At 41.3% G+C, this 288,358-nt stretch overlaps 1 protein-coding gene across 2 annotated transcripts; it reads left to right on the top strand.

Annotated features, from left to right (window-relative positions):
• Positions 1-7,286: 7,286 nt before the first annotated feature.
• On the top strand, positions 7,287-169,309 carry TCERG1L (transcription elongation regulator 1 like). Of its 2 annotated transcripts, none has more exons than XM_033149375.1 (13): positions 7,287-7,822; positions 10,656-10,802; positions 15,113-15,293; positions 33,417-33,581; positions 108,442-108,567; positions 125,765-125,865; positions 128,854-128,942; positions 140,034-140,188; positions 151,002-151,068; positions 155,405-155,534; positions 157,544-157,633; positions 164,695-164,813; positions 168,176-169,309. In XM_033149375.1, the coding sequence occupies exons 1-13, from the start codon at positions 7,526-7,528 to the stop codon at positions 168,330-168,332; spliced, it is 1,824 nt and encodes a 607-aa protein (XP_033005266.1). In that variant the 5' UTR covers positions 7,287-7,525; the 3' UTR covers positions 168,333-169,309. The 2 variants fall into 2 exon arrangements, with proteins under 2 accessions (XP_033005266.1, XP_033005265.1); XM_033149374.1 differs by having other exon boundaries at positions 7,288-7,822; positions 150,999-151,068.
• Positions 169,310-288,358: the final 119,049 nt, after the last annotated feature.

Below are 288,358 nucleotides of genomic sequence, written 5' to 3' on the forward strand. Positions count from 1 at the left end.
TATTGGAGCCTCAACTTCAGGATCTGTCCTTCCAGTGAGCACTCAGGGCTGATTTCTTTAAGGATGGATAAGTTTGATCTTTTTGCAGTCCATGGGACTCTCAAGAGTCTCCTCCAGCACCATAATTCAAAAGCATCAATTCTTCGGCGATCAGTCTTCTTTATGGTCCAGCTCTCACTTCCATACATTACTACTGGGAAATGTAGTATTATCATTAGGTTGCATAAATCAGCTTCTCCCCCCCTTCCTTCTGCCTCTTCTTTCCTCCTTCCATCAAGCCATGAGTTAATTTTCTAAAGAAAAACAGGGATCTATGAGATAAAAAAAGCCAAACATGCACAATTTATCAGTCATAGAGCACCCTTCACAAATAGAGTGCGGTGGGTGGGGAAACAGTAATTTTCTGGAGTAAAAACATCTCCCTTGGGTAAAAGAGGTGGGGAAAATATGTTTAAAGACAGCTACAGTTCTTTTGTTGTAGTCCCTTTTCTATTTCATTTTTTGCTTGTGAATTTTTTTTTATTACTTTGAGTACAGTCAACAATTCTGCTTGGCTTTAATAAAGAATCAAAATGCCAAAAAAACCCAAAACAATAAAACTTAAGAGCCTTGCAATTTATCTCATCCTAATTCACCAAGAACAAGTTGGAAAAGACCAAGATGTGAACAGAAAAGTGTGTGGGTATGTGGAGGACACTAGGTAAAGGTAAAGGACCCCTGACAGTTAAGTCCAGTCGCGAATGACTCTGGGGTTGTGGCGCTCATCTCGCTTTACTGGCTTAGGGAGCCGACGTTTGTCTGCAGACAGTTTTTCTGGGTCATGTGGCCAGCATGACAAAGCCGCTTCTGGTGAAACCAGAGCAGTGCATGGAAATGCTGTTTACATTCCCGCCGGAGCGGTACCTATTTATCTACTTGCACTTTTTTGGCATGCTTTCGAACTGCTAGGTGGGCAGGAGCAGGGACTGAACAACAGGAGCTCACCCTGTCGCAGGGATTCGAACTGCTGACCTTCCGATCGGCAAGCCCGAGGCTCAGTGGTTTAGACCACAGCACCACCCACGTCCCTTATGTGGAGGACACTATATAGGTCCAAAATACTTTCTGGATTTTGTGTATCAACCCCAGTTACTGTGAGAATAAATGGGATTCAGTTCAAGCCTTCTAGGCTTGTTGATCCCCACAAGGAGCCATAGATTATTGTTGTTGCTTTTCCTGAGTTCTCCTTGGAAGGCCAATTAGTCTGACTTGAACATTCCGGAACCAGGCCTAGGGGGAGGTGCCTATATGATGAGTGCAATCAAATTATTTTGGAGCATTTATAATGAAATACTCAAGGATCCTCTGCCCTAGGACTTTTCTGGCCTTTGTTTTACCCATATAGTTTAACATGCTCCACCCCCCCCCCCACGGAAAATAAAATAAAATCCACATTTTATTTTTTCCTCTCTTTCTTTATTGTGTGCAGTGGTTTTTACAATGTTTAGCATTTCTTTTTAAAACGTTGAGAAAATGTGAAAACTAATTAAGATGGTAAGACGAAAGAGATGGGAGCCAAAAGGCAGTGGAGGTGAAGAAATGGGGGAATGGTAAGAAATCTGAGGACTCTGTGTCTTGGGGGCAAGTCTCTGCAGCCCTGGAATTTCCATGAGCAAATAGCAGAGGCCAGTAATCTTTTTGAATGCCAGGATTGCATTCCCTAGGGGTGGATGGCTTTAAACCACATAGCAGCAGTGGATGGAGCCATAATCACACATAAGACCCCAACCACCCACCCATTCATACATGCACTCTCACACAAACATGTACCCCATTCATGCATCAGCAATTCTCTTCCTCACACACTGACATACCATTCATTCCTTTATCCATCACTCATTTTGTTCTCTTTCTTGCATACAGACACATCTGCTCCCTATTCACATACCATCTCTCACACACATCAATTCACTTTTCACATAAACACACATATATAAGTACCATTTCCCTCTTATGCTGGAAGGGGTGCCGGGATACTGGGACCTGCCGCCGTATGTGGTGGGACTTGCCCCAAGGTAAAAGCATTCTGGACAAAAGTATTTTATGAGATCTCATTGATAAACAGACAAACAATTCACTTCTCCCCTTGTCTGGCTCCTTAGATTTTGATTCTGATCAAGACCTGAATGACAAGGAACTGTCACCAGCAGCAGACTGGGCCACAATTGTCAGGTTCTGGAATACTTCTTGTCTCAATAACCCAGATTATAGGATTTGGGAGATCACCCTTCTTAAAAAAAATTCTATATATGAATTGCTTACCTGTAGCTCAGCACTAGAACATGTGTTTTGAATGCAGAAGGGCCAAATTGAAATTTGTGGCATCAGGTAGGGCTGGGAAATGCTCTGGTCTGGAATCTTGGAGAGCCTCCGTTGGTTAGTGTGTGCCAAGGATGGACAATGTAGAATCATAGAGTTGGAAGAGACCGCAAGGGCCATCCAGTCCAACCCCCTGCCAAGCAGGAAACACCATCAAAGCATTCCTGACAGATGGCTGTCAAGCCTCTGCTTAAAGACCTCCAAAGAAGGAGGCTCCACCACACTCCTTGGTAGCAAATTCCACTGCCGAACAGCTCTTACTGTCAGGAAGTTCTTCCTAATGTTTAGGTGGAATCTTCTTTCTTGTAGTTTGAATCCATTGCTCTTTGTCCGCTTCTCTGGAGCAGCAGAAAACAACCCTTCACCCTCCTCTATATGACATCCTTTTATATATTTGAACATGGCTATCATATCACCCCTTAACCTTCTCCTCCAGGCTAAACATACCCAGCTCCCTAAGCCGTTCGTCATAAGGCATTGTTTCCAGGCCTTTGACCATTTTGGTTGCCCTCTTCTGGACATGTTCCAGCTTGTCAGTATCCTTCTTGAACTGTGGTGCCCAGAACTGGACACAGTATTCCAGGTGAGGTCTGACCAGAGCAGAACATAGTGGTACTATTACCCTTGATCTAGACGCTATTCTCCTATTGATGCAGCCCAGAATTGCATTGGCTTTTTAGGTGCTGCATCACACTGTTGACTCATGTCAAGTTTGTGGTCTACCAAGACTCCTAGATCCTTTTCACATGTACTGCTCTCAAGCCAGGTGTCACCCATCCTGTATTTGTGCCTTTGTGCCTTTCATTTTTTTGCCCAAGTGTAGTACTTTACATTTCTCCTTGTTAAAATTCATCTTGTTTGCTTTGGCCCAGTTGTCTAATCTGTTAAGGTCATTTTGAAGTGTGATCCTGTCCTCTGGGGTATTAGCCACCCCTCCCAAATGTAGTGCTTTCCATAATCTGTGACCACTGGCCATGTTGGATGTGGCTGATGTTGCAGCTCCAAAGCATTTGCAAGCCACCAAGTTGGCTATTCCTGGTGTAAACAAAACCGAGGTAGATGGGTCTGGCTCAATATGTGGCAGCTTCCAATATTCCTATGTAAATAAATGAATGAATGAATGACAAAACACATCAGAATCACTGTCACTCAGAGAGCCCATTTAGCTTCAGTTCCTAATTGCTTATCTGGCTACAAAGGACAAATAGTTCTTCTCTCTGTGTGTATATGTTGGGCACCATGGGATGATTTCATAGGCATATAGGAGGGTGATGAGTGATGAGCATTTCTGGCAATTCCCTCCGCATTCCCAGAAGGTGTCATACAATGAGGTTTTGCAGGAAAGACCCTGTCTATAAGGATCTCATAGCTCTGTCTAACATCAAAAAATATTAACACATGCAGGTGATCTGGGTAGGTTGTGCTTTAAAAGAGTGATCCCACCATGCACAGAGCTTGTTTTCATTGCACTCATTCAATGCAGCTCAGAACTCCCAAGGTGCTTTTCTACAGATTTCAGAACTGGCGTGGGTGCTCTTATTCATGACGATGACATTTTTATTTTAGCTTATGAAACACTGCAACGCACCATGTTTACTTAATAATGGATTTGCACTGTTTTATAGAAAGCGATCTTAGTCGGGCTCTTGTTGACATCCAGGCCAGACCTCGATTGGCAGGATGCTGTCATACTCCCTTTCTGAAACAGATCAGTTTTCAGCCATAAGCGTTCTAGCTGGATTTGTGTCCCTTTCCCTTTGGTCTATCTTATCCACAGTTACTTAAGCCAATCTGCCTATGACTCCTCCTTCCCTTTTGGATGGGCTTCTTGCTTACCATTGGAAGCTGAATGAATCCTACAAGGTGTGCTATCACTTAGATATTTCATGACCCACCTAAGTTGTGTGTGTCTCTGCGTGTAGATTATTTTACCTTTTTTAGACTATATCTTAAAGGGACACACCAGCCTTCCCTGACCACCAGTTTTGTGTTTCTTAAAGGGCCAAACAATGGGGTGGTGGGGACCCACATACAGGAATGCATAGTTCATATCTGATGTGGCATAAGTGTGCCACATTGTCATGCACTCATCAAAGGGAATGCAGGCAGTCATAGCTAGGGCAGTATTTCCAGGTGAAATCCACTCCTGGAAATCAGGTAACACAAGAAATCCAATCTTTATACCATTGTCCGCTCTAAGACCTCTTCTTGTCTTCTTGTCTTGGCAACTTGTTACTGCTGGAAGCCTGCAGGCTCTCTCCCTCCAGACTGCCTGTCTGCATGTCTGTTCCAGGTACTTAACAGCATTTGTATCTGAGCACCTGACAGACATGCATATTTAACATGTACAGAAAATGACAAGGGAATTGGCCCTTAGACATAAGGACAATAAAAGAACAGGCATTCCCAGTTAGTCGGATCCAACACCACCTTCATGTCCCCCATTTTATAGTTTGTCCCAGGATCAGTCAGAGGTGCAGACTGTTCTAATGCCATGATCTCCCTTTGTTGAACAAACTTGAAAGCAGGAAGTTTGAAGACGTTTATCCAGAACTGAATTCATTAACAATTTGGGTGAAATGAGGGAAGGGGGCACAAGAATTAAGAAGCACAATTTTAAAGACGTTCAAAGCAGAATGTAAAGTGGAACATCTGAGGTCATAAATTCAGTGTGATGGAAAATATAATTCCAACCTTCAGAGAAGTGTTCTGAATTAGATATTGTAACTGAGAAGGGGGGAAGTCCTTAGCTAAGTGTCAGGTTAGAGGGTTCTGACCTTTCTGAGCCACCGGCCCACGCTGCTGCTGGAGAAGGAGGAGGATCGTCAATCCACATTACAGTTCCCTGATATGCAGCTGAAAGTCCGAGTGGAACCCACAAATATGAGCTTAACTGGCAATTAAGTGCATTACTGGATAAAATGCTGCATTTTATGTTCTTACAGCAGAGGAGAGGACGTGGGCCAGGCATGCTTTCTGTGGGAAGGTGAACTACCCGGGACTGAAAGCATTCACACACGTTGTGATAATTACTGTTCTTGGGCATTGATTAGAGATCAATGAAGAAAGGACTGGGAACAATGCTATGTGAGCCCCACAGAAACGAATGGAAGCATAGAAGTGCTCTTGCCCTCCTCCCACTCATGGCAAGGAGGCTTTTGCTGATTGTCCCTGTAGATTACACATCTAAGCAGACTTATGTGGAAGTAAGTCATGTTAAAATGAATGGTAATTACTTCTACATGAACAGGTTTAAAATGGGATGTCAGGACAGATTGTTTCTCCTACAGTATCTAATTTAGAAACCTACACTGAATCATAGAATTGTGGAGTTGGAAGGAACCTGAAGGACCATCTCTTCCAACCCCCTGTAATGCAGGAATATCAATTAGATCAGACATGACAGATGACTGCTCAACTTCTGCTTACAAACCTCCAAGGAAGGAGTCCACCACCTCCCAAAGGAGAGCAGTTCACTGTCGAACAGCTCTTACTATCAGAAAGTTATTTCTGATGTTTAGTCAGAATCTCCTTTCCAGTAACTCAAAGCCATTGGTTTATATTCTAGCCTCTGGTGCAGGAGAAAATAAGCTTGCTTCCTCTTCCATGTGATGGCTGTTTCCTCTGTCTCCTCTTTTCCAGGCTAAACATACCCAACTCCCTCAACCATTCCTCATAAAGCTTGGTTTCCTGACCCATGATCATCTTGGTTGCCCTCCTCTGCACACATCAACATCTTTCTTAAATTGTTGTGCCTAGAACTGGACACAGTACTGCAAGTGTGGTCTGATCAAAGCTGCATGGGGTGCTATTTCCCATCTTATATTTTCCTTTGGGGAGAATATGCAATTTTAAGGAGCAGCAACAAAGGGTTTCATACTTCTAGTGCAACACCTGAAGAGGAATCTGTTCATTTTCACCACAAGGAGATGTATGGTATAAGAGAGCAATCATAATTAAAATCACTATTGTATTTGTATTGGTTTATTGGTATATAACATGTCACATTTCAACAACAACAACAACAACAACAGTAGTTCTCAAAGTCTGAGAAGGGCACAGCACATGGATTTCAACAGCGAAGTATTTGGGGGGGGGGGTCCTTCCAGAGGGACAATACTCTGGCAGGATTCAAGCTCCCATCTTTAGCTTCAGAAGCTGCTCCAAGATATGCGACTACAACCTCCTCCAAACTCCACATTCCGACCCTCTCTTTTCTTCCCTCCCTTTCTCACATCTCCACTTTCACACCCTCCACAGCTACTCTTGCCATTCTCACCTCTCCCCCCATCCCTTTTCTTCATTCCTCCTCTCCAGCCCCCCCCCCGCAAGACCCCCTTTGAAATGCGCAACACTTCTTAAAAGCGAGAGATGCCAAAGTCTGAATCTCCTGGGACACCTTTCCTTAATCTCCTGGGACACCTTTCCGGAAGTGTGTGAGGGCTAGAGGTAGTAGACAGGAGAAATGCACTCTGCGTGTGCTTAGAGGCCCCTCAAAACCCTGGTGAGTTCTTCCTCGAGCTCAGATCCCTTCTGCCCCTCTCTTTCTTAACCCCTTGGATCTTCTTTCTCTGCCTTCATCCCCCTCTCTCGCCCGCCTCCCCTCTTCGCGTTGATTCCATCTTCCCCCTAGTCGTCCTCCTTCCTTTGCTCTTGGATTCCCCCCTCCCTTCGCCTCTCGCCACTCCCGCGTCTCATTGATCTTATCTCCCCTACCCCATCGCACTCCTCTTTTCTCTGCGGCGCCCCCCGTCTGGTTTGCTGGAGGAGAGAAGTTGGAGGGCACCCGCACCGTCCAGTCAATTGCAGCAAGGAATACGTGCGGCTCTGCCTCCTACTCTTCCTTGTCCCGGGCTCCCTGCAACCTCAGCAGCAGCAGCAGCAGCAGCGAGAGCAGCCGCCGCGGGGGGCGTGGTCAGGCGGGAGGGGCTGCGAAGGGGCGGAGCTCCCGGCAGCGCCACAGAACGAAGTGGAGCCCCAACCGGCTCAGGACTGAGGCGCCGCTGCTGCGACCGCTGCCGCCGCTCTCAGCCTCCATCCAGAGCCGGGGCACTGATGGGCATCCCTCGCCCCCCTGCCCCAGGCGCCGCGGATCTGAACCCCCAGCCGGGATCCCGCTGCCGCTGCCGCTCGCCTTCGCCGGTGGAATCGTACTGTAAGATGTAGAATGCTCCCGGTGCCGAGAGCCAAGCGGCAGCAGCCTCTCCTGTGGCCCGGGAATGCGGAGCCCCCAGCACCTCCCTGGATTTGGATGGTCCCGAGCGCGGCGGGGCTCTTTCGGGTCGGGGGCGCCGCTGGGGTGGTGCCCCCTCCTCTGCTGCTCTCTTCGCCGCCGCCGCCTCCGCCGCCTGCGCCTCTGATCCAGGGGGTTTCGGGCTGGCAACTTCCCTGCGATCCTTTCCTGCCTTTGATGGCACCGGAGCATCATTCCGCGGTTCATCAGCTTCCCTTTCTGAACGGGCAGGTAAGGAAGGAACCTTTGCCTCTTTGCCTGCCTCCCTTCACCACCATCTATCTCTCCCCCCCCCCGCCCTCTTTATTCGTGCTTCTTTTTCTGGTTGCTTTGACGGAGGGTCCTGTTGGAAGCGCACTTCGCTTTTGCTCACTCCCATCGCGCCGGTTCTTTTCCGTGGTGGGTTCAAAAGCGCCCAGGCGACTGAAAAAGGGGACATTGGGAAACTCGTTACGAGCCTTGGGAAACGCATAAGCTGGCAGTGAAAGAGGTGGGAAGCAACTTCTGTCGCTGTCCGACGCGCCGTGGTGCTGAAGTTCGCCCGTAAATTTCCTCGCTGTTGCAGACGTGTGTCTGCGCCTTGCTGTTGAACCGCACTGTGTCTCCACCAGACTTTAAAGACAAGATGAGAGGGAGAGAGAGACCACATTAACTATTAATACGAATCTATTGCTAATGCTGAGCTCGTTCCTTTTCACTCTCAAACCACACGGACTGCACATTTCTGAGCTCCATACGTTTGTAAATAACACCCAAAATAGTATGCCTTCCTCACAAGACTGCAGTCCTCTGACATTTAGGGCTCATTCTTTGCTCGTTGGTTTTTGTTTTTGTTTTTTTTTGTTTTGTAATGTCGCTCTCACGATTGCACTGGAACGACACTACCATAAGGTCTATGCCCTTCTACTCCCTTAATACTCTTTCCTGTTGATACCCTAATAAATCCATAATTAACAGGGCAGTGTATTTTACAGCAATCATTCAGAATGTAGAATTGTTTACTATGGAAAACTCGATAAAAAGAATGGAGTTACATGAGCCTATTGCAGATGCATCCTAGTCGCAAACTGGGCAGTGATTTGAAGGCTGGTTTTGAGCATTTCTTTTCCATAACAAATCATCTCCCATACAATCTGGATCATTGCATAAAGCTCATCTAAATAAATAAATAAAAACTACAGAAAGGTTGTTCTAATATTGCAAGCAATGTTTCCTGACCATCTTAGACCAAAGTTATCACACTCTTTTAAAAATACCAGCATATTGGACCAGCTGGTGTATTCATCCAATGCACTATGCTGTTTTTACAATATTTGTGGCTGCTCCAGAAGGCTTTCTCAAGGTGTAGAACAGGACTGATTTAAGAGGGATGTGTTGCAACCCCCTCCCCCCGTTGCTATGCCAGGATGCTACCACTAGAGGTATTTTATGTCTAAGAACTTGTGTTTCCCTTCATGTTTAGAAATCTGGAAAATATTTATTTTAATAAAAAGAAAGTGGGTGGCTGCTCATGAATCTGCTCATTAGGACTAACCCTCTCACCATCACTTTGAGTTTACTGTGACAGCATCAGCTGGACATATAAAGAAAATGCTAACATAAGCAATTGCATTTTGTGTCTTCTGCTCTGATTTTCTTTGATGTTATATGGCAGGCATTAGCTGGTCTTGATCACATATTAATTCAAGCAATAAATCTCATCATCACTGCTGGCTACACACAAACACACACACACACACACACACACACACGTGTGTGTGTGTGTGTGTGTGTGTGTGTGGATTGTAAGGCACATTTGAAAGTAGTGGTGGATGATCAGCTTGGAGATTAGCCTTAAGTATTTTTTAATTCATGCATTAGATATCATTGACTATGTTAATTATGGAATTGGTTATGTGTGGTGTTTAATGCCTCTGACATAAATTTGATGCTGTTTCACTTAGATGTTTGAACTCCTAATTCTTTGGATAAATTCCAGTTTCCTAATAAAATGTCTAAGCTAGAAATCTGTCCTGGCACTTGATGGTAGTGTGTAGGAGCAGAGCATAGTGGTGAGTGAAAGACACACTCCAGGACCGAATGAAAATTTATGAACTTGGAGAATCATAGAATTGGACTGAAAGCAATAACATTCCTCTAGTTTGGATATACCGAATCCAGGGAGGCCCTGTAGTTGCCTTTGATTTGCTATTGCCTGTGTAAAAGCTGAATGATCACTAATTTTAGTGAGATTTTCTTTTAACATAACAGTTAAATTATGCTGTTTGACATTCACCTGGCTATGGTTTTTAAAAAATTGGCTTGATTTCCAACAGCCTTGTCATATAAGCCACTGCTTATAAAAACAGAAGTTTAGGATGTGAAAAAACCACTGCTGTATCTGGGCAGGGACATGACTTGTAGCATCATTCTAGCACTGAGAACTGTCTCAAGACACCACACCAGTGCTGTGCTGTGGTTTGTCGTGGCTATATTCACAACAAGCAATACCATCAGATGTACTACAGCATCAAGCAAAGGTGTTGTGCAGCACAGAATGGGGTGGAAATGGGCTATGGAAGAGAGGTCTGCTTGAGGAGTGAATTGGGATGACTCATCTATGAGTAGGATTCCTGTTAGATTGCATCTAAATCAGAATTCAGGGTGAAATGTGGTACTCCATTGAGATAGAATTGTTTCCTGAAATCATAGGCAGACATACTCATATCTACATAGCTTTAGTCAGATTCCAGCTGATCTCCACTAATTCTTTACCCTTGCCATATTTAATATTAGATGTGTACTATGATCACAGTCATTGCACCATGGTATTGTAGTTCTGAGTTGCTGCATAAGCCCTTAGTAGTAGTAATTTATAGCTGAACTCAGTAAATTTCAAATTGTTTCCCCACCCCAGTGAATTTTTTTCATGTTTTGGAGGAAGCAAAAGCATACATAAGAATCATATAATTTGTGCTCAAAAATACATATGAAATAGAAATGAAGACATGAATAATTAACAAACAAAAGCTGTATGGACTAATATGTTAGAGTGTATTCTTACCTTTTAAAAACTTTATTTTAGTGGATGTTTGGAGCTCATTCTCCAGTGATTGGATTTTCACCTTCTTCAAGTGTGGAATTTGTTCCTCTTTTTCCTCAAGTATACACAACTGCTGCTCCACACCATTCTGGGAAAAGTTGGGTAGAAAAGAGGCTTCCAAATTGCAAGGTAAGTTAAAATTTGCCTTCTTCTTCACTTAACAGGCATTGAGATTTTGGAGGTAGAATTACATTACTGTACCAATATATGGGGTACTATTCATTCATTTAAAATATTGATCCCAGTATTAAACTTCCAAACTGGCTTACAAATATTACAATTAAATATTTAAATAACAGTGAATTAATAATGCTGTTTCTAGCCATCCTGAATCTCACCCAAAACTATATTTTCCTCCCTGAACCACAAACCTGACCAGAACCTGAGTCATTATTTAAAAGTTTCTGATGAACCTCAACTGGAAGACTCCTGAAATAACATGAAACTGGCAAACACCATTGTTGGTTATACTTAGAGTAGAGCCATTGAAATCAGTGGACAAGTAATAAGTCTGTTGATTTCAGTTGATGTACTCTGAGTTTGACTTAGTTCATGATGACCCAACAGAGCCAGGTTACCTGTTCATAAATTAATAAGGCCTTATGTGGAAATGGTTCAGTTTGGTTGTGTATCTTTAATGTTTCATTTATTGTTTATGAGAACTTTACAGTTATGCATTTTTTTTCATGCTGCAAGCCACCTTGAGCACTGTTTGAACTTTGGAAAGGTGGTATACAAATAAAACATATGCATGCATGTAAATGAAGACGCTTGATGTGGTTCACTCACTGGCTCACCAGCAGCAGAATGAGCACATAAACCCTCCCTGATATTAGTTTTATTTTATACATTTTGGAGTGCATCCTGGCTTCTGCACCCCACCCACTTCAAGAAAGCTGGGTCTAGAGACCATCAGCAGGGGCTGGACTGGAAGCATTCTTCAAACTTCAGACAGAAACCACTGATGAAAAGCATCCTGTTGCAGGAAAGAAAAGAGGATGGGGTCCCATTGTGTTCATTGCCTCCCCCATGTTCCAGTGTTGAGCCAGACTGGGGACTAAAGATTCTAAGCTGTTGCTGATTTGATTTGAAATCTAGACTCTCTAACCTAGATACAAAAATAATTTGTTTGCAGTTGCTGTGACTGGAGTGTCCCCGGGTGCAGAAGTCTGCTAGCCTGGTAACTTTAGAATCAGAGGAAAGTGAGCAGCTTCTTCCTGGTCCAGGAAACCTGAAGAAGCTCTCAGTCCAGCCATTGAGGAGTCCTTAATGCAGTAATGGGGAGCACAGTGTGGGTGGATGGGGAGGGACTCACTGGAAATGATATTCCACTCTGAGCTGTGCTTGTTTTGCAGGGGCCTAAAAATATTTTGAGCATCCTTTATGCCAGGTAGTTAATCTACATAAGCCAGGATCATTACCCTATCTAGAAAAGGAAGCTTTTAAATACTGCTAGGTGAATTGGACCAAGGCCAAATGATAGCAGACTCAAAAAGATTAGAAGATGAAGGAAAGCAGACAGGCAGTGTATGTTTGATCAAAATATTGATATGGAAATCCCAGCCTCGTGATGTGTACTGATGTTAGACAGACTGTGTGAGAGAGGTATTTGTGATTTTATTTTATTTATTAAATTTCTATACCACCTTTTATCAAAGTATCACAGGGTGGTTTACAATATAAAAACTCAAAAATATATAGCACAGCAACAAACAAAAACAATAAACCCTCCCACATGCACAGTTTACATGGAGATAGATTGTTTAATTAGCCAAAGGCCTAGCAGAAGATTAATGTTTTTGCCTGGTGCTAAAGATACATAACAAAGGCAGCAGGTTTGCCTCTCTGGGGAGAGCATTCTACAAGCTGAGAACCACCACAGAAAAGGCCAGCTCTCATGTTACCACACTCTGGACATCTTGTGGAGGAGGCACACAAAGAAGGGCCTCCGATGATGATTGCAGTGTCCAGGTCAGTTCATAAGAAGAAAATGTAAGGTTCAGCCTCACATTCCATTTCCAACATGGTGGGGAACAACTTATGTGAATTACCCAGATAACTAAATTATGGGGCAATTAACAAATATAATTAAAAAATGCAAGGACATAAGAAGATTTTTTAAGTTTGATTCCACACACAAAAAGATCAGTATGTCAACTTGAAGGTCTCATAAAACTTTCCTGGTTACTGATACTTGGTTGTAACTGTTTTAGATTAATGGGCTTGCTCCACCTCACTGTGCAAATGGCCATTACTGTGAGCTTCATATTTGTGAACTGAACCAGTTCCTGAGCTTTTATTAGAATCTGAACTTTAACAATCTGGAACAGTGTCAGTTTCAGCAGAAATTGATTTGGAGCCAACCAAACAAACAAACAAACAAACGGAATTGTTTGACATAGATTTTTCCAACAAGACCCAATAGGATTAATGGCATTTCAGATATTGATAAGAGATCCCAGTCTCGTTAAGCTGTTTGAATCAATCCATATGTATTTGCAAAGTGCTCACACCAGACATCGTGGAATGCCTGTGGGGAATTATTATTTAGAAAAATCCCCATTACAAAGTTTATGGAAAGCTCTCATTTGAGGAGAAGGCTTCTTGCCTACCAGTTTAATGATATTACCTTTCCATGATGTAGGGATGCTTTCAAGGAAGCAACCCACTGTGTACATTCTACGTATGGCATAGTTTTAGGAAATTAGTGCCGTGAGTCTGCCTGCACATTTGGATTAACTCTTAGGCTTACCAAGATATACTAAGAAATTTAACAATGATTTTTATTTGTTGTGTGTCTGTACCAAGATTCAGATATATGCACAACCCTGTTCTTAACAAAGAATGTTATGGAAGAAGTGATATACATGCATCATTTGATATCATATGATTTATGCATCGTGGCCAGGGTCAAAAGAACTTGGGCATGCCAAGTGGGTTTTTTTTTTAAATTGCTTTTCTTTTTTGAATGTCAGACTTCCATGTTATATAATAAACACAAAGCAATTTGCTTTGTGGCCGCAAGGTTTGTCATTTGATAAACAGAATCTCAGAGGCTCCTTGGAGACATGTAATTTGGATAGTCTTTTAGGGCTCTGGTATTTATATATGAATCAATAGTCTCAAAAGTGGAAATGCATTCACAGTGGGTATAGTATTTCTCCTAATGAAATCAATAAGAAACTTCCAATTTTAATGGAGCAGGTTTGAAGCTTATGTAGCTTGAATACCATCTTGCATTAAATAAGGTAAGTACCATGCCTGCCACAATTAATCACTCTATCAGCTGAATTGTTTAAAACACTTTCAATCCACTAAAAGGTATCCCTGATTAACTGGGAAGCAGATATATAGATTAGATAAAGAATAGATAGATATAGATATAGATATAGATGAAATAGATATAGACATGGTCCGAGCCAGAGGAGGTTGTATATGCTTTAGCCCAGTGAAACCAATGGAACTTGAGTGACAGTTGTTAAGTGGGGGGGGGATGTGAAGTGGTGGATTAACTGCAGTTTCCAAAGTCCTACCAGCTTGCAGCAGTCAAGGTAGAAGGCAGTGGGATGGACTTACCTTATATTTGTTCACATATATATATATATATCCTCCTATTGGTTCCAGTGGAACAGAATTATTTACCTTGGTTCTTGGGTGCATGGGGAGCCAAATCTTGAGGCTCTCCAGAGAATTAAGGGTCTTTGGGTACAGGCTGCATCTGTCCCAGCTTCTCACTGCATTAAAAGGCCTGTTCCAAGGCCTAATGCCAACTGCCATGGATAGAAGTACCTCCAGTAGTAGATCTATGGCTATGGAGATTTTTGTTGGTGTAGCCTCCCCACCTCTCCATGAGTTGGGAGGAACTTCTGCCATATCCTAACCCTCTCTAGCCAGTGGATCTGGGCATCTTTCTCTCTCTCTCTCTCTCCCCTAAAGAGCTAAATTGTGTTATTTTGCATCAAATCCATTATTTTTTACTATAAGTACTCATAAAATATGTAGATGAAACAGGAGTTTTCTTTTTACTTGAGGGAAGCAATGCAGTCCAATGATGTTAACTAGTTGCCCCTCATTCTCACACACAAGTCTTATTCATTGATCAGTTGGATTTATCAATGAATGGTGAATGGCACAACTGCACCCACTGCAAACAATATCTCAGCTTTATTTTCCATTCCTCTGCTGTTACAATTATTTTCTATTCCAATTTTTTAAGCTATACTGTATATTTGTTCTGGCAGTGCTGTTTACAAAGGTTTGACATCAGATTGCTTGGGTAGATACAGAGAATTCAAATAATTAGAAGCTTTTCAGAAAGCCAAGGTTAATCTGATAGTGGAGAGTTCCAATGAATGTTAAAGAAACCAAAAGCCATAGCAGTCAATTGAATTATATCATGAGCAATGTTTTTCTCTTTTTCTTTCTCCTCTTCTGGGCAGATTTATTTAAACAATGCGTTTGCTCTGGATTCATCATGGGTACATCCTGAGGAGCTACGAATCTACCAGGGACACGATAAACCTCTTGTTATGACAAATCAAGTAGCTGTGGCTTTATCTAGGCCAGCTACTGCCCCTAGGCCTCTTCCTGCAGTGGTGTTAACACCCCAGCCTATTCCAGGTTAGTTAAAAATAAATAACAATGTTCTTGAGCTCTATGTTTTCCTTCCTGTTGATCTGTGCAATTTGCAGCAATGTTCCATTTTGAATTCAAAGCTGTTTCTTTTGAGGAGGCTGTATTCATTTGGGTTGAAGCAGGATGCAGATATATGTAAACTCACTTGAATGTCATCCTAGAGATTATTCAGCAATTGAGATAAATCAGGGAGGACATGAAGGGCAATATAGTGGCTATCATGTTATGCAGTTTAGCCCAGTCATTTGCTCTGCTGATAAACGCCCTGGAAACCAAACCAGAAGCTGATTTGACATCAAGTTATGTCTTTTCCAAACTCATTGAGGAGCATTATAGGAAAAATGAATGTCTTGATGGTGAATGTAGCACAGACCCTTGTCAAAGTCTATCTCTTTAGGCTACCAGAAAGCACAGAGCAAATAAAATGTTTTCACTATAGGAAAATGGGACATCTAAGGAAATATTGCCACAAGTGGAAGTCCAGGCAGTGCAAGCAAACTCAAAAGGGACTCAATCCCTAAGCAAAGGTTGCAAGTGATGCTTCTACAGAAATCTGGGACACAAGCCTCAAAGCTATCCGCAACAGAATGCCTCATCACTGGTATGTTGTTTCTGGCACAAGCAGTCACATGTCAAATGCCAAGTCCTTCATTGCATCACTCAATCCAAATGACCAGATTTACTTTGCTGATGGGAACAGCATAACTGCTGAAGGGAAGGGCCAAGGCTTTCTCAAGTGTTTCCAGCCAAGGGACAAGTTGAAGCTTATTTCCATAACAAGTTGTATGTTCTTGATCTCTGTGGAGGTTTGTTCTCCATGAAGCATGCAACCAATAAGGGTCTTCCTGTACCATTTAATAGAAACAACTGCTTCATTAAGAAGGGAAAAGATGTACTAACCACTGCAAAGATAGATGATAATCTTTACAAGCTTGTTCTTTCAACAGAAGATGCAAAGGCAAACAAGCAAGAAATACATGACACCTGCTTGTACAAATGGAATTGCAGAATGGGGCACAGATACCCAGATGCAACCAAGGAACTTACGAAGAAGCAATTGACAAGATGCTTGGAATTGTCAACCTGCAGTACTCGGATGAAGTGCATCATCTGTATTAAGGCAAAAGCAACTCACAAGCTGTCTTCAAAGATCAGTGAGAACAGAGCATCTGTTGCTCTGGAGCTTGTGCACAGCGACATGTGCCAACCAGTGCCAGCTCCCACAGCCAGAGGGAACAAATACTTTCTCACATTCATTGATGACTTCAGTCATTTCTCCATGGCCTCCCTTCTTAAGAGTGAAGCAGAATTATTTGAAAAACTGAAGGATTGTGTAACATTCACCAGCAAAAATTTCCAGAGAAAAGTGGTGAATTTACTGGTCATAATATCAAGCAGTTTCTCAAGGATATTGGCATACAGCATCAAACCACTGCTCTGTATATGCCCTCTCAAAATGGCATCACTGAGAGAAAGCATCATTCTCTAATGGAAATGTCAATGAGCATGCTGATTGATGCTGCTGTCTCAAGGAAGTTCTGGAGTGAAGCCATGAATGCAGCCAACCACCTGCAGAAGAGAAAGCAATAGACACTACATGGAAATAATAATAATAATAATAATAATAATAATAATAATATAATAATAATATACAACAACAACAACAACAACAACAACAACAACAACACAATAATTTTTATACCCTGCCCTCCCCAGTCAAGACCGGGCTCAGGGCAGCTAACACCAGGTATAAAACAATTGATTAAAACAACTTAAAAACAAGATTAAAATACAACATTAAAGTGTAGCCTCATTTCAGTAGAAACTCAAATAAAAAAACTGGGGAAGAAAGCATCAAATCTTCACCAAGGCCAACTATCCAGACTGGTCCTACGTGGGCCAGAAAAAAGCCAGGGAAGTCCCCAGATAGGACTTCCATCACAGAAGGAAAAAGGAAAGGGGGAGGGGATCAAATTGATTCCAAGCCAAAGGCCAGGTGGAACAACTCTGTCTTACAGGCCCTGTGGAAAGAAATCAGATCCCAGGGCCCTGGTCTCATGAGACAGAGTGTTCCACCAGGTCAGAGCCAGTGCTGAGAAGGCCCTGGCTTGGTTGAGGCTAAAATGACTTCCTTAGGGCCCGGGACCTCTAGGGTTGTTGCTATTTCTGGACCTTAATGACAGGAAAGAAACCCTGAGTATACCATCTCCGAGTTTGGGGGCTGTAAGTCCTATGCCTTAATTCTGCCTGAAAAATGCACCAAACTGCAAAATGTGCCAAACTGTAGCAGGCTTGTTGACAGGTTACAGCAAATCCTGCAAAAGCTACAAAATTCTGGATCCTAGTACAAAGTTGCTGTCTTCAACACAATCTACTTTGATACCATAACCTGATGTATTGAAAGAGCCAAGTGATTATTCCAATATATCACCCAAGGTGCAAGGTCTGCTAACAGACCTTCCTGTGCACCACCACTTTATCGGAGGTGAGGCAGCAGTGGAAGTATCTAGTATACATAGGTTCTGTACACCTCCACACAGTTTGCCTCAGCACGCTGAGATGGGGAATGGCATTCCAATAGTCTGCTCAGAAAAAAACAACAACCATGTGTTGAGTTAATCTAACCTTCATGTGGCTGTTTTACTACATGCCCAACTCAGCAAGAGCCTGATGGAATAGGTTAGTTTGCTGTCAACAACAAAATTAGCTTTTTAAGAAGCTGAGCCAACTTTCTGTAGAATATTATTTCAAATGTGTATTTATAGCAACTCAATTATCCCATGTAGATGGTTATTAACATGGATGGTTAATTGATCCATCAGTTCATTAAAACCAACTTACGTACCACAATATGCATGAAATCAATTCCATAAATTTGCATATATCAGGTACGGTACACAGCTAAGCAAGCTGAATTGGTTGATTTGTTTGCTGTTTTTGAGTATATGCCTGGAAGGGCCAGAAGATATATCATTCAAAAGATAAATCTGAACTTGTATTTTATTGATTCCCCCAAAAGCATACTAATTGGCAGCAATTCTGTTTTTTTTAAAGCCTCTGAATATCATAATTAGATAATGCATGCATAGCAAACCACTTGAATTTTAAAAGATTGTACTGGTCCTTCCTTCATTTGCTAAGATAAAAAAAATGTATTTCAAACAATAACCAGATGGTAATTGCCCGGTCTTATTTTTACAGCTTTTCTTCTTAATGGGAAACAGTATTGCTTTAATGCAATTTTCTTCTTTCTTGTATTTTCCCAGAATAGTGCTACACAATGAGAAGAGATAATTTTCTCATACAGCACAGAGTTTCTTTGTTGGCGGAAAAATGTGATTCCTTGCCAGCTAGCAAGACTTATTTATTCCAATTAGCTTAGATTTTTATTTTGCATTGATACATGTCGGACAAGTTAGATAATTCTTGAACTTCAATGGCTTTTCAGATTCTTTACACAAAGCTGCCTTATCTTCTTGCTGCTCTTCACTATTGATCTGCTATTGTGCCTTCCACTGAAGATTATACAAACCATAAAATACTCTGCAGATGGACAAAATAACAGGGTTGTGTATTTATCTATATCTGGATGAGAAAGAGAGTTGTGGTCTATATCCCAGCAAGGATCCATTATTAGTAGTAATTCCAACTAATGGCCGGATATTACAAGAACACCAAACTGAAATCTATTGTTGCATTTGTTGCATTTTTATCTCTCTGTTCATTGGACGAATAAGAGCAATTGACTTACTGTGAGTTTTTCACATTATACTCTTTTTTTAAAAGGAGGTATAATGTGGAAAACGTAGCTCCTTAGGACAGGCCATTATTTTGGTCCTAGCTAGTTTGTTGGTGAACTCTATTCATGTAACTGACAGTCCACTTATTTGGGGACTATATTGTAAATCTTTCAGAAAGATGGAAGATGCCTTGGAGGATAAGCTCCTTTTGTTGATGAAGCTGACATAAATAGTTCACGTGGACTGCTGGAATACTAGTTGCTGGAAACCACAGGAGGGGAAAGTGCTCTTGTACTTGAAACTAGCTTGCAAGTTTCCCATAGGCATCTGGCTGGCCTCACCTGGTAAGAACAGGTTGCTGGAATAGATAGGCCATTGAACTGATCCAGCAGACTCTTCTTATGTTCCCATAGAAGATAGGGAGGTGGGAGATGGGGAGAGGGAAGGGCCAAGTGAAATATCTGATTGGGAGTAGAGGGTGGGGGTAGTTAAAGCAAAATTTCCAATAGGAAACTGCAGTAATCCCTTCCTCCAGGATTCTGCTATCTTTTAATGCTTTGGTACAGCAGCAGATTTCACTTTTTTCAGCTGATTTACCTTCTGTGTAGCAGCTTTAGTTCAGGGAGCTTCTGTTTCATGAAATGATCATGATAGTATGCTATGTTGGACTTAATTTGGTTTCCAGTGGCAGCCATATTAGTTTGTTGCAGCAATAAAATAAAATAAAATATAAAGAAATGAATGTCATTACAATGGACTACAGTCCAATTCATCTGATGCAAGTGTTTTTGAGTGACCTGTGTTAAAGTCAATTTAAAGTTTATAGGAAAGGATCCCAGAAGCTTTCCTGACCATGCATTGGAAATTACACAAACTGGTCACTGTACTACTGTTGTTTTATGCTATCAAACTCCTGTTGCTCTGTTACTTTTGCAAGTCTACCAGCTAAACTTATTCCATTAAAAATCAATCCTGTGGGAAAGGTGGAGTTCTGTGAAAGACAACTGTGGGAAGAGATGGGTGAGGCATAGAGGCCCATGAAGACTGTACTCCTATATCTCAGAGGGTATTTGTCAGTGGTCCCTTCTGGTGAATGATAATTGATGATAGTAATGCCGTACAGAAGATTTCCGTCAACCTGGTGCCCTCTAGATGTTGATTGACTACGAGTCCCGTCATTACTGTGCACTAGCTCTGCTGGCTGGGCCTGATGGGAGATGTAGTCCAAAACACATGATGCACACTAGGTTATGGGATGCTGTTATGCAGTGACCAAAAGGAGGTAGATTACTAAACTCTGGTTTGCATAGCTTGCTTGGAATACTGAAGCATAAAACAATCCAATACAAAAAGAATTGTTTATATCTAAAATTCTTTTCAATTGTTCTTCTGTGGAAGTTGTGCTGGGAAGATTGCATTTATGAGATACTTATTTGTCGAATAATGTGTGGGAAGGAATGTAATTCCTTTTAGAACAGTTTTAATGTGATTGTCATGGCTGAACATATATAGGAATTCATGGTGAGAAACAGAATATTCACATAAGGAATTCCACTGTCCATAATTATTAGCATTCCCTCTCTCCCAAGTGGAGTGGCAGCTGAATAAATAAAAACAGACTGCTCATTCATTATGAAATATTGAAGGTTGGCAAGGCTCACATGTCTGGTTTGGCAATTGCAAATACCTGTAAGCTGATTTTTCTTTTCTGTAGGAAAGAGCAATGGGTCAATATACTATGGCAGATAAAATCAGATTTCAGAAACCTGCATAATCTTTTTGTTGACCCAAAGATAGAAAAAATGACACATTATTTTATCACCTAGGAATTATAGGTTATTTCCTTGTTCTTCCCCCAACTCTGGACAATATTAGTTGTTTAAACAGAGGACATATTGCAAGGCAAAAATAATTTTGTCTACTTCAGTTTGTGAAGGGTCAAGGACTAAAGTCATTTAATGATAGGTTAGCAATGTTCTTATTTTATCTGATGTGCCACCTAAAAAGCAGATGTACAAAATCAACCATTCATTAGATACTACTTCATTTGTCAAGGTCAGCTTGACCTTCAGCCAGCTTTTTGATTACCTTGAAGTAGCTTTGATTTCCAAGGAAAGCTGCTGCATTGAACTTAATATTTCAAGATGTGCAACAATAGTTAGCATATTTTTTTTCTTCCCTGAAAGCCTTACACATTTATTATGCTTCCTCAGGGGTAAGTAGTAACATGGCAGAAAGTCAAGGGAAATTGGAAAGCTCAAGGGAAACTGGAAGAATTTGAAAGGAATGGATTGAAGTTATTGGCTTGTTCAGTAACCTGATTGCAACCTCTGCATAGTTTCTGTGGGATTTGGGGTCCATGCACTGTATTATTATGATCTACTGACTGGTACATAGCCAGTGTTTTTTAATGGCCAGAGAGTAGGTGCAGCAGGTCATTCTATCAAATGTTTCCCTATTTGTGCACTGAGAATAATGATATCTATAGCACCTACCGGTATAGGTTTTTGCCAGCCTGGACTCCACTGTCAGCCAGGATTTGAGCAGCTAAAAGGAGCCAGCTTCCTCCCCCATTCCCTGCAGAAGTAGCACATGTTTTGCTTGCAAAATGTCCTAGGTTTAGTTCCTGGCATTTCCAGTTAAGACAAGGAATGACTTATTTTTGAAACCCTGGGGAGTCAGTGTAGGAAATACTGAGCAAGATGGAGCAGTAGCCAGACTTGGTATTCAGTGGATTCTTGTGCCTGGGAGATCTTTTGATCAAAAGGCAAGGTATTCACTGAATCACAGGGATGTACACCCACATATATGACAAACATACATATATGTGTTGACACATATAAATGCTGCAAAAAGTAAACACATCTATAAATATCCTTTGGTACTAGTTAAGGTAACAAACTGCCACACAGTTCGTAAGAGCTGTGGAAATCTTTGGCCTGAAGATCTAATTGAGCTTCCTATATCTCCCCATTTGGCTTGTGAGACTTTTTTGGCCAATCCACATCCACCTGCCCCACATCTTATGTTATATATGATGCCAGGTGTGGGGCAGGTAAAGATGTGACTCCCTATCAGAAACAAATTTTATAGTCCTTAAGAATTTCTTAATTCTCAGAGTGTGTGCAGGCTACAGTTGCTCATTGGTGAGAGAAGTAAACTCTTCATAAGCTCAGAGGCACTCACTATTATTACTTCATTGATATTTGTGCCTAGGAATTCTGTGTCATGGATTTACTGAGCTTTTTATTAATATGAATCACTGTTTCTCCTGTGTATGTGATTGGTAACTCAGTATATGTGAGCACACAGGATTTTCTTGGTGCCTATGGGCACCAGGTTGGCAATTCTCTGTTTTTATCTTATTTCTTGATGTGGGAGATCAGTTGCTAGAGCTGGAAGGTCCTGTGCCCTTGCAATCAAACTGGGTTTGAAGGATGTGGAAGGAAGGTGGGAGTACTCTCTCCCCCACTATCCAGTAGCCCATCCTGTGTACTTGCTTGTGGCATTCTGGCAATGTGAAGTTGGCTGTGGATGCTTGTTTCACCCCATGAAAGGACTGAGAGAGATGCACTTGGACAGACAGAGAGATAGAGATCTATATATAGCAGGCATAGGCAAACTCGGCCCTCCAGGTGTTTTGAGACTACAACTCCCATCATCCCTAGCTAACAGGACCAGTGGTCAGGGATGATGGGAGTTATAGTCCCAAAACATATGGAGGGCCAAGTTTGCCTATTCCTGATATTTAGTGTGCATGTTTGTGTGTGTAGTGTTACTTTTATTTATAGTTGACCAAATTATACATATCTGTCTAGTTGTTATTTTTAAGTTCTCTATCTGTATTATGAATATTTTACATTGTTTTATATAAGCTTCTTAGAGGGGGTTTCTGAATAAGCAGTATATACATCTTGCTAAATAAACAAAAATAAACCAGGTTGTGGTATGAGTGCTGGCCAACATGAGAGAAGAAGCAAGCAGCAGGAGTTTGTGCTAGTGAGATGGGAGCAGCTGTCACTTGCTGCAATCAATGTGAGTCCCTTTGTAAAGAAAGTGACATTATTTTGAGGAGTTGGGTTATTTAAGGGACAAAAAACAACAACCTGATTTATACTAAATGCCACTTCTGCTGCAAGAAAACAACAGCAGCAGAAAAAGGCTATTGTTTCGTCCAGAGTAGCCCTTTTAATTCACCAGGCATATTCCAAAAGGCTCGGCAACAAAGGTTCCCAAAGCCTTGAAGCCAATGTATGCCTGACAACTGGCCTTAACAAATTCAGAGTCAATCACAGTTATGATTAGATGGTGCACTTAGGAGGGAGCCTTGCCTAACCCACAACTGCATGCAGTGTTGAAGTCTGAGTGCCCTTCATTTGAGAGTGGGGATGTGCTAGCTGTTGTTGTTGTTTAGTCATTTAGTCATGTCCGACTCTTCATGACCCCATGGACCAGAGCACACCAGGCACTCCTGTCTTACACTGCCTCCCACAGTTTGGTCAGACTCACCCCACCTTTAATTACATCCCTATTGTCCTCCACACATTAGAGGGCAAAGTATGTAGTACTCACAGAGACTCCCTGTGAGACAGAGGTCACATTTACACCATACATTGCACATGGCTCCCCACCTCCCTGAGAATCCTGGGGATTGTATTTCATTAAGGGTTTCTGAAATTGTAGCTATAGTTCCTAGGATTTAAAGTCACAACACTTTGGCATGGTTGGAATACAGCGTGTGGTAAATTAATATATATATCTGGTAACACTATGATTTCCAACATAATACAAACAGGTAATAAAAATCAATATGGTTAAAAACTGAAGGAATGTTTAACTTTATATTTTGTGAGTCCCTTTAGCATTATAAAGGATTTTACAAGCTTGCATTTATGGATTTGTGAATTTTTAATTGATTATTACTTTGCATATCTCAGGATTACAATATTGTATTCAAAGTGACACACTACTGATTGCCATTTTATAAGTTTCTAATTTAGTGCATCCTAATGTAGCTTTGCCAGGAAACAAGTGAGCAGAGATGCAAAGACCTACATCCTATTTGGGTGGTGTCACTCATAGATAATAATCGTGTGTAGCCAGAGAGAATAACCATGCCTGCTGGCTCTGAAGCCAGGGAGCAATATTGCTCTTTTTAAACACAGGTGACAAGCGAGTCACTGTTTGCAACCTTAGCATGAAGGATGCTTTTAAATTCATGGTTCTATAAAAAAATCTTAATGCAAAGGTCTAGCTTTCAGTAAACACCATTGTTACGTGACATTCTCATACTGAACCTTAAAATAATTAAACCACTTTATCAGAATGTGCACACAGTACAGGCCAAGGGAATCACATGTTTAAAATCCCCTTGACCTTTACAGGTATGTACAATATTGAAAGCACATTGAAAAATCGTGATCACTTCTGAATGATGTGCCAGTTCCTGTCTGCCCATTTCTAAGGCTAAGCAAACAACTTGATCTAAGCCAGTGTTTTTCAACCACTGTTCCGCGGCACACTAGTGTGCCGCGAGATGTTGCCTGGTGTGCCGTGGGAAAATTACTTTATATATAGTCAATATAGGCACAGAGTTAATTTTTTTAAACATTTTCTAATGGTGGTGTGCCTTGTGATTTTTTTCATGAAACAAGTGTGCCTTTGCCCAAAAAGGGTTGAAAAACACTGATCTAAGCGTCTTCCTCCAGATACACTTCACTTCTTTCTCCAAGTCTTTCCTATTCCCCATTGTCTGCCTGGATTTTGCATTCAATCCAAGTATCTTCTAGTAAAAGTTCAATGCTCAAAATCTAGACATGATGTATTCTAGCTTCTTATGGATTGAGAGCATAGTGCCGGCTGCAAAGCACAAAACCCATCTCCCCTGCCCCTTCTCGACACAAATATATAGGGATCCTGTGCCATTGTTGACATTGCACTTTAGTTACTCTATTCTCTGCATTTGAATCTACAAATCATTTGAACTGGCATGCTCACTCTTAAAGCAGGGCATACTGAGACCCTCTGAAACAAACATGCACGCCTATAAGCCCGTTTTGCTTCATGGAAGCAACTGACACTATTGCATATTTCATTCATTCCCAAGTGAGACCACTCTAAACAGAGACAGCATACATACATGGAAGTAGTCCCCAATTGGGTGTTGCTTCTGAAGAAACCTTCCTGGCTGGGAATGGCCAGTACACACAAACACACATACATGTTGACAATCCTTTTCATATGTTGAAGAAGTGAGTGGGCAAGCACCTTCCATTTCAGCTCACGAAGAGATTGCCAGCCCAGGAAGTATTTGTTGGTTGACTCAAGCTGTTTGTGAAACCAGCTATGAGACTCTACTTGTCAAAACCTACTCATTCTGAAGCAGCTAAATGAATTGGGAATGTGCTGAATCCCCCAGAGAAATGTCACCACCAACTCTTTTTGCATCTTTTAACATCCTTGTACGTTTTGCCTGCATAGGACCCTGCAAATCGGCTTTTGAAATCTATGGAGGTGAAGGCAAATACTTTGAGATCAGAACATGTAGCATTTATGTACTTGTGAAGAAATAAACATGCCGTTGATCACTTCTGCTATCTATAAAAAAGAAAAGGTGACATCTCTATCACTAGTATTGCACTGAAAGCATTTCCCAGCAAGCAGGACCACAGCAACGTCTGCCATTGTAAAGAAAATCTATCTGTTTTCATCAGGAAAAAAAGTATCTGCTCTGGAGAGATCAATGGACACTGCACATTCCTTTATAGTACTGCTAAGCTAAAGGCAGAAGCAGCTATATTGTGGTAGCTCAGAAACAATCATTAGGTGACCAGTGTGTGTGTGTGTGTGTGTGTGTGTGTGTTCATGGGAAATATTTTAGTGCTACAGTGGTACCTTGGTTTGCAACCGCTTTGGATTACAACTTTATTGGATTACAACCACGTCAAACCCAGAAGTGTGTGTCCCTTTTTTTGAATTACAACCAATTTTTGAGGGGAGGCCTCATTGGCGAAAGCACGCCTTGGTTTACAACCTGTTTTGGTTTACAAAACCAGAACGGATTATGGTTGTAAACCAAGGTACCACTGTATTTTGCTCTACTTATGAATTACTTAAGTTGCCAAAATGTCAGAGAGTCGGATAACAAAATTTAAATGATAGTACTTTTTAAACTCTGTAGCTTATGGTTAGCCAAGCTTCAGCTGTTGTAGACTACAACCCCCATCATCCCTGGTAAATGTCCATGCTGGCTGGATCTGATGGGAGTTGTAGTCCACAGCAGCTAGAGAGTACCATGTTAGTAATCCCAGTGGTACTTTCTAAACCACAGACATTCATCTTTTGGCATTTAAGACTGCAAACATTTTAAAGCTGAGAGATTTCTTGAGAATTCATGAGCCTGGGGTGGAGTGGTTCTCAGTATTGTGCTGCACAATCAGAATTAGGTATGAGATTTTCCTCATCCGAATTTCTCCCCAGATTTTGGTGTTCTGAATTACTGGGTAACCTATTGTTTCAGAAGTGAAACTTATGCATCAATAATTATTCTCTCTTCCAAAAAACAAACAAATGGATTATTTCTTAATTTTGTATTAATAAGGAGCGTTCCACACAAACACTTTGCCACAATTTTCAGTTCATTCCAATTTTTCATGTTTCCCACACCTCACATTACCTATTGTGCAGAACCTCCGTGGCTCAGACTGAGGAACTTTAGGTCTGTGGGTGGCTCCTGAGTCATCTCAGAACTACAGGTTGGAGTATCTGTCCAGGCAGAAAACACTGGAAATGGCATATTCTTGCCTCCCTGAGTGTTGCCTAGCTGCTTGGTTGGCTGTGAAAAGACATGCAAAGCATGGGAATAGTGATGCATAATGGATAGTGACTGCAGAGGACATTATCTGTAACTGAGTGCTTGCTGAAGAGGTGATTGAGACTGGATGGCCCCAGCCTAGGATACATGCATACCTCAGCAAGGCGACACACACTCTGTCATCTCTCCAGTAGTCTCCCATGTCTGAGGAGTAAGCTGTTGGGAAGAATAATGTCCTTGCTCATTCATCCATTCAGGGTCAGAGTTGCATTGGAACTCTGTCTCTGGTTACAAGTTGTTCTTCTACCACAAATCTTTAACCTGCAAGGAAGGGGGAGCTTTCCATGAGTTTGAGGCCACCACTATCAGTCAAGGCAGTGGAGTGTTTAGGGCCTCACAAAGGTGGAAGTGCTCCCCATTGCTTCCCCCAATTTGTTGTGAGGGGCTCATCTGGATTAGGGGTTGGTGGCTAATGGCTCCTCAAGCTGCTTCTGAAAGGCACCACTACAACCTATTCTATAAGGCATGGGCATAGCCAGGATTTTTGTTAGCTGGGGCAGGCTTTTGTGGGGGAGGGCAGAACCTCAGATTTGAATTGATTTGTATTGATTTTGATTGAATGTAGGGGCAGCTGCCCCCCCCCAGTCCCGCTCTCCTTTGCTACGCCCATGTATAAGGTTGGATTTATAACCAATTGAAGCTCTCTTCAGACATTGTACCCTTCAAGGAGGTGACCAAGTGCATTCACATGTTGAATGCAAAGGTCTGAAGAAGGCTTGTAAGTGGGTGATGATGTTGATGATGATTACAAACTCACCTTTCCACAAGACTAGGATTCAATGATTTAATTTATAAAAATTAAAACAGCACAGACATAATGCAAAAAGCTTAAAACATATCAAAGATAATCAATAAGAATTAAACTTTTAGTAGAATTAAAACAATATAAATACAAATGTATTCAAATACAGCTAATAAAAACAGCACAGTACTAAAAAACAGTCAGTTCCCAAAAGCTAGCAGGACAACAAGGTGGGAGCCAATCTTCCTTCTCTAGGAGGAGGCCCTCTCCCATGACCCCACCAAGCCTGCCTGTGGAGGTGGTGGAACTGAAAGAAGGGCCTCCCTCAAAGACTTCAGAGCAGCCCAGGCAGCCTCATATGGGAGACCAGATAGCCTGGGCCTAAGCTCTATGTGGCTTTATAGGTTCAGGTGGCACACTTACAAATCCACCTTCAGGACCTTCCTGCTCAGAGGGGCAGGGCAAGGGTAGAGGGATTGGGGTCCCACACACAACCTAGCACTCCCACCATGGAAACAATTTAAGAATGCCTGAACAGGGCTATACAGTTTCTGCTTAATGCAGAGATGTTCAAGTGCTCTGCATATGTTGCCTACCCCACGTTCTGTTTTGTAGGTTTCCCTCAAGCAGTCTCCCAAATGCATTATAGTACCAGCAAGGTTGCCCATGTGATCATTCAGGACGTGCATATCAGAACATATCCTTGACACAGTGGGAATTTGCCAGCTTTGCTCCAGAAAAGTACATGGTAGAGTTCTCTCAAGGTTAATAGAAGTTCTTTTAAAAGAGAGTGCAGATGTGGGGGTGCGTGGTTGTTGCTTCTAACGAAAGATCCCTCTCTCTCTCCTACGGTATTACTCACTGAAGTTTCTTAGGCTCATCGGTTTCCCAAATGTTTTGTTTTTCACATTTGTGAGAGCCTTCTAGCATGTTGGCAGCCAACAACTAGTTGAACTGACAGAGAAACAGCAACAGCAATCAATATCCATATGGCAGAAGCCGGCAATAGTGGCAGCAACAATTAAGAAACATGCGGCCAGACTTGTTGTAGCAAAACAAGAAAACGTATAATCCTAACAACCATTAACTTCAGATACAGATCTAGCCAGGACTGGCAGCTCTAACTCTATTTTTGCAATCCATCAAATTTTCTGAGCAAGTGGCATATTTTATGAGGAATCTGAGACAGAGGAACCTAATCAACACACAGCCATCAGTAATCATGGGAGCTGCTGAATCATTTGAAAAAACAAAAACAAAAACCAGGAACAAACTCTCTGCTAAATGTCTACCTTTCTGCTTCTCTTTAGTTAGAAAGGCTTCCTCCTTTCCCCCTGAGGCCTTTGATTCACAAACTCCATTTATTCTGTGTTTGATTTCAAGTGCCGGCCATATTTCACTGAAACATAGGAAGCTGCCTTGTATTGACTCAGAACATCAGGCCACCAAGCTCAGTATTGTAACACAAAGCAGCAGCTGAGATTTTCAGACAGGAATCTTTCCAAGCCATACCTGTAGATGTCACATCAGGAATGCAATTTGGGATCTTTTGCAATTGGATTTTGTGCTCTACTGCTGAACAATGTCCTTTCTTCTAGGCTACTGTAATTGTGTAGTGTGTGAGTGTGTGAGTGAGTGTGCACATGCCCAAAGCAACAAGATCGCTACTACCGAAACCAGGATAATCCACTGAAACTTGAGAATGTTTGGCCTTCCTAATAAAAGAATAACCTAACATCCAAATTACTTACTTAACTTTCTGTCACAAGTGCTTCTTCCTAGACCACTCCTGATAAGCTTGGTAGAGTTTTAAGAGTTCTAGCCAGAGATGGTGACTTATATGATATAGTTTTATGTCCATTGTCCAAGTTAGGAACTTGTAAGAAGAACAACTATGCCTAGGAGTTCCAACAGTATTCTCCCCCCCCACACACACACACCAAGTCAGTTCCCCCAAGTAGCTATACAATGTGCCTTATGAAGAAAGTCAACTGAATACCAAATTTCAATAGGTTCATAATCACATGAAGGGTGGTCTTAACTTGCATCATCTCCAGTATGCTGTGACACACACGTGTGACACTTAGACTCATAGACTCATAGAACTGTAGAGTTGGATGGGACAATGAGGATAACCTAGTCCAACCCCCTGCAATGCAGGAATTTTGCCCAATGTGGGGCTTGAGCCCACAACCCTCAAATTAAGAGTCTCATGGTCTACCAATTGGGCTATCCCTAAGATCAGCAAGAAATGAATAGCTTTACCACAATTATATGAAAACAAAAAGTAAGTATGCCTCACCCTGCTTATTACAGTGGGAAATGCTGAACTTGAAGTTACCACCTTACACCTGGAAGGTAAACGTTGAAATATTTAGCTGACAGATACATGCTAAGAGTTGCTCACTTATATTAGGTTCAGGCCAAACAATTCAGAACCCGAACGCCAGAAACCTGGAAGTAATTGCTTCTGTTTTTGAACGTTTTTCAGAAGTCAAACAGCTTCTGGGGAGTTTTTTTATCCCCCCCCCCAATTGACTTTGCAGCCAGCCCTCCTTTGATCTTCAGTTTTTGAACATTGCGGAAGCCAAACACTCTTCTTCTTCTTCTTCTTCTTCTTCTTCTTCTTCTTCTTCTTCTTCTTCTTCTTCTTCTTCTAGTATTTTTTATTAAAGATTTCTTGATTTGCAAAGGTATGTGCAATGTCTCTCTCTCTCGTATTTTTTATATGTATCATTTTTACAAGTCAGTTTCATTTGTTGAGACAGCCAAACGGTCTTCTGAAACAGATTACGTTTGAAAACAGAGATTCCACTTTTATTTCCATCTCTGCAACACCCAGTATGATGACAAATACTTCTCTAGTTAAAAATAATTATAATTCTAAAACTCCAAATCTGCATCCAGCAGGGGAATCAGCCATGATTAGTCAGGTATCCTCATTTTGATTAAAACATTTTTATTTATAAAGTGAGATATGCAGAAAGCCAGCTGTCCACCTTAGTCCCAAGAGAAAGATGGACAAAGGTCTGAAAATGGAAGAATGCAGCTTAAAACTAGATTTGGAATGCACTTGAGGAATGGTAGCAAGTCAGGAGGTTGTTTTATTTCTCTTGCATCTTTTCTGGATGTATACTCTCTTTTTTCTTTCTACATTTTATTTAGGGTTTTAAAAGAAAAAGTAGATCAAATGCATCCTGTGACATGTAGGCCAGTTCATTATTAAACTTTTCACCTCCTTGAGCAGATGGACTATATATTCCCAGCAATCATGTAGGTAATGGCCTCAAAAGAAAATCTCTCTCTCTCTCTCTCTCGCTCTTTCTCTCTGTCGCTAGGAAATGCCTAAAGTCATGACTCAGATCAAACAGGGCTTTTTTTCAGAATTACTTTGTTGTTGTTCAGTCGTTCAGTCGTGTCCGACTCTTCGTGACCCCATGGACCAGAGTACGCCAGGCACGCCTATCCTTCACTGCCTCTCGCAGTTTGGCCAAACTCATGCCAGTCGCTTCGAGAACACTGTCCAACCATCTCAGCCTCTGTCGTCCCCTTCTCCTTGTGCCCTCCATCTTTCCCAACATCAGGGTCTTTTCTAGGGAGTCTTCTCTTCTCATGAGGTGGCCAAAGTACTGGAGCCTCAACTTCAGGATCTGTCCTTCTAGTGAGCACTCAGGGCTGATTTCTTTGAGAATGGATAGGTTTGATCTTCTTGCAGTCCACGGGACTCTCAAGAGTCTCCTCCAGCACCATAATTCAAAAGCATCAATTCTACGGCGATCAGCCTTCTTTATGGTCCAGCTCTCACTTCCGTACATTACTACTGGGAAAACCATAGCTTTAACTATACGGACTTTAACTATATCAGAATTACTACTCGCCTTCTATTGCTGGGAGGATTTCCGCCTGAACTGAAAACATTTGCTAAATGGTGTAATAAGCTAATGATTGCTTAATTTTTGAAAGCAGAGCTCAGTGTAGAGAGGGTAACAGCTGTTGTTTGTCAAATTAACTTTCCTTAAGTTTTTTTTTTAATATCCATTTTCCTGTTGATTTAGCATACTTAGCAGTGATTAAGCACCAAAGGTCTCCTCCTAAACCTGTTTTGTAGAGGTAAAAGTTATGCGGGAAAAGGTTAATTCTTCTTCATCTCTTAAAAGTTAGAAACCCTCTGGTGATGTATTCTTTTGCTTCAATTGAGGAGCAAATATAAGGGTCATTTCACATGCTAAGGCTGCGTACACATCATAAACTTAAAGCATGCACCCTCTAAATCCTGGGAACTGTAGTTTGCTAAGGGTGCTGGGAATTGTAGATCCATGATGGTTACTGTTCCCCAGATTCTTGGGTGGGGGAAGTATAGTATATATGCAGCTACACAGAACCAGACAGTATAGACCAGACCATTAGGCCAAGTGGGGCACTGCCTCACTAACTGCAGTCTGCCCTCAGCCAGCCTCCACCTGCCACCAGCTTCCTTCTTGGCCTTAGTGATGCCCCTTGTTCAACTCAGCCAGGAGGGGGATGGGGACTAAACTTGAATTAGTTGGTTCTGCCTGTGATTAGCTCTGGCTCTACTTACTATTGGTCCCCCTGCCCTACCAGTCCCAATGGACAATGACCACTACTGGGAGTAGGCAATTGTTAGAGTGCGGTCTGGGGGTCTGAGCCCCCATGTTTTGTGCAGCAGGCCTCAAAGGGCTGCCTCTTACCCCATTTTAAAACCCCCCCTTTAGTATTAGGGTGCCTTCATATTAATTTCTCAGAGGCAAATATATGCATGCATTAGCATATGCATTTTTATGCAAATTTGTACCGCAAGCTTGTGTCCAAGCTCTTTCAGTGCCTAGCAGCAGCAGCTCCTGCACAGAGGCTAGCTTTGGCTTGCTACTGATCATACACCGAAGAGGAGCTGCACCCCATTATAGCTTCTTGGCAAGTGGACCACCGGAATCTAATGTGTGTTTGGAAATGCATTTTATCACTTTAATCATTTACATTTTCAGATGCACACCTAAATATATAATGTCTGGGGGAAATCACTGTTGTCAGCTGTTCAGTTGTTCTACTGGATGGTGAAGTATTCTGACTTGTTTTTAAGGTTTTTTTGTCAATTTTAATTGTAAACTTCCTCAAAGTCTTCTGATAAGCAATATATTAATAGATTTTTTAAATAACTGGTCATTTATTATAACAGACTTCTTTATATGTAGAAAGCAAGGTGCAAAGATGTTGCATGCAGTTCCCACTTTTTCTTCCAAGGAACTCAACTTGTTTCATAGATGAGCAATGATTCCCAATCTGAGTCTTCGATATTCAAACCAAACTCTCTATCCACTCTTCAGCATCTGGTTATTGAACCACATATCTGATACATTGTGATGAAGATATGGAAAACATGGTATTTAGGTTGTAAATGTTTTCCATGTACTACAAAAACAGGAATATCTTAACCAGGCATAGGCAAACTCGGCCCTGCAGATGTTTTGGGACTACAACTCCCATGATCCCTAGCTAACAGGACCAGTGGTTAGGGATGATGAGAACTGTAGTCCCAAAACATCTGGAGGGCTGAGTTTGCCTATGCTTGATCTTAACCATGTCCAAGAGATGGAGAAAGGAACAGCTTTGATAGAATCTTTCCTTTGACTCCTCTGAGACTTTTGCAGGATTGCTGAGTGCATGATTTTATGTGAATGTCAAAAAATTCCAATGTTCAATGAATATAATGCAAATCATGCTTGGTTTTCTCATAGGTGGGTGCCTTAAACAAGCTGGCAGTAACCAGACCATTGCATTTGCAGCAGCCATGGTATCAGTAGATGCAGATGCCCCTCAGGGACCATCAACAAGTATCCAGCCATGTCGTGTGCTGACTTTGTCACCAATCAAAATACCAGTTTTGACATCACCTTTCCCAGGTATGATCCATTTCCCTTATTTATCATTGTTAAACATTAAAAAAACAACAACTATGGTTTGCAAATTGGTAGACCAAGATATACTACCACATTGTAAAGTTCCTGGTTTAGGTTTCTAAAGTAATTGTGGAGGAGGTTGGACACTGTAAAGAACATTGGAGCATTTCAACTTTGAAGCAGATCCTGACAGAATTTTTTCTTGGAAGCCAAAATTGTTCATGTGCAATTGATTGAGCTTTGTCTTTCCATTTCTCCTATTCCCAATAATGGCCCCACATTTTGAACTCGTTTTGGGGGCATCCGTTTTGACATATCCATTTGTGCTCATTGGTTGCTTGAACTGTATGATCCTTGAGTGATTTCTGGAACGTTGGTGGTGTTTTGATGTCGCGTGACATAACATTGCTATTGGGGGCGAGCATGGGGACAGTGTATATGAATGAGACAATGCACATGATAAGTTTCACTCAAAAGTCGTGTCTTTTGTATGGAGTGAGGGGCCAGAGCAATCTGCTCTGCATGTAGACAGTCCCAGGTTCCGCCCCTGCCATGTCCAGGTAGGGGTGGGACAGAACACCTGCCTAAAACCCCAGAGAGCAGATGCCACACTGTGTTGACAATACTAGACTAGACGGACCAGGGTCTGACTCAGCAAGAGGCGGCCTCTGAATGAAAGCTATAAAACGCCCATCAGCCTTGCAATCTGAATGACAGACGCATTCTCCCTCTCCCTCTCATGCATTTATTACTTGAAATAAACTCTCAGAATGACTTACAACAGTCAATACAAAATATCCTTATTTGGCCTATCACCCTCATTCTGTGTTAACTAGTAAACATCTTCTGAGGACTTTCCAAGGGCAAATGAGCCATTCTTTAATCAGTACAGGGAAAACAGCAGCCTCAAATCCTATCACGATTTCTGCCTCCATCCTTTTGTGCAAGAGGCTCATTCCATATCAATGGAGAAGCATTCCAGTGAGAAGCAGTTGTCATACTAGATGCATTTTTAATGTACAGCTATTATAGCATGTACTCCATGTGAACTACCTAAGGCTTGATAGAAGATTATCACAGCAGAAGAGCTCTTCCATTTAGATAACTGGCTTGGCTTTGCAATGATAAACATGTCAGGTTTCGACAGTAGTTGTTTTCCTCAGGAAAATAAGGCAGATAGGATATCAAATGGCATGTTAGGAGTGCCTAAGCAATAAAACTATTATCAATCATGCACAAGAAATTGCATTATTCATAGATATCCTCTCCTGCAGAATGCACAATAGGACTTTAAAAAAATGAAAACAGATACAGCTTGGATTGTGTAAACACCTCTGACATCAAGCACCTTGTTTCTTCCTGTCTTCTGGTTCACACTGCATTATTGGTGATCTTCTGTAAGAGATGGAAAACTACAGATGTGGGTCGAGGCCAGCTTTCTTGACTACCTGGAGCATGGTGGACCATTGAAAATTTACCTGAAGGCCAGATGCTGTAATACTAAGAGCTAATGGTCTAGGCTGGGGGTCCCCAAACTGTGGTCTGAGCTTTGTTCAGGTGGTCTAGGATGTGTGTGTCAAAATACAATTAGAAATCATATAGCATCTAGCCTAGTGCATTAGAGTTACTACAACATGCAAAATAATAATAATTAAGTAGTCTGCCAAGACTCTCATCAATTTTCACATGGTCCATGGGGAAAATAATTGGGGAACCACTATTGGAGGCCATTGGACCCTTGGCAGGAGCTTGAAATGACTGTACATGTGGACTCTCTGCCAGTGACCAATTATTTAGTTGACAATGCTCAGTTTAGGAGATCTGATCACTGCAGTACATATGGCTGGTTAATGACCCAGATTGGCACCCTCTCTTACTACATCTCTTGGTACTGCAAAAAGTCCACAGTGCAGCCCTGAAAAAGATATATACCTGTCCCCATCTCCCCATCCCCTGAGTTTGCTTCCTACAATTTGGTGCTACAGGAAGGAACATGGATTATGGGAAGCTTCCTTGTGGATATGCCTTCTGTCACTAATTAGGTCACAACGGTTTCATAGAGCAGGAGGCAAATGCTAATTACTTAAGCTTGTAAATAAATCTTCCATAGCAAAGCAAGCATGGGATACAACGATAGCTGTCTAATTAAACAATCAACTGAAAATCATGTTTCCAAGATGCATGATGGCAGTAAATAATTGTAAACTGAGGGTGAGTACATATGACTATTTACCAAGTGGTAATTTACCAAGATAAACGACCAAGATAAAATACTACCTGGTGAGGTGGTCACCTCCATTGTAACCACCTTCCTGGCAGTGAAGAGAATTTCAATATTATTATTATTTATTAAATTTGTATACCACCCTATACCGACAAGTCTCAGGGTGGTTCACAGGATAAAATCACAATATAAAAACACAAAATGCACATATGTCTCCTGTACATGATCAGAGATTGGGGGGGGGGGAGCAACACCAGTGTTGGGAAGGCAGCTCAACCTCACTGCATACCTGCATTCACATTCACCACAGCCATCTAGTCATGGAGAACTTAATGGTTGGATTATTGCAATGTTGTTGTTTTTGTTGTTGTTGTTTTGTGGGGCTGCCCATGTTGATCTGGAGGCTGCAACTGGTACAGAACATGGCAGCTAGGTTGCTTGTGGTGGCAAACTACCACCAGCAATTTGCTACCCGGCTCAAGTTCAAGGTGTTGGTGTTAAGATATAAGTTCCGATATAGCTCAGGACCAGGTTACTTGAGAGGATGTTTTATTCCTTATGTACCCATTATATCTCTATGGTCTGTGGGAGAGTCACTTCTGTGAGTTCCAAAGATCTCAGAAGTCCGTTCTGCAGTAACTCATAGCAGGGCTTTTAATGTGACTGCCCCTGTTCTGTGGAACAGCATTCTTTTTGAAAGATGACAGGCATCTTTGAAAGCTGATCCGCACTTTCTGTAAACAGCTGAAGGCATATTTGTTTCCACAAACTTTCCCAAGGGGGGGAAATAGGTCTTCAATATGAGTGTCCATTTGCTGGGGTTTTAGTTTTGTTTTAAATGCTGTTTGTTGTTCTTGTGTTTTTAACTGTTTTTAATTATTTTATGTGTAAATTGCCTCGAGACAGTAGTTTAGAAGGCAATTAATAAATTAATTGTAATAACACTAACACTGACAATAATAATAATTCACCAGAACCTTTTGAGTATGTGCAAATAGGTTGAAATTTGAGGGAATCCTGAGTTTAAATGGATTAAGCAAGAGCGATACCTGGTAATAATTAATACGTATGCATGATTTTGGCCCTGAAACAAATGTCTAATTGGGACTTAATGCAACTTCAGAGGAAACTCTTCTTATAGTAAAATATGTGGAGTACCCATTTTCTCCTGCAAAACACCTTAGTCATGATAATTTCCCATTGAACTGCACGGTTGACAAGATATTGAAGTTAAATTAAAGTTCCTTCCCCGAAAGGTAAAAAAAAAATATGGTCAATTGGTCAAAAAGTAGTACTCTGCTGTCAAGAACAAAATTACATTTCTGTTTCTCTACAGAACTTAATGATTGGGAAAACATCAAGGAAGCAAATAATCTAATAGAGAGCTAATCCCATGTGTAAAGTATATTTTACAGCCAGTCTGCCTTTCAGTTAAAAAGATCAGTATGTCGACATTTATAAAGCATGACTTATTGCCCTCAACTCCTACCAAAATAAATCTTTGGAAGAAGAGTGCCATCTGCGAACCCCAGAGATTATTGTATTTTCATTATCCAGTTTGCAGAATAATATGATAATGAGCTCTCCTTTCATATTTGCCATCCATAAACTTTAAGGGGGGGGGGGAATCTAATCATAATAGAAATGAACAAAATGGAATAATATAAGAACCTTTCATTTAACACTACCACCGTCCTGTCTTTGCATAGCAGGTTAGATTCTGAGGGGATAGTGTTACAGGAGTATATTCAACAGTTAGTGTTTTGCCTTGAAAGAAAACAATATTTGTTACATATATATTTGCTTGTACGACTCCATTGCTCATCAAGGTGGTGGTGACGATGATAGCATTCCAGTTGCAGTTGTTGGCAGCTAGACATGTATTAATCGTTTTTTGGATGTGGATGTGAAATCTCATTTGTACCACAAAGTATATCCAGTCAGTTTAATTGGGCTTGGGTGAGCATTGCAACATCACTGTCATGGAAACAGATGCACATCTGTGTCAACAAGTGGCACGAGGGGCTTCCTGCCTGCCTCTCTCTTGCTCAAATGGAGCATGTCATAATAGTTGATAATCATGTTATGCGAAGACCTCTGGCAAAGGCTTTTGGGTCGAGGGGAGGAGGGAGGGTTACCAGGTAGTGAGTCCCCCAACCCTCTAGAGCTAACGGGGGGGGGGGGGAGCTGCAGGGGACACCATTCTTTTGGAAGCTGCCCAGATTGGCTGGACCAACCCAGTCAGATAGGCAGGTTACAAGTAATACATCATTTATTTGTGTTTGTTACATTCTGCTAGTGCAAGTCTCTTGCTCTAATAGAATCGGAACATTAGATACCACTAGGCCTACCACTAATAATGTTGTTAGTAACAATTTTTGATAATTACTTAATGATGATGATGATGATACACCATCTCCACCCATCAAGAGGAATGTATGTGTTGAGGTCTGCAGGAAACCTGAAAGAGGAAGTTTGCAGTGCTGTTCAGACTGAGAGAGGGAGGAAGAGATAAAGGATGCTTTTATCTCCCTCCAGATACCATACCATATTGTGCTAGGGAAGTACCAGCCCCACATCAGAACATTTTATAGCTGTATAAGCACAGAACTCACAGTACTTGAGAGTGAGAAAGGTATTCTTTCCCCAGAGTTTTCCCATTATTATTAACTTCCCTGAATTCAACCCCCTCCCGGCAAATTTAAACCTCTCTTCCAGCTTTATAAGCCATCAAAGGCAAGAGTGTCATCTCTTTTCCCACATCTCCATTTTCTATCGGGGGGCTTGTTTTCAGAAGACACCCTAATGTCCTGTGTCTCAGCTGCTCTCATCCATTGTCAACCATAAGGGCCTTGTGGATGGGCAGATGGTCTATTTCTGTCATTGGCTGTAAGCCTTGACCTGTGTTATACCTCCAGCTGTTGGGTGTCTCTGAATCACAGGCTGGGAATCACAAACAGGGAGGGTGCTGTTGCACTCGGGTCGTGCTTGCGGATTTCCTACAGGGATCTAGTTGGCTACTGTGAGAACAGAATGCTGGATTAGATGGGCCTTTGGCCTGATCCAGGAAGGTCATTAATATATCAACTCATGCAGTTGGCCTGGTTTCTTTGGGAGCTGGGCCAGTACTTTTGTTCTAATTCCTTTTGGACACTGACAGAGAGTGGGAAGAGAAAGTGAACAGAAATTGCTTCCCAAAATTGGGAAGAAACAGAAGAAAATGCTCAGATACACTTAAATAACAAGATCTAGATTTTTAGAAATCAACCAAATAAGTAAGTTTTCTTTTATAAACTCTCCCTTATAGAACCAAGATAATTACTGATGTAGTATAACAGGAGAGTTTTCGCCTTCAACAAGTTTCCCTCTCGAAATACATTAAAAGTTAGTCTTCGCCTTTCATGATAGCCAAAGGCTGCTCCTCCATGGAGTCTCTGGGCTTACATGTGCTTAACTGGGCTTAACATGGAATCAATGGGCTTAGACATGCTTTGGATTGTGGCCAATATCAATACAAATAGCATTTGTCATAATGAAATGCGTGAATTCATTTAGGGGCAGCCTAGAATCAACCACACATGCAAAAGCTTCATCCAGTATTGGCTGCTTTAGGTTTGTTCTCTTTCTCCTATTCCTCCCAGTAGTGAGATGCAGAACAGGCTCCCTAGGAACTATGGTTTGCAAATTAGAAGGCCAGTTTCGGGGACATACATTCCGTCCCCCGTAACATCTCAAGAGAGCAGTCTGAATTGTTTTGGAAGTGGAAAGCTACAATTAATTTGGAAGGGGAAAGAGGGAAAAGGGAAATTGGTTGAAGGGAAAGTTTGCATGCATTTCCAGGGCTTTGTGGAGTATCTGTGATTTGCAAATTGCTTTGTCCGTGAAACCCTTGGGAAGAATCTGTTGATGCTCCCATGGTGATTAACGGAGATAATAAATAAAGCAAGCAGGAAGCCTGGGGTGGTGCTGCATGTGAATCGATACAGAGGCAGCTTATTGTAAGGTCTTTTTTTTTTTTTTTTGGTCTAGCAAGGAAGCTTGAATTCTCCATCACTTTGACGGCAGTGTAGTTCTATAGATTTCAAATTTTAGTTAGTGCTGAACTCAAAGGAATTGATGTGTGTATGTGTATGCATTTGGTGAACATTACATAAGTGTCCTTTTATTGCTATATTTAATGAATATTTTATACCATTTTATGTATACCTCTTAAACAAAATAAAAATATAAGGCTCTCTCCCCCTTCCACAATTTTTCTCACTAAGGTACACACTTCTTGAAAATGCACAACACCATCCAAGTATGACCGGAACCACCATAAAGTGATTCCACCCACACCTAACTCAGACAGCTGCTGTAGAAGGATACCATGGCTGATGGTACTGAAAGCTGCTGAGAGGTCAGGGAGAATTAACATGTCCCCTGTCTCTCTCCCAACATACCGTAGGTCATCATACAGGGTGACCAAAGCAGTTTCTGTGCCAAAACTGGGCCTAAACCCCAATTGAAATGGATCTAGAAATCAGGAATTTTGCACAAGAAGGGGTGAATGGCAACTGGCCAGTAATTACTTAAATGCTCTGAATCCAGGGAGGGTTTCTTGAGAAATGGTTTTACCACTGTCTCTTTCAAGCAGCAGGGACCACCCCTTATCACAAGGAGGAATTAATAGGGTTGCCATATCTTGAAGAGCAAAACAGAGGAAAGCCCAAGTCACTGCCAGACCAAGCTAGGGGAAGAGGCATGCAGGCATGTGGGGCTGCTGCCACCGCACCTCTTTACCCAGCTTGGGCTGGCAGCGGCCATGGCATGCAGAGCAGCCCAAACGAGAACCGGAGCCAGAGCAGCCCGAGTCTCCCAGAACTGGACATTTCCTTTAAAATGTAAAAATCCAGCCAGATCGGCATGCTGGCCCCCCAAAAAGAGGATATGTTCAAGTTTTCTCAGATGTATGGCAACCCTAGGCATTAATCAGCTCCCTGGCCCAGCCAACTCTCCCTTCCCTGCTACTTTTTAACAACCAAGAAGGCCAAGGATCCAGAGCACACGTGATTGCCCTGGCAGATCCAAGCACCTTGTCGACATCCTCAAGCCTTACTAACTGAAATTCATTCAACATAATAGGACTAGACAGTGCTCTGGACACCTCTTGAGTTTCATCTTCTGTAACAATGGAGTCAAGGTCCCAGCAGATGTAAATAATTTTATCCTCAAAATGCTTTGCAAACAAGTCATAGTGAGCTACCGTTGGCTCTATCACCTCCAGGCTAGACTATAAAAGACTATAAATGTCCATTCCTCCTTCCTTTTTATTTTAGTTAATTATATCCATTTTTCTAGGTCACTTTTCTGCCCAAGGGCCTCTATTATGCTTTTGGAATCAAAACAAGCCACACCCAAAGAAGGATACAACACAATACCACATTCATGCTGAACAGCACAAGTATTACAGGATTCCTGCTCTTGCCATTCATTACATTTTAGGTCTGTAGTCAGGGTTTGCTCTTTTTAATAACTATATGCTATGTAGCTCAGTGCTCTGCATGCAAAAGGACCTGGGTTCAATCTATGTTGTCTCTTAAATCTTGGAAAGCTGCTGCCTGATGAAAGTATAGACCAGGGATAGTCAATGCGACTACAACTTACCATTGGCCATTCTGGTTGGGGGCAGATGTACAATGCAATTGTCTAACAACATCTGGAACACATCACTTTGGTTTCCCTTGGTGTAGATAATACTGAGCCAGTGTTTCAGGTACTTTATAAATAACAATTATTATGTAGCACATATTAATGCATAGGTGTTTAATTCAACATGTTGGCCGTAGGCGGCAATGCCACCATAGTGAGCAGAAGTGGAACTGGGGCAATGAGCTGAGGCTGCAGCTGATATGAGCTTCAGAGAATGCTTCAGAAACAGGTTTGGTGGTTAGATCCAAGTCTCAAAGCAGTTGGGTCTTGGCCAGTACAGATCTTTTCAAAATACTGCCTATACACCTGCGTTGTACTTTACATGTTATAGGTACTGTGTCCATATGATTATGTGATGCCATGCTTTATAAAATGATTGTTATCCTTATTTATCTTGCATTGTGGATTTAGCAGGTGATGATTTTGCACATCAGATGGTATTTACAATGCCATGATTGTTCCCATTTTAATTTAGAAGAATTGATGTTGCATGTCTTGTTTGTCACAATTCTCTCTGTGTCTCTTTTTAGCTGCTCTGGAATTTTTACTTATTCATTTGTGTACCTATTCATAAACCAGGCAAAAGGGTGGAATGTGCCATGGAAGCAGGGTTTTCTCATAGAGATCTGACTATAGAATTACTATAATAAGCAAGAGGCAACTCTTCAGTGCATCTGCCTATTATAAAGTACGCTCTCTTCTAGAAAGCAAAAAAAGAAGGGGATTTGTTTGCTTATTATTGACCTACATAGAACTTTCAGAGTTTTTTGAACATAAATTTCAGCTGCATTCCTAGCCCCACTTACCTGAGAGTAAGCCACATTAAATTCAACACGATGTAGTTAGGATAGTGCTGTGAAACTGAAATGAGTTTAAGGATCTGAAATACATAAGCTTTAGAATTTGATTCGCATTTTGGGAACAAAGGACACCTGGAATAGAAATCCATTGTTATACATTTTATATTTGCTTCATCAGGCTAGCCAAAGGATAACTTTACCTGTTACAAAGAAGAATTGTGGTATTTATTGTCATACACCCTCCTACAATTCACCAATTTCTGGAATAAGAAAGGTAAAATACGGCATGGTTGTTATGGACTCTTGTATTGTAAATTAGCAGCCAGTACAAATATTAAAAAGGCACCATCTGCCATATAAACCATTTGCCACCTGTTCTCTTGCTTTCAGACTTATTTAATGGTTTAAATTTTATGTTGTAGCTTGCCACCGAACAGCTGGGATGTGACTAAGTATTTTTCCTATCAGTAACTTAACGGCCAAACAACACTACATGTTCAAAAATGCTTCTTAATGCCAGGGATGTTGCCACATGGACTTTCATGCACTTGTCAGCTTGCCTCATTAGCAAATTCTGCTGACAGTAAAACAGGATTTTAATAGCAACCATTATCCAAGTATTATCGGTGGCTGTGTTCTGGGAGAAATGTTCCTCCTCTGCAATAAACAAAGCCAAAGCCCCTTTCAAATTGGTCATAATACTTATGACCATCTCGATAAGTGGCAGATACAAAATGGTGTCACTGGTTTTATTGCCAGTGTATAAGATAGCTGGAAATTCTCTTCCTTCTTACTTTGCTTGTGGAATGAATCTTTTGTCCATGTTTAATCCACCTGTTGCTTACCACTAGGAGAACTGCTATTCAAGCATGGACAATAGGCTAGTCATTTGAGAGCCAGCATGGTGTAGTAGTTTGGGTGCCAGATTTGGACCTGGGAAACCGAGGTTCCAATTCCCACATGGCCATCCCCAACAGGGAAGATGGGGTGAGTGAAGATCTACATTGGGAACAAGGGGGGGAAATAATGATTTGTTTTCATTACAAGCAGGGGAATCAATTGAACCTTACCCTATGGTTGAAGTGGGACTCAAAGGCCATTGTGATGGGGAATTGGACCCACTCTGAATCACACTAGGCAGGTGCAGGGGCCCTAGAGGGCAGTGTACACCATTTCCTCCCCAGGGGTGGGAGGAGAATAGCAGTGCCTCCTATTTGCTGAGAGGCTACTGTGAATCCGGCTGCCTGAGGTGATCTCCTCACCTTGTCTCATGGGTGGGCCGTGCTTGGCCCTTGATCTGAAAATAGATTCACCACCTTAGCCCCAGGAGTAAGTTTCACTGGATTTAAGAGGACGTGCTTTTGGATAGATGTGCATATGGTTCAACTCATAAGTCTTCCCCTCAAATATTTCTAATAATTCAATAATGACAAATGTTGATCATTTGTGGCTAATTTGCTAATAGATGAAGAGGAAAAATCCAGCAGTTCATTTATTCATGGCAGGTTATTTGCCCAGCATTAATGCAATGTAATGGAGCAAGCAAATGAATGTTTATAGTTATTGAGTGATAATTTCCATCTCAAAATAAAATTGGAATAAGTATCTTTCAAATTAATATCTGTTATAACATGTACAATTGGCATTCCTTTAGACTGCTTGTACACTTCTGTCACAAAACTAGCTTTTGTCTGTGAATGAAAAAGAACACATTCAAAACCTCCAGCACACAACCGGTTTAGGAATGCAGCCTTTATCCTTTTGAAGTTGAAAAGGATTTTAGCTTCAGCCTTCCCTTTGGTGAAAAGAACTGGAAGAGCTTGCTCAAAGTCTATTTTCATCTATATTATACGAAGTGACTTCAATCCAAATTCTTTGGCTTAACTGGACATTGGATCAATCTCTTTGAGGGCTTAGAGAGCTGCCATACACCAAATCTGACCAGAAGTCTAACTAGCTCATCATTGGTAGGCTAGCTTTTCATGGAAATTTCCATAGTAGTCCTAACAACTTTCAAAAGCAGCATGGTAAGGCAATTGAGTAAAATAATGTGACTTCCTCACTTCGACCAATGGATCCCCATCAATCATCAAGTGCCATGGCACCGTAGTGGAATAGCTCTTAGAACAGAGTGGATAGCAGAAACAGTGCTACACGGAGCAGACTTCAGGGGACCGTATTTCATTGATATGACTATCCTTGAAGCAAAATACCTATATTTATTTTATGTATTTATTATAAATGTTTATAGCCCACCCTACATCATATAGTCCCAGGGCAGGGTATAGAAAGAGGTAATTTGACAATTTTAAAGCATAGTCTAAAAATATCTATTAAAATTGCACTTGAAAAATCCCTTGAATTACAACATTAAAAAGAAGGGAAAAAAGAAACTGCTACAGAAGGTGGAGAGCTACTCCTTTCATATTCCCCTTCCTCCAAAGGTCTGAGCAACCTATAGAAGAAGGAAAACTCTGTTCCTAAACCCCCAATGCTTTTCAGGGTATCTTTGGGAGAAGGAAAAGCTAAGGAGTAAACCCCACACAAATCCAGAGTGGAGTTCCTAAGATGGTTGGGTGGCACCTTGTATGCTGGCAACTCCTGCAGCCAAACTGGTGCCAAATGCATTACTCTGCTTTCCTTTGGACCACATCAGTGGGGCAAAGAGGAGGGTCTTGTCATCTGGGCAGCCTATGACCTCCATACACACTGCCCAGGCTTGCACCCAGGGAGGTCACTTTGGTGCTGCTAATGCAGTAGTTTGACTTCACCCCTAGAGGCGCACTCCATTGTCTCTCAAGACAGATGCCAACCAACCAATAGGACTTATTGAACTCAATGGAGTTTAGTTCTGAGTAGGTACAAATAGGCATGCTCCTGTTAATAATGTGCTGGGCCATTTGTTCACCTAGCTCAGTGTTCTCTGTGGTCTCACACAAAGGTCTTTGTCAGTTCTGAAAACCTTTCATTAGAGTTGTTGGGATTGAATCTAGAACTTTATATGTACAAAGCATAAAATATACTCTACTTTATGAGATGGACAGAGCCAGGAGTGCCAACTTGGCTCCACAACTGTGGGTGCCTGGGTGCCCAGTCTGTGGGTGCCCAACCCCTTTATGGGGAATTTTGTGGGTGCTTGGGCACCCAGGGCCCCAGGGAGTTGGCACCTATGGACAGAGCAATCCTAAGTCACCAGCTCCTTGTGTCATGGCAGAACATAGGGCAGTTGTTGTTTTTTCGAGGGACCCATATCAGGTCTCTCTCTGAAAGCAGGAGTAGCAGAGGATTCAGTGGTTTGTGGCCAATTCAACTCCATTTTGGGCAACCTCCCTCCATCAATGATGCTTCTTTCAGCTGTGAGAGGCTGTCAGAGAAGGGTGTATGCTTCATTCTAAGCCCATCCCTGCCATCATGTGGGGAGTGGAGTAGAACCACACCTTTTGTTTTACTTGTAATGTGAAGCAAGGCTAAGTGGAGGCTTGAGGTATCTTAATGGTAGGCCGATCTGCTGCAGTTCACCTTGTATCATTGGAAGGTCATTTCAGATGTTATTCTTTTCAAGAACAAAATGGGGAGGTTGCCACACAACCGCTGTTTTATACAATCTTCAGGTACAAAGTCTGGTTCTTTTCCCCCCTCTGAAAATGAACTTCACATGTCTCAGGAGCTACAGAATGTATTGTTTATTTCCAGAGTCTGAGCATAGTTTACTCTTTGCAGATTGATGACCTTGGGCTGCGGCTATAGCAATCTTAGGAGATTGGGACATGATCGGAGATGCACTCTTCGACTCACTCCATCTCTTTCCAGTGGTGCTTATTGTTGATAAAGTGTAGGTTTCTACACATGAAATATAATGGCCCAAAACACCCATGTCAGCAAATAGTAGATGTTAAGCCCATTTTCTACAATAAAAAGAGGAACAAATGTCCTGTGAAATGGCTGATAGCACATATACGGGGATGCTTTTTGTCCACAGGTCATTGAGACAGTTAAAATCACAAAGGCTAACACAAATGAAATGACAATGGGGAAAATATTTTCTGGGGTAAGATTGACAAAGAGAACAAAAAATGAAGTCTGTTCAAGGTCAAAAATTCCAGGCATCAGGTAAGGTCCTTCTGGTGGTGCCACAGTTAATGGATGTTTGATTGGCGAGCCTTTTCTGTAGTGGCATCATTTATGTGGAAACACCACAACCTGCTTCTGAACTTAGGCAGACACTGACAGTATTCTGGTGACGGATTGATTGATTGAGTGCATTTAGATCTCTAAGGAGCTCAAGGTGGTATACATAGTTCTCTCCCTTTCCATTTTATCCTTACAACAACCTTATGAGGTAGGTTAGGCTGAGAGTGAGTGACTGGCCCAAGGTCACTCAGTGAGCTTCTTGATGAAGAAGTAGGGGTGGGGACCCTGGTCTACCTCTACACCACACTGGCTCTCTTATTGATCAGTTCACTAAGCAGTAGTATATAAAAGAGAAGTAACCAAGTTGGTGGTGGTGAAGAAAAGTCTGTTTTTGAAACAAAACAATTAAACCTGCACATACAGGACTTTCCTTTTTCCTTTCACATAGAGTGAGAGGCAGGTTGTTGTTTTTAGCACATTGAGATTTTATTATATTATTCTTATGAAATTGATTTCTGCGGGGTGGCTGATGATCAAATTCCTTGTGAAATATTCAGCTTTGGATAAAAAAAGAGATGCTGACGTTTTCATTTTTATTGGTTTTGAGATTTTATAGGTTCTGCTTGTGAAACCTAAGCCTGTAGTGTTAAATGTAGTGTACATGTCTACTTGGAAGAAAGTCTCATTGTTTTCCGTTTGGCTTATTCCCAGGTAAATGTGTACAGGATTGCAGCCTTCATGCTTTTCAGCATCGTTTAAATACCCCCATTTACTCTGTCAGTTTCCTATATTGCTTTTTGGAAGGGTTAGAGAAGCAGAAATAATATATGATTACTGAGTGTGGTCTCCACCAACATTATCACATTTGCCAGGAATTAAGAGCTCCCACTTTGAATTACTGTCTCCTGGATCTATTTCCAGGCAGCAATTTTCACAATTATTCCCCATTAATTTGGAATTACTGTGTTTTCCCCTAACAAACACCACTGCATTTAATTATTTCAACTGCTTTTCCCTATACATTACTAACTCAATGACCCATTGCCCTCGTTGCTGAGTGAAGACAACATACAATAATTGGAATTAACTTGGACACATTTTATTAAGAATCTGCATGGGGTATTCAACTTAATGCTTGAACTCCCAACACACTGCTGTAACATGAAGCTGGCCTATACTTAGTCAGACCACTGGCCTGTCTACCTCAGTACTGTCTGCACTGACCTTGCAGTGGCAACACAGGATTTTAGGCAAAGGACATTCCCAGACCTACCAGGAGATGCTGAGAATTGAAATTGGGACCTTCTGCATACAAAGAAGATTATTGTCACTAAGCTACAGACTTGCTACGAGCTGCTGCAAGAAAGGTCGCCTCTCTTCAAGCACTATGACAGGGATGAGGGTGGAGCAGGATAGCAGCACAGTGGCAGTGCCTGAAGTCACAGAGAGCCACTGTTGGTCAGTGCAGATAATACTGAGCTAATTGGAACAATTTATAGGACTGTGTACATGTACAAGGTAACTCCCTATGTTTCTATCATAGTGGACCTCCAGACATTTTTGGTCTGAAGATCCTCATGTGCCCCATCTTTGTTCTATGGGTAACTCCACTCTGACTTGGAGCTGCATAGTGAATGTTACCTCCTAGTCACACCACTGCAGGTGGTTCTCAAGATACCCCACTTCTGTGCTGAGGACACCCTGCCACCTGTGAAGAAAATATCCCAGGGTTCTTAGAAGTTATCCATTTCTTCTTCCCCAGTTTGCACTGGTTTTCCCAGTGGTAACAATGATTCACACAATAAACAAAATATACAAATGCTGTTTCTGGTGCATTGGAATATCAAAGGAGGATTTCTACTCAGTTTCAAGTGTGAGTGCCCAAATCCAATCCATTGCTCCATTTTAAAAAGTATGTAGTCTGGTCTGTTGGGGGGGGTGAGGACCCAAAACCATTTATGCCAGCAAGCACATCACCAGGACTTTCAAGGGGGTGGAAGTAACAGTAGTTAGTCTTTAGTGGTAATAATTTGATTGGATGCTGAATTCACCATCTGAACTGGAACTGCCTTCTTCCTTCAATTCTTCCTCCATTACAGAGATGGGAGTCCTCCAGTGCCTGGTCTGTGTCACATGGATTTATTCACTCTATAGAATTAATATTGTGGCTTCATGCTAGCATTGGCTCCTTGGAATAACATCACAGCAAATGGAATGACAAAACTGGTCCTATCCAGCACCTATAAAAGCAGCACCTACAGAGTGACTTCTTCTCCCCCTCCCTTTTTAAATGAAAGATGGGTATATATCCCTTAAACTATATGTGTGTGTGTGTGTGTGTGTGTGTGTGTGTGTGCAATTAGCAAAAACACTGTCCTCTAAATCTAGGGGCTGGGTCTTAACTATATTTGTCCTGAGGACCAACCCACACATGGTCCACATGCACACACACAGGACACCCCAGAACCCCACTCCTCAGGTGATCAACTAAGGGGAGGAATTATAATCTTTCCCCTCATCAAAACATCTTCTCTCCCCTCATCAGTCTGATGATTGTGAAGCAGAACTGTGCATTCCCATCAGGGTTCTGGGCTCCATCCACCTCAGTGCTATGTTTGCCCCCCCCCCCTTTTTGGCTCTGCTACTGCCCAACTCGGAGAGGTAGGGATGTGTGTGTGTGTGTGTGTGTGTGAAGTTTGCTGGGTGTGCAGTTCAGGCTGCCCCCCAATAAATTGTAAAACTGTGCACTTATGACCTATTTGTGGACAGAGAATTGGGGAGACCCACTTCATCACATTTCTCAAGGGGGGGGGAGGAAAAATTCCCCAGTGGTTTCTCAGGAGTGGAGCTCACCACTAGCAGTGTCAGTAAATGCTGCATATAAAATGCTGCATACAATGTACTGTATTAATATTAGTGGATCCACTAGAGAAGATTGCGTGATAAAAATAGATACCAGAGATGAGAACAAGATTTAAGTTCCCCTTCTTCCAGCTAACAAAAAGAACGAGCTCATGCTAGCAACTTATTGGCACTGTCGGAAAGTTAATTAAATGTTTTATATGGTAGTTACTGAATTGAAAACTCTTTGAATTATCTCATTCAGGCTAAGTACCATTTACATTGGAAATGTCTAGGAATCCAGAACCTGTTTGTTCTTTAGCAGACTGAGGAAAGCTACATAAGAAGCATTGCCTTACAGTTTGGGTGCAACAAAAACCCTGTTAGCACAAAATTGTGAAATAGAAATGGTAGTTCAGAAACAACTATTCCTCATCAGGGTGTTGTTGTTGTTGTTGTTGTTCATTCAGTCGTGTCCGACTCTTCATGACCCCATGGACCAGAGCACGACAGGCACGCCTATCCTTCACTGCCTCCCGCAGTTTGGCCAAACTCATGTTAGTAGCTTCAAGAACACCGTCCAACCATCTCATCCTCTGTCGTCCCCTTCTCCTTGTGCCCTCCATCTTTCCCAACATCAGGGTCTTTTCTAGGGAGTCTTCTCTTCTCATGAGGTGGCCAAAGTACTGGAGCCTCAACTTCAGGATCTGTCCTTCTAGTGAGCACTCAGGGCTGATTTCTTTAAGAATGGATAGGTTTGATCTTCTTGCACTCCATGGGACTCTCAAGCATTTCCTCCAGCACCATAATTCAAAAGCATCAATTCTTCGGCGATCAGCCTTCTTTATGGTCCAGCTCTCACTTCCGTACATTACTACTGGGAAAACCATAGCTTTAACTATACAGACCTTTGTCAGCAAGGTGATGTCTTTGCTTTTTAAGATGCTGTCTAGGTTTGTCATTGCTTTTCTCCCAAGAAGCAGGCGTCTTCTAATTTAGTGACTGCTGTCACCATCTGCAGTGATCATGGAACCCAAGAAAGTGAAATCTCTCACTGCCTCATCAGGGTACATTAGCTTAAAACATACTGCTGATAATTTGTAGAATTAGCAATAACAGCTATCTGAAGGCCAGTGCATATTTGAAAAAAAAATATGTATGTGGACTAAAACGCTGAGGTATTTTAATCTACCCAGGTTTTGGCCTTCAAACATGTGGGCAGCCTGTACATGGTTTTAAGCACCACAACGATGTGCTGGAGGTAGTCTGTCCCCACCGAAAGCCTCACCAAAACATTTTGCACCAGCTGGAGCTTCTGGACAAAGTCCAAGGATAGCCCCAAGTAAAGTGTATTCCAAATAATCAAGTCTTGAAGAAAAGTATTTTGAAATACAATGGTTTCCAGCTGCTATAGTTTCAGTGGTATGCAAACTACTGGAATATATCATGCCAAGGAATATTTCTCCCCTTCAGGCATTGCACATCCATGATACTCCAGCTGCCACACACCCACACATTCCAGATTTTTCCAGGACCTTTTTCTGATGTTCTAAAAGCTGCCATCTTCTCATGCTCCATTCCCTTGCTCTGCCTCTGGTTGGTCCTCCAGATGAGCCTAGGGCAGCAGTTAGACTTCCTGCCCTGTTGATTCCTTCCAAGTCCAGAGAAACAAATAAGCAGAGAAGTAAAATTAAGCTTCCAAACATTATTTTTTTCCATCTCACACAATTTTAAAATTTGTGTATCCAGGGTTTTGAAGGGTTGGCTGAAGTTTTTCAGATTTATGGATTCCTATTTCAGATATAGCACCACACGTCCATCATTATATGCAAATTATATTAATGAGTTGCAAATGTGATATTCAAACCAGATGTGGATCTCCATGGCATGGTGTATTCCTGCTGTGTTCGTGATGTACTAAGTGAGAAATTCAAAATTCATTCTTTTTCATTAAGCACCAAGCTTCCTCCTGTTATTAAATCCCCAGTGCAAAAAGTTCAAATGGGTTAAACGTTGACTTGGAAAAACAGGTGAAATGATATCTGGGTTGTTGCTGTTGTTTTTCCCCTCATAAAAATATATGGTGTAATGTTCTTTAATGCATTAGAAGCAGCAGTGCTTAAAAGCAAATTCCACAGAGCTTTGACACTTCTTCCCTGGAAATATGTATGAATCACTGAGAGAGAAACACAACTCTCTGGCCATCGCTCTGCCTTTTTAGATCGATCAGACACAACTCATTTGCTTTTTACCGAGGGGTAAAAGATAGTAATGCCCTGATGATGCAAAGCATTAAAGAGAATTAAAAGTATATCACCTGGAAAACATTATCTTCTAAGGCATTCCTTCTGGAAATATAAAAATATTCACAGCAGGCCATTCCACTTCAGCATTTGTGAAATGCAAGAAGACAGGTCAGACCAGAATATGTGTTGAATGCCTTGGTGTAGATATGCTGTGGGGCATCTGTAGCTTGCCAGAATGTGCTTTATCAAGCATAGGAAAAACAGGTTCATAGCACATGGTGTAGGACATGTACATATATCCATGGTAATTACAGATACTCAAGCATGCTTAATTTGAAGAAAGGCTCTTCACTGCATTAACAGACAATATTCAGCTTACTTTCTACCCATAAATTTATTCCTACACTCAGAATATAATACATCAGCACATACACCCCGCACATATACCGAGCAGAAGGAGTTTGAAATAACAACTGCATAAGTAGGTTGTGTGTTGTTTTTCAATTGTAGGAACAAAAAGCAGGCCAACGTCTTTCTCTCTAAAATAATGCAGTACTTCTGAAAAGCTGTAAGTGCAAAGTGCATGGCACCAGATTTATATCCTTTTGCAGGCTGGCAAAATAAACCCGAGTTAGTGATGTGCTGGTTAAACACACAGCTCACGAACAACTGTTCCATGCACATAGCTTCACAATAAGCAAGTGTTTGAGTTCATCTGGGTGACTCCAATTGAGTTTTGCCATTTATGTCTCGTGTGCATAAAAGTATGCTTGGCCTTTTCTGTATCTGGAGGCTTGCTTCCTGTGTCCTGCAACGGTTTATTTGGGGGTTGTGGGAGTAATTCCAGTGCAAAATCTGCACGCACACATGAGTACACATGGAGGAATACAGGATAAAATGTCACCTTGGCACAAAATGTCATTCTTAACAAATGTGTTCAGTATTGGAGGAGGGAGCAAGAATTGGCTCATGATTGTATTGGTGAAATCCACACTGGCATTGCATTCTGCCATAATGGTTTTGCACAGATTCTTTCACAGATTCTCTGATTCTGCTTCCTGTATCGTGAACATTGTTAACTTGAAATTGTTAACTTGAAAAATGTCCATTGCTATAAGGAAAAGTAGGCATGTTTGTAGACACTGTAGACATGGCCTGTATTTTGTAGGAACTTCTGGAAGGATGGGTGACATCCAACTAAGTCATACTCAGGGTAGACCAATTAAAACCAAATCACATTGGTCCACAGATTTAAATGGATCTACTCTTATGACCAATGTTGCATATCACCCAATGATGAACCATGTTGCCGGATCACAACTCCCATCAGCCCTGCCACTTTCAAAGGAAGGGGGATAGTGCTTAGGTGACCGGGAATTGGACAACTGAGGAGTTTTTGGATTAGCTTGTAATCAGAGGTGGTTAAATAAACAGGCCAGAGGTGTTTGCAGAGACAAATACCTCTGCTTGACATCTGTGGGCAGAATTTGGGCAGACACCACAACCTGCCTTAAGTGGGACACCATCCCTGATTTGCTTATCTTCAAGGCCAGGATGAGGAAGTGGTTGGCTCCAGTGTGGCACTTCCATGCTTTTGCTTCCACCAGGGACCATAGAGCTGAATTTCATAACCCACCATCTCTGGCCTGTCCATTTCCACCAGGGATGATGGAAGCTGTATGATGGTGCTGGAACAGCATCTGTTTTCAAAGAAGGATGGGGAAAGGGGAAGGTGCCATGCTGGACTCACTGCTCGAGCCACCTTGCTGCTAAGTCCTGGCCCCCAATACAAGCTTCTCCCATTGAAACCTCGGATAGACTGGTGAGTGTGTGGGTAACAGGAATCGGGCACCGGTTTGACCACTTTGACCTTTGACCACTGAAAAGCCCCTCAAAGTGTTTGGGTCTCCACAGGGCCACCTTCATTTTTGAGGCAAGCAGCTTTCTGCCTGCCTATTCTTCTTGTTCAGGACTCAGGCACCTTGAACTGGGGGACTTGGAGCTGCAACCCTTCCTCCCATTTTGAAATTCATAATTGTCGCTACTCAGAAGTCTGGTAACTGGCTTTTATATCTATGGGTGATTATGTGTGGTTTTTGTAAACACTGAGAGCTCGTGTCAAGGAGATATGCCAGTATAGTAAGGCACAGGCTCTGCAGTGCTTGTGAATATTTATTACGCGTACTGAGCTTGATTCAAGTGCCTTTTCATGTTGGAATGAATCTGCTCCAGTGACCTGAGGGTCTGGAAGGGCTCTGAACCCCATTCCCCAGAGTGTAAGTCATCAAGTCTCTCTAACTAGAAAGATTCGTTTTTGCCTTTATAGGACGACATCATATCTCAAAAGTTAAATCAGAAATGATAACTATATGCCAGCTTCCTCTGCCTGCTGAAATTCATTTTTAGCGGAGTTAAAATGTAGAGGAAAGATAGGCACCTTTTGGATAGTGCATTCCCTAAATTCTCCAGCTTTCTTTCGCTGCTTGCTGAAATCATTTTTATTGTGGCAGGTTTTTGTCTACTGAGTACTTGGTCATTTATGTAAAGGTTAGGTTTTATCTGATGTTATTTATATTTCAATAAACTTTTATGCCAACTTTTAACATTTGCTTTTATTCATATGTTTTGATGAATATTTCAGTGTTCTCTGTAAATCGCTAAGTGGTTTTCTTTCCAGTAGTAAGCGGTATATACACTTTATTAAATAACATAACTTAAATTGTTGTAAGCTCTCTTGAGTTGCGTATCAAAGTCCCCAAGCCACCCCTCAAATAACACACACTTCACACAGGAAATTAAGTTTAAAGTTTTTGGCATAATTTTGGCCACAACTTTATTAAAATACAAAATGTGAGTGTTTGCTTAGGCATTGGTTCTGATTATCTGTCCCTGCCTAGGGACAGACTAACATCTGCCTGCCTTGCGGAAGTCAGTAAAGGGAAAACACTTTGGGGAGAGAATGGGGGCTGGGGGATCACGCCCTCGCCTCTACCCTAATGTTCCCAGGGGCCCTTGCGTGGCCCTAGCCCCTGGCCAGGGGGTACGGACAAAAGCATGGTGAGCCCCTGGATTCCTTTAACAGAATTCCCCGTGCAACAGCAGCATTGCAGGGACAGGCACAGCCAACCACTTCCCCTCCACCAACTAATTTAATAACCAATGCCTAACCGCAACCTTACAAGTTGTGACTAATTGCTACGCAGTAGGTGAAAACCAAATGGCACCAGCCAATCAGCCAAATGGAAAAAATCCTATCAGGCCCCTGCCCCAAAAGCAGACGACCCCATGACAGGCATAGCAAGGTCAATGCAGAAGCCTAAAATTGTAGGGAGGGAGGGAGGGTGATCCGATGCACGCAGCGAAGAGGGGCTCATGCTGCGTGCCAGAAACATATATAGCCTCTGGGCTGTCCATCAAAACTTGCAATATTCAATTCTCCCCAACAACCCACAGAACCCAATCATAGTCCTTCACCATCTAAACGATCCCGCCCAGCAACAGAGAGGTGTCTTGCTGGCCCCCACCGCAACATGTGCTCTCCATGAAGGAGAACTCGTTTTAGCAGAGGCAGTAGAAAGGTGGGACTTAAAAGCTCTATATCATACAAATAAAGGCCTACAGCTTCAGTTCTTTAGGAAATACTTTACATTGGCTTTTTATTTTGATGGTTGTTGGAGAATGTGTTTTATATGGGTAAGCAAACTGTTACCCCCCAGATGTTGTTGGACTTCAACTCCCATGATCTCCAGCTAGAATGGGCACTGTTTATTGGAATTCTATGGCAGCAACATCTGGAAGGCACCATGTTTACTAGCTTTGTGAGTTATTAATTAATACAGAGCACATTTAACCTGTTTTATTAATTTTAATTGACCTTTATGCAAACTGTGCCGCCTTGCTACTGTGTCCTGGAGGTGGATGAATACATAGGTGAAGCGCAATTATGTGCATGTTTACTTGGAATGAAATGCCACCATGCTCAATGGGGCTTGCTCCCTGGAAGATGTGTATAGGATTGTGGCCTCCGTTTGAATAAAATTATTTTAAAATCCATTTTAATTCAACAGCAGCCTAATCCTGCCAGCTGCTTTGATGGAAGGTAAGGCTGAAATTGTTCACAGAGTTGGCTTTCATAAATCCCACTTGAAGCAAATGGGAGTTAGGCAATCTAAGTGTGCACAGTTGTAACCATTTTTTTTTCTCCAGAAGTGCGTACCACTAATTTCAGTGGAACCTAAACTGGGTTTAAGATGTCAGGTTTATTTAGGGTTAGGGGTATGGAGGAGTCAGTGACTGTGTTTGTGTTAAGTTTGTGTTAAGATGGCTTTGGATATCACAATAGTGCACTACAGTGGTACCTCAGTTTACGAACTTAATCCATTCCAGAAGTCCGTTCTTAAACTGAAACCATTCTTAAACTGAGGTTTGCTTTCCCTAATGAGGCCTCCCGCCACTGGTGCTCTTCCACTGTTTGGATTCTGTTCTTAGATCGAGGTAAAGTTCTCAAACCAGGACACTATTCTAGGTTTTGTGGAGTTTGTAAACCGAATCGTTCTTAAACAGGACTGTTCTTAAACCGAGGTACCACTGTACTGTGGATTGGGTACAGGGTCATGATGGGGATATGATGCAGTATCCAGCAAAAGGTATCTAGCCACCACAGAATTAGTTATAACAAAATAGAAAATTCTTTCCAGTAGCACCTTAGAAACCAACTGAGTTTGTTCTTGGTATGAGCTTTTGTGTGCATGCACACTTCTTCAGAAGAAGTGTGCATGCACACGAAAGCTCATACCAAGAACAAACTCAGTTGGTCTCTAAGGTGCTACTGGAAAGAATTTCCTATTTTGTTTCGACTATGGCAGACCAACACGGCTACCCACCTGTAACTAGAATTAGTTATGTCAGTGAAAATTTGAGCACTAAAGATACAGAGAAATGCATTTTCAATGAGACTGAAAGTGATGCACAACCTATTAGGATAATTTCACCCTAGCTGCAAGGTGTGATTATGTTGTTGTCATCATCATCATTGAATTGCATTTGGTTGGTTCCTTCTGCAAACCAGAAGGAGTCTTTACATTAACAGAAGAGCTTTTGACCTAGCAGCAGCTTCCACTAATGGAAGAGAAGTGGAGGTGATTTCCCCTGGAGCCCCCAACACCAATTTCCACACTGTTCTGGAAGGTCATCCAACCCTCTGGAGCAAATTTTCATCAGATGCCAAAAGCATTCTTCTCATTTCAGTAAATGTCCGTATAACACTGTAAGGAGGTGAGAATGTTTGCCACACCAACCCTTGCCCTAGCCCATTAACTAGTGCTCTGAAAAGGGAGACAGAAGACTCACACTGTGCATCATGCTGACTTTGTTCTGTCAATGACCTCCTTTAAGCTGACGGAGCACTTGAAAACTGTGGTTCATAAAGGCAACCGAGAACTGTATCCAACATGAGCCCCCCTCGTCTCTTGTCAATTTGCAAGTGTTTGCCGGTTTAGAGAAGATACATTATGCTCCTGACTGATTAGGATCACTCATGAGACCTGTCCAGGAAGCACCCTAGTTCTGGTTGTTTGAGCCCTCCATGTTTGCTATTTGCAGTCTCCATGCAGAGTGGATGCATGAAAGGGGCTTCTTTGTGCACATGGCTGTATGTATGCAGGTTCTTCCACGCATTCTGAAATCCTGTACATGTGTAAGGCCCATTTCACATGTTCACCGAACACCTGAAGTTTGGGCTCAGGGCCAGCTGGCATGATCTTGGTCCACCTCCACTCATTCATCATATGCATGGAGAGAAACAGTGACCCAAACTTAAGTTGTCTACATTTTCCCTCAGTGACTTCATCACACTGACTATGGAGCCTCTGACTGGCTGGCATCAGTCCAACAGAGAGAAGTCAGAGAGAGGTAAAGGCCCTGAAACAACAATATGTCAGCCAAATATCTGTGAACAGTGCTGAAAGCAGGGGTTGTCTAAGGACTATTTCTGCACCCATGAAAACATACTATTTGCTTTCCTAAATGTTTGCAGGTGAACATTCAGCACAACATAGCTCTACTGTTTTCATAATTACAGCATTTTCCAGATTACATGGATATTGTACCCATGCATTGGGGCAACTTATTTCTATTTCTTCACCCAAAGTTTTAATACATAGGTGGTTTGGCTCCTGATAAAATCTGCAGGAGGCCCTCACCTACAGAGCACAGTGAGTGATTAGGTATATAAATGGTGAGACAATATTTCGGATATCCCAGTCTCAAGCTGTACAGTATATGGCTTTGTATACCAGTCCCAACACCTTGATGTTATCTTGTTAGCCAGTGCAGTTCTTTCAGCAGTGGTGTAACACGGCAGCTGTATCCTTCCCCAGTGAACAGTCAGGCCTCAGGCAATACACACAGGAGGGAATAGAGCAGGTTCTCACATGCTTACCCTGCCACCACATGGCCCCTCCCCAATATTGTCCATGAGGAGTGGCATATCTGCATCAGGGCAGCCTGCCAAGTTTGTGCAGACTATCTCAATGAGATGGAAAGCCTGAGTGCTCTGGGTTCCAGTTGACAAGGACTGACAGTCAGCTTTTAGCAGTCCATTGCTCTGCAGACATGACTGGAACCTGTTGGCAGTGCTGGGTCAGGATGATGGCAAAGGATGACGACAGAGGCAGGCTGAGCGAGCGCATCCTGGCTCTCCTCTTTCACACAATTATCTTTGCTTCTTTTGGAAATGCCTGACTAGTGTTATAGTGTCCTTTCATTTATTATATTCAGCAGTTGTGCTATGTTGACAGTGTGCAAAAAGATTATTTTGCAAGAGAACTGTTGTTGATTTTTTCCTCCCAATGAATTTGCATACTGTTTGCTTTCCAGAGGATCATATTTTCCTGCTTGCTTAGCCTGAGCAGGCGGCAATCCATTTTTTATTTTTATTTTGCAAAGGATAAAGATAACAGTCCCATTGAATTGTTCTGTAGTGAAAAGCAATAATATTGTGTGCTTTAGTTCAGTAAACATTTATTACTGCCGACTGCTCATAGCCGGCGTATTGTGTGAATTAATTTAAATGGCCCTTATGAGCTTGCAGATGTATACAATAATTTAGCATTGGAAATGGACATAATTCCTAAAGCTCCTTAGTTAAAATGAATTGGAGACAGTGCAGCTTAAAAGACAAAAGAACCAAATCCTCATTTCTTATCATTAAAGCTAATGAACTTTCACTGATGTATCTTTGCAGAAAAATGTCTGCCGTCTCGTATATTTAAGAAAACACACACACAAGAAACATTAGTTGGATGGCTCCAACACTGCCACAAAGCAATGTTTATTGTTAAACTCGGACACACCAGTTTCTCTGCCCCTATCATTTATAGGTATCAAAAGCTATAGCAGCCATTGTGTTGTAGTGGCTAGAGTGATTGACTAGAACCTGGGAGATCAGAGTTAAAATCCCTCCTCAGACATGATGTTTGCTGGGTGACCTTTGGCCCATCACTGTCTCTTAGCCTAACTTACCTCACAAGGTTGTGGTGAGGACAGTATGGAGAGTGGGACAACCATGTGCACCACATTGGGCTTTAGGGAAAGGTGGGTTGTGAGAATGATTAAAAAATAAAAATAAAATAAATGAGGGGGCATCTTAGCTGATTTTTATGGGAAGGGAGAAATGAGGGGAAAGGAGGGGGACTCATCTCCCCCCACCAGCATTCCTCTGAGGAACCCCCCAGCTCCTGTTGAATTCGCAGAGAAAAAATGGTGGCCATGAACCTGCAGCTGGTAGGATAAGCTCTGGATAAGAGCAGTAATCTCCTTAAACTTCACTTTTGTGATTTGAAATTTTCTGGGTGTGTTTTGATATCAATTATGCCTCACAAGTGCCACAAAATGCACAGTTCAAAACTACCCATCTCATTACAAAATGAATTTGCCATTTTTGAATTTGAGAATGTTAGAGATGTCTGATTATCTCAATTTAAACTTCATAGGGTATCCTTCATATACCCAAGATTTCGTACATTTTCCAGAAGATGTACAATTTTGACTATACTGTACCATAGCCTCACTATTTAAGCTTTAGTTCATTGTCAACTAAATCAATTCACTGTTCTTGTATTGCTCAGCTCAGGCTTTCACTTCTCATTGAGAAGCACAGTTGAAAGATCCTGAGCAGCCCTGTTGAGCCTCCATCTGGCCCCTTACCTATGTTTTAATGGGTGCAAAAAAACACAAAAAACCCCGTAGGAAGGTTGACACTTCTCAAAAGTGAAAATGCATTGCTTTGCTCAGCCACTTCTAGAGCTCATTGCAAAATGCTGGAAAGCCCCGAGGAAATACTTTTGGAAGGAAGTCACATGTAACACCACTTGCCTCAATTTAAAGAGTTATGAGAAACTGGGTTAGGCCAGGGATTGTTTAGTAATCTGATGGATGGCAGCTTTCTGAAACAGGATGAACTCATGCCCTTTTTTTAAAAAAAGAAGTGGTTAATTAACAACTTTATATTAATTTAATGTTATTGTGTAGGCTTGCTAGTGTCAGAATTGCCTCAATAATATATTTTAAGATGCTTAATGTAGGCCATTGTGAAACAGATGTATAGCAATAATGAGAGCAGGGCAGGGAACAGCTGAGGCTTCATTTTTATATACATTTAAATGCTCCATAGATTTTTAGCAAAAAGGGTTGGAGTTCTCTAACAGCCGACATGACAAAAAATGTGGCAGGGGACACAGAGCAAACTTGAGACTTCTCTCTCAAAGAAATAAGAGCTAATTGTCTCCATGCCTCATGGTGGGAAAGCAAACGAAATGCATGGCTTTGCATTTTATGCTGTAATGGGATTAATAGGATTTCTGATGTTTGCAGCAGAACAAGTGATCTGTTCTCAGAGGGAGCATCAAGATTTTCCATAAATCATAGAAGCAGAAATAGAAAGATGTGATTGTCAACTTTCTTGCCCATTTACCGTTCTCTAGTGCAGCCTTCCCTAAATTGGAGACTCTCAGATGTTGCTGGACTACATCTCCCATAATCCCTGGCCATTGACAATACAGCATGGTGTTTATGGGAGTTGTAGTCCAATGTGCCTGAAGTTTGGGGAAAGTTGCTCCAGTAAAATTTAGAGCAGGGAAATATCTGCTTTAGATCCATCATTAGTAAAGAATTTACTGTTGTAATATGTGTTAAGATTTTTTGTTTCGTTGACTTTGGATGCTTAGTTTACAAAACGTTAAGGGGTGTGTGGTTTTTCAGTATGTTGTGCTTTTTTTTGGTCCTAAAATGGATGGGCTGCAATTCAAACCGGGTCACAAATGAAATAATTACAAAATGAAATTAAGCTATTTTAAAATCAAGAGAAGTATTTGTGAGAAGTAGACATGTAACTCATTTCTTGTGTCAATGAAAAGTTAATGAGCAGAACTATTTGCCAAGTGCCTGCAACAGTTATCCTCTACGGATAAGCAAAAAGAGAAAATAAATAAATAGCTGTCTTCCTATGAATGCCCCATGCATCACGCTGCTTTCCCCTGTACTAATGTGCAGTCTGGCAATTAGAATAGAGCACTTAATCAAGCAATTATAGCACTTTGTATTTGAAACATGTATAATTTGGCTGATTTCTATAAAACAGTAATTTATTTTAAAAAAATACATCATTTATGTAAGTTTCAGGAGGTTCTAATTTGAGTGAATCCAAAGGGCTGCACAGTGAGCTAGTCTGTACTAAAAGTCTATTCAGGGCCTCTATGAAAACACTGGCCTGTGTGGCTCTTTTTATCATGTCCTTAAAGAGTCAACGGACATCATGCTGCCTTGATTAAGAGTGAAAGAGATGTGCACATTAATCACACTATTTAAAGCACACCAATAATCATACAATTAAAAAAAAAATTCCTTCCAGTAGCACCTTAGAGACCAACTAAGTTTGTCATTGGTATGAGCTTTTGTGTGCATGCACACTTCTTCAGATACACTGAAACAGAAGTCACCAGACCCCTCCCCACCCTCTTACTATATATAAAAGTCTGGTGACTTCTGTTTCAGTGTATCTGAAGAAGTGTGCATGCACACAAAAGCTCATACCAATGACAAACTTAGTTGGTCTCTAAGGTGCTACTGGAAGGAATTTTTTAATTTTGTTTCGATTACGGCAGACCAGCACGGCTACCTACCTGTAACAATAATCATACAGACACTGGCAGCAGGGCTTTGGGTTGGGGTGGGATTGAATTTCTCAGCATCAGTTTCCAGTCAATCAGATCTTCCTCAAAGTTGGTCAAATTGGCCAAATGGATACCTCTTTGGGAGGTACCATATGGTTTGAGTTCGGTTCTGAAGATTCAGAACTGGTACGAAGACCTGATACATTTCCTTTGGTGCTTTTAGCACATTAGTGTCATGCCAAAAAAAAAAAAATCTCTTCCATTTCTTTCAACCGTTTTCCAGAAAACAGAGAAGAGAAATTGTGATCAAAGGAAAAAGACAGTTTTCCTGAAATTTGCATTGGTGCAGTACTTGGGAGATGTTTCTGAGTGTCCTTTCATTCATTCAAAAGCTGGCTGCACTCTACAATCCTCCCTGTTCCCCAGGCTTCAATCAAAGACCTGGGGAAGACATTCATTTATTATTATTTTTATTTATTGCTTTTACGTATACCCCATATTTTTCTCTAAGGAGATAATGGTGGCATACATGGTTCTCCACCTAGGCTAAGAGGCAGTGACTGTCTTAGGTCACTCAGTGAAGTTCATAGTTAAGCAAGGATTTGAACCCTGGGCTCCAAGGTTCTAGTCCTAGGTCCTAACCATTAGACCATCCTGGCTCTGTGGTAACTCCACCCATGGTGCTTCTTCAGGTCAGTAAGGGCAGGCAGTTTGGGAGACACACTCAACCTCCCACCAGAGCTACCTTGCAGCAACGAAGTAAGTCCACACTAACTGAAATTTGAAAGACACTATGCAATCAACTATTTAAGTAACTCATTCTGTCAGTGCAAGTACTTTTGGGTGCACAACAGAACTTCTCATTTCTTCTCCTGAGCCCATGCAGACCCCCTAAATATGTTCTGGGATTTTCCCCAAAGCTCCAGAGCAGATTTGGGGAGCGTGCAGGGTGCACAGAGGGAGGTGAGGAGCTAACAGAACAAGTGCATTGGATACTGCCCTTTCTGGATAAATTGTCAAATTCAGGAGGAATGAGGTACAAATCTTACCCCAGAGGAATAAAACTTTCAAGAAATTGGGGGGGGGGTCTATTTCTGCACAGCACTATTCTGTGTGTTCATTTGAATGATTGATTTTTGCTTATATTTATTAAACTCTTCTCAGCAACAGCCTAAATAGCCATAAACCAAAATAAAGGTCGAACCTCTGCTTCTAGATAGGTAGGTAGTATTGACCCTTTTGTTATTCTGACTCCCTGTTCTTGGCACGAAATCTTTCAACCGGTCATTGTGAACATATACAGGGTGGCTTTATAGTTCCATAACCTAGCTCTGTTGCTTGAATAACAGTGCATGGAATTAAGAGGCTAGTTTGGGTGTGTTTTTAATTCCACTCTCTGGTTTTGTTATGCTTCTCTTTCCCCCGCCTTTTAAAAATCATTGTAATTACATATAGCCTTGGAGGCTTCTGTGGGCTGAAAGGAGTTTCATAAATGTGTGTAATAAATGAATAAATAACCACATGCATGGTATGGTTGGCTAATAAAGGACACGGTCCATTATTAGGGGCTAGTATATTCTGCAGCAGCTGAAGCTGCTCAGAGGCCTGAACGTGGCACCTGAATATGTTATCTGTCTGTGTAAGCCTCTAATAAGGCTCACATCTCTGCCTTTCCCAGCCCCGGTATCATATTTCAACCAAAGATCCAAGAATCCTCAGCAGGAGCAACCAGTATGGTGGGATGTTATTGTGCTCTCCTTCCAACAGTTCATTGCTTCAAGGGCAGAGAAGGATGGTGGTGAGGTTGGAACTGCATGGGGGCACCAGTAGGAGCCCAAGATTGACTCTGATGGTGTATCTGCACAAACTCTATGTCACTGCTGTCCTGGCCCCTACATTTTCCGAGTATGCTGCTGCTGACTGCTCTGCCACATTGGCTGTTCTTGGTAACTATACATTTGTTATTCAATTCATGGCCAACCTCTGAAGTACCTGGTATTATTCCTTGGGGACTAATATATATCCTAAACAGTGGTCTTTGTTATCTGTGTAGCTTTATGTGGTTGGGTCTGAACAATAAAGCGCAAATAACATTTCTGTAGCTCTGATGCAGGTTAGGCAACCTTTCTGAAATTCATACAGAGGCTATTGGACTTTAATACCCTTTGAATCAATAACATGTCAGGATTAAATTAGTCTGTGCTGCCTAAGATGGATGTGGGAACAATGTAGCATTGTTGCACATGCAATTTACTGTGGACGGGCTGCATGACTGCGTGCCTAATCTTCAAAGGTCCTCTGCTAACTTGAGCACCAGCGAAACAAATAGAGTTTGAACCAGCTGAATGCTTAAAGGATTAGAACCAAGAACCTAGTTGCAATTCATCATTAATGACCTTCCTATGGAGTCGGAATGTGTGAGACAAAAACAAGTTGAACTTCTGGGTTTTTTAATCTTTTAACAATTCACAACACATATCAGAGGTCAACACAAATCTCTGGTGCCAATCCTTTGTTTTGAAGTTCATTATGAAAACAGTTCATTTTCTATCTGAGTATTATTTTTTTAACAGCAAAGAGCCCTTGAAGTGGAAAATTGTAACAAGAACATTGCTCAAAAAACATTGCTCAGACTGTAACAAAAGGGCCTATCCAATGGTGTCTTTCTCCTGATGAAAGGCGCTTTAAGACAGTTGAGGATTCTCCCAGCTAAATGGGGAGGGAACCAAGTTTGTCTATTTCCCATCCCTCTAGAGTCCCTCTATGTTCCCCAAATCTACACCAGAGAGTCTGGGAAGCAATAGAATATGGTATGTTGGCTGGAGGGGGCAGGGAGGGCATCTAAAAAACAAAAATCACACTCTCCCTGTTCTGCTGAATGAAACTTCCACTGGACCAGAATATTCTGTCTGTGAAGGAATGTCACTAGATACAACCCAAATGATAAAAGTGCGAGTTTCAACTTAAACAAATAAAAACCCTTACATTTTTAGTTTTTGGATGAGATGAAATATCCTTGAGGAGGTCACAGTTTTTGAGAAATTGGATTGTATCATGGTTGGACAGAAATTATTTGACTAATCAGAGAAGTGGAGTTCCTGTTTGCCTTTCGGCCTCTTCAGACATCTTTTCTTATTGCACATCCATGAGTATTTGTGCTCATGATGCTGCTAGAGTATCTGTGCACAATTCTACTTTCAGCATTATTTGCACCCAAAGAATTTGGAGGACATTCACACTTTCATTTCCATTTGGTGCATATCCTGTTGCTTCCTGCTGAATTTTCAATACTTTGAAAAAATCAATAAATCCCAAAACCTTTTATACTGCAAATGTTCTGGCTTATTTTTGTACCATTTTTCTTTTTTATAGCATTTCTGGAAAGCAATAATGTGACAGCATTGGTGAAACATTGCAGAATGTGTTATTATATTGTATCTAGAACATGTTGTGGAATACACCCACAATAGAAACCCATCTGGAAGTAAGAAATTTCTACAAAATTCTACGAAGTTCCAGAACACTCTAAATTAATGAAAACTGAATCCACATTTGGAACACTTGAAATATTACACTTAAAGCATTCTGTTTTTACTTTTGTGGTAAAATGAGAATACTTACTAATCTCATGACTTTTAAAGTACCTCATGACAACATAATGCCTGATTTTGCTTATGATATTGTAATCACTTCATTGCATATTGTGTGTTGAATGGGTATTAGAAGTGATATGAACTATATGCACTGCTGCTTTCAGGCATTGAAATGATGAGCCTGTGTCAGGTGCCCCCAAGTGTGGCACATTGGAACCTAAATTTATCAGAGTTGGAAAATGGGAATTGGATATGCTCATGTCTCATCAGCCCATAGTCACTTATTGTTGTTGTTGTTGTTGCAAAGCTGCATTTTGCTTTGGTAATATGGCCCTGCTAGTCATAGAATCTGAGTCAGGATTCAACCCCACTTTTCAAGATTGTGTTGCCTCAAGCACTTTGATTCAGGGTGGAATAAAACCTAATCAGATAACTGGTTCACTGAGTACAGTAACATAAACAACAACAACAAACTTTATTTGCGTAGCCTACAGGCCATTGCATCAAAAAGACACATATTACAGATACTGGTAAAATAAAAAGCCCTATATAAACCAATAAAATGAGCTGAATCAGAATTCAGCACACAGTAACATAAATTTAGGCAGAATGCCTCACATGGAGAAGGACAATAGCTCATTGGTAGAGCACTTCCTTTGATTGTGAAAGGTCCCAGGTTCAATCTCTGGTACCTCCTTGTAGGTTTGAAAGCCTCCACCAGTCAGTTTTGACAGTACTGAGCTACATGGACCAATGGCCTGACTTGGTATGAGGCAAATTCCATTGAAGGCACTGTGAGTTTTCTTTGTATGTATGTTTGTGATATTCCAGTTTCCACAAATCCATTAAAGCTTTAAGTGTTGTGTGACCTCCATGCATATTGGAGGCAGTTCCCACACTACAGAGAACGGGAAGACTCCAAAGATTGTGGCGCATGATGATAAAAGGTGGAGGGGAGGAACTATTGCTTTATCGGACTTCATAACAAATTGTAACCTGACACAGTTCTAATGGCTATGTTTAGTTTCAAGGATTTCATCCAAGTGAAAATTGAGCAATTGGAAGGAAAGTGGGAGAAACTCAAGCCTGACAAAACTTGCGGGAGGGATATTACTTGAAGGCAGCACCGTGCCCTTTATTACGGAACAACAATACTTCAAAAGAAAGAAAGCATAACAATCTTCTGGAAGGAAACTCTTAAAAGCATCTTTGAAATAATGTCTTTCAGCTTTACAAAATATAACATCTAAGCTGTTTTTCCAAAAGCATCGAGACTTTATAACTGTCAGCAAATATTTTGACTGTCTTTAAAGTGGAAGCAAATCTTCAAGACACTTATTGACCAAACACTTAGCTTTGTAAATACTCTGCTATGGTTCACCCTCCCCAAAATACCAAAGAATACCAAATCAGCTTATCACTTCCCACACTATTTAGTTAATGCCTTGGACCCAACATACTTAAGAAAATGTCTCAATCAGGCCAGACCTCCCTATCAACTATATCAGGCCAAAAGGACATGTGAAGAGGCAATCCAGTTCCTTTTGTACCATTTTCTCCCTGGATTGACTTTTGGATACATTTTCTAGGGCTTTCTGTGGAGCAGGAGTAGCTAACCCATTCTGGGTGGAAGGCCCCACTGGCCCATGGTCAACTCTCAGGGCACACTCAGCATGCCCAAGTCCGTGTGGCGAGAACTGCACTTCGCAAGGTTGTCTTGTAAAAGGCTTTTCCATCAGCCATCCTAGACTTGTTTTAAGTCACTCATTGTTCATTAAAAAAGAAAATATGGGCAAGGTCTTGGAGCCTGCAGAAAACACCTTTTGGCACCACAGTGAGGATCCTATGAGAACATTAATTAATAACAAAATAAAAATATACAGCCAGCCCCATCCCTGGTGGGTAGAATGGGGAACTATGAGTCTGTGGAGAGATGCTGGCATTATTACTTCGCAAGTTGGCAGGGCCAGGCAGAGGGATAATGCCACCAAATCAAAACCATCCCCCAGCCCAGTGCAAAGGATTGCTCTGTAAATACTGATAAAGTGTAGCTCTCATTTACACCAGTGTCTCAGTTCCCATCAGTGACTTGCCTTTGGGCATGAATTTACACTTCCCCTCAGCTCTTTTCCAAAGAGGGGAATTTAAGGTTGTTTTTTTTTTAATTTAAAAAAAAATACAAAAAGATGGGGTTATTTTTTGTGTGTGTCTGCACTGAATAACACCATTATTTTGAAGCCATGCGCTACACCAGTTCCTTGTTCTGAACTTAATGCCCTCTCATTATTTTTTATCTGCAGTATTTAATGAGACAGGTAATAAGAGTAGTCCCTATAACATGAAAAATTCAGTGGGACAGTTAAACATTTAAAGGCTTACTATTTTATTTCAGCCTGCTTGTCCACACCTTTTCTTTTCTCCTAGAATGTCTGCCAAAATCTGCAGAAAGCTTTGTTAGATAATGAAGAAACGCAGGTAACAGGGTTTTTTCTATTATCCAATATCTATTCATATGCAGCTGATTAGATAGGCATTGACATTTTATTTTTAATGTGTACACTTACAGATAATGGTTGCCAGAAGAAATTTCTTTTTGCTCCTTCTGTGTGTATTCAGTGAGCAATTTTGCTGTCTTGTTTGTTTGTTTGTTTGCACCTACACTCTAGCAGAAAAGAACATTTAAGTGAGAATTTAAAACAATATTTCAGAAATCCAGGTTCTGCTACACACAGAATGAGTGTCATACTTTAGAATGAGGGGGCACTTGAAGAAAAGCCCCCATGGAATATTTAACAACATGGATAGGTATATAAGTAGCGTCTAAGGCCTATGCATATTGATCAAGAGCCAACCCTGAATGTGGATCTTCATATTAACAAAACAAAGTGAAGAAGATCTATAGTGCATGCACTGAATGCAGAAGGTCTCAGGTGCTGTCCTTGGTACCAGCTGTGTAAAAGAGATATTTGGTGTCATGAATGGGTGAGGACTCTGCCCGAGACCGAGACCGAGACCAGAGCTGTAATTTGAAACAAACAAGACTTTACTCGATGGACCAGTACTCTTTCACTCAATATGAGGCAGTTTCCATTGTATGGGGCCTGCTATTTTCCTAATCATCTTTTCCCTAGAAATAAAGGACTGGCTTTTGTACAAATGAAATGGATTAGATAGTTGGATTAGATTGATCCTTTTGGGGGTCAGTCTTAGCAGTGTCAGGAGTGGTTTCCCCCCCCCCTAATGTTTTTGTTAAACGGCTGAACACATTGTAGCAGTGACTGTTCCTGCTCCAAGCCCTCATCCAACCCCTTTCTGAGCATTCATTTTAATAAGATACTTGGGATAAACTGCTGGTGGTTTGTGTCCATTGCGAACACCAGTATAAAATTAGTGTAAATTGAATTTAAACTTGGGACATTTTTACAGCATAAGTGTAATTTTCAATCAAAGGTAGTCCCACTACACCATACTGGCTCTCTGATCTCTGACAGAGATCTTTTAACCCTTCAGGCCTCTCCTTTTTGTTCCCTGGGACTCTTCCCAGGCAATGCCTCTTTTCCACCAGCTCCATGTGCTCCTCAGGTACTTTTGCTTTCCTGGAATGTTATTTATTTTTGCATTTGTAAACTGCCTCTCATCCCATAGGGCACGATAAAATCACAGCCCAATTAATTGAAAATCACATTACAGACACATAGCCAGAAGAAATGATGTAGCATCAGCATCAGAAATAACCATCCATGCTCATTGACCTCTCCCCAATGCCTTGCGTTGGACAGGCGTGTCTTCTGTTTTTGAACTGTGACAATGCTTCTTGCACAAAGGTAGGAGTTATGCTATTGCTCCATCCACTTTTTGCCACATCCCTTGGGCTTCTGCCGCATCCCAGCCCCTGCAGTATAGAGTCAAGAAGAAAGAAAGAAAGAATTAAAGTTGCTTATTTTGTCACATATTTAAGAATGTTTCTTATTATCCTTCTTTTTCCCTTACTCTTGAAAATAATTGCCATTTATTGTTGTTTTTCCAGCAATAAATTACCCAAGATCTCTAGCTTCTTCTTGTTGTTTTTAATGAATAAGGAGCAAAGGCAGTCAGCAACACGATTAATGTATTGGTTTGAAGCCCATGCAAGCCCTACAAATGTAAAGCCTTGAGCTACACTTTTGGCATCTGACGCAATTCACTTCACACATGCTTTTAACACTGAAGTTAATTATCCAGCAATGGGAGGCAAAGCCTTTGTAATATTGGATAAAAGCTCTACCAATCTTTCAACTATTATACTTTGCTGTAAGCTTCCATTTTTTTGCATTTCATTGAAGAGTTGTTTTTTAACATACACTTTAAGATGTAAAGCAAAATCTTAATGGGGGGCTCATGCTACCATGGGGAGACGACACACTGATAATGACTATGTTGTCGCACATTGGCTGTGCTCTGTACTACACAAAGTTGAATAATTTAAACACACACACACACACTGCAGGCTTACCGCTTGCCAACAGTTTGAAATTGCAATTTGCTTTTGATTCAGCCTTACCTGACAATGAGATAACTGTTCACAAAGTAAAAATCAGGAACTCACTATTGTCTCTCTGTGCTTTCTATCTAGCTTCCAATTGATTCCCTTCCCTTTCTTTTTTCATGTGCTTTTTTATCGAAATTACCAACTGTGATACAGATTAGTTTTTAAGCCAGTGTTTCTTAGGCAGCAAAGTGTGGCAGGGAAATATAAGAAAGCTCCAAGGGTTTTTTAAATATATATATATTGAACGTGTATAATAGGTGTGCCATAGTTTTCCTTTATACATTATTAGACACAAGATAGGCTTAAAATGCACGAATCATTATTCTACTCCTCTCATAATTAAAGTCCTATATCCTCAGATGCTGATTAGTATTAATTGGACCAGTTGCAGAATGTTGTATTATTCAGGATCATATCCAAACCACTATCCAACTTACCCCATCTCATCCCATCCCATCGCTTCTAATTCATAGTAACAGTTCATGTTTACTTTACATTCTAGGTGTTTGGGGAAAGCAAAAAACAAAACAAACCAAGAACGAATCCACAGTACTATATATTTTGGAAAGTTGTCTATCCCAGGCATCCCCAACCTTCGGCCCTCCAAATGTTTTGGACTACAATTCCCATCATCCCTGACCATTGGTCCTGTTAGCTAGGGATCGTGGGAGTTGTAAGCCAAAACATCTGGTTGGGGATGCCTGGTCTATCCCCTATGCATTTGGACACTGAAGTTTGCAAGATGCTTTCTTAGATCAAAGAGCAGTTTTTGTCTATGCTTGGATATGATTTGACACCACCATCAAGAATTAATATGGTAGACCAAATCATTCAAAATGGCACTGATTTTAACCAAATTGTGTATGATCATTCCTGAGATCAAGGAGTCTGTTTCCAACGATGTTTGGAGACAATTGGATGCAATTTTGAATCAAGATGGCAGACTGGAAATTTCAAAACTGCACTAATCTAACCACTGATTTTAACCATTGATTTCATTCAGTTGACAAAGATCAGTATCTTTCAGGGAGTTGTTGATGTAGAATACAGCAGGCATACTCTTTGGGCCTCAGGAATTAAAGTAAGAGCAAAACAAGGGCAAGTATTATAGCTAAGAATGAACAATTTAACAATGTGTAGGATTTTATATGATTTTAATGTTGACAATGCCGTTGGGCATTCAACAGTTGCCAGAGAAATTCATTGTATAACAGATTGATCTTGGTGATTCAGATTGGTTCTGGTGTGAGTTTTGAAGATGTATGCAATATGGTATTAATTTTATAGATTTTAATTAATCTTAATGATAAGGAAAGTGAGAAAGAATGTTTTGCATAAAACATACTCCCAATTAAGGAAAAGGTGATGGTTGCTTATTAATTTGTTTAAAATATTTATATAAGGCCCTTCACTGAAACACATTTACAGGGTGATATACAATGAAATATAAAAAGAGCACATAATTAAAATAAATCCACAACAAAAATAGCATGTACAACAATTTTTAAAAGCAGGTAAAAGCCAGAAGAACAGCACCTAAAATGCCTCAGCGTCCAGTCCTGTGGTCTCTGGGAGGGCATTTTAGAGTCCATCAGATTTTGTGGATCTTATATGTGGGTGGAGAAGGAGGTCCACCTCTGGAGAGGATGAGTTAACCTGAGGCACCTCACCCCAACTCCTTAGGAAATATCTGCTACTGTTGTCCCACACCTTTTCTCTGTCATTAACTGGCAGGACACCACAGAAGGGAAATAGAACCCCTGCGAGTATCTTGATACACACGGGGGCAAGATAAAGATGGAGAAGGGGAGGTTGAGGACTTAGGAGGTACTCAAGGGACATCAGAGGACATCGATGGTCAAGCTTTCAGTTCATGGGAGCCAGGGGAAGTGGACACCACCAGAACCATAGATGTCCCAGTCTCTGCAGTGGACTCTGCAGTGGACTCTGAAGCATTAGGAACAACAGAAAGTACATTTTAAGAGACTGAGGCAGGCAAGAGAACACTAGTTGACCAGGTGAAGATCATGGGACTTTCAAGGGCTGGGAGGAGGTGATTAAGCTCACCTGCCTCATTAAGAGGAGAGCCATAGCTACTTAGCTAGAGCAAGCTCAGGTGCATCAAGTATGTTTGGGAGGAATAAAAGAGAAGCAAGGCAGTGACAGTGTCTCTGTTCAACTTTCACCATTGATGGACCATGGCTTGGATGTCTTGGGAACTCTGCTGGGCCATGCTTTTGGAACTGGCTGTAGGATTCCAATCCTGGATCTTCTTCGGAGGTAGGAACCTGTACTTATGGTTTGACTTTGAACCTTTGGACCTGAAACTGTATTTGACCATTGGACTGTCTGATTCCTCTGTAGCATTACCTTTGGGACTGTGTGCACTTTGGGGACTTATGCCAGGGTTCAGGACATTCTGTGAACCAAAAAAGGAGCATTAGGATGGGATGGATTGAGATTAAGAGATTTTTTTATCCACTGGATCCAACACCCTCCCATTTCCTCAGAATTGGGGTGGGGTGGAATATGCTGGTACTTGGACCAATGGGAGGAATTTTTTAAAGGAAGGTGGAAATGGTGCACGCAACCCATATTGTCTCTGTTGCTGCTGTGAGCCCAGCAGGACTTTGAGTTTGCAGTACGTGCCTACCACAACAACTACTTGCTCCTGTAGGATTGCTCTACCAATAAATAAAGTTTATTTTGCCTGGTGCCAAAAAGATAGCAATGTGGGTGACAGATGAGATGAGTATCCTTGTGAAGGGTTATTATGTAACTGGGCCACCAAAACTGAAACGGCTCTTTCCCTGCTTGATCCGATTCATTCCTGATGCAGGATACTTCCAGAATAACACAAGGAGGTGGAAAGGTAAGAAGGCATGTAGGTAATTAGGGTCTCAAGCCACTTAGGGCTTAGAAAATAAGAGCCAGCTCTTTTAAACAACCCAATTTTCATTTTCTAAAGAGACATTTTCTCACAGTCAAAATGATTTGTTGAGATGCTCCAAGGTACAAACAATGATCTCATGTTCAGAGGCATCTCCTTCAAAAGAGGCTGTTTGCTAAACGGCAGTCAAAAGCATAGCTTCCAAAGCCAATTGCATACTGGAAAGAAAGTGCTCCTCAAGTGTTTCCAAAATTATCAGCACAGGTATCAAATTTTGACTACCCTATAAAAGAAAAAATGAAATCAATATTGGCAGGGTAGAGAATTCTTCACAAAGAACTTTCCAGTGGCCTAGAATTATAGTTACAGTGGGATCCCTACCACTAGGCAGAGTGAGACAGTCACTTTCAGATGATGGATGCTGGTGGGTGGGAAATCAGCAGCAAGTTGTTGGAGGACAGAGCTGAATGTGCCCTACAGGTTATCCTGTACCTGTAAGGTAGCCTGTTCACTTAGGTACTGTGGACAATGCTCTAGTAAGAGTTAACTGTCAGTCTAGTTGACTTTTGTACATGGACTGGGTGTAGGGACACTTTGCTTCTGTCCAGGTTAAAAAATATATCAGCACACTGGTTTTGCTCTGTCACAGGATAAATCTGTTCCTAGTGCACATCTCTGTAGTGTGTGCGATCTCTACTTCTGGCAAATTGCATTGAGGATTATAGAGGGTGGATGGATGGTTTTGTCTTTTGGGCAAGGTGTTGGAATAACAACTATTTGGCCCCTCTAGAACCATAGCATTCTTATTGACACATACATCCCCATTTCACCACAATCATCTCCCTGAGGACCCCTATTCAATCACCATTTGTTTGAATTTACTTCACATATTACCTGAGCCAGAGGGAGACTAAAAACTATTTTTCCTAACAGAATCTCATTTTGAAGCATTATCAGGTCACACGGTAAAGCAAAAGCAGATGACATGCCTTTTCTGATTTTGGAAGAAAATAAAGATTTATGGATGAACTTGCTTTCAAAATAACAGCCTGCAGGAAAATGGTGTATTTTTTTTAAACTACGGTACTGCTGGTTTATTTTTAAAATGAAATTAATATAAGGTGCCCGGTCAATTAGAATCAATGTGAGTTTTGCCCTTGACTTCAGTAGGATATGGGCTGCACCCAGACGGAATAATTTCCTATACACATAAATGGCTAATTCACCCTGAATATATTGTTCATGAATTTAAGTTCCATCGATCCTTTTTTTCCTTCCTATGGTTGTTTGCTTAATAAGACTATGGGTATGTGCTTCAGTTGCAGAGCAGAAAATCTGTTTTTTTCCCCCTCCTTGTAATACTGATCTTTATGGCTATAATTCCAATTTTTATGGTTCTGCAAGAAAGCCTGAAAAGCTTAGCTGTGCCCAGATTCACAATTGCCCTTGGAACAGAAACTAACTGTCAGGCTTTGGAAGATCCTTTGTTGTCTTTAAGGGGACAAATTCATAAGCATTTTGTCCCACTAAGCAGAATGAGAGTCAATATGATTCGGCCTCTTTTTCTATTGCAATTAGCATTTCATAATTACATTCCCTCCCTGCATAATTTCATTGATACTGAATTAAAATGCTCATCTTACAACAATTGTATATGTGTTCTTATGCTTAAAATCAGCATGCTGACAATAAGCGACCTTCCATCTTCCCCAAAATCCAAATTTGGCATTATGCAATGCCACAGTTAAAAGATCAGGAAGGCAAAACTGTCCTGGACTAAAGAGGTAACATTACAGCTGCACATCCTGTCCCAACCCTCATATGTAGGGGCAGACAGACATACTGACCAAGGCATCATTTGAATTGCTCACCAGAACTTCCAGACCCATTCTGAAATTGGTGTATGATTACAGGAGTCCTAGTCAGTGGTGGCCAGTGTTCATTGGGACTCTCAGGGCAGAAGGCAGGGAGCCCCAACTCTAGGTGAAGCCAGAGCCAGCTAATTCTAGTTTCTTCCATATTCTTCTCTCTGCTGAGTTCTGCATGGGCAACACTGAGACTGAGGAGGAAGCTGACAGCCAGAAACTGGTTCTAAGTATAAAGACAGGCAGGTGGGGACTAGTTGAGGGAAACCTGGGGTTGTTGGGGCAATGCCTTTGAACTGCCTGCAGTGCCTGCAAAAGACATACTCACAGTAGTTATCACTGCACATTGCACAGAGAAGCCTCCTAGTCTGTTTCTCCTGTGCAGGGAGCCATAGGTTCATTGCTTAAAATTTGTATAATACATGTCGCATAATCCGGCAGCAACTCATCAAGCCATTATCCTTAGCCCACCCCCACCCCTGATTTTATAATTTAATTTTCATTGTTCCCACCTTTCTAAACTGATGAGAATAATTAACTGGAGAGAGAGAACGGAAGAAGGAAAGAAGGAAAGAAAGAAAGAAAGCAGAGCCATGGTTCTTCCTTCCCATTGTTATAACATCACCCCCTCCTGTCTGCCAGGAAGAGAGCCTTCAAAGTTCTGAATCGGCAGGCCCAGACTGGTTTTTATGTAAGATTAGTGTCTGGTTTATCTCTCAGTAATAAATTCTCCTAGTAGCCTTAGGCAAGTTACTGTTTTCTCAGACTCATAGCCTCATCTCCAGTACTGGAATTTAAATGCTCACCTACCCTGGAGCGACAAAGGGTTTGTAAGGATTACTACAGGCTTCTTCACACATGCGTGTACATCCCTTGTTGAGGGTAGCATCAACTGATGACCTATATGTGTGATTAAGCCATCATAGATCAGTCACCTCAGACAGAGGTTTCTTTCCATGCCAATCAAACACATTTCCCCCTATAGGAGCCAATTCACACAATCAGATAACTGCTGAACATTCATGTGTGAATCAGTGTGATGGGGGGATTGTTTCTCAGCCCCACATGGTGACAAGCACTACCAATTATCAACATGCATTGGGATTCTTGTTCCCACCCCGCTTCAATCTTGGACCACTTTTTTTCATCCTTCATCCTCACAACTTGGATGCACACCAGCCTTATCTGTAGCCACAGATTCGGCCTCCATGATACTAATAGCGTCACACATACAAAAGTGTATGCAAAATGTAGGGATCCAGGTAACTTACAGGGACATGCTGAAAAGTAACATGTCTTTCTATTTTTTTGGCATGTTACTTTTCACAAGACTATTTGAAGTATTGAGATGCATGTGTCTTGCTATGGTGCCAAAGCAGTTCACTGTGTTAAGAATCCTAATATGTTTTAATGAATGATTAGGAGGACAATTTTAAACATATGCTTTGCATAATTTAATAATGAGCAATCTTCAGCTCATATGCACATCAGTCTGCTCTTTCACATCTGGTAGCAAGTAAATAACTATTCAAAGCTCAGCATTTTTTGTTTGTTTTCCTTCCCACACTAGTGTTTTTCAACCTTGGTTCCCCAGATCTTGTTGGACTTCAACTCCCATCATCCATAACCAACTTAGCCAATGGTCAGAGATGATGGGAGTTGTAGTCCAACAATGTCAGGGGACCTGAAGTTGAAGAACACTGGTCTTGGGGGGATAACTGGACTGCAGTCCTCTATCCCAAGGGAAAGAGGGATTGATGATGAAGGAACTCCATAATTGTAGCAGCAGATATCTAGTTACACCTCTTTTCTGATATTGATTGCAGGGAACTCACATTTCCCTCAGCTTCTTGTGAATGCAGACAGGGTAGTCTCTACATGGAGATGTTTTCCTTTGCATGCACCAGCCATTGCTGGATTAGGACCATTGCATGGAAGCCACCGAGAACATGATTTGAATAAAAACTACAAGCTACAAGTGAAACCTGAAAAATGGATTCCATCATTAAACATTCATTGCACTGGTGATTTTCCATAAACTTACATGACAGGCTGTTGTGGAATAAGCTTCATTGTGATGTAAAATGCATGGACTTCCCTGCACTGTTTGTCAGCACATCCATCGCACATATGAGTATATATTGCATTATCTAATATGCCTTCTAAGATTCTGCAAGGCAGAAAATGTTCACTTTTTGAAGTAAGAGAACAGAGACTGAAGCTGCAACCCTGTACTTATCTGGAAATAAGCCTTATTGAACTTAATGGGGCTTATAGATATACATATGATTGCACTGTAAATGTTACTGCTATTGACTGAATTATTTCACATGAATATACTGATTGAACTAAAAGTTTTAATGGCAAATTTTTATTTCAAAATCAGCTAGCAAATTATCCAGATCAATCAACTTAATTATTATTGGCACTTGTGGTTTTTTAAATATTTTGTGCTAATACACCCACAGAATGCCTATTGACAGGTGGCTATACAGTTCTAATAAATGAGTAAGCAAATAAGGAGAAGGGGGGGGGGAATCATTACCGTCGACCCATTTATAGGAATGTGTAGGGAGAATCCAAAGATGTAGCTTTGATCAAAGTGGTAGCTTCTGTCTGCTACAGAATGATTAACAGAGCAATGCTACTCAGAAATAATTCTCATTCTGTTCAATGGAGCTTAAGACTGTGACCAAGGGCTGTTTCAGCAAGAACCTCTTAACAACCCTACCACATTTTACAGATTGAGAAGAGTTCTAGTTTCCTGTTCTGGGTGGTCTCTATTTCATTTATGAATCACTTCCCAGGGTGCATCTCAAAACAATTTACAATATAATGGTGTATATAAAAGTTACATATATGAAGACAGTTAAAAACATCAGCTATAAATATAAAAACAGTTTAAAATAACATAAACTCAATTCAAATCCAGGACAGTGGCCAGCCAGATGCCTATTGGCGAAACCTACAAACAGGACCCAAACCCTCCCCTCCTGCAGTTGCCAACAACTGATTTTCAAGCTGTGGAGCCAAAACATAGCCATCATGACTAGAAGTGTTCTATTGCCCTCTCCTCCATGAATTTGAATCATGTTTAGCAGGTGTCTAAACAATGGGACGAAGTTCAAAATGCCCAATTCTGATAAGGAACAGATTTCATGATGGGATGGGATACAGGATGCCCTCTCCTGCAAAAATGCAGTAATTGGCAGTACGGGATGGGACGATCCTTTAGGTGTTCTTGGTCCTAAGCTGTATAGAGCTTTCTACACCAGTACCAATTAGGTGTTAGAAAATACATTTTTAAAATTGTATTTCCATGGTCGTTCTTCTTCTTCTTTTATACTCCACCCATATGGCTGGGTTTCCCCAGCCACTCTGAGTGGCTCCCAACATTAAAAATGTGATAAAAACATCAAACATTAAAAACTTCTAAAAATCAGATAGTTGTCTGTTTCCTTGACGTCTAATGGGAGGGTGTTCCACAGAGTGGGTGCCACTACCGAGAAGGCCCTCTGCCTGGTTATTTGTTTTTATATTTTATTTTATTATACTTCTAACCAGAAATACAACAATTGTAAACTGCATCAGGAAAGCAATGTAGACCTCATATTTCAAGATTAGATGAATCAGAGGTACAAAGTGAATGCACCACAAAGAAAACAAGAACCATTGATTCACAGAGATGTAAATCAGGAGGAGTAAAGGAGATAAGATGCTTAAGGAGCCCTCAAAGGGGAACATAGTAAATAAGTAACTAATAAATATCTCTGAATAAAATCATGTTTGGCAGGCACAAGATCCCCAAAGGTTAGATAATTCCACCAAATAGCAGTGAAATCTTCTGAATCTGCATCTCTATGCAAAATCTTGAAATGATGAGTTAATTTCTGTAATATAGCTATATATAGCACTTAAAAAAACCATTTGTCTACATGGTAGTGGCATCTTTCTATCCCTGGGCAATTACCAAATGAGCTGCAGCTAATAAATAAATGACAAGGAGTTTCAGGGCAATATCAGCGTTATTTTCCCTGAAGAGGGGTGAGGCACAGGGTGCTCCTATTTCTGTAAGTACCTCCATTCAAAAGGAATTAATGACTGGGCAGGACCACCCAAGACGCCAATGTGCTCCTATTGCTCCTGAATGCCGCCAACACAGCGTATTTCCACTTTCCTTTGCCCTTTATTATCTCATGATACACCATTCCCTGTGGCTGTTCATTGAATATGATCAGGTCAAACTATATCGTGGTACCTCGGGCTACAAACACCTTGGGTTACAGACTCCGCTAACCCGGAAGTAGTACCTCGGGTTAAGAACATTGCTTCAGGATGAGAACAGAAATCGTGCGCTGGCGGCACAACGGCAGCAGGAGGCCCCATTAGCTAAAGTGGTGCTTCAGGTTAAGAACTGTTTCTTGTTAAGAACAGACCTCCGGAACGAATTAAGTTAACCAGAGGTACCACTGTACTTGCTTTCCTCGTGTAGTGTTGACTTCAGTCAGACGACTTGGGGCTTACAGTTTTCTTCACTCGCCGATAAGAGGTGTAAGCGAAAGCGCTAATCCAATGGAAAAGGCTTGAGTGAATCCTGAAATAATCTTTATTGTATTAACTATTGCATAAACCATTTATGGGCAGCAAGTAAAGAGCGGACTGTTCAGTGAGTAACTTGTTGCTTCCTGATGGAAGAGGTAGTTGTTCCTTCTGTACAAACACACATAAAATAATAATGATCGTAACAGTGGTGGTGGTCATGTCTCATAAATAAATCTTGACATCATTTGTCCAGAAACCACTGGGTTGGCTTGCTTTGGCAGTCAGGCCAACAATAGTAGATTAAATATAATTAAAAGTTGTGTTGGTGGTGGTGGTGCTGCTGTTTTTTTATTTTTTGTTTTTTTTTATTTTAAGAAAATAGACTTCAGAACTTTTGTTGGATGGAATCAGAAGCTGTTCATCCAAAATATTCAGACACACTGTTCAAACATCTGGATGAGTCATTTTAAAACTTGTTTTTGAACTCCTGGAGCTCTGAGCACAGCTTTATTCCTGCAAGGCAGAAATCTTTATGAGCTGAATTCATATTCATGGTGGAAATGGAGGATCTGAAGGGGTGGTAAGGACTCTTCCCTTCCCGACAGCTAGTGCATATGGTGAGCATGAAAAATATATATTTAGCTGTGGGTTTCCACATTCTTTTTTATTTAGTTTCCAGGGTATGCCCTGGAGAAACTGGCTCGGAATCTGTGCACTTAATTCCTCGGAGGCTAAATGTACTATAAAGACATTCAGTATGGCTGAGAAAAGGCAACAAGTGATTTGCAACCCACCCAGCCACAGAAAGTTGTGCAGTCCTGGAGGACAAAAAAGTACATCTGTCACCAGATGGCATGATAGCAGGATATTTATTTCCAATGTAGCTAAAACATTCCAATTACCATTTTCATAATTAGATATGTGTATTCTGAAAGGAGGGGAAACTTCCAGATTTTCTCAGACTTGAGCAACAGAATTTGACTAATATTTAGCCATTGATTAGTAACTTTCATGTATAAATAAAAAGGCAGATATTTGGCAGTAGTGGGGGCATGGTGTTAAGTTGTGGGTGGACACAGCAGACGACACAGTGATTTCCAAGCAGCTCTTGTTTATTCTCAGGCTGGAACAGAAGTGAGCTGAAGGCCTCAGCAGCCTGCTTATATAGAACTCAGCTACAAAGCAACAGTAACAACTTTCTGTAGTTACCCAATCCCTGAACGTCAGTTTTCAATCCCTCATTTGCATATGCTGACCTGAGTGAAAACTGCAGCAGGATGAACTATATACACACACCCCTAGTGGCCTAGGGTGGGAACTTCAATACATAGCACATGGAGTGAAAGGGCAGGGCTCACTTGGCCAGTTGCCCTACTACTGTTTACTTGGAAGTAGAGGGGAAGGATAGGGCAAGAAGTGCGGGGCAAGTGCACCAGGGGAATATTAATTTGACTCTACTAGTGTGTTTGCACTGTGCCAACCTTGCTGCTACCCTGTCTCTACTCCTTTAAGCAGCAGCAACATGAATGACAGGATGTCAGGTGAGTGCCACTACTGCACCACACTACCTGCTGCTGATATTCAGGACTGAACCTGGGTCCTTCTGTGTACAAAACATGCTTTCTGCCACTGAGCTTTGACCCTTTTCCAGGGTTAAGAGCATAAGAACTTAAGATCTTCCTGGATGAGGCCAGTGGCCCATCTAGTCCAGCCTTCTGTTCTCACAGCGGCCACCTGGATGCCTGGGGAGAAACCTCAAGAAGGGTCTGAGTGCAAGAGCAATCTCCCCTCCTGTGGTAGCTGGTATTCAGAAGCATTGCTACCTCCAGCTGTCTATAAAATGTCTGGGACATATGATAGTTATTTTCTGCTTGGTACTACTTTCTGCTGAGAATTTCTTTTCATCTGAATCTCCGCATTTTATCATAGGCCTTAACCCGCTTTTGCAATGGCTGCCTTTATTCTCATAGCAGTAATCCTAGTTGGTTTTTCAGAGGTTTGTCCCCAGAGGGCCTTCGACAGAGCGAGAGAGGAGGGGAATGGAGAGGGAAGAGGACAGTGGAGGGAAGGAGAAAAGAGGCAATCTGTAAGAAACAAGGTGAACGAGCAAACAAACATTTGTTTGCACCTGGGCGACATCTGCTGTGTCCTCCTTACAAAGCAAAATAAAAATAAAAATAAAAAAGAACCGATACAAAACTGCTGTTTTAGCTTTATATTAGAGGGGAGAAAATGATGATTTGTAGAATCCTTGTGAGATTTGTTCTCTAGTTGAACTTTTGTATTTACAGTGCGTAGCTGTTTGCTTTGTACTCAGCTATGGTCGATTAAAATACCTTTTGTGCGTGTGAAAGATACACACACCTACACGCCGAGAGACTAGTTCTGTAGTGATTGGCAGTCAATCAAAGACGAGTCCTCAAAAGTGCTGAAAATACTCAATAATCAGACTGATTCACATGCTACCGTTCTTCTGAATGGTGCAGAAAAATGATTGGGGCATAAGAAGCTTCTTTCCGACTTCTTTTTTAATGTGCAGATATATTTAAATTTGCAACCTTGAATTCAGAGCAGTTCCTTCTTGGCTGTTGTTATCTACTATGGAAGTAATCATACTTGGAGGTCACCCATTTAAATCAACAGACTTAAGTTACTTAGGTTCATTGAGTTCAGTAGGTCTGCCCTGAGTATGACTAAAATTGCTGATCACCTTATGTTTTGAAATTATATGTCTCCAAAGAGTGATTTGTTCACTGTGCTTTTTTGGATCTCTTTTTTTGTTTTGTTTTGTTTTGTTTTGTTTTGTTTTGTTTTGCTTGCTTCTTTGTTTTGATTTTGTTCCCCACTGTTACTAAAATGCAGCTTTCTCTGAGCTGTTAGCAGCAAAACTAATGAAAAGCACATGTAAGCCTGTGCAATCTTCTTTTAATGAATTTCATTTACAGCAGTCTTTTGTAACCTAACTTTATGATCTTCTCGAGCGGAGAGTGCTAATAATAAAAAAATTGCACTAAATTGTAGTAATTTATAAGACACAAAACATATCTTCCAAGAATTGGATTGATGGATCAGATTTATTTTTTTACAAGAAAAATCTTTTAAATACAATGCAAAGCTGAAGTTGAGTTCTGATGGGGTGACAAGCAACGGCAGTTTTAAGTTTTTTGTTGCTGCTGAATGGTAAAGAATTCAGTTCTTCTTGGGGAAGTGTGGGAGCAGCACCCTGAAATATGATTGAAACAATATGAGAGGGGTTGGCTTTAGCTTTGAAAATCATTCATCTAGCTCTCCCCTCCCCTAACCCACAACAGGATTCTATTAGACTGGAACTCCACCATCTATATTAATTCCTAACCTTGTTGATGAAACTCGTGATGGGAAAGCGCCATAGCTTCACGATGGACCATCTGCTTCTCATGCCGAAGGCCCCAGGTTCAACCCCCCAGTATCTCCAACACTGGGTATGACCTCTTTCTAAAATCATGGAGAGCTGCTGCTAGTCAGTGTTGACCATACTAGAGGGACCAGTGGTCCGGCTTGGTATAATAAGGCAGCTTCCCAAGTTTCTATGTAAAGGATAATCTCCTAATATAAAATATCAATGTACTGTTTCCCCACAAGTGGTCTTCAGCCAGTCCAGATCTGTGACCCACCTTTGATTCCCAAGCTGCAACATGGGACCCACTTTCACTTCTGATATATACTTAAAAGTGTTAATAATGCATGTTATTCATCCCCAAAAAATTGTCAATTCACAGAACAATATGCATAGTGTTACTTCAGCATGACAAATGAAAGCTAGTCCTGCAATGTGGCTAGAGAAAGGAATGATCATCTACTTGGACAGAAATATGTATTGTATTAAAAAATGGCTTATGCCTTTCTCCTGCATTCATGGAAATTGATGAAATGAGCATCTCAGGAAAAGTCCTAGTCCAGGCATGCATGGAGTGCTCCTTTGGTCTCGTCAGCCTAAGCTGCAATTGGACAAGGCAGCAACAGCTTTGCTGCAACCATCTGGTTAAGGACCTATGCCTCACACCATTGCCAGGTTCTCTAGGGAATGCTTTGACCCCAAACTAGTTTAAAACAACACATATTTCATCTGAGGCTTTCCAAAATCTGGAAATTACAATCCTGTGGAAAGACTCCTTGGATGTATTATTACATAGATCTGGATGGGTGAATGGGGGGGGGGTCCTGAACTTATCTAACTTTTGCCTGAGGCAGTGCAGCATCAGTCAAGGTTGGAGGGACAGTGAGGGGGCCTGGTATTGGGGTGCACTGGCAATGGCAGGGTGTGGTGGAGGCGGGGTTTGCCTCAAGTGGCAAAACATTCCAGGCCAGCCCTGATTGGTCACCCTGATTGATGACCTTGATCAGAAGAGAGAGACAAGGGTTACACAACCTGTCTTGTTCTCCTTGATCTGTCAATGCCCTTTGGCATCATTGCCTGTGGTGTTCTTGAGTAGCGACTCTAGGAGCTGGAGGCACAGTGTTACAGTGATTCTACTCTTATTACCTTCACAGTTGTTACGGGAAATTAGTACTAGGAGATTGTTTATTGGCTTTTCAGCAGTCAAGGTCTACAAGGGTCCATTCTGTCTCCTATGCTATTTAACATCTCCAGTGGTACCTTGGTTGTCAAACTTAATCCGTTCCAGAAGTCCATTCCAAAACCAAGGCACACTTTCCCATAGAAAGTAATGCAAAATGGATTAATCCATTCCAGACATTTAAAAACAACCCTTAAAACAGCAATTTAACATGAATTTTACTATCTAACAAGACCACTGATCCATAAAATGAAAGCAATAAACAATGTACTACAGTCACACAATCAATCAATTAGCAGCTGAACTGAGTTCCACACAGTCACAAAAACAAAACAAAAAAGAGCCACAAAAACAAACGCAAAAACAGACAGAACTCAGCGTAACACTCAAAACAGAAGTGTGGCACTCAAATCGGAAGCATAACACTCAATGGAGCATGTTTGGATTCCGAAAAAAGTTTGCAAATCGGAACACTTACTTCTGGGTTTGCAGTGTTTGGGTTCCAAGTTGTTTGAGTACCAAGGCGTTTGAGAACCAAGATACCACTGTATATGAAACTGTTGGGAACATCCAGGGATTTGGAGCACTGTGACATGGCGTGCTCTGGTCCATGGGGTCATGAAGAATCGGACATGACTAAACAACCATGACATCAGCATACTGGTGACATGCCTCTCTCTCTCTCTGTCTCTCTTTCTCTTCCCCCCCATTCCATCAGAATACATAGAGGCTGTGAAGGGGTTGGACAGATGTCTGGAAGCAGCTGGCTGGCAGCTGTAGTCCAAAGCATCTGGAGAGTGGCAGGTTGGAAAAGGCTAGTATACTCAGTGGGGTTATGAAAGTGTACTTTATTTTGATGGGTAATGAAAGGATGTTGAGAGTAACAGAGAGGGGTTTGGGAGTCTCTGCATTCATTTCAAGCTGTGCTGTGCTGTGCTGTGCTGCGCTGCGCTGCGCTGTGTTGACCAATATTGTTACCCAGGATTTTAAGGAACTCTGGAGCTTCATGTCCTCCTAATTTTCCCTGCCCATTCTGAACAAGTAGCTTTGTATAAATTTTCCCTACTGTCACTGCAACTTTTTTGAAGATTTTTCTATGAAAAATGAATAGGATATTAATATGTGCCAGGCCAATAAACACGGGAAAATGTTGCAGAGCTATATGCCATACATCATTGTTATTTTTTATGTAATTGCTTTCATAATAGACATAAAATGTAATTAGAAAAAATAATTGCCAAGATTTAATTCAGCCTAGGAGTTGTTTGAAGGAGTTGGAGTGTTTATATATATATTTTTATTGGGTTTCTAGAAATTCTATCCCACCCCCACTCCAAATAGAAAAAAACAACAAAGGAGATATCCTGATTTAACAACTAGAAAAGATTGTATAACCTACTTTTTGAAGTATTTTTCATATTAATGATCTCAGATACTGCAGTAAGAAGAATGCCCCTAAAACATATATCAGTGTTAGGCTTGGCTACAGCTTCCACATTCTAGTACATAACTGTACCACAGAATTGGGTCAGAGCAAATTTCCACCCTATACAAATCCTATCATAAGAACATAGAGATACAAAAGTAATATGAAGGTAGAGTAGAATGCAATTCTAACCCCCAGAGGAACTTCACTGGAAGAAGGTGAATGCCTGCTGTAGGGGGCCCCATTACATCTTTGGAAAATTCCACTGGTAGATCTACCATCGGTGGTGTTTCTGCCAGTGACAATTGGTGTTAGAATGACAAGTCCAGCATTCCAGAGTGAGGTCAAAGTAGTCTTGAATTTGTTGAATCCAAAGCTTCTTCATCTTCCCGGGGAGCACTTACCACCCTTTCGCACCTCCAGGAAAGATAGAGGTGGTTAGGGAGCTCTGTCTACCCGTTTCTGTTTCCATGGAGTATCTCACTCCTTGGAGATTGGGGTGCATGCAAAAATATGATATTACCTTAACATTTTGTCTACTTCTTTTCCAACTTCTGGACATGAATTCCTAAGGATAATAATAGTGGTGGCCTGCAATGATTTTAAATACTGATTTGGCAAGATTGTAAAGCAGGCCAGTATTCTGAGTTAGAAAGCCCCGTCCCACTCCAATAGTTCTTCTGTAGCTCAGATTTCAAATCAAGCCAAAGAACTCTTCCCTTCTTCCATCTGCTCACTGGCTGTGAAACAGCAATAATTGAGGTCTTTCTTTCTCCTTTCTTTTCTTCCATCGCACATAGAACACTGCTACATGTGCTTCACAAGTGCCAAGAATTCTGTGGGGTATAGTTTTCCATGTGTGCAAATAGAAAACTACATTTCCCAACATTCTTAAGTTGCCACAATAACTTGGATAGATGCAGTTGGCAATATACAGATATAGAAGTCCAATCAAAATGTAAGGGGAAAGGCAAGAATGGCATTTGCGGCACTATGTGTCATCTCACACAATTCACCATTATGTGATTCCACATTCAATTCTATCAAGCAAGTAGCTCATGGGTGGCAGACAAGTGACTTGGAAGTAGTTTTAGCACTTTGCTGCAATAATGACCTTAGTTAATAAACTGGAAATGAATTCTAGCCTGCCATTTAAATGCTCTAATAAAATAATGTAAAGGTACTTTGGAATTTCATGCCAACACATTTCACGTCCAATGATGGGTGAACACACTCGTCTTCATTTTGATTTGGAACTGGGCTCAGCACACCATAGAATGCCAAAATAAAATAAAAAATAACTTAGTTCTGAGCCCAATTTTAACCATGTTGCATTACTAATGAAGAAATCAGGAGTACACAGACTCTGACTCCTCTCCAATTGGATTAAAAAAGCCCTTTCACCTGGCTCATGTAATGGGGGCATTGATAGTATCTGTCACTTTTCTCCTCCTTTCACCTTTCCCTTCCTATCTCACCTCCTCCTCTGGCGCTTGGCATGCTACCAAGGCAGTATCCCATGTACCTAGACTATCAGATTTTTTTCTGAAGGCATGGCATTCAACAGGGATGCCAACTTGAATAAAATATTGTGGGGGCCCAGGTAAGCCCCACCCTGCATAATCAATCATACAATGTAGTGCACACACACGATTTGTATGGGAATGCCCATCAACTTTGTGGGGCCTGATCCCCTAAAATATTATATTGTGGGGGCCAAAGCCCCCACAGCCCCTAGGGGTTGGATCCTATGGGATTCAATAACTAAGCACCATAGAGGAAGAGAGAAAACTCTGTCCTTAAATCAAGTAAGGGGAGGCAGTTCTTTTCCAGTTCAGTTTTTATAATCCAAACCAGAGAAGAATTAATCTGATACAGAATACTGGCATGCTTTCTGGGCATGCCAAATTTATATTACTGCACTGACTTTTTTTGTTGCATCGGTGTCGTAAATTTTGAACCAAACTTTGTCTTTCTGAGAAGTTCCTCTCAGACGTAGGAGGAGTTAGTACCTTCATTTTCATGCATGCTACAGCAATGAGTAAGATACCTGGTAAAAAAAGCGAAACAAACAAACAACTAATTAGATTAATGCATGAACATTCTGAACTGTTGGTTTCAATGGCATACTGTGCTGAGCCCTACATACAAAGTTCATTATTTTTGACAAGTTTAGTATGCATGTACTCAACCAAAGTTAATTAGCCAGGAAGCACTAGAACAATTTCAGATGACTTCTGAACTTCTTGTTTATTTATATGGCAGTGACTATTCTGGCAGAAGTGCCAGGGAAATGCAGTATCTGACAGCACATACTTTACTGATGTTCTTTAAAGTCACACACCTGTTTGTAGACTTTTAACATTTCCATTCTATGCACTAGTTTCTTTAAACTTATCTCAAAGATATATAAAGGCAAATCAAAACCAAGGTTGCAATCCAAAGCACACATACTGCTAGGGAATAAACCTTGCTGAACTCAGTTTGATTTGCTTCCAAGTAAACCTGTTTAGGATTACAGTTTATAATATATGGAACAAGACAGCCAAGGGCACGGATCCCAAATTCGCCCCTGCCAATGATGACTTAGGTGTTCAATCTATATTTGCTTTTTGTGAAGGAATAATATCAATTCCACTGGCAATTACCTGGTATCTCTGGACAAGCCTTTTTATTTTTTAAAAAAATCCTTGTTCCATTGCTTTTTTTGGGGGGGGGGGAATAGCGCGTGCACACAGTGGAGTTTTTCAAAGTTCAGAAACATACAAATTCTGTCAGCTTTGGAATAAATGCATCATTAGAGTTGTGGACATCAAATTATTTTTCCTCCTGCCTTGTGTACACAGAGACTTAGTTCTGCCGTAATTATGAGATTTGCTCGCTTGCTCTGTTTCAGTAGAGACAACAACAAAGAAGCCATTTATGGTTTTTTCATGCAATCTAGACAGTGTGTTCCTATTAAATATGAATGAAAGTAATTTTTGAATTTGTTATGCTTTGCCATTTATTTATTTCAAACTTATGAACTAATTAAAATAGGCATTTTTTAATAATAAAAGCACAAACTTTGTGGCCTGCTTCAGCTCCATTGTAGTTGTTGTATTAGAGAACACACAGTGAAAGTAGTCCATAGATGGTACCTTCCTCCATAGTCTTTCAGCAGGTATCTGAAGAAGTGTGCATGCACACGAAAGTTCATACCAAGAACAAACTTAGTTGGTCCCTAAGGTGCTACTGGAAAGAAATTTTTATTTTGTTTTAGCAGAAAATGAGTCCGGTGTGCTGGAGAGACTGTGGAGAAACTGGGTCATATATAACTGTACAAGAGATGTAGGGCAATACAGGTGTTCCGTATTTAAAACTGTGGGAGGCAGCAAACAATAAATAGTGATCTAAAACTAGCTTTATTATCAATCTTTGAAGAACTTGCTAGGGAGTCCATGATTTACTCTGCAAGTGTGTATGATCACAGCGGTGAGGATAAATGTGGCAAAACCCTGAAGGAGTCTGAGCAAGCAAATGATTGAGGCCTGAATTGATCAAATATGGCAAATTGGTCTCATGTAAAATATCACAGCTCAACTAAAAGCACTAAGGGGCTAAAAAAGAAGAAGATAAGTTTCACGAACAATGCTACTGTTTTCTCACTTTGCAAGCAAGTGAAACTCAGTTATCTGTACCAGATACTCATGGGAGTCTATGGAGAGAATTTGAAGGACAGCACTGGGGGGAGGGGCCCAAGGATCTCAGTCCTGCACTTGTTCCCATTTATGAACTCCAGTTATTCACATATGCTGCTATTTTTCATTCTCATCCACCTAGAAATATATTTTGCCCCCTCTGTTACCCCCCCATTTTTGGGGGGGGGATCCCCGCAACTATTGTGAGATAAGGAGCTATAAGTGAAACACATGCATTTGCAATTGTTCACGAAAAGTTGTAGTGGGGCACAGGACTAATTCTTCTGTTTAACTTGATGCATTTTTTTTCTTAAGCTTTTGTATTGTTCAGTGTGTATGTGTCTGTCTATATATCCAGTATTTATCTATATATCTTATAGCTATGTATTGGTTTATCTTTCCATGCAGTGCTTTTTTCTTTTAAAAAAATGTTTAGGGGTACTCTCATTTTGAGATCACCATTCTATAGTTCAAATCGGGGGAAATAAATACAGTAAATGGACAAAAGTACAAAGATTCACAAAATGTTTAAGGGTGTGTGTCCCCCCCCCCGAAAAAAGCACCGTTTCTACGTATCTCTGTACCTATTTATCCTCTGATTGAAAACTAGGTTTGGTGTCTAACCCCCTGCATCAAGGTAGGCACCAGGAGAATCAACATGGACGAGGAGTTTCACAAATTGTTGAAAGTTGGCTATGTATAATATAGCACTGTACACTTGACCTCCTGGCAGCAAGTTTGCTGCTGCTTACAGATGGGAAGGTTGACATTGTGCAGGTGAGGTGGTGGTCTTGTTGATGCTGCGCAGGTGCACTGATGGAGCCAGTCCAGGCTTCCTGCTGGTGTGCCTGCACAGCACTGACCTCCCCTGTCACCTCACCTCTCCCCCTCTTCCATTAGCAATAGCAATGCTGCTGCTGAGAAGCCGGGTACATGCTGGGGATCTTCCTGCTGTCCACTCCTGGCATAATGGATTGCTTTGCACACCACGCAGGGATCCTTCAGTTTACAAAGACAGGAAAATAAATGAGATCCCACCATGGATAAGGCCATGTCCCTGGTAGCCACTAGACTTACCTTAAGTGAGTATCAGAGGTGAATTTGGGGGTTCCTGCTCATGAGAAATACCCGAGGAACATTGAGAAGTAAGGCTCAATAACAGTAGGTAAGGAGACAGGTCGTACACATCCCAAATAGAAATCTGTTCACTGCTGTTGACTGAAGATTTTATTTAAAGTTTATTTTCTGAAGATGAGACAGGGCTGTACTACCTCCACAGCCCCAAATTATGTTTCATGTGTCTTTGTCGGATGATAGCATATATTGTGTTTGGTCAAAGACAAAGGAAAACTTTCTACTTCAATACTGATAAAGTAGATAAAGGGAACCATGTTGACGCATTACTAGTGAATACAAAGTCCTTCATACCATTATTATTTTACTTTCTACTTCCCACCTTTTCCCTAAATACACTTCTTGCTTGAATGCAATTAATCCATAATGACTTTCTTGCAGCACAGCGTAATTAGCTCCTGCTCTTTGATTTTTCTTCCAATTGTATATTTCACATTTAATCAACATTTATTTATGTTTAAAGGCACCTAACTAAATCACCAGGATGCTGATGTATTTGAATTATTAATATATTTATTTGGCTATTTATATTTATTTCCGTTTAACTATGCTTCTTCTTCTGTGAGATATGTAGGGTTGGGGCAATGAATTTAGGAGTGGAATGGTATTGTATTCGCTTTTTATGCTGACTGTTGCAAACAACAAGCAAAATGACCCTCACTATTGGATTAATTGCTCTGTAATGACATTCTGTCACATTGGATATGGCAAACGGGGTCTACTGTTTTCCTTCTGCATTTACCAACCCATTCACCCTAGGAAGATATATTGTTACTTCCTTTAGTATAAGATAAGAAAGGGTCAAAGTGGCTTGGGGAATAATCCTAGATTTGAGACAGTTTAATAATCTACTATTATGTTCTCTTGAGCCTAGGCAAGCAAAAGTGCACATTTGCTTACTACTTGGGATCTTCTAGACAAAAGGTCTAATAAAGCGAGTGGGGGGGACAGGGGATGACTCTTGCTGTTTCTGTTGACCCTGATGACCTGCCAATCAGATGATGCTATTAGGTGTCACATGTCAATCATTTGTATCATAGAATTGTAAAGTTGGAAGGGACATCAGGGTCATCTATTCCAACCCCAGATCTTACTCCGGGCTTCCCCATGGTCCACTAACAAGTTATTTTTAAGCTGCAGCTTAAAATTGCTTGCTGGGGTTTTGTTGTGTGCAGTGAAAAAGGCACTGGAAACTTTCAAAACCACCTTGATTTGAAAGCAGAATTTTACTTTGTTTTGTGTTGAGTTTCTGCTTTGGGGGAACCTCCAGAACAGCATTTATCAGGGAGAGAACTGTGTGGATAGTTCTGAGTAGGAACACAATGCTTTTCAGGTCTAGTAGTATGGACTTATGCCTGCACTGTGGTAGAAATGCAGAAGAAATATTTCAATGTCTCACCACAAAAGGGACAAAACAATAGCATCTGGATGAGTGATGGTCTTGAATCAAGCTTAGTTTGTTTAGCAATTTCCTCTGGACCAGAATAAAACTCACTTCACAATCATGCTCCAAATCTCTTTCCATTTTAATGACTCTGGAGACCTTGAAAATGGTTTGCCAGGTTTATGGGATGCAGGGCTGCCTGTAGGCATTAAAAAAATCAAAATTCCTGGGAGGTACAGATTTCCTCAAGCATCTTCAAACTCAATGACTTCATGCTTTTCCAACATGCACATGCAGCATTTACTTCCTTTAAAAAAAAAGAAGAAGCCTTTTGCAACAGCCAAATACTTGACATTTATTTATTTTTCTCCTTCCTGTCCGTCTATCCATCATAATTTTGTTTTCTTTACAGAGCGGGGGGTGAGGTGGAACTGGGTTCAAATTCACAGGCATTGTCTTGGAAGAAGTGGGCACATAAGCATTGTGCCTTGCACCCTGCCTGTGAAAAATCAATAGTGTTTAGGTTCCTGTTATGAAATAAATGGCACTCTCCAGAAGAGTAGCAGCAAGCTCTTAAAGAGTAGAACCACTTTAGAGACAAGCACATTTCGCGCAACCTACACTTTTGTGGACAGCAGCCCGTTGCTATAGCTGCAAGTATATGAGTTCATCTGTCCCCCTTTCCACAATAAAAACCATTAGGGATGTTGCTCAGGAAATATTATTTTTTACTACGTTTTTCCCTGAAATACTTCCACATGTGGCTTCTCACACAGCTCTTCCCAAATCATCTACTTTTGGAAGAAGGTTTCAATTTTAGACTGCCTGCTCAGGAAGCATCAGCCTAGGAACCTCTGTGCTTGGGAGAGAATTTTGGGTCATATTTTGGTCTGTGCACTCCATGGACAAGTTGATTTCTGCCCCGTGTGAACTGAAGGTACAGGTACTATATCCAGTTTTGGGTACCACAATATAAGAAGTTTTAAAACTAATTTGAATGGGTTTTCATTAGCTACTGGAGTTTAATATATGAGATAGACTCATGACATGCAAAGCGAGATATGTCAAGCCTTTGCTTGTTATAATTGTGGTGATTATGGCGCACAGCTGATGAAAACCCCAAAGTTGAAATTGTTAATTTGGGGTTCTCATCAGCTGTACGCCATAATCGTCACAATTATAACAAATAAAGACTTGACATATCACACTTTGCATGTCAGGAGTCTATCTCATATATTAGTTTCACCTTTTAAGTTGAATTGCTGAAAGAAATGAACCTTTCCACGATATTCTAATTTTTCGAGTTTCACCTGTAGGTTAGTTCTTGATTTTCTGCATTGAGCAGGAGGTTGGACTAGATACCTAGAAGAACCCATCCAATGCTATGATTCTATGACACTCAACAGTCCATTCATTGAAAAACATTGGTTATGGTGAACTGGGCTGCCATATCTCATATTCTTACTAAGTAATCCAAGGAACCTCAGGATTCACAGAACACAGTTAGAAAACCACTTCACTGTTTTATCTCAGAGGAATGAAGGGATAGTGAATATCATAACTGGCATTAGGGTAATATTATGAAAAGTAAGACAAAATACTGTACTTTACTGTATACTTGAATAGTTGATTCAGGTAGGTAGCCGTGTTGGTCTGACACAGTCAAAATAATAATAATAATAATAATAATAATAATAATAATAATAATAATAATAATAATAATAAATATTGTCCAGTAGCACCTTATAGACCAACTAAGTTTGTTCTGGTATAAGCTTTTGTGTATATCTGAAGAAGTGTGCATGCACACTTCTTCAGATATATCAGAACAAACTTGAATAGTGCTACTGAAGGAAGTAGAGTCATTCCAGTTTGAGAATTGCAGTCTCTGTATGTCCTGGTTAAAAGGGGGGGGGCAGAATGGGCCCTTACTACAATGGCATCAAACTCATTATACGTTTCATGTGTCATCTAAATGAGCTGTGAAAATAACTTGTGTCCTGGGTTATCAGAACCCCAAATGAGAAGCATCAGTAAGATATTAAAAGTAATGAAAGGAGACTTCCACCCACACATTCAACAGCAAATTTACTTCATTTAACTCAGCCAGATGTAAAGATAGTAAAGAACCCACCATTACAAAGCAAACTACTCCAAAGCAAGATGGCAATGTTTTCTTCCCCCTTTTCTTTTCTTAATTAACATATTTATTGGTTTGGTGGTAGGGCTGTGCTAAAATTTGGAGTCTGCTCATTTCCCAGAAAGTTAAATGACAGTGAGCCTTAATGAGTGTTCACAAACACTGTGCTTCATAAAGACAACCAGGATGCAGAAAGACAGTTGTTCGTGCTGCCACGTGTAAAGAGAATTGTAGAAGACTCATACTTCATTTAGTCAGGCGGGATGTGTAATCTATAGATAAATTTTTTATAAGCTGCAACTAACGCATAGAACTAGCACATGCTGAGATAACAAAATTCCAGAATTTTGGGACCCCGGGGGCCATCTAGTCCACCCCCTTGCAATGCAGGAATCTCAACTAAAGCATGCATGACAGATGGCCAGCCAACCTCTGCTTAAAAGCCTCCAAGGAAGGAGAGTCCACAACCTCCTGAAGGAGTCTGTTCCACTGTCAAACATCTCTTACTGTCAGAAAAGTGTTCTTGATGTTTAGTCAGAATCTCCTTTCTTGTCCATTGGTTCAGGTCCTACCCTCTGGAGCAAGAGAGAGAGAGAAAAAAAGCTTGTTCCATCTTCCATGTGGCCGCACTTTAGATGTTTGAAGATGGTTATCATAGCTCTTCTCAGTCTCCACTTATCCAGGCCACACATACCCAACTCCCTCAACCATTCCTCATAAGGCTTGGTTTCCAGACCCTTGATCATCTTGGTCTCTCTCCTTTGCACACGGTGTTACTGTGGGTACATACTGTACATGTGCATGTATACCTGACTGGGAACTTAAACTTAGAGTCATAGTGCACCATAGGGAATTTCTTTCTTACATGGGGATGGGATAGCAATGATGAGATGAACAACAAGGTGCAGCTTAAGCTAAAACAATAGGCAGTTTGTTCCAAAATTAAAAAATAGGAACATTAATCTGTTGAGCAGGGGGGGGGCATAGGTCCTTTGTCTACATGTTTCAGGGGTGCAAATTTGACAACTGAACTACGGTATATTTAATTTAAAAGTATTATTTCATTCTTGCAATCAAGAGGTGCATTCTTATAACCAAGCCTTGCTTCTCAGTTGCACTATGTACATTTTGCATGCTTATTGCAGTCCTGGTTCACACGTAACGTTCAACTATGTTTTAAAATTATGAGGAAAGGCTGCAGTGACCTTTAGGCTCCTTCTGCTCACACAAAGAGGATATTGGGAGCATCCACTTCTGTTTTAGATTAACCACAGTTTCGCATTAGGTCTGGACCATAAAGTGTTAGTGAAAGCAATCCAGCTTCCTAAGCTATGGTTTGAAGTTGACTTTTCACTAACCATAGTTATGACTAACTGCAGTTTTTCTGGGAACAAAGATCACAGCAAGCTATGGTTGCTCTAGAACAGAAATAAAAGCCTCCCGATGCTGCCTCATTGAAGGAGCAGGTGGGAAGGAGCAGTTAGGAAGTCTGAGACTTGTTGCAGCTCAACCTTGCAATGCCAAACCATGGTTTACCTATACATCCATATGCAGCCATAAACTTGTCTTCTACTACTGGAAATTCTCAGATAAGCCTTAAGAAAGGACAGAACTCAGTATCCTCATACAAATTCATATACGAAGGGTATATTTGAATGTGCAAGGAACAATAGAACTGTGTACAGATTGCTGAGCTTTAGTTCATAAACTAACCCAAAATAATAAGTGGTTCATTTATACCCTGAAGCATAAGATCATTTCTACTAGAAGAAAAGATGAATGATAATATTCTTGAGCACAGCAAGAAGGGATTTATGCTCTTGGTTTCATTTAAAAGTGGTGGGAGTTTTGTGAATAACTCACTACATGTGTCTTGTTAAATTCTCTTCTCTGTCTCATAACAGTAGAAAATCATTTCAAGTTATTAATCTGCTTGTTACAGATAAATGTAACAATCTAATAAGCACTAAGAAGGAGGTTGTCCTGTTATAATAAAGGGCAAATATGTAGACAATCAGATAAAAATGTTCGCGTTTTTCTGAAATTGCATTTTCAGATTTGTGTGCAGGATGATAAACTTATGCACTGAAACAAAAATATTTCCTATCTGAGATCCACTGCTGCTATTTGAAGCCAGTATTCCTACAAAGGGTCTTTAAATCTGTATCATTTTCAGCCATCAATCTGTAGCATTTCCTCTCTAACACATTATTTTGTTTTTCTCTTTTAGAAAAGACTTAGTTCTAAGGAAATATGCATAGTAAGTGCATATTAACTAAATATAGGAAATACTAAAAAGGTGATTATAAAAGCTGTGGAGAATTCTAAATTTTAGAGGCATGGGATATTTTATTTGAACTGTTTTAAGTGTGGCTGGATTTGTCATACTAACTTCACAGAGTTTGCAATGAGTTACTAAAGGTTCCTATACTCTGGCTTCATTTTAAAATGGTTACATTAACTAATACTTTACCAAGTACTGTAATATACTCATATAAACCAAGGGACTTTTCAGAGTTGGATGATTGACTGGTAACATAGGAAGAAGATGCAGGTCCTGGGCCAGTTCTCAAATCCAAGTTCAGCCATTCATTCATTAGCTTTGGGCAAATTACTAGTATTCTACCATTGCTGTAATGACTAGAAATGGAAGCTTCCAAACAAGGGTTCAATCCAACATGGAATTAAGGGTGCTTAAGTCTCTTGATTTCAGTAAGCTTCATTAAGCATGATCTGTGTTTATAAGTAGCCAAAATCATTATGCAGTTGATTTTAAAAAATAATAAAGTCTGCAGATCACTCGTGGTTTGTTCAATGCATATTTTGTGAGGCTGATATTGTGCTTTTCTGGGAAACAGAGGGATCTCTAATCTGTGGTATCTATGACTTCTTTTCAGTGTGCTGCTTCATTTTGTTTTGTGAAATGCCATTTTACTATGAGATATGAAATATCATGGGAGTTTCAAATGTCTTCATGCATATAGGTTTCCAGTCAAGAAAAGGAGGGGGGAATGTGTCCCTTTATATTTCAACATTCCCTTGCACTGGTAGTGCATTTAAAGGCCAAACTATGTTAAGCACAATACAGTGGTACCTCGGGTTACATACGCTTCAGGTTACATATGCTTCATGTTACAGACTCCGCTAACCCAGAAATAACGTTTCAGGGTAAGAACAGAAATCGCGCTCTGGCGTGATTTAGTCCCATTAGCTAAAGTGGTGCTTCAGGTTAAGAACAGTTTCAGGTTAAGAACGGACCTCCAGAACGAATTAGGTACGTAACCAGAGGTACCACTGTAGTTTAAAAAAGGAGAGGCTAACCTTTTGCCTTCTAGATGTTGCTGGACTACAAGTCCTGTCACCACTAACTATTAGCCATGTTGACTGATGGGAGCTAGAGGTCAACAACATCGCACATACTTTTGAAAACCAAAAAAAACTTTTAATAAAAATATGTTTAATGGGGGGGGCAAAATCTATAGGGCCATAGGTCTGCCATTCCACCCATTTTGTTTTAAATGACTATAACCTGCTCTATTCATCATGCGAAAGGTTGGACTGGATGAATCCCAAACTGGAATTAAGATTGCCGGAAAAAATATCAACAACCTCAGATATGCTGATGACACAACCTTGATGGCAGAAAGTGAGGAGGAATTAAAGAACCTTTTAATGAGGTTGAAAGAGGAGAGCGCAAAATATGGTCTGAAGCTCAACATCAAAAAAAACTAAGATCATGGCCACTGGTCCCATCATCTCCTGGCAAATAGAAGGGGAAGAAATGGAGGCAGTGAGAGATTTCACTTTCTTGGGTTCCATGATCACTGCAGATGGTGACAGCAGTCACGAAATTAGAAGACGCCTGCTTCTTGGGAGAAAAGCAATGGCAAACCTAGACAGCATCTTAAAAAGCAAAGACATCACCTTGCCGACAAAGGTCCGTATAGTTAAAGCTATGGTTTTCCCAGTAGTAATGTATGGAAGTGAGAGCTGGACCATAAAGAAGGCTGATCGCCGAAGTATTGATGCTTTTGAATTATGGTGCTGGAGGAGACTCTTGAGAGTCCCATGGACTGCAAGAAGATCAAACCTATCCATTCTCAAAGAAATCAGCCCTGAGTGCTCACTAGAAGGACAGATCCTGAAGTTGAGGCTCCAGTACTTTGGCCACCTTATGAGAAGAGAAGACTCCCTAGAAAAGACCCTGATGTTGGGAAAGATGGAGGGCACAAGGAGAAGGGGACGACAGAGGATGAGATGGTTGGACAGTGTTCTCGAAGCTACTAACATGAGTTTGGCCAAACTGCGAGAGGCAGTGAAGGATAGGCGTGCCTGGCAAGCTCTGGTCCATGGGGTCACGAAGAGTCGGACACGACTGAACGACTGAACAACAACAAAACCTGCTCTATCTCTTTCTTGACAAAGAGCTGTTTTTGGATTGTGCTCATGGTGTAAAGAGAAAGGGTTTAGCTCTATATCCCTTTCTCACTCAGCTCCAGAATCTCTATTTGCAGCAGATAGTATCTTTTGGGGACAAACAGCAGCTTTGAAAATGGGGAAATTGAATGGGGCTCGGCTCATGTTGCAATCTCCCTATGGATTCTACCCCCATCACTGCTTTACTTTAAAAACAAAAGCAATACTTGGATTCACCTGGGCAGATTAAATAACTCAGTGATTACTTGTCACTCTATATTATTGTGTGCATGACCAAATTAGAATATAAGTTTGAATATCCAGTATATTCATATTGATTGCCTTGTTATGTGCAACTGTTATAGCATACATATGAGAGCACGGGTATATTGTTAATTCATAAATAAACTTGTTGTTGGTGATTTTCTTTTAAAAAACCCTTTGTTCTGCATCATATTTCTAACTTTCCAACATTTTTGAGCATGTTGTATTCCCAACGTCCACACAAATGCCGTGGAAGGTTGTGCATAACCATAATAATATATGCCACAATCTCAATAATAGCCTTAATTTTGCATATTGTGTAATGGGCAGAAATGTTGCAGTTGAATACTCAACATCTTGCACACTTGGGAGAGTTATGAGCAATTTTTTTAACAAGCAGAGGCAACACTGACAATCTTTCTCCTCATCTCTGCAAGGTGAAATTGACAATAGGAAAGTATAATCACTTTTGAGTACCTATGGCGGGGGGACAGACGGACCCATAGATGCTTAAAAGAATAAACTAATAAGCGCTGAGAGGACATATAGACACTAACCCCCCCCCAACCCCCATGAATCAGATGATAATAGTCTCAGACCTGGTTTCCTATGCAGGGCCCTTATAGCAAAGATGTGGTTTTTGCTTCTGCAGTAGAAAATCACAGGTATTTGCAGCAATCTCAATCTAGCTTGTGTACTCTTGAATCACAATTGATTAGTTGGAGCTTTGTCTTTTCATCTAGCTTTGTGGTATCACCATCATTCTGATGATTATGGATGCTTGTACAAGGCTGGCTGGGGTAAGCCAGCGGTTCTGGTAGGTGAGTTGACAGATTGATGCTGGATTTGGAAAGGTGGGGACATAAACTTTACAAAATGAAGTGTGTAAACCAGCTGTGAGAGCCCTGAACAGGTGCTAAATAATAATGATGGAAAATAAATAAATGTCCTAGCTTTGTATTTTACAGTGGGGAGTTGGGCGGTGGAGTGTGGGGAGGGGGGAGGGGGGGAGTGCCTGATTCCTTTTTTGTGCTGCAAGGCAGCTGATTTTATTTAAAAGACTGTGGTGGCTAGAGCACTATCTCATTTTTATTTGCTTTTAAATTGCCTGATTTGAAAACCAATTACTCCAGTTTTGACAGAATAATTGGAAATAGAGAACTCTTGACTCTTTCCTTAGGTAGGTAAACAAAGCAACAAAATATAAGCTAATTGGTTGAGAGGAAGCTCTATCTTTTATCCTCTTTTGAAACTTTGAAAGTTGTCTCTGATGTGTTTTTGAACAAGGGGCTCCTATATAAGTAGTCATGCCCTCCCCCAATGTTCCATTGTTTGGGCAGCACTTTAATCCTCTACCATCCCAGCTTCTAAAACCGAGCATCAATGAGACTAAAACATAAATAAAAGCACCAATTAGCCATTACTACCATAAAACACTCTCCATCTTCTTGTCACGCAGGGTGTAAAAAGTACCTCTAATTGCAACCGAAGAATGGGGGGGGGGGTTTAACATCTATTGTGCTCTTCAAGGAGGGGACAAATGGAGGAAGCTTCAGGTCGGTGTTTTGAGTGGTTTACTCCTCATGATACTGCCCCAAAAGTAGTACATTAATTCTTATTTCTATTTAAAGGGAAGTTATCTTAGGAAACTAGCTGAAGTTCTTTTGGGTAGTAACGATATAATTCATTACGAGGTAGGCACAAAGCCACAGAGGAGTACTGCGATGGGCTGGGTCCAAGACTATGTTCTGCAGGGAACACAAGGATGCATAATTGTATGACACCACTAGCTGCTGTGTTTGTGAAGGCCAAATGGCAAAACAACTTCCTACATAAAAACATGGATGCTAAACCCAAAAGGGCAAGTACTGAGGCAGAAAGAGGAATAAGACGAAGATCTTCTGGTCGTTCCCTTAGCTCAAGCATTTCCGCTGGCCAGGCAGAATGATCCTCCCCCTCGTGCAATGTTCTGGGGTGGGGGTGGGGGTTCCTGACACTCCAAGTGGATTTGGTAGATTAAAAGAGGGAAAGTTCCTTTGCGCTAGCAGGAGTCCTTCCACTAGCATGCTAGATTCATTGAATTTGGACATAATCATATTACTATATGGGTCATCATCTGTGAAAAAAAGCATTAATGCGCAATCACATATCATCTGTGAAAAAAGCATCAATGCACAATTACATAGTCATTTATAAAGGGTATCATGCTTTTGTATTATATGCTATAATCTCACATATAAGCAAAAGGCTCTTTAAATGCCTGTCCTGAGTTGTGAATGGCAGAAACTAACATTGACAGAGCCATCCTGCGATTATTAAGGGGATTTTGAAAACATACCTGTTTACACAGGCAAGCCCCCTGATCTTTTAACCCTGGGTCTCCTGCTTTAATTGTTTTGTTTTTCTGTTTGAATGGAATTGTTTCCTTGGGTTTTTTTAATTACAGTTTATATTTTAATGTCTGTGTAATTGGAAGGGGACGACAGAGGATGAGATGGTTGGACAGTGTTCTTGAAGCGACTGGCATGAGTTTGGCCAAACTGTGGGAGGCAGTGGAGGATCCTGGCGTGCTCTGGTCCATGGGGTCATGAAGAGTTGGACATGACTGAACAACAACAAACCACTTTAGAAGCATATTTAGGCACTAAACCGTACATAAACGGAGTAATAATAAAGAATAACAGTTACTGTGCATCAGCTGTTCACTCCCACATGGAAACCTAGAGATATTTAAATAGTGGTGAGAGAAGCTGGGGTGAGGAAAGTTATATGTTGTGGGGGGTAAAGGCAGTAGCAGCGAATGTGACGGGCAGAGATGGTGCTTCTCTGACCTCCTGACTGCCGAGTTCCTGCTACTTGCCAGGATGGTCAGGGGTGAGATGGAGGGGAGGTTGGCACAGTGGCTATGCCCCAGTGGAGCCGATCCATTGCAACCTATCCACTGCCTCCTGCCCCCGCCTCCTCACTCAGCTGTCAGGAGCTCAAGGAAGTGACACTGCCCCCCCCCATGCTGGGTAAAGAAGTCCATTGCCCATGTCTTCGCTGCTGCTGGAAAGAAGCCTTGGTTAGAATCAACATAGCCTGAGCCAGGGCTCAGTTGAAAAGGTGGTTGCTACTAAACCTTAGTTTTATAAAAGAGAACATACAATGCTGGTTACATTTTTTAGCACAGACTGCAACTCGTATAACAAAGCGCATATTGAAATATTGTCAAAGGAGATGGGAGTTATTTCTTAAAGGGCTATGAGTTAGTTATCAAGCAGTCTCTTTTTACATTCAACGATACGAAATGGCAGGGAAGTAATCACAACAAGAAAATTGGCCTAAAGTTTATAATAATAAAAAAGCACCCTGATTGCTTGGTTTATAGTTAGGACTTCTATGGATTATGCTTAGATATAATTTCAGCCCTCCGGGTTATATTCACTTCATTCTGAATGCTTCTCTTACATTATGACATTAAGCCAAATCCTTAGTGCTTATTTAGCATTTGAATTCTAAAGCAATCTATTGTAGAGATTGCTTTTTTATGTTCGTGTAGCGCTAAACTGTGCAAATATTTATTCCTGAAAGGTTATGATTGCTCTAAATCAATCAAGCATATTGGGTGAGCATAAGGTATACTTAAATCAAGCAGTTGGACTTTATCCATACATGGAAAATTTGAAAATATATACTTAAATGGGCTGTAGATGCAAAACTGTAAGTTAATTTTCACACACTCATACACACAATGAGAATGGCAAGGCTTATGTTAATATAGCCAGCTGTAAAAAAAAGAACAGAAGGCTTTACAGAAATGAACCAAGATGTGGCAGAGTTTGTCTGCATAAGAGAAACTGTTTGACATAACTTGAAAAGACAGTGTAACCCTTTCAGAAGCATAAAGTAGTGCTATAGAATCTCCAGTATGTTATCAGCTCCTAAGCTCAGAACAGTACGTTAGTATAATGAATAGGGAGAGTGCCCTTTCAACCCATATAAACAATGAGTGGAACTGTTACCTTCCAGCCCACCTTCTCACAGAAGAACTGAAAACCATTTATTCATTTACCCATTCAAAAGCATTCCTGAAATGCTCTATAAAAACAATATCCATTAAAACAAAAACACAAAACCTATAACCGATGAAACAACAGTATGAAAACATAAAAGCAAATAAAACAGAAATTTGGGGGATTCACACACATAAAACATGATCCAATCTTATATGTGTTTATAAGATGTCTGAAGCTACTCCTGGTTGTAGCCTTGCATTTGGCTCTTGCCTCCCTCCCCAGGGGATGGCAGTTTTCTGAATACCAGTTGCTGGAAACCAAAGGAAGGGAGAGTAGTCTTATGTTTGGATCCTGCTTGCAGGTTTCCCACAGGCATCCGGTTGGCCACTGTGAGAACCTGATGTTGGACTAGATGGGCCATTGGCCTGATCCTGCAAGCTCTTCATCTTACATGTTTCTGGATTTGGGATGGTGCAAGCCGATTCATCCAGTGCTTTCCATTATCCTTTTGGGTTCAGTTCAAGCTGCTGGTGCTTCTCTGTAAAGCCCTTCTCTGCCTTGGGTCCTACATATTGTTCCTTCAACTATCTCCCATGCCACCATTGTCCTTCTCAGGCCCTGCTCTGAATTCCAACACCACATGAAGTAAAAACTGCTGCAGAGAGAAGCAGGATCGTTATATTAATCACCCTGAGATCAAGTTCCTGACATTTACAGTCTAGGTTTCATGTTGTTTTGAGGAGTGGTGAATAAAGCATGAACTCTACTTGCCCCCGGTGTCCCAGTCAGTGTTACATGTGCAGCTCTGCGACTCTCCACTGCTAACACTGCTAAGAGGCAGCCTCCTGTTTGGGGCAAATCATTTTTGCTTCCATGGATTTGTTGTCTACAACTTTTTATCCATGCCACAGGCTTATATAGCCCTGTTCCCTTTTCCATGGATTTCTCCGCTCAAAATGAATTTTGAAAAGCTTTGGCTTAAATCATCTACAGGCAATAATTAAAACTCTTCCGGGGAACACAAGGATATTAAGGAGTGAGCATGAAATTGTCATTTAGGCCTATCTGTAATATCATTGGAGGTGCTTATGAAACTATCTTATTAGCGTTTTTGTAGCAAGTGGAAATACACCTTGCTTGTTAACACCAAGGCTTGCAGACACATTACCAGCTTTAAACACAACTAGGTTGTTCTTTCCTTCAATTTGAATTAAAGTTGGCTTGAGGGAAATGTACCATAAGAAATGACAGTAGATACAAGACAGATGAACTGTGGATAATGACATGTCTACATTGTTTCCCAAACCAACAGTGGGAGGATACTTGGTGCAGAGTAGACAAGAACATGTACACAACCTAACCATAGTTGTGACTAAGAGCCTTAATATTCACCTGTGCCAAAGCCCACTAGGGTGTGTTGGGGCGGGGGGGTTGCTACTTCTCATCAAATGATGCTTATGGTATCCATAGAACAAAGGCAGATTTAGGGAGTACAACTGGCTCGGTCGCAAATAACAGCCACTTAGATTATTCTACAATTCTTTATCCCTTTATCCCTTTATCTGTTATTTCTTGTTAGCCCTATGAATCTTTCTTGCATTTGTTGCATTTCTGGGCTTTACATGTTTTTACATTTCTACTGCCCTAAATGATGGAGTCTTAAACAAAATAACATCCTAAGCAGTCGTAAAATGATTTATAATATCTCTCCCTCCCGTTTTTAAACCTGCCTTCATCTCATACGAGGCTAGATACAGTGCTGGTTTATAGCCTGAATTCCAGGCTTGTCCTGTGGAAACGTAATTGATCCTATAAGAAACAATGCATTTAAAAGGCATGATAAAAAATTACAAAAATAAATAAATAGGGAAAGCAGTAAATACTGGACTGTTGCTGCCAGGTATTTGTGTTTTAAAGCTGACTAGTGCTCAAATTTATGGGGTGGAGATTGGGGAGAAGGAAGCAGATCAACTGATTTTTATTCTAAAATGCTTAGGAAGAGTTGGGAGAGAGAGTTTTCCCTTCTCCCATTTCCCTTCATTCAGAACTGATTTGGATGTTGCTCACTTCCAGTGGATGGGGAAAAAATGTTTCTTTGTGCCAGCTAGGATTGCTAGCTCCCTATTCCCAGTTGCTGTTCCTGACACTCAGTAATTGAGATGAAATTCTTCCCCTTGCCCCTTTTAGCAGGATAAGCTTCACCTGTTTTATTTCTTCATGCGGATCTCCTTGAGAAATAGGAGTAACCTTCCACTCCCCTCCATCCGTAGCAAGGTAGCAATCCTCACAGCAAACCATAATATCTGGATTGGATTTACCATCTAAAATAGCCCAGTTGCATGAAATGTTTCTACTCCAGTAGCAGCTGCCGGTATGGACACGTTTGAAGTGATCCTTAGAAGACCGTGGTGTATTGGTGCATGTTATTAGAAACCATCAAAAGCCCAATGGAATTCATTCTGGTCTGCACTGTTTTCTCCCCCACCCCTCCTCTCTACCCCTAAAACTGGTTTCTAGATTTGGGGGGGGGGGGAGAAAAGGGAATCAGAAACTTATTGCTCTCATCACCACAGCACTGAAGTTGTTGACAGGAAGAGGAAGAAGGCACTGCTCCCCCCCACCCTTTGTGAGGTTTCTGTTGATGGAAAACTGGACAATCTAAGGCCAGAGAATGTGGGCAGGTTTTTAACCAATGCAATGATGGTCTCCGGCTAGAACACTATCCTAGAGCAGCAACATGGGAGGGGGGTTTCCAGCTGCCCTACCCTTTCCTCTTGGAAGCCTGATAAAAAGCTCTTGGAAGGAGAAGGACTGCGAGCAACATCATGGGAGGGGTGTTTCTAGGACTACAGTGAAACCGTGAAGCTACCTTGTCATTTTTGCTATTGGATGCTGCATCTTGTTATATGTATGGTACTTAACTGTGGTTTTTATGTTACTCAATTTTTGTTTTGCTATGTTATTAGGAAGTTGTTTTTGTAGTGTTGGTTTGAAATGCATCCCAGTTTCTTTGTTGTATGCATCTTTCGACATGATTTTTGTGTGTGGAAAAGTGGCATACAAACAGAATGAATGAATGAGTGAACCCTTCCCCTCTGCCGTCCATGGAAATTAATGCAGCCATTCTCCCATAAAAGCATGCTGTGGTAATCTGCCACTATAATACACAGCGGTTTGCACAACTACTTCTTTAATTGATTAAAAACAAGAAGTAAGCATTTGGAGCAGTTGATTTACAGAGGCCAACATACGTGAAACCCTGCAACGAATTTCAATAGATATCTAAGATTAGGGGCTATTTTATTGATTGTTGGTCTTTAATTGTGTTTTTATACATTTTTCTTTTTTGTTTGAATTGAATTATGATGGTTCTAGGTATTTTTTGGTTTTAGTGGAATGTGGATTTCAGCTTTGTTTTATTTTCAATTTTATTTGTACATTGGTTGAATAATTGTTCTTTTAATCAAGCATTTTATCATTCTTCTAAATGAATGAATGAATATTTTGTGCATCCATGGGTGTGTAAAGATAAAGATGATGCATACACTAAATGACAACATTGGTTTGAGGATTCAACTAGTTCAGGGGTCTGCAACCTTTAAGACAAAAAGAGCCACTTGGACCCGTTTCCGAAGAGAAAAAAAACCTGGGAGCCGCAAAACCATTGCGGCCCACAAAAATATAAACACCCTGAAGCTCATAGCACAATTTAGACAGGTAATGAAGAGCAGGTAATGAAGGCAAAATGGCAAAATATCATGAAACGCTCCCCCCCCCAGCCAAACAACAAGCACTGTATTAAAGGAACCGTCTGAACGCCTGACACTGCAGGGGCAAATCTAGAAGGGGAAATCCAACCCCCCAGAATACTTCCGCCCCATGAACAGCACAAAAACCTATTTCCCCCTTCTCTCATTGCACACACTTTGTAAACGAATAAAATCTTTTAAAAAAAAAAAACCATTTGGGAATCCAGTTGCGGTGAGGTAATACCCCAGCTATTAAAGAACAATGTAGCTAATTCCAAGGCAACTGAATAACAAAGAGGCCAGCGATTAAGCTACAATGCCTGGGGGGGGGGAAGTCAAAGGGCAATTCTAAAATGCAGCAGGGTGACTTTTAAAACATGAAGTTTTTTACCCACCAAAAATGGTGACCTCCAATATGTCCCCAAACCACTGCCCAACACGGATGCAAGTACAGGCTCCACGCACTATAAACACCCAGAAGCTCATAGCACAATTTAGACAGGTAATGAAGAGCAGGTAATGAAAGCAAAATGGCAAAATATCACGAAACGCTCCCCCCCCCCAGCCAAACAACAAGCACTGTATTAAAGGAACCGTCTGAACGCCTGACGCTGCAGGGGCAAATCTAGAAGGGGAAATCCAACCCCCCAGAATACTTCTGCCCCATGAACAGCACAAATGCAACCCTAAAAGTTTAGCAAACTTATGCAAAAGCACACAGCATGCACACTGCCCCAATCACTATTGGCCAGCAGAGGGGCTGGGCAAGGCAGCTGAGAGGGGCTGAAGCAGGGGGCTGATCACGTCCCCCCTGCAGGCGCGGGAAAACATTCCTTCAGAATGGATAAAACCCTTCTTTCAGTCCATGGGACTCCTGCTTCTAGGGGGGGCAGGGGGCTTCTAGGGGGGCAGGGGGCTTCTAGGGGGGGCCGCTGCCCCCTCCTGCCCCCCTGTCGGTACGCCCATGCTTGGGCCCCTTTTGCCACGCTGCTTAAGGGAAGTCTCCTGCGCGCCCCCGAAACAGAGCCCGGGACCGGTCGTCCCGAGCTTTTCCCCGCGCCCATCTCATCCCGTTGGGCCACCTTTAGCTGAACAGCCGGGCTTCCTTTTCCTTCCCAGACTGCCACGTGTCCTGGAGCCGGGCGCTTCCACTTTTTTAAAAGAGGGTTTCCCCCTCGCCCGCCGCCCCTGGCCCAGCCCGCAGCTGCCTCCTTACCTCGTCGAGTCGTCGCGCCTCGTCAAATCGCAACAGCGAGCAGCTCCACCAGCAGCAGCCAAACACAAGCGCCGGGACAGGCGCCAAGGAGGGAAGCTGCTGCGGTCTGCTGCTGCGCCTGCGCTGGCACGAAACGAGGCACGCATGAGCAGCACAGCCACCGGCAAGGTAGAGAAGTGGGTGGGCGCAGGCGGGCCAGCAGCACGGCGCAGCGCCCCCTACATTTCGGCGCTAAACGTACCGGCCCTGCCCGGAGCCGCAGCAAAGGTGCAAAAGAGCCGCATGCGGCTCCGGAGCCGCAGGTTGCAGACCCCCGAACTAGTTCCTTGCCAGTTGCTATGCTACCCACTGAATCTCAAGCCTTACCAGTCGGATCCTGGATCTTCATTCTTTGCCACACTGGAAAGAGTGTTAGAAATGGATTTATTTGCACAGATAGAATTCTATATTCTGGCATGTGGATTATTCTGGAGGATATGCCATTTTCAATCTGCCTTCAAGCACAAAGGGAAAAAACAGCTGCTGATGGTGGAGTAAGCACACATCTATAACCAAGCTGAGTCATGAAATGCCTGTATTAAAAACCTGAGCAGCATTGACTATCATTGGTCCTGTCTTTTGGCCCCATTGGTGGTGACTGTGATGGCGGTGGTAGGAGCAAAACTGACAAAGATGAGAGGGCTGGTGCCAAACCATTATTAGCTAAACGGCCTCAGCCCAGTATACTTGAAAGAGTGTCTCCACTCCCATCATTCAGCCCGGACACTGAGGTCCAGCTCTGAGGGCCTTCTGGGAGTTCCCTCACTACAAGAAGTGAGGTTACAGGGAACTAGGCAGAGGGTCTTCTCGGAAGTGGTGCCCGCCCTGTGGAATATCCTTCCATCAGATATCAAGGAAATAAACAACTGACTTTTAGAAGACATCTGAAGGTAGCCCTGTTTAGGGAAGTTTTTAATGTTTGGAGTTTTATTCTGTTTTTAAGGTTCTGTTGAAAGGCGCCCAAATGGGCGGGGTAGAATAAATAAATAAATACTAAGCTGAAATTCAAAGGTGGGCTAGATCTGGGAGTTCTAAACTGGAGAATGTCCTTCCTAAACCCCCTCATTTATTTCTGAAACTCTTCTGCATCCCTTCCGCTGGCTACTTTCTCTGCTATTCAGTGAGGACTCCTCAGAGTGAATGTATTTGATATAGCAAGATGGGAGTAAAAATGAAGTGGGTTTATTTATTTTTCAAGAAATGTATTCATGTAAATATTATAATTGCGTTGTAAAATATTTGCCAAGAAATAGTCATTGATGGTGCCTGAAATTTTTTTAAAAAAAGGAAAGGGGGAAAGGAAACAGACTAGTAATGTGCTCATTATGGGTTTGCATGCAGGTGCTGCTTCTAGGATGGATACTCGAATGACTCCTCTGATGCCAACTCAAGTCACCAGGGTAGCGGCTATCTCTTCACCAGCTGTGACATTCATGGCAACCAATTTGGTGGATCAGACATTAACAGGTGTGTTTCTGTTTTGCTCTCCTGGTTATACTGCTACAGCATATGTTGCATATTTGCATATTTTTCAACCAGATACTTTCCCAAAGCAATAAATGCCACAGAAATAAATTGAAAAGCCCTTTTAACAGAAATATTTGGAAATGGTACCGAATCTATCATGGTTACACAAAACAAGGGATCCAAAATATATACAAATCAGATACATTTTTACATATTCTGTTCCAGACCATTGCACCAGAGCCTTATGGAGCACTAGCATATTTTTATGTATTTATTTGGCAAGATTTATATACCACTTCATAAAAAAATAAGTGGTTTTCAATGTCGCCTCATGTGTGATAGAGTACCTTAATTCAATAGCTCTCTTCAGGCATCTATCTCGACCCATAATTCAATACCCAGCCAGATGGGCAGGGTATTAACAACAACAACAACAACAACAACAACAACTATATCAGCCAATTGAGGGGCACCAAAATTTTGGTGCCCCTCAATTGGCTGATATAGTTATGTAGTTATGTTGTTGTTATTTGTTGTTGTTAATACCCTGCCCATCTGGCTGGGTTTCCCCAGGTTGATGTGACTGACATTTGGGTTAGAATGTTTGTAGGAAGTGTTTGAGCTTTTATTTTTGTCTGCAGGTTAGTAGGTGGGAATATAATCTGATTTGATTTGTGTTCTGGTGCTGCCAATGCTGTTGGTATATTGTTTGATTTCATACTGAGTTGTGTTTAAGTGACATATTGTTTCATTGCAATTCAATGTTGTTCCTTGAGCTGGGATTGTGTGAACAGTGAAGAATGGGTTACAAGTAATTTAAATGAATAAAAGGGTGGAGAGGGGTGAAGACATTCACACTAATTAAGTTCCTGTGGAATAAAAGTGGTTAGTGTAGGGTTGCCATATTTCACAAAGTGAAAATTCAGACACAAAGGTTGTTGAGCTATTTTAAAAGAAATTTGATGAAATTTGCATTTCCAACATGGGCTGCCATACGTCCACATTTTCCCGGACATTTCAGAGATTCCGCCCAAATGCTTTTTTATTAGGGCCAAATACAGGCTATGTCTAGGAAATTCCAGATGTTTGGCAACCCTGTTTGGCTTCTCAACAGTAGTTTTTCAGTTCCACCGGTTTATTGTTGGAATTTGTTGGTCTGGAATTAGCCATATTTCTTATTGCTGCAGTGTTCATTGGTGCTACTAGCATCTAGGTTTCATTATATATCAGCTGGTTCATACACGGAATACAGCTGCAGCGGTATTGGCTACCCCTCCCAGTATTGTGTCAGCCACAAATTGAGTGAGCCCTCAATACCTTCATCCAAGTCAATTATAAACATGTTGGACAACAACAGGCCCAGGACAGAACCCTGCATCCCTTCTTCTTGTTAAAGAGAAGCATCTGTTTCAGGCATTGCATTATGACTACAAAGGATGTCGAGAAAGTAAAAGTGTATGTGTGGACGACTGACTGCTTACAATACTCTCCAGCTGCACCAATTTAACACATACAGTGTCTGTCTTCTCCTTGTATATGTTTTGATGGGTATTTAGTCTTTTCCCAGTTGCTGGAGATTACTCATCAGTTGGGCTGCCACTCTGTCACAATAGTGTGTGTTTCACTAGAGAAATTAATGCCACAACATCGTCAATGTGTTCTGAATTTTGAAATGCTAAAGACATTCGCCTTTTAGGAGTGGTATTATGCGCAGCAATGCCATGGAACAAATTTTAGGAAGCTACATTCGAAAGGTGGTTTTGAATATTTTGGAGATATGCTTATTTTGATGACTTCACACAAGCGTTGCTTTTATTGGACATACTCCCATTGCAGCGTCCTTAAACCGTTGTTTGCTTTTTGTGAAAGAAATGTGCATAATTTTCTCTGCCATTGCTCAGAGGGCACAACTTTGGATTTCAATACATTCCGTAGAGCCTGTGATGGACTCTATGTAGAGCAAGGCATTTCTTGGCCACATATAACTTAAAATTTACATTAAATGAATGCTACCAAGAAATGTATCAAGATGAATGTCATCATGCCTAGGAGACAGTATATATTACTTGAATTTCAGGATCCAGATATCAGTTACCCAAGTCTGAAAGGTGGCATTGTTATCAGGAAGCAATTGAAACAGAGATGTAATCTGGACAGATTTCAGAGCATCTAGCCGGGAACAGACACATGTTAGCATTACTCCCACTCCTGTTTTTCCTTATCTGTCACTCATAGGTCATATCCTCTATTTCTTCCCACACAGACCCAACACACCCCACTCTGGTGTCATTTTCCTAACTGCTATTCTGTCTTCTTTTTGCTAGGTGTGGGGGAGACCTTTGGTTCAGTTCACTTTTTTTTGAACTTTTGTAATTCACACTTCCTGAATCAATACACACATGGAAATCCAGCTCTCCTTCAAAATTTGCACTTCTCCAAATGTTGTGATTCATTTCTCCAACCAAAAAACTGGCATAAAAATATGTGTGATAGGGGAAAATGTCATAAAAATGCATATATTGCTGAAAATAAAGACTCATTATATTGAGGGAAATGGCAAAACAGTATTTTAGGGGGGGAAGTATTTTAGGCAAAATTGCAAAAAAAAAAAAAGTTGGAGAAATGTGTGCTAAAATGCTGGCAAATGTTTGTGATTATTTTTATTTATTTTTAGTTCCAGCCTATTGCAAAAACATGGGAAACCAAAACGGATAGATTCCTGCCTTTTGTTTTCCCCTATCATGTTCAGTTTTCCATCTTAATGTCTTCTTCCATATTGGTCTGATTTTTTTAAAAAAATGCTTTCTAAAGCAATATTTGTATCAAAGAAAAGAAAGAACTCTGCAGATCCTGAATTAAGGAGCAAGAACTGCCAATTCAGCTCACCAGCCAAGTATTACAACCTGGTTTTCTGTGTATTTGGCCTCAAATTTCAAAAACAAGGGGTTGTCAATCACCTGACTGATGAACTGTATCAGACTTGATGGATCATAAGATGTACAGACTTGCTGTAAATCAAGAAAATGATTGTTTGAGCCCCACTCCTTGAAACAGCAGTTTCCCAGCACCATAGCTGTTCATTGCAGTAGCTATGAATCAGCAGTGAGGAACATTTTTCAGCCCAAGGCCTACATCTTCTTGTGGACATCCTTCTGCCAGTAGAAAATGTGGACACAGCAACAGACGTGGTTCTAATCTTTGTGCAGTAGGCTACATTTAAGCAACACAAAAAATAAAGTGCTCTCTCTCTCTCCCTCTCTCTGAGACACACTCTTCATCCTCCATCTAGGCAAGTGAAAGGCAAGGACACATTCCAAATAGCCAAAAGCACTCGAGGAGGATGCAGAGCAGGGCTAGTAAGGTGTGTGATCTAGGAAGAGGGCATGTGGTCCAGGGAGACTCCCAAATGCCAGCTAGGCCTGGAAAGCCACTTTTGCCCTTCTGGACCTGACATTCCTGTTATAAAATATAGCTGCAATAGCTAGCAAAAGCTATTAATTGCCCCAATTTCCTCTCTTCAGCTCACCACTCGGGTTCCAGATCCTCTTTCTCCCTCTTGGCTCAGAGGGCAGATAAACAAGCCTGTTGAGCCCTGTTCCTGTGTACTCATGTGCAGGGCATTCACAATTTGAATCAAGCTGAACTCCTGGCCCCACTTCTGAGATTGCATCTGTAGGCTAATCCTGCTCCTGACTTCCATGCCTCGCATGCAGTGCAGGATCCTATGTGTGAGCCACTGCTTCTATGCAGTGGCTCCATGTAACTGGGTCAACTGGTTGCGCAAGTCCCATCATCACAAGGCGCCTCTATGCGCACACAGAGTTGTTCACACATCGAGGGTCCTTTGATAGATGATGCTGGAGGACAGTGCTAACCTAGGGATGTGACATCAGGGCCAGGACACTGGTCATGCTTCAAACTGTTAGTAACTCATGAATAGGTGGTTGGAGGAGGAGGATTCACCATCACATGCAGCTATCTAACCAGCCAGCTACCAACATCTGTGAATGTCCATGAGGTCTTATGGTGGTGGGAGGTGGTTCCACTGAGGTTCAACTGACCAAGACCCACTAAAAGCAATAGGCAGCTGCATCACTAAGACACAACTGTTCTCCAGTAGTGGATTATTGTGATCTGGAATCTATTGGTTGCATATTATGGAATGGATTGTGCTCCATTTTGTCCCAGGAGGATTGTAATGGCTTGGAGAACATTATTTGCACTCAGTGGAGAATTACTGTGTGTACACATTGTGGCATGGTGTACACATTGTGTACACTACTCTAAAGGGTGTATTTTTGGAGGAGATGTTTATGTCATTAAATGATACCTAAACAGAGCTAGCAAAGGAAATGTCTCCACTGTTTTGCCAGAATGAAGATGAACAGCGAGGACTAAAAACGTAGCGCAGTTTCAATAGCATTGTGTTGTCATGCAGAAATCCATTAATGGATATATGGGCATCCCTGGTTTCTCTGTATGTGGCATCTCTTCAAAAGTAGGCTCTTTTGATTTATTGTTTGTAATCTGTATATCATTGTCTCTTGCACACATGATTGCTCCCTGCATTCTGCCATTAATCACACTGTTTTTTTAGCAGAGGCAACAACAGAAATGCTTGCAGTGATGTGCTTCACTTTTCAACAGGAAGGAAGCTTTTCAATCATTAGCTATTCATTTCTCAGACATTTGGCTATGTTTGTCACCTGAGAAGTTATGTGCTTTGGGGTCCTACAAATCTATCCTCATGAATAACTAAAATGTACATTTGCTTGTTTCCTCACTGAAAAGAGTTTCTTTTGAAAACATTGCAAAAAATGACCATCAGCATACAAAAGCTTCATAAAGATAATCGGTGTGATAAAGAGTAAGCTATCAACTCTATTACTCGTTCTGTTAATTCACATTATGTTGACTTTCAGTTGATGGATTACCGATATTTTATTCCTCATGGCATGGAATACTTTGGCTGCATTAAGCCTTTTGGTCTGAATCATTTCTTGTAAATACTGCCATGAAGTTTGATCAATAGGTCCCTTAAATCAAATCAGCACCTTTGTAACAAGCTGTTTGGAAATCATCATTGTTCAATACAATGTATGTTTGCTTGTAAGATTTTATTTAGTGCCTAACTTCCCTAATGTACCTTCCTTAAGATTTATAGTTATGTCTGGTAATGGCACCAAACTTGGCAAAGTCCTGAAAACTTGGAGTATAAATTGGCACATTCACAAAACTCGGCAAACTGCCATGAAGCACCTCCGTGGCTGGTAGTACTTGTCTGACTTAGATTTCAGTCTGAGCAACAGATGAAATAGTTGCTTCTGTCCAAACAAAACACAGGGAAACAGACTGGAATGGATTCAAATAACCATCACACAAGTTGAGTTGAGAATCCATTGTGTACCATATACCTGCCCATCATCAAATGATCTCTGGGTATCTCACAACAGTAAGATATAGCACATCACGAAATAAATCAAAATATTTTAAAAACAGTGTTATACAAAAATGACACTCCATTTCCCTTCTCCACTTGCTATTGACCAGTGCTTTTAGATGACTACATCCCCAAAAGCTGATGGAAGAGGAGCCCGACGTTGTCCTTTTGGTCTCTTTATCTGGCTCCAAGATTCTTTGTAAGCCATTGGTGTCAGGGGATCCTCCGGAGGCAGCGGAGAGCAGGCTGAGGTGGAGGGAGGGACCCCTGATGTTGAAAGTGCCCAGCACCGCCAGAGAAGCCCTGAGACTTCCTGTGGGAGCAATAGGCAGGGAGGAAGTTCCATGGCGGAAGAGCAGTCAGATGTTTCAGGGTCCCGACACCAACTCAGCAGTTCAGGGACGGACAGGGAATCGGTAGTTCTGTTGCCCCAATTACGTAGGGGGCTCAAACGGAAAGAGGAAAGGAGGAGACTTGGGCTCCTCAGGTTGTTTTGTTGGAGGCGCTCTTGCCAAGCGCCACTTCTGGCTAAGACAGTCATGCAATTTGAGCTCTGACTGGTACATATCTGTATAATAAACTGATGTAAATATACAGATCCTGAGTCATCGCCTTTTACTCGTGAGGAGCACCACTGGACCCTTACAGCTGGTCTGGCTGGAATGTTCCCTGATCTCTGATAATGCTTCTTGCCTGTCTGAATGGAAGATAAAGAGAGACTAGCTTTCACTACAAAGGAAAATTTGTACATTTGTTGTTCTGCCCACTTTTGCATCTAGCCCCTCCCATCACTAGCAGGTGATACCCACCCCCAGAAGATAGCCCTAAAGGGAATGTGGCCCCTGAACTGAAAAAGGTTCTCCATCCCAGAGCTATAGTTTTAACTGTTGCTGAAGCATTGGTTTGGTATGAAATGGAATGTTTTATGCTGCTGTTTTAGTCATTTCTGCTTTATTGTTATGGCTTTGTTCATGTGGAACCTTTACCTTCAAATGTGGCATTCAAATATTATAAACAAATAATGTTTTGTGGTTATTATCCACATCTGTCCAGCACAAGGTACCATGTTAAGACATGTATGCTTGTATAAGCAGATAGATAATAGATTAAGAAATGATTGCTCTTAATTACTCTCAGTTGAATTTGAGAATTGTTCCCACTGAAGAGCATTGTGTTGGAACTATTAGGAAAGTTTGGATGGAGTGTCTGATACCTGGATAACCCTGCCAAGTGAAATGAAGCAAGGAGAGGGCCTTTTAAATGTTGGCACCCTGATTATAGAATATTGTTCCCAGATATCCTCATCCGGAGCCTTTTGTAGAGCCAGGTGAAGACCTTTCTAATTCAGCCAGGATTTTAATTGCATTTTAAATCAGCCTTGGACTTGTTGCAGTTTAATGTGGTTCTTAATCTGTGTTGCTAATTGTTTATGCTGTCTCAGAAGAAAGGATTTACTCATTTATTTATTCATTTACTGTATCTTTTTAATACTGTTTTGTAAGCTTTACCAATGGGCGGCCATATACATATATTGAATAACTGAACTCATAAGCCGCCACTTGATGCTATAGTGATAAAAGCTCTAACAGTAGTAGCCATTGCTCATTGCAACAGGTGAGGCGGAAGACAGGGAGCCCAACCATAGGTGAAGGCAGAGCCAACTGATACCAGTTTTGGCCCCATCTTTTTCCTTGCTGAGTTCTAGATGGGCAACACTGCCTAGGATCGGCCGTGTTTTGTAGAATAAAATCCCTAAACATCAGCAGCACATATTTGAAAGGCATGGGTTCTTGAAAAAGATAACATTTGTTGATCTATTCTACTAGTAAATTGCTGCCTGTCCTTTAAAAACTCATGTCCACCTTCACTCCAGCTGCACAGACCACCTATGAATATAATAAGCTACAAGCCATATCTGCCATATCAAGCCGTATCTACACAGTGGAAGCTAAAGTGATAAATGATCGTAAAATTGCTCACCTCAGTCCATGCAAGTGTGCAAAGGTCTGTGGGGAGCATTTAGCCTTTCCTACTGTACCACTGACAGTAAACCAAACCTGGAGTTCTGCCACTCACTGCCGAAGAACAAACATGGGATGACACCAGGCTCATCATGGTGTGGAACATCTACCGTGCTAGAAACTTAAGTTCCAATGGCTTGTCTGCCAGAAGCAGAGTAAATAAATTTGACAGACAAAATTAGTGCACTTTTTTTGCTATGTTTTCTTCTACCGGCAGGTATAAACATTCTTCTAGGGGAAAGCTCCCTTCCCTGTTGCAAGCAATGGTTAAAAAAAAAAAACCCATCAGCAACCTGTTTTCCTGTCTAGTAGCATGGCTGCATTGTTAGATTTCAGCCTCTCTTTGTTTCTGCTACACTGTAGTTAGACGATCATTTTTCAGTAAGATAAAAGGTGAATTTCTTTTCATCTTCATCATAAGATTATGACATAATATAAAATACACCTTTTCCAGTTTCAAAACCAGACAATGGTTGAGAATAGCTTGATAGGTGGGAAGACATCATTGAATCTTCCACATGGCTAGAATCCAGCTAGGAGGCAGAGTTTGAATACTGTTACCCAGTTAAATAGAAGTCTTTTTAAATGTCAAAGTCTTCATATATAACCAAATAGTATGAATTTAGTTGCTGGGAGGCAGTTTCTGCTTATGTAATAGAGCTTTAGAAGTCCACTTCAAACAGAGCAACTTGGGCCATTTGGCCAGAGATGCTTGAGGAATTCAGTCTTCATAAATTTCAGTACAAGATGGCCTGATTTGCACCTCTTGGGTGAATGTGCAGATTGGAATGTAGCTACCCAATGGATTTCAAATTTATCCAATGTTGTGATGCAGTTCTTGGAACTTTTTAAACATTTGCTGTGCAGAGCACAGGAAACAGCCTTTCACTATTAGTCCAAATGCCTCCAGGTTTTCAGGCAGGAGTTTTTCCAAGCTCTACCTGGAGATGTGAAGCATTGAATGTGAGGTATTCTGCATGCGAACAATATGCTCTTTTTTTGAGGGGGAGAGAAAGAGAATACACATTTAAAATAAGCATTAAACAGAAGATACACATTAAAATACATTTTCAGATTATTATTTTAAAAAAGAAACCCACAGATTAATGAAATGGAACAGAATTGTAGGTTCATACTTGGCACTGACTAGACATAGACAAATTTGCTTGCACTTATATTTGGCAAGCTTCCCCTTTGACATCAGATGTTGATACAGTAGTAAGAAGTAGAGTCAGAATTGAAATAATGCCCATTTACACCACAAAGACCTCATAACCCACCTACTTTCAGCAGCCAGAAACATCATAACCAGACACTGGAGAGACCTGTCAGGAGTAAGCATGGACCAATGGTACCAAGTAGTATGGGAAACAGCCTTACTAGAAAAATTAACCAATGAACTGAAACTGACACAGGGACAAATAGAAAAAGACGCCTTCACCCCATTCTGGCTCCCCTTTATCACATACACAGCCCAACAAGACAACGACAAAAATCCACCAACAGCATACAAATCAATATGGCTAACCTGATCCAAAACACCCACCCACCCCACTCACACATGAAAACAAAGCTCACCACAGCCAATCACAAACGAACAACCACACCCTAGGCCAACCTCAACCTCTCTCACCCCAAAGGAACACAAGTTAATACCAGAGAACCTGCACAAGCGACACTGACACAAAACCCTACATATACTAAGTAAAATAGAAAGATCATCACCTGACCCCACGCCCACTCACCTTTCCCCCCTCCACCTCTTTCCCCCTTTTCTTAATGTCTCAACAAATGAAACTGATCTGCAAAAAATGTTACTGGGGGGGGGGGAGAGACATTGCACATACTTTTGTAAACAAAGAAAATCTCTAATAAAAATACATTAAAGAAGAAGTGAAATCTGAGAGCTCCAGTGCACACATAGAAGCCATTGTACGTCTCCACAAATGTCTTTTGGTTGAATCTTGTTGTTTGATCATGCAAATGAATGCTTCTTCAGATAGTGTTAGGGCTTGATGTTTCTCTTGCTGAGCTTGACATCACAGCACAGTTATGGTAGAGACGCATATTTCTTTTGGTTTGGGTTTTTTAAAAAATGACAATAGGACTGAACTGGAGAAGTTTCTCTCTGTTTGCTGATTCTTTAGCAGCACTGCAAAAGGAGGAGAAAATGACTAGGTAAAGGTAAAGGGACCCATGACCATTAGGCCCAGTCATGTCCGACTCTGGGGTTGTGGCGCTCATCTCGCATTACTGGCCGAGGGAGCCGGGATACAGCTTCCGGGTCATGTGGCCAGCATGACTAAGCCACTTCTGGCAAACCAGAGCAGTGCACGGAAACACCGTTTACCTTCCCACTGGAGCAATACCTATTTATCTACTTGCACTTTGACATGCTTTCGAACTGCTAGGTGGGCAGGAGCTGGGACCGAGCAACTGGAGCTCACCCCGTCATGGGGATTCGAACCACCGGCCTTCCGATCAGCAAGCCCTAGGCTCTGTGGTTTAACCCACAGCACCACTACCTCTTCCTTAAACTGTTTATTTGTGAACACTTTGCTAGTTTAAGGGAGGCAGTTGCAGAGCAATCCCACCCTTTATCATCATCATCATCTCGCTCAGGTTGAGAAATCAAGTTGGTTTACACAAATTAAAGCAACATAGATAAAACACAAAAAGCTAAAAATATTTAAAGGATAATCATTATAAAGCAACTAAACTCTAATAAGATTAAATCAATATAAAAACAAATTTCTTAGAATGTGACAGCTACAGCTTGGCCTGGAGAGCTTGTCCGCAGTAGTTCAGGCACTGATGACTTGAAGGTTGGACTACTGTAATGCAATTGATGTGGGGCTTCCCTTGGGTTTGATCCAGAAGCTGCAGTTAATGCAGAATGCTACGACATGGCTGATGACAGGAGTGGGACCCTGTTAGCATAGAACACCACCACTCAGAGTTCTCCTCTCAGCAAAGTTATTGTAGAGCTGGGAAAGGTCCAGAAAAGGGGATGGAGAAACTCCCCTCTGAGGAAAGATTTTCCAGTATAGAGAAAAAAAGCAAGTAAGAGGGAATGCGGTAGAGGTTTATAAAATTGTGCATGGTGTGAAGAAAAGCTTTTCTTCCTATCTCGCAATATCAGAACTTAGCGGCCTCCAATGAAGCTGAACATTGGAAGACTCATGACAGGCAAAAGGAAGTGTTCCTTCACACTGCACATAGTTAAGCAATGGAATTTGGCTCCCACAAGTAGTAGTGATGGGCACCAATTTGGCTGGTTTTAAGAAAAGCTTAGACAAACTCATAGAGGATACAAGTGATGATGGCTAATTCTGCCTCCACTGTTGGAGGCAATTGCTGGGGAAAGCAGGTGGGGAAAGTGCTGTTATGCTCAGGTTCTGTTTACTGGCTTCCCATGGACATGTGGTTGGCCACTGTGAGAACAGAGTGTTGCACCAGATGGGCCTTTTGGCCTAATCCTGCAGGTGGTTCATGTATTCTTATAGGAATAAAATGGAGAGGGAGGAGAACTGTGTGTGTCACTTGGAGCTCCTCAAAGGAAAGGTGGGATATAAATGTAAGAATACTGTAGATACAAAACAAAATATGTGAAAAATATATTCTGTGTATGTTGTATTATTCCAATTCAATTAATCTGGACTTTATAAATCCTCAAGTGTTGCAATATTCTAGCTGCTTGTATTACCACAATATACAGCTTTCGAGCTGGAGATTATTTGTGGAAAAGCACAAAGCAAGGAATACTGAGACGTGTCATAGAGCTCTGCAGTTTGAGCCCTCCGAGAGCAATTGAGCAGGCTCAGCTCAGCTAGAACAGGCAAAGCACCAGAGCCAATTATGTGTGTAAAAAGCCTTGGGTATGCAGGTTTATTTGCACATCTCTGTAGCCGTTGCCGAATCAATGACTGTTAAAGGAGTATTTCTTTCAAATGAAAGCGGCTCCAGCTTCCCTATCCTCTCGCATACTCTCTTTCCAGCAGGCACATTAGGCACATATTGTTCAAAATATTTTCATCAATCGCCTTGCAGTCTGTAAACAACGCGTTGATTTGTTAGCTGCTCCTGCAGTCTTAGAGAAGAAAAGGAACAGATATCAGAGGCTTTAACCAAGCTGAAAATGCATACCTTGCTGTGTATAAGCAAACCAGGAACGGTTCATTTGCAGTGCACATAACCATGGTTGTGAAGCTGACAATAGCGAGTATTTGACATCATAACCTAAATCAGGGTTTTTGTGTTTTTTTAAACAGAATTTATTAGCATTTTCGTAATATAACACAAACCCAACCCCACACCTACAAATACAAAAACAAATACAGATACACATAATGTCAGGATTCTTCTTCTTATTTGTATACCTTACAAAAAAAAAAATTTCTACTTCTGAATCTTGACGTTTGACTTCCCCCGCCTTTTCACCTTCGGTTTTAAATCAATATACTATTTCCATAACAACTTTTCTCTATAAAAAAATTTAACTTTACTTAAAAAATAACACAATTATCTTGATCTTTTTATTATAACCTAAATCTTAACCATATATTCTTATAACTAAACTTATTTCTTCTATCCTTTATCATGCTGCTTTTGACTTAAGATTCAATATCTCCTTACTTATTTAAAATAAACTTATAATTAACAGACTTCACACTCCGATTTCGGATACCATGACAGACCATTTGGATTATACATTTAATACTTCAACCCACACCCCCTCTGTCCATTGTCTTTTTCTGTCTTTCACCAGAACCGGATCTCCAATTATCTTCTTCTGAGTGTCCACAGATCCAGGCATTCACAACAAGCCTAGCATCGAGCTTCAGGGTGTTCATCACTTCCTTTCTGGGCTCCTCCGTACCTTTGTGCCATACTTCTTCTTCTTGTAAAAATCTTAATTCCATGTCCCTTGCCCCCGAGCTGCCACCTCGGAGTCTGGATATTATAAATTTTCCCGTTCCAGGGCTGCCACCCCCAGAAATCGGTTCCTTTTCCCGGAGTTGCCCAGCCATTTCGAACCATCCTTCAAGCACCCCTCCCAGCTCTTTGCCAAGGGTTGATTCCATTGTATAAAACTTTTGAAAAGCCTCCTCTGTGGAAAGTGAGTCCTTTTTATTTATAATTCCACTCAAAACTTGCAGTTTCCGATTAAGCAGTTCCAGCTTCAAGACAGTAAGCATTTCCTCATCCTTTAAACCCGAGTTCAATACCAGTGCAAACACAAAGTCCAGCATTTTAGAAGGGAGGGTGAGTGTCAGATTTCAGTTCCTGTCTCTTCCTTCCTTTGTTTCACTATTTTCCCACGACAGTCCAAGTCGTCGCCATTTCTCCGAAGCCGGAGTATAAAGACCAAAACTTCAAATGGAGATATTTTTTCCCCAGTTAACCCCCGAAGGGAAATCTCAACAGTCTCAGTTTTCAAATTCCAGATACTTTCTATCGATTGTTGTAGCAGCAGTCACTTAAACGGTTAATTTCTTTCACCTCCCGAAGGGAGAGAGGCGGGCTGCCTTTCTTCTTTCCCCCAGATCGTTCCAAGGATACAAAGAGTCAATCAAATACTCACAGCCACTGGGTTCTTATCAGCTCATTAAAGACAGGTAGAACTTAGACGCTCATCACAGGCTTTGTCGCCACATTTACATCCCGGTTGGGGCATGTCCCCTATAGCCCGGCTCCGTCGTCCCTTCACCCCAACTCCCCCTTTACAGGGGGAGCGGGGGAAGGGTTCGGAGCCACAACGGGCACAGCCGGGGAGCCCAGGGTGCAGGACGCTCTTCCCGCACCCCAACCGGAGCCCCGCTTTGCGGTAGCAGGGCTCCTAACCCCCGGGATGGACTGGGTGCTTCGCAGCCGAAGCAGCCCACGACCACCCGCAATGGCGTCGCCGCCGGAAGTCCTAAATCAGGGTTATGGTGTCATTCAAAGGCCAGATTACTGGCAGGGACATTCTATCAGTGAGTGGCGCCAGACCCCAAAGGGAGTGGTGCCATACCAGCACAAACACAAATACAAAGATGCACACATGCAGAGTCAAAAATATCTCTCTGACCACCTCTCATCGGCTAGTATCAGCTGGTTCCTAAACAGGCCACATCTTTTGTTGATGCTGCAGGGTTTTTGCTGTGACTGAGTTTCCCTAACCCTCTTCTGAATCCAACCCCACTCCTTAGTCAGACAGCTCAGATATTAGTATTGCTCCCCAGGTGCCCCTTTTTGATGTCAGCCTCAACCTGCTAAGTATCCACGTTTGAAGGTACCAGGCTTTTCTGCATATCAATCAGTAAGAGAGGCCTGTTGCTTTCAAGTCTTGTTTGAAGGTTTCCCAGACGTATCTGGTTAGCCACTGTTGGAAACAGGATGATGGATTATGTGGCCCCTTAGATCCACAAGACTGCTTTTACATTCTTATTATAGGAAGGTGAGTAAGAGACAAGCACTACTCTTTGTGTTCCAGTGTCAGACCAAATACGAAAGTCAGTGCTAGTGAAAGCATGATTTCCTCCTTCTCACTGCATTTACACTGTGATGAATTTTGAGTGCTGATTAGCAGCTGTCTCTTGTCAAAATATGACTGGAAATATTTGGATGACTGATTGTGTCTGCCCTCACTTGCCAGCTTTATGGGTTGTGAGATTTTTCTTCTTCTGCCCATTTGGACCATGCTCAGAGGTTTGAAATCAGAAGTAAAGACTTCACATTTCAGTCACATAGGAATGTATCACTTTTTAGACATGAACAGGGCAAGCTCACACATGAGGCAAGGTGAGGTGATCACCTCAGGCGGCAGGATACACAGGGGCAGTGAATCCCAGTGTATAACTTTATTTCTCCCTTGTTCCCGGTGTAGATCTTCACTCATCCCTTCTTCCCTGGCAGGGAGTGAAGCACCATTCTGTGGTTCACCTCAGGCACCAAAATGTCTCAGGCTGGCCCTACTTCAGCCCTTCATATCCTCACAGCTCCTTAAAGTCCCACAATATCCTCACAGTTCCTTCAAGCTCCTCCCACTACATATTACCAGCTTGTTCAAGTTCTCCCCCATCTCCTCTGTGTCCCATCACCCCTACTTTATTCACATCTCTGCCACTGTTTAAAACCACCATTTTAAAATCTGTATACCATTTTGCTTCCCCCTCCCTCCCTGCCTCCCTGACTTCATACAACAGCACTGCAAATCCTTGAAGTTTTATGTATATAGAAATTGGATCCTCCCTTAAAGAGGGCACGTATTGCGGTGAGACCAGGCAACCACACCCTGTGTTGTAGGTGGGTACGATTGGATAGCCACAACACCCAAATGGTAGGTCCCTTGATGCACGGTTCAATCAGGCCAATGGGATGCAGGCTAAACAGATTGAGGGACCTATAAATACCTATGCACATGACCCAGAGCTTCCTCTTTTGGTGCGTGCATCTGAATACCGCCCATCTCTCCCTACTTTTAGGGCTTGTGCGCTTGACCTTGCTATGTCGTCGTGTGTCGTCTGTTGTTGGGACAGGGGCAGAGCAGGAATTTTCCCCACTTGGCCGATTGGTTGTTGCCATTTGGGTTTCACCTGCCGCGTAGCAGATCATCACAACTTGTAAGGTTGCAGATAGGCTCTGGTTCAGGTGATAGGGATGGGAGAACGCTCTCGCCATCCCTATATGAAGGGTATTCGGTTAAAGGAATCCAGGGACTCGATGGTTTGGTCAATCCCTGAGAGGGGGTTGTGCCTATGCCTGAGTCCGGGGGGACATTTGGGTGGCGGATAGAGCATGTCCCCAGCTTTCCTCTTATCCAGGTGTTCACCCTTGGCTGACCTATGCTGGAACCCTGGGTCAGCGCTACCTGCAGAGCAGGGAGCTAGTTGAACCAGAGCCTATGCAACCAATCACTTGTTGTAATCAATAAAGTTGTGGCCTAAATTCTGCCAAAAACCAAACCAAATTTGAGTCTTGTCTGAATTTATTTGGGGTGAGGTTAAAAGGTCTGAAAACACAAATGTACCGGTATATGGTGGGATAAATGTTTAAAACTGATGATGACCCTTAATTCCCTGGCTGATTCACTTATTTTTAGAAAGCTTAGGAAGAAATGCAACTCTATTGTTTTCTACTACCAAGAGAAACACCCTTAGCTCTGTAAAACAGTGTGCCTGCCAATATCCTGTCTGTGGTTCTGTTTTGTCCCAGCACTAATCTCAATTTGCAGAGTTAAGATTAAGTAGCCTAAGAGCCCATCTCTGGTATCTCTTTATCTTTGCACCAGAAGTTTCAAAATTGTGAATGAGATTTCTATGTTGTGTGCACAGCTGATGCAACACACTAGCAGCAATGCCCACAGCCATTCTCTCTGTGAAAGGAGCATCTGCCAGCAGGCCACTGGCAAGGAAGAGAGATGGGATTTAATTTGCTGGCTTCTTTTGAAGCAGACCACCAAAGTCAAGTTATTTTATAGATGCCTTGATAAGTCGAGTTGTCAGAGATATGGTTTCAATTGGGACTCAACTCAGAGCGTAAGAGCTGTCTCTTTCATGCCTTTATTTTCTATTACTTACTTATTTACTGCCAGATTTTGTGTAATATTCCAGCCATTTCTATACAATAGATACCAATAAGGCAGGCACCTGCTACTGTTTTGTTTTCAGCATCTACTAAAGCCCTTTTTTCTTTTGTTTAGGGAAGGCCACCTAGACATGTGATATTGTTGTGTATATTCATTTCAGAACTCCTGGTTTTTATCCAGATTTTGACCATGTTTATGCTTGTCTGTCTTTTATTGGTATTTTATTTTGAATATTTTTATATTGTACTATGTAAACTGCTTAGAGATTTTTGTTAATTAATTGGTACATAATATTGTTAAATAAATAAAAATAAAGCAATTAATAAATAACTATATTCTGTAAGCATGAAACCTGTAGTCCACACACACACACATACACTAGTTCCATTGAAATCCACAAGGCAAATTGGTTATGGTTTCAACTTAATGTGTATGAAAACCATTGTGTGCTACAGCAGAGGAGCAAAGCTCAAATCATGCACTTTCTCACTGTGCTTGCAGAGATAAAATTATATGGTTAGAAAATTAAAAAAAATGAATATCATTTATGTAACATCTGAATAAGTGAGCCTGCTTAATATTGACATCTCTGCATGCAATATGGGCAAGTGCATGAGCCTAAGGTCTGCACTGACACCTCACCATGACTGTATCATACATGAAGTTTGGGCAGGACACACAAGCCACATATTTCCTTATTTGTCCTGGAATATGTAACACCTGTTGACCTAAGGACCATGCTAGACATCTCTAGATTAGCTCTACAGAGACGGGTTATTCAAGGGCTATGTGAATGTTATGAGGTTCCAATCCACTGCCAGAAGTAACTATTGAAAAAAAGTTTTATTGATTGTATAGTTTTACTTCAGCAATTTCAAGAATCAATGGCTAATATTCTGTGGCACATTTTATTATGACTGGTTTTGTACCTCCATGAGGAAAACCATATTTTGACAACAAAGCATTGGGTATTGCAGAGATGCACATTTTCTAAGTGCAACATAATTTACTCCTGGGTGGGTAGGTGGGTGGCAACTTTTTTGTATGTCTGCCTAACAAGCTTTTTCAGTTAAACTGTAAAACCCCCAAATAATGGGGAAAATATAAGTCGTTGACAGCTCAGTGGGATATAGTCACTTATTGGATCCAATTACTTTTGTGTTTCAGTTTCGGATAAAGGAAAAGAATCAAAGAGGACCTCCTGCCCGCCAACCCTGATTCTACATACTGAAATGAAAAATAAGCCAACAGAAAGTGAAGATGAGAAGGTTTGTTTCTCATTATATTATTCATATTGGTGGTAGATATTGATCTGCAGAAATCAAACAGATAGCAAGGGTTTGTTCCATAGATTTTGCTTTTTCAATGCACCAGATTCCTTTGCGTAAGTTTCAAGAATGCATTGTGCCATTTATCTGTTTCAAAAGCCTTGGTCATGCATGGGAACCAGGGAAAAGATTCAGATGGATCACATGCTTCAAAATTCATGAGACTATACCATTTAAAACTACACATTAGTGACTGAATATTTACTGAAGCCAAAACTGTTCTGCTCATAAATAGCTACCAGATCAGGGAGAGTTTTCTAGCTTATCTTCCTGCCTGACATCGTCTACATGCAGGGAGTTTCTAAAAGTTTGCTTCTTTTTATTTTACTTAAAACATACACACACAATTTAATTATTTATTTGTGGTTTACAAATTAAAAGTCAAAACAATTAATATGAACTAAACAACCAGTGGGTAAGAACACAATTAAAAGTTAGATAGTTTTCAGTACTTCAGATCTAATAATTCAAATATTTTTAAATGCCTGTGTGACTTTAAAAACAAAACAAAACCATAGTCTCTAAAAGATAGCAAAGTTGGTGCCAGGCATACCTCCTTGAGGAAGGCAATTGATAGATGGAACTTAAAAGCCCTCTTATTGTAACAAACCTCACTTCTGATCCAGTTGTTATTTGGAGAAAGTCATTGCCCTTACTGTGTGGGCAGGTTGATATGGGAGGAAGGGCTTAGATCCCAAAAAAACTGAGGGGTTTAAGGTGCTGGCACATTAAATTCAGCTTGAACATGAATAGGCAGCCAATGGAGTTATTTTAAAACTGGCATTATACAACCTGGGCAAGTAATGTCAGTCAGAACTCCAGATACTGCATTCTGCACCAAATGACAATTTTGAATGGATTTCAGGGGCAGCCTTTCCCCTCAAAAACTACATTTCTAAATGTATTTTTCTCACAAAATGCAGTACTGAATGCACACAAGGGCTGTCATCACAACCTGCTACACTTCCATAAGTCAGTAAACCTGCATTTGTTGCCTGAAACTTCCTCTTGTTTCCAGCGGAAAGATACTGGCTATGCCATTTTCTCAAACTAAGGATGATCCCTGCTGGAATTTCCTCAGCCTCTCCACATATTTCAGCCTTCACTGTTTTTGTTTTAAAAGAAGGTTGAACAGAGGTACTTGATCAATACATTTCCCCTCATTTTCTAGGTTTTGCCTCTCCATAGGCCTTGCAGAGTCCTTGTGGATTTATGGAAGTACATGTTTCACATCAACATTGCTCTGTGTCTTCATCTCTCCATTGGCCTGCAGAGGCACTCTTAAATGCTACAGAAATCCATGAAGTAATTTTGAAGAGCACTCTCTAAGTGTCCTACAGTGCTTAAAGAAAAAAGCACTCTCAAGCTGTAGCCCTTTATGGACCTGCCTTCTCCTCCTATTCACTCACTCATTCTTTAAGTCACTAGCAGACTATGACCTTCATAAAAGTTGTGACAGTGGAACTGGATAGATAAATGCTGTGGTGCAATTTGTACTACCGTGTGAGGTGCTTAGTATGTGAAAAAGTCAAATCCTATGAAAGGCTAAGGGGGGGCCCCCAGATGTCCTTTTTATTGGGCATTAACCGTGATTTGTGCTCATATTGGGGCAGTTATATATGATTCCACTTTCAGTACTATTTATGCCTGCTAACATTTCAGGGTGATCGTACTGCTTCATTTCCAAAATGTTCTGCTGAAACCCTGTAATTTTTTTATACCACATATGTTCCGGTTTATTTATTGCCTTTTGTTGCACAGGATTGCCCCTCAGGAAAGTAATAATATGGTGACATTGAAGAAGCATCACAGAGCAATTTATAAATTGTGAATAAGGTTTCTGGAATTTGATGGACCTAGGTTCAAATCCTTTTTTTCTCACCTAAAACCTAGCATAATGTGATTGGATTTATTATTTTTCTATGCCGCTTTTCATTCAAATGACTCCCAAGGTGGCTTACAAACAATAAATAACAATAACATCCCCACCCCACCTGAAATGGAACTAGTTGTGATGGTTGCAAATGAGTCATAGCATCTGATGTAGAGTGGTTCTTTTCTGAAATAACCCCGACAATCGCCTTATCTATACACACATTTTTTTGTATTTTGTACATAAGTATGTTATTATCAAGATTAAGTACGGGACTACATTTACCTTTCTATTCATCTCTTTCTAGTTCTTTTATATTGTTTATTGCTCCCTGCTAAGTTCCTGTATTGTTTGTATGAGTGCAAAATAGCATATGCTTAATTTCAATAGTAACTGCAAGTTGAAGTGAAGCACGTAGTATAATGATTGTTGCAGATACTAATAGTGTGAAGCATGAAGTGAGTGGATGCATAATAAATGACTCTTTTTGGAAATAACCATTGTCAAGACCCTTAAAATATTATTCAAAGTTTCCATGAAGAACTCTTCAAAACAGAACAAAATAATCAAAGATACAGCCAAATTGTCCATAGCATCTTCAGTTCAGCATCTTACAAAATATGAACTAATCCAAACAGACCTATAATAAGCAAAGCTCTCTCTCTCTCTCTCTCTCTCTCTCTCTCTGACACACACACACACACAGCATCCATTTCACCTGGAGCTGTTTTCATTGAGAGCTTCATTTACATCTTCACTCCACAGTGTTTTGAGACAAAAGACTAAAGGCAACACCACCCAAAATGGCTATTTGCAATTCCAGTACCTTTGTCACCTGAACTAAGTTTACAACACTCACATGTTAGCTAGCAGAAAACAACAATTAGTTAATTATCAACTCAGCAAGAGCTCAGAGTGCTCTTCTTGCTTTTCTAAAGATTGAATGTTAAACCTTCATTAATGCAGAGGCATTTTCCATTTCTGTGTCAATTAAACCAATTATACTTAACAACTATGTCTTTTGTTGATCAATCTCTCTGTTTTTCCATGTGAAGGATCACCCTTTAAAACTGCTCCCAGATGATGACAATTCTTCAAATGGCAACAAGCCTGTGGCATCCACTCCTGTGCCAGGATCTCCATGGTAAGCATATCTACCCCCAGATAGTTTCACTCATCCTATCAGCACTATTGCCACCCAGATGGAGGGTCTGTTTTGCCATGGCCAATGAAACAGAGGAGAAACAAATATCTTGGACATAATGGCATGTTTCACAATTGCAGTATCTTTTCAAAACTATCACTATGAATTTTTGCTACTGGTCTCATAACTGTACAAAAAAATGAAATCAATACATTTTTGTATTTAACCCTGCTCTATTCCTAAAATTCAGAATGGATGCCTAGTTAAAAGTCCACATTAAGTACTGGAAAAAATAAGATTATATATATATATATATATATATATATACCAAAATCTCAAAATTATGGTACCCGTACCTAGAAGTATGTCTCCCCGAACTCGGTGACACTTCCAGGTAAACATGCACAGGATTGTGCTGTCAGTTACACTGCAGCCCAGGTAAAAAGTCTAGGGACACCTGGGATCTGTTTTGTTTCTTGAGAAATGATCTTTTCGGGTTGTACAGTATCTAAAACGGCAACAGAACTTCCCCCTCCTCTTTCATTCATTGTATCATGTTCTGGGGGTGCTTGGGAGCTGCAGAGGAGGAGGTGAAGTTCCATTGTACAAGAGGAAATCTGTTGCATGAACAGAATGGCAGGATGCAACCCTATCTTGGTGTTAAGACAAAAACACTTCCATTTGTGCATCATGCTGATTCCCCCTTTTAGCTGTTGTTATCATGACAACTTCCATGCTTCCATAAAGTTACATGCCACTCCAATCTCCAAGTGGTATGAAATTCCAGGGATACCAGGCATGCTAACCAAGGTATGTTTTCCCTTTTGGACAGTTAGGCACAGCGGAGTCTGTGGTGCCTTTATAATATATGGTTTATTTGCACATATATACAGTACAATCTGAATCCAGTGGAGGGATATCCAGCATTATATTCCAAGAGATTCTGGCCTCTCCCACAGCCACAACATTGGATTCAAAACAGGCAACAGCATCCTGCTTTTTTGACTCTCCAGCCCACTGCTTAGTAACTGTTCCTTAACTCCCCCCTGTCACCCAAAATTCTCAACTTTTATCCCCTAAAGACGCCTATTCAATTTGTGCTTTAATTCTCAACTTTTATCCCCTAAAGACGCCTATTCAATTTGTGCTTTTCACACCTAGCCCTTTGGATGCTCTGAACTTCCCAATTGTTTATCCCATGCTCCCTAACAGACTATCATCTCAAGGAAGCTTGCCTCACTCAATTAGTGTCTGACTCATGTTAATTTCCTAGGATTAAGGAGGGGTCATGTTTTAAGATGTCTGCCTGATTTAATTAGCTTTCACATATGCTAATAATAAAGGCTTATCTGTGGGTCCACGGCAACTCTTACTACACACTTGTTTCCCTCTTAATTACACATTACTCTGGCTATTTCCCAGTTCTAACATCCCAACCTTAATTCAGAACTCTGATTCATAACAATACTGTAAAAAAAATCAATAATATCACAAAGGAATAACATTAATCATGGCAGAATACCCAATAGAACTATAGAGACTCAATCTGATGATAATAATAATAATATTAATAACCTGACGCTTAACATCAAGCTGATTCCACCTGATAATCTATCACAGAATCACACTAAAACATGGAGTAATCCTTTTTGCTGTCGTTTAGTCATGTTCGACTCTTCATGACCCCATGGACCAGAGCATGCCAGGCACTCCTGTCTTCCACTGCCTCCCGCAGTTTGGTCAGACTCATGTTGGTAGCTTCGAGAACACTGTCCAACCATCTCATCCTCTGTCATCCCCTTCTCCTTGTGCCCTCAATCTTTCCCAACATCAGGGTCTTTTCCAGGGAGTCTTCTCTTCTCATGAGGTGGGCAAAGTATTGGAGCCTCAGCTTCAGGATCGGTCCTTCCAGTGAGCACTCAGGGCTGATTTCCTTAAGAATGGATAGGTTTGATCTTCTTGCAGTCCATGGGACTCTCAAGAGTCTCCTCCAGCACCATACTTCAAAAGCATCCATTCTTCGGCGATCTGCCTTCTTTATGGTCCATGACTCACTTTCATACTTCACTACTGGGAAAACCATAGCTTTTACTATATGGACCTTTGTCAACAAGGTGATATCTCTGCTTTTTAAGATGCTGTCTAGGTTTGTCATTGCTTTTCTCCCAAGAAGCAGGCATCTTTTAATTTTGTGCATGCTATCACCATCTGCAGTGATCATGGAACCCAAGAAAGTAAAATCTCTCACTGCCTGGAATTGATCCCCAACCCTCTCCACTCGTAGGTTGGTTCCATGCTTCTCTGGTTGATGTGACATTACCAGGCATAGGCTGGGATGTCATTTGGAAACAAGAGCAGGAATTCTGAGAGGGACTCCAGGTTGTATAGCTTAAAGCAAATTAAAAGGTGAGTTACTGATTGTTTCTGTGCAGCCTGCCCTTCCCATATTTGCTCCCCTTAGTGGTGCAGCAATAAAACTGCTAGCACAGTTGCAAAGCTACGCAGGGTCAGGTTTGGTTCCAAATTGGATGGGGGACCATGTTTTGAGATTTCTGCATTTCAGGGGATTGGACTAGATGATACTTGGGGTCACTTCCATCTCTACAATTCTATGATTTCTTGCACACTGCAAGGCCATGGAATAGTCATAGCAAATAATGTATGATATTCACAATTCACATACAGGCAAAATACCTAAAGGAAAATGATATTTTCTATCTTCTAGGTACATTAAAGGAACATAAATAGGTCATTGCATTTGCTTAGAGGAATGTGTGTGCCATTATGAAGATATTTAGACTGGATATATGAATTAGTTTAATAAGCAACTGCTTTCCTTTTTCCTTGTTCTCAGTGGTTCAAAATCTGGATCTCTGTTTTAAACCTCATAATACACCTCAGTTCCTTTTTATTAATCCACTGTATTGAAATCCTGTTTAATAGAGTTAAACTGTTCATAGCTTGATGTCACAATTTATTTCCCTATATACCAGGTTTCCTATATACCAGAATTTTTGGTCCTCCACATGTTGCTGAACTACAACTCCCATAATCCCTGCTCATAAGCCACATTTACTGGGTGTGATGGGAGCCATAATTCAGCAACGCCTGGAGGACTAAAAGTTTGTCACACTTGCTCTATACCCTTGTGAGGTGTATCTGTGTATATGGGTACTGGTATGAATGGATGGGCAGGCAGATGGGAACACACACACACACACACAGAGAGAGAGAGAGAGAGAGAGGTAATGTAAACAGCAGAGCTAAAATACTGTGAAATGCAAAGGTACGGTCTGTGACAGTCATATATATATATATATATATATATATATATATATATATATATATATATATATATATATAAACTAACTGAGGCTCATGCTTCATGCATTTGATGAAGTGGACTCTAGTCCACAAAATTTTTATACCACAATAAAGGTGTTACAGCTTTTTCCTATACACATTTAAGTAGAAGTCCCACAGCAGTTAATGGGATGTAATCCTAGGTAAGTCCTAATATGATCACACCCTTAGTTCTTAAAATGCCACTAGGGTCTTCTTTGTGTTTACAGTGAATTGGTTGGCTAATGGTAATGTGCGTTGCTTCTGAAATAGATGACCTTGGAAGGAAGTAGTCTTCCCTCTGTAAGGGATTTTTAATTAGAGACTGGATGGCCACCTTTCAGGAGTTCCTGCAGCAGCAGGAGTTTGTATAAGAGCCCTACTGGATCAAAGGTCAATCCAGTTTCACAGTGGCCAACCAGATGCTTATGGGAAGCCTGCAAGCAGGATATTGGTACAATCACACTGCTTGTGTTCCCCAGACACCAAGTGCAACAGTACTCTCACCTGCTATGATTCACAGCAACTGCAATATCATTCCAAGTGTGACTGCTCTATAAATTTGTTGTGTTAGGCATTATAACAGTGACAATTTTATTTTTAAATGCTTAAAATTCCAACATGGAATTTGCCTTTCTTCTTCTCCCTCTCCTCCTCCTCCGCCTCCTTCTCCTCTGTGACACACTAACTCATTTTTTTATCAAGCTATCTATCATGATCCAAATATTTCTTTCCTGATCAGTCACTGCCACTTCTGTATATGTGGTTCGGATTTTTTTTACCCCCTTGTGCATCACTTTATAATTGCATACACTGAACCTCATTTGTCATTTTAATTCTGTTTTATCCCATTTGGAGATATTCTTTTGGAGCTCCTTGCAATATATATATATATATATATATATATATATATATATATATATACCCTGAATAATGGTGTCATCAGCAAACTTGACCTCTTACTGCTCACCCCAAACTTCATATCATTTATAAACAAGTTTAAGAATGCAAGTTCCAAAACAGACCCTTGGGGGACCCCCCCCACTTAGATCCTTTCAATTGAGAGGCAATTCTTTTGGTTCTTTCCAACTCTATGATTCAATTATTGCTGATATTTCTTGTTCCTTCCAGACAATACTTATTTTCCTCAGCATTGATGCTGTTTAACTAGCATTTGATTCAGTCACAAGCACTACCATGTGATCCAGGTGTTCATTCTTTCCTAGGGTTGCCATATTTCAACAAGTTTGCAAAAAACACAATTTTTCAATTGACTTCCCTAAGATCCAGGATAAAGTGCCGCCTTTCAGAAATTCCCCCCAGATGCCAATTCTGCATTTGAATGTTTGGGAAAATCTGGACGTATGACAGCCCTATACTTTCCAGAGACAATCCCTGTAGTTTTTGTTTGTACCCCCTAAAAATCACAGTCCTTTTTGGGGGGAGGGGGGCTTGTTGGAATGCCTTGTTGGAATGCCTTGTTTAAAACAGAGCTTTAAATTATTCAGGGTTCAGCTGCCGCTCCAGGGTCTCTATAGTTAAAGCTGCAACCCTAGATTGGTTAGGGAGTAAGCACCACTGAACACAGTGGAACTTCTAACTACACATGCCTAGAATAATCAGCACAGTGTTAATCGTTGAAGAGGCAATAGATGTTCATCTCTATCAGATGTGAACTTTTAAGTGTTGATAACATTGCAGATTAAAACAAAACAAAAAAATCAGACATAGGTTTATTTATCTCAAAGACCACTTGCCCTCTTGGCTTTTAAATCAGTAGAGGACATTTTGCTGTTGGAAAATGAATGAAGAATGTGTTAAAATCAAGCTATAAACTAGAAGTTAAATGTTTTTAAAAAGCTAAACTTTAATATCGAGGAAGGAGCCTTGTGACACCTTGAAGACAATTAACTCTGGTGTCCGTTTTTGTAGACTAAACCCCACTTTCTCAGATGAAGATGATAAAAAAGAAGTTTGTCACATCAAATAATTAGTGCTTTTAGAACTATTTCCTGAAGTTTATACCTTTGCAGGGTGATCCTAAACATGTCAGTTAGTCTTACACCCACTGAACACAATGGTACTTAAATCTGATTGAGTGTGCTTAGTATTGTAGCCTTAGTTTTCAGAAGATTTTATATATAAAATTCTTCTATCACCACGTTTTTTAATTAATGTCCTGTGAGTGAAAAAAAATTACCATACTTTTGCATTTGGATAATTGAAACCTTTATTATGCCAAATAGGGACAAGCAGTGTGCGATTCTGGGAGATGAGACCGATAATGGTTAAATTAAATGTCAAATTGGGTTAGAAGTGAGAAAGTGAAGGCATTTCTAGAGGGAGCTGCCATTTGGATCCATTTCTAAGCACCTCTCCAGAGGGGCTTGCTGGGTTTTTCAGTTAGATGTGGAAAAGGACCATTTCTATTTCAGCTGTTACCTTGCTTTTATTAAATAAATACCTAGACTTCAGCCAGCCCAGTGGTAATGGTCCACACAATGAATGTGCGTTTTTGGTGGTGATCAATTCTCTTATCATCCACTGTACTGGAAGCACAGACCAGAGAAGTGGAATTTAGAAACAGGGGAGACAATGAATTGTGGAATGATCAAAATTTCCAGGACAGGGAAATTATCAAGAATTTTATTGGCCAAAAGGTTTCAGAAGATTTTACTCCTGTGCATCTCTTAACATCCCACTACTTAAAAGAGCTGGCACGGGTGGCGCTGTGGTCTAAACCACTGAGCCTAGGGCTTGCTGATCGGAAGGTCGGTGGTTCGAATCCCCGCGACGGGGTGAGCTCCCATTGCTCGGTCCCAGCTCCTGCCCACCTAGCAGTTTGAAAGCACGCCAAAAAATGCAAGTAGATATATAGGTACTGCTCCAGCGGGAAGGTAAACGGCGTTTCTGTGCACTGCTCTGGTTTCACCAGAAGCGGCTTAGTCATGCTGGCCACATGACCCAGAAAAACTGTCTGCGGGCAAACGCCGGCTCCCTTGGCAGTAAAGCGAGATGAGTGCCGCAACCCCAGAGTCGTCCACAACTGGACCTAATGGTCAGGGGTCTTTTACCTTTACTTAAAAGATTGAGGGTTTCCCTCTTTGAGTTCTAAGAGCTAATTTTAAACTACTGTGTTGGCTCCAAGGCAAACATTGTATATTACGTTGAGCTCCTTGACAGTGAATAGATAAATGCCTGCTGTCTTCTACTTTCATGCGTTCCTCCATTGAAAAGACAAAATAGCAAAGTAGAATGTGCAAAATGGTCACCCTTGAAGATGGCTAAGTTTGCTATCATGCTTGATATGAGATACTGCTGCTCTCCCTTCCCAAGACAATTAGCTCATCGGCTTGCTATTCAAGTAGCTCGTGAAAGTATTATTTCTTCTTTCCTATACCGTGCATCTGATGCCACACCATTGGGAGGAAGCCGAGTGCAGAGCCAGGTGCTGCATGGCTTCAGTGGCCAGTGGCTTCTCCTCTCTTGTGCTCAGCCTCCTTCCATGGTAGCAGGAGGAGGAGGAGCCAGCCATTGAAACTGTGCTGTGCTCAGCTATGTGCTCAGCTTCCTTTCCCCCCTCAACATTGGGGAGGGGAGCGCCCCTTCCCAAGAGATATGGGGAGCAAAGCAGTTTGGGCCCCATGAGTAGGCACCTCTGAGCACAGTGTTGCCCCGGGGCAGGCAAAAATAAATGGCCATGAGATCAATCAATCAATTGATCTCACAAAGTCAATATAGATAGAAATAAAAGACTAAATGTTTAATAAATAAATTACCACAGTACAAACACAATAAAAAAATCTTAAAACAAAGCTAGGAAGTTATGCACGGGTGGAGGGAAGTCTTTGAGTCACAAGAGGGGAAAGCATGGAATAATTACCGGTAAGTAAAAACTAAATGTGGATTTACAATGTAATAGAAAATGTGAATGTATAAATATGAGAAATACGAAATTCTATGTAAATATTACCGGTATGTACATGCATTGAAACATCAATAAATGGTTCAGAAAAGAAAAGAAAAGAAATGGCCATGATGAAAATGGGAAGTGGGACATGATGGCAGGGAGGGGAGGCAGATAGTGGCACATTCCCATTGTGCCTCAGGTGGCAAAACAGGATGGGCCACCCGTGTTGAGAATCTTCTTGCCTCATCATTCTGCAGGAGTTTGGGGCCCCTCTTCCCACCTTCTGTTTTAGTGGATGCAGGGGTAAAATTTGGCTTGGCTTGGAAATGAATTAGACCATTTCCTGATTGCTTGGAACATGGCTCAGCTTATTTCCAATGCCATCCACAGGGGGGCTCGCCCACCCTTATCTCTAACTGTTCGAAAATTGTATCTTATTTGGGACACTTATCTACAGCTCTGAATATTTATTAGCTTTTATTTTATGTATTTAGTTCATATCCTTATATTCCTTCTAAGGGGCTGCTAGGGAAGTTCACCATAAAATACAATGAACAATACAAGCCAAGCAATAAAATCAGCATAATAAGTACAGTTGCAAAGCCTTCCCACACCCACCCCACAATAGAAAGCCCAGCTATTTCTTACATACATAGATCTGATAGGCTGTGCCACTTCATAGTTCTAGGGATAGGTGAATCAATCTGTTTCAAGCACTTTTGCCTCTATTCACTAATATACCAATTTCTGCACTAATCTATGCATTTAGAAAAGAAGAATCTGCACCCCAAAAAATCATATTTATTTAACTCCTACTTTAAAATGCCTGCAAAATTCATTTTCAAAATATGCATTTCTAAATATATTTTCTCTTTAAAGCTGCATTCTTACATGCATCATGATTTAGTCCCTGTGGAACCCCCTCCCATCAGATGTCAAAGAAATAAACAACTACCTGACTTTTAGAAGACATGTGAAGGCAGCCCTCTTTAGGGAAGCTTTTTTAATATTTGATGAATTATTGTATTTTAGTATTTTACTGGAAGCTGCCCAGAGTGGCTGGGGTATAAATAAATAAATTTATTATTATTATTATTATTATTATTATTATTATTATTATTATTATTATTATTATGTTTTTAAGTCAAGAATCGCGCCTGAACATTCTGGAAGTGCAAAAGCCAGCGGATGTGCACATTAGTCATTAGTCCATTTGGGAGGTGTGGATCAGCTCAGTTCTTGCTGAAATTTGCCAATATTTAGTTCCTCAAGCATGCTTTTGCGTTTCTCCAGTTTTAGCCCTTTGAGCTGAACGAAGGTCTTATCTTGAGATGATTTGGAAGATCTGTGATCAGGATCTCCTGCGATTATTTGTTAATTCAAAGTAGTTTGTGAGGCCTGCTCATTTGTCTGAGGCTGCTATTTTCCTTTGTCCAAAATTGAAACTGCTATTAGTCCCATTGGTTGTGAAGAAACAGGCAGGATGTTGTGCCAGCCCCACTCAAGGTTAATAGCAGCTCTATAGCTTAGATTAGCTATAGGGCTAAAAACCTGGTCAATGATGTGCTTACAGTTTCTGAGTTGATTATCAGGGTTGGTAGTGGAATTAAGAACCATGCCTCCGAAACATGCACAAAAACAATCATAGCATTTCCCTTGAACATTACTACAAAAATCACAGGAAAAATTGTTTATCCAATTCATAGTTCAACAAGAACAGTAATTTTAAACTTAGTCATTTCTTCTTTAATCTGGAGATGAAGAAATCCTTTATCAGATAACATGTTTGAAAATTGCCCAGTAGATTTCTTTCCAAAGCCATTAGGTATTACCAATAATTTCAGTAACATTTTGCTGTAGTTTAATTACTCCTAATTTATTATGTGAAAACTAATTCCATCTTCCTACTGCTTAATCTTTATTAATCTTTCATTTATGTGCAAGCTTTCATTCTGAAATCTAGCTTCCTTCCTCCATTTGACACCTACCAAACAGATAAGAGCTTAAGGGTTTTTTGTGCCCCTGTGGAGTATTTATGATTGGTATTAAAATAACACGATATGGTGTTGAATTATGGTGCTGGAGGAGACTCTTGAGAGTCCCATGGACTGCAAGAAGATCAAACCTATCCATTCTCAAAGAAATCAGCCCTGAGTGCTCACTAGAAGGACAGATCCTGAAGTTGAGGCTCCAGTACTTTGGCCACCTCATGAGAAGAGAAGACTCCCTAGAAAAGACCCTGATGTTGGGAAAGATGGAGGGCACAAGGAGAAGGGGACGACAGAGGATGAGATGGTTGGACAGTGTTCTCGAAGCGACTGGCATGAGTTTGGCCAAACTGCGAGAGGCAGTGAAGGATAGGCGTGCCTGGCGTGCTCTGGTCCATGGGGTCACGAAGAGTCGGACACGACTGAACGACTGAATAACAACAAATTAAAATAACATTTTGTGAAAGTTATATATGTGCATATATATATATATATATATATATATATATATATATATATAATTTCCAATAACACTTATATTCATACTCTGAAGTTCTAATTTTAGAAATCTGCTTTAATCCCAAAATTACTGGTAGCTTTGTTATCTAAATTCTGCTGGTTTTCTATTATATTTTAGATTCATTTCAGATGTTAGTAAAATTAATCTAGTGATGCCTACCCTTATACAGTATATGTTTGTACAATGTGTATCTGGTTATTGTTCGTCCCACCCCCATCCACTCCTGGCATGGATTGATAAATATAGCTGATAGATTAATTATATATGGCATACATCATGCAAAACAGCTGGAGACTCCTTTGTCCCACCAGCCTGCATCAATTTAGCAATGAACCATGGCCTTAAAAAAAGTATTTCTTTCTTTACCAGATTCTGTTGCAGTAGTAACCTATTATTATGGCAATTACAATTACTAGTTTGAAAATGTGCTGATTATTGTGAGTGATGATTTCTTAACATATACTGAGATCATGAAACAATGAAATTTATTCCAACAGCTCTGCTGGGGAGCCAGCTTTTGCAAAGTTTGCATCCTATTATTGCATGACATGCTTGTATAAAAATACATTATTGGATATATGGATGTTTTTTTAAGGGCCAAACTATACATGACAAATTCATGACTGGTCTTCTAAAATGTAGTCATGGTGGGCAGCTTGCCTATCTTTTCAGCAGTGGCAGCAGCGGTGTTCAGCTTTTGCCACCCTGTACCATGACCATGACCAAATTTGTTCTTCCCAAGATGCTCCCTTTCCCCTGCAGGGGGAAATTGCATTTATCATTCTTGGAATAGCAGCAACTCTGGGGAGGTGACATTTATTTGGAAAATGGCCAAGGGGTAAGGGTTAAATAGCCCTCACCATGGCACTGATGTGAACAAGTTAGCAGCCTCCAACAGCTGCACATGTATGTGGAACAGTAAACTATGGATGGAATATGCATTCACTTATGGAAAATACCAAAGTCTTATACTGTTCAGCACCTTGCTGGCCACAACTTTACATACTGGCCTCAACCCTTCCTTTGTGTCCATATTGCCTAACTGCTCCCCTCCACACATTGGAGGGAGAAGGTCTGAAGTGAGGAGCTAATTTTTTTTACACATGAAAGCTCTCTGTGCAAACATTGTTCCAAATTGCAAGGAGAATCTACACAGCCTGGCCAGATAATGGGAATGCAATGCAGCAGGTGGAGTCACCATGCATAGACCTACTTTCTTTAGAACCATGGCTGGGAACGCCAGCGTAGGACTAGAATTAACATTGCAAGAAATATCTTTCTTACCACACTGTATTTGAGATTCTCTAAGCCTAGTTTGTTGATTGAAATAGGTGTATAGTCTGGACTGGAGATGACCGAGTCTTCTTCTTCAACCCTGCAATGCAGTTGTCAGTATGGGAGAAGCCTGTGGATCTAAAGAATCGTGGTGATATTAACAGAATCATTGAAGACCCACCTCATAAACGCAAACTGGAAACTTCAGCAAGTAACTAATGCTGTGATTATTTTCATCTATTTAAATTTAAAAGATGTCTATTTAGATCTGAGATGATGGCTATTAAATATGCAAAGTTGAATGTTAAATGATCGTAACTTGAATGTTGATCTTGTGTTAGTTCAGCATCTGATTTTTGGATGATCTCTTCATCAGTTCCGATTAACACTAAAAGGTCTAATATTTAAAGTGCTGGTTATTACTGGAGTGCCCCAAATGGCTTGGGACCAGGTTCAATGAATAATTGCCTCCTCCTACGTGGACCTTCTTATCAGTTATGATAATCTATGGAGACCTTACTACCACCAATAGAAGGGTGGTTGAAGGAAACATGAGATAAAGCCTCATTGGTGGTTAGAATGGCATTCATGATTTCTAGCTAGGTGGTTAAGACAGTTTTATTCCTCTAAGCTTTTAATGTATTTTCATTGAACAAGATGCCACTCCACTATAATATATATATATTATTCTGGATTTTAAAAATCAAATCTTATTTTATTAAAATATTTATTTCTGTAAACTTTGTGGACCAAAAGGCAACACAGAAATGTTTCAGTAGGTAAATTATGTTAAGATGGGCATCCACCTGTTATGATCAGGGAGACAAGAATTCTTTATGTCAGCCTATTTTTAAAACCTGACCCTAAACATGTTTAAATGGAAGCAGGCATGGTGGATTTCACTTCTGCCAAAATGCAATTAGACTTGGGATGTTAGCTCAAATCTGCCTTCTTTTGCCTTCCATGCAGTTATATTTCATTTGTTCTTATCAAAAATGCCCCAGCGTAGCTTGTTTTATCCAAATGTTTTATTGACTATGCTGCCCAGGGGAGCTGTCCAGTAATAAATGATTATTTAACCCAGCTGTAGGAAACAAATCTCAAAGATCCATCTCGCTGGAATGATGGAAGATTTGGCAGAAATGTAGGTACTTCCGTCCAAAACATGGTATTGTTAGTCAATCTTCAGACACTGGAGACTTCTTAAAGACATTCTTGGCACTAAGAAAGAATTATTGCTGCTGAGCTTTTAAATTGTATGTGTTCTATATATGTATGTGTCTGTGTGTGTATTGATGCAATATTTTTAAAGTCTAATACTGGTGGGCAAATCAGCAGTGCTTGCTCATCTTTTGCTAGGAAGGAAACACCTCCGAGCATACATATTTTCCTTGTTGCGCTTATGCAACCAAGATGCAACTTTCTTTTAGAGCTTATTCCAGGATGATCAAGCAGCCTGCACAACTTGTCAGTCACCAAGTCAAACACAGCCCGTGTGTGAGCTGCAAGTCCCAGGCAGGCAGAAAATCCTATGGAAGCATAGGAAGTTGCCTCATAGTGATCCATCTGAACTGACTGGCAGTTTCAGACAGGGATCTTGCCCAAATTTCCATGGGGATCTTCTGGCTACAAGGCATGTACTCTGCTATACTACCATGATTATTTATTAAATTTCTATACAGGCGGCAACCATTTTTAGGTTCGTCCACGTGCGATCATTGACGCGTGGGTCCTTTTGGACCCGGAAGGAGGCAGAACTGGGGTGGAACAGATGTGGGGCGGGGTGGAATGGGGCAAGGCATACTTATACGTGTTCTGTCGATGCAAGTGGGAGCTGGGAATGGAACTCCCATGTGAAATGGTTGCTGCCTGTACAGTCCTTCATCCGTAGAGCTCAGGGCAGTTTACAATATAAGCACAGAAATGCATAATGTAGTAACAAATGACAAGAATACTACCCCCACAGTTTAAAAGGCCATAGAATGTTTAATTAGCCAAAGACTACTAATGAGCTAAAGCTTTCCCCAAAGACACTATCTATAGATCAGAAGAAGAAAAGTCATTTTATATTAAGTTCTTATATATCTATTTGCTATTTTTATTATTTCTTATGGTGATTGATATGAAATCACTCATATTAATCCCACACGAAGATTATGTGCAGCTATGCTGGCTTAAGTGAGGTATACCCACAATGACATTAGAACAATATATTTCAATTCCCTTTTGAACATTCATTGAAATCATGAAAATATGTCATTTCTGAAGGGTATTTGAAACAGCAGTAACTAGGATTGATACTGTTTCTAGTATGAAGATTTTATCGAAGACAAGGTATGAAATAACCATAAGTAACCTTATTGTAGATATATAGAATATTTCATGTAACAGCAATGCTCGTGCAAAATCTCTGATCACTTATGTTTCAACAGTTGTTTCAAGAACAAAGTTTTTAATTTGTTGTGTCTGATGATCACATAAGTGGTGAACTCAAATAGTTGCTTATTACTAGTTATGCTCATAACTATATACAGTAACAGAGTTCTGTCAAACATGGGCTTCCCCATTTTCTTCAACATCGTCGTAAAAAATATCCCGACTGCACCACCCTCAGAAAATGCAAAGTCCCCCCCTGAAAAAAACCACGTTCAAGATAAGCTTTATGTAGCTGTTTGCTTGCACTGTAGCTAGGCTTACTGTGTCAGAAAACCAAACATTCTGGCAACAGGTTGGGTGCAAAGCATGCTATACATAAAGCCTTGGCATAGAATTGCCAAGGGGACCACATTCTAGCAGGGAGGGCACTGTCAAGAGCCCAGGACCTGCTCCAGTGAGATCTCACTCACTGAGAGTGGTGGACTATGAAAGTGTTATCCCCAAGCCCCCCTCCCCTACCAAAAAAAAAAAAAAAGATGGAGCTGACAATAGGGTTTGGGGCTTGGGGCTGGTCATGGATGGAAGCAAGAGATGAAGATCAACTGGGATTTGATGGTTCAGAGCAGAACCAAGTGGGTCCAGAACTGAAGGAGTCTGTATAACAATATATAAATAAATAAGCATAGTTGGTGGCGGGGGTGGGGTGGAGAAAAGGCCCTGCCCTATGTTTTTCTTGAAATGGGCGGGGGGGGGGGGTATAACCAGGCCATATTCCCATGCCAACTGCAGCTAGAGTTCTTATTAGTATATTCATAACAAAGATAAGGCCAGAAAAAATGGTCAGTGCACCCTTTAACTCACAAGATAAACAGCCCAAATAAACTACATTTTTAAATGTCCCATTGAACTGAATTAAGTGGTGTTATTACAACTTTAATTAGACTGCCACGGTGGACAAAAGTGAGACCAACCATAGTTATCAGAACATTATAGGTTAATAGCATCTCTTCCTGCATGAAATAAAATGTGCTTGGAATGAATGCATGAATGAAAATAATTAAAAAGATTGCACATTTGTGTAACAATTTATGCTCACTGATATTCATGAAGGTGTCATAAGCTCATTTCATGGGTGTGCATTATGCTTTTCAATGCAATGCATCTCACATTCTGTTTCTTCTAAAAAGAAGGGTTACGGATCAGAAATAAAATGCAAGACCTCTGCCTGAGATCCTGAAGAACTGCTGCCAGTCAAAACAGACAATACTGGGAAAGGTGGAAAAAAGATCCACTTTAGACTTGTCTTCCTACTTGCTTATGTGCTACTCATTCACAGAATTGTAGTGTTGGATGGGGCCATGTAAGCCATCTAGTTCAACCCTCTGTTTGATTCAGGAGATTTAGAGCTAGAGATCACTAGGCCCTACTAGATCCTCTAATTCCCCTCAAGAATTCCCTAATTCCCAATAATCCAATCCAATCCAAATAACTTTATTGTACTAGCCATTGGCCATGACAAATCTGAATCAATAATAAATACAACCAAAGGGGGTATCACACCACAAATAATGGTCTCTGTTTAGATCTCTGCATCTCCCTTACAGTTCACTGCTATATTGTCCAGGGTCTTCTTTCTGATCTACTTGACCGTCAAAACAAAAAGGTCGACTTTTATGAGTCTTAATTCCTGATAATAAGGGTGGCACTGTGGTCTAAACCACAGAGCCTAGGGCTTGCCGATCAGAAGGTCGGCAGTTCGAATCCCCATGATGGGGTGAGCTCCCGTTGTTGGGTCGCAGCTCCTGCCAACCTAGCAGTTCGAAAGCACGCCAAAGTGCAAGTAGATAAAATAGGTACCGCTCTGGCGGGAAGGTAAACTGCGTTTCCGTGCACGGCTCTGGTTCACCAGAAGTGGCTTAGTCATGCTGGCCATATGACCCGGAAGCTTTCTGAGGACAAACACCTGTTCCCTCGGCCTATAGAGCGAGATGAGTGCGACAACCCCAGAGTCGTCCATGACTGGACCTAATGGTCAGGGGTACCTTTACCTTTACCTTTAATTTCTGATAATAAGATTACTCTTAAATGACATCCAGTGGAAACTCTCAACTTCCTGGTCTACCTGATGGTTCACCTTCATTGGCTAAGGAGTGGTGACCTCATACTAGCATAGGTAAAGGTAAAGGTACTAGCATAACCTTCTGTAATTGACTTTTCAAAGTCTTGCCTTTGCTGGTCCATCTCAGATTTTGCCTGGTTCATGTCTCTAGGGTTAGGCGGACACCCTTTCCCAATCATGATGGATTTTGATTGCCCCCCCCTTTAAGAAGCAGGCCTAGGAGGTGCCTTTAATACTTTTTACCTGTTGATTGAATAGGTGCAATAAGAGTGGTTTCTCCAGAACTGGGAAGCCTACTGACCATGCAGCCACAGCCATGGGGAACTTTGTGAAATGGGCTTGAATTCTGCGTAGTTTTTGCACTAGATGTTTTCCAAACTGGATATGGTCTGAAGGCATATGAGGCTACCACTTTGCTTATGTTAAGCAGAACATGTGCATGTTCTGTGAATTCCATTATTGGGGGGGGGGGAGAGATGTAAGTTTAAGCAAGTTATCTGGCTAAGCAGTCTTGCCTTTTGTTGCAGGGTTTTCCTTGTAAATTGTTGACTATGTCTCCATTATAAGAAGCCACCTTGCTTTGTCTAATCAGGCATCAGTATTTCACCCACGTTTTAGGAAAGAGGCTGCCTGAGATTGCTTGCTTACATGCTTTTCTGAAAAGGCTCCGCTTTTTTTGGAACTCTCTGTCCAAGGCTGCCTATATATCCCTGACAGAATTAAAGATAGACAGGTGGCAGCTGTTGAGAAAGAGCCTTTGCTAACAGATTAAAAAGCTGATTGGGCTTGGGCTGAATGATTTGTTCCTGGGAATTTAACAGCAGAAACAAGTAGAAATGGTATAATATTGCCATTGATAGAATACGGGGTAGGGAGGAATCAGTGTGCTGAGGCAATTATCCTCATGATCAAATTGACCTTTTACCTTAACACCACATCTGAAGCATTTTTACTTGGATGTTGAAGTGCAATTGATTCCAAATGTGCTGAATGCTTGGCCCCATCTGCACTATACACTGAAAGCACTATGGTACTACTGTAACACCCATAGCCTCCATCAAAGTGTATGTACGTACTCCCAGTACGTTTCCGAGCACAATTCAAAGTGTTGGTGCTGACCTTTAAAGCCCTAAACGGCCTCGGTCCTGTATACCTGAAGGAGCGTCTCCACCCCCATCATTCAGCCCGGACACTGAGATCCAGTGCCAAGGGCCTTCTGTCGGTTCCCTCACTGCGAGAAGCAAAACTACAGGGAACCAGGCAGAGGGCCTTCTCGGTAGTGGCGCCCGCCCTGTGGAACGCCCTCCCATCAGAAGTCAAGGGAATAAACAACTACCTGACATTCAGAAAATACCTAAAGGCAGCCCTGTTTAGGGAAGTTTTTAAACTGTGACTTGTATTGTATTTTGGTATTTGTTGGAGGCTGCCCAGAGTGGCTGGGAAGACCCGGCCAGATGGGCGGGGTATAAATAATAAATTATTATTATTATTATGTGCCAGTTCCTAGGGGCTGACACAGTTTCACCCCCATATTGTTTTTGAAGAGGCCTAGCCCCCTCAATGTTCAGAGGGTGTTCAGTAACACCCCCTGGCTCCTCAAGATGATGCAAACATGACATCAGGACGTTGCGTGATGGCATGTGCATGACATCAGGATGGCACATTGGGCCCCCTCAATCAACTGGAGAAGATGGCACCTCTCCCGCTAAGCATCCTGGGAACTATAGCTTGTTAAGGATGTCGAGAGTTGTTAGGAGACCCCTATTCCATTCACAGAGCTACAATTCCCAGAATTCCCTGGGAAGAGGGGTTGGTTGTTCAATCATTCATGTAACTGTAGCTCTGTGCGGGGAACAGGAGTCTCCTAACATCTCTCAGCAGTCTTAGCAAACTATAGGTGACCAAGATTCTTTTGGGAAGCCATGACTGTTTACAGTTGTAGAAAACTGGTTTAAACATATATTTCAGATGGAGCTCCCATTCACTGATTGGGGCTCACACAGGAGAACTCCCCAGTGGATTGTGCTCTGGAGAGAGCTACAAACTTAGAAAATAATGAAATTGTTTTCCTCTTGCACAAATTCTCATCCAGCATCCCTAAAACTCAACTGTTAAAACAGGATCTGGGGTTAAAGTGGACTTGTGTCCTGACCTAAAGTTTCAGGTGCTTTTCATTTCCCTTTGTCATTCTTCTTTATCAGTTTCACTTTTATGTGAACTCAATAGAATCTAATAGTTGGATGTGGCACTAAGTCAGCTTCAGCATTATTGAACAATACAGTCTTGCCCTATCCTTTTCGGGAATAGCACCTTGCGTTAAGTTTTGAATAAAGTATAGAGCTGACCCTTGTGTATATTTCTTGTATTGCTGTTAGTCATTGTGTTTCCCAGCTCTGTTTACTTCCAGAAAGTGGGTGGTTTTGGTGCCTTTTTTTTAACTGCTTGCTTCCCATATGTTCTTTATCCAAGCTACCTATTCTCACACAGAGACAAATAACTTTTAAGTCTATCCCTGTGTCGTAGTCAGCTCAGAGAGGCCTATGGGGTGATAAAAGGTTTTAGAGATGTTCCATCTCAGATGCCTGCTAACTTGTGACAGCTTAACTCAGATACGTCTTCCTAACAGGTTCTTGTATGGCTTAAAATCACTCAAAGAATTTGTGTCTTCTGTAAGAGAAAGCTAATACTTTGTTCGTACTACTTATTCCTAATAGTTACATATATAGATAGATAAGCATCAAGTATGGTCTATTTTTGTTTTAAAAAGAAGTTTAAAGATCATCAGCAGAATGCTTAGAAAAAATTGTAGAAGATAAGGCTATCAATGGTTACTTGCTATGGTGGCTGCATATAACCTCTAGTATCAGATGCTCTAGTCTAGGGGTAGGCAACCTAAGGCCTGGGGGTGGATGCGGCCCAATCATCTTTTCAATCCAGCCCATGGACGGTCCGGGAATCAGTGTGTTTTTACATGAGTAGAATGTGTCCTTTTATTTAAAATGCATCTCTGGGTTATTTATGGGGCATAGGATTTCGTTCATTCCTCCCCAAAAAATATAGTCCGACCCACCACATGGCCTGAGGGATGGTGGACCAGCCCACAGCTGAAAAAGGCTGCTGACCTCTGCTCTAAGCCTCTCAATGCCAGTTGCTAAGGATTACAGGTGGGAGAAGGCTATTGCACTCATGTCTTGCATATGGGCTTCCCATAGACATCTAGCTAGCTGCTGTGAGAACAGAATGCTGGCTTTTTGGTCATGCATTCAACCTGACTACCTATACAGTATGGGGCATGCTGGGTGGCTGTGGGAAGGGTATGCAGCTGCTCCCTTAAACATGCTGGCCCAGTTCAGAGAGGGAGAGGAGTATCATCAGAACTAGCAAGATCTCTGTTAGAAGGCTGCAGGGGTTAATTTTCATCTGATTTTTCAGCTACTGGGAAATTGCTGCTAAAATAATACCAGGCAGAAAGTCTGCAGATAACTTTAGTGAAGTGTGCATTCTTAAGGAGTGTCCATGGTTCCACACCTGGGCCACATTCAGTCTCTTGCATGCAAGGACCTCCCTCAACAGAACAGGTTGCATTTCATCTTATTATTGGTATTGTGAGCACCAGCCAGTGAAGCTGTGCAGGTGGGGACCCTGTTGTTCTCCTGTCTTCTCAATAGTGTGGGTTGTTGGCAGTTACTGAGAGGGACAGGTGGGAGGAAAGTCACAGGGTTCTCAGAGGTGTGGTGTGTCACAGCAGGATGCTGATGGATGCTACCCTTCATAGTGCCAAGTTGCCCACACTTCCCACCCACCCCAAGTGACCCCACCCATATGCTGTCTCACCAGTCCCTACTGAATACTAATAGTACCCAGCTTTACTGTGCGTTTATGTGTGCCTTGTTATACAGCATTCATATCTGATTCCTCACAAATTACTATGTTGTCAAGCAGAGTGGATATAACTGCAGCCAGCCCAACCTCCCCTTCCCTGTTCAGGCTGCTCCCAGGTGGGTATTTATGGTGGAGTCGGTGCTACTCATGCATGTCAGATTTTTGCAGCACCCACATGATGCGGCTGGCATGAAAATGCCAGGCTGTATTTCTTTTCTCATTCAATCAGGTTTTCCTCTTTCCAGGGAAAATTCAATAAACAAAACCCTCCCTCTAAAAACATGATGCCAGTGTCCTTTTTGCAATACCCGAATGACCTATTTGCGATGTTACGGTTCCATCTGGAAGCACCCTTGGTCTTCAGCCATTGCAGTATTATAGCAAATTGTTCTGGGGTAGTAAGAAATGCAATTTTGTTCAGTTTGGTTTTATGTGGGCATGTGTGTTCCTTGATTCATTTCTTTAGCAGCCTGCTTTGAAAAATTGATATACAATGTGACCAAGACTCTGAACTAAAATAGAACAATTCACTTCCTATTTTCTGACAGAATGGGTTGAACCTGTAAAAGTGAGTTTAGCATAGCACAGAATACAGCATTAAGGGCAAAATGACTGAAATAAAGTGTGAGCATAGACCTTTAGGGTCACATTTCCTGATTGTGATTTAATAGATCACATGTGTAGCAGCTGGGGCTGAGAGTAAAAAACAAACAAACTTGGAGTCCTGCCAGTCAGCTGAATAGTCCACCCAAACAGCTGATTGCCAGTATTTCAATGTTTAAAGGAGGCTTGTGTGTATGTGTATGTGTGTATGTGACTGCTAGATCAGGTGGGGGAATTATTGCAGTCTAAGCAGGAATAGTCATACGGAAGCCTGTTTTCTTGCCAATAAAAGAGATTACTAAGAGGTGATATGATAGCATTCTTCAAATACTTGAATGACTGCCATGTAGATGATGGTGCAAATTCATCATTTATTTAAAAGCATTTCTGAAATATTTTCTATTTAAAAATCTCTAAGCGGTGTACAGAAATGCAACATGAAAAGAGGGAAGCACTACCATAAAGACAAAGATGCAACCTAAAAACTAGTATCATAAAAACAGGTAAAAATGGGAATTCGGTAAAAACAGGGTCCAATATTATAGCTCAGGGAAAACTTAGGCAAAAAGATGTCTCCTCAAGATGAGAGAAGCAACTGTTGGCTGGTGCTTCATGTTTGATAGGGGGAAGGACATTCTATAATGCATGGGGCAATGGTGGAAAATGCCCATTTTTGAGTCACCACCCCATGGCATTCTGTAGGGTGTGGTGCCACAAATAAAAATTCATTATAAGTGTTCTAAGTGTAAAGGGACAGGCAGTCTTTCAGCTAACCTGGTCCCAAGTTGCTCCAGGCTCTACAGTAATAAGACCTTGAACATGGCCTGATAGCTGCATTGAACCAGCGCAGTTGGAATATGCGATGTCTGGGTGTTTCACTCAACAGCCTGACCAACAACCTTTTCTGCTGCTCCAGAGAGTTGAAACCATTTGGTTCAGAATTGCAAGAAATTGGACTTTATGTTGAAACATTGAAGAAAAACTTCCTGGTTGTACTATCTGTTTGATGAACTGTCTGCCTCTAAAGATGGCAGGCTATTATTTGTTAGAGGTTTTTAAGAAGCGGATGGAATGTCCACCTGTTAGGGACAGTGTCACAATGTATTCCATGTGTCCACAAAGGGTAAATGACCTTTGAGAGCCCTTGCGACTATAGATACAGTTCCTAGCTGGGTTGGGGAGAACATTTTTAAAGTTCTCTTACACACTTAATTGTAGTAACTCCATGACTTCCTCTCTCATCATAGACCAGCCTCATATTTAAATATTCAAAATGGAGGGCAAATAGGAGTATTTCACCCTTCCCCTCAATAAAAGTGTTGTGCTGCTTATCAGAAATCATGTTGACTTTGGAAGACACACTAGAAATTGCAAGCCACACTGAACTGAGCTGGAGTTTGTCTCCAGTTCATTTTTATTCAAAGTGTGGTGCTCTATATGCAGAAAAGATAAAGTGCTTCAGAATTGCAGAAATAGATAATGGGATCATAAACATCACACTTCTTCTGAAAAACAGCCACATCCCACTGTAATTTGTTAGACAATATCTATGCCAAAACAGGAATCTATCATTTCTTTGGGCTATCCTCTAAATTTGAGAGACAGTAATGTCTGCATGTTTTTGATTGCAATACAGAGTGTCAAGTTTAATGACAGAGAAGCTTTATAGTTCCCCTACATTTGAGTAAGAATACCACCAATACTTCTGGCAGAAAGGAGCCTCTATCAAATTTTTCAACTTGTCAGCAATAAAATGAACATATTTTTCATTTTATTTATTATCCAAATGTGAAATGACAACCTTTCATTTTAAAAAAGTAATATTAAATAAAATGTGTGAGGATCAAAACAAGAAATTGCCATATGCTGTTGTTCTAAAACCACTCTAAATCTATCAGGAACACTAGTGTTCTAAGGTAAATCCGGACTGCCAGATATATGGACACATCTTTAGAAATTGAATAAACTTTAGGAAACGCTAGCTGATTAGTCTAATGTAATGTTTTTAATTTGTCTAACTACTTTTTTTTTTTACTTTTAGCAGATAAAAGTGATGGCTCTTGTGCAGAAGATTTAAATGATGATCACAGTACTAAAACAAAGAGAAATAAGTAAGTAATATTTTTTCTGACCATGAGATCCATGAAGTAACCTTTGCTGAAGATGCCAAAATGGACTTTGACTATATGAAGAATTTCAAGTCCTTATTTTAAATTTAAATTATTTTAATTAAAATTAAAACCAACCATAGCAGAGGTGTTTATCTGCATGGATTAAGGGAGGAATTCAATGAAGTTTTACTCAGAGTAGAGCTGTTGAAATTATTAGAGCTAACTTAGTCATTTTCATTCATCTCAGTAGGCCTACTCTGCAAAGAACTTAATTGAAAACCACCCTAAACTTTCCTCCGCAGCTTGGTTTGTAAACTGTGCCCACAGAATATCTGACTAGTAAAAATTTTAATTGGCTTTTGTATTTTTTTTGTTTGCTTATTAAATTTTTATGCCACCCTTCATCCAAAGCCGTTTACAATATAAAGGCAATTTGTTGAAACAGTATCCTGGCCAAATCAGGAACAGAATTTGTTCTTTGGGGGTAACACATTTTTGAGCTGTATGAATCCTACTACATTTTGATATACAGCATGTCTGGTTGAATAAGAGAAAGGTTTTACATTTCCCTTAAAACGGAACTGGAGCTCTGCAAAAAAAAAAAAAAGGTTGACATTACACTTCATGGTTATTCTGGGTTACACTTTTGGTTATTTTGACTGTGGTACTTTTGTTCCTGAGAGGGATGTTCCAGGAGTTGTGGGATACAGTGGATCACCCTCCTTGCAGACAGAGAAGGAGCACACCACCCACCCCTAGGAAACCTTCATGTTTAGGTCACAAAAGAAACTTCATTTCTCCCAAATAAATTTTCATAGGATTTTCCCCATGGCCTGCAGTTCAAAAAATTGTACCTTTAGCCTGGGCATAAATACCATTGACCTCAATGGGGCTTGGCAGACATTTATGAGATTGCACTTGTCACCTATAATATGCATAATGGCATATTTTTCCCTACTTAGTTTTTTTAAAAAAATTTATTAAAAGAAATAGAGAAACCATTGAATAATAATAATAATAATAATTAATAATAATAATTTTATCCTGCCCTCCCCAGCCAAAACCGGGCTCAGAGCAGCTAAAGGTAAAGGGACCCCTGACCCTTAGGTCTAGACGTGGACGACTCTGGGGTTGCGGTGCTCATCTCGCTTCATTGGCCGAGGGAGCCAGCATACAGCTTCCGGGTCATGTGGCCAGCATGACTAAGCCGCTTCTGGCAAACCAGAGCAGTGCACAGAAATGCCATTTACCTTCCTGCCGGTGTGGTACCTATTTATCTACTTGCACTTTGACGTGCTTTTGAACTGCTAGGTTGACAGGAGCAGGGACCGAGCAACGGGAGCTCCCCCCGTTGCGGGGATTCGAACTGCCGACCTTCTGATCAACAAGCCCTAGGCTCTGTGGTTTAACCCACAGCGCCACGGCTAACATCATATAAATAAGATGATATGCATAATACAAGCGATCAATCAATTAAGAAACATCCCACAATTAATTCAAACAATTAAAATTAAAATTATCTTCAGGTTAAAATTGGAAGCGGTTAATACTCGCCAAGACCAACTGGTTCCACTGATATTATAAGGACCTATGAGCAGGCTGAGAACCTCCTTTGTGCTTGTTCTTATACAAAGAGAAATGAGTCAGGCTGAACCCTGACCAAAGGCCTGGCGGAACAGATCCGTCTTGCAGGCCCTGCAGGAAGATGTCAAATCTCGCAGGGTCCTAGTTTAATAATAAACTTTTATTTGTATCCTGCCCTCCCCAGCCAAAACTGGGCTCAGGGCGGCTAACATCAAATATATATAAAATCAAACAATAATTAAATTACTCCCTAAAAACAAGTCAGAATCAAATTAAAATATAATTCGATGGTTTTCCACAGGATTAGGGTTGGGAACAGTATTGCTCATCATTATTTGCGTCATTTTTAATTAACTGTAGTGGCAGCCAAAGAGCATCTTCGTTGATGAAGTAGCTTTCTGGATTCCCACCCATTTCTCTGGAAATAAAATTATTTTTGGTTACCAGAAATTGGACTGGAAGCTTTGTAGATAATATTACAGAGTAGGATAATTTTGGGAGAATGAGAATGGCTAATACAATATTGAAGTCACTATTATATGAAGAGTGACAATTTGATGCCTTTGGAGCTGCTAACACCATGCAATACCCATTTTAGTATAATTTAAGAGTGAAATTTGTATAATGCAATTATTGATGGCAAGAAAATAATGTTAGGACTCATATTGCTTTACTGGGTAATGGAATTTATTAGCTGAAAGATTTTAACATTTCCCATTTCGGCTGAACCATTTAGAACCTTTCGAGAATAAAATCATGTTTATGTCCAATGGCTAAAAGTTTCTAATCAGGTGCAAATGTTGTTAGTTGACTTCAGCTTGGTTTTGTCAGAGAGAATCATCTCTTTTCTGAAAGTTTCTAAAACAGATATTATTGGCACTACGATATATTTAAATGACTGATTGTGTAGCAAGAATGTCAGAATAATTTTAACCCACATCCCTTATAATTTTGTTCCCCATGCTAGAGACTAAGATGCAGTCAGGTGAATAGGTAAAGGACCCCTGGATAGTTAGGTCCAGTCAAATTCGACTATGAGGTGCAGCGCTCATCTCCACTTTTAGGCCGAGGGAGCCGGCGTTTGTCCATAGACAGCTTTTCCAGGTCATGTGGCCATCATGACTAAATCCATTCTGGCACACAGGCAGAACACCGTGACAAGTGCTAGAGCACACGGAAATGCCATTTACCTTCCTGCCACAGTGGTACCTATTTATCTACTTGAACTGGCATGCTTTCAAACTGCTAGGTTGGCAGGAGCTGGGACAGAGCAACGAGAGTTCACCCCATTGCGAAGATTTGAACTACCGACCTTATGATCGGCAAGCCCAAGAGGCTCAGTGGTTTAGACCACAGCGCCACCAGTGTCAGGTGAATAATGTATCTCTTGAGCATGTGAGCATCTCCATTTATTTCACTGGAGGAACTTCTGTAGGGGCTTCTTCAGTGCCGAGATGGCAGAGTTCCAATCTGCCCAAGGAACTAGCCCTTATAATTTACATAGCACACATATAATAAAACTAACAACTGTTTTAGTCACCCTGTAAACAAATCTTGCACATTGTAGATGGCATGAAATGCAGTGGGTTGCCCGTTGCCTCTGGTTAGCACTGAACAAGACAGGTCTGTTAGCCCTTTTGTTAATCTACTCCTGTGTAGGAAGTGACAGGTAGAAAGTATTTTAGAAGGGAAAGTTAGAGGTTCTTGCTTCTAATGGCTTGGTAGGGATACATATGCAAGCAATTAATAAGTGAGTTAAAACACTGTTTCAGGACAAATATTTCCTCTATTTATTACAGACTTAGCTACTTCTCCTCTTCCTTTCCTGACTAAGCTTATAGTAAGCACAGTGGGTAATAGAGGGAACTGTTTGTAAAAAGAGAACCAATACAGTGGTACCTCGGGTTAAGAACTTAATTCATTCTGGAGGTTCGTTCTTAACCTGAGGTACCACTTTAGCTTATGGGGCCTCCTTCTGCTGCCGCACCGCCGCAGCACAATTTCTATTCTCAGCCTGAAGCAAAGTTCTTAACCCAAGGTATGATTTCTGGGTTAGCGGAGTCAGTAATCTGAAGCGTCTGTAACCCGAGGTACCACTGTATTTATCACTTCACTGCCTTTAAAGCCCTATCATATCTATGTAGGAAATGTATAAATGTAGATATCTTGAGGAGATGCATCTTTCAAAAAGCCCTCAGAATAAGACATCTCTCCCACAAATCAAAATCTGGTGCTACATCACTTCAGAGCTTTCCCTCAGTCCAGAAGTTGAGAGCGCACTCTATCCTAAATGGAGCAGGGAAGGAGTTTTCCTCTAGATAAAGCTGTATCAGTCAATAGAGACTGAACATCCAAGTAAGGACTATCCCCCAGTAAAACAGTCTTAGCAATGTGCCATCTGAACTCTCAGCTCCAATAAAGGCATCCTTTATGGAGCCTCTCTCAGCCTTGTGCCCTCAAGATGTGTTGGACTATAACTTCACTCAGCCCCTTCCAGCATGGTTGGTGAGTGCTGTAGCTCAAAATGTATGGAGGGCACCAGGTTGGGAAAGTCTGTTTTTAATGCCTCTAAAGAATGGGATTAAGAACATGCTAGCTGCATATCTTTAAACTTAGGCAAAAATAAGTTAATACAAGAACACTATGTGCAAGAAGTTACTGCTTTTATTTATCTAGTTCCTGCTGAGTTTTTTAAAAGATAATTGAGCGTTAAAAATTTATTCCATCCTGCATATTACTTGCATTATTTAAGACTGGAAGATCCCGAGAACGCTGGGCTAGACAAGGTCGAAGAGAAAAATGTGAAAGCATCAGAAGATCAGATTATACTTCCATTGGAAGAACGTATTACCCATTTCAGAGATATGCTTCTGGAAAGAGGGGTAAGAAATAAGGATGGACTGGGTTGATTCCAGCAGATTATGAGAACACGATATAATCTCAAGATTTGTAACAGTATGTTGCAACCACCTCATGATCCTACAGCTTCTATAAATGCTTTTTAATATCGCTTTCCTATCAACATTTATCACTGTTGAATGATGTTATGTTGCTTCCATTTGTTGTACAAAAGGCTAGGTGATGTAAAGCACACAATATAAATGTAATCTGTGCCCAGAGAGTTTATAATCTTTCTTATTGCCTGATTTTAGGCATGTTCTCTGTCTTTGAATAATGGTTCAGGTACCCAATGGAAACATGTTTAATTACATTCCGTTACACACAAAACCGTCTCTGATTTAGACTTGAACTAATTCTGCATCCCATGGTTGACATGTTTCTAATGATATTATTCTAAGAGTATGTTCTATTTATTATTAAGAAGCACAGTGAATAGGACAGGTTAGAACAGAATAATCCAATCCTTTATGGGACATAAATATCTGAAAATTGTTCTTACTTCTACCAACTTCTGTGTTTCGGTGGAAATGAGAAAGTTTTGTTAGGTTTAACACTTTGGGTGGCATCCAGTCATGGTGTCCTGCCTATGCAACAGACTTATGCTTATCTAAGCAACATTCTCCTTTCTCTACTACAGAGGGCTGGGGAACCCTCTGGAGAGAAATTGTGGGCACAAGGGGAGGGGAGGAAAGGGAATATTGTTGTACCTGCTGGCACAATAATGGATCTTGCCCTTTGAGTACATTTTTCACACAAGCCTTCAGTTTAAAGAACGATTATCTCCTATAGGAGATTCCGAACATCTTTGACCTAAGTTTCTCCCCTGATTAGAAGGCTACTTAGAGCAAGATTCAATATCAACATAGTCTATTTGGATTCCCTAAGACTGCCTCAGTATCTGTTGTATGTTATACTGGCTTGCATTGTATTCTGATGTTGTCAGATAGGTACAGATATGGAGACAGACAAAAAGGGGACCATTATTACAGAGTGAGACCAGAAGGACCCAGCCATGAAAGAGCTACATGTGTCTCAACTATGCAAAGAAGATCCAGTGAAGCATCTAGCCCGATGAAGAGTTCTGGAGAACTCTAAAGCTTATTCACTGTTTTATGACACTTCGGTTTTATTAAGATTTTGCCCTACTGTAGACATGGTTTGTGTTTTGTTTTTATGGACCCCAACTGCTAAAGAATAAGCAAAGCAGGATGGATTACATGCATGAATTACCTAATGAGGAACAATTACTTTCTATAGTAATTTTATACTGGTTTATGTGAACCAATAAGTTTTGGATGATTAATCAGTATATAAATCCTGTTAAATAAAAATAGTGAGCTAGCCCATCCCAGTTTCTACTCAGCCTAAGCCTGATCTGAAATCTGATTCAAATGGATCTATCATCATCATCATCATTACCACAACCATAACCACCATCATCATTTGCATCTGCATTTATTAGTCACTTCTTGAAAACTGACCCAAAGCAACTTACAAAACCTATCAGTAACAAGTATTTAGAGGACCATTACAAAAAGAAGAAAACTTTGAAGGATGAAAGCTGAATGAAATGCATTTGAGGATAAAGATAATTTCTGAATAAAAAATCCTGGTTAAAAGAGTGGATGAGGGACATAATGAAATAGTTATAGGTGTGTGAGCAAAAATGATGTGTCATATTGATTTCTGATCAGTTTCCTATTGATCATTCCTTCAAAAATGTTGGGGTTTTGTTTTTGTTTTTTGCTGTTCTTCATTCCTGCATCATACATTTTCCATTCTGTTCTCACAGCCAGTTCTTCTGTTTATCCCAGTCCCTCTGATTAAGATTTGTTCTGCTTCTTGAATAAGTTAGGTCATAGCAAACACTGTAGCTTGTGACATTCTTGCAGTGTTCTGTTTTCTCACTCATAAATTGAATTTATAGCCAGGTTAGCCCCAAAACCTTCAGAAAATTGTTTATGTATCTTCCATTCATATTTTCCTTCAGGTCTCTGCATTTTCCACATGGGAAAAAGAGTTACACAAAATTGTATTTGATCCACGTTATCTCCTACTCAACTCAGAAGAACGTAAACAGGTGAGTTTAAAGTTTTATAACAATGCATGCTTCCCCCAACAGTTCAGAGTGCTTGAGCCAATTCACGTCACTTTTTTTTTAAAAAAAGTACATGAAATACCTGAAATAAATATGGAATAAAAATGGGCATCAGAAAACAAATGGGTCCTTGCTTCCATGCTATAAACAAACTGAGGGAAATGGGTCATGAATATTTTTCAGAAAGAGGCAAACTGAAAATATAAACAGATATGCAAAGGAAAGTTGAAACAGGGGAGTCCATCCATTTCTGTGGAATTCATGGTGGACAAAAGATAAACAGTTGACTAGTTTCAATCTTTGATCTTCTGAATTAGTGTATCGTTCCTCATACTTTTCCAGCCATGTGACATTCTGCATATCCTTCAACTGTCCCAGGGAAACTGGGACGTCCCTTTTTTGTGTGACAGCATGGCAGCCATTTTGGGTGCTGCAATCTTGCCCCGAAAAAGCACTTGGGGGGGGGCAATCTCACATGAGTCACATGACTCATGCAAGAGTATGGTGCAAGAAGACAGTGTCCTAGTTTTTCAACTTGGGTATGCATTCTACTCTTTTCTACAAAATAAATTATGAGTATATTGATACATACTAGCTTCTATAAGTCCAGGCCTGTATAGGCCTTATTCTGAGCCATCAAGGAATATAATGAGAGCATCACACTATTGTCTCATGATACAAAGGACTTTTGCAATGTTTGAGGTTAGCAAAGCAGCCACATTTTGCACTTTAGGTCACTATTATAGCCAAAACAAATAGATAAGCAGTTCTTTAAATTATATCACTCACTGGTGATCAGAATCTCCAGTTTACAAATGACATGAGCTGCCCTGAGATTTGTGGATGAAGGGCGGTATACAAATTTAATTAATAATAATAATCTTTCTCCATACTTTTAGTCTGAATCACCAGCAATAGTCTCAATATTTTGTAGTCTATTGACTGTCTGATATATTCTAACAGTTTAAAGCATCATGTTTGCATGGAAAGAAAGCTTTTCTCATGCAGATGAAATATCAAACACAACAAATAGGTTAATGTAAACTTATTGCCAACTGATGTTTGTGGGAGTTGCTCAACATACCAGGTTGGATACAAAGGTGCCTTTCCATTCAGAAAAGGAATCCTTTTCTTCTCTGTTATTAAACACTGTAATTCTATTCGGGCATCCAGTCTCCTTCCTGTAAACAAACAGGAGCACACTGCAAACCCCCACCTCCTCCAACACACTATCTCTACACAGTTTAGAAGGTCTAAAGTAGGGGCAGTGGTGTAGCATGGGGGAGTGCACAGGGGTGATTGCCCCAGGCGCAAAATTGTTAGGAGTGCAAAATTGCGACACACGGTGCTGCCTCAATAGAGCTGTGCACTTCTGTTGCTGGGCTCCATTGAAAATCGCTTCTCCATGAGAACCAGGAAGTGACCTCTCCAGGCAACAGAACGACTCTTCTTTTCTCATCTGTGCGGCTGCGATCTCCTGGGTGATGCAGACACCATTAGGCAGTTGAATGTGCATGCATACTCCTTCCATTTCCTTCCCACGCAGCCCCGGATGCTGGCAACCCATGTTATGCCACTGAGTGAAGAGTCCCATCTACCTTTGAAGCTCCCAGTGTAATTAAAAATCTTGATTGTGCAGAAGTTCAAAATCCTAAAAGGAACACCCATGAATTTAGGAGGATTCCTGCTTCAGACATTTGCCCTCAAACTCATGAGGAGACTGAGCACCTTGCATAGTGATCATGTTGGGGTGAGCCATATCTAAAATGTGTTTGCTTTTAGCAAAGAATGGTTACCATTTTTAGGGTAAAATTATAATTGGGATTTTGAAACTGTAACCTAACAATGCACTTAGAAGACAGTTTTATACAGCAAGGGGGACACTGTATTCTGTTTCAGTGATTTAAGCAAGGGCACAGTCTAGACCGTGCCTAGTCAATCAAGCTTTATTGCAGCTTTCATTTATCAAGCATGTACATGATATAGTAAAATTGCTTAATGAACAGTCGATAAAGCTTATACTATAGATATTAGCTTTGAAACATTGGTGACATGGGTCTCATTTGTGGGATATATTACGTACTCAAGGAAAATGACTATGAAAAGCAATTTTCAGTTCTTCTTTATATAGAAGATTAAAATTGTGTTCCTACTAGTAAAAGAGGGTAATCTAATTGCAGAGAAGGAAATTTTATGAACTGTTAAAAATGTCCTCCTTTTGGTCAATTGGAAAGATTAATATATATTGCAGGATTGATCATCTCACCTTTAGCAACTCTTCGTACAAATAAGCACTACACAAGGAGTTAAAATTAGAGACAGGTGAAAGCCAGAACACTAGATTTTGTGGCTAAACCTTCATGCCTGAATTAGGATGCAAAATAGTTGTGGGTTCTCCAGAGCCATAGTTGTGTTCCATTTAAATGTGGGTGACAGGTGGCCTCCTGCAAACTAAGTCCGTTGACACATTATGCAGAATTATGCATTAGAATTCTGACATTCTAATTGATGCTCTGGATTGCAGGTAGAAGAGAGTCTTTTTCAAACGTACCTTGAGCTACAAGGGAACACAGAGCTACAGTTATTTTTGCTTAGCTCTCTACCTTTGATGTTATGGTGATTCTCTGGGTCCCTTATCTGATGAAGTGCATCTCTGCAGTGGGAGCCTTTTGTATCAGGGCTCCAAATCAAGCAAGGATACAACAGACTCCTTGTTGACGAAGTTTACTTACAACATGGGAGGGGCCTAGAGAATCTGTGCAACCTCAGCATGCGGCTAAATAACCTTGGAGACAGGACTAAACCCTGCTGCATCCAGGCTCCCACTTAGCTCAGTAATACTTGATTATACCGATTATATTCAAAAATGAAAGACTATTTGGCAAATTATGTGTTGTATTATTGATGTGGCCTCTTCCCCTAAGTAGATAAGGGCTTTGAAAAGGGCAGATTTATCACTTCATCTATTGGAAGGGCCGTCGATGAACACAGAAAGGTCTGTTCTCATATTATCTCTCCGTTGTATGAAAGGCCAGCGAGTCAGATGTTGAACTTTCACAAGAATATGTTTGTTAGCGGAGCAAATAACTAGGCGCCATTCCCTTGAGACTATCTGAGGAATGGGCTTCTTTTGATTAAGTACAAATCCCCATGCTGCATTGCCGTTTTGCAATTATTTATTGATCGTTATGTCCCAACAGATGGCTTTCCTCTCTGCCCACAATGAAGCTACATTCCCGACAGCAAAATAGTCAACAAATGAGTGGATTTTGGGTCTAGAAATAGCATTGCATTTAGGGGCTCGGGTGCTGGGATAATGAGCCACTTATCAATTTTAACTTAATGTGGTCATCTATTTTTGATCTCATGGAAAGCTCTTTCCTATAACTATTAAAGTGGGGCCCCTTATCATATTATTCTTTGGCAGTCTCAAGAACAGTCGAAAGTAAAGTACATTGGTGTGGTGTTGTTGTTTTTTTAAAAAAAGAACCTGAGATGGGTTCAGTAAAAATAATAAAAATACATCCTTGCTCTACTAGCAGAAAATAGTTCATTTATTGCTGTTCTCAGAACAGAATGGCTGTGATCCAGCTGTGCACGCATGGCCCTGGCGAAGAAGCATAGATAAGCCAATAAGGCAGTTTGCAGGGAGAGCTGACTGGGTAGGAAATCCAAATTTTACCACCACCCCATTCCTAAAGTGCTAATCAGTGCAGGTGCAATTTATTTGCAAGGCTAAAAGTGCATCATAGCTGCTGGATTGGGAAATCACATACGCAGCACATGTTTCCATATGCGGTTTCTATGTGCGGATAGGGATACTTGGACTGAAGCCTGCTTCCATGTGCCCATTGCCCCAAGTTGGATGGGGGGACCCCATTTGTTGGTATGACATACAAAAAAGGGCTATTCTAAATCAGTTGCATTAAGCTACATTTCTGTAATTCCCATTCAGCACATGCTCTTTTCTCCCTAAAATATGCATCATATGATAAGCACATGTGCCTGCTTTATACCAAGTCAGATCATTGGTTCATGTAACTCAGCATTGTCTACAGTGGCTGGCAGCAGGTTTTCAACTTTTCAGGCAGAAACCTTTCTCAGCCTTACCTGGATGTTGGGGGTGGAAAATATGAGCTCTGCTGCTCATCTATGGTACTTCCCAGTCAAGTTAGAAACTAAGTGCAGCCCTCAAATTACTCCACTTGCAAATGTGCTCACTTGAGTCACTTCAATGAATCTTGCAATGAGCCTTCTAGACCAATGGTTTTTTCAATTTGTTATGCCAGTGCATGAATCAAGCAAGTCATGAATCATGGTGCTGCAATTAGCCAGAAAACTGCTTTGTTAGCCTTCAGCCCTTGGTTCAGACCCAACAGCCCACTGTTATTTAACATCTAATTAGCTACAACATCCAGCTACATGACATACCATACATAGATTGTGACTCCAATCCTGCCCAAAGAGCCTCGGGTTTACATTTGTTAGAACAACCATCAAGCTACTTCCTCTCCAATCTTTCCGCAGAAAGCCAGTTACCCTGGAACTAAGTGGATCAGAATTGGATTGTGGATTGAACTTTCTCTTGTTTTATTGGTATTTCATCTCATCTCACAGATCAATTACTGTGAAAAGGTCACAGCAGATTAACAATGATTACTCTACAGATGTAAAAGAAATGATATTGTGAGCCTTGGGGAACATACACTAGGAGTACTAAGGCACACAGAAGTAAAATTGTCTTTGTGAAGCAATTTCCCTTTGCAGACAGTTATTACCTGTCAAATCAATTACTATTAGGTGTCACCAAAAAGTATACCATTGCTTCATTTACATGCCTACCAGCAATTTGCCAAAGTCCCTTTATGAACTTATGAAACAGAGCCAAACATTAGTTCATTGAGCCCAGTGCTGTATGATCCAACCGGCAGCAGCTATTTAAGGCCTCCTGCAGAGTTTTCCCCAAAGTCTGGCACCTAGATCCTCCTGGGAACTGAACTAGGGGTGTGTGATGTCAGCAACAGTTTTGTTGCTTTATTCATTTTCATAATTGAAAACTTCCTTCCTTTTGCTTTTTCATGGTGTTGGTTCTTTTTTGCCATTCCAATTTCTGTTGATTCCCATTGATTCCAATGAGAGAACCAGATACTCTTCCACTGTCAATAACTTCCATATTTTATATCATTATTATGCCCCAAAACACAGGCTAAGAAAATAACATCAGATTATCAGAGTGTAATGAGGGGAGCATGTTGTTGCATTTAGGTCCTGCGTGTGGGCTTCCCATAGGCAACTAATTAGACATGGTGAGGACAGGATGCCAGGCTAGATGAGCCACTGACCTGATCCAGCAAAATCTTATGTCCAAGTGTTCTTATAATGGCTACAGAATAAGTCAGTTCCCCCCCCTGCTTTCCCCTAGCACCCCATCCATTGAAACAAGAAGAAAATTGCAAAGATAACACCAAATCCATAGCTTCAGATTTGGAGTTGCTTGCACTTTGGGGTTCAGCTTGTAACAAATGGACTAAAAAGATTCATTCATCCCATTTTTTTTAAAAAAAAAAATAGTAATGTTCCAAATGCACACTGTAAACTGAACTCAGGACCTTGTCCAACCTGAATTCAACTGCTGAACCACAAGCTTTGTCTTGAAACCTTCCCTGATTAAATTCCCAGAAGGTGTTGTGAAATCCCTTGAGTTAGAACAAGCAATTTCAAGAGTTGATTCAGATGTTGCTGATCAGTGGTGTAGTGGAGGGGGAATGTAAATGAGTGCAGCTCTGGGACATTTTCCAGAGCAAAAGGAAAGATAACATCGGGGGTTCCTACATTACACCAACAGCTAGTGTCTTGCAAGATTGTTTGCATTTCTAATCAAAAGTTAAAGGTTGTGTTTCAGGCAACTAGATGAAGATGTTTTGTTAGAGCTCAATGTGAGTTACAGGTTGAGCTAATGAAGTCAAAAGTAAGCTGCGCTGAGGCTAGCTCACTCCCAGGACACTGCATATGATTGTAGTCATGCTAACAACAATACATTGGTTATTATACTATATACTGCTGCTTTTTGGTGTGGGCAGGGGCGTAGCAAGGTAAATTGGTACCCGGGGGCAAAAAAAAATTTGTCACTCCCCCAGAGGCGTAGGAAGGTAAGGTGGCACCAGGTGCAAAAAAAAAATTGTCACCCCCCCCCATTTATCCCCCCCCTGCAAAAATGGTTTTACATTATTTCATATTTTCTTACAAAGGAATAATAACAAGTAATAATAATAATAAAAGTTTTATTTATATCCCGCCCTCCTCAGCCGAAGTCGAGTTCAGGGTGGCTAACATCAGATACATAACATTGGTATAAAATCAAACAATAATTAAATTACCTCCTAAAAACATCTCAAAATCAAATTAAAGTCTAATTAGATGTTTTCCTATGCCTTCACGACATAGGAAAACAGCCAAGTAAACAGCTATTTTGGTGGAGGAGGGTCAAGATATTAACCAATATGCATGAAATTTCATATGTAGCTATATAATCCCTAGTATAGTAAGATAAGACCTTTGGAGCAGGCATTTTTTTTAAAAAAGTTTTTTTTATGAACCACCCTAGTAGGGCAGTAATTGTTCCTTGATAATTTGTCACCCCCTCCATTATGGAACATGGGTCAAACCGCCCCCTACGCCCCCCCTTGCTATGCCCCTGGGTGTGGGTATATGGTTGGATGTAGATTAAAACAACTCTCCATAGACAAAATTGAATGAGGTTCCCATGCAATCGTTTCTCTTTGAAACGCTTTCATGTCAGTCCCCATTCTCCAACGATTGAAAGGAGATGTGCTTCAGAACCATGCTTTGTTTGTAGAACAGGGATGGTTAAGCTGTGCACTCTGACTTCTATCAGGCTAGTGGTCAGCAGTGACAGGAGTTGTTGTCCTGCAACATCTGAAGGACCACAGTTTCACCACCCTTCTTCTAGAAGCCAATATGTACTTCACCAACCAATTTAGCAAATTTAATAATGTGTGAATTTTTCTTATTCTCCACCTAAGATATTTGAACAGTTTGTCAAGACCAGAATAAGAGAAGAATACAAGGAAAAGAAAAATAAGTTGTTGGTAGCCAAAGAAGAGTTTAAGAAGCTTCTGGAGGAATCTAAATTATCTCCACGGTATGGAACTATTTTCTGGCACTGATCTTATTTAAGAATCTTAGACACTGACTAGAATTGGGTTATGCTAGTTTGGCCTAGAAATCTATGCAATGCTGAATGTGAATATGTTGTTTCAAATTTGAAGCACTAGATACAATGCAGCAAGCCCTGCAACTGCAGGCAGCTCTGAGGAAGCTCCATTATACTGTAGTTTAAAGCTTTTGCACAGTACAGTGGTACCTCAGGTTACAAATGCTTTGCGCGTTATGTGTTTTCAGGTTGCAGACCGCGGGAAACCCAGAAGTACTGGAAAGGGTTACTTCCAGGTTTCGCCGCTCGCACATGTGCAGAAGCACTAAATCGCACCTTGCACATACACAGAAGTGCCAAATCGTGTCACACGTGTGTACAGACACGGCGCTCCGGGTTGTAGACGTGCCTCCGTCACGGATTACATCTGCAACACGAGGTTCCACTGCAGCTGTGTTTAGTGCACCTTGAACTAGAAGCTAAGGTGTGGTTAAGGATGAGGAGAAATTTGATTCAATTCACATTTATAGGCAAACTTAAATTTTTTATGATGAACTGCATATGAAACCTCAAAATCCTGTTATATGGTGCCCACTATGGCCCATCTGGACTAGGTCACATGTCCTGAGACATTTCACAAGGAAGGGCCATAGCTCAGTGGTAGAGCATCTGTCTTGCATGCAGAATGTCCCAAGTTCAATCCCCAACATCTCCAGGTAGGAGTGGGAAGACCTCTCTGAGACCCTGGAGAGCTGCTTCCAGGCAGTGAAAACAAGCTAGGTGGACTAGTGAACCTGACTCAAGCAGCTTCCTATGTTCATTCCCACGACTTCATTCATAGGCCATAAAATTCTGCTGGTGGGTGCCATTTTGTGGTAGCCATCTTCCCCCCCCCCCCGAATATCTCTCAGATGTTCACCTGCCAACTGGAACTGTGTGGGTGTTCCAGTAAGCTGTACCTCTCCCCCAATTCAGGCTGAACCTTTGACAATCTTGAAATGTCAGTTCAGTACTAGTCTTCACCAACTCTCCTTTCCTTCAGTTTTCAACTTAACCATGCAGGAAGATCTAAACTTTATGGCCTGTAGTAGCATCTCTATAAATTATGTACATAAGATGTATATTTTATATTAGATGTAGTGTTTGATGTCCATAGTCACAAAATGTTCATATATTGGTGCACTAAGTATCAGTGCCAATATGCTGATTGAGATCTAGTTCATAGTCCTATGTTAAATTTGATGATTTGATCCGTAGCTTTTATCATATCGTACTAAACAACTTGAACAGTTAAAAATCCATTGCAGTAGTTCATTATTCTTTTGACTAAGGAACCCAATTGCAGATGTGATTAGTGCTTGCAGTGTGTATAAGTACAAGAGTGTGTTTATAATGCAAAATGAGTAAAGCGTTTTCTTTGCCGGCCTTTTGAGAAAACCCAAATTATTTCCACATAAGAATTTATCGTCAGTACTGTACAATAAATGTAAGATTTTGAATGGTTGCTTACTTGCTTCTCCTAAGCTGCTTTCCATAAAAGCTGTTGAGAATCCCTTCGTGAAAAAAATGTGATTCTCTTAACGGAATTTGCAAATCATCAAGATAGATTCTTTATGATAATGAAGCTTCATATTACAAATACAAAGAATAAAACATGAACGTTGTCTCTTAACTAGCATTTTGAAGAATTACGCATGCCGTCAGATACCGATATAAGCAATATAGTTGCAGCTTCTGTTGATAGTATGAGTAAAAGTATTCCTTTGGCAATCTAACAGAAAACATTCCAGAATAATGTGATAGCTAGACAAGAATGGCAGGAGTGTTCACTTTATAAGAACAAAACTCTCTGGGAGCTGCTGCAGTATTTATGGTCACTGCACCTACTCCCGGATTAAAGTGATAAGGGTTAACTAGGGGCTCAACTTCATGAAAAGCAACATAGGGGATCTGCCCAAACACAATCACCTCTGTGGGCTCTGTCTCTGTGTGCCCTGAACCCATTCTGCCCTGAGCCTGAAGCAATTAGCTTCAGTCCTATATAGCACAGCTTTTGCAGCCCCAGGCACAGTGAAGCCATGAGCAGGTGGAGGCTGAACATAACAGCAATTGCAGTAAAACAGGATAGCAGTATTGGGGTGTAAACAGGCCACAACTGTATTGATTACAGATGTGAACAGGTTTTGGTGAATGGTGTTGGGTATGTATCCTGAAATCAACCAGTCCGACTGCTGGTTGATGGTTGACCAAGGTTGAGGGCTGTCCTACATGCATCAAACCAGGGCAACCTCCCACGGTCACTGTTTGGGGTGCTGTGGCCCATCAGCCCCCGACAAGGACAAGGAGCCCCTCCCCCAGGATCTAAGGGGATACTCTGATAGTGTGGAGCAAGGTAGGGCCACCCCATCCAGTGAGCCAACCCAATGCCTTATCCGCAAGTAAGTTGTGACAATTGCTATGAAGGAGGCAAAGCCTTCAGACAGACCCAATTAGTCTGCTGGCTCTGAATATGGCAGCCAAAGAACTTCCATTGCAAGGTCTCCCATACAGGTCTGCCCGCTTACACTCATTCAGGCAACACACAGATACATAAAATAAAGGAGGGTGGGGAATCCAAAGAGAACTGAGACTGAAGCTCAGGCGTGGCTAGCTTTCATAGCCAGGGAACAGACCACAGGAAGACATTAATACAAAATTAAACCTTTTGGAACACAAATATAAGCCAATATTTCAGTTTCCATATGTTAAAATCACACCAGTGTATATCTGATAGAGCAAATACCCCATTCACCTATGCTAGATTTATGCCTCTGATTTGTTCCTTCTAAGGGTCCATGGCAATATAATACAATAAATAAATCCAATCCCCATTTCTCAGTTTGGAGTCAAAAGGCATTTCATTAAATGGAGTCTGACAAAAGTCTTCGCCTTGTAAATTTTTATAGTGTTGTTAACTCCAGCTAAAATTATGTGGGTCACATCCTTTCGATTGGCAGGCTTAAGCTAAAGAAGAATTTACATTCTTAATTTTTGAGAATCCTATCCAATTACTGTGGATGGTCCACGGTGAACTAATTATTAATCAGTCTTTCTGCAATCGATAAGTATGTCTACATTCTGCAGAATGAAAATAATGGCTTGGGATGAGAAGTTGGGTAGATCAATGAGATTTCAACATTTTGGCTTTAGCGTTTCTACTTCCAACATTACTGGCAATGACAAGACACATTCAGAATAATTTCAATGCAGAAAGGGTGAACGTAGAATGAAGGGCCAAAGAATTAGAATATATATATTGACAAACCAAGAGCTTTGTGAAAATGTAGCTTATGTTGGTTCCCCCCCCCCAGGACAACATTTAAGGAGTTTGCAGAGAAATATGGCACAGATCAACGGTTTCGGCTTGTTCAGAAGAAGAAAGACCAGGAGCATTTTTTCAACCAGTTCATACTTATCCTTAAAAAGAGAGACAAAGAGAACAGGATACGGCTACGGAAAATGAGATAAAAAGGAGAGATGCAGAAAAGAACGCAAGTCAAATACTGTGGCATCTACAGCAGAAGAAATGAATGGCATGCATTCTGTGTCACCGTTTTGAGTTTTGGATCCCAGAAATTTAGAGGAAAGCCAGACAACCCAAATTGCCATCTGTGCACACAGGAAGGTTCGGTGCAAGTATGTCCAAGACTGTTGTGCAGGAATCTGTAGGATACTTCATTCTCAGAGACTTAATGTTTCATATTGAAGCTCTCTTTTGTACAACATTCAAGTTTGATGCATTTCTAATTACCATGATATGTCAGTCCCTTAATTGTTTTAATTATGCAAATTACTTGTAATATACACAAATTCTAAATCCGATGTGATTTGTAATTAAGCAGAAGCAGATGCCATCCATAATGATCCCAATACTTTTTTTTTCTTTAACCATTTAGGAAAAAATATCTACGGCTGTACTCCTATGCATCCTTACTTGGAAGTATGGAACCCTTGAGTTCCTTGGACCTTACTTCCCAGTAAAGGCGCTTAGGAATCTGCTGCACAGCAATGTTTGGGCAGCTTTGTACATTAAACATCAATGGTCCCAAGGTTCAGTGGTATTGAGGATATCATTACTCAATGTTCATAGGTCTAAGTCTAGTTTTATGGGTAGTAGTAGTAATAAGGTATTAATTGTTAACCATAGTGAAGAGTGTGAAAATCTTGGCACCTTTCCCCATAGAACAATGTATAAATCTTTTTTAAAAAAAAGAAGAAGAAAAGAAATGGCTTTGTAAGTAAATTATTCTGGATGGTGCTCTGAGCACACTGAACAGCGCAGCACTTCTCTATTAAAAGCTACTATAAAAAAGTTATTTTGTAAATCCATCCTACTAATATTTGAGTTATTTTTACTGTATGCGAAGAGTTTGCATGAGATTAGTCTCATCTTTGTATAAACAAATATTTTAACTTTTTTTTAATTAATAAATATTTTAAGACTACCGAGTGATTTTATTTTGTCTACGTACCATAGTCACAAGTTTGCAGTACAAATGAATTGCAGACAAGATGCAGCCTTTTCAAGTTTCACTGCTGTAAACATTCCCAAATAGGAAGAAAAAGGAAAGCTTGTAAGTATTGTGGGTAAATAAAATACTAATGAGCTCCATAGCATATTGTGAAGAAAGCAATCTTTTGCCTATGAACTGAAGGATCATTCTGTAACCATGTGCTTAGATCTCATTTCACCAGCCAAAGCAAAGCACCTTCTGTAGTTGTTTCTTCCTCTTTCTTTGAAGAAACAAGCTTTTCTCTGTCACAAAAGGACAGAGCTGTTTTCTCTGCTCAAAACAAGCACCACATGAGGAGCGAGAATATACATAGCTTTAAAGAACATTAGCAGAAAAGGTGGTTGTACTTCCAAGGAAGATCCGACTGTAAAGACTGGTGTTTCAGGTGGTGTTTTGTTTTTATCAAAATTTCCCATAAACTGTTCCTTTCCTCCCCAAAGAAGGGGTATTGATTTAATAATGGTGGGTGAACATTATAAAGCCGCTGGAGGCTGAACATCAAAATCTGCGTAGTTCTTGTGCATGATTATGTTGCTGTGGAAAGGCTGTGCGTGTGTGTTTTTCCGAGCTAAAGAACTCTTTCCTCCAAAAAAGAAAATCCTAGGCATGTTCCTGTCAGTCCTCAATTGTACTTGAAATATAGATTTTACTAGCTGTGGTAATTGCTGGCAGGCACAAATTCTTATAGAAGCTTTATCTTTTTGGTAGCACTGTTGCAGCATGACTGCGAGGAAGTGCTGATCTCATTAATAAAAGAGAAAGAAAAATCCATTTTCCCCCATAGATGAAATAGGCTGATTAAAAGAAAAATATTAGGAGGGGAAATGCCAGAGAGGCAGGTTTCTCATCTGCATTTATAACACAAGCCCATCTGTCTTTACTTAGAAGTAAGTCCAGTTGTGTTCAATAAGTGGGATCATCTTAAATGATGGTTCTGGTTGAGGGCAGGCCCTCAACCCAGTTTCCCCCACCCCGGTGTGGGCGGAGTAATTGCCCTCACACTGGGGTGGCACCATGATCACCCCAGGCCTATTGGCCAATCATTTTGAGTGGGGTGATGGGGGGGTATAAAAGCGGCAGCGCGACACGTGCCAAGCACCTGCTTCGTGCTGCCGAACACCCCCCCCCACCTTCCCTTTAATTTAGGTGTCCTCCGGCCTTGCTTTGGACCGGGTAGGAAATTTTCCATCTGGCAGATTGGCACTAGCCTTTTGGTTTTCGCCTACCTCTTAGCCATCGTCACAACTTTGTAAGTTTTGGCAGTTAGGCATTGGCTTATTGTTGAGTGGGGGAGGGGAGGTCGGCCATTGCCTGCCCCTTCGTGGTCCAAAAGTACTCCATTTAAGGAATCCAGGGCCTGAATCCTGTCCGAAGTCCACTTGAGGGGCTAGGGCCATGCCAGGCCTCATGGAACAACAGGGGAGATGCAGGCGGGTTCCCCCAAAGCAGCTCCCTCTTGTGGTGGTTTACCCTTACCGACTTCCTGCAAAGGGGGCAGGAGTCTGATATAGTTTTTTGCCAATGCCTAAGCCAATACCGCTGACATTTGCTGTAATCAAGAAAGTTGTGGCCTAAATTTTGCCCAATAACCTTAAACCAAAATTCTGCATAAGTGTGAATTTCTTTATTCTAATAGGGGTTGGCTTGAGGGTCTTGACACACAAATATTACTCCTAGGTAATGGTGCATAGGACTGCAGCCTCGGCTGGGATCTCAAGCTTCGTGACCGCTATTGTTCCTTCAAGACTTTGTGTTTTTATCAGGGTGGCTCAAGGTTGGATCCCTCATTCAAACCTCCACTGTCTCCTAAACCTCAGACCTGTGCATGCCATATAGAAATAACAACACTAATAACAAGCCAGGAGAAGAGAAAGTTAAGGGGTGATATGATAGCCATGTTCAAATATATAAAAGGATGTCATATAGAGGAGGGAGAAAGGTTGTTTTCTGCTGCTCCAGAGAAGCGGACACGGGGCAATGGATTCAAACTACAAGAAAGAAGATTCCACCTAAACATTAGGAAGAACTTCCTGACAGTAAGAGCTGTCCGACAGTGGAATTTGCTGCCAAGGAGTGTGGTGGAGTCTCCTTCTTTGGAGGTCTTTAAGCGGAGGCTTGACAGCCATCTGTCAGGAATGCTTTGATGGTGTTTCCTGCTTGGCAGGGGGTTGGACTGGATGGCCCTTATGGTCTCTTCCAACTCTATGATTCTATGATTCTAAGTAGTGAGTATTAATTTGATCGTGCATGTGCAAAAGCTCTGGGAACATTAGTATTCTTGTTTTGAATTCATCTACCACCTATGGTAGATTATTTGTCCTATCAGTCTGCTGTTACTTCATTTCTAATGGCTGCTGATTTCTTCCTTCACACTGAAATGCAAATCTTTTTGATTAGGTGGACATTTTCTATTAGGCATTTGGGTGTAATGCAAAGCCCATCAAGATTGCTTCCATAAGTGGTTTAATATCTGAAGGTGCTTGTTGCTCTGAGTAAAATTATTAGGAATTAGAACGGAAACCACTTTCTGGCATGATCCTTTTATGTACTTACGTTGGGCCACAGATGCTGTATTTTATTTTATTTTTAGTACTTGCATCCTGCTGATGTGTTTAGCTGAGTTATGATAGTGATGGAAAATTTTCACTGTTAAATGTGCGTACTGAAAAGTCAGACAGCTATCTTACAAACTTTGGCTGCAGATAGGTGATGATCCAACCAAAAGTAAAACACTTTTAAGTGCAATTTATGTGAATGGGAAGTGCATTCACCCACTGAGGATGATGGCACTTTAATGTGCTTAGCTGTGCCTGTGTTGTGCTCATTATTTCTATGCATATCACAGACGTGTGCCAAGCCACAATATGCACTCACAGTTGTACTATCAGACCCTCCAGGTGTCCCTATTTTCCAGGGATGTCCCTGATATAGAGAAGCCGTCCCAGTTTCTGATTTGATCCCAGAATGTCCTACTTTTTGTTGTTGTTGTTTAGTCGTTTAGTCATGTCCATGTATCCCTATTTTCATTGGACAAATGTTGGAGGGTATGGAGTTATCCACCCCCCCCCAAGACATCTGAAGGCAATCCTGTATAGGGAAGTTTTTATGTTTAATGTTTTATTATGCTTTTGTATATGTTGGAAGCTTCCCAGAGTGCTGGGGCAACCCAATAATATGTGTGGGGTAAAAATAGTAAAATTATCATTATGGAATGGGACATCCCTATTTTCATCAGAGAAATGTTGGAGGGTATGTACTATATGTAAAGCCATGTGGACCTTGAATAATGGTTGGTGTGTAATTCCTCTTGCATCAACAAGTATTTCAGCCATTTAAGGCAGTGCAAAATATTCAAAAGTCTAAAACTAGTTCTAGTGTTCTTTAAATTGACTTTGGAACAATGATAATAAAAACAAGCACTTTAATGGTTTAATTTGTTTTCCTGTTTCTTTCTGGTGCAGCCAGTGTATTAGGTTGGGCTAGAAAAGTACTGGTTTCGTATTTAAAAAGAAGAAGAAGAAGAAATCAGAAAGACTCAAGCTTCTAATCAACACCCACAGGTCACTCAAACCTGTATTGGCAGTCATTCCTAAAATGGATGATTGACATAGCCTTTTGCTTTGGTTTTTTCCCTCTATGTTTATTCTGGTATGTGACTAAAAATTGCAAGAAAGGAATCATATCATAGTAAGAAACAAATTAAACCTTTTCCACTACAAGTTAAGGGGCTGGAAACCCCAGTAAATCTGTCTGGCCAGGGTGGGGCTGAGTAAACATGCATAACTCTACTGCACAGCCAGCAAAACACCGTCCTCTGATCTCATCCACAGGCAACCTGATCCATATCTGAGCCCCAACTCAATTTTGTGAATGGTGAGTTCAATCCTTCTAGGTTCAATTCTCTGCAAGGAATGTCCTGGTGAAGTAGACCCTGCAGAGGCTGTCTGTGGCTTCCCCCACTCCAGCCCCCTGGCTGCCACACCTTTTGACAGCCAGATTGGTCAGGCTGGGGTGATCCAGGGCTGTCTCCAGCCAAAGCCCAGAGCCACCCAAATCAGCCCAGATTGGTTTGTGAGCTGGGCTGCAGCTAGATTCAGTGCACATCAATAATGTTTATTCTTTTAAGATTGATTTTATACTTATAAGCCGCTTAGAAGCCTTCTTGACAATTGTGGTATATAAATTGTCATCATCATAACGAGAGATTGGAGGGACCTATCAGGAGTGAACATAGACCACTGGTACCAAACTGAATGGGAAACCACCCTACTAGAAAAGTTAACTAACAAACTTAAACTAGCACTGGCAGAAACAAAAGGATGCCTTCACCCCAGTCTGGTTAACCTTTATGACACATACAGCCCAACAGGATAATGACCTATTCCCCCCCCCCCGACAACATACAAATCAATATGGCTAAGTTACCCTTCATACTTACAAACAAAACACACTGCAACCAACCAAATGCAACAAACCATGCTCTGGGGCCTCCAATCCTTGCACTGCCAACAATAAATAAATAGCCTGCTTGCTTGATACAAAAGCTGTGTCTCACACTGAACGGAACTGACCTGTAGAAAAGACTTTATGAATTGAAAACAGAATGCTGTACGTACTTTTGTCACCTAAGAAAATCCTGTAATAAAAACTATTTTAAAAAGCCAAATTCCTGCAATCTCCTACTATGACCCACACAGTATGCTGTAACCTGAGCCCTTTTATACACAAAGTTACATGCCCAGTAACACAGATAAGAGTCACAAGATGCCTTTGAATGGGTGGCTATCTGGGCCATCAGGCAAAACCCCAACCATCCTCCATGGATGTGTTTCATTTATCCAGGCATTTATCCAGGCACTGAACAAGCCTATCAAGGTTTTGCCTCAACATGTGCCATCAAGATGAGCTTCGATGATATAGTAGTGCATATATGAAAATCATGCTTTTGCATCAAAATTTAAGAGAGAGATGAGTTGCTCCTGCTGGAAGTCCTTCATTGTGCTAACATTTCCAAACGAGAATCATTTATGAGGGGGACTTAACAGCCTTGTTAAAATACCTTCAAGGGTATTCAGTATAAAATATGTAGGAGCTCTAGCCCTGTGCTGAATTTGTTCGATGACAATTTTAATAATAATAAAAAACCTATTGAAATCTGGATATATTAGTCTAGTTCACCTAGCATGTGGTGTGCCTTTTCTACCTCATCTGCACTGAGCTACTGTCACTGACTGTGCTGAATGTTATAATTTTAGGATTGATCCCTTATGCTCTTAAGTAAGATTTTGATTAATTTCTTAACTGCAGTTTAAATTGCTTAACCATTTCCAATTTATTCACACAACAATCATGATGACCTTCACGCCTGCTTTTTTGTTATTTTATCTTCAGTTCCACCTTCCATCGCATGACTAGAGGACTCGTCAGAATTAGGGACATCCATGACAAACAAAGTCTTTTTGTATATGGACACAGCTTAACACCCTTGTTCTATGCCGTATTTCAGAAGAACCATGTTCATTTGCGCTGGCAGCACCCACCATTCTTTCATCAGGGTAACTTTTGACGGTGCCCAACTTCAAATCAAGAGGAATATTATTATAAATTAAGAATATTATTTCATATTATTATTATTTCACAAACCAGCTCAAGACTGGTAGAGGGGAAGTTTTTTCAGTTCTGGTATGTTCGCTCTACCTCCAAGATATACCCATTCATTTTTGGGCAGTTGTTTCAAGCAAACGAATTATGTCAAAGCAGGCAACAATTTCCTTATTATTTTATAATTAAAGGCTTTAACTTCAGGATAAACCTTAAGGAAATGTTATCAGGAACTATGAATGTGGTGTTAGCAGAACCGATTCAGGCTGCAAAGAAATAACTCCTTGTTAAAAGAGTAAGAGGGCTCTGGAAGTAGTTTTGTGTTGTTTCAATTCTGAATTATCTGCTCTCCCGTTGCTCCTATCTATTAACCACTCTCGAAGGCTGTTCTCTTTCCAGTACATTGCTTTTCCAATGCAGTTCTACCGAAAAAGGAAACCCTTTATTTTTCTGCTTACAAACACGCATTGCAAGAACTGCCCGCACTGCTTCCAGGGGTCATTTTTATTAGCAACATCTGCTCAGAGATCAAGAGGGGGCATCATCTATTGGCTTCCATGACTCTGAATCAGTTTCTGATTGTCTGCTAGCTTGTAGCCAATGTAATGACCTGCTTGTCACTAACAACCTAAGCAAGCTGCTGGGCAGAGGTGGTTGGGGGCAGGAAAGAAAGAGCAATGGGGTGTGTGAAGGAAGCAAGTAATCCTTGCAAGGCTACAAGAATGGATGTTTAGGGAAGCAATTCTTCCAAAACCAAGGAAGCTGTTTTGATAGGTTCTGGATCAATGATGAGATATTAGCAATGACAAAGACTAGGAACTTTGAATGGACCTCCTTCCTTCCCTTTCTCTGGGCTGAGAGTGAGGATACATGCAAAACTGTCTCAAATGTTTGCAAAAGCTGAGGCTGGTTTATTTATTTATTTAGGTTGAGGAGCATGAAGGCGAATCAAGCCTCTCTACCCTCATTGCTCAACTTGCATAGAATTCATTGAACCATGAAAGGCAGGGAATTACCTCAGGCTGAGAGGCCAAGGAAAGGTGGGGAAGAATAAGTAAGTTCTTAAGGCATGAAAAAATGGACTGCTACTCTCTCATCTTATTTGTACATCCAAAGATACCAAAAATTAGGATCAAACAAGGTAGTCATTAAATGTGCAAACTTTTTTTTAAAAAAAAAAACCAGCCACAGTATTTGCATGGAGTTAACTGTTTCTCCTGTACCACATGTCCTAGTGAAAAACTCCTCCCCATCCTTAACTTTTATTTGCCCATGGATAAGTAGCTTCTTAAGGCATGAAAAGCAGAATTCTACTCTGGAATGCAAGTTGTTATAGGCAGAGGGAACAACATCCCTTCCTTGGGCAAAAGAGGAGGATCTTTTGAGGAGGGTGGTTTTCATTGGGAAAATTGTGCAGAGTGAAAGGATTAGACCGTCCCTCTCTCTCTCTCTCTATATATATATATATATGTATATGTACACAGCATATATGCCAAACCAATTTCCATAATTTAATTATTTTTGTATGCGGTTTTCATTAATATATGCATTTTTAAACATGTGACTCTGCTGGAGAACTGTATTGAAAAATTCAAAGACAGGCAAATTTCAGAAAGCGTGAATTTGGTAAATTTCCCTTTAAATGCTAACCGAATCAAATTATCCCCCATCACTACACAGGAGGGCCAGTCAAGTAATACAGATCATATGTTTTTCTTGCATCAAAACTCAGTTTCAATCTTAAATGTCTGAAGTTAAGAAGTCCCTGTTCACTCCATGGAATCAAGCTGTCGGACACAATAGATATTGCTTGGTCAGGTGGCTCAATGTAGCAACTCCAAAACAATGCACATTTGTAGATCTGGTATTTCATTGCCACCACACTTATGGCAGCTTCAATTGCCCTCGTGTCAGTGCTGGCACAGTAGAAGCCTTGAATCCACAAGACTCAGTGCTACATAGGGATACTATTGCTGAACTGCTGTATCAAAAGAGTGAAAAGAATGGTCCAAAAGGCAAATGGATCAAAGGGGAAGTGTCACATGCCTGTATAGTAAGTTTTTTACTAGCAAGTGGACTTTCTTTTTGGGGAAGGTCAGAGACAGACAATCCATGCAATTTGCCATAAGTTGATTTGTCATTGATGTTCATGGCTGTGTTTCTGCTGTAGAAAGCTTATAATCCACATAGGAGTCACATAACAGTACCATGCACAGGATTACTGTCCAAGAGACATAGGATTGCAGCCTATATGTGTTTACTTTAGTAACAACCTCTTTGCATATAAGGTTCTCTCCTTCCATAAAAATTAAGATCTCAGATTCTGGTTGTCACTTGAAAACATTTTGTTTGAATTAGATTCTCCTACAACCTTTCAAATCTGGTGTTACCTGCAAATTGGAATAAACCTGAGTAAATGTTAACATCTGATAACATCAGAATATATGTATTTAACTGGTCTTGTACATCTGTTAAGTGCCAAAGGAGTGAGACAAAGAAGTGGCTGCAATTTAATACAGTGGTACCCCGTGTTACATACGCTTCAGGTTACATAGCTAACCCAGAAATAACGCTTCAGGTTAAGAACTTTGCTTCAGGATAAGAACAGAAATTGTGCTCTGGCAGCGCAGCGGCAGTGGGAGGTCCCATTAGCTAAAGTGGTGCTTCAAGTTAAGAACAGTTTCTGGTTAAGAACGGACCTCCGGAATGAATTAAGTACGTAACCAGAGGTACCACTGTATGTGCTTACTGCCTATTAATATTGCCGCTGAATTATGGTAAAGATAAGCACCGGTTTCGTGCCATACCAAACTGCAATATAATTCACAGTAGCTATTTTTGTCCCACTCGCTTTGGTGAGGCTATATTGTGCATTGGCTTGAGTATTCCTCCTTTTCTTAATTAATTAAAATACAATGGAGAGGTAAAATGAGAGGATAATAGCCACAACACAGCAAATAGTAAGGTCTGATTAAGCACATTGATTTTAGTGAACCCAGTGCACCTAATTCTGTGTTGAATTGTGACATATATATTTCTGGGCACATGGTGGGTATGTTAGAGGCAATGAACTAGGCTCTCTCAGCTAAATGAGCTGAAATGATTTGCAGCTCAAAATATGTTTCTTCTTCTTCTAAAGGAGTACAAAACTCTCAAATACCATATAAACTTGCAAATGACTATTTGTTTTGCTCTTCAGGTAGCAACAGCTAGATAACATCCTACTTATGAAATTCAAGTGTCTTATAAGGACTGCAGCTGCTGAAGAGTCAGGTATGCCTTTTGAGAGGCTTCATCCACCTGTATCCAATTAAGATGCTACAAACCCACCCAGAAAGGTGAAATCAATAGTCAGATTCAGCATCGTTAATCAGCAACTCAGATGTTTGACAAAACTACCATGGGAAAACAAATATTCCCAAATATCAGTGATTCTCTATTCCAGAAGGGTGGATTAAAATCTTCCAGTCACAGCAGACATATATGCACAATGGTAAGCCGATCTCAAATCCTATGGCATCATGAGCTACATTTGCAATATATCAGAATTCACATTTGTCTACATTAAAATTGAAAATGAGCACCGATAAACTGGAGATAATCTGGTTTTATCTAGAGGAGGTGGAAAATTACATTGCATTTCTCCAAGAAAATAATCCTAAATTGGGCAATAAATTATAACTACACTGGTACAACATATGGTAAAATGAAAATGCATATGTTCTGCTTATTTTATATGTACACACACCCCAGAGAAGCCAAGCTTTGCATTATTATTTTTTTGACCATCTTATGGAAACAACCTCATTCTTCAGGATAATAAACCAAACAGAGTTCCAAAGTATGCTTCTACAATTTACTTAGTGCTAGAGGAAAGCTCTGGAGTGGGAGGATATAGGCATCTGTCTGCACCAAGCCAAGGAGCTTAACACCAGATCCTATGGCATCAGCAGGTAGGACAAAGGAGCAAGCTAGATGTTGGTACCAAAGAGCAAGTTAGGATCCAAGGAAAAACAAGAAGCAAAGCCAAGGAGCAAGTTAAAAGGTAAAGGTACCCTTGACTGTTTGGTCCAGTCGTGGACGACTCTGGGGTTGCGCGCTCATCTCACTCTATAGGCCGAGGGAGCCGGCGTTTATCCACAGACAGCTTCCGGGTCATGTGGCCAGCATGACTAAGCTGCTTCTGGTGAACCAGAGCAGCGCACGGAAACGCCATTTACCTTCCCGCCAGAGTGGTACCTATTTATCTACTTGCACTTGAAGTGCTTTCAAACTGCTAGGTGGGCAGGAGCTGGGACCGAACAATGGGAGTGCACCCCATCACGGGTATTTGAACTGCCAACCTTCCAATTGGCAAGCCCTAGGCTCTGTGGTTTAGACCACAGTGCCACCCGCGTCCCTTAAGGTTAAAGTTAGGACCAAATAATAAACAATAACAGAAGATGATGCTCAGGAAGAACACATTCACCATCCTTAGATTAACTAGTCAACTGTTATGAACCTGAGTAGGGTTTGCGGGGGTGGATCCTGCAGTAAGTTGCATAAAACCTCTTTTGTTATTATTACTCGGTCCATAATATCTAGCTAAAGGGAGTGATTCTGATTTAGCTGATGTTTGTGAACTGGTACCAACCGGCAGGTAATATGGTCATGTAAATAGCACTGGCAATACAACAGTGTTCAGATACAATACTGCAGCACAGTTGCTGGTGGGAGTGAGAGACTGTCAGCATTTAACCCCCCTTCTCAGAAATCAGTACTGGTTGACCAAGTTCAAGGTGTTACTATTAGTATATAAATCCCTTAACAGCTTGGGACCAGTTTATTGCAGGATCACCTTACCCTATATATGCCCACTTGACAGCTTTGATCCACAGACCTGGCACTGCTAGAGATGCCACATAATACTTGCTCCATAGCAAAGAAAGAAATTGATTTTTAATTTTATTTTTTAGTATGGCAGCACCTACACTTTGGAACGCCCTGCTTATTGAAATCAGGCAATTGCCTTTGCTGTACTCTTCAGAACATTTTGATGCGCTTACATTTAGGCAAGCTTATCCAGACATGTAGAAGATAGAGGTGTTTTATTTCTTTTTAGCACCACAATCTAAGGAAGATATTGACAGGCTGGAACGTGTGCAGAGAAGGGTGACTAAGATGCTCAAGGGTCTGGAAACCAAGGAACAGTCGAAGGAGTTGGATATGTTTAGCCTGGATAAGAGGACACTGATAGGAGATATGATAGCCATCTTCAAAGATCTAAAGGGTGTCACATGAAAGATGGAGCAATAGCTTCCAGATACAAGAAAAGAGATCAGGAGGAACTTTCTGATAGTAAGATCTGTTAGATAGTGGAATGGACTTTCTTGTAAGGCAGTGGACTCTGAAGGAGAGTTTTAAAGCAGAGGTTGGGTGGCCACCTATCGTGGTTGCTTTATTTGAGATTCCTGCATTGCAGGAGGTTGGACAAGATGACCCTTGCGTTTCCTCCCAACTCAAATTCTATGATGCTATAAAACAAGGTTTAATTGCCCATCACACACCCCTGACTCCTCAAAGAGCTCTTTTGCCATTTTTAAAAGGAATTGTCCCTGAAAAAAATAGTAATTTACAGCTCCGTCCAGTCATCAAAGAAGTAATTGCTGTCAACTGACAACCTCCTCAACCTTTATATTTAAAAAACAATGATAGGAGAAGGTTAGAGACAGCTCTAGTGACTAAATTTATTTATTTAAAAAGAGAAAGGTAGTGCCCTTAATAAATTCATCTAAAAATGTTATTTATAAATCACTGGAATTCAAAAGAATGTACAACATTGTCAAATGTTTTATTCCTAGTTATTCTTGATAGATATCTAGAGGATATTTTCATTCCTCCTCTTTTCTCCTTTTCATTTCTTACTTTCTTAATTCCACCCCCTTCTCTGTTTCTCTATGTGATTTGTTTAGTTTGAGTCTTACAGATACTTGCTGATTCTGCAACTAAAAGGAGAAGCTGCAAATCCCTCGCCCTTCTTCCTCCCCTCTAGAGGCTATGCAAAAACAATTCCCTAATACTAACCCATAAAATGGGGTAGCAGGTAGCATCCCTGTGGTTTTGAGAAGAGCAAAACGGAAAGCCTTCAGGAGGACAGACAGCAGTTGATCCCCCAAAGCCCAGCTCTCTCCATGACCTTTTTTCAGATAAACTATGTGTGGAATCCCCCAAAGTGACAACTAAGGTTGGGTTAAACAAACTTTATAATAAGGATGAGTGAATCTGTCAATTCTGGTTTATCTCCATTTCTCCAGTCTTAAATACAGTTCTGCACATCAGTTTCCTTTTTTAAAGTCCTCGTGGAAACCCATCAGCATTTCAGCAACTTTCTTCCACCCATTTTTGTAGGCAATTTTGCCAAATACACACATTTTTGCTAGGCAATTTTCTGTAATATAAAGCCTTTTTCTATGTTATTTTCACTAACGTATGCATGTTGATGAAACATTTTTGCATTACTTGGCTGGAGAACTGCATCAACTGTGTTTTAAGTTTGTGTTTAAGAAAGCGTGGATCAGGTTGGCTTCACCTTTAAATACAAAATGAATCTAATTTCTCCCACATCCATACCTCGCAGTGTTAACGCAAGAACAGACCTGGGTAAGGAACTTTGTCGTGACTCCCTCTCCACTCCAATGGGATGCAAGGACTGAAGGGAGATGGAGCGTATGCAAGGGAGAACAAGTAGGTGGATAGGATACTTAACTCCTCCCATAACCTCCGATTCTCTTCCCACAAATGCTTCTCAAGGTTTTTGTTTATTATAGCCAGGGTTTGGAGGCTATTTGGGGAAATAAATTCATAAAATTGCCTAGAGCGCACTTGCTGAGGAAAAGGAATGGCTGGCAAAAGGGTTAAGCACTCCCTCCCACCTTCCAAGTTTCCTCTGCGTTTTTCTTCCCATCCCTGCATTGATTGGGAATCCCCTTATCTTGGATCATAACAATATGACTGTGGCTTCTCCTAGCTCACAATTCAGTTCCACCTTCAGTTTCTTTAGCTGGAAGAAGAATGGATTGTTTCCCTCTGCTGGCATGGCAAATTTATTGCTCTGTGAAAGCCTAGTCTTTCAGCCTCACTACAGGTAGAAAGAAAAGTAACACAAATGCTTTCAGAGATTACATTTTGATACATTCGTCCACTAATTTGAATAGCAAAGAAGCAAAAGGAAAAGGAAAGTATCTGTGGGTACTCAGCAAACCAAACAACCCTGGTGCATTAAAAAAAAAAGTGTTTGCGAAACAAAACTCCTTGTAGCACAGAATGTTTCAAAAGATCACACACTCAGTGGGTAGAAACATGTGGCGGAATGTGTAGAAAAAATGTCATAACCCTGATCCTGATACGTTTTAGCACGGCAGATGGCTGTACACCTTCTGCCGTAGTCAGATCTGCACAGTACAATATCCCCCACTGTACTCTGCAATTAGTGCTCTTGCTGTCTGCTGCGACAGTGTGAGTCACTGTGGCGGGGGGATGGAGTTTAAGCATAGGCCAAAGATCCCGTCCCTGAAATGATCAGCACTGTCAGAGCCTGACAGCACTAATCTTCTGCTTGGCAATTTGCCTTGCAGTTAGCAGGAGCACTGTGTGTAGATACTGGAGTCGTCTTTGGCACACCCAGCAGCAGAGGGCTCAAGAGCAGAAACCAGCTTCTGGGTTTCCTTGAATGGATTCAGAAGGCTGCCGCAAATGCTAAGTACCTCGGCCACTCAGAAGCGAGTTTGGAAGTGGCCACTGTAAGGGCCTGTTCTGTGGTGGCACCCCAACACTTGAAAGCTGCTCTCTTAGTGGCTGGTGTGACAAACTTAAGGCTGAAATTAATACGCTGGAGGGAGGGGAACTTTTTTTCAGCTTGAGACAACGTGAGTGGGGCCAGAGGCAAACAGTGGGTGGGATAGCAGGTGTGTACTTTCCATAGCAGTCAATACCGAGTCTACAAAATAAAATTAAAAACAAGAGGTTTCTACAAACCTTTCCATCCTCCCGCTGCGTGCAAGGACACATCATCACAGTTAATGGACGTATTCAGCCACGCGAAATAACTTGAAGGAGAATGTACAGCAAGCCAGTGGGAGATGTGGTCTGGAAAGAGCCCCAAAGACCAGGTAAAGCTCATTCAGACTCTGGGTTGAGATTTGCCATTAGAAGCAGCTTATTGGGTGGAGTTGGATCAGTAGGCTAGCTTCCCAGCAGGTGGGTTGCTGTTGCTAATTGGGCAGAAGGCATCATGGAGGCTACTGCATGTCCTGATCCCCTGTCCTACCTGGCAGACAGACAGTGGACCAATACAAAGTTCCAAGTCTAGAGATCAATCCACACAAGCAAAGTCCAAATATCAGGAAACACAGTCTGGGGTCTGTCCAAGTAAGCCAAGACAGAAGTTAAGCAGTCAGGATACAGTCCAGAGTCAATCCCAAAGTTGAAACCCTTGAGAGTCCAAGGAGAATCCAAAGCAAGATCCCTCAGCGTGGGCAGTTGAGCAGACACAGTACCTCAGCTCTGTTGCCTTCTTCTACTGTGTCTGCTGCTTGCAGCATCTGGACTTGATGAGACATGTAACCCTCACCTGCTCTCAGTTTGCCTCAGCTGAGGAATCACATGCCTCCTTCCCCACCTGGGCAGCCAGTGAATTAGGCTGCAGGCCCTGGCCTACCTCTGCTTCCTGGAGTGCCCAGCCAAAGGTTAACAGCTGGAGGGCCAAGTTTGGGGATGCCTGCTATACACCAACCTCTCCTTCCCTATCCCCAGCTGGCTCCTGTGTGACTCACTCCAAGCTGTACCCCTCACTGGGATCCTCTTCTTCATTTTCCTCCCTGAAGTCCTGCCAGTTCATGACAGTGCAGTGCGAACAAAGCAGCAGAGCCAATATGGTTCTTCTGATGGTGCATTGGCACTGTGCCAACCTCCTTGCCCTTCCACCTCTCCTTCATGGTAAGAAATAGCGACCAATCAGCTGGGAAGCAAACATCACAGCTCCACCCCACTTGGTAAGTCGTTTCTGCCTGCTTACTCTGGGTGTAAGCTCCATTGAACTCCATGGGGCTTGTTTCTGAGTAGATAATGTATGGGATTGCACTGTACCAGGGCTTTTGTTGTTGTTACTTTCCCAGACTTTAATGCTTAATGTTACTTTATTTTATTGAATAACCTTTTTATATGATATTGTTGATGTTTGTGCCCAAGATCCAAGTTATCCCCCCATAAACCTTACCACAGCAAGTAGAGGAATGGCATCTTGATAAGAGGGGTTTTTTATTTATTTAAAAAGGCCTTGCTTAAAAAGCGTGAGCTCCTCGAAGGAAGAGGTACAGTTCAAAATACATTGGAGATTAATAAAATCATAAGAAGCAGTCAGTTTGGATCTTTGCATTTACACCATATTGCTGTGTTGTTTTAATGTGATTGTTTTATTGTGCATTTTAATTATAGATGTTTATATTTTAATGGCCATGTAACAGGTTTTTATACTCAGTAAACTGCTTAGAAGCCTATTTTGACATTAAGCAGTACATAAATTAACCGCAGGATCTAGATGTTCTAATTCTGAATGGTTGCAAGTTCTGAGCTGTGCACCAAATCCATATAAGTAAACAAATGCTCTAAAATCTTTACTGCCCTGATACTCTTGGCTCCAAACAGTTATGACAGTGGGTGAGAACATATTTCACTCCAAGGGCCACATTCCCTTCTGGGTAACCTTTTGGGGGCCACATGCCAATATTGGCTGGAGCCAAAGGCAAAAGTGAGTGGAACCATGCATGCAAAAACTTACCTTTCTACGATAGGCTAGTTTCTACATGTGCATACACATACCTCTAGCCTCCATCCAGGGAAGCAAGAGGTATCAAAATTCAATGATGCATTCTTGCCAGGCAAAAGCACTCAGGTAGGCTGCTCTGACAGGGGGAGCACCCCTGAGCACAGATGGAAAAGTCTTTCCCAGTTGAAAAAGCAAAAATACAAGCAATAATTGAATAAAGTGTACTGGCTTCCAGTTGCTCCAGCCTATTAATCCTTTTCTGCATACCTAGGGACATTTCCATTTGCAAAACAACTGGTCTGGTCAGGATGCCACAGCAAACGGAAAAACCACATACTCCACTTATAATTTACCAAAACCCATACAAGATCAAATGGTGTGCAGGTAACAGAGCAGTATCAGTTGCACATGCAGACACAGATACAATGGTGGTAAGAATAATGAGCTGTCTTTCTGGATTTTGCATCTGTGTTGTAATGCTATTCTGCACATGGCATTTACGTATTTGGAATAGCATCCATTTTCAGATACAACTGGATTGAGCCCGATTCTCTTCCTCTCTCTCTCTCTCTCACACACACACACACACACACACACAGAGAGAGAGAGAGAGAGAGAGAGAGAGAGAGAGAGAGACTTACTTTCTTATTGGCTACAATGATGTCTCCCTTTATATATTCCCCAAAACATTTTTAATATACTTGTCCTGTGTCCAGGAAATTTATGGGCAGGAAATGCCAAAGCACAGAAACTGAATTCTAAAACCAAGTGCATTAAGACAAATACCGTTTTTCACATTTTATGACACACCTCAAATCAAGAAAAAGAAAATAAGCTAATGCTGAACTGTTTGATGTTTGGTGAAATGAGATATTTACTAAGATGGCAATGCTTTTTTCATGGTCTAATTAAATCAGCACAGATTTTGTGAAGGAAGTTATTTTCTGGCAATTTACGGTAGAGTAGACAAATTAATCAAGCTGAAATTAAAAGTCTTGTCTGGGGGGCAATTTCAATGTAACATATTCCTCCACGGGAATAATTTGGGATGAATTCCCATGAAGAACAACCTTATATTAGATATGAAAATCCTTATGTATTCATTTTTTCCCTTTTTTTACTGGTGGGGGTGGAGAGAAAAGAATATGATGGTAAATTCCTGTTAGTTTCTTTTCGTTTCTTTTTTGTAGACTCTGCAAGGATTTTCAGCTATGGTACAACTTTCCCCCTTCTTGTACCTCCACAAAAGGGCCCCCACCCCTCTCTCTCTCTGTCACACACACACACACACACACACAGAGAGAGAGAGAGAGAGAGAGAGAGAGAGAGAGAGAGAGAGAGAGAACCATATTGGAATTGGCTGTAAGTCAAAGAACAAGCTGCCCCAGAGAATATATTACTGCTAGAGTCCTGCTATTGATCCACAGGTAACACTAGCAAAATGAACAGCTGCCAGAAAAAGCCAGAATTATAACTACTCTCTTAAGAATAGTTCCCAAAACTTGACAGTAGATTATTTGACTAGCTACAATGAGTACAGCAACAATGATATCTCAAATAGGAAAGAGGGGACACCGAAACATAAAATGAATTGAATGTAGGCCATTTATGCCAGCACCACCCCTGCTCAGAAGAAAATCCAGTCAAGGAGAGTCCACCAATCCTCTGGGTTCCTGGGCTCAGTTCAAAGTGCTGGTTTTGATGGATAAAACTTTATAGGGCTGGGGTCTTTGCCTTTCCCCATGCCTGAACCCTACAATAGTTATTGGAGGTCCTTATCCATGTGCCTCCTATGAGGCAAGCTTGAAGGATGGCAACAAGAGAACTGGACTTTTCAATGGTTGTACCCCCTCACCCCATATATGAACATTTCTCTCCAGGTCGGTTCACCATCAGCCTGCTCCAACATTGTCAGCTTTTAGACACCAGGTGAGGACATTATTAATTCTCCCACATATATTGGGCTTCGATATGATTTGATTTGATTTTCTGGACTTTGTCCTTGTCTTTCTTTTGGTTGTGAGGGGAAGGGTATTTCCCTTGTTAGCCAATCATTGCAGAGAGAGGGGGGGGGGGAGAGAGAGAGAGAGAGAGAGAGAGAGAGAACCATATTGGAATTGGCTGTAAGCACTTTGGGCATTAATTGTGGTTTTATTGGTTTTACCAACTCCCAGAATCGTGTTCTTCTTTGGCAGTGTAGCTGTTAGGGTGTTGGTCTAGGACAGTGAGACCAAGGTTCAACTGCCCATTTAAGTGTGTGACACTTGAATTGGGCCAGTTAAAATTGCTCAGTCTAACCTGCTTCACAGGGTTAGCGTAAAAATTAAACACGGAGAGAAGAGAACCATGTAGTCTGGCTTGAGCTCCCTGGTGGAAAGGTGAGTTAGGAATCAAATAAAGCAAGCAAGCAAGCAAACAAGGGAGTATAGGTCATGCTGTGTGCTCTTTATGTGCAAACTGCGTTTATAAAGAAATTTAGGTATCAGGTGGATTTTCTGAAACAAATTTCCTTTCGATTCTCCACACCCCCCCACCCCACTTATGGTGATCACCAAAGAAAATCAAATGCCAAAACTGTCGTGAGAGAAAAGCTTGTACAGAAACTAAAATATAAATATATTTTGCCATCATCATTACATTAACAGCATTGAACTGTGGGCATGAACGGGGCCTTGGATTGCAACCTACACTGAAGGCTTATGAAATTAACTTCAATGTGAAAAGCAAGCAAGAAGCTGTTTATAATCCCTTATTCAAAGCTATATGTTGTTGTTTTAAAAATTGCTTCTATTACAGGATTATCATAACCTTTCTCTTCATTCAGTTATGCTAGAAATAGGACATAATTTACTAAACACAAAACAATCATTTTTCAGCCTAGGATACAATTATTTACAGCACAATTCCATACAGGTTTACTGAAAAGTAGTGGAGGCTGCTGGGTCAGGGCAGATGGGTCACTGCCACATCAGCCTCAGTCTGCCTTCATCCAGGTCCCACCTGGATGAAGTGCACCTAAATAGGTTCAATGAGACTGTCATTTGATTGAAGCCCTAATTTCTTGATATATACTGTTTTTCTCCCCAGCTGACTTTTGTGTGCTTATTTCCCCCCCTGTATGTGCATGCATGGATACATGTGTGCATGTGTACTGACATGCTCCAGTGTATATCTGTGTGGTTTGAAAAGGCCTGTAGGATTATGATGCAGCTGTTGTCTTTTCCAAAATAGACAAGCTGAGTTCAAGCAGAGTCTAGACAGGCCCAGGAACTCCACGTTTACTACTTTGAGTTCTGTTATGGAAAAAAGGAACCATTTGAATTCAGTAAATACTGTAATAAAATGACTGTAAAATAATGTCCGTGGGACATTTATCCTTTCTATGTGATACTTTGGGTTGTATGACTTTTAACTTCAAAACCTTATTTTATTACCAAATCACATTGGTGAGAAGGAATGATTTATTGTACATTACTTTGTTTTCACCCTTTCATCGCATGGCAGGTCACAATGCAAACTGCTTAAGGGTCTTTTGTTCTAGTAAGCAGTATATAAATCAAAGAAAAGAAAAGAAAAACTGGCCCTAAATAGACTAGGATTGAATGTTGCATCACATTACTGTGCTATGCTGAAAATGATCAGAACCCAAACTTAACTGTTTCAGTGCTTGAATAAAAGGGATAAAGCACATCAACTGCCTTAACACCAGTAAAGCGAACTATTATTCCTTTAAATAAAGAATTAAGTAAACAATGTCAATAAGAAATGCAACCGGATTCCACAATGGCAGATGGGGAAATGTACTCCCAGGACTGACACATACTCTGCAGCCTTTTTCAGAATTCCTGATCAAGCTGGTCTAATATCTCCTTTTATTGACATCATGCCACTGAATAACCCAATCATTTCATTAATGGCTATATGTCTCCAGTCAAATGTTCTTTTCTCCAATTCAGTCTACTCTCTGGAGCCTTTTATTTTGGAATTAATTTTGCCAAATGGATGCTTATCTCCCTTAGCCGTGCTTTTTAAAGTGTGTATTAATGAACTTGCTGTTTGCCCTGCTTAAATGGCTACCCGGCTACAGTCTCTCAAGCAATTTGTGCAAAATCTAGATACTCTTCATAATGTGTGCTTAATTTACCTTGACAATGTGTATGTTCTCGGAGAGAAACATAGAGCAGAGCTATGAAAATGTGGCAGTTCGCCATCTATAGAGCTTTTGAAAACACTCATCCCTTAGCTTCTGCCAATGTTTAAGGTTATAAGAAGAGACAGAAAGGGGAAAGCACACTTTTACCAATTACTCTATTAATCCAACCATCCACCCATTTTTCATGTGTCACAAACATGTAGATAGGAAGATGAGGGGCACACAACCCTACAGGGCTGTAGTTAGGCCATGCCTTCTTTTGGCTCATCTGCTCTACTTTGCACTCTATTAAAATGATTCTGCTGACTGGAATAGGTTCTTGATCTATGATAATGCCTGTTGCTTGCCTAGATAGAAAATTACTTGGGTAAGGGGTTGTTAGAGAATTCGGTTAGAAAGAGGAATGAGCGTGGCAGAAATGAGAATGGAAACTCCTGCAATTTGCATGTTTGTCAGAGGTCAGGAATGGAAATTACGCAAGCAAATATAAGCAGCATTCACCGTCCCTGGCGTCCTTCTGCTCCTCCCCAAGATCCTACAACTCTTGTGTCATCACCCCAAAATGCTCCTCCCATGGGCGATACCATCTGAATCTTATTAGGAGGGGAGTTGGGTGTGGTAAATTCACCCCCACACTAAAACAGCATTGTTTTGCAAAATCCAACAATTCCTTTTTATTTTTCAAACTCAGGCTCCAGCTTGAGCAACATCAGCTCTAATCCGCCTTTTCTATGTCAATTGTTAGATTACATTAAATACAAATACAAGTTGTAATTACTGATATCTCTTTACTTCAACTAAGGATGAATATTTATTCTTACCACAGTGTGCCCAAACAAATCATTTAGTAGAATAAAATTGTTACAAATTACCTTAATTTCATGGATAAAATTGTGACATATATTAGCATCTTTAACTTTAAAGCCATTATTCTATCGGTAATAAACCTTCTATTACTATTATTAAACCTCCATGAGGTAAATCAGAGGGGTCTCTCACACTAGGAACAAGCCCTGAGAATTCCAACCACATAGTCTTGGTTTTTATCTATCTGATGATTTGCATAAATATTGCAATCCTGTCAAGACAAATCCAGAATATAAGAATAAATTACATTTCAAAGCAGAGAGTTCCAACTTGTTTGGCAGACTTCATGCTGCTTTTTATTGTGAATGATGTGAAAACATTCACAAGATTGACTTCATTCAGTATGGATATTCCAAATAAATAATACTTCGATCCAGAAAGAAGGAACTGCATATGCGGAGAAGCAGCCAAGGTTTTATCTGGGAGAATAAGAATAAGAATAAGAATAAGAATAAGAATAATTTATTATTTATACCCCACCCATCTGGCTGGGCCTCCCCAGCCACTCTGGGCAGCTCCAAACCAAATATTAAAACAGAAGGAGCATTTGCCTGCCCTGCATGAGGTTACTTTTTCTCTAAAAGAAGAGATACAAAGGTTTGGGGTGCTCCCAGATCCATCTTTGTCACCTGAGGTTCAGGTTCGTACATAATTGTATTTGTATGCCACCTTTCCACAGTTCAAACCATGCTCAATGTGGATTGCAACTTGGAAAAAAACCCACATAGTTACAACGTAAGAAAGTAGTCATAAATAGTAAATAATACATTAAAAATACACAACCAAACGGAATAATTTCCACATAATTCACAACAAAATCTATAATAGAGATACAAAAAACCAGCAGCAACAGCAAAGGCCAAATAACACCCCAGCCCAAGAGTCTGTTCAGCAGCCTCAGCTTTTGTAGCTGGAGTCAGTCAGGGCCTCACTATCCCAGGACACGTGGAAAAAGGCCTGCAAGGCAGGGAACAGGTTGCCTTCCAAGTGTCTCACATGCACTTGGCCTTTTCAAATAAGTGTTTTTGTTCACTGGGATCATTTGGCGGTGGGGGGCGGGGAGAGATTTTATCGGGATTCTAATTTTTCACTAAAAGCTTTCTTGTCACCAGAAGGTGAAATTCAGCACTCATTAGAGCAACTGATTCAGATAAGTTGATTAATATGTGGTTACTATTGTACAAGGCAGTTAATGAAGTAGAACAGATTCCTGTTTGGGAAAAAAGGCTTTATGGTGATGTTCCTATGTAAAGATTTTCTGAATTATCTTAGGAGAAAGTAATGACCGAGTTAAGCGCACCGTATTGTTTAAGAACTGCAACCTGGAAAGGGAGTGGGACCCACTATCCCAATTATATAGTGAGGTCCTTCTTTGATTCAAATGACATGCTGTTTCAGTGTATCTTTGAGCTGCATAACTGGAATTTACTGCATCTATTATTATTATTATTATTAGCATTAGCATTATTAGAATTGTTTTGATTGGGGACGGGGGTTAGGCTGTATGCATGAGACCCTTCTAATTCCTAGATCTGGCAAGGGTTAAAATCCCATGGAGGATTCAATTGCTGTAATAGCCAGCTCAGCTTCTTGATAATGGCCTCAGCTTTTGTGTCCTTAGGGAAGAAACCCTGGAATCTTGCACCACTCGGCGATTGTAGTAATGTAGAATGACACCCAGCCAGATGGGCAGGATATAAATAAATTGTTGTTGTTGTTGTTGGTTTATTTATCCCTGAAATTGCTAATAGCAGAAATTAGCAGCTTCATAGACAAATTGCTGATAAACACTGCAGCAATTTTAAATTCTGGATTTCATAGTCTTATTCCCCACCATGGTTGGCATACGTAACAATTTTACAAGGACCCAATCGTTTTATGGCATTGCAGGCTGCTTCAGACTTCAAATGGTCTTATGAGACTCCCCTCTTTAGATGGGATTTCACTTACTTGAAAACGTGATACAGTCCAGGCCTGCTGTGTTACAGGATTTCAGGAGGAAGTTATTGGCACATACACTGACCGTATGTATGAATTAGTATATCCTCCCCAAAACTTTTGCAGGCATGAACAGTACTGAAAGTGAGATTACATATAATCACCCCATGACTGCACAATAGAAGTGATGTCTAGACAGGTCCTATATTCTAAATAAATTGATCTAAATGACCATATACATTTGTGAAAATTATATATCAGTGACTTTTTATCAATGTACAGTTAGCTTGTCTGTTACGTGGCAAGGTCCCAAATCCTCCAGGGAAGTAGAATAAAGATACATGAAACAGTATTTTAGGTTAATGGGCGAAAAAGGCCACAACTTTATTGGTTACAGAATGTGAGTGGTATTGGCTTAGGAATTGGAAACCACATGACTATATCTGATTCCTGCCCATCTGCAGGAGTCTTGGAAGGGTTAACCACCAGTAGGGGCAGCCCTGCTGATGCACATCAACTAGGAACTCCCCCAGGGTCACCGCTAGGGGTCGTGCCATGGCCCTAGCAGCCCATCTGAGGCTTCGCACAGAGACCACGCCCCCCAGATTCCTTTAATGGAATACCCTTGAATTAGGAGGAGTAGGTGATGGCCACTACCTCCCCTCCCCTCCCTTCAACCTAATACTCCAATGCCTAACCACCAAACCTTACAAAGTTATGACGATTTGCTATGAGGTAGGAGAAAAACCAAATGGCCGGTGCCCATTTGCCAACTGAGGAAAAATTCCTACCAGGCCGCTTGGACAACCAAGGCGACCAACTGAGGTCAATAGCAATGTCAAGAAATAAAGAGCCTAACCTAAGGGCGGGAGAACTGACCAAGCAGGGAGAAAACAGGGGCTAGTCCTTGGCCATGGGCAGTTTAAATAGCCCGTACCATGCCCCCGGATGGCCTAAGGATGACGTAGCTGAGGACCATCCAATGGTGCAGGGGCGTGTGGGGAGGGCTTGCTCCCAGCCTGCAACTTCATCTCCCCGGGAACAGGAAATGGCTTTAGTGAAATATTCGTGTTACTGGCCGAGGAAGCCAGCGTACAGCTTCCGGGTCATGTGGCCAGCATTACTAAGCCGCTTCTGGGGAACCACAGCAGCACACGGAAATGCCGTTTCCCTTCCTGCCAGAGCAGTACCTATTTATCTACTTGCACTTTGACGTGCTTTCGAACTGCTAGGTTGGCAGGAGCTGGGACCGAGCAATGGGAGCTCACCCCATCATGGGGATTCGAACCACCGACCTTCTGATTGGCAAGCCCTAGGCTCTGTGGTTTAACCCACAACGCCACCCGCCAAAGTATGTTCCAAAACATACTTTGGAACAATTTGGGGAAGAATTTAGGATGTTGTTGTTGTTGTTGTTGTTGTTGTATTTTTTCTTTCCACAATGAAGGCACACCAAACATTTTAGAGCTGTAACCTACTTTCTGAAGCTCAGCATCATAGTGGAGAGAACAGATGAGTCCTTGCGCTATAAATATTGTCCCCATTTCCTGTTATTTTCAAAATGACAAACCAATAATCAAGGCTATTTTATGGAGCATAGCAAGGACTGGGTGGACCAATCAATCAAGGATAATGGAGTGTTAAGCAACACTCACCTCTCCTCACAGCAGATCTTGCCTCCTTGCTTTTGTAATGGAGACATTATTCTTCAGTCTATGCAACTTTTGTGGCAGTCATATTTTTACAGCTCTGCTTGGATCTGAAATCAAAACCAGCCAGTGACCATTGGAATACTAAATAAAAACTGGGTGGGCATGGAGGTTGCTGAGCTTTTGAGAGATAATTTATTTTAATGTTGATTTCTTTGTTACATTATACGCACCCTCCCCATACTGCCAAAACGCACAACTTGGCTAACAGTAGTAATGTCCATAATGGAAAAAATAATTAATCCACATGAAATACAATCTGTATCAGAATAAAACCTTATGGAAATCAGTTTTAAAAATCTGACAGCTACCTAAATACATGAGATTTTGCAGGAGGAGGATATATAGCAGGGATGGAGAACTTGTGTCTCTCTCTAGCTGTCATTGCACTCCATCTCCCATCAGCCCTAGCCAGCAGGCCCAGCAGTCAAGGACGATGGAAGTTGTAGTCCACCAACATTAGTTCACTATGCTGTGGTAGTGAGACACAAGGAGGACTGCATAGTCATGCAATCAAAAGATGATAATATTAATCTTATCCCTCTTTCAATGAATAATTTGGTATTGCTGAAGGTTCTTGTTATTCTTAAGGTGAGACAGAGATGCACCGATAGATCTGGAGAGTCAGAGCAAATGAGCAGATTCTGCCTGGAGCTTTTTGAGGATATTGTTCACCAGCTATTTAAGAAGAAATAGTGCGGAACTGGGCTTCCGGCGGCTGACGCCATTATGGGTGGTCGTGGGTTGCTTCGGCTGCGAAGCACCCAGTTCATCCCGGGGGTCAGGAGCCCTGCAGCCGCATAGCGGGGCTCCGGTTGGGGTGCGGGAAGAGCGTCCCGTGCCCTGGGCTCCCCGGCTGTGCCCGTTGTGGCTCCGAACCCTTCCCCCGCGCCCCCTGTAAAGGGGGAGTGGGGGTGAAGGGACTACGGAGCCGGGCTATAGGGGACATGCCCCAACCGGGATGGAAATGCGGCGGCAAAGCCTGTGATGAGCGTCTAAGTTCTACCTGTCATCAAGGAGCTGATAAGAACCCAGAGGCTGTGAGTAATTGATTGACTCTTTGTATTCCTGGAATGCTCTGGGGGAAAGGAGAAAGGCAGCCCGCCTCCCTCCCTTCGAGTGGTGAAAGAGATTAACCCTTTAAGTGACTGCTGCTACAACAATCATAGAAAGTACTTGGAATTTGAAAACTGAGTCTGTTGAGATCTCCCTTCGGGGGTTAATTGGGGAAAAAATATCTCCGTTTGAAGTTTTGGTCTTTATACTCCGGCTTCGGAGAAATGGCGGCGACTTGGTTTGTCGTGGGAAAAATTGAGACAAAGGAAGGAAGAGACAGGAACTGAAATCTGATACTCACCCCCTCTCTCAAAATGCTGGACTTTGCGATCGCACTGGCATCGAGCTCTGATTTAAGGGATGAGGAAAAGCTCACTATTTTGCAGATGGAATTGCTTAATCGGAAACTACAGGTCTTGAGTGGAATTATTCATAAAAAGGATGTACTTTCCACAGAGGAGGCTTTTCAAAAGTTCTACACAATGGAATCAAGCCTTGGCAAAGAGCTGGGAGGGGCGCTTGGAGGATGGTCGGAAATGGCTGGGCGAATGGAAAAGGAACCTGAAACAGGAAAATTTACAATATCCAGACCCCGAGGTGGCAGCTCGGGGGCAAGAGACATGGAATTAAGATTTCTACAAGAAGAAGGAGCAAAAGAATCGCCCAGAATGGAGATGTGGAACGCCCTGAGGCTCGATGCTGGGTTTGATGTGGACGCTGCCTGGATCTGTGGACACTCAGAGGAAGACAATGAGGGACTTGGCTGTGGAGAAAGACAGAAAAGGACAATGGACAGAGGGGGAGTGGGTTGAAGCCTCAAATGTATAATCTGAATGGTCTGCCATGGTATCCGAAATCGGAGTGTGAAGTCTGTTAATTACAAGTTTATTTTAAATAAGTAAGGAGATATTGAATTTTAAGTCATAAGCAGCATGATAAAGGATAGAAGAAATAAGTTTAGCTATAAGAATACTTGGTTAAGATTTAGGTTATAATGCAAAGATTAAGACAATGGTGTTTTTTCTTTTTAAGTAAAGTTAAATTTTTTATAGAGAAAAGTTGTTAAGAAAATGGTATATTGATTTAAAATCGAAGGTGCATAGGCGGGGGAAGTCAAACGTCAAGATTCAGAACTAGAAATTTTTTTTTTTGTAAAGTATATAGATAAGAAGAAGAATCCTGACATTATGTGTATATGTATTTGTTTTGGTATTTGTAGGTGTGGGGTTGGGTTTGTGTTATATTATGAAAATGTCAATAAATTCTGTTAAAAAAAAAAAGAAAGAAATAGTGCGGAACTGAGGACTTAACATTTCGAGAACATAATCATAGGTCAGTACAGAGGCTGCCACCATTAGGACAGGGTTGTCCATCAAATGAAGTTAGCAATAAATTTGATTTCATTTATTTATTTCATAAAATTTATATTCTGCTTGATGGAGAGAGAAAAAACCCTCAAAAGCGGTTTGCAAAAGTTAAAACAAGAAAACAAAGAAAAAATTCCACTACCATACTTCAAAACATGCAAATGTTAAAATACTGAAACAGATTAAAATTACCCATTGAACCGCTTTTGGCCCTTTCCCCTAGTAATACATCCTCAGACAGAGCTAAGTTGTTGACTGGTAAGTGAGTGAGACGTTGGGTCAAGTCCTATATATTTAGCTGAGTTGCAAATCATATGGCTCATTAAGAGGGTAGCATGATTTAGCTGCTTAAATAATTATTGGATCTTAACTGATAAATATATAATTACTGTGTTTTGTGTCTCCATTTACACCTTGTGACCAAAGACCAAGTTAAAAAAAATTCTAATAAAAATGATGGCAAGGAATAGATAAGGACTCTGAGCACAGAAGGGGTTGCGTTGAAATTCAGCACATGGATGATTTATTCACAGGGCTAATTTTCTTCGTATCATAGAATCTGGGAATTCTGAGAAGTGGGTTTTGACATCAAGACGTGCTATTTACTTTAATTTTCTCTGGTAGCTAACCTGCAGAAAGAAACCAAGTCAAAGAAAATTGGATTTTGCTATCATATATATATATATATATTATTTTCACTCTCACAATGAACTATCCTCATAAATTTCTTCTTAACAACAAAGAAAAATGCTTTTCCGACTAGCCTGTCTGACGAGGCTAAATTCCAGACAGAGTAACAGATTATGCTTGATGTAAGTAATTTTCTTAATCTTATGAGGCCGCTTGTGGGCTTAAATATTTGTCACGAGGATCAGGGAGCAAGATTGTGTTACCTCCGTCGGCTGTTGCTGATCTGGTTAGGCTGTAGCCACCTTAACACAAATCCTGAAATCCAAGAGACTGAGCGGACTTGTTGACCAGATTGCTCTTATTTCTGCATTTTGAACAGTTCATCTTTAAAGAAGGAGCATAGATCTTTTCCCTCTTTAATTATCAAACCTTAATACAGTATATTTAGAACTAATTGAATCAACTCATTACTTGTAGATGTGCATAATATCCTCAGAAGCAGCTTCAAAACAAGAGCATAAGACGTTTACTCCTTTTTGTATCTTTACCCATTATAAACCTATGAGAACCAAACTTTATTTAGGATGCCCAACTACACAGGCTGAGCCTACATGTGCAGAGTTTGTCTGGTGTAGACTCTTTCCCAAACCTTGCCCCAAACGGGGGCCAGTAAGTGCTAGAATGTGCATTCCCATTCCTTGGTGCATTGACATGAGTGCAATCCTTTGATGTTGCAACCATTCCATATGTCTCTGAAGAAAGGGCAACCAGAAGAAAAGTAGTACAACCTTCAAATGGTGGTATTCATGTGTGGCGAAAACCATCACTGCAAATAGAAATTCCACCATCCAGCACCACTTCAGTCCTTACAAAGCAAATCCGTACATTCAGATGAGAGTTATTGGGTGTTTAGCAAGAAGATGATAAGAGCCGATCCTGTTTTATGTGTTTTTGAATCCACTGGACCTGCTTTTTATCTGCTTTTATGCTGCTGTTTTATTGGTTTTCAAACCCCACTTGAAGCACAACCTTTCAGGGACTTTATTGCACAAGCCTTAACAAGAAGTGTACACAGGCGCTGTTATGCTCTCGCACAACTCCTGTTCAGAGGCAAATGAAGGTAAATCTTTTGGTGGATGATGCCATTTTTGGCATGAAAACTTATTACACAAAGAACTTTACAGAGCCACAGCCTTAACTCTTTGCTGACTCCTGTGCAGCTCATATCTTTAGCTTCTCAGTTCTTTTTGGAGAAGAAAAATCTGACAACTTTTTTTTTTAAAAAAAGGTGTACCTGAGAACTAAAAACTAGAGAAGTTGAGCAAAGATCACTTGGGTCAGAACGGGTCGGTGACCTTCTGCCGGTTAATCTTCTCTTGCTAAGAGCTGTATTGTGTGCTAAGGAATTCCTAAAGGATCTTCATCTTTGATTGCTTTGCTACCGGACCTTATTTGTCTGTACCGAGAGTGTTCAGAAAGTTATTTTCCAACTTTCTCATTCTGTTTGAAGAGGTCTGCAAAATTCTGGGTTGCTCTAATGCCCTTACCAAGGAAAATTGGTCTGACATGGGAATTTCATTACCTGTTTTCTGCCGTTGAACAAGTCTATCCCACAGCATTTGTGCAACAGTTTGTACAGTCTGATATGCTAAGTTGCTTTCGTATCCGCTCAATGAGTAGCTACGTGAATAATATACAGAGATTTCAATTCCTCTTGGGAAAGAGACCAGTGCGCCAGGAACCCCTAGAAACAAAAGGCAAAGAGGGAGGTAATTTCACAGTAGGTGGAGAAAAAAGAGCTTCTACCCAGGCTCAAAGCCAGGATCTCTCCCTAGTGGCTTGTTTGATTTAAAAATGCAGAAAATATAGCAATAAAAAGGAAATCCCCACAAATTGCAGGAAAAGAATGGTGCATAGCATATGTGATTTTAAACAGAAATATAAACACCAAACTATTTGGAATGATGAGCTTGACTTATACATATAAAGTGGCTTTGTGGTGCAGGCCTTTTATTCAGATAAAATAAAAGTGTCTAAAGCTAGTACTTGAAGTGTATCTAAATGTCAGGGATCTTGCCATGCTCTGTAATCGCAGTGGTAACACAAGAAGAGTCAACATCATGTCCTAAAGGTCCCTTGTGAAGGATGTTACATCCTTTAGTGATACTTTACATGCCATAGAGGAAGTATTAAGGTTACTGAAAGGCCTCCAAAATGAACCCCTACTTCAAAGGAGGTGAAACTTTCTGAGCCTGAGGGCCACATTCTCTAGTTGGCAACCTTCCAAGGGCCACATCCCAGTAGTGAGCCAAGCCAGATGCAGAAGCAGGTACAGCAATGAATGTGGCTCTCACTTTTGTATAGGAGGTTACATTTCAGCATCACAAAAGTCAGAGGATCACACACACACACACACACACACCATGCATCTCTCCATTTTCCATTCAGGCAGGCAAGGAGTATTGTCACAGTTCCATACCCATGAACAGCCCCGAGGGAAAATAGGACAACCTGTTTTTTTCTTGCGAGAAGACAGCAGCCCAAGTGGCCGTCACAATGTCGCATGATTTCGCATGCACTTTTTTCTGGCATGGGGCCCCAAAACACACATTTTGAGGCACCATGCAAGATTTCAGCCCCCCCAAAAGGGGCCCCCCACTCATACTCTACACTATCAACGGGATGAGATGTCTACATTGGTGAATGCTATACTCATGGACCACATCACAGAGCTGGTGACATTGGCATATAAGAACATCAGAAATGTCCTGCTAGCGCTACATCATGCTACAGGCCCAGCACCCTGTTCTCAAAGCATACCCTCCAACATTTCAGGAGGGCAAAGCAATACACTCCATACACTCTATCCTGCCCACCCAATCTCTGCGCTTCTTCTCCCACCCACCTGCCCGATCCCTGTGCTCTTTCTCCCACCCATCTGCCTGATCTCCTCATTCTTTTGCCTGTGTGCCAGCTTGATACCCACTCTTTCACTCATCCGCTACGCGAGGGCCGAGGCCAGGGTGCCTTCAAAGAAAGCTGGGCTGTCCTGCTTAAAACGGGGCAATTGGCAAGTTTGCTCAAAGTGGCCAACTAGTTGCCTATGGGAAGCCCACAAGCAGAACTTGAGCACAAACACACTCTTCCCACTTGAGATTTCCAACAAGTGGTATTCTGAAGCATCCTGCAGCAGCCTGGCTCTGACTGTTATTCTTATGGCTTCCTCACTAAGAACCAGCACAATCTGGAGGTACTGTAGGTGTGTCATTATAAAAAAGTAAGAAGAGTCCTGCTGAACCAGACCAAGGGCCCCTATTTTTCCAGCATTCTTTTTCCCACAGTGACTGAGCAAAGCGGGCAATAAGGCAACTGGAAAACAGCATCCTTGTATTGATTTGATTTGAAGGCTATCCATCCCACTCTGCAGCTGAAAAGTTTCCCAGATGAGCTTACAGGTTAATAAAGCACAAGGAAGCACCAGTCCTCAGGCCTACAATCTAAAAGACACAGCACAAAGGGGATGGGGGGAGAGGAGGGAAGCAAGCAAGCTAGTTTATAAAGCTACATAATGACCACTTGTGGGGAAAACAGTTCAGGGAGAGAAAGAGCCAAAAGGAGCTTGTTTCCCAGCAGGCGTCCTTCACATCTCTCCTCTGCTGCAGCTTGATGGACTATCTGCTGTGAGTAGAGAGAGCCAAAGGCAGTGGTCTCTCAGCAGAGCTGATGGAGTTGCCCTGGTGCCTTCTGCTGCAGTCTGATGGGCTGTGACAATTGAGTAAGAGGAAGAGCGAAGGACAGCTGGTCAGTGATGGAGCGGCCCTGTTTTCCTATTTAGAGGCATGTCGTGTCTCATCCTGGAGGTAGTATATTGGCCTCATGACTGATAGCCATTGATAGCTTTATCAAGACATGCTTCTCAGTACCATTTGCTGGGAACGTGTGCTCAGGTCCTGCTTTCAGGTTTCCCACATGCATTTGGCTGAGATTGTGAGAACAGGATGTTGGACTAGATGGGCCATTGGCCTGATGCAGCAGGTTTTTCTTTTGTACTTTAATCCCCTTTTAAAACCATCTGAGTTGGTAGGCACGGCCACATTTAGTGCTGGCACATTCCATAGCTTAACTAGACAGCGTGAGAAGAAGTGTTTATTTTTGTCCCACATCTCCCAGCATTCAGCTGCGTTAAATTCCAGGTTCTAGCATTATGAAAAGAGAAGCATCTTTCTATCCACACCACGTGCAATTCAATGGATCTGCATAATGTCCTTTACTTTTTTAAAAAAACAAAACACTAAATAATGTAACCTTTCCTCATGGTTGCCCCTTTAAAAAAATAGTTGTATATGAACCAGAGTGTGTGAATCAGCTACTGGCTTACACCAGACATCAGTGAGTTAAAATTTAAAGGGGGATATAGGTCAGTTGGTGCTCCCTTGGAATGGTGGTTTTTATGTGGGGAGTAGCGATTAAAGGGAAGATTTGGACAATTTCAGACTCAATGAGAATGAATGGTTAGACAAGTTTATACCTACACTAAGTGCCCTTAGGATGAAGGACAGTATACAAATATGAAGAGGAGGAGGAGGAGGAGGAGGAGGAGGAGGAAGATTCCACCTAAAAAACTACAAGAAAGAAGATTCCACCTAAACATTAGGAAAAACTTCCTGACAGTGAGAGCTGTTCAGCAGTGGAATTTGCTACCAAGGAGTGTGGTGGAGTCTCCTTCTTTGGAGGTCTTTAAGCAGAGGCTTGACAGCCATCTGTCAGGAATGCTTTAATGGTGTTTCCTGCTTGGCAGGGGGTTGGACTGGATGGCCCTTGTGGTCTCTTCCAACTCTATGATTCTATGAGGAGGAGGAAGAGGAAGAAGAAGAAGAAGAAGAAGAAGAAGAAGAAGAAGAAGAAGAAGAAGAAGAAGAAGAAACAACTATGTTTCAGTCAGTGATATGGAAGAACAATATTCCAGATGCCAGGAACTAAGCATGAGACTTTCTGCATGCAAAGAAGGTATGGTCATAAATTCTAACATTTGCAAATGTTTCATGGGCCCATGAGCTGAAGTCAAAAACTCAGGTTTGGCCAGGATCTCCATCCCTCATGATGTCATTAAGTGCAAAATTGTGTCAGGAATCCATGTTCGTTTTCTCCGCAGGGAGTGTAGTCAAGGTTTGTCTCCTAATGCTACCACCACCGGCAGTAACCAGTAAAGAGGCTAAACAAAATAGAAAATTCTTTCCAGTAGGACCTTAGAGACCAACTGAGTTTGTTCTTGGTATGAGCTTTCGTGTGCATGCACACTTCTTCAGATACACTGAAACAGAAGTCACCAGATCCTTAAATATAGTGAGGGAGTGGGGAGGGGTATTACTCAGAGGGTGGTGGGAATGGGTGATCAGTAAAGAGGCTGTTCTCATTCTCTCGCCCTTTAGAAAGATGCAAGTGGCTTGTGTTGATCTCATGTTCTGCAAGAAACAATTCTCCCATGATGTAAGTAAATATGCACTATCTGTGGTTTGTTTTATAGCTGTGCTTCAGTTGTAATTTGAGAATATAATATATCAGAACAATAGAAACCAGGAACACTGCCTTGTAAGTGTGTGCACCTTGCTTTTATGCATAAGTTTGTCACATTTCATTGGAATCTTGGCTGCAGGAGAGGGTGAGCACATTATCGGTGGACTGTAGCAAGCATATACTTGCTGGAAAGGGAACCTTTAGAAAGCTTATGTTCCACAGTAAAGTAATCTCACGGACATCTGTGACCCTTTCTCTCCAAAACATGTCCAATGAAATCACCCCATACCGGGTTGTTAATTATCCTATAAAGCCAACATAATTGCACTTTTAATTTTTAATTGTAAAATGCACCCCAGTCTGTCACACTCTCAGCCTTGCAAGCCTAAGGTCCAAGCTGTGCAAAGCCAGGGTAAGCAACAATTATTTTAGAAATATATTCTTCTTTTTGCATGTGTCAGAACACTGCGTCTTCTGCAGTGAAATGGAACGTCGCATTTAGGATTGAGGCCTCTGAAGGAGTTCTCTGGGGCGGATTTGCCGTGATATAGCTCTTCTCTAGAAGGAACTATGGTGCTGGTATAGATTTTCACTCCTGCTCTGCAGCCTGAGGGAAAGAATTCCATCAGCATCAATATGTTACAAAAAATCCCTGTGTACAGCCCATTTATTCTGACTGTGTGCAGAGACTCGGATTTGGACCAGAAGTAATAACGTATGACAAGATGCTCATTCATCAAGAATACAGGGCGTGCTATATTTTATCAGATCTTGGCTGCCTGCTTTTTGCAAAATAGTGTATTATAATGTATTCTCTTCCTAAAAAATGTGGAAATCTCAGGCAGCAATTTTTTCTGGCCCAATGTCTTTCACAAGTGATGGCACTTAGGCTGTTCATACAAAACTCAATAGGACTCCTTAGAATGCAATGTGCTTTGCTAAGTTGTCATATCACTGAAGCCTCTGGTGACATGATGTCACCGGGTGAACAACTAAGGCCGCAATCTTATGCATACTCCCTATGGCCTCAGGATGTAACCTTGCAACTCACTGGAGAGTACTTTTGAATAAATACATTTATGCTCATGCTGTACCTGTTTGCACAAAATGTATATTCTTTTATATTATTTATTTCATTAAATGTACACACTGCTTTATTGTTAAAAGCCTCAACGCGGTTTACAGAAAAGGATGAAATAATGAAATTATCACTGAGAAGGTTAACAACAATAATTTAAAGCATCCAAAAGTTAAAATGACAGTAGACTAAAAACAAATTAAAACTCACATCAACTGATGCTGTGTCGACACACATAAAGCATGCATATATACCATAGTGAGAACTTGCACTTCAAGGTAGAAACGAGTAGAAACTAACAATGCATCTTAGAGTGTTCAGGGACACAAAGACTACATGCTTATCCAGTACACTGGAAAGCTGAATTGTCCCCTCCGCATGACTCACTCTGGGACAATCTGCTAAAATGGAGAGTACAAAAAACCTAAATGATGCAATCAGTTCTAAACTATTTACAAGCTTACTGAATATTTGATTGCATTATTTACATTATATATGAATGGAATGTTTCTTGTGGGGTGGAGGTATATGGGGAGCATTTGTTAGATGTATTTTTGGAAACTGAAAAAATAAAGAGGGGGGGAGTTACAAACCAGTAACATTTGGATGAAATAACATGCAAATTGGACCCACTGAATTGCCCTCACTACTCTTCCATTTGTGTAGGTGTCTGTAGATCAAAAGCCCTTCTGCCAGTGCACTAATTGGATCCCATCCACTGATTTCACTAAACTGAAATGTGCATAATTATTTTATGGCTCATAACCAACACATGTTTCTTGTATCTATTAAAAGAAATACAGAATTGGAATCTGAATCCTGCAAATTCTCTCCTAATCTCTAACCAAGCCCTTTTGCCATGGCTTCTCTGGAGGAGCGCCAGCCATCATCTACAGCTTTCTTTTTGTCCAGTGGGAGCAATTGGCACAGTGGGGCAGTTGCTGCGTGCCCACTGCCACCTTCTTAAAGCTGCACTTCCTCCTCCTCCTCCTCAGCCATGATGTGACTTTTGCTTTTTTCCTACCCACTGCTGCCAGGGTCATCCTATCATCCTGTCTTTCCCTGCTGTGCATTTGATATCATTCAAAAAGCCTTGTGAATCTTCTATAATAGCGAGAAATAAATGTGGCAGGTGGTACCTTGAGACTAACTTTTTAGAACACCCCCCTTTTTTTACATTAAAATGGCATAAGCTACTGTAGGCGATAGTGTACTTTATCAGTAGGTTGTCACCAATGAACAGCTTGTGCCATTTTTGTTTTAAACTGCACCTAAAAAATTAGTCTCAAGGTACCGTCAGACACATTCCTTTTCCCACCATTTGTGCTGATAGTGGACTTTACAGAATGGAGGACAAAGAGAGGAGCTTCTTTGCTCATCGCCTGTTGCAAAAGTTCTCCATCTCTCAAGGCAGTCTGCTCCACCTTGTACCGTTTAAACACCCTCCGCCCTAATGGTTAGCCACAATCTGCTTCTCTGCAATTTCCATGTGCTGGTTCTAATTCTTCCCTCTGGAGCAACAAAGTACAATCTTCTACTCTGCATGACAGCCCTTCAGATCCTTGAAGACAGCTATCTCCTATCCCCTTAATCTTCTCTTCTGCAGGCTAATAATGCATAAACCAATTTCCCGTGCATTGAGAAATGCTTTTGGAATGGCAAGGTAAAATGTTGATAGAAATTACAGCTGCAATCCTATGCAGAGCTGGAGTGGTGCAGGTCCGAAGACCCATTACTACTTCTGCAATGGGGTCCCAGTTATCAGGGTCCTAAGAGCAACCCAATCAGCATGAAAAGGGAGGTTGTTAGTAACTGAGAAGTCTTCTCACCCTGTCTGCTGATTGGAGCCAGTCAGGGGAAGGAAAGAGAGTCAGCCACTGAGGCTCCTAAGGTTCCTCTGGAGAAGGTGCATGGGAAGAACACTGAGGCATTCTTCTTTATGCTCCAAAGCTAAGCATTTAGGAACACTAGAAAAATGAGTTGCTTCTGTGATGTGGGGGTGTAGTTGTGACTATATGATAGTCCCTTTATGAGACTTCTGGATTTCCCCCTACACTACTGCCCACATACCTGGAGTAAATCACACTGGTCTCAATGGACATCTTTCTAGTTAAGGTGCACAGTACTGTGCTGTAAATATTAGTGGTGATGACCAAAGCTGATCAGTTGAAGCCAATTCAGATCTGCAGAAGAAAGCCATAATCCAGCACACTGAACTCAACTGGACTGTGTTGAGTGTTGTGGCAGGAGAGATACCAATTTATAGCCCAGTATACCTGAAAGAGCGTCTCCACCCCCATTGTTCAGCCTGGACACTGAGGTCCTCCTGCGAGGGCCTTCCGGCAGTTCCCTCGCTGAGAGAAGTGAAGCTACAGGGAAACAGGCAGAGGGCCTTCTTGGTAGTGTCACCCACTTTGTAGAACACCCTCCCATCAGATGTCAAGGAAATAAACAACTACAGTGGTACCTCGGGTTAAGAACTTAATTCGTTCTGGAGGTCTGTTCTTAACCTGAAACTGTTCTTAACCTGAGGTACCACTTTAGCTAATGGGGCCTCCTGCTGATGCCACCGCGCCGCCACCACACGATTTCTGTTCTCATCCTGAAGCAAAGTTCTTAACCCAAGGTACTATTTCTGGGTTAGCGGAGTCTGTAACCTGAAGCGTCTGTAACCTGAAGCGTCTGTAACCTGAGGCACCACTGTATCTGACTTTTAGAAGCCATCTGAAGGCAGCCCTGTTTAGGGAAGTTTTTAATGTTCGATATTTTATCACTTTTTTATTCTGTTGGGAGTTACCCAGAGTGGGTGGGGTGGGGTATAAATAAATTATTATTATTATTATTATTATTATTATTATTATTATTATTATTATTATTTATTTACCTTTCCCCTAGCTCTATGTGCCTAAAGCTACACACACACACACACCCATTTTATACAGATTACAGCAGTTTCCATCTCAGTCACCATTTTAGTTGTTGAAGTCAGATCCTCCTAATGAGCCTACTTTTGTTCTTCCACTTTAGGAGACGAATATTCATGTGGTTCCTTTCTCCCCCCCCCCTCCCCCGCAAGTACCTCTCCTTGGCTAGGGATGTTTAATTTGTGCTTCTCAGGTAATTATGGCTCTGGCATGCTTTCCGTGGCATCAGGTGGCTATTTTGTGCTCAGCTCACTGAATGACATCTCGCAAATGCCTGGCAGCCTTTTTGATCAGCTCCGACTAGCCACATCTCCTGCAGTAAAGGACCCCTAATCCTGAAGGAAGTTGGCTTTGCTTCCTTTTTGCTGTTCTTTATATAATGTAGGGGATAGACTGAGAAGTCTGTGTTCAAGCCAAGGAAAGAAATACGCTGCTGATACTGTTGCAAAGGGAACATTTAGGATATGCTGTGGATCTAGAACACAAAATAGTTTTTCAGTAATTAAACCACGATAAACATAGCACCTTCAACTATCTCCCACTTCCTGAAAGCCCAGTTGATTATCTCAGGGAAGAGCAGAGGTGCTGGCTGCAAATACAAAATCCTGGTGAAGCATCTTTTCCCAGCGAGGATGTGACTGGGGCTTTTAGTTCCAGAATCCCTACCTTTGTGTGCTATTTCTTATGAGCCCAGAAAGTATCGCCAAGGGAAAGGAAACCTGCTACCACCTCCTCATTCTACCCATGGCTCACCTGTGAGTCTTGGGCAAAGAGAAGGCAATGGTCATGGAAGTAACAGGATGAAGATGAGCATGGGCCATGTGGACACTGCTTGGAGGTTGTAGGCAGGGTCTTGCTCACCTCCAGATGTATGCAGCATCCCTATCTGGACCCAGACGTTGTTCAGTTTCCTCAGTTCTCCATGTATAGCTATTGCTGATAATGGCTAGACATCGCAAAGCATGAGCACCCATTGACTCACCACAAAATCCACACACACAATTTATACAGATAATATATTTTTAAAAGAAAAAACAACAATGGGCACCTGAAATTGAACTACATTAGGGTGCAGGTGGCAAATGAACTTTAAAATTTCTTTAAATGGACATTTTGTGAAACCCAGCATTACTAATTGTGTGGTCATGGTGCTCAGTTATAAAGCTGAACAAGAGTTCTTTTTGTTGCTAGGATTTAATTAAAATGGAATCGTTCTTTTCCCCCCCATTCTCTAGTTCTGGTTGGAGGCCTGCAGTGCCTCTTTTTCCCTCTTTCTTTCTTTCTAATTTCATTTAGTCCGTTATTGCCTCCTTGCATTGTTTTAAAAGTGAATGGCCTCTCCTAGAAGGGTGCAAGCACTTCACATAATTGATTCCTAAAGCTCAAAGTATCAGCAAGTATGAATCAACTTTGCCTTTTATTAGCAAACTGTGTTTCACCTGCGATCAAGGGCTTGCTCCCGAAATGCCCTCGCAGACTTTGCTCTTCTTTCACAGCAATCTTTCCCCTGTAAAATGGGTAATCACAAACGACAACGCAAAACAGATGTATATAATTAATAACGGCAGAGGCAGCAACTGTGCCGATTACCGTACAGACTGTATCACGGCCAAGAGCTATAGCTTATCTACAGTGGCAGTCTGCAGAAATTAACTCATCTATTCCAGGAGCAGTAATAGATTTTTAAAAGCAATGCTAGAAGTAAAATAAGCCCTGCTACATTGTTCGAGGATGTTTAGCTTTTAAACACACAAGATAATGATTCTTTTTAATAGCTTAATGCTTTATCTGGTCCTGTTCCAGGTCTTCCAATATGCTATGCATTATGTACATTAGAGACAATGAATTTGAAATGAACTGATAGGCCAAAACCCCTGAGAGGACAGCATATGAACTTCTTTTTTAGACTGGTGCAACAATTGCATATCCCTGTTCCAGTAAACTACGGCATGCACACTTGTTAAATCTTCAAACTCCCAAATAAATGGGAATGGTTATGGTTTCTGCACATTATGACTGATTTGGCTCTCTTTTTAAAAATATATTCCCCCCCTCCAAGGATTTAGGAGTGGGCAGTAGCAGGAATGCTGGTGTACTCTCTGCCCCACCATAAGCACCAGTACTGAAATATAGACATTGAAATTAATCTATGTGCACTTGTTACTGGTTTCGCCTATACTGTAATCAGCACTTCAAAAATGACTCCTTTAAATCTTTAGTTTATATGCCATTCTTCCTTTTGCTGATTTTTTTAAAAAAAGAATCCTCATTATCTTTTCCCCTCTACCCATAAGTCACAAATTAACTATTGTGTATTTATGCTACTTATGCCCCATGCTATCATTTGGCCTCTTAGTTTAAACGGCATGATTTGAAAGTATTGGATGATGTGCTTGGGAGGCGGTGCTCTCTTGAGAAGCAAGGGGAGAAGCAAGACAAAGCAAGGTCAGTGCAGTGCAGATGCATTAGTGGAACCAACTGGGTGCTCCCGCTAGAGCATTTGCACCATGCTGACCTCACCAATGCCTCATCTTTCCCCCCTCCCCTTCCCAATAAGCAGCAGTGATGTGGCTGACCAGAGGTCCAGTGAGCATGGTTTGGCAAAAGACAGAGAGACAGATTTTCCAGTGCTGGAAGTATAAGGGATATTCAATCTGCATCTTAAGGGTTAAATCAGTTAGTGTTAAAGTGAACTAGCCAAGAGGTGAAATGGAAAGAGGTGTTGTTTTGCAACCAAGGAGAATGGCATGGTCTTCAGTGAGGTAGCACGCACTGAGTGGCTGTGTAGTTCTGAGGGAGTTTTCCTCTGCATCTTTCATTGAATATCTCCCTTCCATGTACAAGGCCTGACTTAAGAAAGACAACATCTATCAGTTCCTTACTCCTCAAATTGTTGACTGTTTTTATTCAATCTTGCCCTATCAGATTTGTTTGGCTCTCTCCATTTCTGTTTTTCTCTTTCTTTTCTTTTCTTTTTTTTCTTTTGGCAAACGATTAAAACATTTCCATTCTGGCAACCATTTATATTTCTGGCCAGAAGATTTACTTTATTTTATTTTTTAATGTGGTAGACCCTCCTTTTAGAATGTTCTTGTCTGCTAAGCCTTTTGCTCTTTTAGCATGCTCCTTGGTGGGATTGTTCTGTTCTCAGTTGCTTTAAGCCACCCTGATTGATGCAAATACATGGAATATACATATTTAAATGAAGAAATAAACAAAGCAGTCTGCTTCAGGCAGCACCAAGAAGTGAGGGTGTGGGAGAGAAATTGGGTGTCTCCATTGTGTGCACTGAAGCATGTGGGTATTTGGGCTATGTTTCAGACAGCAACATTTGTTCAGCTGGCACTGCACTTCTGGGTTTTTAAAATCCCCATGCCAAACATGGAACATCAATAACAGGTAATGCACTAACCATTTCTATTCAGGAAGGATAGTCCTGTATCTATTTAGTGCCAGTTTGTGTTTCTATTTTGCCCCACCACCAGATTTGTTTTATTTCATTTCCTGTTTAGTCTTTGCATATCGAGCTCCAATGTTCAGGTTCCAAATGTTTAACCCAGTTGGAAACACTGCTCACCAATCCCAGGGAGAGCTGAGGCAGATAATGAGGGAGCTTGGTTGACCTCTCCTAAGAATTGGCATAGGCAAGTGGTGTTTGTGCAGATAATTCCATCCAATTTCCTTTCTTCCGTGATGGGAAATTGAATCGCCACCGTGCTGCTAAATGAGCTTCCTGTGCTCTTTGCCTCTGAAATTCTGTATCACCTGTCCAGTTTTTTTTAACTTGACCATCCTATTCTGGCTCCAGAGATCTCCAGAATAATAAGGCAAGTTGTGTACATTTAGATGCAGTTTCTTTTCCAAATTTGAGTCAGAGTGCACATTTTAAGTTGACCAGGGAGTGACTTTCCTGGACATTTCTTTTCGTACAGACGAAGAAAAGAAACACTGCACTGAAGCCTTAAAATGGAGAGGTGCCACATTTAACTTCAAGCATGCTGTCCTAACAAAGCTGTCCTCTCTGTCTGAATTACATTTCATCTCCTGTATAACAAGCCCCTTTAGTCTTTCCTTTGCTGAAATTATGGGGAAGGGCTGGGCACCTGATCAGGCTGAAGAAATGCCCTACCACCACCTCACACATTAGTCTTACGTATTCTACTGTGCATCCACAGAGCTCTGCACAAGCAGGCGTCCACACATATTTCAAATGAAGAGACATCATTTTCTGTGTATCGGGATGCCTCTTCATTTGAAATATGTGTGGGCGCCTGCTTCTGCAGAGCTCTGTGGATGCACATAGCACATGGGTTCCTTCTTACAAGCCAACAAGAAAATATATACAGACATAGTCCTTGTGTCCACAGTAAACTTTTATCTATGAAATCTAAACACATAGATATAAAGGTGAGCCTCACATCCAGAATAATAATGTGGTGTAGGCCTTTGGAAGTTCCAATTTCAATACAACAGTGAAGCATGGTTATCAGTAAGTGTGTCCAAACGAAGGTGCCCAACCTTCATACCAACCCTTATTCTATTGGGGGGTCCTTTTGATTCCTTTTTGGGGATGCGGGTGGTGCTGTGGTGTAAACCACTGTGCCTTGAGCTTGCCGATCGGAAGATTGGCAGTTCAAATCCCTGCGATGGGGTGAGCGCCTGTTGTTCGGTCCCAGCTCCTGCCAACCTAGCAGTTCGAAAGCACGTCAAAGTGCAAGTAGATAAATAGGTACCGCTCCGGCGGGAAGGTAAACGGCGTTTCCGTGCGTTGCTCTGGTTTGCCAGAAGCAGCTTAGTCATGCTGGCCACATGACCTGGAAGCTGTCTGTGGACAAACACCAGCTCCCTCAGCCAGTAAAGCAAGATGAGCACCACAACCCCAGAGTTGTTCGTGACTGGACTTAACTGTCAGGGGTCTTTTACCTTTATCTTTGATTCCTTTCACTACTGGATATCCATGTGAATTAATTCCCCATAGCACCAGGCTCTCTTTTGCGACTGAGCCAGTGTGGCATAATGGTTAGAGTGTCAGACTAGGCCCTGGGAGACAAGGTTTCAAATCCCCACTCAGCCATGAAGCACCCTGGACGGCCTTGAATCACTCACAGCCTCTCAACCTAACCTACCTCACAGGGTTGTTGTTGGGATCAAACAAGGACAGGAGAGCCACACATGCCACATTGAGCTCCTTGGAGAAAAAAGGTAGAATATGAAGACAATAAATAAATAAGTTTTAAGAATGTGATTCCAATGGGAAGGGGGAGATCTTTCTAAATATTCCAAAGCTGTGGTATACTGAATTAACTACTGATCCATCTAGTTTAGAACTCGTACTGGCTCTGCAAGGTCTCAGGCTGAGCTCATTCCCACCACCCCTTTTTTAAAACTGGAGATACCGTGGTTGGAATCTCAAACCACCTGCTTGGCAGGCATGTGCTCTACCCTTGATCTATCAATCTCCAATTTTGCTTTGCAGTAGTAGTGATGCCCTACACAAAGTACCTTCCTAGGCAAGGTAGCCTTGTGATTGAGCTAGAGACAAACTGTCGTGTGAAATAGATCCATAACGCCTGCCATACTTTCTAATGAACTTGCAGACTCTAAGCCTCATTAAAATGGAGCAGATAGCAGTCGATTTACTGTCGATATACGTAACAGCTGCTACAGAATCTTTAATCATCCTCTATTAGACTCTGTTCTGAGCATCAGACTTTGATTTTTTTTCCATTGTAGATTCACAAAGAATGAAAAGGCAGTTTTCCAGATGTATTGTAATTGAAATTAGGGAAAATCCTAGTAGACTTGTGCGAATGATGAAAGACAAAATTGTGAAGCGTTTCATAAGGTCCCAGTATGTATGTTCCAGAGTTAGACAGTTACTGACAAAAAAATTAAAAAAGAATTAGACACATGATTCCCCCCTCCCTTTAAAGGAATTTCCTTTTAGCAATGTTCACAAGCGGATGCCTTATGATGAACAGCATTTCAAAAAGTTGGGTTGTTCTAACCATTTTTCAGAATTGAAGAAAACCTCAGACTGGTCAGATCTTCTTTGAGATACTATGGTATATCAATGGAACATCAAAGGATCTGCATCGTTGCCTGTTTTAACACTTGGGACCTATATCTTCTTCTCTGTGGTTTTTTTGTATCTGTGAGGAAAGAGGCAGAATTGTGTTCTGCCTCAGCTCTTTGTTTTTTAACCAGCATGTTAATATTTATTTATTTAAGTATTTTTACGCCAATCATCTATATATAAAAAATCGTAAAAGGTGGGTGTTTGTGCTGTACCACCTTTCTCCACAACCGCTTGACCGATTCTGTTCAAATTTTGACACAACGTTCCATGGGCATATGGGAAGGATCTTACGTGGTTAGATTGCGAAAAGAACACACCTAACCCAGGTAAAAATTGTATTTTGTGCCAAAACACAGCGTCCTCCAGTGGATGGAAAGCAGCATAACACACTAAAAACATCTCAACCCCCCTCCTCCTGTTACTATGTCACTACCTCCAGTCAATAGAGGGGCACGGCGCTCACAAATGCTGCCGCTGTCTCCGGTGGCAGCTGTAGACCCATGCAGGCAGGAACAACTGTGGTTGGCGGCCATGGCTCCATCGGGTGGGGAGGAGAAGCGAGATGAAACGTTGCTTCCTCCATCTGCCAGGACGGGCAGAAATGGCACTCTCAAACCTTTCAAGTTTCTGACTCCGCCTCCACTTACAAAACAGCCAGGGCAGGCGGAAACGAAACTTACCATCATTTGCGGCGGCGGCAGTAGTGGCTGTAGAGCCTGCCGGATAAGAAGTAGTTTTCGACGCCACGTCCACTAACAAGACGGCGGTAGCGCCTGCGGAGTCAGCCGCAAAAAAAACTTTGGTCCACTGAGAGGAGAGTCTGGATGCCTGGAAACAAAATGACCGCCATTTATGGCAGCGCCTAAAGCATCTGCGGAGCCGGTAAGGAAACCACACATCCTCAACTTCAACAAGAAAAAGTGTTGGTAAGCATACACTTCCACTTTTGCACTGCACCCCCCTTTCCAATTTCACCAAATCAGCCACAGCAACACGTGGCCGGGCCAGCTAGTAATCAATAAAAAAGCTCCCAGAGTGGCTTATAGCATAGTAGCAACAACAACAACAGCCGCTTACCTCAGAGTTACCATCTAATAGACATGACACAAAAGGAAAAAATGGATAGGCGAGGGAAGAATCAGAATCAAGCTCCATCAAGTTGTCATGGAATCTTTTTGATTGCAATGAAATGTGCACTTACCTAGCAAACGTTGAACATTAATGTTAGTCAAATGAAGTGAGGCTTTTGGTTTAAATTGCCAGTGTCCCTGTCTCCCATGGATGTGGATTGCTATTGGCACAACTTCTCATATACATTTTCAGGATACAGTTTTAAATTTCAGGTTTGTACACCAGCACAATGACTTCCCTGGTTTTCATAGAGAGCAGGGCAAAAGTAAGACAAAATAGCTGTTTGGAGCTGAAGAATCTTGAGAAAAATGGGCATTTATGCTTAGCAGCGTTCAATAAATTATTTGCCCAAACATCAGTTTGAGCCTGACACCCATTTTCAGAGCAACAGCAAGGATGCAAAAATGTTGTAATGTGATAGCAAAAAACATTGTATGTTGATGGTAGTTATTCCCCCCCCCCCATACTGCCACCATTCATAAGCCAATGGACATATGAAGCACACTCAGGGTGAACTTGTTGAAATTAATTAAACTAGTCATGTGCATTAATTTAAATGGGTCTACTCTGAGTAGGACTAGCATTGAATATCACCCACTGAGTTAAACTATTAGTCCATCTTTCTCAGTATTGTCTATTCCAGGGGTGGGCAACATTCCCCCCCCCCCCCACCGACAGATTGCCAAGGGGGTAATCTTTCAGAGGTAGAATGTTCAATTGTTGACAGAGTCAAATGCAATGGTGAGCAAGGGCACCACTTTTCTCCCACTTACTCCCTGACCTCCTCTCTCTCTCTCACTCACTTTGTCCTGCCTAGCACACTGCAGAGGATGGAGGGATCACTCTTGCCAGATATCTGCACTGACCACTTGTAGGGAGCTTTTAAAATGAAGCTGAAGGCCACATACAATTGAGGCCAGGGCCACACATGGTCCTAAGCCTGCAAGTTTCCAACGCTAGTTTACATTGGCTAGATGTAGCCCTATACGATATTAGACAAGGTTATTTCTCCCCAGCCCCACCTGAATATCAAAACCAAGATCTTCAGTATCCAGAGCAAGTTTTCTACCACTGAGCAACAACCCTTCAACTGAAGGATGATTCATTAACAGCTGAAACACTTACCTAATAATTGATCTGCTTGTAATGAGCTGGAAGGAAATTGTGGGCAATTTAAAGCATTGAATAAGTACTGTGGTGCAGATCTAGTGCTCATATTCATTCACTCAATGGGCTTGCTGATCAGAAGGTTGGCAGTTCGAATCCCTGCCACGGGGTGAGCTCCCGTTGCTCGCTCCCAGCTCCTGCCCACCTAGCAGTTCGAAAGCACGTCAAAGTGCAAGTAGATAAATAGGGACCGCTCGAGCGGGAAGGTAAACGGCGTTTCCGTGTGCTGCTCTGGTTTGCCAGAAGTGGATTTGTCATGCTGGCCACATGACCCGGAAGCTGTCTGCGGACAAACGCCGGCTCCCTCGGCCTATAGAGCGAGATGAGTGCCGCAACCCCAGAGTCGGACACGACTGGACCTGATGGTCAGGGGTCCCTTTACCTTTTAATTATACTAATATTCCAAAATACAGTAAATATTTTAAATACAGAACTATCCACTCAACAGTTACAATTTAAACAATATGGTGTATCCAACATGCAGAAGAAAATACTGCAAAAAAAAAATCAAGCTGCAGCATAATCCTAATATGATATTAATTCATCACACCTCTTTCAAAGACCTTTGGGAAGAGATGCATCTTCACCTTACATCTAAACATCATCAGTAAGAGAGACAGTTTAATCTCCCCAGGGAAGGAGCTTTATGAATGAGAAGCCAACATCAAAAAGACTCCATTCTCTGCCCCTACATATGCCTTAAAGTGGGCTCTGAAGGCAGCCAGTGCAGTTCGTGTAGGGTTGGTGTTATATAGACTTTTTTTTTTTTTTGCCAGACCACTCGCAACACATGCTGCCAAATTCTGTGCCACTATACGTCTGGAGTGACACACATCCCACTATGATAAGCAGGTTTCATGAATTGGTCCTTGAACTCTTGGAGTTTGAGGACGATCATGTCAAAGTGTGGTTAAAGTAGGATTGGAGATTTTAATCTCAGCTTTCCTTTTGAAATGCAGTGGTACCTCGGGTTAAGAACTTAATTCGTTCTGGAGGTCCATTCTTAACCGGAAACTGTTCTTAACCTGAGGTACCACTTTAGCAAATGGGCCCTCCCACTGCTGCTGCGCCGCCACAGCACGATTTCTGTTCTCATCCTGAAGCAAAATTCTTAACCCAAGGTGCTATTTCTGGGTTAGCGGAGTCTGTAACCTGAAGTGTCTCTAACCCGAGGTACCACTGTAAATGTGTTCCAAAATGTCTGAAGACCAATAACTTTTGTACTCTCTTTTGTCCCTCATGTTATTGTAGTGAATTCTTCATCAGTCACTTGATGAGTCAGCTTTGATTTTTTTACGTTTTGGAATTGTACATTGATCTCTCTTCGTAAGCCCACAATTAGGAATTTCCACTTATTACACTCAGTTAGATCAGTGGTACATAGAGCTGCAGAATCCCCATCTCTGATCTCTGGTGTAGAATATGATAAATTCAGTCCTTTGAACCACTTTCTTCCTCCATAGGTTAATGTTATTAATTGCAGGTGGGAAGGCTGAGAAGATAATGAAATCACCACAGTGAGTAGAAGTGTACAATCTCGTAAACAAATATTTATAAAATACATAATGGGAATAACCATTAGCTGATATCATGATCAGTTTATGATTCTGTTGACTCACCCAAAGTAGCTGGGACAACCCAGTCAGATGGGTGGCTTACAAATAATAAAATTGTTGCTGCTGTTGTTGTTGTTGTTTGAATCAATCCATTGACTGTTTTAGTGAAGTCGGCAGAGGTCGTCTCTGGGATCCAAAACTAAGTTCACATCCTTTACTATCATGGAATATAGACGTTGAAACATCAGAGGTTATTGTTCCTCTAACTGTCATAGTTTTTGAGATTTTATTGTAATTCTCTTGAGACTTAAAGGCAAGATAGATAGTGCTAATTAATTAAGTTCCAAGTGGATTACAATAGCATCCGCATAAGGCCTCCAAATCCATCAGAATGAATGTAGAATCAAATTAATATTCGAGCCAATTATATACAACTGTAGGGTTTTATAAATGCACAAATAAATGGAATTATAGCATTTTTTAACTATTTGCCAGAGCAAGCTTGAGATGAATGTCACCTGACAGTCAATTTTGGAGAAAGGGTAGAATGAGTGATATCAACCCATTTCATCCCACAATTTGGGTGGAGTTTGAACTGGCTTTCTTCTATGGATTACTAAAAAATGTTTTTTTTAAAGAAAGGTCCATCTTTATGTGTGCAAAGCCTGGGGCATTTAGGACCTCAGTCACTACTGAACACACTCTATGTCTCCTAAAAATATGTGTGAATTTTTCAGTGAATGGCTTTTTGAAATGAAGATGGACCCCTTGAAACAAGTATGGATGAAGCTATAGTTGAGGTTTTGAATTTTCCAGTCTTAATGATAATCCCTGCTGGGAAATACCAACATTCCTCTTTCTTAAAGGAATTCAAGAAAAAAACAATGATAGATCAATGAGATTAACCTTGTAAAGTTTCCTCGTTCTCACTTCTCCACCTGTGGGACACTCTTTCTTGCCTTCCATCCATTGCCATTAAAATCCAGAGTAACAAAGAATAAATCATAAAGTAATCCAATGTCTTATATGAAGATTTATATTCTTCTTTTCAAAAAGAGGACCATGGCCTTGTGCAGCAGAACAGCTATGAATCATATTGTTGTCACTGCTGGGACATTGGCATTTTTTTAAAAAAAAAAAATCCCTTAAAACTTTCTTTACATGTTCTTTCGCAGATAATCCCATGCTACATATCCTTCTCACTGTACAGATGTATTGAAAGTAGCCCTTGACATTAAGGATATGTGTTGGTTTGCACCATAATTTGGTGCTTTGGGAAAGAGCATGATTCAGGATGAAGTGTTTACAAGACTCCAGTTTGCTTTGGGGTTTGAATCCAAATCCTGATTTGAAAATGTTTGACACCCCCCCATTCACTATTGTGGGGAAATTTAAAAAAATAGCTACAATCTTTCCCCCCTTTTTGCCAGAACTGGATATTGAAATCAGGCGAGAGCCTTCACTGTACGTTTTTCGGCACATGTAGAAGTTACATGGATTTGATTTCTTGTTAGGTACAAAAGATTTTAATCATCTTTTGAATACTTTTAAATCTGTTTTTAATCATTTTTTATTAATAATTTTGTGAAGGATTTTATATATTTGGTTTTCTGTTGTTGTTGTTTTTACAATCAAGTTGTATATAAATTTTGTTAGATAAAATAAAATCAAGCATTTTCAGGCCCCTCCTGAGTGGTTAACTTCAGCCAAATTATAGTGAAATAAATATATGGGCTTTTGAAGTGGGTACATTTTTTAAAAAAAAAATAAAAAGGAATTATCTATAACTTTTTTCATAGGATTGTAGCATTTGAAGGTAACTCAGGGGTCATCTAGTCCAACCCCCTCCAATGGAGGAATCTCAACTAAAGCATCCATGACAGAACAACATCTGCTTAAAAACCTCCAAGGAAGGAGAGTCCATCACCTCCTAGGGAGTTCATTCCACTGTTGAACAACTCTTACCGTCATAAAGTTCTTCCTGTTGTTTAGTCTGAATCTCCTTTTTATTTTTATTTTTTAAGAACATAGGAAACTGCCTTATTTATCTGTTTTATTTATTAAATTTGTCAGTCGCTTTATCTTGCCCAAGGCAATCCAAAGCAACTCACAACCAAGTTTTGTGCGACTCCCGCTGAGGTGGACGATGGTTCCATCTAGCTCAATATTCTCAACACCGACTTAAATTCAGTTCTCCCCAGCAATTTGTGATTTCCCCCCCCCCAACCCTCATAAAAATTCATCAGCAAAAACACATTTCAAACAAGATAAACACATTTTTTTGTATGTAATTGTGATTAATGCGCACATTTCTGTGAGCAATTTCCCCGAATGGATTCTTTTTTCACAAGTTTATACGCACTTTCCCCAAATATATGAATTTTTAAACACATTATATGGTTGGAGAAATGCACTGCAAAACCTGGAAATCTTTGAATTTTGGACAATAGCTATGTTTCGGTTTCCATATTGGGTTCAGGAAGCATGGATTAGATAGTTTCTCATTAAAATGCAAACAAAACACATGGCCCAAGATTGAAAGACAGTCAGCTGCTGAGAAACAGCTTCAGCATGCACATCCTTTCATTTCTGCAGAGTTGGGAGCTGAGGTGTTTGCAGGCTAGAAGCTAGAAGCACGCAAGGCTGCAGGCTGGGCAGCTGGAAGACAGAACCATGCCTGATTTCTGTTGGAATCCAAGGCTATAGCTGTGGGAGAAGCAAAAGGTCTTGGAGTATTAATGCTGTGAACCCCTTCATTGTAGGCTCAGGTGCAAATAAGCCTACAATGTGCAAATAAGCCATATATCATAAAAACACCACAGTCTCTGCTGTAACTCATTGCAAAAGAAACACGAACCCTGGGCAAGCACTTGGAATCCCTGGAATCTCACATCGCTCGGAGATTGGGGTGGTGTGCAACAGTGTGTTAAGTGCTTTGCTCTTCAAACACTTTCTTTGCAGTAGAGCCGCTGATTCTGTGAGCACTCTAGAGCAAGTGGGTACAACGACAGCCTATCTCAATGTGTTTGGGCACCAAGCAGCAAAGGTTCACTCACTGCCACCCCAGTTGGCTGCAGTTAGGAAGCTGCAGCCATTGCTTAGCTCCGGCTGTATTGCCTGAACAGCTGGTCTCTGGATAAAGTTGGAAAAGATGTATAATGAGCTGGCCTACTCTGGTGCTTTGGAGGAAGAAAGAGATGTATTTCTGTCCTTTTTATATATCAATAGAAATGGCACAAATCTGTCACCAGAAAACAGGTTGTTGGCTGATATTTACATTTTCGATGTGTCCAGAATAAATTGGCTTCAATACATGCTGGCACGCTGAGGCCTTGTTGGATGCTGTAAAAGTCAGGAGAATTCAGGCTAACTTGTTTCCATCTTCTTTTGCATTGATAATGCATCAGGTGTTCTTCAGAGCTGCTCTGAATCTTACAAAAAGGGATGAAACAGGAACTCCAAGTAAGACATAAAGTTTATGGGGAAACTTGGCAAGGCTGTCCCTGCATTCCAGGGCACAAAAGTGTGACCGCCTTACCCTTCGCACAATACAATAGATATCTAATCGCAGAGGCGGATTTAAGGGAACGCAACCAGTTTGCCTGTATTGGGTGCCAAGATGAGAGGGTGCTGCAACAGCGACAAATAACAGAAGGCAGGAGTAAGGGGCGTGAAATTTTGGCATTGCAGGGGATATTTTAAAGCCACTGCTAACTGTAGATCAGACTGGGTAGATTTTCAAATCCACATTCTACCATGAATCTAATAAGGTTCAGTTGCTAGTTCGCAGGCTAACTTACCTGAAAAGTTGATGTAGGCATGAAATGGAATAAGGTCATATATGCTGAATTAGGGTGAGATATGGGCTCCATCTACATTATATATCTAAAATATTATCATATCATTTTCAGCAGTCGTGTTTTCTCCCAAAGATTCCTGGGGAACGTAGTTTGTTCAGGGTGCTGAGTGTTGTTAGGAGACTTGTATTCCCCTCACAGAGCTACAACTCACTGTGAAGGGAAACTGATAGTTAAACCACTCTGGAAATTGTAGCTCTGTGAGGGGAATGCAAGTCTCCTAACAACACTCAGCACCTTTAACAAACAAAACTTCCTAGGATTCTTTGGGGAAGGCGCGACTGTTTAAAGTGGTATGGTAGTGCCATAAACATATAGTGTCGATGGGCCCCTCAAAACAACAAACAAATGAGTTCTGTTGGAAGGCTGGTGCAAGGTCTAAAGGAGACCTTGGCAAAATGGCCACTGATGGGCTCTCTCCCATCTCAGTGGCTCCCTGGTCCTGTTTACTTGGTGGTGGCAACATCAGCACTCCAAAGAAGCAACCATTTAAATTTTGCACAGTGTTCTGAAGAGGAATTAGTTTAAGGAATTGTGGGGAGAGAAATTTGATCCAGTTTGCATGTAAACATGAACCAACCTAATTCAACAACACAGTGACCGAAATACAGATTTGCTTGTCCATAGCAGTAAGTTCCTCTTCATGGCTGCATGCAGAGATGCAGAAACATGGCACATAATGGCTCCAACTCATATAGTAGTTCAACTAAATGAGATGGGAAATGTTTTACAAAGATACTGATCCCCCAAAGTAAACACAGTCTCTAGCCCAGCTGTATCCTGACTGGTAAAAATCAAAAGATAAAGTTGCTTGTCTTTGAAGAAAACAGCATCCGCTCCCTACATCTTCATAATCTTTCCTGACAACTATCAGTGTGTTTACAAACATTTTAATTAAGAAAGCTTAGAAAAATGTGCCACATTAGTGAATTCTCCATATTAGCAACCATGACAAGAATTACAAGGGTACTGGAACTAATGTAAAATGCCTAATCGCATGATTAGCTCTAGGTTCACAGACACATTATGAGGAGCTGTTATTGAACAAAAGCAAGTGCAGATCTATAAATATTGGCAGTGTTTTAAGTTTTTCATTCTTAACAGCAAGATGCCAGGGAGGAAGGTTTGGGACGGGAGGAGACACAAGTTTAAAAGGGATGGTGCTGCAGAGTGCATGCTTTTCGTGAATTAACCACAGATGCCCTGGTTGTCATGCAGTGCCTGTGATCAAAACAGAGCATTTGGTTGGTCAAGAACTTCACGTGTCCGTTCTTTGTAGATGCATTGTTTAGATACAGGTCCTTTTGGCGGGGCAGGGTGGAGAGTTGACAACACAGCAGGGATTGGGAAGCCCTAGCCCAGAGGCTGCATACCACCCTTCACACCTCTCTAGTTGGCCTTCTGCATTCTCCCAGAGCACACACACCAGCCACATGCCTTCATCTACAGCTGAAAATATTCTTCAGGGTCCCTGATCAAACATCAGCAAGGCATACCTTACCAGGACGGATGGCTGTTAGTCTGACTTGGCTTCCAGTATTCTTCCTGGTTTACACCAGTCCTTTTCCAGTCAGAGGCAGTAATGCTTCTGAATACCAAGAGCTAGAAATCAAATGAGGAGGGGGTGCCCTTGTGCTCGGGTTCTGCTTGAGTTTCCCTCAGGTATCTGGCTGGCCACTGTGAGAACAGGATGCTAGACTAGATGGGCCATCTGCTTGATCCAGGAAGCTCTTATTTTCCTATAGTTACCTGGTACTCCACCAGTACTTAAGTTAGCAGTTACTTTGCTAAAACAGAGCATTGTTCCTTTACATTATCTTCATTTATGTGCTCTAATGACTTAATTCCATCTTCTGATGTATGCTAACAACTTTTGCTGCCTTCACAGCAGTCCATCGAGTATATATGAAAGCAGAGTTTTGCTCTAATTAGGGAGAATGGCCTTGGATAATGTAATTTCATTTGTCAGTGAAAAGTTTCCCATTGATTTTAATTGGCTTTGAATAAAAGAGAAGGGGGAATGCGCCACAACGGCTGGAATTATTTTCTCTGGATGGAGTAGTCTAGCTATAATAATCCAGCATACTGTTGCAAGTTAGTTTATTAGTCTGAAGAGACTGCAGTGGCTTGGATCTACAATTACTTTTCTGCTAGCACAGGGCTTGCCACTAAGCTCATGGGCACATTGCAATTTTTTGAGGTAGTGCTGTGTGCACCACCCTCACTGGTCACTTCTCACCCCACCCCAAATCAGCCCCTCTTCCCTAAGAGACAGAAATATAGAGCATGTGGGTGCACGCACACTTCACTTTTCCAAGGGATTTGGGTAAACTTGAAGGACCTCATAATCCCATATATCCCTGCCCAGTAGTGTGCATGCACACGAAAGCTCATACCAATAACAAACTTATTTGGTCTCTAAGGTGGTACTGGAAGGATTTTTTTTTTATTTTGTTCAGTCTACCAAAGTTAGACTGTTGATAGGAAGGCCAGTCCACTTCTGGGTGGGGCAGTGTTGTGAGCAGGCTGTGTGGCCTCCACACCCAGTGTGGGCTGGGCTAAGCCCCCTCCTCATCATGGAGTCCCCAAGGTTTGACTGTATTTGAAAATGGCTTTTGTATCCCCTCTCAGCCTTCTCTTCTCCAAGCTAAACATATCTAACTCCCTCAACCATTCTTTGTTGTTTCTTTTACAAGTGTACATGTTGAACAGAAGGGAAACTACCAAGCATGCAACGTGCTGATTTCTAAAATGGCATCAACTCACACAAGCAACCTTCCCCCACCCTGTATTATATTTTGTCAGTCAGATACACAAAGCTACAATTTTGCTCTTCACCAGTTGAATACAAATTCTCATCTTCAACCCTCATTTTTCTTTTCCTGGTCCATTCCTTCCCAGCTCGCACATTGGTTTCGGGCCCCCACCCTGGCATGTAGGTGAAAACTGCCTTTCTAGATGACTTTGATTATCCCTCCATCAGCATTCAATTGTTGACGGCTGAGCCACTAAAGCAGAACAGTCTGGCTCATAACAATATCTACATATGGCCAATAAAAACTTTAAATTCTACCAAGTAGCTCCTCTGTGTCCTATATGTTGCCTGCCTTTTTCTTTCTGAGTTATGATTGCAGCAGTGCATTCAATTTGCCGCCATTCCTTATAATGAGGGTTTAATTGCAGTAAGAGACTTTATTTAGAAAGGCAAAATGAATCATTGATCAGTGCTTTTCTACTACATGAATCCCAGCAATTTGCATGTGACACCCCATGTCTAAATATCAAACGTGTAACATTTGAAATATCTGGAAGTCATTGGATGATTCCTTTTTGAACAGCTATCTTCACAAGTTCCAGTAAAATTTGGAAAATTACTCCCCGTTCTATAGACAGGGTGTGAAAACACGCTAAGAAACACACTTTCTGACACAACCTGCATGTGAAAATAAAAACAACAAGTGAATTCTCACATCTGAAAGTTTAGTTCAGGCTTTGACCAAGCCAAGGCAAGTTCTATTGTTCTAAATTGTCAATTGGCATAATGGAACGCAGAATATTGATTCTTTCCTAATTTAGAGCATGGTATAAATTCACAGCATCTCTGCTAAAGGCATTTGCTGTGATCGAATGGCCTTACTGAAAAGTCATGCCTTGGGGGCTTTGATATTAAACTAGAGCATTTGCTACAAATGCTCTAGAAAGCCAGTGTGGTGTAGTGGTTAAGAGCGGTAGTCTCGTAATCTGGGGAACTGGCTTTCAGACAAAAACCTACCCTTGGACCCCCATACCAGATACCCTGAATTTTGGTTGTGAATCTGGGAGTGGGACACCAACCCAATCTCGCTTTTGACTAAGGATCCAACCCAATGTGCCTTTCCCCAAAAAAAGTTGTGACAGGTGCTATGAGGAAGGAAAATCCCTCAAACTGGCCAGGCAAATTCTTCCCTGGCCTGGAATATGGTGACCAAGTAATTCCACAGCAAGGCCAGACACACGCTCTGCCCATTTACCAACTGACAGAGCCACACATGCAGGGGGTGGGTGGGATGACTGATTCTAACTGTGCTGCCCCATTCACAGCGCAGCCGACTTATATGCCACACAGCAGACCAAACAGGAGACCGGGACCATCAGATCTGCCGCTGGGGCACCGCCTCCCCACCCCCACCCTAGGGTTTGATTAGCCCTTAAATGTTATGATAAATAATAAATAAATGATGCAGTCCTGTACCTGCAGCTCAGGATAAAACTTCACGCACCTGATGAAATGGACTGTAGTCCACAAAGGCTTATGTCAAAATAAATTTGTTTGTCTGTTAGGCGGCACAAGACTGTTGCTTGAGCTGCAAGTGACTAACAGGGCTACCCCCCCCCCCCAGGACACTGGAAGATAGCTTATGATGTTGCTTTGATACTGTCAACTAGAAGGTACAAAAGCTCACAGTCAATGCTCGGGCTTAGTGTATTATCAAATGAGACCTCAGAGGGGGAGTTGTTGTTGTTTTTAAAAAATGAACTATTTTACTGCCTCAAAACAAAAACCCAGATAAATAAATGAAACTTATTGGCTCGCCGTCTGCAACGAAAGGTGTGAGGTATGCTGAAATATGCTGATGGTGCAAAATGATTTGGGTTAGTCAAGACTATTCTTATCTATTATTTATACAACACACTGTGCGTGCAGATCCCTCTTCTGCTTAATAGAGTAAAAAAAAATGGATGTAAGTTCTAACTTACTATATACAGACAATAATGGCAGGGTAGAGACATTCTACTCAGAACTCCCACTGTGTTGACTTGCAGGTACCAGGGGACCAGGGAGGGGGGATACTTGACATAAATGAAGAGCCAGAATCCACAGTAATGCCAGTCACTCAACCCTTTCTGAATATTAGGGGACGGATAGTTCATGTATTTTATTTATAGACCTTCCTGCTGTGTTGCTCTCGCTGCAATACTGTAGTGACCCACACATGCTAATACACCAAATGTTTAAGGTTTGAACATCTTGAGAAGGAGGTGGGGACTTAGGCAAGGCATTAGCAAGATACTCCCAGGGCAATAAAAGTGCTGGTATTCAGGGATTAGGATGGGGGTGGGGGGGAATTCACACTTTCCGAAACAACACATGAACCGAAACACAGTCATCCAAAAGTCTTCAAATTCTTCAAATTCGGCAGTGCAGGTCTTCAGTCTGATAATGTGTACCAAAAATGCCTATATAATTGGGTAAAGTGTGCGGAGGGGTGCCTACACCAGTGAAAATAACATACAAAAATTATATTAGGTGCCTTTGCTTTGCCAGGATGAATATATTACAAGAAATTCACACTGAAATGCTAATGAATTTTCACAATGACAAATCTCAAACGGATGTGGATCTATAGAGAATGAAACTTAAGGCTGGAAAAATTAGAAAGGAAGAGAAAGCAACATTGACAAATTCGCCCCCATCGTGCTCTCTTCTTTCAGGCACTTGTTCAGCCTCATGCAGGGCCACTGTGTCCGACTGATCAGTAGCTCCTAGTATAGACACAGGTTGGTGATGACAGTGGCCCTTTCTGTGTTTATTGTACAGGGTCAGGTATCCCCTTGTTTCCACCTGGTTGGCAGTATGCCTCTGAATACTAGTTGGTGGGGAACAACAGTTGGGTGATGGCTGTTGCTTGTGGGCTTCCCATGGGCCTCTGGTTGGCCACCATGAGAGCAGCATGCTGGATTAGATAGCCTCTTAGCTTTATCCAGCAGGGCTGTTATGTTGTCCATTGCTGCCTTCTGATACCCACCAGTAAAGGCACCAGAGAGCCTTATTCATCAGTTCAGCAACCTCATATGGCCTTCATCTCCACTTCATTGACTGGTTGCTGAGGGGTGTCCCTCTGCATGGTTGCTGCTCCACATGTCGGTCATGCCAAACAAGCAGAGAGGGCTTATGCTTTCGGTCTGCTTTCACGACTCTTAAAAAAGCATGCTTATTCTCACTTCTCGCAACAACACAGATGGGCAATTGCTTTTGCATTTTGGGAGCAGCTTTATTTATTTATTTATTTATATTATTATTATTTTGTTAGCCTGAAATTGGCTCTCCAGCTTAGGAAGCCATTTACAAATTAAACAAAGTGTTTGTTTGTCCAGCTGATTTTCTGAGAGGTGGGGAAATGGTATAGCAAATACAGTTCAGCTGCACTCTGTTGACCCACAAGAGAACAAATTCACTTTTATGGCATCAGGAATTATAGTGTGAGGATCAGTGTGATGCTTCAGGGCCCTGTCAAGAATGAATCTGACGATCAGCAATCATATCATGTAGTGAAAGTTTTTTGCCCCCTAATCTGTGGAAAATACGTTTGCAGTCATGCGGAGCAAAAGATTTTAAACCTTGAGACTGAACACTGGACAGTGTATTTGATATATATTCTTGACTGAACAGTGTGTTTGATAGATATTTCTAGCTATTATATTGTTATATATTTTTCAGATGAACTACCACAATAAATAAGTAAGCACATGTTCTCACATTCTTTCTCTCTTATATTATGATACTTGATGCTAAACAAACAACAAATATTAAAATCTTATGATTAAATGTCTCAGGGCCTGTGGTGGCTTGTGCTATGGGAATTGTAAATGTCACAGTCCAGTTTTCCAGTTGGAATCTTGCATTCACTCCTCCCGTCCCTAGGATAATTATACCCAGCTGTATGACTATTACTCATATATGAACAGCCAAGGATAGTACCAGGGCGAGCTGAATCCATAAGGTGTGATGTCCAGGGAAAATATCAAGGATTGGAAGTAAAAGAGAGAAATTGGAAATGGTTTTAGATGTGGAGTTACCCACAAGGTACCTCATAAAGATATTCTATGTAATTACATGGTGTCAGGGTCTTAAGAAATCCAGGTATTTGGTTGGGAATTTATGGATCAACCTTCCTCAAGTTGGTGCCCTCAAGATATGGTTGGAGTGATCATTTTGTGATATTATGGCAGTGGACAAAGCTGTATTGTAACTTTTGAATAAAGGTTAAAAAAGAAGAAGCAAAAGAGATGGTTGGACTCCAGTTCCCATCAGTCCCAACTATCATGGCCAATGATCAAGGGTAATGGAAATTGCAGTCCAGCAACCTCTAGAAAATTGGGAAAGGAATACGACAAGGCTGTATATTGTCCCCCTGCTTATTTAACTTGTATGCAGAATTTATCATGCGAAAGGCTGGACTGGATGAATCCCAAACTGGAATTAAGATTGCCGGAAGAAATATCAACAACCTCAGATATGCTGATGACACAACCTTGATGGCAGAAAGGGAGGAGGAATTAAAGAACCTTTTAATGAGGGTGAAAGAGGAGAGGCCAAAATATGGTCTGAAGCTCAACATCAAAAAAACTAAGATCATGGCCACTGGTCCCATCACCTCCTGGCAAATAGAAGGGGAAGAAATGTGAGAGATTCTACTTTCTGGGGCTCCATGATCACTGCAGATAGTGACAGCAGTCACAAATTAAAAGATGCCTGCTTCTTGGGAGGAAAGCAATGACAAACCTAGACATCTTAAAAAGCAGAGACATCACCTTGCCGACAAAGGTCTGTATAGTTAAAGCTATGGTTTTCCCAGTAGTGATGTATGGAAGTGAGAGCTGGACCATAAAGAAGACTGATCGCTGAAGAATTGATGCTTTTGAATTATGGTGCTGGAGGAAACTTGAGAGTCCCGTGGACTGCATAAAGATCAAATTTATCCATCCTTAAAGAAATCAGCCCTGAGTGCTCACTGGAAGGACAGATCCTGAAGTTGAGGCTCCAGTACTGTGGCCACCTCATGAGAAGAGGAGACTCATTGGAAAAGACCCTGATGTTGGGAAAGATGGAGGGCACAAGGAGAAGGGGACGACAGTGGATGAGATGGTTGGACAGTGTTCTCGAAGCAACTAGCATGAGTTTGGCCAAACTGCGAGAGGCAGTGAAAGATAGGCGTGCCTGGCGTGCTCTGGTCCATGGGGTCACGAAGAGTCAGACACGACTGAACGACTGAACAAACAAACAAACAAACAAAAACCCTCTAGAGGGCACTGGGTAGGAAGAAACTTTTATAAACAATCTTTTATTTTCAGTAAAATCTTCATGTCTTTAGGCATTTCTCTGTATTATCTTTTTTCTTCCAGAAAGTTTGCCCCTGCAACCATGTAATCAAGCCAAAGTTCAGTGTGATTTCAGGGGTGTTGAAATGAAATGATACCTCTCCTAAATAAATACATGAAATGATAAGAGAGTGATAGGTTCTTAGGTCACAAAACAGGGAACTTGGAAATATTGTCTTTTCCCAGTGCATCTGAAATTAATATCAGCACTTCCCATATTGAAATGTATTGAAAAGACAGAAAGACTGCAAGGAAGCTAGAATTGTATAGATTTTCTCTCCCCCCATTAAAATAGGTTAAAAGGCCTAATTGCTTTCCTTTGAAGAGAAATGAGTTCCTGTGGGTTACTTAGCAACTAGTGACAATTTGCCGTTCTGTTTTAGTAGAAGAGAATACAATGCAAATTTTACTAGAATGCTTTTCACTTAATATTTATGCTTTTCATAAAGCAAACTCCTCAGCATGATATTGTTAGCTTTATAACGAAAACGTGTGCAACTTTGCTAAGAGGACTGCTAATAACTAGCTACACTGCAGGTTTATTTAAACATGATGGTACACACAGAATTGTGGGAACAGAAAAATAAAATGAAATAAAACTTCCTTGTCGTTTGTTCTTTTTCACTAACAGAGGAAATGGCTGGGCTGGAATTAGAAAGGCGCCTAGTTTGACTCGATATATTTCCAGACACTCTAAATATTTCAGAGTCTTCAGGTCTGCTATTATGCTGTGGAAGTGGATCATAAAAAGCTTCACCTGCTGATAGCATAGCCAACCCATCTAACAATTCTCATTCTGCCCTGTGCAAACATCACTGATATCATCCCCTACAGTCTGCATAAAGTCTAGCTGAGGTTTAGAGTTCCTCATACTTTATGACCCCTTGAAACCTGTAAACATTTTAGAGTACTTAATTTCTGGTCTGAATATGTTCTTCTTTGTGTGGTTGAAGAACAGCTGTCAAGGAAAGCAATAAAAAGATGGATGAGATCCATCCAAGACTTCTGCAAGAACCAGACCAAGTGGCCCAGTTTTTTTCATTGAGCACCACCGGGATATCATATCACTGGATTTGATCCTGAACTAATTCAGTTAAAACATTTTGACTTGACATGGGAGAGATTAAGCTTGGGGTGTCTGTATGGTCATCTTTTTGAGCACCTATATGGCGCATTATACTTTGCTGCCCTTGAACCATAAAAATCTTGCGCCATCTCTCTCCAGTTGAGTTCAGCTTTTTTTGCATCTGAAATAATGAGATATTAACTTTAACGTATTGGCATGGAGTGCAACAGTAGTAGCTTATTTATCAATCTGCAGGGCACAGTCATTTCTGCTTCAGAGGGTGAATTCAGATGAGGATTTGTAGCTCCAGCTGCTGTGTTAATAGGAGGGCATCTGTGTGAACATAAATATTGAATTCCATGCCTTAAATTACATAAGTGTACCCATGATATATGAAGGTGTTTGACAAAGTAAGGACAATCTCTAACATACAAGTTGGGAAGCCATTTTGCTGTTAAATTTCTTAAACATCCTTATTCATTGGTTAAAAAAATTATTTTTAGGCTGTATGTATTGGTATTGTTTACACTACTAAATTGTTTGTGTGTGTGTGTGTGTGTGTACTTGTACAGTTCCAAAAGTTAATGTGAATTACATCCTGATCTTCAGGATAATATAAATCTAACATGTTTTTAATTTCTTTCTTTATATCTCAGATGTGTTTTTGACTTTTCTTCAGAATTCAGATATGAGAAGCAATCCCTTTCCCACAACCACCATTGAGGAGCCACTGTACAATGAATATGAAGTATCTATATGGGTGGCTTTCATCATTCATATCTGTAATGCACTGAATTTGGTTGAGGCCCAAGATGAGTCAGACATATTCAATGGGCCTTGGATGAGTCAGGTACAGATAGACATGGATAGCTGTGAGCCAGATTAGAGTGGCTCAGAGCAATCTGTGGCTGTCAGGAGGCAGGGCATCTCAAGAAGGAAGGAGAGGCAGGCAGGTCAGTGAAAAAGTCTGAGTCTGAGGTCAACCTGGGAGAAGTGCTGTGGCTTTACTTCCTGCCTGTTAAGTGGAGGCATGGAATCTGTGGGGTGTGGATGCTCCTTTGCAAGCTTACAAAGCAGCACTATGCCAGAGTGGATCCTCCTACTTAGCTGTTAAGTGGAAGGATCAAATCCTGCATGGTGCTTCCATGTGAAGGAGCAGCAGATTTGATCCTGCACAGTGCCGTTCATCCCTCAACCTTTTAAAAGGGGTTTTTAAGGATTTTAAAACTCTTTTTAAAGCCCTTAGCTATGCCCTCTAAACAGGGACAGAGCAAGGGGGTGGGGGGCATGCCACCCCGGGTTCCAGGGGAGGGGGGGTGACACTTTGGCCGGCTCTCCCTACCATACCCTGCCCCGCCGGGCGGGCCCCGAATGGGGGCATGCTGCCGTTTCCCCCTTCCAGCGGCTTTTTCCAGCGTGAGGGGTGGGCCAGCAAGGAGGGGGTGTCAGTGACACCCCCTCCTCACTGGCCCACCCCTCGCACCAAAAAAAAGCCGCTGGAAGGGGGAAAGGGGGAGGCAAAGCAGGTGCTTGAACGCGCCTGCTCTGCTTCCCTTTCCCCCCTCCCAGCGGCTTTTTTATGTGCGAGGGGCGGGCCAGCGAGGAGGGGGTGTCACGCTTGTCACTGGCATGACACCCCCTCCTTGCTGGCCTGCCCCTCGTGCAGAAAAAAAGCCGCGGAAAGGGGGGAAAGGAGAAGCTTCCCCTTTTCCCCCTTTCAGCGGCATCCACGTGCGTCGTGACCCCGGGCAGCGCAGAGGCTTCCTCCACCCCTGCCTCTAAATTGTTTTGGGAACAAATCCACAGAGGAGTAGGTGTCCCCTTGGTTGGCACAGGGCACATTGCCCTTTTGTGAGGGCCACAGATTGTGACCACAAGCAGTGGTGGACTTCGGGCTCTCAAATTTAGCAGCATCCTGTGCAGTGCTAAAATTCAGCATGCACACACCCCACCTCTCATGCTCTGATCTACAGCACTGTTTCGGCACTCCCTGCAGCATGGCACCCAGTATGACCACACCAGTTGTGCCACCCTAAAACCACCTCTGTACTTGTCAAATCAGGGAGTCCCTGCACAGCCCTAACTGTTTTCCCATATGCTTTTTCAGTGGAACATATGCTCAAATGTGCACAATTGCACAGAGCCAGTGTGGTGTAGTGGTTAAGAACTGTAGACTTGTAATCTGGGGAACCGGGTTCGTGTCTCCACTCCTCCACATGCAGCTGCTGGGTGACCTTGGGCTAGTCACACTTCTTTGAAGTCTCTCAGCCCCACTCACCTCACAGAGTGTTTGTTGTGGGGGGAGGAAGGGAAAGGAGAGTGTTAGCCACTTTGAGACTCCTTCGGGTAGTGATAAAGCGGGATATCAAATCCAAACTCTTCTTCTTCAATTGTAAAACTGAAAGCACACGTACCAGTTCTCCCATGTCCATTTCTGTGGGATCCCTCTGTCCTAATTTAAATTAAGAGTGAAATGTGTGGCTCAATTCCGATTATTTTACTGTTTTCCTATGGGTTATAGCTAAACAATTCAAATTATTATGTACCTAATTAATATTCCAACAGTTTTAAGAAAGCTGGACTTTGCAGAAAGTAGGCAACATCTACCCAAATAAGGACAGATGACAAAAATGAACATAATTTAAGAAGAGCGTTGCTAGATCAGATGAAAGGCCCATCTAATCCAGCATTATGTTCTCACAGGGACGAAGCCAAGCAGGGCATGTCCACAATAGCATTCCTCCCAATACCAATAGCACAAATAATAACACAAAGAAAGTGTAGCTTTCCAGAGAAAATCTTTGCTGCCTTACTCTTCCCGAGATGCTTTGTGGTAAACCATGGGTTGGCTTAGCCTGTCATCCAAATCTAGGTCTGTAGTTAGTCTCACTCCAAACAATAATGAGCTGTAAATCAAGAACAAATCTTGGTTACAGCTCATGGAACAAGACAAACCACAAGTCTGGGTTTGGATGATATACTAAGTCAAAGCTTTGCTTAGCAGTGCAGCAGCAGGAGGAGGACCATAGGAAAAGCCAAGCAGCCATGATATTTTCTCTGGGAAGCTGCCCATTCATGCTCAACCATTGTTTGTCTTAGCATGATGTGTGAATTGGGTCAGTGAATGTAATTTGGTTAGCTATTCAGCAATAGGAACTGGTGTAGGTGTTGGAGCAATGCAGATATGGGAGTTTTGAGAGTGGTGAGTGAGCCGTAGGGTTTACAAAGTATTTTGAGAATGCTGTTAGCCATTGACCTATCTACCTGTGCCCTCAGAACATAAGGCTGAATCCAGTGTGATCCTATCATCTACCTGTTCCATTTGACTCTAGGTTGATGATGGATTCTGATTTGCTGACATTTTCTGGGCTGAGTTCAATAGGAGGTTTTGATCCAGATCAAATAGCAGGCATTGGGGGTGGGGACATGACCTGGATTGGGACCTCAGTGGGTGGATGAACTGCTAATTGTGTGAATGTCATTTTGTGTGGTTTGGTCTTCACTCAGACACATCTGTGGAATTTCTGATGCAATGGAAAAATGGTGTAACCTCATGAAACTTGATGGTCAGGCAGTTCCAGATTTCTTAATTTTTAAATAGTTCCCTTCCCCCAAATTTCTATCCCTGTTCAAAACGGAAACCAGGCCAGTTGTAATCTGCTAGGCAGTCATGATGTTTAAGCCCGGCAGTTCCCGCTTCTCTTTTATTAAAATGCATTTGCATAAAGATAGAAAAAGTGAAGGTACTGTCTACTAAGATGACAATAAAAGGCAAATATAACTCAACTTATTTATTTGATATAAAAGATAGCATCTGAAAATGGCAATCTGGAAATTAAATGTTAATGAACTGGTTTCTTTTACTTTTACTTTCTTTTTTTTCATTTCGGTAGATTTCTTTTGACTTGATGATTTTGTTCCGACTTAGCTGTGTTCTTCTTTTACATCTTAGCTGTGGCTCCCTAGGTTTCTTTTTGATGTGAATCTTGGGAAGCCTACTGTAGATGTCAGAGCCTTGAAAGAGCAAGAAATTGCTTTCTGAAATGCATGCAATGCATGCTATGTTTGTAAAAGACAGCAAAGTACTGAGGAGTCAGGCAAACGCTTCAAGATCAATGCCGACTTTTTCTTCTTCTTCAAAATACCACCTAATTACATGGACTTCCCAACTTGTTTAGTTGATCTCCCCAGATATGTGCATTTATTATGCTGAAATCAAGTTGCAAATCCTCCATGACAATTTGAGGAGAGCAGTGGACCTGCTCTATGTTTCTGTTAGGCTGATGAAGGAATTGCAAGCACGCAGTAATATATTGGGGAAAGGGGAAAACACTGCTGGGAAAATTGAAGGAGATTAGTGGCTATGTAGTGACATCAAGGCCATTAATATGCTTTTAGACATTTCAATATTATAAATAAAGGAACCGAGAGCCCTGGTGGGAAATGCATTTGTTGAAGCCAGAAATCTGTTGGCAAAATATTGTAAAAGCAATTCAATGCCCACAATTATTTAGGTGCTTATGGGACAAGATATCACATTCTAGAGAATAATTGCTGGAATAGTGACTTCTTTTTTATTTATTTTGTTTTGGGAAGTTACACAATCAATGTTAGAGAAAGGTTAGAGAGTGTTGTCAGCGGCTGAAGTTTTTGTAATAGAATGAATGATTTTATGTGTAAAGCAAACACATAAAAGCACTCCATTAACCAAACTCTCTCTGAAAATGGAGAACTACAGTAGGTATGTAGCCTAGACTTCACTATGACAAGTTAGCTCTCTGCCTGCAAGAAGGTTCTTGTGTTGCGGTGGGATGGTGAAGCAAGCTGGGTTTCCTAGGGACTAGAAGCCAAACTGAAGAAACTGAATAGCAGAAGATAATATAGAAACATGGAATGTTTAAGTAATCTAAGTGATGTAACATTCTGCATGGGAGAGATGGGTGCAAAGTATATTGGGGGGGAAATACACCCTCATCATAATGCTGGAGCAACAATATTGTAATTGTGCCTGATAATTGTAGAACATGACCTGGTGCTTATTCCTCCTCCTTCTTCCCTCTCTTTCCTTTCCCTTTTCATCTTTCTCTCCTTTAATCTCTCCATTCCTTTACATGTAAGCTATACTTGTGTAATATGTGGGCGAGAGGGAATTTGGAGATAATGCTGCTCGGATTTGCTTGATATTCGTATTGGGTTGAGGTGCTTTATTTGAATTTGTCTTGAGCAAGATGGCATACTGTGATTTAACTGTGCTGCTGTAATTTCGTACAACTTATATAACCAGGGCCCCAGGGGAGGGGTTAAAAGAAACAATGGATTTTGTGTATCAGCCCTGATTTCTAACTACATATGCAGTTCTGGCATGGTTTTTTTTTTTTTTTTTTTAGCAATTTATGCCTTCCCTTTGCTAAAATGTTGTCGATTAAGTGAACTGTGTGATAAAACAGAAGAGAGAGAAATTTATCTGACATCGTCAAAGTAGCAGGCTTCATTCTGAAGACAAAAAAAGCTATGGGGAGTCAGAAACACTTGCTCAAAATGAAAACATCTAAATTAATGGATAAGTGCATGAAACATTGATAAAAATGATGATTCCCGAGAGCATTTGTATTTAATAGAATGGTGCTTGATGAGAGGGTCCCTATTCAACATGAAAAGTATCTGCCTATTCAGCAGCTGAGAACCATAAATCATTTCAATCATATCTCTAAATTGAGAGCTTGTGCTCCAAGACATACGACTGAATATTGTGAAACCCAGTGAATAATTTAATCCTTCTTCATCAAGTCTGGAGGATGAATCAACTGCAGAAATCAGGCCTGCATTTTACACACTGAGAACTTCGGGGGGGGGGGTGCTTGGTGGAGAAGGCAATCGGATTGGATTAGTTAAGCAGAGATATTTCCCAATATATTTGGGGGGTGGGGGAAAGTAGCTCTGTTTATTGTGATCAATCCAATTCGCGTTTATGCCCTGCAATGTGATTTTTTTTCAGGGTCCTCCACCACCCCACCACCCTCACCCAGCCTAAACAGATGGAAGAATCCAACTTTTTAGTCTAATTTAAAGTATTACACAAGCTAGTGGAATTCTGCAGGGGAGATACTTCTTTGAAAGCAGCCCTTAAACCAAACTCTCTGTGAAAATGGAGAGCTAGGTATGTAGCCTAGACTTCACTATGCTAAGTTAGCTCTCTGCCTGCAAGTAGGTTCTGAAATGAGGGCACTGTGAAACAGGCAACCCCAAATTCTAAGGAAGATATGGCTGGTGAAGAGATTGCACCACAGTCATCTCTCTGAATTCTGCTGCATTTGATGACTGCTCTCATAGCCTACTAGAGCAGATTTAACAGTTCCCAGAATATGCATCTGCACTGTCTCTGTGATGTATATCTCTGCAAATTGAACTCAGATAGTTCTAGCTAAGGGTGAGCATATATCTTCCAGTTCAGGGCTGTCTAATGACCGCCAAAGGATTATCAGTTTAATTTGATAATAATAACCCATAGCTGGCTTAAACACTTTCAGCTCATCATCACTTAACTATCATCCCTCCCCATCTACAATCCTTTCCATTCCATATATCATTTTGGCTGCCTTTATGAAACGGCACATGAATGGCTTGCCAGAGCAGTCCCGGTTAGATATTAAATTGCAAGGGTGGATCCATAATCAGATATTGTAAATGTGTAGCACACATCCTCTGGATTAGTAAAACATACAGCTGCTGGCATAGAAACTGGAATCCATTTTTAAAACCTGGTGAATATTGGCCTGAAAATTAAAATATTTCCTAGCATAATGGAACCCCTTTCATTTTCACGCACACACAAAAACTATAATTTACTCCATGTTAAGGGGAGTGTGCCTGAAGAAGAGTGTGTTCAAAGGTAACATCAAAGGTAAAATGTTATTCTTTGTTTTTAACCACATTGCATTCTAAATAAAATGAAATTTGCCCTAAGGGAAGAATCATAATCTCCATCCCCCAATCCTTCAGTCCAAACAAGGATCGGGGAACTAGTTGCTGAGGGACCACAACTTCCATAATCCCTGACCATTGGCTATGCTGGTTGGTACTTATGGGAGTTGGGAGTTCAACAACAAACTGCTGATCTGCAGAGTCACAGGCTCCTCATCCCACAGCTAGAAGGCAAATCATCTGATGTGGACAAGACTCACTTATCTGCTGACTTGTGTTTTATATCAAATCCATGAAGCTGCCTTGTATGGAGCATTGGTCCATCAAGTCCAGTGTTACCTGCTTTGATTGGCGCCAGCTCTTTGTGGCGTTGGGTATGTGTCCTACTACTTGGGATGGATCCTGCCCTCTGGCATCCTTTTAACCCAGTATTGCTGTTAGATAATTTTAGGTCCTGGACTTATGATCTTACTGGGTGGGTGGGTGGGTGGTAGGGGAGAGAGCTCTTGACATGGCACTGTGTATTTCTTCACTTACTTCAACATGCAGTAAGTGTTAGGATGTCCTACACACGAGTAGGACCCTGGCAGAGACACATGCCCGACTGGCATGTTCCCTCCCTCCTGGTCGATCGTTTGGGAGCTTCAAAAGCTTTCTTCAGCCTGAACATCACAGCAACTGATGCCAAGAAACATCAGCACACTTACGGATCCGCAGAGTTTGCACAGTTGCGTAACAGAACTCAGCAACTCAGCATTTTGGCTAATCTACTTTTATTTACATATAAACACACACGGAACACTGCAACATGGCTCCCTCTCTCTCTAGCATCAGACAGCAAAGAGAAAGAACAAAGGACAATAGTCCCACTTCACAGCACACACTAACACAAACATCCTGTCTCCGTCACTTCCCACTTAGTGGAATGACAACATACACCGTCATGTGATAGATAACAATCCCATGACTGCAGACATGGGGAATGAATCGCCAACAGTAAGCCGGCCCTGGTTCAGTTAGAAGCCCTCCTGCTTATTTTGCTGAGTGGTGCCCCAAATACCTACCCAGATATTGCCACCATTTTAACTACAGATTGAGCCTTGGGTCTTCTGCTTGGGAAAGATGTGCTCTGCCACTGTGCTCCCTACACTGTGCTGCTGCTCCACCAAGCATTAAAGTAATGGCATTCTCTGCTGCTACCTCTAACCTGCTGTACTCTATCAGCAGAGTCATTGTTAACCGAATTATCAACAATTGTTTTTAAAGCAATGACTCCAAATACTTGGGGCAACTGATGAGAATATCTAGCTAATATATAATTAACTTGCCACCATGCACACTTGCTTGCAGATGGAACTCAGTAAAGAAAAGCAGTCAGTGAGTGAGAGAACAAGGAAGAGAAACAGCCAGGAGCAAGTGCCTTGTTCTTTTCTGCCAGGAAAAGTGAATCATTGACAGACGGTGAAGAAACAAGTGCTGTGGGTCTCTCCTTGCCTGGGGCATGGGGCAAGTAGAAAGCTGAAGGAGAACTCTCCAGCCAGGGGTTTCTGTAGTAGCTGTTAGTACTATTAGCTGCTACAGGCACTCAGAGACTATAAGATGGTTGGGGAACCCATCAGTGTCCAGCATTTCAGTAATTTAGAATTAGACACTATATTAAATAGTTCACCTGTTTTTATATGCTCCTTTTTTCTGGTAAGCCTGAGTAGTTATTTTTTGTCCTGCAGTGTTCTGCCTTTATATTTTTAGTTCAAATAAGAAACCCATGCCAGATCACTCCTTTTAGTGTTAGGAAACTGTGCAAGATACAGGGCTTTAGAGAGCAAAGATATCTGTTATGTACTGAGTTGAATAGGATCCAAAATGCAGCAGTCTGATTGGTCCGCAGGAGCCACCCAATCCAGCTCCAGGTGGAAGTGAATCTGATTGGCATACAGGAGTATCCCGGAATTAGCCAATCACGTGGGGCCCATTGTGTAAATAATGTATATAAAGCAGACGTTTGGGGGGGGGACTTCCATTCCTTGCTACTATGAGCTGAATAAAGAGCATGAAATCCACACTTGACTCCGAGTATATTTCAATATCTTTCACACAGCACAACCTAGAGCCTTGAGATGCATTGCTATGGGGTTGTTTAGCATCAAATCAGAGACTGCTAATGATGCCTTGATATTTCATTTTCTTCCTATATTTTATTTGCTTCCTATTATTTTCACATGGAACGGATTGGATGCTGGCCTAAGTAAAAGTTCTAATAGGAGGGGAGATCTATAGTAAAGTAAAAGTATATTGCTTGCTTGCCTCTAAGGATGAAATGCCACTCAAAACAAGGAGATTAAAAAGTAGACAAAAGAAAGCTCTTATCAACCAAGGGGTGGCGGCAGGGGATAATATAAGGCACCAATCCAAATGAGCTGTTAAAATGTCAGGACACCTGTGAGTTCCAGGGTGTTATCTAACAAATCACCTTCCCTGCTGTATACCTGTACAATTAATGAGATCATCAGAGGAGATTGACCATGTCATAATCTGAAGACTGCAATCTAGTGAAACTATAGGTTAACCTTGTCCATGGTGGGGTCTTCTCTGAAATGAACCCTCGCTCATCAGTAACATGTTTCAGATGCTCACTGAAAATGCTACTTATTGTTTTTGAAATTTTATAGTCTCAGGATTTGATTTGATTTGCTGATTATTTATAGTATTTGTATTTGTGAACTGCTTTGTATTCATTAGAGTTTTTCACTCCACATTGTAAACTGCTTCAAGATATTTGCTAGTGGTCTTAAAGGGTGACTGGCTGACACTTCTGCAATAAAGCAAGAAAAAGTAGAGATTCTTTGTAATGTAGACCTAGTTTGTACCTGACCTTTTTATGTTGTTAACTGCCCTGTGATCTTCAGATGAAGGGTGGTATACAACTTTTAATAATAATAATAATAATAATAATAATAATAATAATAATAATAATAATAGCGTCTAGATTATATCTCGCCATTTTCACCATGTAAAATGATCATCATCATCATCATCATCATCATCTGGGCGGCTTACAGCACATATAAAAACATAGTAAAACATCAAACATATTTTTTTCCCAATACAGGGCTGCCTTCAGATGTCTTCTAAAAGTTGTGTAGTCCTTTATCTCCTTGACATCTGATGGGAGGGTGTTCCACAGGGATCACTGCCAAGAAGGCCCTCTGCCTGGTTTCCTGTAACTTCACTTATCGCAGTGAGTGAACCACCAGAAGGCCCTCGGAGTTGGACCTCAGTGTCTAGGCTGAGTGATAGCAGTGGAGACGCTCCTTCAGGTATACTGGGCCAGCACCATATAGGGCTTTAAAGGTAAGCACCAGCACTTTGAATTGTGCTCAGAAACGTACTGGGAGCCAGTAAAGATGCTTTAGGACAGGTATTATAATGGTCCCGGTGGCTGCTCCCAATCACCAGTCTAACTGCCACAATCTGTATTAGTTGTAGTTTCCAAGTCACCCTTAAAAGTACCTCCAGATAAAGTGCATTGCAGTAGTCCAAGCAGGAGATAACCAGAGCATACATATAAGATGGAACTGGTAACTGCCCTGGGCACAGAATTGACCTGTGCTTCCATGGACAGCTGTGAGTCCAAAATGACTCCCAGGCTGCTATAGCATTCACTTATTTACTAACAGGAATGTGTACCTCTTTCCTTTGGAGGGCAGATCCTAGCCCCCATTACTTGTTCCAGGCACTCAGAGGTCCACTATCTAGCTCAGCTCAGAGATGATACTGTGCTATCTAATCCTGCTCGCTTTGGAAATCCATTAGAAGACTTACCATATCACAATTACCATAGTAAGTCTTATTGCCATTGTCGAGGCACATCATCTGCAGATGGACTCCATTTATAGCCTCTTCTCATAGCTTTTATTATTGTTTTGGAAAGAGTTGCATCATCTTCTGCTTGATACCATGGACCAAACCTACCACTGCAGAGTATGGATGGGAAATAGGATTGCAGTCAATTTCATTAATGTAAGAACATAAGAAGAGCCAGCTGGATCAGGCCCAATGGCCACCTAGTCCAGCATCCTGTCCTCATAATGGCCAACCACATGCCTGTTGGGAAGCCCATAAGCAGGATTCGACCACAAGAGCCCTCTCCCCTCTTATGTTTTCCAGCAACTGGTATTCAGAAGCATTCCTGCCTCTGCACATGGAGTCAAAGCATTGTAGCCATGATCTAAATTATAATCAATGGCTTGGTACATTTAACATTTTTCTTCTGTATACGGGCTTAATACGTATCTGTTTGAATAACATCCCAGAGACATTTGATAATTGGCAACTTAAAAACACACACACACACACACACACACACACACAACCCAACAGATAAAGTGCCCAAAGTGAAGTTCTAATTTCTGCTGACTAATGACCCAGCACATGCATGGCACTCTTTGTAGTGTGATCATGCTCTCATCTAATTAACACTTTGCTATCTGTCATCTAACATCCTTCTTTTGCCTGTGTCTTTGAATTAAGTAGGTCACTGGCCACACAGGCTGTGCAAAGACAATGTCAAATGTAGAGTCTGGTGGCACAGAGCCTCAACCTCTTTCCTATTTCATTGACAATTAAAATCGCATAGCGTTTTTTAAAATCCTTAATTTGGGTATCAAGCCTAATGCATTTCTGAGGCATAAGCTTTCATCTGTCCAATGTCAGGGCAATTCTGTTGTTATGGCCAATTGTCCAGTTCCATAGTACACAAAACACCAGGCTGCACTGAATCATAGGAAATACAGAAGGGCATAGTAAGTGACTATATCCCACACCTGTCCTTGGCTGCTCTTATTTTACAGTTCATCAAGTACTCATTTATTTTATGGGGTTTTTCCTCCATTATTTACGCCTTCTCCTTTGCACAATCCTAGCACCTGTATTCTCTGTTATCCTATCTGGAAGTTGAAGATGGATGGATAAATATCATTCCCCTTTGCCGCATAAAATAATGTGACTGATGAAGTGACCTGTTAATGAGTTTGAACTTCTAATATTTCATAAGGCTGTCAGCAAACTCAGACAAAATATGCATGATGAAAGTATGTCTTTATAAAGGTTGACACTCTATTCTATTTCATGGAGAAAGAAAATGACTGTTGCCTTTTAACACATAATAACCATCACTGCAATCTGCATATAGATTGTATGAGACACCTCTGTGTTTGAAACATACACAAGCTATAATCATTGTTACTCATTTCAAAAAATCCAAGGCGGCTTTAAGATGGAACAGATTTACAAATGCATTAATCTGTATGAATTCACCACTTAGTGACCCAAATTCAGCTGTAGATGCACACAGCTAGTTGTACGCAAGACCACTAGCAGCCCAGGATGGGAAAAAATCACACGAGTTGCATCAAAAGCCACATCCATCCAACTCAGTGGGAATCAGATCAATGTCATAATGCAATTGGACACATCAGCCACACATGCAAAAGACTGTTTCCATGCACATATCTCCCTTGCAGGATCTGATTAACTTGGTGATTAACAAATGAGCACATGAACTGCTTCCATCAGCACATATCAGGTGATATCTAATTCAGTCATAGGCTGTGTACACGCCATAAATTTACAGCACACTTAAAGCATATATACCCAAAGAATCCTGGAAACTGTAGTTTGCACCTCCCTGGCATCCATTTGTCTCAAGAGACAACGGAGTGCAGCTCTAGGGGTGAAGTCAAGCAGTTGCATTAGAAGCACCATAATGACCTTCCCAGGATGCAAGCCTGGGCAGTACGTGTGGAGGTCCTGGGTTGCCCAGATGACAAGACCCGCTTTGAAGCCACTCTTTGAAACGCTGGGTATCACATGATTTATAGGGATTCCTAAACAAAAGATAAGAAAAGTTTGTCAGGATGGTGAATGGACTTTTAAAGCCATTTAGTATCCAAGACAGATGTTGTATGGAAATTTTTCTTTTTAACGATTCCAGAACAAATCTGAGTGTGCCTCTTTACTAAAAGTTTTATTGGAATGTACCATGCATGCTAGTGAAATGTCAAGGTTAACCTCACCTTTAAATTATGCAATAGTTAGTACAAAATTGCTATTTATAATGTTCTCATTAATCTTAATTGTGTAACCTGCTATGATATGAGACACATCCACTCTTTGCAAACTAGCACTTCTGAGTCAGTGTCAGTACAGTGAGGATTTTTTAAAAGAAGAAGAGGAGGGGGAGGAGGGGGAGGAAGAGGAGGAGGATCCTTCTGAAATTCTCATAAGCCATGGTAACAATTTGTATTTAGTCTACTTAATGCAAAAGTGGAGCATTATGGAACATTAGCAAAGGTTGCTTCCCACAGCCTGCTCTTCCATAATTTTAGGGTGTACAGCTGCCAGGTAGGAGAGATGGCAGACCATGTCATTGACTGATGACAAAAGATGAGTAAGCGTTGATCAGTTACCAAAAGCTACATAATGAATGAGGGACTGGGTAGTTTGGTCTGCAGTGTCTGCTGCAACTAGGACCACCTCATAATGTCAGTGTAGCTGGGCTGGTTGTTGAGGTCCTGCATGATAGGTTACTCAGACCCATTATGCAATCTATACACCCACAATTCCCAGTAAGTGAACAAGGCACTCCCGCCCTTCTTGATGGGTAAAAGGAACCCCACCGAGCTCCCTTTCCACAGCATTTAGGATACCTGGGTTATGCTTTGAGGAGGAATAGGTGGCTGATGGGGCAGGAACAACTGTCAGCCAATGCCGAGATGAAGGCAAGAGGCAAGAGAGAAACAAGCCCTTCCCAGAAGTGGTCAGATGGAGGCAGGAGGCATCTCCATGGTGGTCACAGAGGTAATTCACTGGGCAAATTTACCACTGGGAGGAGGGGGCTTCCTTTTCCACACCAGGATGTGACAGCAGAGGCAGAGTCAACATTGTGTCAGATGAATGCATGGCCATCTTTTCTGACATGAGTATCTGTATCTGTGCCAGGCTCTTTAAATCTTTAAATCTTTAAATCATTGTCTTGTAGACCATCAGAACTCAATAAAACATATAAAGCCATTGCTGATTGCTGCTGACATTTTAAGTCTCAGAGCTCATATAATTCCTTCTCGGTGGGGATGCAGAAAAGTTAAACGTGTTTTTGGAACAAGTTAGATGCAATTATCTTATATCTAAGATAATTAACTGTGATGACTCCCACGTAACTTCAGTTTATTATCTTTTTTCTAATGGATATTAAAAGACTTTGTCAAGCTCAACTAATATAGAATTAATTGAGAAATTATTAGACACAGCAATGGTCAGTATGTTCCAGAACAGAAAGTGAAGTTAAGAACATTAGGTTAAAGGCCCATCTAGTCCGGCATCTAGTTCTCATAGTGACTAACCAGATGACTATGGGAAGCCTGCAAGCAGGATGCAATTGCAAGAGCACTCACCACCCCCCATGACTCCCAGCAACAGAGCTACAAAGGTATGTCGCCACCAACAGTGAAGACAGAACATGGCCATCATGTCTACTTGCCACTGATAGCCTTTTCCTTCATGAATTTGCCAGGGCTTTTTTTTTTAGGGGGAACTCAACGGAACTCAGTTCCAGCACCTCTCAGGTAAGTTCCGGCAGCTCTCAGGTGGGTGCCATTGCCCTTCTAAGAGAAAGGGGGAGTCGTTCATGGTAAGTTTTGGCACCCCTTTTTCTAGAAAAATAGCACTGGAGATAGCCCAGCTAATATTGCTCCCACACGCAGCATCCCACCCTCCACTTTGTGATAATGTTTCCAGGGCAATTACTTCAAGGATTTCCTGCGCTGTACTAGTTGCAGCAGGAAATCCTAAAGTATCCTTTGTTCCTTGGGAACTTCTGCACACAAAGGTGGAGTGAGCTCTGATACACATGGGCTTCCTACACCAGGGGGCATAGATTTATGGATGCATCAAACATGATGACTTCATATGTATATGTGTGTTGTGTATATATATACAGAGAGAGAGAGAGAGAGAGAGAGAGAGAGAGAGAGAGAGAGAGAGAGAGAGAGATATTTCTGGGGGTACTCAAGGGTACGTGGTACTGGCACCTTTACACACACACGGATAGCATTTGTAATATGCTACACAAGCATGTTCTCCATGCCCCCCTTTCCCTTTGATCTTTTTCCACTTTCTTTTAAAAAAAACCTTCTAGATGCCAATTGCTGGGAAATGACTATGGAAAGGGGCTTGAGCCCCCATACTCTGCTTATAGGTTTGCATTTCCACTCTGATTGGCTGTGGTGGAAAATGGAGTGCTGGACTAGATAGGCTTGCAATCTCATCCATAAGGGCTCTTCTTCTTCTTCTTTAAAAAAAAATGAAAATGGAAGATTATTGAAATGATCATTTATATTAAAAGTATCAATTTTGTCTTCAGAAAAGGGGGAAAAGCCCATTTCTGTCCATTATTTAAATTCCATTTTTTTTGGCTCAAAATAGAACCTTTCTGGCACAGCATTACTATGAGGTTCCTAGCAGGATTGCATTATTGGATATCTATCTTAACAAAGAAGTGGCAGGATTATGAGATAGATGCTATTACACCTGGGAAAGTGATGGTCCTGTAGAGCTCCAATGCTGATAATCAATTGAATGTCAGCTATGATCAGTGCTTCCCTGATAATGTAAGTAAAGAATGTCATCGGAGTATAGATGCTCTGATGGTATGCAATTACTAAGACAGCGCAAACTGGCAACTTCGTGAATGGAAAATGCAAACCGTTCCCCACATTGTAGCAGCTTTTAATTATCAGTTATCTCTTGTACAGTGAAATATAGTGAAATCGATTCAGGTAGTTTCTAAACCATGGTAAGAACAGCAAGTCTTTAAAATTACTATTTTTTTTCTCTCCCTAGCAAATACTCAAGCTCACTTTCTTTAATCTGATCTTTTCTGAATTTTGTATTGGACTGCAATATGGTTCCTTCTTTTCTTTTCACAGGAAACAGCAAACTCCTAGGAGAAGTTGGAAAATCAGTACATACTGATCCTACTGGATGAGATCAAAAGTCATGCTAGTTCAGCATCTTGCTTCCTACAGTGGCCAACTGGATGTCTCTGGGAAGTCCACAAACAGGGCTAAAGGGACAAATGTTCTGTTGTTCCCTGGCAACATGCTGCTTTTGAATCTGGAGGCTTCATACAGCTATCATGACTAATAGCTATTGAAATATTTACCCTTCTAATCTTGCTTCAGATGAAGGGTCATAGCTCAGTAACAGAGCATCTTATTTGCATGCAGAAGGTCCCAGATCCAAACTTGGCATCCCAAGTAAAGCTGGGTTGGAATATCTTGTGGGTACTGCGACCAGTACTGAACTATATGAACCAATGATTTGACTTGGAGTGAGTCAGTTTCAGGTATTCTTCTGTTCTCCTTTTAAAGCCATCTAAGCTTGCAGTTATCACTTCACCCTGCGGCAGCTCATACCTCAGAAAACTGCCAAAAGGACTCTGCCATCTTTGGGAGGAGCAATTTGAGTGGCATTGAGTGGAGATACAGCCAGGCATGAGAAACCCAGGAGGCCCCTTACACACAATCAAATTCCTTGCAGTGCCCCTAGGGACTGTGGCAGAGTAAATGACTGCTGATCTGCTGTCTACAGAGGGTTTCTCAAAAGACCATAACCGTAATTCGGTTTTACTGATACTCCAAATGTGTAACATTGAAACAGCTCTTTCATAATTGAGGAAGGAGCCCTGCACCTGTTAGAAAACCTGCCAAATCCAGGTTATTTCTAGTGAGTCAATACTCATTTGCAGTCAACACTTATCTTAATTAACCCTGCATAATTAACACAGTATGTGAGAAATTCCTAGATAAGTGGCAGACTGAAACTTATCATATGCATAAGTTGGCAGCTAATAAATTGAAAAGGTGCCTTAATTGATATATGGGTCCCCATGGATGCTATTAAACATATTATAAGGAGAGCAGGGTATTTAGGTGCGCTACTGATACCTAGATAAATCCCCTGTATGCATCAAAGAGGGCTCTGATTTCACAAAAATCTGTAGCAATTGAGGATGACCGTTAGCAGTTCTGCACCTATGGAGCAAAAAGACTCTGTAAGAAGCACACCTTCTTCAGAAGAATCGCTGCAATTGTGGGGGGGTCTCTCCCCAGCTCCTCCCCTCCCAGGCACATCTTCCCTCCCTCAATAAAAACAATCAAATAACAATAAACTCACACAAATTTTAAAAAAAACCAACAACAGTTAAAACACTTGGAGCAGCAAAGTGGTCAGATTATCCATTCCTGACTGAGGGAAGAAGGAAAAAGCTGCCGCAGGAAGTTCTGTGCCCCATATGGCTGTTATTGCCCCATTTTGTGGGTGTTTTCACTATAGCCATTTGTCCAGCATTTGGTCCAAAAATTAGAATCAATGTGACAGCATGAAAAATTGGAATTCCCTGCCTGCAGTCTACCTTCTCAGGATTCTATAACCATATAATTATATATTATAACAGGGGTTATATTTATTATATTTTGGTGCATTTGTTAGCAATAAGCCTGAGGCTCTGCCCTCAACCTAAAGTTTTTTATGTGGCAAATTCATTACCAGACTTTGACATGGTATCCCTGATATATACCTATTCCATCATAGGATGAGACGAGAGGTTTGGGGGCAGGTTCATATTCATTTTTAAGCTATTTAATTAGGTATGAACAGGGTAAACGAGCTGCCAGTTCATCAAGAAAAGCAAAAATTCATAGAAAAGTGCTGTTATTTTAATTAAATAATTATCTAAGGCAGGGGTCCCCAAACTAAGGCCCGGGGGCCGGATGCAGCCCAATCGCCTTCTAAATCCGGCCCACGGACAGCCCGGGAATCAGCGTGTTTTTACATAAGTAGAATGTGTCCTTTTATTTAAAATGCATCTCTGGGTTATTTGTGGGGCATAGGAATTCGTTCATTTTTTTTTTTTTCAAAATATAGTCCGGCCCCCCACAAGGTCTGAGGGACAGTGGACCGGCCCCCTGCTGAAAAAGTTTGCTGACCCCTGATCTAAGGCTTCTGTGTGTGTTTGAAAACTTATAATCACTGCCCTTAACTCACAACAGTTCCTAAATTAGAGAGTTATAAGGGGGTGGGGGTCCTTAATGTTTAGTATCACTGGAATCAACATTTCAATTGGTCCCAGCTGCTATCCTCATGTAAACTCTGTTTTTGCATTAGTAATAAATTTTGCATCAAGCACCTGGAGAGAAGGCCCATTCAGCATTCTGGGAGTGGAAAGGGGAGTAACCTTCAAAACTCCTGACAGTGGAGTTCCCCCCCCCACGGCTGTTTTCTGCATATGTTGGTATGATTATATAGATTCTAGAAGATAATCAACTGCTACTTGATATTCATGAAGGGAAAATGTGTTTGTCCCAGAATTTATACCTAATGGTTTAATAAGAGCCACTGCTGCAGTATTATTATAGCTGAATTGTTACAGAATGGCATATTCGTTGTTGTGCCTTAAAGATATGAGAACGCATACTTTAATTAGGCTATCTACTAAGTGTTTGCTGAAGGTGTGCAGTGGGTTGTTATTTCCCCAAATTTCCTGTACACTGAAATATATTTTTTCCTTTTCATGGCAAAAGTCAGAGACCACACAGAGAGAGAGAGTATTTCATGTCAAGTGTGCATCTCTCCCCCCCCATACATTTTCATTGAAATCCTTTCTGATACCTCACTGGTGATGGCAATGAAGTTAGTGCTGGTTCCAGATAACAACAATTACTGGGGGACGATTGTTGCCATGTTACAGGCATTAAAGACTTCGTTTGCTAAGTATTTTGAGAGGAGAATTACTTGCATCCATCAGGATTTGTACTCCATCATTGATGCTGACGATCCTGGTGAGGTGTCTGATGTTTTTGCCCAGTGTTCTTGCCTGAAGTTGTTGGGCGAATCTCAGGCACAACCACCTGTGTCTTGGACCATTGCCCCTCATGGCTTGTAAAATCTGCCAGAGAGGGAGTGTTGGGATAGACTAGGGAGGTAACTAATGCTTTCCTTCAATAAGGAATAGCCCCAGACTGCCTGACAGAGCCTTCTCTGGACGCAGAATATCTTATTAATTTTAGACCAGTAGCAAAATCCCATTTCTGAGTGAGATTATTGAATGGTTGTTTGCCTACCAGATCCCCAATACTCTTGGAGGAGACAGTTGGAAAATTTGGAGAAGGTTTATTCTGGAGGTGGAAAGATGCAATTTCCTTCAAGCTTCAGGGCTGCTTACACCATTTTGGTAGTGGCAGAAACTGTAAGAATGAAAACACATTTATATGCACTTCAGCAGTCACCCCCCCCCCACACACAAAAAAATCATGGGCACTGTAGTTTACCCTTCACAGAACTACAATTCCCAACACCCTTATCAAGTTACAGTTCCCAGCATTCTTTGTATGCTTTACAAGTGTTTTAAACGTGTGGTGTAGATAAAAGTGCTGTTACTGGCATGAGGTATCCAAATGTTGGCATGACAATTCCTCGCCCTCTGAAAAACGCACCATTTTCAAGCCAATTTTTGTTTTGATTGCAATGTAACTGTGAGCTGATCAGTGCTTACAATTGCTGACTTGCTTCCAAACTAAGGGGCTTATACCCATCACCAGTGATCCACGTGAAACATTCTCTATTGTTCTTTTTGGTTCGTGCTGAAAACCTTCCTTTTTCAATAAGAGAGGTGGTTTTTCCCCCCCTAGTGTGTATCTCTATCAAATTTGACATTGTTTTTAACTGACATTTTAATTGTTAAATCACTTTTATGAGATGTTTTATAGGAAGCAGTTCATAAATGAAATAATATGAAATAAAGAAACCCAATGTGATCATTCCAGGCCAATAGTTCATTTGGAATTTTAGGCAGAAATTGGAAGGTGGTTAGATTTGTACAATCAACTCTCAAATGATGGAGCTGGTTGTTACTGTATCATTTTATTTTCCTTCCTACAATAAATCAAACAAATTTCAAAAATTGTTTGTTTATAGGGTCTCTCTCTTTCTCATCTATATATAGTTTGCTTTAAAGACAAGGGGAATTAGTCTGAGGAAACTCATGAACACTGAGTTGCTTCATCATTTTTGCTTCATTATTTTGTTTTTGAACAGCAGGGTGAGACAACTGAGGCATGATGACAATCAATACTAATCACTTAATGCTTGTGCATGCTGTGCATGTCCTCATCAGCAAAGGTCTCATCTCCTGTTTAAAGGATTCTTAATGCTGTGCAGTGGGCCTTATTCTCATTCTGACCTTGCACCAGCACTGCATTCATGGATTTGGTGGTAATACTTGAAAACTGAGGAAGAGATTAAGGGGCACGACTCAGGCAAAATTAAGCCCCTTTGTGTCCTATTCACTTCAGTGGGAGAGTTAGGTTGCAATTTCTTCCCATATACATAAAAATGTAAGGCGGTTGTCACCCTACAGTTTGTGTGGCTGCTAACAGGTGGCGACACCAACTCCAGCATGATGACAGGGTGGCAGGCAACCCATGCAAGCCGTTTAATGGATGGGGGGGCTTCACAGAGTGAAGCACTGAGGTTTAATGGAGGGGGTGCTTCAGCAAACCACTCTGTGAAGCACCTCCTCCTGTTCCTTTAAAGGGGGTTAGGGTGAGCTGTGAGGGGAGTGGCTATCCGTAAGCTGTGAATGAATAGGCAAGAGCATGGGTAGGCAAACTAAGGCCCGGGGGCCGCATCCGGCCCAATCACCTTCTAAATCCAGCCCGTGGACAATCCAGGAACCAGCCTGTTTTTACATGAGTAGAATGTGTCCTTTTATTTAAAATGCATCTCTGGGTTATTTGTGGGGCATAGGAATTTGTTCATTTCCCCCCAAAAAATATAGTCCCCCTCCCACAAGGTCTGAGGGACAGTGGACCGGCCCATGGCTGAAAAAGTTTGCTGACCCCTGGGCAAGAGGGTGGGTTTATGTGTAAAGGGAGGAGGGGTTAGCTAGATGTGAGGGGAGGGGGTTGGCAAGTGGAGTGAGCAGGTGTGGCAGCCCCTGGTTCTACATACTTACCTTTGAGTAAGGCCCATTGAACTGAGTAAATAGGCATAGTATTGTACTTACATATGCATTTAACAATTTCTAATTGCAATCAATAGGAGTTAGAAGCACTAAACATTCTATGTTTGACTCAATACCAGACATACTGGGTGATATTGATTGTCAATCATATGTAAGTTAATTTAAGCCCATTAATTTCAATGGGTCTACCTAGAGTAAGAAGGATACGACCTTTCACTTAATAGTTTTTATCTAAATAAGAATAATTTGGTCAAGATTTGTCAGAGTGTAGGACACATGATGCTCAGCCATGTGCCTAGTGCCCCTAATTTTGTCTTGTTTTTGGTGGGAGGCAAGTTGCAAAATGGATATTGCAGTGTAAATCAAAAGACCAATATAGAAGGAATTAACTTCTTAACCCTTTATCACTCCAGTGTTGATACTAAAAATTAACCCAAACTGAATTCAAATGGGCAGCTGGATATCTCCCATAGAACTCTTCTACTCAAGATCAGGAATTGGAATTGCAAATGGAAGTCATCCTGCCAAACCCACCCCATCCAACCATCTTCAGACTGGTTTCCTCCAGATGTTTTGGACTTCAGCTCACTGGCTGAGGTGGATGGGAGTTGTAAATTAACCCAAGGCATCTGGAGGGCACACCAGGCTGAGGAAGGGTAACCTTGCTGCAAGACAAGTTCATCGACAGTGGTACAGACTTCTTCAGAAGATTATAGACTCTGATTTGGTAGAGATTTTCAAGGAGAAACTGGCTGGCCACCTGTTAGGGGTGCTGTGGCTTCAGCTTCCCAGTGCTGATAGAATAGGAGCCTGGCCTAGATGACCCTTGGAGTCAAACTCTATGAGTCGGAAAAAAAGATAAAGTCTACCCACATAACAGCCCCTACAAATCAATCTACATAATGCCTTTTACTTCCTCTTGGCATTGCATCCCAGTTACTTATTATACTTACATCACAGGTCAGAAAGCAGAAAGAAAGAAATGAAATGTAATAAGAGCACTGCAATGAAAGCACGTCTATGTTCAAAGGCTAATATGCAGAGACTCTTTTTGTTCATTAAAGCATAATGTGGCATCACCCTAGAGAGCTTTTGCTCATTTGCCGAGAATGACTGCTGTTGAGAGTTTACCAGTAGGTGGCACTGCTAGGACTACAGTATCAATAAATCAATATGAGCCTGAAGGGACCGCTGGGGTTACAACTGTAAATAGTTATTGACTGTTCTAAAATGAATTGTTGGTTGTAAAACATTAATAAAAATTTAGATATGAGATTCCAGGTGGAGTTTGCGCTACTTTCATCAACGCAGCCAGGGAAGGGAAGAGAGAGAGAGATCAAGAAAAGGAGCAGCTACTGACAAGCTCTTTCAAGATCATGAGGCACTGTTAAGAGAATTTTCATACAGCCAATACTGCCCACATTTTGGGTCTATTTTATTTTTTATTACATTTAGATCCCAACTTTCCTGGAAGGAGATCAAACTGGTATATAGGTGGTTCTTCCCTTCCCCATACACTCATCCAGAGGCTAATTTCATGCTATGTATTCCACTATAGATAGGGGGGGAGCATGATACACAATTCATTAATGCATTTGACTACTGCACCACCTAATTTGTATTTTGCCCCCATGCTTATTTGAATGCACCAAGACATGTGGCTTTAGTTTACTCCATTACTGTGCCACCAGGATTTGGGGGGCGGGGGGGGGGGGGCTTGGACAGGAAGCCTGCAGTGTACTTGCCCTTAATGCTGACTGGACCTTCCCAGCATCCATCATAACTTGGGCAACTGTGTGGCAGTACTACTATAGCCACCAGTGTTGACCTCCCCTCGTGTGCTTGCAAGGGAGCGTGTCAAGCAGTTGCTTCTTTTCTCTTGGCTGCACAGTACTACAGTGCTATTTGCAGTGGGTGAGGGGCATCTGCAGCACTAGTGTTGCAGGGGCCAAGTCAACTGGAGCTGCTGGGAGCAGGCTAGAAGTTAATTCCAGAAGGCCCTGCCAGGATACAGGGGTGCCAGAAAATGACCCAATATGTTGGGTGCTGATGTTCAGCCTCTTGGTCCTAGTCTGTTCTGGTGGCTATTGTAATAATATGTGATTATTCACTGCCCCTTCCATTTGGAGCATTTTGTTCACCACCTTGCCCAAATCATATTGCCTCTACCATTCCCTTTTCACCGCCATCTGCCAATCTCTGATCAGCTTTTTCAAACACCATAAAATTGTGCAATTTCCACCCCTAGCACCACCACCCAAATTTTAACTTCAAATTGATAAAAGCAGCTCAAGTCCTCTAATGTCCACTATATATATATATATATTTGTGCACAAGTGGATTTTATTGTACGAAAATTACTTTTTGTAGACAATAATTCACAGGCCACACCTGCTAAGCCATGATAGTATGGTTCCATTCAGAGAGGTATCCATCATTCCTTCTTACTTCCTTTATTAAAAACTTTTTTTACTTTGTCAGTGCCCTGTTTTGAGACAGAATCTACATATTCCTGGCAGAAACATGTGGATTCTGTCTCAAAAACTACAGTATATATGCACTGTGTTACAGAAATGGTTCAGGTTTATTTGACTCGCTTGCTGGTAAATAATGTCCTCTTTCGCTTTCATTTGTTACAGATACAACTTGTGGTAGTGCAGTTAATTTTTTTTTAAAGCTTTCACTCTGCCTCATCTATGCCCCCTGGATCATTAATTTTAGCCTCATCTGCTTCCCCCTCAGTAGCAATCTGAAGCACAGTTACATTTTGTAATTCAGAATGTGTCCCACGCAAATGGCAGTATTTTTATTTGCTGCACTTTCAGCACAGTGCAATAGCAAGTCATAGCTGGTGCTTTATTTCATAACAAATTCACTGCCGGTCAGAAAAGATCAAGCCAGAATGCAAGCCCTATAATTACTGATAATGCAGTTTGAGATGAACCAAAACCTGCCGGTGTATCGGTGTCGTTGTTCAAAGTATTTGTGTGGATTCGAAGTGTTTTGAATACGATGGGGGGAAAGGAATGAAACTGAAATAATAATGATCTCTTTTATTTTATTTTCGGCTTGGCACTTTTGTGTGTGAGAGAGCATAGCAGCGCATGTTGGGTTGCTTGTCTGCAAGTGTTAACAATTAAAACAGCAATGGGATGAAAATGAGATTTTTAAAAATCTTTTGATCTAATGTGAGATGCGACAAAACCTTCAATGCTATACGTTTGAATAAAAAAAAATCACTACTCCAGTGGAAATGTGAGGAGAAAAGCAGGGAACTAACATGTTCTCAGCTTGTTTGTAACTACAAAGCATGAAGATCAAACACCTTATCTACATTGGGATTTCCTCCTACACTTTCCCCACTGTCTTTCGCTTTTGCTGTTTGAGCTTTATGTAATATGCTGAAAAAACACATGACAAGTAGAAATATAGTAGGGCTGTGCTTAATATGTTTCTGAGGATTAAATTCTTAGTTTTAACTTTTGCAAACTGTACACAAAGTAATACTTCTCCCCCCGCCGCCACCAAAGACATTTTAAATTTAATGCCTTCAGTGGAAGTACAGAAATGCACTTACTAGGGAAATTAGGGATGCGTTTTGGGTGGTGTTAAAAACAACAACTCCATGTAGTCTCAGTTATGTGCTGAATTTGAAGTAGTGCCTTTCAGTGACTCCTGTACCTGCAGTAGTGCCCCCCCTATTTTTATATGAAAAACAACTTTAAAATGTCATGTAATTGGTGGGATTTCCTTCCATAGGAAAGGAAGGATGGTCAATAATGTATTGGTTTCACGAGGTTTTCTCTGTTTTGCTGTACAAGAAAATTTCAGTCAGTATTTGATGCTACAGTGCTGTTAGCTGTGCAGCCAGCACCATAGTGACACCTAGTGAAAGAATACAAACACTTCAGTTCTGTAGAACTACCTTCTGGCTGAGATCTGAACTTCATGTGACAGCTTATTTCAGCAGGTGTTTTAGATGGCTTTTCTGATTTTCTGGTTTAGTTTTAACTCATTTTATCCATTTTATGTCCTTTGCAACTTCATCATAAACAACTTAGAAATGACAGTGTTAAGTGGTATATGTTGTTGTTGTTGTTCAGTCGTTCAGTCGTGTCCGACTCTTCGTGACCCCATGGACCAGAGCACGCCAGGCACGCCTATCCTTCACTGCCTCTCGCAGTTTGGCCAAACTCATGTTAGTAGCTTCAAGAACACTGTCCAACCATCTCATCTTCTGTCGTCCCCTTCTCCTTGTGCCCTCCATCTTTCCCAGCATCAGGGTCTTTTCCAGGGAGTCTTCTCTTCTCATAAGGTGGCCAAAGTACTGGAGCCTCAACTTCAGGATCTGTCCTTCTAGTGAGTACTCAGGGCTGATTTCTTTGAGAATGGATAGGTTTGATCTTCTTGCAGTCCATGGGACTCTCAAGAGTCTCCTCCAGCACCATAATTCAAAAGCATCAATTCTACGGCGATCGCCGTCTTTATTTATCCTTTAAGTGGTATATAAATTATTTAAATAAATACAGAGCATACTTGAGTTTCATTCAAAGGGTGAGAACCGTAGCTGTCAACTTTCCCTTTTTTGCAGGAAATTCCCTTATTCCAGCGCCGTTTCCCATTGCAAAAAAGGGGAAAGTTGACAGCTATGGCCGTTTCCCAATGCAAAAAAAAGGAAGGTTGACAGCTATGGTGAGAACAGTGCAGGTGTATTTTAATCTTCAGAGAACACACATTTAATGAGAACAGGTTCATTGTAACCCAAACAAGGATTGGAGGTTTGTGCAGATCCCAAGATTGACCTTGTAAACGTTGGCCCAAGTGGATGAAATTTGCAGGTATGGGAGCTCCTCTAGAGTTGATTAAACATGGCAAATTGCAGACAAATAGGTCTAGAGTATTTTGTGCAGGAAAATAAAAGGGATTTACTTTTCTCTATAATCCCTCATGGGGGGGGGGAGAGGGTTTTCTTGCTTTTTCTTACCTTGAAAAAATCAAGTGGTAGTGAGTAGTGCCTTGACATTGCGCTTTGACTCAGGGAGGCAGCCCACTAAATTACCCCAATTCTACTCAATATTTGCCCTTCATCACAGAGCCATTGCACAAGTAATAAGTCATAGAAATTCAAAACTTCTCCTTTGGGGCTAAACTTACAAAGGTGTCTTATACTGAGTTAGAGCATTGACACAACTAGCTCAGTACTGTCTTGTCTGTCTGGCAATGACTCTCCAGGGTCTCAGACAGAGGTGTTTTTCAGCCCTATTTCCTGATATCATTCTACCTGGGGATACGATAAAATACTGCAGCATGTGCTCTACTACTTAGTTACCAACTACCGTTTATGTAGTCACTGAAAAAAGCTATACATTTGGATAAGAAAACACTTGAATGGGAGATTCATTTGACTAGCCAACCTATGTGAGCTTTTGGAAACTGGCTGCATTAATCAGGGGTCATTCAGCCCTGCCCGCGACAGCTAATTTTCCATGAATATAACTTTTTAAAAGTCTCTATTCAGGCATAAATTAAAACTATTTTGCAGCCTATCTCATACTGAGTAACAGCAGGAGCCTTTTCTTATCAATAGAGTGAGTTTTTGGGCACAGAAAGCATTTGTTTGAAAACTGTGGCTATGGGGATACTAGCAATCTTATAAAATAATGATCCAAGCAAATATATTGCGGTCGAGGTCCCCAAGCCACCCTCAAATAAATGACAATTCACACAGAATTTTTGTTTAAGGTTTTTGGCATAATTTTGGCCACAACTTTATTAAAATACAAAAATGTGAGTGGTTGCTTAGGCATTGGTTGCGACTATCTGTGAAAGTCAGAAAGGGAAAACATTTTTGGGGAGAGAACAGAGCTGGCCGCCAGGTCTCCACCTCTGCCCAAATGCTCCCAGGGGCTCTTGCATGGCCCTAGCCCCTTGATGGGGGTTCAGACAAGAGCATGGCGAGCCCCTGGATTCCTTTAATGGAATACCCTTGCAGCAGCAGCATTGGAGGGGCAGGCACAGCCAATCCATACCCCTCCACCAACCAATTCTTTTAAACCAATGCCTCATTGCAACCTTACAAGTTGTGATGATTTGCTATGCAGTAGGCAAAAACCAAATGGCAGCAGCCAATCAGCCAAATGGACAAAATTCCTACCAGGCCCCTGCCCCAAAAGCAGACAACCCCATGACAGGCATAGCAAGGTCAAACACACAAAGTCCTAAAATCAGGGAGGGTGGGTGGGTGATCCGATGCACACAGCGAAAAGAGGAAGCTCAATGTTGTGCACAGGGAATGTATAGCCTCTAAGCCGTCAATCAAAATTGGCAACATCAAAATCCCCCCAACAACACAGAGGAGCCCAGTTGCATTCGTGGCCATCCAAACTTACCCACCCAGCAACAGAGGGATGTTTTGCTAGACCCCCACCACAACAAATGCTCTCCATAAAGGAGAATACGCTTTGTTAGATTAAATTTGATCTTTCTATAATATTAGCATTTAAATTTATCCGTATGAGGATGACCTACAAATCTCAAGAAAGTGGCAGTATTATATTGGTACAGTAAATGGGCAGACTTTAGGAATGGGCAGTTGATTTGTTCATGGAGTGCCAGCAAGAAGGAGACACAGGGAGATAATTTTTCATTGCTGACTTGATGGAGGTGAAAAGAAAGGGACAGTTATGGCAATCGTTAATGGGAGTGAGACCTTGCCAGCATGTAATACCTGCTCAAAGATCTGTACTGGGTGCTGATTTGCTACTGCGCCAAGGCCAAGGTGTTAGTATATAAAGCCCTTAAGAACCTGGAACCAGTTTATCTGAGAGACCACCTTACCCTATAAATGCCCACTTAACCACTTTGACTTGCAGAGCTGGTGTTGTTACAGGTGCCACATAATACCTGTTCCACAATTGTAAGAAGTCTATCTTTTAGAGTGTCGGTGTCTACACTTTGAAACTCCCTACATATTGGCATCATTGTATTCTTTTTGGTGCCTGCTAAAAACATTTTTGTTTAGACAAGCCTGGCCAGATATGTAGAATATAGATTAGTGTTCTCCTTTGTTGCTGATTTAAATCTTTTGAACATTTAAATACTTGCTTTTAATTGTTTTCAGCTATAATTTTACTGTTTTGTTCATTTTGTAAACCACTTCATTTTTTAAAAAAACAATCCAGCGGTATATAAATTTTATGAAATAAAATAAATAAAAATATCCATTGCAATCATAACATTACATTAACATTGTGGTGGTTATGTGTTAATGGCACGTCGTGGGATAGCCATTCCATTTAAGAATCTACTACTGCCATTAAAGTACCAGATATGTGAAGCATTGGATGCTGAGACCACAAGTTCAGCTGCATAGACAAGTCAGTCTTGGATGTCACCCTAAAGGGTCAGCAGTATATTGGAGGGAATGCCAACAGAGAGGTAGCTTGGAAAATAGCAAGGGTTTTATTATCTTCTTCTGATGAATGTGGTTCTGTAGTTTGTGATCCCACTACTTGTAGGTGACAAACATTCAGAAAGTCGATTTCCTCTTAAATTGTACTCTTCTTTCCACTGTCTTCTTGCAGCTGTGGACTCTCATTCACAGAGTTGTCAGTCAGCAGGATTTCTGTATCCTTTTGTTGATGGTCAGAAAAGAGTGGTGTTTTTCAGTTATTTTATGATTGGCTTCAAAATGTCCATGTTTAATTTATGATGTGGTGTTTTACTAATGCTCAGGAACACATGAGTGCAACATTTATACATAATACAAAAATAACCTTAATGCAGTTTTAGGTACAATTAAATCAATTTGGCTCTGCTTTTGTCTTTTTTGCAATGGTAACAAGGAAAGGGGGAAAATGGCAAAGGAACAAAAAGGTCCAGGGAAATGTGCATGCTCCAATTCTGATGTTAATTTGAGAAATTATCCAAGTTAAACCAGAATTCAACAGCAGAGAAAACCCTCCAGACTATGGTTGCATTCTGAGAGTACTTTATTCTGTTTTCCCAATGTTCCCTTATGTGACTCTTTCAGATGACATAAAAGCTGCTTCTGGAAATCCAGAGGAATATTGTGGAAGTTTAGCACTCATTTCTATGTTTATTGCTCTTCAAAAAAATCTGTTTGCAACCCTGTTAATCCAGAAGATCACAGGATGAAATTGGGGGTGATATGCTAACATCCAGGTCTTTCCCACTGTTTTGATTGATAAATCATGGGAGAACAGACACGCACATGCCTATAAAGGATGCAGAGTAGCAACAGGAGGCCCACTGGTGTGAATGACATTTAGCATGACATGGTAGTGTATTGATAAAAAATGCCACAGTTCCATTATACAATGTAAACAGAACATTAAAAATGGGGGCAGAAGTGCTAGCATTGTAACCTGGAAAATGAACAGTATAATCTCCACTTCTGAATGCACCCTATGAAAAAATGGAAAGGAGGATCCCCTTCATTTTTGTATTTTGCCTTTTTGTACACACCTCCCTCATTGTTGCTTTATTCTGTGAGTGCTGAAAGACAACGTTTTTGAATCTTATTTACATAAAAAAGCTTTTTGTTCTTCAACAAATTCGCATGAACTAGATCATAGGCACTTGGGCTACTGTGAATTAAAGGAAGCTGAGTGTGTGGAGAATTTCCCAGAGTATCGAAGGAGTGGATTTTCACGACGGGTAATGAGTATAGAAATAATGGTCTCCATATGGTTTGCTTACATTGTTCCTCTTCCTGGTGCTCAAATACCAGCTGTTTCCATATCAGCCACAGTCCCAAAGTTGCAGAGACTTTAGAAAGTGTTACTTGCAGCAATAAGTGCCTTTCTGCTGAACACCAATTGAACAATAAAAGGGCCAGGAGGATGGATGTGTGTGTCCTTCTTGCAGCAAGAGGGATTACATGTGTTTTTCAGGAGAAATGTTGGACTTCATGCTTATTTTTTATATATAAAGCAATACTGTTGCCTTCGTGGCAGGGGTGGCTGCGATGTCACCCCCCATGGCACCCCTCCACCCCCTTCGTCCGCCAGTGCTTCATCAATGAGATGTGGTGGCGGCAGGGGAGAAAAGCTCAGGTAAAAAGAAAATAATCAGAGGCTCATGATTTCTAAATTAATATAAAATATTTAATCAAGTGAATAAAAAATGGGCATGTTAATGGCATGTAAACAGTTTTAGCCATGCCTTATCTAAAAGTTTATCTGTACACTGCTTGGAGATTATTGTTATTTTTAATCAAGTGGTTTATATAAATTATATAAATAAAATATATAAAACAGGGGTGGCTAATCTGTGGCCTTTCTGTAATGCAAATATGTTTAGGGTCTCTGTGTGTTAACAAATGGCAAGCGGATGCATTTTTGACATCACTATGTAGTAGCATCTGGCTACTGCACATAGAAAAAACTAAACAACAGCATCAAATTCTGCCCAACATTCTCCTGCAACCTGGTGGCAAGTCATTTCCACAACACAGCCTCCAACTTCACATGTCTTCCCATGGCAGTCTCTGAAATATTTGGAAATTGTTTCTTCTATGGCTTAGCAAGCAAAGCAAGGTCTTTGTTTTGTTTGTGATATCCCCTTAAAGTATATTCAATTTGTTTCAGCATAGCTGAAACAGATACAAAGGAGCAGAAGGTTACTGAGCACTGTTAGCTTTCATTTGATCACTATGATCCCAAAGAGCTAACAAGGAAAGCAGACCAATATTTGGGGCAGTGTCTCGTGTCATGTCAATGTGCTTAACACAAAGGTCAGATGACAGAAAGGAGTTTGATGATAAGGCAGTTGTTTCCATATGTAGGTCATGATGTCTGGATGAAGCTTGGCCATTGTGATCCCCTTTACCAGTGTCCCAAGTAGGATGGTTGCTGCTGTCTTTGTGTTCCCAAGCCAGTTGAGTTACATTTAAACCTTCCACTCAGGAAATTATTCTAACAGCTTGTTTAGCATACTGTTGTGAGTTGGGGAAAAAGGAGGTAGGCTGTATGCCTGACTTCCTTCTAATTCCTGGATCCCACAATCCAATTGGTGGAATAGCCAGATGAGTTTCTGGGTAAAGGTAAAGGTAAACGGACCTCTGACTGTTAAGTCCAGGTGCAGACGACTCTGGGGTTGCAGCGCTCATCTCGCTTTACTGGCTGAGGGAGCCGACATACAGCTTCAGGGTCATATGGCCAGCATGACTAAGATGCTTCTGGCGAACCAGAGCAGCATACGGAAACATCATTTACCTTCCCACTGGAGCGGTATCTATTTATCTACTTGCACTTTGACGTGCTTTCGAACTGCTAGGTGGGCAGGAGCTGGAACCGAGTAACGGGAGCTCATCCCATCGCGGGGATTGGAACCGCCAACCTTCTGACCAGCAAGTGGTTTAGACAGCAGCCCTCTAAGCTAAGGCAACAAAGGAATCAGCCCCCTCCTTCCACTGTCTAATAGTTAGAAAGACAAAAGTCAGAGTTGAGGTGTATGAGCTAGAAGGAGAAAGCAGGCTGGGCAGCTGAGAGACAGGGCCATGCCTGATTTCTGCTGGAATCCAAGGCTGTTGATGTGAGAGAACCAAGAGCTTCTTGGTCACACAGGACACCACTGAAATTTGAGCCCCCAAGGTCCACTACTGCTGTTGCCTTCTATTGGTTCTTTCTTCCATATTGGGTTTGCTGCCTGTCTACTGGCCACATCTTTGCGACTAATCATATCTTAATGCCTCAACCGTAGTCCACCACAGACCTGCTTCAGCTAATGCTGGTCAAGCCCCAGTCAGCTACAACAGAATCATGCAGACCACGCTGAAAAGAGTTGAAGGCACCAGTAAGCAAATAGATAAAATACTGTTGAAATAAAAATGCAAAATAATAATAATAATAATAATAATAATAATAATAATAATAATGTTCAGATAATAATAAAGTATTTTTTACATAATAATAAAGTAATTTTGAGTTCAGATTCAGTCATGTCCCTGTTACATCACCAATTTGATCATAGCATTCAAGCACCACTAGAACAAAATAGTATTTCATTTTACATTTTCTTGTTTTGGGAAAAAATAAAAAAATAACCTGAGACGTGGATGCCTGTAATGTATTTATCTCACCTCCATATCTCTCCTTTGTTATTCCTATCTATGTCAGGGAGTTTGTTTTATCTCAAAGATTTATGTGAACAAACAGGAGGGGGAAACCTTTTCAGTAGCATATAACAATGAAAGGACTGACATTACTTGATAATAAATGACAGAAAATAGTTAAGCGGGATTTATGCAAATGAAGACCATCCGAGAAGAGCAAAATGCTTATTATAAGCTGACAAGAGTCATCAGTAAGTGTCAAACAGCTGAAATAGTGAATACTTAAAAAAAAAGAGGCCTAGTAAAGGAAATACTATATTTGCAACTTAGCTGGTCAAATGTTTGGATAATAGTCTTGAAGCTGAAGCCATGCAGCACCTTATTATCATGGAAGTCAAAACTGCTTGACATTCATACTGTGGAATAAATATTACATTGTTCATAAGATGTGTCCTTGAAGTCTGAAAATGCCAGACCCTCCAAATGTCCCTGTTTTCCAGGGATGTCCCTGATTTAGAGAAGCCGTCCTGGTTTCTGATTTGATCCCGGAATGTCCCACTTTTCCTTAGGATATCCCTATTTTCACTGGAGAAATGTTGGAGGGTATGGAGTTATCCAACCCCCGAGCCATCTGAAGGCAATCCTGTATAGGGAAGGTTTTTTTTAAAAAATGTGATTGTTTTGTTATGTTTTTAGAGCTGCCCAGAGTGGCTGGGGCAACCCAGTAATATGGGTGGGGTATAAATAATAAAATTATCATAATGGAATGGGACGTCCCTATTTTCACCGGAGAAATGTTGGAGGATATGAAACGCCTTATGGTTGCCTGGGTGGAGGAAAGAGAGGGATGTGTGAGTGTGCGAAAAAACTATCCTACTGTAAAATGGCAAATTTTACATTGGGTGCTCCATGCATTTTTGCGGCCCCACCACCACTGTGTTAAAGTTACAAGTTTAATGAACATAAAATGTTATATTTGAATAGACTAAGAAGCCTTTTGCAAAAGGCTGGTATTTTTCCATTTAGAGTGAGATAAGCAGCCTTATGACTCACCTTGTGATTTTGTCACAAGTTGCTTTCTCTCCCCACTGAGCTCATGCTGTTGTAATTTGAGGAGCTGTGTGTGTTTATTTAAGACCTACATGCTTGCCTATGTGTGAGATGCTGACATGCAGAGGAAGGAGGCAGAGGCAATGTGATTTTATCACTGAAACTACAGTTTAGTAAAGATGCTGAGTATCCCGCTCTGGGACCAGAGAGAGAGGAACGTTTAAGAACTGAAACTCGGTGCTTGCAATGTGGTGCTTTGTTGTTTTGTAACGTTTGTATTTTTGTACTTCGTATTTCAGACTGTTTCTGCAGCAAAGCTTTAAAACTCATTTCTGCACCAGAGATCAGGAATTCTGTTGCATGACTCTGAAAACGCTTCCCTACCTTCCTTAGATTTCCAGAGCAGAATTCAACTCCTCAGTTCTCACCTGGCTTGTCTCCCAAGTTTCATCTCCCTATTTGGCTGATGATACAGCTCTTATAGCTGTGGAAGGGATGAAACCTCCTCGCTTCTGCCACACCTCCTCCTCCCCCTGCCTGGCACTGCCAGCTTACTGAGCCACCTGCTAGCTGTGCTCACCGCCATAGCAGCACTAGGGCGAAAAGGGAAGGTTCTTCCTTATCTCCCCTCGCCCCACATTCTGCCGCTGATCACAGCAGTCTTAAGGCAATCAAAGTGAGATGGATGAGAGCTGATGCAGTCCTGCAGGTTGGTCCATGGGCCCTGCCTTCCGACTTGCAACTACTCAAGGAGATGACATTGGCTGTCAGCCTCCTCCTCCTTTCTCAGTGCTGTCCTTGTGGAACTCAGCAAGGAGAAAGTTGGGTGCACTGCAAACCCAAAATTAGGCTGCATTCAGACAGCATTTTATTCCATGTAACATCTCTGCTGACGTCCACATGCTACCAGGTACAGTTGGAGATTTTGTGGTTAGAATTGAAAGCCCTAAACAACTTGGGACAAGGAGCCACCTTGTTCACTATATCCCTGCCCAGCAACTGTACTCCTCGGATGGGCACAGCTGAGAGTATTATATGTGCAATAGGTGTTCTTAGCCTGTAGTAGAAACCAGGCTTTTAGTATTACAGCTCCAGCTCTCTGGAATCAATTACCAACCAAAATCAGACAAGCACTTTGCAGGGTTACATTTAGGTATCACTTTTCCTGCAGTGTAACCAAGTCACTTAGAGAAGATCCATTTATATCTGGTTATTCTTATTTGGTTGTTTTTAGGTTTTATCGTTTTGAGTTTGTTTACCTGACTTTATTGTTTCTACAGCCTGTTTCTGCGTTTTATTCTGTTTTTATCAGGTACACTGCTTTGATGGCTTTAAGTTTACGCTGTGAAGCCATCTATACATTTCTTGAATAATAATATATTCATTATGTGTATGTGACAATTATAAATAGTAACATAGTGCCTATTAGGACTCTTTTGAATTTAACATTGGCATTACCTCAGCCAGCTGCTATTATGCATAACAGATAGGTCTTGGTGCTATTGAGACCTTTCTGTTCTGTGTGGTTTTGAGTGTGAGGTTATAGGAGCAGCGCAGTTTGTATGAAAGGACAGAGGCTATATCCCCAGAGTAATTTTAAATTCTAATTTATTTTACTGTTTTTTTCGCCTCCTTTAACTAAAGTCAGACACTTTTGCCCAGTGCAGTATAATAATTTGTTTAAACCTACCACCATTTGCTTTTTAAATAGTAATATTTATAAACGTGAAACCATTGTATTCCTTGGCTGTGTCAAGGATTGTACAGTATTTCGAAAATTTAAACAGTTCTTACACTATCACAGCAGCATGGAAGTTTCAGCATTTCTCCTACCCATGAAATAATCTGAGAAGTCAGAGCCCACACAGAAGGAATCCACACTCTTGGTTCTTCCTCATGTCCTTTATAGTCTGAAGTGTTGGAATGGTCACTTCATTTGACAGGTTTTTACTATCATTCTGTTCCATTTCCCACATTAATTTGCAATTCATTTTAATAAAGTTCCCTTCAAAATGTACATCAATCCCTCTATTAATACATATTAAAATATGTTTTTTTCTCTCTCTTTATATATATATATATATGAAAGAGAGATACATATTCTTATGCATTTAAATTGCTGAGAAATGTGTCACAATATTCAAAGACATGCAAAAATTGGTGGGTAGCTAAATTTCAATCAGAACATCCATCGGGTGTAGATCAGGTTATTTTCATACAAGAATTTTCAATGGTCTCATGGTTCAAGCATATTAATATCCATTCTAGGACAATTCCCATATCTTACAACAGTTAAGAGCTGATTCACACACATAGCGGAGTATGATTTTGACTTCCAATGGAAGACATTGTGTTTGAGGAGGTAGAGGCTAATAACACTGTCCTGTGGTGTTATCTGTGATGACTCACTGATGCCATGCTAGTTGTCACTTGAGGTTGCAATCATCTGCTGATGAACCATATATATATATATATATATATATATATATATATATATATATATATATATATATATTTTGAGATAATAGAACAACTATAGCACAGCAATAAGCAATAAAATATGCATGGTTTTGTGATACACACATGTCTATTTCAGCCTGTCTAGCTCAGGATTAGCCAATATGGTGCCTGCACATCCCATCAGCTCCAGTCAGCATGGTCCAAAATATCTGGAGGACCCCAAATAGCTTAGCCCTCTCCTAGGTATTTATATTGTGCAAGTTTAAGCATTCCTAGTTGTCTTGGACAACTGTGGTTAGGATTTAGCATCCCCTGCCAGCTTAATCAAGAGTCAGGGATGATGGGAAATGTAGTCCAATATCTAGAAACTCAAAGTTGAAGAACACAGCTATAGACAATACTGAGATAACTTAGCTAACAGTCTGGCTCAGTTTAAGGCTGCTTCCTATGTTTATCATTTTCTTCACATAATCACCTCTTCTTAACATAATCACCCCATGTTTTATGGACTAGCTTCCTTTGTGGCATGCATTTCTCAATGGCTGATAAATAAATAAAATATGCTTTCCTGACACAGAATAAATAACAGACAATAGCACCAAAGGGGTTTGCCAAGGACATACATCATTCAGTGGTGCCTTATACATTTTGAGATAATACACAGAAATAAATATATTTAAATTCTTTGTAGATGAATAATCAAAGTCAAGATAAACACAACGTGATTTATTAACAATGTGAAAGAATTACGTTCGATTCCTTCTACATCACAGGAACATTATGAGCTATAATTAACTAATGTATCTAAAGTGCTTTTCTGCTGTAAACCACTATGAATATAAGCTCAAAGTAATCCCGTTCTGTACAAAACTTGACAGATGCAGTTAATAAAGGTAACCAAGCATGATAAACATTGGAACATATGGGCAGAAGTATAGCTAGGATTTGTTTTGTATTAAATACCAAAAAAATACATCAAGTCTATGGTTCTGTTATCTTGTTTGTTTAAAGCAGGACTGGGAAACTGGTGACCTCTAGATCTTGTTGGACTGCAACTCCCATTAGTCCAAACCAGCATGACCAATAGCTGAGAATGATGGGAGCTGTGATCAGCAGCATCTGAAGAGCCTTTCCCTGGTTCCTCTTTCCCTGGTTTAACATGAAGAGCAGTTGTCTGAGCGCAAGCCAATAGGAGTTAGGCTTTTTACAAATAAGGATGGTTAATGCAAATGCATTTCTGCATTAAAGGAAACATTACTGTATAGTAAATTAATTAAGCATTTTAGAATTCAGACATATGATCAGATTGCTTTGGTTTGTGTTGTGACAATGTCTGTTAAAATGCAATCATATTACTACAGTATTATCATTTGCATATAGAACACCAAAACTGTTTTTAAATGCATATCCACATGATGGATTTTTGTTGTAGTTTAGTCATTTAGTCATGTCTGACTCTTCATGACCCCATGGACCAGAGCATGCCAGGCACTCCTGTCTTCCACTGCCTCCCGCAGTTTGGTCAAACTCATGTTGGTAGCTTCGAGAACACTGCCCATCCATCTCGTCCTCTGTCGTTCCCTTCTCCTTGTGTCCTCAGTCTTTCCCAACATCAGGGTCTTTTCCAAGGAGTCTAATTCTGGATCCACATGTCCTTCCACAGTGGGGACATTGGTTTCCGGACAGGAATTGATCATGGTGTGGATTTGCCAAGCGTGTCTTCCTTTTAGCATGTTTCTCCCTTGCGTCCTGAGTTCGAGTGTCTTCAAAGCCCATGGCACCTTTGGTAAAGGCTGTTCTCAAACTGGAGCGCTCGCAGGCCTGTGTTCCCCAGTTGTAAGTGTTTATACTACATTTTTTTAGATTTGCCTTGAGACAGTCTTATAGCTCAGTCAGTAGAGCATGATACTCTTAATCTCAGGGTTGTGGGTTTGAGTCCCACATTGGGCAAATGATTCCTACATCGCAGGGGGTTGGATTAGATGACCCTTGTGATACCTTCCAAGTCTGTAGTTTTATTATTCTAAGGTATAGTGTACATTAGCCTAGTTCTGCTAATGCAAAATGCAGCCAGTGAAATCTTTGCTTATGGGAAAAGTGGCTTTTACATCATGTGAAAGCTCAACTATAACATGGAAATTAACAGCTAGGGAAATATTCGGGAAATGGTACAAACTAATATGTGAATGCTGCCTCAGATGGGCACCATCTCTCTTTTCTTTTGGTGCTTATAAAAGACCTACCTTTTCCAGCTAGCCTTTGAAATGGAAATCTTTATTCTATTCTGTAACTGTCTTGAATTTGCGGTTGTTTTTTACATATGGAAGTGTGTTAATTGTTGATGTTTTGTGGTGAAATCTCTTCAAGATACTTTATGCAAAGCAATTCACAGATGAAATCAATCAATCAAACAAACAAATAAAACAATATTAACAAAACCTGTAGGGCTGCTGTTCTCCTGGTGCCTTCTTACCTGATAATTTTATGTGCTCTTTCCACTTCTGGAAATCCAGTGCAAGTTTAGTGCTCATTTCCATGTTAATTGTTTCTGGGGGGCGGGGTCAGTTTCCAACCCCATTAACTCAGAAAATTGCAGGAGTTTTGCAATGCAATTCCATGTGGCAAAATTTGGGGTAGTATCCCAGGATGGAACTAGACACATCAAAGAAGCATTTCAGTTAAATGCATTGTAAACTTTGTACGAGAAATCGGGTTGCCCAAAAAGGAACTCCACAGCGCCGTCTGGTGTCACAGTGTTAGAATGCATAAACAACACATATAAAGCGCTTTTTCTTTGCCAATGTAGCTGAGTCTCCAGTCATAGGAGCCAACTCCGAGGGGCCAAGGTTCCTTCGGCCTCCCTAATAAAATATATGAGCGCCCCCCCCCCAGTTGATAACAACTCTCATTCAGATGGTGTGCAGGCATGTGTCTTGGATAGATTATGCGGGGTGGGCCTTACCTGCTCCTCACAATATTTTATTCAAGTTGGCACCCCTGATCCCATTTTACAGTTCTTTCCTGCCATTTGAAAATTATCAATCAGAAAGCCACAGGTCCACAATGCCACAGGTACTGCAGTGTAAAAGGACATTAGAAATCAGAACAGAAGCACTGGCAATCTAACAAGCAAAACTAAAGCAATAAATCCTGTGTTTGAATATAGCCTCTGTGATCATTCCAGTTAAAATTCAGCATATTACAAAGATTCTGCTCCAAATGCTCTGTGGCAAATGTCCCATCTTACATGAGATATTTAATTCATGTCAATAGACTGCCACCATTACTCTGGGCTTCAAAATGTGTTGAAAATGTTTCCCAGCCTTTCCGCTATATTTTTGTTCTATACACAGCCATAAACAGCTAAGTGTCAGAATGACTTTGTGGGTGGTTTCTTGTTTCTTGGTTGTTGGTTTTTGTTTTGTTTTTTTGGAAGCTGAGGTGATGAATAACAAGCGCTAACAAGATACGTTTGAATGGATGGTGTGACGCTGGCTCTGTTCTTTTATCTACACGCCACAGACAAGTCTGCCATCCATAAATAAGCTCTTTGTTTGATAAAGTCTCCTTGAAGGTAAGGAGAGGCATGTGGTTCACTCGACCGCATATTGCTTGTTCTAATTGAAAGCAAGTCTTTGCAAATGAGATTCTCTGCACATCAGCATTTTGCCTGCATCAGTCCCCGATTTGGAGTGCATATTGACACCAATGAATCTCACGCAGATACAAATCTTCCATTCCAGCACTGGAGCCATTTTAATGTATTTGTTTTGTTGTAAGGAAATATTCTTAATATGTCATATGAATTATAGTGGCTTCATGGCTTTGCCACCTTGGGAAATGTGGGAGTTGCTGGATAACTTTAGTTCCCAACTGCACAGTAGCCCAGAAAGGGCAGATCACATTGGGTTGGATAAGAATTTACAAGGATGAAATTCCTTAGTCATCCCTTAGTCATTTTGATTTTTAAAAAATAATTGTTACTTAATATTAAAGCACACTGTGGGGGTCCCTTCAGGATGAAGCAGCTAGAAATAAATGATGAAAAAAATGATACATTTGACATGTTTATATAAAAATAGAGATAGAGATAATAGACCCACTGTGGCGTTCACCCTCTAATGCTGGTGATGTCATACTGGGGGTAGTGTGAAAGGGTTAAAGGACTGTCCAATGAAAACCCAGGGGGCAGAGTCAACAGTGTTTTAAGACTGAAGCACAGGGATTTGACAGCTCAGTCAGGGAGTTCAGTTGGGAACCAAGTCAGTCCAGTGTGTGAGTTCAGATCAGTAGTTGAGTCAGTCATTAAAGTGCAGTCAGTTGTTTGAAAGAGAGAGTTTCAGTTGGGAGGTGGTTGGTTCAATTGGGAATCCTGTGTCGGTTGAAAGTATAGGACGGTATAAGAAGGTATAGGCCAGTATAGGATGGTATAGGCCAGTATAGGAACTAGCGAAGAGATATTGACAGGATATTCTAAGAACTTAAGCAAAGTACTATATTTGTAACCATAAGCTTGTAACTGTGTGAGAATTTATGTTTTGATTCTAAATTGTTATACCCGTATTTTTCCATGTACAAGACGTCCTCATGTATAAGACAACTCCTATTTTTTTAAAAAATCCAAAATTTAGAAATTAAGTTGTTTAGCTTTTTTGGGGGGTGGGGGAGGTCACTTCTGCCAATCACTCACCCGCCTGCCCACCACTGCCGATTGCTTGCCACAGCCACTGCCAATCATACACCTCGCCGCAGCTGCCAATTGTCTGCCTGCTCACCACCACCAGCCCACCCGCCCACTTGCCATAGCCGCCAATCACTTGCCCAATTGCCGCAGCTGCAGCCAATCGCCAGCAGGCCTTGCCGTAGCCACCGATCACCCACCCAATCACTGCTGCCAATCTCCTGCTTGCTGCTGCCATTAATCGCGTGTCCACCCCCCTGCATTCACTATCTGTGTATAACAGTGTTTTTCAACCTTTTTTGGGCAAAGGCACACTTGTTTCATGAAAAAAATCACGAGGCACACCACCATTAGAAAACGTTAAAAAATTTAACTCTGTGCCTATATTGACTATATATAAAGTAATTCTCTTGAATAGGAATCAAATAAACAAATTTTTCCCACGGCACACCAGGCAACATCTCGCAGCACACTAGTGTGCCACGGAACAGTGGTTGAAAAACACTGGTGTATAAGACAACACCCAATTTTTGCCTAATATTTTTTTTAGCAAGAAGCTTCACCTTATACATGGAAAAATACGATATGTTGTGAACTGCCCTGAGATCTGAAGAGGAAGGCAGGTTTACAAATTTAATAAATAATATTAATACCAGAAAAATATTTTACACTATTGTCACTCTATTGAAGGAGGGGTAAACAACAACAACAACACACCCGTCATTTCTATTTTGAAAATAACACTAGATGCTTGAGAACTCCGAAAAAATAGAAAGCAATTTACAACCCTTCAATGAATGGTCCACTGGCAGGAACCATGTGGGAAAGCTTTGTCTGCAGCACAGGGAATACTGGAGGTATGTTGGTGTTTCTGCCTATGGTAATCAAACTGCATGGGAGCCTTCTCTGCCTACACCCTATTTGTCATAATGATGGTCATTTTGCTAGTAAGAAGTTTTCCACTTTCACTTATCAGATCTCAATTCTTAAAAGTAAAAGAAAGCAAATTGATAGGCATTTCTGAGTGTCTCTAGCAGAACCCACTCTTTCTTTCTAGAGAAAATTTTATTGTAGTACTGAGCTTTATGCCTTGAAAATGTCCAGCACAGAGGCAGATAAACCGATATTAAACATGAGCAGAGATAAATCAAGCTATTGTTGCCAATGATGACATATTTGGAAATGAGACCTTGGCTCAGTTAATATATAAATTGCAAACCATAAAGTGGAAAGGCTGGTTGGAAAGGAATCCTTCAAGAGAAGAGGGTAAGAATCTATTACTGATATACCAAACATATTAGCTAACATACAGGCAGTCTAAACTGCAGTGGTTTCAGCCTTAAAGCAGCTTCTTCACATCACTTATAAAATTCTACAGTGTAATCTATTAAGATCAATTAGACTGAGGAAGGGGAAGCTGAAACTAACCAATAACCACAACAGCCAAAATTATTACATCACTGAAAACCTTGACAAAGAAATATCACCGTGAGAGTATCAAGAAAGGGAGAAAGGATATACTTGATATGTGGTGCTCTTTGGTTAGAAATACAATGAGTTGTATCAGCATTATTCTAGATTTACTAGAGGAAAACATCCCCCCCCCCATGTTATATTTGTTTGGAATGGCCTGAGTTCATCAAATATCTGAGAACGGGTACTCTCTCTCCCCCAACCCTGGTTTATACTGAATAGGCTTTTAATATATATCAAAATGTGTGACTGGCTAATGGGGCAGCCATTTTGTTTTTCTGGCATCAGAACATAGCATCTTCCCATATATGTAGCCATTCCTAACCTGAGACCAGCTTTCACAGCATGAGGCTTAACATTCTCCATTTTCTGCCAGCATGCTGCCATGGATTCAATATGAAGCTGTGCCCAGAGGGCAAACCTGCAAACACAGATCAACAGACATATTTTGTTAAGTAACTAAAATGGTCCAGCAAGGAGATACAGCAGAGGCCTCATAGCAAAGGAGAGGATAGACAGCATTGTGTGGAGGACCTCTCCTGGGTTACCTTGTCTAGACTCTTAGTTAGGGTCTCAGAATCTTCTAGGCAGGTTCATTTGAGGGTCCTGAACTATATAAGACTTTAAAGGCTGAAACCAGCAACTGGAAAAATGGGAGCAGGAAACAGATTGTGAGCCAGTGTGGTCTGGCAAGAATCGGTGTTATATCATGTACATAACTTTGTGTTAGCAAAGTAGCCCAGATTGAGGGGGGGGGGGTTATGAAGCGAATACCAAATGGAAATTCAACATTAGGCCTAATTCCAATTTCTCAACTGCATTTTTTTTTTTTTTGCATAAATGTTGTTACATTTTATCTGCATCCTCTTGAATGCAGAAACACACATCCTCTTTAGCCATTTCATCAAAAAAGATACAGAGCCAGTGTGGTGTAGTGGTTAAGAGCAGTAGACTTGTAATCTGGGGAACCGGGTTCGTGTCTCCGCTCCTCCTCATGCAGCTGCTGGGTGACCTTGGGCTAGTCATACTTCTTTGAAGTCTCTCAGCCCCACTCACCGCACAGAGTGTTTGTTGTGGGGGAGGAAGGGAATGGAGAATGTTAGCCGCTTTGAGACTCCGGGTAGTGAAAAGCGGGATATCAAATCCAAATCCAATACGCTTTGGATTTGGATCTGCTTGTTTCTGTCTTGGAGCTTCTCAACTGTTTTTCTTCTTGTGTTAAAAAAAGAAAGAAAATAATATTTCTGTGTTCAAACTGGGCACCCACCATGTTCTGCCCAAATATTTTAAACACAGCTTTGTATGCAAATTGCTTGATTTTCCAGTTCAAACCTTGCAGAAACCAAAATCAAATAGCACATTTCAGAGCAGGTAGGAAATTCTTGGGATGTCGCAAACCCACAGTTTAGTCTTCCAGACTTTGAAACTGCGCTTTCCTCTGCATTATTGAAAGTCCTCAAATTCATTTAAGTTTGCTCCATTGCTTCCAGTCTGAGCAGTCTGCTGCCTTCTGAACATGACAAACAGAACATTTGCAAAATAAGACCATTGCTTTATGGTTTATCAGAGAGTTGCAGATGTAAACATTAGGAAGACAGCATTAGAAAAACACTTGAAGCCACTCGAGTGTAAAAAAAAACAACCCAACCCTGAACAAACAAGCTACCAAAATGCATCTTTTACATTTTGTTTAAATGTTTTCTCCCCACAGCATTGTCCTGTTTCTTAGAACTGAAGCTTCCATAGAGTCATGGGAATACAGAAGTATCAATCTCAGCATGCGGGACTTGTGAGCAATTTAGAGAGGATTTTTTTTATTTAAAAATCAAGTATTAGATTAATTGAGTTTTAAAATAGTTAGGTGTTTAATATTCATGAAAAAGAACAAAAAGATATATTTGAAAGTCTGGCACAAAATACAAATAGCCCATGGCATACTCTCAGGATAAGTTAATTAAGTCACTCTTTCTTTTCCAGCTTCTTTTTTGGGTAATGCTTAAAATAATTCCATGTAATCCCTGTTTTGGCATATATTTATATGAGTTGTGTATTGCTGCATCAGAAATAGATTGTGGCAATAGATTGAAATTAATGGGGATTCTTTCAGTGCATTAATTGTATTTCAAAATTCAGATCTCCTTCTCAATATTCAAATTCACTTTTGAGACCTTTACAGCACAATTGTATGCATAGCTACCCAGAAGTAAGCACCGCTGAGTAGAGTGAGTTTTACTCTCAGGTAACTGTGCATAGGATTGCAGTCCAAGTTAACAAGTTCACATCTATCTTTAGTTAATTTTATTTCATCACTCTGGAGAAATGAAGTACACTCGGTGAACCTGTGCCAGTCACCATCTCTTTGCCTGACCTACCTCTCAGGATTGTGAAGAGGACAAGATAGGGAGGACGGAAACCATGTATGCCATGGTGAGTTCCTTGGAGAAAAGGTGGTATATAAATGTAATAATAAATATGTAGGTAAAATAAATTAATAATACTGTTGCATGTTTAGACTTTTTAACCTCCCCCTTAAATAAATTCAGATAAGACTCAAATTTTTGGTTTGGTTTTTGGCAGAATTTGGCCACAACTTTATTGATTACAGCAAGTGAGTGGGTGCATAGGCTCTGGTTCGACTAGCTCCTTGCACCGTTGCAGGTAGCGCTGACCCAGGGCACCAGCATAGGTCAGCCTAGGGTGAGCACCTGGAACAGTGGAAAGCCGGAGTCAGGCTAGTCCACCACCCAGATCAGGCATGGGCACAACCCCTCTCAGAGGTTCCCAGACCATTGAGTCCCTGGATTCCTTTAATGGAATACCCTTCGCATAGGGATGGCGAGAGCGTTCCCCCATCCCCATCCCTATCACTTGAACCAGAGCCTATCCGCAACCTTACAAGTTGTGATGATTTGCCACATGGCAGGCGAAACCCAAATGGCACCATCCAGTCAGCCAAGTGGGGAAAATTCCTGCCGTGCCCCTGTCCCAATGACAGATGACACGTGACAGCATAGCAAGGTCAAGCGCAAGCCCTAAATATAGGGAGAGGTGGGCAGGTGTTCCAATGCACTGGCCCAAAGAGGAAGCTCAGGGACACGTGCATGGGCTTATGTATGTCCCTCGATCCGTTTGGCTAATGTCCCATTGGTTGGATTACTCCCAGCATCGAGGGACCTACCAATAGGGTGTTGCAGCTATCCAAACGCTCCCACCCACAACACAGGGTTTGGTTGCCAGGTTGTACTGTAACACGTGCCCTCTTTGAGGGAGGACCAGATTAAAAGGCAAAGTGCTTTCTTTATATATACACACACACATATACATTCTTGCAGCGGCAGAGGAAGCCGCTTGGGTGCCTGGGGCGGCACACCTAGGTGTGGGGCGCACCGCGGGGCCTCCAGAGTCTGCCTGCCTCCCCCCACTCAGCTGCCTTATAGCTGGCGGGGGAGGCAGCGGGCGGTCCATTTGGGCAGCGCAGAGCCTGCACGCGCCCAAGCCACTGCGTCTCTCCCAGGAGAGACACGTGGCTCGGGCGCACTGCAGACCCCGTGTTAAGTGCCGCCCAACATTTTGTCACTCCCCCCCAGTGGTGACACCTAGGGCAGGACGCACCTACCACACACCCCTTCCTCCACCCCTGCATTGTGTAGAGCAAAACATGAAAACATCTCCCAGAAGGCCTATAAACACCATCTTGGTAGCCAAGATAATTTCAGAATTACTTGCTGCAAGAATGATCTCACATATGTTTATTCACTTGCTTTAAGATATGTTAATTGGCTTGCTGTGATGCTATGCTTATCTGTGGGCTTGGGATGCTTGGCTAGCCGAGAGATGAGAAGCTTCTCACACTGGCAATCTGTCAGCTATTCTCTTACCTGGAAGATCAATGAGAGTTGGAAAGAGGCCTCCAAGCCAGGGGTGAGTCAATTGGGCTACTGATGCCAGCTTATGTAGCTTGCTTTTGTATAAGTAATGCCTAAATATGGGCAAGTCATGATGACTGCTTGCTGCTTCGGTGTCCATCCCAAGTCTGTGAAGGGAACAGGCTGAGTTGCAAAGCATTGGAACAGGCCACTTCTGGCATTCTTCACATCCTTCTTTGGTATCCCATTCACACAGGAGCTGCGGATCAATACAGTTAGATATGTGCATCACAGGCCTTCCATGTAGAAGAAACCAGAGGATTGTGTGTTGACACATCTGTTTTATGTTTACAATATGACAGACTTTGTAGAACAACACTTTGCTTTGGCTCTCTTATCCGTTGGTGCTGGTTGGCATTGTGGTAGTAATGAAATGTTGACGAAGCCTAAGGATAATGCTTTCAAAAGTGCTTTTTAATAAAGTCTGAGAGCCATGGTTTCAACAACTGGGAAATAATTAAGAAGCAATTATCAAAGCAAACAGAAATCTCAAGCAACTAGTCAAGCAATCAGAGCGCTTTCTCCAAGAAATTATTGCCATATACACACCATGAAAAATTGCTTTGGTTTTGACAAACTAGAAAAACAGAATACGAACGGCATGGCTATTGTGCCTTTGCACGAGGCTGGGTTCAAAGCCGCGTCCCCACACTGCCCTCCCCAAGCGACCTTGCAAGGCTCAAATCTGGGGAGTGAAGCATGAGAAGGACACAACAGCCACATGCCCTTGGCTTGCAAAGGCAAGGCTGGAATTGAAGGGTGTGTGGCTGCCGCAATTCTCTTACACCGCCCTCTCTGAGAGGTCTCAAAAAGCGGTGCAGGGATGGCTTGGGGAGGGTGGCAGGAGCAGTGCCCCCTCCCCAAAAAATGTGCCCAGGGTGGTCACCCCAACAGCACGCCCTCCCCCGCTATGCCCCTGATTCCAAGCACCCTTAACAATCTACAGGTCCCATAAATATTTAGGGGACGTCATGCGCTTTGAATGTAGGGTGTGTATGCAGCCATCCATTAACAGAAAGGAGGGATGCTGAGGGGGGTGCAAAACTATGGTGCAGTGCACTTGAGAGCATGTGCAGAACGGAAAGTGAGAGGGGGACGGGCACCCGATTTTGGCCTCACTCAGGGCACCATATTACCAAAGTCTGCCTTGCCTTTAGCACTTTTGGGTGCCGTTCATCAGGCCCCAGGGATCTTAATTAATTTAAAGCAGCTAGGTGTTCCCTTACCGCTTCTTTTCCTATCTTAGGCTGCAGCTCTCTCCTTACACCATTTATTCTGTTATCACCAGGTTGAGCACTGTTTTGAAAAAAATGTGAATCAGTATGTTCACCTTTAATTTGGACTGAATCAGATTTGCGTCCCCCCCCCCCAAATCCCTAACCCAGAGACACCAGAGATTGAACCTGGGACCCTTGCTTTCTTATGCAAACCACATGCTCTACCACTGAGCTACAGCCCTTCCTCAAACCTAAATAAAAAACAACAACTAAATAACTTTGGCATTCCGACACATAAACCACATCCAGAACAACACCCCTCAAAAGCGCATTGATTATAAAGCCGCATCTGCTCGCAGAGCTATATCACAATAAAAGGAGAATGATTAATGGCGATGCAAAGGGGAGAAATGGCAGCAGACCCTTTTTGTTAAAGGGGGAAAAATACAATCCTGGAAAGAAAGAAATAGGCAGTCTTTGTTACTATTTATAACAAGCAAAGCTCTATAAATCGGATGCTCAGAATTTGCCACCACAAGACCACTATTCAAATATCTATTTTGGAGGATGCTGGCATAGCAAAATAATCTTTTCCACCCCCCCACCCCCAAGTAGGGAATAGGCTTTGAGATGCCATGACTACTGAGAGAATATATGGAGTGAAGGAAGGCTCCAGGTGCTTCCCCTGTGCCTTATCTAGGGCTGCTGCTGCTGCTCCATTCAATCCAAACACACACATATATATCACCTATGCCGGGCAGTGGGGCCCTGTGGGGTAAGAGTGAAAGAGAGATGGCATTTGTAATGGAACTGTTCACCTTTCTGCAAATAAGGCTCTCCTCCACCTCCGTGTTTATCATACTCAGATTTTTAATGCAAATGGCTTCAGAAATGTGAAGATTGGGGGGGGGGGACGAGAAACCGAAGGAAACAAAAACTGACAGATTCTATCATCCCTATAGGTAAGAGGGTCAAGCTACTGCACAATATGGAATCAAAACTTGTACAGCAAATTCCCGAACATCAGGACGGGCTGCTGAATCATAGCAACAGCTCATGAAAGCACTCAGGCTTCAAGCCGTGCAGTGCCAGCTCCTTGTCAAAATCACCACTGCCAGCAACAACATTGGCAACTCATTCCTACATAAACAATAGCAAAAGACTCCATTCTTTTGACATATATATTATACGTCTGAATCAAGATCTTAAAATTCATTTTATTTCTGTTTCTTTCTCATCACGGCAACTTTAGTGTATTGTTCAGAATTTTGCCCCATGCCAACACTTCTTTTAATATCACAGCTTTGCATTGCTTTTTCATCGAATAGTTTGCAAATGCTAATTACTACTCTGCATTATATTAAAAAAGCAGAATAGAACTGATTTGTCATGCACAGTAATAAGAACCAGGAAAGCAAATAATTGCATCCTATTTCACATATAATGCACAGCAAGGTTTTACACCTGAAATGTCAGGTCCTTTATTTACTAAGGGTCCAATTTTATATAATATTGTAGTTGTGTTTCTTATTAAATCAGCCCCCAAATTATGGCTTTTGACTGTCATATATGCAGAACAGAAATCAAATTGTATGAGCTGTCGGTTCAACCACTCCACATCTGTTCACCAATATATCATTTCAGCCCATTCTGTATTTTCCTTTTGATGGAGGATGCTGGAAAAATAAGCTGAGAAAACGAGGATGAAACTATTTGTCTCACTGAACATTCTATGAAAAATATTTGAGTAGCCACTGACGTTTGACCTGCCATCTTTGATTAGGCCAGTAATGCCTGCAAGTTTCAATGGTTACAGCCAAATTCAGGTTCATCACACAACTTGTTCTCTTTTTCTGCACTAATACAGCGGAGTAACAATAGTACATCAGATATAGGTGGATGAGGTAGATATCAATAGAATCAGTATGATATAGTTGAAAATCCGGGTGCAAAAATGCACCATGAGCCTTCACAGATACAACAGGTTCCCTGTTTCAGACAGCCACTTAACCTCAGATCGGAAGGTGATGAAAATGACAATGGGGTGTAGCTAGTGTGCCTGTCAGCACTACTGTCTATTATTAGTAATGCTTGTAGAGAGCTCCTATGATTCTTCTTTGAGCATACTTGGATAAATTGTAAATCCATGGCTTTTAAAAAATCTTAGGCTAGTCTTGCACTGTTTTTTGGGGGGGGGAGGGCTGCGGGGATTCTTTGTTGGAGCGTCCCGTGTGCAGGACAGGGTCAACTACACATGGGATACCAGTTGCTGGGGATTTGCGGCCAACGTCTCACGTGCGTCCTTGCACGGGCGCCGGCCAAGCCTGCGAACGGGACGGCCGGTAATTCCGGAGCTTAACTCACACCATGCCGTTGTCCGCCAGGCTGAATCTGAAGGGTGTGTGAGTAGTTCGGATGAAAAAGTGCCTCGTAGATGTACCTGCAAGCACTTGCGACCTCCTAAGTTGTTCCCTTAAGTAACGTACCCAAATAAAAGGTGGCCAAAACTACAGCCAAGCAAGAGCGCTAATAGATTACAAAGAATTAAATTAAAATGAAATAAAGACAGACAACCATTGTTTCTTTTGATGGCTTTGGCTGACCCGCATAGGCTATTACTTCTTTCTATGCCTCGACTGTTCTAAGACTATCTAAACTAGCTGACTCTGTACCACCAATTCTTCCGCAATCTATAAGCTAACTAAACCTTTACCGCCAATTCTTCCGCAATACTATCCTATACTAAAGCTAAAGCTAGCTAAACCTTTACCGCCAATTCTTCCGCAAGCTAACCTCTCTACCTCCTGCATGCGCTTCCAACCCAACCAACCCGTTCCCAAACCCCGACTACCTGAACGACTGATCAATCCTGACTATCTCAATGTAACTGCCCAAAACGGGGAGCCGCAGCCTTTTATTGACAACGAACAAGCAACGTCATGATCAATACTTTTACCAATCAGAACGCTGTTGCTGCCCTAGAAAAGGGCGGGAAGCAGATTAACTGACCATTAACAAGTTCAAATCTTTGGACCCAAAAAGTCTAAGCGGAGGGATCTCAGTGGCAAGACGCCTACTGAGTCCTGCTTTCACTTTCGCTTTTACTCGGAAGTATACATTAAATAGTGCACATAATTGACATTAACCAAATACAAATAATCGCGGGTGCAAAGACACCCATGGAGTGTATTCCCACAAAGGGCGAGGAACGTATGTGCCTAATCAATATATCAAGCATAGAGGTTGCTAACCATGGTTCATAGGCTTACCAGATACCAGGTTAATGTAATGAGGATAAGAAAACAGCTGAAGCTGCAAGATTTTATGGGGTGTTAGATGGTGACATCTTCCATCCTACAAAGGCTCTTCTGCTGGTTTTACAGTTTACTACAACTATTATGGTCTCCGAGCTCACGGTCCTTTTCTTTTCCATTTTACATTATTAGCTCCAACAAAGTCATTTCTTCCTCCCCCTCACTTATCCCCACACCAGATGCCTCCAAGAATTCCCTGTTTTCCAGGGTTGCCAGGTAACCAGCTGATAACCAGAGTGACTGGCATGATTCATACAGGAAAGGAAAAGCTTCTCCAACACTTGAATTGCACACATTTTAGACAATTCCATAAGAAAGGAGCTTTCAGAAGACAGGGCATTTCCCACAGGTTTTGTAAGGTAATTTCAGCAGAACATCTTTCTAATTTTGCATGAACCGATCCCATTGAAGCATTCTAAGGAGCCAACTACAATACTGTAATGCACAAATATATGTTAACACAAACCAGACATATTTTTCTAAAAGACAAATAACATGCAGGTAAGTTCGAGTGAAGAATCAGTATGGAAGAGGTGGTCAACCCTTTGCCTGCCCACTCTTTCTGCCCAAATGCCACTGTCCAGCTGTTCACTCTCTGCCCGTCCCCAATGCTCTAAAAATGTGTTTTGAAAACATACTTCTGGAACCTCATGGGGTTGGAACGCCAGTGGGTTGGTTTGGAGCCAATAAATGGGGGGGGGGGCTACGTTTCACCTTTTATATGCCTCTACATTTCCTTCTCCCAGAGCTGCTCTTCATTTTGACAAAATGACCCCAGGGCTCAATTAGACATAGCTACTTGTAACAGGACACGGTTGGCGCTGTGGTCTAAACCACAGAGCCTAGGGCTTGCCGATCAGAAGGTCGGCTGTTCAAATCCTCACGACGGGGTGAGCTTCCGTTGTTCGGTCCCAGCTCCTGCCCACCTAGCAGTTCAAAAGCACATCAAGTGCAAGTAAATAAATAGGTACCGCTCCAGTGGGAAGGTAAATGACGTTTCCGTGCACTGCTCTGGTTTTCCAGAAGTGGCTTAGTCATGCTGGCCACATGACCTGGAAGCTGTCTGCGGACAAATGCCAGCTCCCTCGGCGTATAGAGTGAGATGAGCGCCGCAACCCCAGAGTCGTCCGTGACTGGACCTAATGGTCAGGGGTACCTTTACCTTTACCTTTACTTGTAACAGGCCATTAGCCCATAAGTACACAAGGCAACAAGAAGTAACAAGTGAATGAACAAGTGTCACAAGGACAGCAATCCTTGAGAGTCCTCCTTTCTGGCTGCCTTAACCTATATAATCCAGTTAAAAGTTTAAATGCAGTAACATTGAAGGTTATCATCATGCATTAAACATGGCACTTTTCAGTGCAGATAAGAATTTGTATTTTAATAAGCAATAAGGATTCTGATTTAAACTGTTAACCTGCCGGAGCAATTGCAAATCCTGTTAAACTCCCTTGTGCATCAGGTAATGGCATATCTTTGAGTGTGTTTTGCTTATATATTTTACCATCATTCCATAGAATTTTGTGTGGTGAACAAAGATAGGCAGGAAACTACTGGTATTTTAATAGCATTGTAAAAAAATTAAAAATAAATAAAAATGATATATTTTCCAGCAGTAACTGTATCAAGAACTACTATCTCCAAATGTTACAGAACCAATTTAAGCCCCCATGCTATTGTCACTTCCTGATTCTTCTATAGACAGGATCACACTGATAATAGAGAAGGATGGATGTCATTCCATTTCTAGTCAGTGCCATTTTCTTATGTGCTCTCTCACAAATCCATTCTGTCTGATTTCCACATTTGTCTGTGTTCCAGACTATCTAGATCATTTTGAATCTTCTGCAGCAGCCAATACTGTGTCATCTGCAAATCTGAAAACAGCCACTTTACTCATTTATGAAAAAGTTGAACCACACAGGCTAGTAATGTTGGTGATAAGGTTGGTGTGGCATATCTTATTCCTGATAAACCCATGATGGCTTCTAGTAATCAATACATTATTTTCTAGGTACTGACCAACCATTTAAAAATCTGTTTCAGAATTTTGTCTGGTATACTCCTGCTGGTGTGTAGTTTTCTAGGAATTCTCAGACTACATACAGCAATTAAGTACTGTATACACAGGTGGCACTGTGGTCTAAACCACTGAGCCTCTTGGGCTTGCCGATCAGAAGGTCAGCGATTCGAATCCATGTGACAGAGTGAGCTCCTGTTCCTCTGTCCCAGCTTCTGCCAACCTAGCAGTTCGAAAGCATGCCAGTGCAAGTAGATAAAGAGGTACCACGGTGGCAGGAAGGTAAATGGTGTTTCAGTGCGCTCTGGTTTCCATCATGGTGTTTTGTTACGCAAGAAGTGGTTTAGCCATCCTGGCCACATGACACCCAGAAAGCTGTCTGTGGCCTGAAAGTGAGATGAGTGCCACACCTCATTGTCAGCTTTGACTGGACTTAATCGTCCAGGGGTCCTTTACCTTTACCTTTTACCTTACTGTATACCTCAGACTTTTTGTCTATGAATACAGACTTCCTGTACATATAAACTTCCTATGAATACAGACCACTTCCTGTAAAGTTAACTAAAGTGTCAAAAGGTATGATTTGAAGCTTTTAAATATATTCATAAGTGTGTTGATTCTTATTTTTTATTTTACACTTTTTTACCAAATGAATGTATGGTGTAGTGGTTAAGAGTGGTAAACTTGTAATCTGGGGAACTGGGTTTGTGTCTCCGCTCCTCCACATGCAGCTGCTGGGTGACCTTGGGCTAGTCACACTTCTCTGAAGTCTCTCAGCCTCACTCACCTCACAGAGTGTTTGTTGTGGGGGAGGAAGGGAAAGGAGAATGTTAGCCGCTTTGAGACTCCTTCGGGTAGTGATAAAGCAGGATATCAAATCCAAACTCTTCTATACCATTGGGAATCACTGTAGGAACTGTGCATTAACTCACCTGTTCTCCTGAAGAGGCTCTGAGGCACTAGTCTATATTACTTTACCATTCTTCCCCCTTTCAAATGCTGCTCTCTTTATCTCTCTCTCTTCAGCTGATGACTTTGAAATGTACAAGCTAACAGTTTTTGCTTGTAAACTCTAAAAGGTATTTGGCAAATGGTACCTGAAAAGCTCATTTGTTCACCTTCAGAGTGAAATTCATTTAGAGCAATGGGTGAACTCCCTCCCTCTCTCTTTCTCCCTCTCCACTGACTACATTATCTCTTTCTTCCCTTCCAAATTATTATTCTGTCAGTTTAGCTTCTGTTAGGGAGTTTTAATGGGGTTCTTAGATTGTTATTTTGGTTTTGTATTCCAAGATCAGTCCCATGCGAACAGGGTCAAGCTGCATGCAGAAGGCTCTGTTAACATTGTATGCTGGGTATATATTGCAAGTTTTTAGGCTGACATCTTTCCTATTGTTGTTTTACAAATATGTGTGTGTGTGTGTGTGTGTGTGTGTGTTTCTGTTTCTCATGCTCGTGTACACTCAGGTAAAAGGCAAGGCTTCTGCAGCACTGATAGTTTCCCCATGTTTCTCTGCCAGTTTGTTTAGCGGTAAAGTTTAAGCATGTTGCAGATTTGTTTACCCACATCAGGTAGCTCTGACTTAAAAAAAGGCTGTACTGCTACATCAAGGGTTTCAATTCAGCAAAGCTGTGGATGTGTCTGGCATGCAGGAGAACACAGCACTGCTTTGGAAAATGCCCATCGGCTAACAGTCAAAATGTTCTGCCAGAAAATATCAGAAATCCATAAGAAGCTTTGTTGTATTATTTTAGGGGAGTGCTCCCCCCTCCCTGCCGTGTGTGTGTGTGTGTGTGTGTGTGTGTGTGTGTTATGAAGGACCTTTGCATCTAAGGAGATCATTCTAGGATGATGTTCAGAATGTAGAACATGCGAAGAAAATGCCTTCGAGGAACAACAGCAACATAACCCTTGTAATTTGTGTCCTCTTCCTGTGTCAGACAAGAGGAAAGCTTTGAGGGTGACCTTTATGTTTGTTCCTTATCTCTTTTCTTAGGGCATACACAGCCTAGCAAACCTTTATTCCCCGAAAAGTCAAGCGTTGAGCACAGTGTGACGACAAGTGTAAAGAAAACTCCTTGTAGTATGTAGTTCATCGGAAGATGTCACTGCAGGGTGCCATAATCAATAAGGTTTTACAATGGTTTATTATTTCAGTGGAGGGTGACTAATAGATAGGAGGCTATGCTACCTTTTATACAACACTAAGTCAGCCTGCAATGCCCCATAAACTAAAAGAAACAAAAGCAGCTTTCTGTGAGATTACCATATCACTGAAGTCAAAACAAAATAAAAAATAAAAAAAATCCTTCCAGTAGCACCTTAGAGACCAACTAAGTTTCTTCTTGGTATGAGCTTTCGTGTGCATGCACACTTCTTCAGATACACTGAAACAGAAGTCACCAGACCTTTATATATAGTGAGAGAGTGAGGAGGGGTATTACTCAGAAGGGTGGTGGGAATGGCTGATGGGTGTGGAAAACCTGTTGATGACTGTTAACGACTGCAGTTAGTCTTAAAGGAAAAAGCAAGGGGTGAGATGGCTAGGGCCAAGCTGTACAAGAATGTCATTCATGCAATTAGAAATTGTGTGGTTTTCTAATGGTAAATAGTGGGCGTGGGGGCCCTGATTCAGAACTGGGCCATGATGGGAAGAATGCAAGCATTTAACCCTTTTCCTTCATGAGTTTGAATGAACCACTCTTACACCCTGACATTCACATTGGAACTAAAGCCCCCGTTCATGCTGGTGCAAAAAGCAAACACAAGGCCTTTGATCCAGATTGGGACCACAGCAGGGAGCTAACTGTTAAATTCCATAAGCCCCACCCCTGGGTCCTAATCTGGCTCGAGGGTTCCATGTCCACTATTTACTTTTAAAAAAGAAATTCACACCATTGCTTTGGCCCTTAAGGGAATCAAGATTTGACCGGTAAGATCAGTCCACTCCACCAGGGTTCCCCATTTGGCCTGTGAGGCTGTTTTTAGGAAGTGATAGCCACGTACTCTAACCTGATGTCACACAGGTGAGGGCGTGGCTTGACTGAAAGGATGGAGCTTGCTTGAAACAGCTTTGCACCCATCAGCCAGCTGGTTGTAAGGAGTCTGCATGAAGTGGAGCAACAGCAGTAACTAGGATTGCGTTTCCTTCACATCAGCTGAAGGGAGTATGATCCTGCTGAGTTTGGGCGCAGGGAGCTCCAAGCAACGCCCGAACTCAGCAGTAAAAAATAAGATGGGAGAAGAATCTTCCCCTCCCTGTTAAGCATGAACTTGCTGTGATCTCAAAGGGGGAAGATACACAAATATTCACAAAACCCTTTGGGAGTCTCCCCTTCCATCTTTAAGATGGCAATAAATTGGGTCTTAAGCCCAGTCTTGCACTGATGGCAACAGAAGGAATTTTGATAAGTGAGCAACCGTGCATATCTGTCAGACTTGGCCTATGGAGCCAAAAGGTTTCCTCACTCTGCTCAAATGAATGCACCTATTCAGCCTAGCTAGCAAGAGCCAATTGGGATGGACCTGCCTCTTTGATGCATCTGAAGGGAAGCTGGTAGAAGCTTCTGCGTGCTTCAAGAAAAGTTACATGTAGAATAGATTTCAGGTAGCATCTCAACACATTTTGTTAATGCTAAAAATCCCAAAGAAGGAAATAAAATTAAATCATGTTGATTTTTCCTTTCATATGTTTTTGTTACCAATGTAACAAACTCAACCAACCTTAGGTTATTGCCCTCAACTCATCTGATTTTGTTCCTAACTTGTTTTGTAAGTTCACTATATATGAAAGCAAAATCACCAATGCAATAATAACCTATTATCTATTTTCTCAAACAGGTCTTTATAATTATCTTGGGATTGTGAACCTTTCTTGGGGCTTATTATAGAAAATAAGACAGACCCAACAAAGCCTAAGAGACAGCAGCCATCTTAACTTTGGTCTTTCCCTGCTCCTGGTGGCAAACAAAATATTCTCTTCAACAAACAGCAAATGCAGAAACAAAACAAAAATAAAAACCTAAACAACCTGGGAAGCACGTGCCTCAAAAAGCCTTGCTAAAGCGGTTGGGAGTGCAAAATGCAGAGAGCAACTCTGTGCACAACGGGGAACAGACTTCGAGATCTAAGATTCATTGTGTCACTTCTCACTTCGTTTTTGTTTGGCACTCTTCCGCTAGAAGCAGGAAAGAAAGCTCTCTTCATAGATACGCAATGGCGATACCTTGAGGCTTTATTTGCTGTTGCCCTTGTTCTATGCTTAATACAAAACAAAATGCCCTCTTTTAATGCAGCAGACACTCTGTTCTGCCTTTGTGCCTTGTTAAACTTAGCCAAGGTTCACAAATGTGAGACAAATTGGATCCTCTTCAAGGAGGGTACGCATTGCACTTGGGCCCCCAGGCATCTCCCACCTCCTGGTGTGGGCGGGGCTATGTCCTGCTCCACTCTGGTTGGTAGTTTCACAGTCACTTGGTCCCTAAGCTTGGGGGTGGCCACAAAACATTATTTAATCCCGGTGCAATGTTTGCTGGACCTCTCTGCCTTCACTCAGCGGATCACACACACCCCTTTATCTGGTGCGTTGTTGGTCGCCTGTTTTGCATTGGGGACCTGGTAGGAATTTTTTCCATCTGGCAGATTGGGGGAGCCATTCGGTTTTCGCCTACCACGTAGCAACCGTCACAACTTTGTAAGGTTTGGTGGCTAGGCATTGGATCAGCAATGTGTGGGGAGGGGAGGTGTGGCCATCACCTGCCCCTCCGGGCTCAAGAGTATTCCATTAAAGGAATCAGGGGTTGGCCTGGGTCTTGTCCAAAACCCCGCAATAGGGGCTAGGGCCATACCAGTATCCCACGGGGGCACCGGGGGGGGAGCTCTAGTCAGTTCGCATTTGCATTGGCATCCGTCTGGCAGTGTTTCACCCTTATATCAGATTCCCCGCGATGCAGGTGGGAGTCTGATAACAGTTTGGATGATTCCAATACCACTCACATTCTGCATTCAATAAAGTTGTGGCCTAAATTTTGCCCAGTAACCTCAACTAAAATCCCGTGTCATTGTGTCTTCATTTTTGAGGGTGGTTGGTGGTCTCGAAGCGTAAATGCTTGATAGTTTGACAAAAAGGGGATAGCTACATCTAGTGACTTTACACCCCACCCCGTCTATCATAAGGGCTGCCACCAAGGTGACCAGGGCATGCCAGGCCAGCAGCAGAGCACAGTGCCCAGCAGCGAAAGCGCATCTTCGGGAAGCAGGTAAACACTTAAAATGAGCTGTGTAAATGCTAAGAAATATTACTTCATATTTTTGTAGATTTCAAATTCTTCTTTATCCTACATCCATGCTTAACTGAACTGTATTTTTCAATTTCATGATTCTGGTGGCGTGTGTGTGTGTGTGTGTATTTTAAAGCAATATACTTCCAAATATAGATGACTACCTCCTAACGCTGCCTGCAGGACTGCATCAAGGCCGTTTGTGTAATAGTAGATATCAGACCCTTCGAAACTACTTAGGCATATAACAGGCGAGATGATAACACCTTGTTGTAATGTGCCTAGAAGGCAGAAACATTATTCTAGAAAGATATTGGGAGGGAGATCTAAAAATCCCCTGTAACTGCTTAGCAACTAATCTTGTATGCATCTAACATCTGCTATTGCCAAAGCAGGTGTTCTCACAGTATTTCCCACATAGCCTTGCATGATTTCTTGTGAGTTTTTTTTTTTTTCTTAAGTCTTCCAAGGTAAGAAGTGAATACCAATGAGAAAGGACAGTCCTGGATTCTTAAGATCTTTCATTTAGCATTCTGGTGTGATTCTCCAAAGTTGCAGAGGAGAGCGAACTGCTAAGATGGTGAAATGTGGCTGGGTGGCTTAAAAATCCCAAGATCTCCTGGCTTATTTGGAAAAGATGTATTTTTAGCACTAGGAAAACTCCCCGATGACCTCAAAGAACAAGTGGCTAAAATGGATAAATTTAACTTTTGCTATACGCATAAGTACTTTTTTTTTTTTTTTTACAAACCAGAATATATAGAGCCAGCAACCTGTTCTATAACTCTTTCTACTACTACAATCAAAGACTGTATTTTTTTTACCCTTTTTTTCTATGTATCTAATTAGCAGATTTTAGATTGAAATGGAATGATGTACTCAGGGTGTGTGTGTTATTTTTTGCTTTGGATTCCTCTTTGGGGCTTTGGATAGGAGGCTGGTGTGCCTTGGGCAATACTTGCTTCACCTCAGACCCAAGGCAGAATATCACTTCCAAAAACCCAAAGGTTCTAACAGCTCCCCATTAGACATTTTGTCAGAATTGAATGACATCCCTTTCCATGGAAATGATACCTGTCTGATGACAGACAGATTCAGAGTACTTGGTGCCGGAGAAGCTTTACACAAGTTTTAAGGTCTGTCTTTCGCTACATTCTAAATATCACTTTCTCTCAATGTTGTTTTGAGAATAGGTGCAGGGGTCAGGGAGTTATGATGAATGAAAAAGAGCTTGAGGTTTCCTCCTCCTCCTCCTCCTTCTCCTTCTCCTCCTCCTCCTCTTCTGATCAAAATTGGCACCCAAGTCACAAATGTTCTTTCCTGTTGGAGTGAATGGATGACAGCATGGTATCTCCTCATAACCCAGCACTGCCCCATCACAGTGCTGGGCTTTCTGAAAATGTTTAGATTCAGACTATTTCAGAGTATATTCACTTTTCTTCAGGCAAGGTACATTAAATATTAAATCTCAAGGTAAATAGTAACTGATGGAAGTGTGGAACACCCAGGGCAGACTTTTTTCACTGTTGGTGGGTATGTTCTGAAGAACAAAAAGTATTTGCAACCATGTATAGTAAATATAAGTAATATTTTGCACTATCCAAAATGATCTTCTTCTTCTTTTACTTATTTAAAAGTTGTACCTAAAGAATGAGAGAATATGTTACTTCATATAGTGGATTTATTTTTAAAACGTGTGTTCACTATTTGCTAGGAGACTCTCCTTAGTATATATCTTAGCAGCAGCAGCAGCTAGGGCGAGGGGAGACATTCAATCTAGTTCACATTTGAAGGTGAACCTATCTAATCTGCATATCCTCATATAATACACAAACTAAAACACA

This window comes from Lacerta agilis, chromosome 5, assembly GCF_009819535.1.
Source record: "Lacerta agilis isolate rLacAgi1 chromosome 5, rLacAgi1.pri, whole genome shotgun sequence".
Taxonomy (NCBI): Eukaryota; Metazoa; Chordata; class Lepidosauria; order Squamata; family Lacertidae; genus Lacerta; species Lacerta agilis.

Coding starts and splice junctions, on each gene's coding strand:
- TCERG1L (XM_033149374.1), top strand. CDS start 7,526: ATGCTCCCGGTGCCGAGAGCCAAGCGGCAGCAGCCTCTCCTGTGGCCC. Junction 155,535..157,543: donor ATATGCTTCTGGAAAGAGGG/GTAAGAAATAAG, acceptor ATTTTCCTTCAG/GTCTCTGCATTTTCCACATG. Junction 164,814..168,175: donor GAATCTAAATTATCTCCACG/GTATGGAACTAT, acceptor CCCCCCCCCCAG/GACAACATTTAAGGAGTTTG.